At 38.4% G+C, this 219,918-nt stretch overlaps 10 protein-coding genes and 1 long non-coding RNA gene across 20 annotated transcripts; 5 read left to right on the top strand and 6 right to left on the bottom strand.

The window, feature by feature from the left end:
* Positions 1-3,409: 3,409 nt before the first annotated feature.
* Positions 3,410-22,703, bottom strand: LOC139952907 (uncharacterized). 3 transcript variants are annotated; one of them, XM_071952199.1, is made up of 5 exons: positions 22,560-22,703; positions 13,533-13,756; positions 12,119-13,238; positions 11,008-11,104; positions 3,410-9,768 (listed from the first exon to the last, which is right to left on the bottom strand). In XM_071952199.1, exons 2-5 carry the CDS (start codon positions 13,609-13,611, stop codon positions 9,751-9,753), a joined length of 1,314 nt encoding a protein of 437 aa, XP_071808300.1. In that variant the 5' UTR covers positions 13,612-13,756; positions 22,560-22,703; the 3' UTR covers positions 3,410-9,750. The 3 variants fall into 3 exon arrangements, with proteins under 3 accessions (XP_071808300.1, XP_071808302.1, XP_071808301.1); XM_071952201.1 differs by lacking the exon at positions 22,560-22,703 and adding an exon at positions 17,894-18,032; XM_071952200.1 differs by lacking the exon at positions 22,560-22,703 and adding an exon at positions 14,500-14,569.
* Positions 22,704-23,297: 594 nt separating this feature from the next.
* On the bottom strand, positions 23,298-39,271 carry LOC139953031 (AN1-type zinc finger protein 4-like). The gene is made up of 9 exons (XM_071952421.1): positions 38,665-39,271; positions 37,663-37,738; positions 35,976-36,043; positions 34,337-34,526; positions 30,835-30,982; positions 29,844-30,545; positions 29,360-29,411; positions 28,525-28,657; positions 23,298-27,416 (listed from the first exon to the last, which is right to left on the bottom strand). The coding sequence occupies exons 1-9, from the start codon at positions 38,801-38,803 to the stop codon at positions 27,281-27,283; spliced, it is 1,644 nt and encodes a 547-aa protein (XP_071808522.1). The 5' UTR covers positions 38,804-39,271; the 3' UTR covers positions 23,298-27,280.
* A 988-nt stretch (positions 39,272-40,259) lies between these two features.
* LOC139953165 (sodium/hydrogen exchanger 9B2-like) lies at positions 40,260-53,501 on the top strand. Its single transcript, XM_071952591.1, has 10 exons — positions 40,260-40,352; positions 41,601-42,284; positions 42,972-43,242; positions 44,094-44,269; positions 45,316-45,422; positions 46,395-46,544; positions 46,872-46,980; positions 47,612-47,748; positions 48,694-48,771; positions 49,498-53,501. Exons 2-10 carry the CDS (start codon positions 41,612-41,614, stop codon positions 49,756-49,758), a joined length of 1,962 nt encoding a protein of 653 aa, XP_071808692.1. The 5' UTR covers positions 40,260-40,352; positions 41,601-41,611; the 3' UTR covers positions 49,759-53,501.
* A 795-nt stretch (positions 53,502-54,296) lies between these two features.
* Positions 54,297-70,437, top strand: LOC139953091 (sodium/hydrogen exchanger 9B2-like). Of its 4 annotated transcripts, none has more exons than XM_071952501.1 (12): positions 54,297-54,371; positions 55,400-56,092; positions 58,064-58,334; positions 58,869-59,044; positions 59,775-59,843; positions 61,368-61,480; positions 62,064-62,213; positions 62,994-63,099; positions 64,190-64,326; positions 64,946-65,023; positions 65,909-66,156; positions 67,063-70,437. In XM_071952501.1, exons 2-11 carry the CDS (start codon positions 55,456-55,458, stop codon positions 66,152-66,154), a joined length of 1,983 nt encoding a protein of 660 aa, XP_071808602.1. In that variant the 5' UTR covers positions 54,297-54,371; positions 55,400-55,455; the 3' UTR covers positions 66,155-66,156; positions 67,063-70,437. The 4 variants fall into 4 exon arrangements, with proteins under 4 accessions (XP_071808602.1, XP_071808601.1, XP_071808598.1 ...); XM_071952500.1 differs by having other exon boundaries at positions 65,909-66,164; XM_071952497.1 differs by having other exon boundaries at positions 65,909-70,437.
* Positions 70,438-75,443: 5,006 nt separating this feature from the next.
* LOC139953089 (uncharacterized) lies at positions 75,444-79,622 on the bottom strand. The gene is made up of 2 exons (XM_071952495.1): positions 79,502-79,622; positions 75,444-77,919 (listed from the first exon to the last, which is right to left on the bottom strand). Exon 2 carries the CDS (start codon positions 77,659-77,661, stop codon positions 76,126-76,128), a length of 1,536 nt encoding a protein of 511 aa, XP_071808596.1. The 5' UTR covers positions 77,662-77,919; positions 79,502-79,622; the 3' UTR covers positions 75,444-76,125.
* An 846-nt stretch (positions 79,623-80,468) lies between these two features.
* On the bottom strand, positions 80,469-102,334 carry LOC139953392 (uncharacterized). Its single transcript, XR_011787968.1, has 3 exons — positions 102,265-102,334; positions 89,114-89,182; positions 80,469-80,817 (listed from the first exon to the last, which is right to left on the bottom strand). It is a non-coding gene; the product is annotated as an uncharacterized lncRNA (long non-coding RNA).
* A 3,309-nt stretch (positions 102,335-105,643) lies between these two features.
* On the bottom strand, positions 105,644-167,953 carry LOC139953337 (uncharacterized). 4 transcript variants are annotated; one of them, XM_071952841.1, is made up of 4 exons: positions 167,853-167,953; positions 150,636-150,705; positions 134,893-134,961; positions 105,644-113,141 (listed from the first exon to the last, which is right to left on the bottom strand). In XM_071952841.1, exon 4 carries the CDS (start codon positions 112,443-112,445, stop codon positions 111,702-111,704), a length of 744 nt encoding a protein of 247 aa, XP_071808942.1. In that variant the 5' UTR covers positions 112,446-113,141; positions 134,893-134,961; positions 150,636-150,705; positions 167,853-167,953; the 3' UTR covers positions 105,644-111,701. The 4 variants fall into 4 exon arrangements, with proteins under 4 accessions (XP_071808942.1, XP_071808941.1, XP_071808943.1 ...); XM_071952840.1 differs by lacking the exon at positions 167,853-167,953 and adding an exon at positions 160,365-160,500; XM_071952842.1 differs by lacking the exon at positions 150,636-150,705 and having other exon boundaries at positions 167,853-167,900.
* LOC139953367 (uncharacterized) lies at positions 113,070-116,887 on the bottom strand. Its single transcript, XM_071952874.1, has 4 exons — positions 115,834-116,887; positions 114,612-115,728; positions 114,249-114,273; positions 113,070-113,141 (listed from the first exon to the last, which is right to left on the bottom strand). Exons 1-4 carry the CDS (start codon positions 116,885-116,887, stop codon positions 113,070-113,072), a joined length of 2,268 nt encoding a protein of 755 aa, XP_071808975.1.
* Positions 167,954-169,931: 1,978 nt separating the features above from the next.
* On the top strand, positions 169,932-181,844 carry LOC139952877 (alpha-(1,3)-fucosyltransferase C-like). The gene is made up of 2 exons (XM_071952149.1): positions 169,932-170,479; positions 178,712-181,844. The coding sequence occupies exons 1-2, from the start codon at positions 170,288-170,290 to the stop codon at positions 179,996-179,998; spliced, it is 1,479 nt and encodes a 492-aa protein (XP_071808250.1). The 5' UTR covers positions 169,932-170,287; the 3' UTR covers positions 179,999-181,844.
* LOC139952878 (4-galactosyl-N-acetylglucosaminide 3-alpha-L-fucosyltransferase FUT6-like) lies at positions 172,982-176,999 on the top strand. Its single transcript, XM_071952150.1, has 2 exons — positions 172,982-173,252; positions 173,948-176,999. Exons 1-2 carry the CDS (start codon positions 173,235-173,237, stop codon positions 175,259-175,261), a joined length of 1,332 nt encoding a protein of 443 aa, XP_071808251.1. The 5' UTR covers positions 172,982-173,234; the 3' UTR covers positions 175,262-176,999.
* Positions 181,845-190,625: 8,781 nt separating the features above from the next.
* LOC139952876 (alpha-(1,3)-fucosyltransferase C-like) lies at positions 190,626-198,868 on the top strand. Of its 2 annotated transcripts, none has more exons than XM_071952147.1 (3): positions 190,626-190,740; positions 194,631-194,699; positions 196,299-198,868. In XM_071952147.1, exons 2-3 carry the CDS (start codon positions 194,664-194,666, stop codon positions 197,721-197,723), a joined length of 1,461 nt encoding a protein of 486 aa, XP_071808248.1. In that variant the 5' UTR covers positions 190,626-190,740; positions 194,631-194,663; the 3' UTR covers positions 197,724-198,868. The 2 variants fall into 2 exon arrangements, with proteins under 2 accessions (XP_071808248.1, XP_071808249.1); XM_071952148.1 differs by lacking the exon at positions 190,626-190,740 and adding an exon at positions 192,057-192,599.
* Positions 198,869-219,918: the final 21,050 nt, after the last annotated feature.

Here is a 219,918-nt window from a genome sequence, read left to right as displayed (position 1 = left end):
TTCGGACTATGAAGACAACTTATTGTGTGAAAAAAAGTTACACGATGTCGTCAATCCTCCATAGTGTTCGATCTGATGAACTTTAATCTGACTCCAGATAAAAGCATTTTTTTACAAACATCAAAGGTGGGCCTACTCGTCAGATAGATTGGATGTTTACCTTGGTCATGTAATTGAGCTGCACTTAGTAAATAAATATGCAAATCATTAAATAAAAATAATAAAAAGTAAAACAATACTGCAGATAAAAACAGTGTTGAGAATACTAACGCGCCGACGTCAGTATTTTGTACAGCTGAAAGCGTGACGTTTATTAGTTTATAGAACGTATTGCGCTTTAAGCATTCAGAGTATACAATCCACAATTATTCATAGCAGAAGCTTTTTGGAGCCAGATTTTCTTTCTGTTTTCAACCTGGTTGCACAGCAGAGCCAATCCAACTACTACACATGCATTGTGTAAAATAGCGGCAAGATTGAGATATTGAAATCATAGCTCAATAAAACTTATGTTGATATTTTTATTATTTGTTTGAATTGATGCAACTCTAATCATCGGTTTATCTATCAATTATTGACTAAAAATCACGAGTTGTTTAGTTACCTCCAATACATTTCAAGGCGAATGGTTTTTTGTTGTTGTTGTTGTTGTTGTTGTTGTTGTTGTTGTTGTTGTTGTTGTTGTTGTTGTTGTTGTTGTTGTTGTTGTTGTTGCTCTCTAGTCTAGCACCACAAGGCAAAATTGACATTACTCATGTAGTTATCAGTTGTTATCTAGTCAATGTCACAGAGCAGTCCAACCTCGACCCCGGCAGTTTTGATAATTTACCTGTAATAATATCAGAAAACTTGTTATCTGGTCCGAGAAACAACCGTGACCTCAAGATCAAGGACAGTTCTCGCTAAATTTTAATAGATTTTCCGGAGACGGCCTGTAAACAAAATGGTATTCATTTTGGTAAAAAAGAGAGCATGGTATGATTTTGCTCTATTTGTAATTGCCGGGTCAAAGCAACCACAATGTAATGTGTGGGCCTCCTAATACCAAGATTGATGCCTTGTTGAACGAATACTCTTCTCTAACTATTTTAAAGTCTGGCTCGTTTGGGGCCAATGACACAGCCCTACTTGGTACCCTGACCTCCCATGGAGGACATCAACAAGTCATCCATGTCCACCTGGCAGGAAACACTTGGGTCCCTTTGGTTGCCCTATTTATGTGCATTAACCCAATTTACCTGATGACGTCATCACAAAATGCACGCGCCATTTTGGGAGTTTGATTCCTAGCGCATATCCACGCACAAAGGGTGCCAGACTAGGCTGTACATAGGGTTGTGGGTGCACCCCCTAAACCCACGGGCACACAGTGTAAAAAGGCTAATAATTATTATTTAAAAAAACACGAAAAAAACAAAACAGGAAGCCTCACAGCTGTTTACAGTATTATTAAAAAAAGGAAAATTATTCGTTGACTCTTGATTTTAAATCCAGCCTCTGCTCAAATTGTATAATGGAAGGTCCTTAGGCCCGTCGAGTTATTCCCCTCCAAACACCCCTGCACCCCCCAGTACCCCCCAGTGTAATTTTTCCAAACGTCCAAGCACAAATCTTGAACAATATCCCTACACCTCTCAGTAAAAAGGACAAATTTTCTAGGGCCTGGGTCATCCAAAATGCATGAAGATTGCAGTCAACAACAGTTGCCCAGGTGTCACCGTCGGGAAGTTCAACACCAAAACCCTTTTTGTGGGGGTTCTCAGATCGTCTAATACAGAACATTTTGAGGGCATAGCTCCGTTTCCTCATTATTTTCGTGGGGTGCACCATACAGTGTGCTACATTTTGGACCAAAAATGGCGTCCACAGACAGATCGACCACACTAATCGGGTACCTCTACGTCACAACAGCTCTCCAAAAAGGGGGGGGGGGGGGGGGAGCAGGGGAGCCGGCAGAATCACTTTATCAAATCAAAAGGTATTATCACAGTGCCATCAAGGGAGTTCAGGAGAATTGTTTCGCTCTCAATTTTGGAAAGTTTTAATGACCCTTGTTTTAGTTACACCTATTTTAATGTTTTGCTGATCCTCCCTTTTTCTGTTTTTTGTTTTGTTTTCTATTTACATTTTAGAAGTTCGTTATACTTAAAGTAACCTGGAAGTGGTATTTTTTCAAAATAAAGCTTTTGTCACTAATATATGTGTTTTGATGAGTTGAATGTGAATAAACAGTTAACTAAGGTTTTAAAAAATCAGTTCTTATGTTATTTACAAATTTAAGAGTAGACCCCGACCCGAGAGGGCGCTGTTCGTGACGTCAATCGAGGCAGACTTTGCCTGTAACGTGTAGAGTAAACACAATTGCAAAGTACATGTACGGACCAAGTCGTGAGTTTGTACGTTTCAAAAAAATAAAGTTTTTTTTTTTTTCCGGCAGTGCCGACCAGGTGTATTGCTGCTGAATGCAGAAAAACACTTTTTGAAATGTACCAACTCAAGACTTGGACGTACATGTACTTTGCACGTGTGTTTACTATACGCATTGCAGGCAAAGTCTGCCTCGATTGACGTCACAAAAGGGGTAGGCGGAGTCAGCCCCCCAAACAACTTTATATATTTTTTAAACATATAAATCGTGACAAACAATTACTAAAAAAATTGTTTTATTGTTCGTAAGCATATACTCTTATGTTTGAAAGAAAAAAAATTATATTTCCAGGTGACTTTAAAACGCGGGCATACAAGCTGTTTTACTACACAATGCTGTGTGTTACCCATACAAAGGAAAAATGATATTTATTACTTCAATCAAGCTAGCATTTATTTTATTTTATGAATATTAATCATCCTTCCATGTTATTATTAAAATCATATTCTACATTTACATATTTTTTACAAAATAGGAACATGAGCAATAACATGCATAATCTTACTTTACCAAAATACAGTTTAACTTTAGTGACACTTAAATATAGCTACAAATTCTTCAAATCATCGCTTTTGATTAGTTGTTTTAAAGGTTGTTACATTCTATGAATATAAACATTTTGCACTTTTTAAAAAACACTTGAATTGTATCTTGGTTTGAAACTATCCTTTAAAGGCAGTGGACACTATGGGTAATTACTCAAAATAATTATCATCATAAAACCTTTCTTGGTTACGAGTAATGGGGAGAGGTTGATATAACATTGTGAGAAACAGCTCCCTCTGAAGTGACGTAGTTTTCGAGAGAGAAGTAATTTTCCACGAATTGATTTCGAGACCTCAAGTTTAGAACTTGAGGTCTCGAAATCAAGCATCAGAAAGCACAAAACTTCGTGTGACAAGGGTGTTTTTTCTTTAATTATTATCTCGCAACTTCTATGACCGATTGAGCTCAAATTTTACATGTTTGTTATTTTATGCATATGTTGAGATACACCAAGTGAGAAGACTGGTCTTTGACATTTACCAATAGTGTCCACTGTCTTTAAACATACTTGTAAGAATGCAGAAAAAACACGAAACATGAAACAATAAATATCAAGCTACTTTGAAGATCCAACTTTATAAGATAAGTTAAATAACAGGAAAAAATTACTTTCCCAGTACAAACCAGGTACTCCCTTCAAAAACCGATATATGGGTCTGGTAAACTGATGATGACAACATGAAAACTGTATGAAAACTGTCTCAACGTTTATACCACATGACTATTCCTTAGAAGCACCCGATTTGGCATAGGATGTTACAAATGATAATAATAATCTTACTACAGGGAAAATACTTGAAATTATCTGAAAAATTGTGTATCAAACAAACATAAACATTTTTTTAAAAAGAAAACCAAAGGAAAAACAAACAAAACACAAACCCAAACCACAATTGCCGAGATGGGATTGAATCACATTACTTGACTTGAACTGGTTTAACATGAAAAGTTTGCAAATTAACTTAAAGACGCTGGACACAATTGGTAATTGTCAAAGAAAAGTCTTCTCACTTGGTGTATCTCAACATGTGCATACAATAACAAACCTGTGAAAGGTTTAGCTCAATTGGTCATAAAGTTACAAGATAATAAAGGAAGAAAAAACACCATTGTCACACGGAGTTGTGTGCTTTCAGATGCTTAATTTCGAGATCTCAAAATCTCATTCTGAGGTCTCAAAATCAAATTTTTGAAAATTACTTCTTTTGCGAAAACTACGTCACTCCAGAGGGAGCTGTTTCCAACAATATTTTATACTGTCAACCTCTCCCCATTACTTGTCACCAAGTAATGTTTTATGATACTAATTACTTTGAATAATTACCAATAGTGTCCACTGCTTTTAAATTCATGATCTCACCTTTACTAAATAGAGTTTTTTAAATAACACTACTTTAAAGAATTACAAAAGTTGTACCTTCCCCAGAAACAAGGGACAATGTTAATTGTTTTACAACTTAAATAACTGGTAGACATAAAGGTTTGAAAACAATGCTATGAATACAGCACTTAAAAAGGTCTTAGAGAGCATTCGTTCATTGAGAATAGACAACCAGACTAGTAACAATGGGAAACCTTGAAGCATTAGGAGGCAGCAGTCAGACCGTGTAAAATCCATTGCAAAAAAGAGAGTTTATGGCCTGATGTTGCGACCCAGTGACAGTCATGCATTTTACTTTTTGTTTGCATTTAAACCACAAGTCCTTGTAGTTGGTAAGCAGTTTGCAACAACTAGTTAAATTTCCAAATAAATTTTCCATTGTTAACAGAAAATTGTTGATAAACGTTTCTAAACAACAGCTTATTAAACATGGTTGTGAAAATTGACAATTTCCTCATCGGTTTTTCAATGTTAATTATCTAACTAAATTTGCATACTTATCAAGTTTTATAAAACTCTTTATCGTCCCCTTTTGGACTAAACAACTCTTGGTATCAAAACATTTTTTATTTCTTAAAGAAACTCTGATGGCCCTTTCCTTCACTGTAACAAACAAATGCTCTCTCGACGCTAATAATATAAATAAAAGGTAACTGAAATAATACACAAATAATGCGCAAAATATTGTGCACTAAAAAGATCTTGGATACTTAACTGAAAAATCATGACTTGTTTTTTGGAATGGAATAAAAGGTTACCATGATCTTCATCACATTTACATCCGATAATATAAAAATATGTACAAACATGTATGATTTTTAAAGCATAAAGCCTCTATTAGCGTTAATTCTATACAAAGTACATGCATTAAATGTGTACTGCGACTTTCACATGCACCGTCTGATCCATAGTTATCAGTATTAAAAGCAAGTTAGATGAGATAGGTTACCAGACCTTTACATTACAACATCATGCCTGTGATTATGAGCCATAAACTGTGTGGTTGAATCAGACTGTTCCATGATGCCCAACGACAGTTTGCAATATTGTTATGTCATGCACAAAGTGACTGGCTTATGCAACACCAGCCTGTTACCATGCCATTTTAATTTGCTAACACATTTAAGGTTTTGCATCTAAAATTAACTACATTCACTTTATGTTCAGAGGACTACACAAGTCTATGAGCAAGTATCACAGAGCAGAGTGCGAAAATAGAGTTACCACCAGTCTCTCCTTCTTAAGGGCACAATTTGAAAACATCCCATCTAAGGTTTTTGAATCATTCTGTTCTGAAATAACTCCAGTTCACATTGTGCGCGCCATAATCTTGCTGACTGTACACTGCAAAATCAACTTGTGCTATACGGCTAAGTAAAGAATCATCACCCAGCAACCGAATTTAAAAATTGTTTACATTTTCAAAATGACACCAACTTGCAAGAATATTTTAAAAATACCCAAACACTTTTTAATGTTTATCATTACAACTACTCTTAACAACCAATACAGTTATGTTCACTTACACCAATGGCAACCACAAATAAAACGTGCAGAGCAAAATTACACATAGAAGCTAAGAGAGAAAAAACAGCATTAATTCTTTCAACGAATGGCCAGCCCACCCCTCCACCATCCAAAATATTGCATAAATATGTAAGCAGCAACGCAGCATTACTTGAATTGAAGTGTAAAGTGTTTCTAAATCTACTAAAGGCAAGAAATAATAAACATAGTGAATACAATGATCTGACGGTTTTTGTTAATTCAGAAGTGTATAAAAAGAGCTTCCATACAAAACATGGAAAAATTAATATTGCGGCTCTCTACTGAACATTTTGTTTGTCTCGGCCAAATGTCAAAGGGCTGCTATGGACAGAATAATGCTTAGTAAATTGGTCTTATAAGCAATTATTTGCATGGGGCCATTCACAAACAACACACATGTGTACATCGCAATACATTCTGGTTGGTGAACCATTTCTACTTAGCAACAGTTTTTCTGCTTAGCAACAGTTTTTCTAAGCAAATTTGTGTGTATACAACAGCTCTATGAATACAATCAATTTCATTTTCCTCGCTTGTTTTGGATACTGGTTAGGGACTATCACCTACAAAACTATCACCTATTTCATCACTCACTGAAAATCTTGATGCACCATTTTGGTAGTTAGATTCATACTGTGCGACTGTGTCATGCAGTGTGTATCAATTTTTAAGCCCGGTTAACACTTTACGTGAAAGTGAAAGCACAGCAAACTTTCTTGCATTACAATTTGAAATACGGTGTGTACCAATTGTTGCATCAACAAAATTTGCTCCGCATTTGCTTTCTCAAGAAGTATGAGCCGGACCTAAGGCAGAGCTGTCAACATTTGCATCTTGCAATCAGGGAGATTTAAACAATCAGAAAGATTTTTAGAATTACTTTCAACATTATTGGTAAAGTTTCCATAATCAGAGAGATTTTCAAATTTGTTCATTCGGAACAGAGAAACATTGGTTTCAGAATCAGGAGGAGTTGGCAACTTTGTTAAGGCGACACTGACATGTTTAAATCCTCACCTTAACTTTACATTCAACTAGACTTTTAAAAAAATGGCCCACCAGGAGCAGACAGTTTGAAATTATGTACATGGGTATATAGCTTCATTTAAGTAATGACGACAATCAATGGGAGACTTTGGAACGCTAGGTGGCAGCAGAATTACCAGGTAAATTTCCATTGTGTACATAGTTCTGAGCATGCCGAATTACTGAGAACAACGGATTTTACCTGGTAAGTCTGCTGCCACCCAGCGTCTGAAAAAGTCTCCCATTTAGACACAATTGTAGACACAACAGTTTGTGTTAGTGGAACTTTCACAAATAATAGATTATATTTTTTTGCAGCAAATCTACATTCAATTCATTTTTCTGTATTTTATTTTTTTTGTTAAAAAGATGAGACCTACATTTTGACTAAAAACCCCAAAGAATTCTTTCCAGAAAAAAACCCCAGGAAAACAACCCAAACCATCCATAATTATAGCATTCCTGCATTCAAAGAAATATTTACACAAAAGCCTTGCAGTAATGTCTTTAGACTTTTCATAAAAATTACACGCTCCAAAACCCAAAGATCTTTAGAACCCTGCTTTATGATGTTAATGGTGAAAAACACCTTGCACAACTAACTTACACACTGTCTACATTTTTGCACAACGTTTTAGTGGTAATCTCACCATAAAAAAACCCAGAGTTACATTAGTGTGAATCTTTCTAAACTCTCAACAGAAACTGTAAAAAAGAAGGGAAAAAAAAGAAGAAGATATCTACTGTTGAACTTAACCCCCATCGAGACCATTAATTTCTGTATAAACATCACCATCTGCACAGACTTGACTAATATAGGCTAATTGAGTTCATGACACAATTTTTACTTGCAACAAAAAAATCAGTTTTGTTTTGAATCATAGATACTATATTAATATGGAAAACAGTGGAAAATGTCAAATCAGGACACGCTCTTCACTTTGAACTTTTTGTTTGGGTGGAAGCATAGAGTTATATTTAAGAACTAGATGCTGCTTGCACAAACTTGACGGCACCGCAAGCGCGCCATTTTGTTCGTGCGTTGAATATGAACTACACGTTGGAGTTTGTGTTTATAACGCTACACGCGATGCTGTTTTGTCAACTTATGAAAATGGCCACACACCAGGCCGCGTAAACACACGCTCTGCGATGTTGTTTTGTTGTTTTACAAAATGGCCGTATGCGCACATACCGGCCGCATATAGAGGCCAGTGCGCCCTCTAGTTCTTAAATATAACTCTATGGGTGGATCTTGCAGCCATTTGTGGCCACAAAAGACATTTTGGTACAAGGAAGACACTTCCAGTCTCTGTGGTATCTTAAGGGTTGCTGCACTCTCAAACACACGAAAAGATGGCATACACTTCCTATGGTCAAATGAAGACTCCTGATTTTCTTGAGAACTTAGTTTTTGTTTAGCAACATGCACAATCTAACAACAGATCACAGATTACAAGTTGTAATGCCTCACACTGGCAAAGGAACTTAAGTGCATGACAAAAAAAGCAAAACTGGAAAAATAATCAAAATCTCTAAAGAACTATGTTACTTTTACACAATGGAACAAAGGTCCCCACCTAGTTTTTCTTAATTAAACTCGGTCCCCACAAGGGGATTCTTTAGAAAAAGGAATAATAGAACAACAATAGCAAGTCCCTACAACTCTGTGTAAAAGTTCTAATAATGAATGAACACATTTTTTATAAATGTACGTACATGCACATCTTTGCACATGTTCTGTTTAGTACATGTACACATGTATACATGTACATGTATGGTGCATGTTTGTCATGCTTGCAATGTACAAGTGTACAAATATACAAACTCTTATCATTTTTTTAAAAAATAGAATGACGAGCAAAATACATGTGCATGAACTGAGCCATCTACATGTATCTTGGTCTTTACAAAGATTGGTTTCTGTATTTATCAATACAGTCAATAAAAGAAAAACAAAATGCAATATTAAATTCTACAAGTCTGGAGTTGTCGAAATACTCCTACGGAGTGTTACCCCAACCATCATAAAAATAAAAGAAACTTCAAGCCAAAGTCATACCCCCCCCCCAGAAAAGACAAACAATTTTCAGCGTTTTCCCTTAACTTGTTCAGTGACACGCCAGCAAGACCTTGTTAGCTTGTCACTTCACTCGTTCACCAGCTTTACCCTGGTCCATATTGTAATGTTTTCTTTTGAATTGTCATTAGCATGTGATTTGTAAATGGGACTCTAGCCAGTAGCTCCAGTGGTACAGATTTATGACTGGTCTTCAGGTATTTTAAGTGCCATTTGGCCAGCTGATCACAGGGATTGAACACTGATTTTGATGATGTGCAAAAACAAACACTGAAAAATGGTCTACGTCAAAATTGTCTTTGTATTAGCAATAACATTTGGCAATAGTTGTGACACCCCCTGAGAGAAGTGGGCTAAAACCTGCCGAGAAAAAAGCGTTAAGTGTGCATCCCAAACAGAATTAGGAAACAAAATTGGAGTAAAACAGAGTGCTCATTGAACTGCAGAATTGAAAGGCAGAAACAAAATTAACAAAATGGGGATAAACAAGGTAATTTTTAGTAAATCGTAAAATTTCTAATTTGGCCTCTCACTGTCTACCCACAAGGCACTGTATTGCATTCTTTTTAAAGACAGGACAAAACCAACTTCCAGGTCACAAAACACTTTTTTTCCCAAGAAATATGTGATGCCGAGATTTGCTGGATGATTTTCTGTCCCGACGTTTTGACACTTCTGATGGTTTCCAGTTGCTACAACTCTAAAAGCTTCTTGTCTACCTCAATAGTTCATGTGAGTCTTTCACAGTGGTGAGTAGTCCTGAAATATAATCAGAGGAAAAAGTTATGAAAACAGTAGCTTTGGAGTTTACGAAATATACAGCAAATATTGACTGTAGGATTTGAAAGCTTTGCATGGTGGAAATACGATATGGAAAGGTTTGCAGTAACACAATGAAATGACTATCTCTAAATGAGTTGGGGTGGTTCTCAAAAGGAACCGTTGGTTTCAACTCGAGGTTCTAGAGAAAGCTGGACTCTGATGCTGCATTAAGTGGTGTGGATGCAGATTAGCTTGGTGATGCACGAAGGTGGGAAATAGAGGCGGGAAATGGAGCTCAGTGATGCATGACAATAAATATTGCTAAGGTTAAAACAAAGACTCCCGAGGTAATCCGGGGATCACCGAGGAAGTCATTCAAACCATATGATAGCACAAGTAAAAGTAGTCAATATTTGGTTTATGACACCACTTAATTAATTGTGCCTAGACATCAAAGTACAGTGTACCAAGCAGCTGCTGTTGCTATGTGTAAAGTACATCTACATTGGTTGCTATGGGTTAGTACATTAGTTGCTATGGTATAGTACACGGGGTGCTACGGATATAGTACACAGGCTGCTATGTGCAAAGTGCATAGTTTGCTGCAGGTACACAGACCTTAGACCTATAAAAAAATACTTTCGTTTTTTTTTACCCTTACACTGATTTGTGTCGCAGTAGGGCATAGTATACTCAGTGCTATCAAATCCACAGGCATACTACATGTACTTTAAGTGGGATTCGAACTCACAGCCCCTGCTATTCTAGATCATACCAAAAGGCAGACAAGTGACAGTTCGAATCCTGTATTTTATCTCCAAATATCGAAATATACTATGTGCTTCAACACATTTAAGACACTCCTGACAGCCCACTTGTTTTAGGCTGCCTACTGTTATTTCATTATAAATTCCTTCTGAGCCTCAGCGCCTTTTGATTCAGGCACTTTATACATTTTGATTGATTTATTGTTTATCCCATTGTCCCGTTGAGAAAATTTACTGGCTAGGGCTGTCATAGGCTAAAAGCTTGTGAGTGCGAACCCTGCTTATTTCACAAACATTAATCTCTTTTTTTAGACCTACTCTGTAATCAGGAGCATTCTATATGGTTTCATCTTCATGGGGTTGTTTTTTGACTTGATCTTAGTTAAACAAAATAGTGGGGGGGGTCAGAAAAACAGATTTCTGGTTAAAAACAGAGAATTCACATCCATGCAGGTTTGACAAAGCTTACCCTGTCTCCTCTGTAGATAGGATTCTTGGAGAAGGCCGACCATCCACTCTCTTCTGTATCCTCATTCAAACGGCCGTAGTTATTCCTCAACTTTCGTCTGAAGACACAAGAGAAAACAAAAATACTATGAATTAGTTTTCTTGATTCGCAAAGAGCCAATTTGATTTGTTTTATTTATCATTTAAAGGGTCTGGGTACCTTTCATAAAACAAAACACAATGTCCACAGATTTCAATTTAACTTACACAGTTTGACGATAATGACAGTAGAAAGCTTCCCTTAAAATATTATTTAATGAGGAAATATGTTTTCTATGCCACTTTGGAAGTCAGATTCCCACTGTGTAACTGAGCAGTGCACAATAAGCTTGGGCGATATCACGATATTATCGAATATCGCAATATCGCGATATTAATTTGGAAACGATTTCGATATCGGATGGATTTGGTTTTAATCGAAATATCGATATATCGCGATTATATCGCGATAATCGCGATATATCGCGATTATCGATTAAATATCGTAACGTATTTGCTAGCTGAGACATCTTGCACCCCATAGGTTTGGAGTAAAACCAGAAGAATAGGTCATTAGAACACCTCTCTTATGCTATGACTGTCTCTCCTACAACTTTCACTTTGAGTTTGAAGACTGATGATGTCAAATTTAATTAATCGCGATTATATCGAATATCGCGATATATTTTCGGCAATATATCGTGAATAAAATAAATCGATATCGCCCAAGTTTAGTGCACATTTCAGCCAACATGGACAATTTTATGCGCACCATATTCATACATGCAATATGACTCCCGACAGGGCAGACCAAAGGCAAACAGGCGACGCATGGAATGTCACTACAAAGGATCCACTGTGTGTAAAATGTGCTCCTAACAAGAACAAAACACATCAACTACCCTTACCCAACTCACTCCCACCTTTCCAGGTATGACTTATGTACATAAAACATCAATTCTTGAACAACAATTGGTTAAATGCTATTTTTCAAATGCAGTTTGAACAATGGAATGCATACTTTGTCAGGGCTTTGTGAGGAGCCAGTTCCTAGCCAACTGCCCAATTGATAAAGGAGCTTGACTGTTACTTACTGTCTGTAAACAAAGAAAGCTCCGATGAGACCAAGAACAACAACAACAGACACAATAACTGCTGCAATGACTCCTGTGGAACCGCCGCCGACAGCATTCTTGTCGGGTTCCTTATCAGTATCTTTTGTTGTTTGCTTTCCTGGGGTTGACGTAGAAGGCTCCTTTGTTGTACCTGGACTCTCTGGTGCTTTTGTTGTAGGTCCCGCTGTAGATCCCGCTGTAGGTCTCGCTGTTGGTTCCGCTGTATGTCTCGCTGTAGGTCTCGCTGTAGGTCTCGCTGTAGGTCTCGCTGTAGGTCTCGCTGTAGGTCTCGCTGTAGGTCCCGCTGTAGGTCCCGCTGTAGGTCCCACTGTAGGTCCCGCTGTAGGTCCCGCTGTAGGTCCCGCTGTAGGTCTCGCTGTAGGTCCCGCGGTAGGTCCCGCTGTAGGTCCCGCTGTGGGTGCTGCTGTAGGTCCTGCTGTAGGTCCCGCTGTAGGTTCCGCTGTGGGTGCTGCTGTAGGTCCCGCTGTAGGTCCCGCTGTAGGTTCCGCTGTGGGTGCTGCTGTAGTTCCTGTTGTAGGACCTGCAGTAGGTGCTGCTGTAAGTCCTTTTGTAGGATCTGTTGCAGGTGCTGCTGTAGGTCCTGCTGTAGGTCCCGCTGAAGGTTCCGATGTGGGTGCTGCTGTAGGTCCCGCTGTAGGTCCCGCTGTAGGTCCCGCTGTAGGTCCCGCTGTAGGTCCCGCTGTAGGTGCTGCTGTAAGTCCTTTTGTAGGTCCTGTTGTAGGTGCTGTTGTAGGACCTGCTGCGGGTGCTGCTGTAGGTTCTAAAGTAGGTCCTGTTGCGGATGCTGCTGCAGGTCCTGCAGTAGGTCCTTTTGCGGGTGCTGCTGTAGGTCCTGTAGTAGGTCCTGTTGTGGGTGCTGCTGTAGGTCCTGTAGTAGGTCCTGTTGTAGGTGCTACTGTGGGTCCTGTTGTTACAGGCCCTGTTGTAGGTGCTGCTGTTGTTAGTGATATTGTAGCTAGCGGTGTTGCTACTAATGATGGTCCAGCTCCTGACACTGTAGTTTTCATCTGCTCAGGTGCTACTGTTGTGGTTGTAGATGTTGATGTCGCATCACCATCGCCTGCTCCAACAGAAGCAACTGCAATAAAATTACAAAAAAAGAATAGTTCTGAGTGTCTAGGCATCATTGCTTTAAAAACAAATACATTGGGTTTTATAATTAACTACAACAGAAATGAACTTCCTATTTAAGATGCACTCTGTTACGCCGATGCACTTCTAAAATGAAATTTTCTTCCCTGACATGGAAACCATTTCAACTACTAAACAAGCCTCCTGTTGCAAAACCAAAAATGCTTTGCAACTTAATCCCCAGTTTTCCAAAACTCTTTCAATGTTATTTCTATAACCCTATAGACTGAATTACACTTACTTGTTGCAAACAGAAAGCACCAGCACAAAGCAACCAGCTCTCCCCTAGATCTCCTCTGGCCCATGTTTCCAGATGTCATGAAGTGATGCTTCAATAAAAAAAAAGTCTTCCACTCTTTTCAGACACTATGATCGTTCAGCTCCTTGAGTGATTGTTCACGCTGTGTTGTACCGGTCAACTAAGACAACTTTACGGACTGATACAATGATGGGTACAGACAAAAACTGCAATGACAAACAAAAAGTTCAGAAAGAAAGTTATAAACAATATATAGAGAAAAAGCAAATAGGCGTGTGCCTGCCTCTCATCCAGCCCATTATACAACACTGGAACAACTGCAGGTAAAGTCAGCAAAAAAAAAGAATCACTGTGAGATTGTAAGGAGGCTGCGCAACCATCTGTCAGTGCCACAAAATAATGGCTTAAAATATCAGTTGAGATTTCGTGAATTATTTATTATTACCGTAGCCAACATTAATGTGGCATTTGAACGGACTCAACTCGACCAACAGGGCAGACTTGACTTGACTCAACCAACAGACAGTCTTTACTTGATTGACTCAACCAACAGACAGTCTTCACTTGACTTGACTCAACCAACAGACAGTCTTCACTTGACTTGACTACTACTTGATTAACCCAACAGACAGACCCGACTCAACAAACAGGACAATTTTGACTTGATATTAAAATAATGTTGAATGACTTGATATTGGACTCAAAGGAAGTTACAAATCTGTTTGCAATAAACATATCTATACAGTTATACATACTTGTGATAATCTTTTATCCTACTGTGCTTGAAAATCAATGGAATAATATTAGATTTCCCAGAAATCAATCATCCAGCCTTTTTCAGCAGAGACCTACTATTGTATGCCATAGTGTCAACCTGTCAAGTACATTCAACATAACTCAGAATAATTTGATATTTCTCTGTCGCTTGTGATAGTGTACTGTAACAAACCATGCACCACAGGCTGAAGCCATTCTTGGAGTATTGTACACTTCAATTGGAACCATTCAAGAGGCACCAGGGACCCAGAGGCAGGCAATGGGGTCCAATGCTTCTACCATATAGCCTCCTTGGGTCTTTGTGTACACTGTACAATGACAAATATTCAAAGGAAAAACAACACAATATGGGTGATGCACAATACAGTAAACCAACAAGAGGAAAAGCCACAAGAGGTCATTTTCAAACAAGGCAGTCGACAGCACTATTCAGAAGGCATGATTGAAATCCTATTGAAGGTCTCGCTTTAAAATCACTGTACCCACACGCCCACTGAAACAAATTATCACACATTTTTAACTGAAATTTTTCCCAAAGTGATTCATCATTTTCAAAATAAATGAATGTTTCCTATTTGACTACATGAGAAATTGATTAATGGTACGAGTATAATAATAATCAAAGAAAGAAAACGTTTGATAAAGTCAGACCTGACAAAAACCTGTAAGCCTACATGGACGGCATTTATTTTATAGCATTTTGTAAAAAAATTCCATGCAATCACTTTCCGTTAAAAGTAATTGTAGTGCAAGTTTCATTTGTTGATAACATTCCTTATAAGTGGAATTATTGTTACACTTGATAACTTTAACATTAAATGTGTATATTGTGTAAATGATGAAAATGAACTAAACATCTTTCCATGGAGCAAGGTAGTCTGGCATATGTATTTTTGTACTTTAAGTGCAAATGCCAATGATACACTATCGAACACTATACAAATGTTCCATTGAAATTGCGTTACCTACGCTACAAATATGAACTAGACAATGCAGCAGGAAAAAGACAATAAAAGCGAAACTGATGGACCTACATTAGGGGAGCGATCTGTGCAAACAATATGAAAGTGAAATATTTTGAATAAATTTTATTTGTTTTGTTCAATTATGATAATGTCTTGCGCTCTACATATTATGTAAAATGAAGCTTACAATACATTAACACAATGTACATCATTGGATTTTGGAAGAGAGTATTCAGTTTCATCCTACTATGAATTTTACGCAATTAAACAGGCAGCGTTTTAGAACACAACTAACCTAAATTATATGGTACTGCTAGTTACACTTTTGCAGAAAAGAATATAAAAAAAAGGATCCAAGATTGCTGTGATTTTAAGCACATAGTTATGTATTGAATTTTGACAAAATAAATTCCTTCAGGAACATCACATTTAGCCTGAGACTTAAGAGCAGAAATTGAAGCAATTGCCTGATGGACACCCTGCCTATTAAGTTACTGCCTATTGGCCAATGTTTTGTCTAACTTTAAAATTGTACATGTACCAACTACAGTTGGGACCAGTCCCCAACTTGAGATGGATGTAACCAATGGGATGCGCAAACTGTATAGCTGGTATCCAGAGATCGATCAGTCACCAAACATGCAGGGAACCAGTGGCTGTTATACACTGCATTGGACCATTGGACTGATTCTTCTCAAGTTTTGCCATGTTAGAACTACATGTATTAGGTAGGTTTCGCTGCATGTTACGCGAGCAAAAAATGTGAATGTGATCGTGAGAAAATTGTGTTGTAAATCTTACATTTTAAGCACACGTGAAGTTACCACTTTCACGTCAGGTACATGTACGTACATTTAGATGCCACACATGAGCATACAATAAGCCCAAAATTGTGACATCACCTAGAAACGACATAATTTTCTGACGTTCACGTTCACATATTGCTCGGGTAATGTGCTGCTTAACCTCCCTATTGTGTATCATGCGTGAGCCTGATTGAGAGCTGAGAAAAGCCTAAAAGTATCAAACTCGATAAATTTAAGAGGCCCACTTATTGCTGTGGTCATCTACATAGATCACAATCACCTTCGATCACTATCAATCATTTAGGCAATCACATACATGACAAACACTAGCTTGACCATCCCGACCGGTCCCAACTTTAGTTGGGACAGTTTTTAAGTTGGGATGACCATGCAAGTCAACCAGGACAAAATGAGCCAGATAATGCTCTAAGGAAATAGACAATAAAAGTAAAACTGATAGATCTACATTTAGCATTGGATCAGCAGGTGACTTGTGTAAACATGTAATCCCTCTTGTCATCGCTCGGTGCCCTTTATCAATGAGAAACTGCCTTGCCATTGCAAGAATAAAGTATCACGCCTATCAGGTTACACACCATAAAACTAAGTACATGGTACTTGTGCTTCCTTAATTAACATGCTTAATAGAAAGGCAGGTTTTACACAGAAATACTTTTCAGGAAATTCCCTTTTTGATTTAAAGAACAAGCTTTCAAATTATTAGCAATTGTCATCCAATCATGAGTCAAACACTAAACAATAGTTGTTTACACCAGAAGTCAACTGTCATACAATGATCATTACATTGTAGTGGCAGACTTTTCTTTGTCATGCAAAGTAACAGTCAGAATATAATGTATTAACATTACATTGTATACGTGAAAATTGTGTTTGTCATTTGCCATATCCGCATGTGACAATTTTATTCTGATAAGGGATTTCAGGGGATTTTTTTTCTTCTCAAAATAGTTTTGACCCAACCAATCATACCAAACTTTTAATATTGAATAGCTTCATAATATTTTCTGTACACCATGTACACTGCACATGAACCAGATATTTTAGGTTAAACTGGGTATTTTTTTCTTGTCATTTTCGCTTGTTAATATGTTGCGTTTTTTTTTAATAAAAGCTGAAATTTGATTTTCAGTTATTTCTTTTCACCCACCTACAATTTCAGGGGAAAAACCCAATGACTTTTCTGATTGTCGTCCCATGACTGCCTGACAGGTTTTGCTTTATTACTACATGCATCATGAAGAACTGTACGTCTAAAAAAAGAAAAGCATTCTTTGCATTATTGTTCCTGTTGTTGAAGTTACTCAAGCATAGCGTATGACTGCATGTCACGTTTTTCAACTGAGAGTAAAACTGAAAGTCCGAAATTTGCTGCCTACTGCCTGTAATTGCTCCGCACAAAAATCATACAGTGCATTTAGAAATTTGTACAAAATACAAACCTACTGTTCCTACAGCAAGTTTTTTGTTTTGTTTCATTGTATGCGAGGAGTAGCTTTAGTATGAACAAAATATGAAAACATTATAACAAAGATCCGACTATGGAGTTTCAGCCTATCAAAGGATCATAATTTTGTTCAACCAATGCATCAGGAATTTTACACTAAGCCGGTAAACATGTATGTTATGAGTTGGGTAAACAATTAATCAAACAAAATTAAAATACGCTCATATAGAAAAAAAAAACCATCAATGAGTTACCAACCCTACCTGCCTGATTTATCCTACCTCCATGATTTATCCAAATGAAAAACTGATGAATTGACATGACACTTACCTTTGCTTAAACCAACATGAGCTTTGTTCGGCCAGGCTGTTTGTTATTACTGTGCTCTACTTCCTTCCTTTATCAATCTGCCCTACTAATTTGATGAGATGTTAATGAGATCTATTCCAAATGATTCTTACAAACACGTAGTTCATGTCAAAGTATTCCCTTGAGCAGTGACAGCCGAGTTCCTGAGATTTAGAGTAACCAATGAGTCTTTACACAGCCCTCTTGAACATTGGACTTGTTTACTGTAAACATCTATTGTGACGTCAGACATTAAGTCAATAATGCATGATGTGGGCATAATTAAGGGACCCCCAGGCCAGCTGATTTGCATATTGACTGTGGAATACGTGGGCAAAGGATCTTTGTGAGAAGAATGCAGCTGTCATATGTTGTGTAAAATTGTACCAGCACCTTCAATGTACAATGATTTCTGATTGCAGTACTTCAAACAGTGCCATACTCTGGGTCCCATTGGTCTTTGAACCCTTTGCATCAAATTTGTATTTGTTTAATAAAATCTTGCTCCAAATTCACAAATTCTGCTGGTAAAATAAAAATGGAAATTCATCTCGCATGCAAAGCTCTTGTCATTATACAGCAGAGGCCAAATTTATCTCCTTGCGGTACAAAATATTGGTTTTAGAATTTCTCGCTCTAAGCAAAATGTAGGGTAACAGATTGCATGACTTTTGACTGGCAAATCAGGGATCCAAATTAACACTGGACCAGACAAGAGGCCAGTGATTTTAGTGTTGAGTCAGTACTTTGTTTGGAACATAAAATGTACAAGTAATGCGATCTTGTGTCTTCAAAATGTATACAAAGACAAACTAAGATGAATGAAAGAGCACCTTCAAGACCAACTTGAAAGTTGTGCTTAAAACGGTCAAATTGTGATTTAGAGATGAATATTCAAAGGCAGTGTCCAAATACCACATAAAGATGACACTTCAAGAGCAAATGATTCCACAAAAACTGACAGAATTAACTCAACAAAATTGAACGCAACACAATCTTTTGCAAATTCCATGAAGAGGATAATAACTTCATGGCTTAAACAATGCCCATACCGGACAGGATTTAAAGTCGGTTATCTCCCAATCAAAGAACAAACATAACACAACAATAACAAATATGACGAACTGATAGCAGTATTTGAGGTTTGATTAAAACTGTTTCAAGAATTTCAACTTTTAAGTCTGATAGGTCAAGGGCCCATCTCATTTAAAAAACAAAGCATTTAACAAACAAAGCATTTAAAATAGGTCAAGGGCCCATCTCATTTAAAAAACAAAGCATTTAAAAAACAAAGCATTTAAAAAACAAACTTAAAATAAAACTTAAAATACAGTGTTTTAACAGACAATGACACATGAAATCCCTTAAGAAAGGTATGGACTTTGATTGTAAATTTCTCCTCTAAGGTCCCCAATTCCTGATGCTCACAAAAGCCATGCGAGGGATATTAATTTGTCTAGACGAACATAATAATCTGCATTCCTTACAGATGCACTGCCCCATGCTTTGCCTAGTTGATCATACAAAATTGACTTTAAATATTACGTGTAGCTTGTTACTTTCCTTCAGTGGTTTATGCCATAACTTTCATTAGAGTAAAAAAAAAATGTCAATCGAAAAGCTTAGCAATACAAGTAGTAATTAGAAAAACCAGTGGCACTAAGTGTGAGTTGTTGGGATACGACAACTCATCTTATCAGTGTACAAACTATTTGCGTATATTTAAGTATTTTGACATTGATCATTCATGTCAAGGCTCTTGAATGTCCTTAAAATACAGTTGTATGCAAATTATGTAGATCCTTCTCATTGATACGTATTAGCCCACTGAAAATTCCTGGCCTCACTTGGTCTCGGATGATTTCACATCCTGAAAGAGTATTTTGATTAAATTAACCCAAGATGCATACAATTTTGAAATCAAGATTGCTGTGGGTGCTGTAAATGGAAACAGCAACTGTCTGTGCTAAAAAAGAACTGTCTGCTCCAAATTGTTTCCATTAATTACTTCTGGTGCATGTAAAGGCCTATACCCCGCAAGCAAAGCCAAGCAAAACTTCAAAGCCAAAAGTTATGACGGCGAAATGTGCGGAAACAAGGTAGGGTTTTCCCCGTTATTTTCTCCCGACTCCGATGACCGATTGAGCCTAAATTTTCACAGGTTTGTTATTTTTTATAATACACACTGGTGTTACGTAGTTGAAAAACAAAAGACAACCAAACTAACTTGTCAGATCCAGTCATGATGATGAGTTCCTTGATTAGGCAGTTTCAGTGAAATTAAATGCAGGTGATTTTTTTCTCTGACAAGATGTGGTCTGTTAAGGTGTATTATAAGGAGTAAAAATAAAAATTACGTTTTTAATGAGCGTGGATCGTGCAAAAAACGTACCTGTGTTCAAGTTCAATTTGTTATGTTTTTCTTCATATCGGCCACGGTCAAGTTTAACGCACAGCCTATGGCAAAAGAGGGCGCCCTATATGACGAGCGCCCTCTACCAATGGGGAGGTTTGCAGACTGTGCGACATACATGTACACGTGCGTATTTAGGACAACTTTGCAAGAAATGGTTGAACAAAACCTCTCGGAGGGAGAAGAATATATAATTAAATTACACCAAATTTTTACAAGTTAATCTTAAAAGTATGGGAATTAGCACTGACAGAGTCGCATTCAATTTTGATAATTATCTCTGGAAGAAATCTTGATTCAAAAAACAGAAAAACGACGACAAAAATAGGTTTTCATGGTAAAAGCTATGCGACTAGATGTACCATGTGCAGAATTTTATCGGCTACATGATGATGTAATCATTATCTCATTTTGTGTAAACATTAGGCCTGGGCGAATTATTCGAATATCCGGTTAATGGCGAATAGGTTTTCCTATCCGTAACCGCGAATGCCTTTTTTTTCTTAACCGGATATCCGCATAGGGCGCGAATACCTATTTACAAACCGGATAATTCTGTAATTACAACCGAGTAACCGGATATTCTTTAATATCCGAATATCCGCGGACGTCGGGCGACAACTGATATGAATATTTTGTCTGAATCCTTATGAAACTTCTATTAAGACAGCATAAAACAGCATATATTAAGTATTTAACTATGCTCACCTCCGTGAAGAGTTAAAACAATGACATTTCTGACGTAATTGTTCAAAGATTACAAAAGTTTTCCTTCACGTAGAGTCAATCACGATCAAAAGAAAAAGCAAATCGCCATCTTTAAATTAGATCCGGTCATTTTTATGAATGAACCGAGTGACACTGTCTAAAACTAATATCAATCCGCCCATAAGATCTCATTCACAAACGAACAGCGCCCTCTAGCGGCAAAAAAAAAATATTTTTAATTTTTTTTTTTTTTTTTTTTTTTTAAATAGCGCCCTCTAGCGGCAAAAAAAACTATTCGAATATCCGGTTAATTTCGGATAGTTGGCCAGCGGTATCCGAATAACAAAAATTCACTATTCGCCCAGCACTAGTAAACATGTGCTCCCTCATCGCAAAAACCGTCTTCGGGCTTCTTCGGCTCTTTCCGAAGATTTCCGAAATCCGTTGTCCACGGGTTCAAAGGTGACGTCATGCACAAACGAATGGGCGCTACACGCGAGGCTAAGCATCCGGTTTCTGTCGTTGCTCTCTATTTTTTACAATATCTCCGAAACTATTCATCCGATTTCAAAACTTTTTGAAATGTAAGCACGAGGAGAGAATGCTCCTGCCTGCTGTCAAGTCTCATAGTTGTGAGTTGTACAAAATGTGAGTTATGATTTAATACATTTCGTTCTTTTTTTCGGGGCTGTGTGTGTGTGTGTTTTGGTTCACGTGAAATCAACTTGATGAAACTGCCTACCTTGATCATCTGATCCATCATGCCTGTCATGGACGCAGCCTTTCAGATTTGAAAGTCATATCACGGTCTCAGCATAGAACATGGAGGTAGAAAAAGATAGAGCAACATGTAGGCGCTCATCTATTTCCATATTTCTACCTCCATAAGGTTTTTTTCCATGCAGTTTCTACGATGTGTGCACGCAACGCCTATACCTTTGTGTGGGTTCAACAGCGTCCTTTTTTGATATTTTGCAATTCACAATAAACCTTGATCTAACCATGCTGACCAATATTAAGAAAAAGTTTCCGTATGGCGCCACCACTTTTTCATTCGATATAAAATAATATAGGAACTTATTTATCTGATTGATATATCCCTTTTTGTAAAAATGAGTGAAAAAGTGGTGGCGCTATACGGAAAGTTATCCAATATTAATTAATATAAAACAAACTGTCAAGTGTCATACATGTATCACTCAGCCAATTTGCCTAACTTTTTCGAAATTGCGGAGTAACTATAGAAAATACAGGGCCACACTCGGCTTGCATGATGAGTAATAAAAGAAGATGTATTTGGTTGGTGAATGATTATAATCATCATGATCATCATGACACGACCACTTGTTTTTTTGATTGATTGACGTCGTCGAGTAGACGATAACTCCAAGCAAATGTTGATCATCATGTTCACATCAATTCACACTTTCAATAAACACCAATCTTTTCACAACAAACACAATTTCAAAACTAAAGCCTGTATGCTGTTAACACGGTTAATGCCTTAGTAATAGTTTTAATACTCACATAAAAGCACAGAAATCCGTTGTTTACCGCAAAAATAACATGTAGACAGTGGTTACTGTTCTTCAAATAGCCGCTTACTGGCACTGTTCTACACACACAGACACAGACTTCAAATGCCAGAAAATATATGACGAGTTAGTAAAAGTCGACGATGATGTCATTTTTCATACGAGACTGGTACTCGGTATATGTGGATTCCCATACAGTCGTAAGCACACCAGCGTAATTAGACTGCTCCCTTGCATCATATGCATTGCACGGTCACGAAAAAGAGTCTGGATAAAAAAAAATGCTTACTTTTGTATTACGAAATATCAGTGGGTTTGTTCTGCCATTGTGCAAGTTCTTTTACCGAGAATTGCTAAATAACTTAAATTTGTCATCAATATCGGGTTAACAAGCATCTTGCGCACAATGCTTGTCACCTTTATGATGTTTTTCTTGTTGGTGGCACCATGGAAGAAGGAAACTCTCTCCTCAATACTCCTCCAAAAGAGCCAAACCTCAATAGCACAACCCCCTCCCCCGTTTAAAAGCATTCATGCAGTTGGTCTAATCATTGAGGTAGAACCATAGAGCTATGTAGAACCTCCATATTATGGTCTAATATTTTACTCAACAACCACTTGGATCGAATTCGAAGCAGACTTTGGTCCGCTCCACTATATTATAACAAGTTTTGTAATAAATCATAATTACAAACATGTAAAAAAAGTTAAACAAACACAGACACGAAGATCATGAGCTACTTGTATTTTAATATTCTGAAATTGATTTGCCTTACAATTATTGTTTCAAAGTGAGAGGGAAAAAATTGTTTTAATGCATAATACATAATGGCACTTGACTTTTAAAACAATGGATCATGATTAATTTTGAAAAGGGGAGGAAAGAAACAAAATTAGAAAACCTTTTTAGGCGTTTCATCATACTATGTCTGTTTTTCAATACTCTATCAAAACGTGCCAAATGATGAGCCATTGTTAAAAAAGTGTGCCAACACCAAAGAAGCAACTTACTGTTTAACTGAATTTTTAAATCCCCAAAAATGCTCTCCCCTTTTATTTGATTCAATCAAAATTTTAAAATTTGTGGAGTACTGAAATGACACTCGCAACAAAAAGTTCAACAATCATTTTGCATTTAGCAAAGTTAATTTTGAAAATATACAAGTGTTTCCAAATTGACCACAAACACGAAGAATACTGTTAAATGCATGTGATTTATCTCAATTATGACCAGATACTAAAAAACGAACACAAGAAGTATTTTTGTTGTTTTTGAAAATTTAAATGATGCAATGGCCAACATGGAAACTTTTTTGGTAGAGCTTTAACCAAATGCAGCGTTTTGTCCAAATCAAGCATCCATGCTGAAGATTTGTTCCCAGTTCATTTTGTTTTAATTGCATGTTCCTTTTTATGTTTGTTAGAAAAAGTGCATAATGCACATTAATATATTTTATCAATTATCTTTCCTCAAATGTGCACTACACTGTCACTGTGTTGTTTAAGTAGGCGTTTAAACTGCAGGGAAACAGTGAGGGCCCAGATTAACGTACAAGCCAAGGCGTATATGCCAAACTTAAGGAACAAGAAATGTACATTAAAAAAATGAACTCATTAAAAAAATGAAGAGTACCATCCCCTGAAGTACCCGCAACTTTTCATATTTGACAATCATAAATACTTCATAAAACACCTCAAACCTCAGTTTAGTTTCACTGATTTGATTTGACTTTTGCCTGCTCATTCTTTGACCTGTTTTTAATGTCTGGTCACAGTTAAGCAATAAACTAGTCATAAGTGAAAATCAAAAATGAAATATATCACAGTAAACTGCTTAAACACCATTGTGCCGTTATCCCACTGTAAGCTATAACAGTGTGGGCTTTGCATGTACTCTTACGTATCCTCATTATTCTGTAATGAATTTAAACTTGGAACTCATCTTTAACTTCATCTTTAACAAGTTTTGAAATAATTTCAGTTGGATATGAGCATATTGACCAAACAGTTAAGCTTTCACTAGCATCGATTTAAAGTTCACCCAAATAATTAAGATTTCCTTATTTTGTTTTTACAAGTCTTACTGTACACATACTATTTTTTCAAACATTGGTAAATACAGACAAATCAATAAATAATATTTCATTTTAAATGTTTTACTCAAAAACACTTTGCTTAAAATTACAAATCACGATTGTTTTTAATAATGCCGTCAAGCTAGTTGTTGAAGTCACACATTTGAGGCACAAAATAAAAATCATACCTCATAAAAACAGATTAAAAGATAATCTAGAGTACTTTTTTTCAATAAGACTTATAAAAAAGCCAATAGCTTCGCTTCCATACAGAACAAACGATTTGAAAACCCACAGAATAAAAACTCAAACTTGGCTAAGATATGGTCTTAATATAATTATTGACACTGTACAACTGCAATATACAGTATTTCAACACATTAATTTTTTTAATATAAATCAACTGAAGTAGAGATTGTTGAGAATCGTAACAAACCTATCAACTTTCAAATTTTCATGTATCCATTTGTACCTACATGTACTTGCACATGAACTCACTTCTTCTCCATGAAATTTTATAATTTACAAGAGCATATTAGTTGATCAGTTTTACCAAGCCTCCAAGAAGAAGATGCAGCTTTACGTTATACATATTGCTGCATGTGAGCCAATACCTTAAAGCCATTATACACTTTCGGTAAACAGTATTGTCCAAGTCCCACACTTCGTGTATCACAACTTATATATAAGATAACGATCCTGTGGAAATTTAGGCTCAATCGGACATCGGAGTCGGGAGAAAATAACTGGAAAACCCACTCCTGTTTTCGCGCGTTTCGCCGTGTCATGACATGTGTTTATAACAAATCCGTAATTCTCGTTAACGAGAATTTATATTGTTTTACCGTTTTCTCAAAAAGTAAAGCATTTCATGGACTAATATTTCAAGAGAAGTCTTTCACCATTACTTTCTGTAAACCCTGTAAATTATTTGTAAATCTGTGAACTTTTTTTTTTTTTCCTGTACCGAAAGGGTCCAATGGCTTTAACAAACAACAATCATAACAAATGTTTTTTTGACCTATGGGTAACACAGCATTGAAACTACCATAAATGCAACTAATTGAGTAGCCTGAACATCTGACGTCACACTTACGCCAGAGACCTGCCTCCAGACCGGCGTGTACTTTAACCTTTGACCTTCATTCATTTCACATAGAGATATGCAGTCAAATTCTATTGCGGACGTGACAGCAGTGTACTTGTTTGGGCATGGAGAGCTAATGTCACTGCACGTATCCAATGACATCATGGTATCCAATATAATGACTGGATCTGAGAGCATGGACCTGTCTTTATCCCTGCAGATAAAGACAGGAGCCCAGTCTACTGATTGAGTAGTCTCTAATAAAGTTTTGCTCTACTGCTTGGCATCATTCAACTGTTTTTTTTGTTTTTTTAAACTGCAAGCCATGTCAACTTGGGCTATGAGTTGCAGCCGACTGGCTGTGACAACAACGTTGATGAGTAGGACTTTTTGGCATCCAGCAGTGGCCACTGCCATTGCCACTCAATCAGACAGGGCCTTTGGCTCACCAACAATTTGCAGGGAACCAGCCACAAACAGCATACACAACAAGGTATTTGGCTGGTAACCTATTTCTGCCGAGTAAGATTTTGTTACTTAAACTCAAGCAAAACCCAGTGTCCTGGTTAAATTTTACCCTGGGTAAAGGGTTTAAAGGCCTGGGTGGATCTTGTTTCAATTGATTATGGAATGCTAACTGTTAATATAACTATTTGCGAGTACTGACCTCTTGTTCAATGTACAGCGCACTTCCACACAACTATCCTGACTACCATTTTGCGAATAAAAATAGACAACACAGAACGGACTCTCATAATTTTTGCAATTGGTCAGTAGTGAAATAAAGGAAAATGGTAATCCAGTATTTATGCATTTACTTGCTGTACACATTCAATGCTTGATGTGCCCTTTCAGAAATCAATGGCCAATAGTGGGAGAAGCCGATTTGCTCCGTCTGTCTCCAGAAAAGGTAAAAGTTGAAATGAACTGCAATTTCTATATCACTTGTTTCTAAATCATTTTCACACACAATACAATCACTCACAGTTGTAGGTGATGATTCAGTTACCGCCTCCTCCGTTCATACATTTTAAGGTACTGTCATTCTTACTCAGGTATATGTAGTACTAAATGTTGATGGCAAATTTGAAAATGAAAAAGGTGTTCCTTCAAAAAAAAAAATCTTTAAAACAGTTATTTATGAATACAACAACATAAAAAGGCTTTGATATTTATCATGATGGTGCGTATATATCGCAGAAACTAAAATTAGGCATGATATTTTATTGAGTACAAGAGCTGACCTATTCAATAGACTTTTAAGGCCATTTAATAAAATAAAATAACATTTCCAATGGCCAAAAACCCTCAGAAATCAGACTTAAGAGAAAGAATAAAATGCCCGTAAATTAAACACAGGTTTAATAACTCAACAATTGATATTATGTAGTAAGAAAACCAAGTTTAAAAGGTATTGTTTTTATGTAGTACCATAGATTACATTACCTGCAACTAGACAAACATTGACACAAATTCATCTCTCAACCATCTCTACTTCAGTGATATCCAATATTCCCATAATATTTGTTGTGTGACTTTTTTTAGATAAGCCTAAATCTTGGGCAACTTTGGCGCGCTGACGAGGGGATTGCTCTGCTCGAGTATCTTTCGTCCCTCTGTTTTATAGTCGTAGCCGCAGTGGTGGGCTTCAGCATAGCGGTGGGTGGCGCAGAAGTTGTGACCGCACCTGAAAGTAAGACAAAACCAAGAATAAACAACGGATCTATAAGCATTTTCGGCGACACTTTTTCCCAAATGACATCATTGAGGTTTGATAGACAAAGTAAAGGGCTAGTTGCACAGTTAATGATGTCATATTGACCACGTCAAGGCAATAATTTGGAGTAATTTTCTACAAGACTATAGAGCTGGTAGCTTAAAATGTACACTGAACCAAATAAAAGACTCTGGCCCAAGGCAGGATTCGATCCAAGGTCCAAAGGGTGTCAAGGCAGGGCAAGATACCACTTGGCCAATCTGGGCTCGAAATCACAAAGCACTAAGATTCAGCTTCAGATGAGTTGTCATTCTCACCTTAGTGATTTGTACTGTGACATAATACACGTAATAATAATATCGTAGTCTTTTATAGCGCACGTATCTACCAACAAGATACTCAAGGCGCTTAGTATATACATCCCACTTTGCTTAGCAACTAGAAGTAAAACACATCTATAGTTCAATCTTAGGTTATTGTGACATCGAGCCCTGGGGCCGATTTCACAAAGAGCTCGTACATACATCATAAAAAATGTTTTATATACCGCCATTTCATCAAGACCACAGCGGTTTGTGATGATACAAAGAAATGATGAAACAGCTTGAAAATTAACAGCCAAACAATCATTATGGGAACAGGTGCAGGTGTGATTTCAGATGCTTCTTGAAAATATGAAGTGAATCAGTAGAGCTCAGAGATGGGGGGGAGACTATACCAAGTTTTAGGGGTGGCAAAAGAGAAGGAATTTTCAGCAGCTGAAGCAAGAGATCTGTGATTTATTTTGTTTTCAACAAGACCGGTAGGTTTGTTTGATGACTGAAAGCCAACTCTTCCTGGGGTGTACAAAACCAAGCACGATTTTAAATATGCTGGGGCCAGATCATTAAGGTATTTGTAAACGAAGCACATGGTTTTATATTGGACACGTTCCACTGATTGACCTTAACTGCAAATCAATCGTAGTTGCTTAGTAAAGTGTGATGTCACATTACAAATCACTATGTCGATACCGACATCTCATCTCACGATAAGCCCTGGTCCCCATGCAATGATTACCAATGGTATTAACAATTACCTGCATTGATAACTGGTTGCTAGTCCAGTTTTCTTGTTGCATAAAGAGCACCTTTTACTTGTCTTTTTCTTTGTTGTTCCTAGTGAAGTTGGTTTACTACTGCTGACTGGTGGAAGGCGGTGACTTGGAGATACTACAGTGAGAATGACGAACAATAATTTCAATATGAAACAGACCAAAATAATAAATTCATATTTTCTCAATTATGATTTTTCTTTTTCTTTTGAAAATAGCTCTGGGTATATTCTGACAGTTTCTGTTCATTTCTTAGAACCTTGTAATGTTAGTAGTAAAGCCTGTGCTTGTAAGCTTGCCACTTTTCCAAAGGCCATCATGTCATCCAAAACTTTAGAAAAACCTTTGGAACTTAGTGAATGAAGCACGATACAACCTTCCATTGCGTGGACACCTTTGTATCATTAACAAATATCCTTTATAAGGGAAGATTTGAAATGCTTTTAATATTTTGGCAGGTACCTTTCCGCAACTGCCCCTGCACCATACATTACCCTTCAAAAGAATCTAAAACTAGTCAGTAAATCTTGCAGCTGGGTTTGAATCTCTTATGAGGGTACTAATGGTTCTGGTTAGAGAAACTGCTGTTAAGCTCTTGATGTTTCATGTGACAAGGTTCATCTTCAGAAAAAGAAAGATGAACACAGAAACTGTTGAAAACATCAGGAGCTAAGAAGCAGCAGCTTTGCTCAGAAGCCAACACTCTTTCAAAAGAGATTTATACATAGTTGTCCCCACAAGACTTACTGGTAATAGTTAAGGGATATTGTTCAAAGCTTTTAGCATCACTTTTATTTGGGAATTCACTTGCAGTACTTACAAAGTCGTCCATCACGAGTGCCAGATAATCTTCCTCGTATACTATGTGCAGACTGCAGAAAGAAAGAAAGACAGCTGTTAAGTTTTTAGTGGGAACTAAATGCATTTTTTTTCTTTTATAGCGTTGTCAACTGTGACCGAGAGGTACCTATCAGCAATGTTTTACCAGGATTACTTTCTAGCAACGTACATGATTGTGCAATGTTTGAAGTGGAGGGGAAGCCCTAATGTTTTAACCATAGCAATGAAACTGATCATCAGCCATAAACTGCTTTTCTTTAAATTGCAAATAAAATTATACGAGTCATTACTGCAGTAAGAGCATACACAAGATAAAAGTGTGACCCAAAAAATCCATGTTACTGACATATACTGACATTTTCTTCAATCTACTCAGGCTGAATTTTTGAATTATGGTATGTAGAAATTTTGTTTGCAAATGTACCAAATGGTGGTGGCTTTCGTGAAACGAATCATGTACTTACAATTAAATTTGTTCTCCTCTCAGGAGTTTGTATCCTGTCTCCATTACTGGTATTCTTTAGTGCCGTGGATGTGGTACTATTCAGGGCCTGACTAAGCGCCATGGCCCCTGACGCTCCAGCCCTCACCCTCCCGCTACTCTTTCCAGTGTGTAAGTCTCTTGGGGCACCACAAACAATATCATTAATTTTGCCGTCCCTGTTAGCCTGGTTAACGAGTTCTGTAACCAGGCGGGCTTCGGCCTTCACACCACTCCGTTCTCTCCCCCGTGCATCAGCTGATGACGTTAGCACCTGTTGAACTTTGGAAGATGTATTCGGACGCATTTCATGCATTACAGTTGCCGTTGAGGAAGGCAACATGTTTCCTAGATTTGTGTATGACCGGTGTAGACGAGCGCTTGTAAGCGATTCTAAAGTACGACAAGAAGAAGGCGGTACAGGGCTGTGACATTTGTCTGACGTGCGCAGACGACGTTCAGCCCGACTTGCAGATCCCGCAGCACAGTCTACAGCCTCTGTTGTCGAATCTAAGTTAGTCTTTACTTCCACAGGACGTGTTCCTGGTTTAAGAGCACCAACTGGGGGAAGGGGATTGTTCTTGTTCAGGAGAGGTGGTGATTTCTTCTTGGTAGTGGGTAGACGCCTTCGGACCGCTGTACTTTTGGGACGTACTGTTGTGGGTGGATGAGGTGTTTTATGTTTCTGCAATAGCAATTAAAAACAATGTTATCATTGCTGTAGTAGAGGCAATGGGAAGTTGGTGAGAGTGACTTAAAGTACAGAAGCAGAAACCAATTGTTTGTCCTTTTGGTTGGCAAAATGAGGTAACATCGTGCTGTTTTTTTATGCGCTACTATTCATCTCTTAATGCACATCTCTATGGAGTTTGTCATCCAATAGGTTCTGTACGCATGCACGAATGTAAAGCATATTTCATGGGAAGGGTCTATTCATCTTGTGTAAAAAAAGCCATTTTGAGAGATTTACCAACCTTTTTCCCAATGGACAGAGTCTCCATCTTGGCACGGAGGAGTTTCATCTTGCTCATTGTGACGTCATTCTCCACTGATTGTTCCTCGGAGGGTAGCCTTCCTTCATCTTCTTCCTCCTCATACATGTTGTTGTACATTGACGCACCACTGCAACAAACCCATGAGACAAAATACAAGAGTTAGGCTTACTCTACAATATTTCCAGCAAAAAATAAAGCATAGATAATAATTATAATAATAAGTCTTCACTCCTGATGCTCCTGGCGCTGCAACATAGTACTTCCTGTAAGGTTTGTGGGACCATTGGATTATGTTTGAACTGAGACCTATTCTTAAAACATGTTATGGTTACCAAATGCTTTGCCGGAAAATGCTGCCTATCAAACCAGGGGCCGATTTCACAAAGCAATAAAATTCATCGCAAATCTTCCGTATCACCATAGTGATTTGTATTGTGACATCATGTTTTACTTAGCAACTACGATTGATTTGCAGTAACCATCAATATTAGATCTTTGTGAAATCGGCCCAGGACCCTGCTTACATAAATAAATATAGATGCAATGACTACTACATGTACTTTCACAAAAACTTGTTATGCTATTTTGTTGATTTCTAGTAAAAAACATTTATAAAACAGAATTGGTGGTTCAATGATTCAAAAATGGTAAAAACTAGTTTGAAATGAAGTTTATGATTGAAGAAAGGGGTATGATGTTATTGTTTATATTGGAGAAGATGAAACTTGTTGCTGGCTCATCTTGATGCAAAGATCCGGGCAGGAAGCAATAGTCTCCAGCGTGTAAGTGGTTCCACACTTGTATGTAATCTTAAACTTTGGGATTTCGGATTTTAACTTGTTGTGTTATATTACTAATCCTGTACTTTTATAATCTAAAAATGAAATAATTCACCCACTCTTTATGAGTCTTTAATGGTAATCCTTACAAATACTAGCAAACTAGCAAAGGGAATGTTTAAGAACAAACAGATGTATTTTTACACATGTTGAGTGGAAACCAAATGTCACAAATGACGCACATCGGCTTTAAAAGCATACTTTCAAGTGAAAGCATGTTATTTGTAAAGCTATAGAAAGCTGTAAACAAAGATTTAGATTTTTAAATGGCTTTAAATGGCTTTTGTGCTTAATCCTCACTGTTACCCATTATATAATACTCACAATACCAGAAATAACATTTACAGGTAATATGTATATTTACAGTATTTGACCGGTTAATGCAGTTTGTATGTGATGGGATGGATATTGTTTCCATATTATAAAGCAGGGCTCAAATTTTATACAGGACCAAACGCCCGAGGCCAGTAGTGTCGGACTAGTAAAATCATAAGTGGACAAGTCCATCAGTCGTGTGTTTTTCAATACCTCACTGTGTATAATAATTCCTTGAACAAACAAAATTATGTTCAAATGTTGACTTTTGAGTGAGTCTGATGAAATATACCTTTCAACTCTATTGGAAAATGAAGTGTACTTAATAACCATTGCTTCTTGTTCTAGAAAGAACAGTGTCAGGAAGTTTTTTCTCCTTTTAATTTTGGTATAGTAAAAAGAATTCTGCTCAAGTACCCACAATAACCAACAAGCCCTTTTGTCTTGACGATCCCCCACACGGATTGTTTACAAAAAATAATCTCTCGGAATTCACAATGGTCCATACTTTGTGAATTGTGAACCTCCATACCCAAAACCTTTATCAGATTCAAACTTGTGGATGAATAACTATGTCGTTTTCTAGCAAAGTTTTGTCAAAAAATTAGCTCCCCAGTGCTCTTAACTAAGAAAATTTGTTTTGTTTTTTTTGTCTTAAACTTGTAAACTGCCTGTAATAACTACATGCTATAATAATTTGTCTTTGTTTCTATTTTATTAAGCAATGTACAGTACACTGTACCCTATCATGTGTACTGTATACAACACATGTGTTCTATTTCTAGACGTCAATACCTGTGACCACAACACAATCACAACAAGTTCTCAGATTGCTAAGTAACCACACAAAAGTTTCACACAGAGATCAAGCTGAGATAATCTCCAACCCCAATCATGAAAGATCAAAGAAAAATCAATATTGGTTCCAGCATTGTGCTCCCCCACCACCAACTAAGGACACAACTGACCACACAAAGGAAATGGACTCCACTGACCAGCCACAAGTATACAAACTCTAATAAAAGGGACAAGCAAGAGGTCAGGGTTGGACTTGGTTGTAAATAAACAAAGTGACAACTGTTAACAGTGAGTTTTATTGTTGGCCTTGCTTTTAGAAAATGTAGGTATTATCTATCATTTTCAAAGTTGTTACTCCACTGGTGTATGAAGCTCCTTGACTGGCGATCAAGGACATACTCAAATATCAGGGCTAGAATTTTAGGAGAATATCCACTAGACTGCAGGGTTTGTAGCTCAAAACGTTTACTGGACCAGAGAGATTATTAGGCCTACAACTTACAAGACCAGAATCAAAATGAGAAGAACACTGATCTACACGGTTTCACATTGAAGATGCTTTTAGAATAAGGCCTAAAAGTAGATGTCTTTTTCTTACGTGCATTCAATAGATATTTGTACTAAAAAGGGCCAACTAGTCAAATTAAAAAACACAAGACCATCGAACTTGTACGGTCGTCAGTTTACTGGCCCAACGCTAAGATCACTGGCCTCGGGCATGCAGTTCAGTGTTTATTTCGAGCCTTGAATATGGGATAAAACTGATGAAGATGAACAAAATAAAAATACAAGTTCAGTATTTTGTATTCATGTTTTGCAGGACTCAAGCATTTCAGAACCATTTCCACATGGGAGCAGTAGGATACAAAATCTCAGGATTGAGAATCCAAAAGTTTAATCAAGCAGAATAAGCCTTTATAAACAGACTCTGTTTTGGTCTTAAAACTTGTGGACGATAACTTGTTTTGGCGTTACCATTAAACATATCAATTTGGTTAAAGCCAATTACCCTTCTTTCATGGTCTATTCCAAGTACACATATAGGCCTAAATAAAAACTGCTCTTAAACCAGCCACCAAAAAAAGTAACTACTGAAAGTACATTTATATCTGTTTTCTATAACACCACCCTTTTCAGATTTGTTTTTCTACTGCAGACTTCAAAAACAATCACATTGATCTATTTCTCATCATATTTCTCAAGCAGGTAGAACACACTCAGGCCTGATACACGGAGACAACGAAGGCTATTGCCTCCATGACCCCCTGGTCACTGCCTTGTGCCCTTTCTACAGTAGAAATTCACAATTTCCATATAGGGTGCCCTTTACCTACAAGGAGAAAATGCCTTGGTGCCCTTGCCCTTTCAAAATGAAGCATATATGTATATAGGCAGCACACTGTTCAAACCCCCAAATAAATTCAATACCCTGTTTTTTTTACTAGAAAACTACATAACATCTCATTTAATTTGGTTAACCTTGTCAAAATTCCATGAAAGCTGAACTCAATTTGCTTTTGTTTTCGTACCTCAAGGACTCTGATAACGGTGTTAGAGTGCCATCTCCCCGGTCTACGACTCTGAAGAAGTTTAGCTGGTCTCCCTCTCTAAACACTAATAATGTCACCTGCCGGTTACCGGGGAGTTTCTCCCAAATTTCATCTCGGTTTGCCTCCATGTATTCGGCCATCTCACGTATGGCTGGGTCCTCCATAGGAACTTTAAAGAGAAAACATGTTAGAAAATTTTAAAAGATTTATTCAATAACTTCAATAAATCTACAATATAACTTGCATTGACATTAATTTAAAGCCATTAAACACTTTCGGCACAGAAAACAAAACAAAAAAAGTTCAAAGATTTACAAATAACTTACAGGGTTTACAGAAGGTAATGGTGAAAGACTTCTCTTGAAATATTATTCCATGAAATGCTTTACTTTTTGAGAAAACATTAAAACAATTATCAATTCTCGTTGTCGAGAATTACAGATTTATTTTAAACACATGTCATGACACGGCGAAACGTACGGAAACAAGGGCGGGATTTCCTCGTTATTTTCTCCTGATTGAGCCTAAATTTTCACAGGTTTGTTATTTTTTATATCAGTTGTGATACACGAAGTGTGGGCCTTTGGACAATACTGTTTACCGAAAGTGTCCAATGGCTTTAACATTAGTATGAAAATCAATCAATACTAAAAACTTATATCTGGAAAGCAAGTTTTTTTTAAATGTCTTTCTAAAATTGAAATATTTTGGTACAGTCTCCACTTAACAAACAAATGTGCAGCATATTATTTGCTGATGTAAAACCAGTCAGTCATAAGCAAATTGTGCAATCGCACACTTGAAATTTAATCCTACTTGGTAAGATTAAATTCAGGAGAGTAGAAGTGGAAACCATTTGACTGAATTTCCCAAGGGAGGACCAATTGCTTTTACACACTTGTTGTCTCCTAAAGCACTTGGGGAAGATTTTTAGATAGAACTAAATAAAGATTAACAAGAGAGAACAAGCTGTAAGAAGTCTACACCCTGGCCAAAATGCTTCCCAGATTTTTAATGGTTTCCCCACAGATTCTTTAGTTTCACTCCCTCAGGCAGCCGAAATTCACCCAAAGGATCATTTGAGGAGTTGGACCAGGTTGTGGACCAGTAAGCTAAGCCAGCTCAACAGATAAAACTCTAGAGGATAATCCTAAAGTATAAACGACAGGGCAACAGAAGAACTGTCACACTTAAAAGGAGAGTAACTTAAGTCTCACATTCAACAAGAAGTTAACCACACACAATGACACAAAAGCATTCACCACAGTTAGACACAGATTTGTCTGCGGGAATTATCATGGAGAACACAAAAACAGTTTCAGAGGACATTCCTAATCTCTAGGTAGTTTCAGTTAAAGTTTGCTGTAGGGTGTTTCTTAGAATGTACAGTTCCTTGACATGAAGGACTAGATTAAGTCAGAGAATAGTTTGGCCTACAGTCTAATGAATACATGAATTTGTAATTCGTTCTGGAGGGAGAGGGGTGCTACAGGTGTTTGTATTCCCTAACTGAGTCACTTCAGGTACCATATGGTAAATTTAGCTCGGTCACAGTTATTATCCATGTACACAAAATAAGGTACAATAAATCAAACTATTAATTCAATGGATGACTTACTCCTTCTGGTGTTGATAGGCCCACCCCTCATGGCAAGTACCAGTTTGAGAGAACTGCTCGGCGGAATTCTAACAAAGAAATTGAAGAGAAAGAAACAAATGGTAGTTTAATTTAAACATAGGCACACATTTTGATGAGATGTTTAACTCAGTATAGCTAACTTAAGCAAGCATGACAAACCAAAGTATGGGCTGGTACATGTAATAAAGAACTTCTTTTATGGCATAGGAAATAATCAATTACTAACACACATGGCACTAACACATCTTAAGTATACGTGTAAGATGTTCCACAATTTTTTGTTTGTTTTTTGATTAACTCAAACCATGACAACTTTTAAAAACACTGTCAGATTTTGCACTTAGTGACTTTTTCAAACCAACAATGCCAAATATGAGCATCTGATCCATCATAATCATGTGTGTCAAGTTTGGTGTCTAGAAACCCATCTTCTTCTACAATGTTTTTCCATGGTTTTTCCAAGTTTGAAGTATCAGACGAACAAAGCTTACTAATTGGGGAGACAATCAGACAAGGTGCCAAATCATTACTTAAAATGCCAAAGACTCACTGAACAAAACCTTGATTTGTTTCAGCTTAAACGACTTATTTTGTGAATGAGAACAGTTCAACTTTAGGGTTTCTACAACAGTGAGTCATGTGGTACACGGGCAAGAAGATGCAACAAAGGAAAGGTGAAGGTACCTTCCAAGGTAAAATGTAGAAAAACATGCAGTTAAAACTCTGAGATGTTAACATGTTTTCGCTGTCCAAATGGACCACCCAAAGAACCGCAAGGGCAAGTATGAACACCTACAAGCTATTATGGTCCTAATTGTATACAATTAATGTGAGCGTGTATTTTATTTTTAGCTATGTACACAGTCACACACACACTTGTAGTTTAGTGTGCACAGTGTACATGTACTAAAGGAGCTCAACAAAATCTGTGAACAATCTCTGTTGTGTATTGGCAAATAATAATGAACACGCACAAAAAAATGTATAATAGACAAATAGTAAATGATCAACTAAACAATACTAGTGGAGCAAGGCTCAAGTACTTTTGATACAAAGATAACACCCCATAAGGTACCATAGTGCTGATTTAGGAAAGCATATTGTACGAATGGTATTGCAAATATCACAGAGTTGATTTACAAGGAAAATTGACCTTTCTCTTCTTAAGGGCTAAAGTGATTTGATCTCTGGGCCATAGAGTTGCTCTTTATTTGAGTTACATGAAGTTGTGTCAAAGTGCCAAAACTTACATAAAAGGGTGCGTGTTGTGGACCAATTGCACGGTATGCACCAACTTAACATGCTATTTTGGCTATAAAACCTCTCAAAGTAAATGTTTTTTTCACTTATAAGTTTCAACTTGTAAATAGATTCTACGTGTAGGTTGTTGCTAGGCAATGCCTTAACTTAACATTGCGTATACATTTTATGGTTTATGAAAAATGACAGCTAATTCATTGAATTTAACAAGGGAGACAATCACAGCCCTTGAATTTCATTCATTTTGTAAAGGACAGTTCAATTGGAAAATCTGATGGTCTTTAGGAAATAGGTAACAAACACTTTTAAAAACCGCATCCTCCTCTTTTTGGAAAAAACATGGACGATCAACTAGTACATTTTTGTTCTTGGCCTAACTAAGCAACAAACAACAATAGAACCATACCCATAGTCATGTAAGCAATAGTCATCCTCCAGCTCCACAGATCGCCATATAAGATGCTGCTGACTTATGGGAATTCCTGCATGAGTGAAAACGAAATAACAAACAACTTACAAAATGAACACATTTCAATTTACAGACACATTTCCCGCCAAATGCAGTTCATGACATTTGTTGACTGCAAGAAAATTGAAATGCTGATTGGTGTGTTGCTTTACATGTAGTTAACTACATAGCCGTAATATTTAGCCTTTGAAAACCAGTAGGAACACGTTTTCAAGTACAGGAAGTACAAGTAGACCTAACTTACATACATTTATAGACTTTTCATGTAATATAAACAATCTAACTGATTTGCAAGGGGCCACAATCTCAAAAACAAAAAAAATACAAACATGGATAATAAATATTTCAAATAAACTAAAACTTTTATCGGGGTTAGCACTGTTAGGTGTAGTGTTGCAACCAGAACATTATTCTTAACTCTTTCAAAAAACAAAAAGCTGTTATGGTGAATTAATGAATCTATAGACCAATTACAGGGGTCGAAATTGCCACTAGCCCGCTAGCCCGGGACTACCAGATTTACAGCCGGGCTACTGATTTTTCCAGTTTGATAGCCCGACGGGCTAGTGGTAAAAATGGGGCAAATCTGGTGACTAGCTGTCAAAATTGTACGAAATTGTACATGTTGGACCAGATTAACCGTTGCCGCTCGAACCGATCTCGTAACCCTCCGGCCTGGCGGCCATCGGGAGGAGGGTTACGTTAAATGCCTGCTCGCCAGTTGGAAATATGGCAAGGTATTTTGCAACACCCCTTTCACAGAATGGTTGGTTCATTTTTGTTTTCTTCCATGTGACTCGGCAGACGGCAAAGCCTCCCAAATATTGTTTCTATCTTGAAAGAAGCAAGGAAGAAGTGACAGTGTTCTCAGATCCACTCCACTCGTTCATACCGTCATATCTGATATCATAATAATGATAATGACATGTATGACCGTACCTTCCAATCTTTGAATCTTCGCTTTCACCGAGATGACGGTTTCGAACGGAGACACTCGAAGCTCGAAAACAGTACCCGTCAGAGTCTCAATAAAGAGTTCCATGATGTCAGCGTATTCGGGGTACTCAAAATACTCCATCCCGGTAGATGCCGTTAACTGTCACTGAACATGCGACTAACTGTTGATGGCGACACACCAAACGTCGACATTCTCAATCTGATTCTGTTTCTGCCAAAGAAACTAGTGCCCGTGGGTGTACTGTCTACATTGAAGAAACTTCCAATGAGTGCCAACTGACTTTGCATGCACTGAACAGTGATGTCGTCAAAATTCCCAGTCGATTTAATACGAGCAAATGTATTTTCCCACGCCTCTTTCACGTCTTCGTCCAGCTTCTGCTCCCATACTTGTTATATTACCTCTGCCGTATTTTGTTAGGAAGTAAAGAGGCAGCCCATCGTTTTCAACCGCCTTTCAGTCGCCCCATTTTCCACAAATTATCCTTACAGAATCAGGGATCAACCACACGACTCTCATAAACCGCAGAGCCACCATTAAAATCCTTTGCATGCATGAAAAAAATAGCTGCGGAATGTTTTCCTCATAATATACCGCTGGTTCCGTTTCAACTTTCCTTTGGTAGTGCGCTGGTTGGGCGTTTTGCGATGAAGCACTACCAGCTAAACAATATGAGACGAATGTCAAAGGTACCCGGATGAACATCTCCATTAGCAACCAAGTCACGTGACGTAGTTAAAGTAGTGCATGGGATGGGGCGCGCGCGCGTTATTTTTATACGCAGGCTAGGCTTCATTTCACAAGGTCAACAAACTTCTCAATGCGGCTAGGCTGGTAGGCTTTAAGGCGACGATGTCAAAAAAAACTAAGTGACCATAAAATATTAGCTTTTGAAATGTTTAGTTTCATTATGGAGACCAATTCCATGGTTTCATCTAAAAACAAATGCGAAATGTGTAGACCATGTTAACTTTGTTTACAATAAGTGTTCTGGCAGGCAGTTTACTGCACTACATGGCACGCCATCATGGAGGAAGTCATGAAGTATGTCTTATATAGGGGAAAGTTGACATTTTGTGTCTTAATTCTTGTTCTTATTCTTATTCTTTATTCGGCCATTAAACAATTACAAATACAAACAGACAGTATGTCAAATAGATAATATATAAGTACATGTACAAAAGTAAATACAAAGCAAGAAAAACAGTAGGGCACCGGAAATTATAAAACAACCCTAATGTGATGGCCATGATCAACAAAAGTATAATTAAACACTGTAGCTCGAAATAAATCCTAGAGTTATAGTAAAAGCTTTCGTCATATCAAAACTTGATAGGAATTACAATGGAACTAGACAGTACATCTCCAACCATGGGGAGGTAAATTCTACCTCCATGCTATGCGCATGCTCCATGATGGCGCTCCAACAAACTACCTAGGAGTTATAGCGCCCTCTTTTTAAAGGTGAGACGGCTCGATATAAGACTATCCAAACATATAGTACAGTATCCTGTATCCTGTACATGTTATAGTAACTGTGTAATGCATAGCACAAGTTGGCTCCACCCGCGCTAAGGCAATGTTATGATTGAACTCGTACGATCCGACAGTATTTTCGTCCATGGTTTCCCGCAATTTATTGGCGTATGCATGAGATAAAGAGCCTGAGGTAAATTACGATGTGGTTGTTATTGAGGAGGAATTGTGCACATTTAAATTGTATGTGTTGACATTTGTTTGGTGAATTTAAACGTTTATAAAAATAAAGTCAATCAACAAAGATCATTAATTTCAATCAATCAACAGAAACATTCGCACTTCTCATGACAGAACAGAAGCCAGTGCAGTGGGCATTGTGTGTCACTGTGTGTTTCTTGTTGGGGGACTCAGACTAATTTAATTGGGATAACTTTCCGTATGGCGCCACTACTTTTTCACTCATTTTTACAAAAAGGGATATATCAATCAGGTAAATTAGATACTATATTATTTTATTTCGAATGAAAAAGTGGTGGCGCCATACGGAAACTTTTCCTTTAATTTTATGTGATGATTAATACATACGCCATTTTCAAAACCACGGCTTCGGCTCCGGATTCCGCTCAGCCTAGCTTGGCCTCGCGGTTGTTTTGCTTTGCGTACGTGCACACACACACACACAGCCTCACATTTGAACTCACACAACACACAGGGCTCGAGACGAGAGAACGGAGCCTGAAGACAAATCCGATTAAAAAAAGGCCAGAGTATCTCATCTGGTTGGAAAATATCCGTCTATATTTGCCACTTTTTCACCACTGGCACTACTAATTTGAAATTTACTCTGCAAATAGATATACTCCACTTTTGTTGATGGGTAAAAATGGGTGAAAAAGAACCATGCAGGATGATTGCATTTATAGATAGAGCACTAGAGTAGAGGATATGAAAATATTCCCTATTATTCTTCATATCAAGGTCAAGAAAAACTTTAAAAGAACTTCTAATTCTATTGTAATATCGCTACCGTGATCAGCGCGCCGTCCCTTGTTATCGACCCCTGGCCCTGGGGATTTGAGGGAGGGAAACACTAAAAAATCAATGCTGAATAAGCTTGGAAGGATAACTTTCCGTATGGCGAAACCACTTTTTCACTCATTTTTACAAAAAGGGATTATCTCATGAGGTAAATGAGATACTATTTTATTTCATATCGAATGAAAAAGTGTTGGCGCCATGCGGAAACTTTTCCAGCTTGGAACAAGTTTGTATCTAATGCTTTTGGTTATCCTTTAAATGATTCATTGTAATTCCTGCAAGGTAACTTTGTTATGTATTTTATTTAAAAGAGTTGTTTTAAAAGTCTTATAAATCATTTTATCTGGAAACATACGAACATAAATGAAGAATATAAAAGATGAAATAATTGTATCAACAGCTATTATCAAGATGTCATCACCGGTTAAGAGGAATCTTGGACACAAGGGGAATGTCTCTCCAGACCGTGGGACTCCCGACCAAGGGACTGAGTATGCGGATCCTCACCAAGAGGTCATATATGCCACACCAGGTCTACCTAACGTCTACGATTCCCCTGAAAAAGGCAATGTTTATGCCACTCCAAGCCAGAGCCCCGTCTACAGTAGCAAGCCAGGCTCCCCTGCCATGGAGTGGGATGGTTACCAGACCCAGGTTTCTCGGGGGACCGAGGGAAGTGATCGGTGGGACCGTACCCCACCTGAGATCCCGCAGTTTGATTTGGACTCTGAAGATCGGGATCCCGACTCGGATGATGATGGTAGAGATGAGGCGATTAGTGGAAGTCACTGTTCCGCCTCGTGCCTGGTGTTCTGTCGACCGTGCATGACTGAGCATAACCCTTTACCCAATAACCCATCTGTGTGCACCCGGTTGAAACATTCACTGATGTGCCCACCCCATGGGAGAGTATCACGGGATGTGACTTTGGTTCTGTTTGTGTTGATGTCATGGGGTGTGGTGTGGGGTATGACGGGGGATGCGGCTCTGCCAGGGGGGAACTTCTTTGCATTGTATGTGTTGGTGATATGCTGCATGGTTGGAGGCATTTTGATCAAGCTTGTTCGATTGCCAGCTTTGTTAGGTATGTGTGAACGGTAGTTAGTATGTACTGAACCCTTGATTTTATAACACTTAATTGAGAGAACAAAACAAAATTGACGAAAAAAATTAGGAAATTTGGAAAAGAAACTTCAAATGGTAGTTACACTTGAATGGCTTCTGATTGGCATTCAAACAAAGAGATTGACTCTAACATTACGGCTGCATAGCTCAGTTGTTAGAGTGCTGGCACATTTAATCAGAAGTCGCAGGTTAACAATCTGGGTGTAATGTCCGTGAATGGGTGAATCTTGGAACACTAGGTGGCAGCAGACTTACCAGACAAGATTCCATTGTTCTTTAGTTCTGATAATGTGCACATTGATAATGAATACTCTTGCTACCACCCTGTTCTTAAAACTCCCCAATTGCAAATCATCAACAATAACATCCGTTGCCAAGTCAAAAGCATTTTAGATGTTAAATTTGCATTCAAGCATAAGGAATGTTAATTTTGGTTTTTACCCATACACCGATTTGTGTTAGCACTGTATACTCGGTACTTTCCCAAGTCCTGTGAAAAAATATCACAGGCATATTACTCTTGAATTGCAAGGGTTTTGGGTTCGAAAAATATCACAGGCATATTACTCTTGAATTGCAAGGGTTTTGGGTTCGAATCCCATTCGAGTAATATATAGTCAATAGCAGTTTATTTCCTTCCACTCAGGTATGCTCATTGTTGGCTTCATGCTCCGAAACATCCCCTACATCAATGTTGCAACACACATCGATAAGAACTGGTCTTCAGCTCTCCGCAGCGTCGCCCTGGTAGTGATCCTCCTAAGGGCGGGGCTTGGGCTAGACGCCAAAGCCTTGAAGAGTCTCAGCATGGTGTGCTTGAGGCTGTGCTGCACACCATGTTTAGTTGAGGCTTGTACTGTGGGCGTTGTGTCTCATTTTCTACTGGGCTTCCCCTGGGCCTGGGGATTTATGTTGGGGTGAGATTTAAGCCCGGTTCATACTTCCTGCGAATGCGAATGCGATACGAATGTTGACGTCACAAACTCACAACGAATTATTTGCAGCAGTTCAACTTTGTTCAACTCACTTGCGAATATCGCTGCAAAAGGAGGGTTGTGACGTAAAATTCACGTCAAATTCGCTTCGCATTTGCATTCGCAGGAAGTATGAACCGGCTTTACTTTGTTGGCATATCACTATGTGATTTAATGTAGAATTGTCCATAACAGTACTTTTTATTGGACACTAATCCTTCAATTACAGTAATGGTCTCTTCTTAACAGTTTGAATCGCCCACTCTATTCAGAAAGACTTGCTCTCGTCTTCGTCGGTCTCTTGGTGAAACTAAGATGTGTCAGGTGTCAATGGGCAAAAGTGCGTCTGTTAGCCTCATGTGTTGATGATTTGGTGACATCCCAAACTTATCCAGCGGACCATTAAGGCAGTTTTAACTTAATAGTTCTTATAAAATAGTGCTTTTTACACACACAAAAGGCATCATGTTATTTTTATGACTGGTATGCAGAGCTGTGTTTGAAATATGAGACCCGTTGTATAGCACATTGTAAGGGTTTACAATGTGGTGCAATATATAGTCAACCATCCTGGAAACACAGTGGCAAACCCCTTTTATTTATAAACTGACAGGGTTGGACTTTGAAGAGCATTATAAATTCCGAAGGACAAAGTGTCTTGCTCATGGATTCAAGTGACTTGAATTGGAACCATACACATTTGGACAACACCGGAACTTGATTCCAATGCACTAGTAGACCGCCCAACCACGACACATTACAAAAAGTCACCTTTGCATTTTCCTGTCTTTCAGTTTTGTTCTTGGAGCAGTCACTCCAGCTGTGATCGTCCCGTCCTTGCTGTCACTTCAGAACAGAGGTTATGGTGTCACAAAGGGTATCCCCACCCTGGTGATCGCTGCGGCTTCCTGTGATGATGTACTGGCCATCAGTGCCTTCGGGGTTATCCTTGGTGCAGCTTTTGCAACAGGTAACAAATGACAATGATTTTGCGTTCCCCATAGACACCAAGAGAGAAGAAATTATTATATATTCGTAGCTGCAGAGATCTGCCATTCCCATGTCAAATTTGTTGTTCTTAATAGATCCAGACATAGGGTCTGTCAATTTGGGAGTCAAGTTGCATATACCATGTGTGCATGTGTTATTTAATGGTTTGTGTCTAACCTGAAATGTGTATTGCACAGTAATAACACATTGTGGATCTGACTACTTGAATGGCACAACCAAGATGATTGATCAGATAACCAAGATCTGATTTTGGTTGATGACATCGGGTGAGTTGGGTCAATGTGATAAGTGTGTCTCTCGGAAGACACATCGGTTTGAGAGTGCATGTACTAGCACTGTTTCACATTTCAAGAGAGGGTACACATTTTTGCTCTATGGAGGGCTTTTAGCTTTCAGCACCTCAAGTCAATGACCAGAGCATCCTTTAAACAGGCTAAGCTAATCAACGGCCGGACCTTCCACAAACATTGTTGCAATGTTGAACTGATAACTCAACATCAGCAGTCCAACATTCTCCTGAAGACCAGCAGAGTATACTGTTAAAAAAAGTCAAGACCAGAGTGGCGCTTTTCAGAGCCAAAACTCAAAAGAATAAAAAAAAAATTTTTTTTTTGCATGGTTCTACGTGCAAGTTGACTTGTCTTACACCCTTTTCAGACAGGCGCGCTAGAGTCTTGCCGGACCAAATAGATAAGGAGCGACTCTAGGTCGACCCAAATAAATTATGGTTTCAGAAAGGCGAACTTAACATAACATTTACATTAGGTTCGGCTCAGGACAAGATCGACGTCTGAAGCTAAGGCGCTCCAGAGTCATTCTGAACGACTACAGCAGTAGATCTTTCGACTTCTAGCAAGTCCAGTCCCTCCTAACTGTTATAGATGTCAAACTTTTCATGTACTTCAGAATTTGGTTCTATGCGACTCTGGGGCACCTGTCTGAAACATGTGTTAGTTACTATCTATGCATTCCTTAAGTGATTGGTCCTTTCTTCCATTCCACCAGGTGACCTTGTCTACAACATATTTCGTGGGCCATTGGAGCTTGTAATTGGTGTTGCTTTTGGCTGTATATCTGGTGTTGTGTTATGGTACTTACCAGACAGGTTTCAGGTAACCACCCTTAGTGTAGGTTATGGATTCTTTGTATTTAGTCTGACGATGTGATGGCTTGAAACAAGAACTTCTATATTTCCAATAGGAAACTGTAGGGGAACTAGGCGGCAGCAGACTTACCAGGTAAATCCATTGCTCGTGGAAATGTGTGCCTTCTCAGGATTACATTCTGAATGGAAAAATTACTTGCTTTGTCTGCTCCTACCTGGCATCCCAAAGTTTTCCATTGCTGTCCATTTTTAACACACTTGTATGCCTAATATACTGTCTTAAAATTTCATGCTTTCTATGATATAACACATATCTGTGAAACTTTGAGTCGATCATTAACAACAATTTTTTTTGCATAAATTGGGTGTCAAGTTTGATCCTTTGTCATAGAGTTTTTTAACCAGAAACTGCTGTATATTTTCTTACAAAAAATGTGTTGAGCAGTTGTTCTGCCAGCAGAAGCTCTGTGGCCCTTTTCAAATCCAAATATTTTGCTTGGGCTCCAGCTTTAGGCTGTCTGCCTCTTTGAAACCCCTTCAAAGAGTGCACATTTCTTTTAAATAACTGACCAACATCGGAAACCTAACCTGGAACTCAGAGCTGTGTATTAAGATAGTTGCGACATGGAGTGACTAGTTTTCTTAAGTCACCAGGTTGCTGGATGCCATTTTCTGTCAAAATGCAATACAGCCCAATGGGGAGCCTGGTCTGGCACCCAATGTGCAAACATGCGTTCTTTAGACCAAAAATTGATTCTAATCGCAAGTTAACTCTCTCGATATACAGCTTTGCCAGAATCCAAGCCAAGGCTGTGGTTTTGAAAAAGGCCTGAGAAATTGTGCTCCGAGTCGTGCAATTTTAATGAAAATAGTAAATGTTTACATAGCAGTGTACCAATCCATTGTCATATTACGTACTTTGGTTTTGGCTGGTTCCATATTAATTTACTCTGTTTAAATTAAACTTACATCTCTTTAGACGTCCTTTGTGATGAGACGTACTCTTTTGCTCGTTGGTAGCGGACTGTTTGCAGTCTTTGGGAGCTCAGCGTTGAAGTTTTCCGGTGCTGGAGCTCTTGGCTGTCTCACTATGGCATTTGTTGCTGGACATGGATGGAAAAAGCAAAAGGTATATTGTTTCATTTCTGTTTTTTGTTACCGGAATTTAAAGAGAGTGCAAGTGATCTGTTATATACAGGACTACTCCCTATAAGACTGTAAGCGAAAAATTCATGGTAAGCAGATTATTCTGCGCTTATGTATAAGGGTATTTCACAGAATAGGATTGTTTGGTGTGTTTGTTCATTTCAGGTCACTGAAACATTCTTAATACCCAGAAACTTTCCTGTAGTTGAGTAATGGTGACCGCAAGAACCTGCAGATAAAATTATAATCAGCATGATTGTTGTGAAATGTAGTTAAGTGTAATAATGTTGATTGAACTTGGTTTTTCTAGGAGCCAGTAGAGAAGTACATCGGATGGTTATGGCTGCTCTTTGAACCACTTCTGTTTGGATTAATTGGTGCAGAGGTGGACATTAATTCCATTCAACCTGCGACTATTGGTGAGAAAAATGTCGCTGTTCAATCAAAGGTTTATCAAGTTTCAGAGTAAACTTTCAAATTTGTTTGGATCCATTATAAAACAAAAGTCATATTTGTTGAATTGTAGGGAAAAGCAACCACTGTGATTGTGTAGGTGAAGTGTAAATGGGCCTTTCTTGCTAAGAAATTCTATGCTTGCAACCATCGTTCTTTACTCTCACAGCTTTGTGCCCAATTCCTAATAAAGCTGTGGAAATAAAAAAGGGTAATCCTTTGTGGACAAGCATTTTTCAAATTTCATTGTAACAAGCGAAATATCTATTTTTGTCAACATTAATCAGCTATCAGAGTAGGTTATGACATGCTCAATGCTACTTGGTTTGATCGACCAATGGGAGACTTAGCAATGCTAGGTAGCAGCAGACTTACCTGGTAAATTCCCATTATACCCAATAGTTCTGAAAAAGTGTGCACATTTACATGAGAAATGGATGTACCATAAGTCTGCTGCCACCTAGTTTCCCCATATACTATGTTTCCCATTCTTTGGCGAAGCGATAATGGACATTAGAAAAGTACCAGTACAACCATTTAGGGGATATATACACTTATGACTTCACCTTGAAGAGTGGTTTGATTTTACCGTGACAGGTCTTGGAATTGCTACACTATTCATTGGTTTGTTCTTCAGGCTAATAGCCACCTTCCTAGCCGTCTGCAGAGCCAAGATGAACTTGAAAGAAAAGATATTTATCTCCCTCGCTTGGCTGCCTAAAGCAACTGTACAGGTGAGTTGTTTAAACAAAACATGTTACAGGTGACAGAAAAGTTATCGTTAAGCTTGATTTCCTGGGTTTTTGTTTCAGGAGTTTCCCAAAGTAATGCACTCTGATAATTGAATGCCTAATTGTATGGACTCTGATAAAAATAGATATGCATGGCCTCATGCTTAGCCCCAAAAAGGACTCGTCCTCTGTGCTGTACTAAATACACTGTAGTATAAAACAAAAGTGAAAGGCTCCAAGGGCTAGCCTAGTGCTAAGAAATTGATTACTGTAGGGAGGGGGGATATTTCCATCAAAAACAAGGCAAGTTATGAGCCTTTTCAAAACCAAGGCCTGGGCTTCTGCTGCTTCGGCTTGGGTTCAATCATCAGTGCATTGGTTTAACATGAAACAGAGCTGGAGTCAAGATTTGGAAAAGGCCCTATGCAGTGGATTTTGAAGGATTTAGGTTTGTTATGGTTGATAAAGAATGTACCGTATTGTTGTTATGTATAACGGTTACTTAAAGCCATTATACACTTTCGGTACAGAAAAAAAAAAGTTCCCAGATTTATAAATAACTTACAGGGTTTACAGAAGGTAATGGTGAAAGACTTCTCTTGAAATATTGTTCCATGAAATGCTTTTTAAGAAAACATTAAAACAATATCAATTCTCGATAGCGAGAATTACGAATTTATTTTGAACACATGTCATGACACTGCGAACCGTGCGGAAACAAGCTTGGGTTTTCCCGCTATTTTCTCCCAACTCCAATGACCGATTGAGGCTAAATTTTCACAGGTTTGTTATTTTATATAGAAGTTGTGATACACGAAGTGTGGGCCTTGGGCAATACTGTTAACCAAAAGTGTCCAATGGCTTTAATGGATTTGGCTGTATGCAACAGTTTTTTTTGCAGAAATCCTTATACAGTGAGTCGTTTTTGTTTTCTTTATGTGTTGACAGGCAGCGATTGGGCCAGTGGCTTTAGACACAGCTATCAAGCATCAAGCTGGAGAAGAATTTGTTCAGCTTGGAACACAAGTAAGTAACATATACCCAATTCACCAAATATTCTCAGTTGTGCCATTTCGTAAGTCAATGTCGCTGTGTTATTATAGTGTGTAGTGTGCAGTTTAGGCAGGGTTCACACGCGCACTGTACTTTGTATGTATAACTGTTAATTTGACTGAAACTTGAGTGTGGCAGTCAGTGGCTTAATGTGGCATTGGTGCTAGGTCTCAATACCAATTTAGATACTTTTGGCAGCTCTTATGCCACCATTTCTCATGTGGTACCACGCTTGTGTGTGTTTCACAATTCTCAAAATTGGAGTTGTGCTATTTTGACTGATAATGTGTACACTATATGCTAGTAGTCACTCGGTATATCATATTTTCAAAATCTCGTAGTGCATGGTACAACCCACAGTGTTCAAACCAACTTAATCAACTTCTGTAGGATAAAGATTATGGGGAAGTCACCGGTAAGCTGAAGTGCATTGGAAACAGCTGTTAAGTCAAGTCGGAATTAAAAGACCTAAACTTTTTACATATATAGCCTAGGGTAGCCTTTGATCCTTCACATTAAACAGGCACGCACATTTTTTGCAGAATTCCTCTGTGCTTGAATATTAGTGCTGTAGAAACTGTACAAAGTGAAAAGAGCTTGAGCACTGCCTCTTCTCTTTTGAATCGACAATGTTACACATCTGATTACATCTGATTATACATAACTTTGAATCACTTTTCTTACTCTGCTTGTTTGTAGCTTTTGACTGTTGCAGTTCTATCCATCCTTATCACTGCGCCTTTGGGGGCCATTGCCATAGCGATGACTGGTCCACGCCTCCTCAGTAAGACCGCAAACGAAAAACCTGTCAACAACAACAAGCGCAGAATCGAGATCCATCATATAGGGTCACCCATAAGTAGTGAGGTTGTGGAACTTTCCCCCGTTCACCCTGGACCGGAGCATTCCATTCTGCTGAGGACGGGTATTGAGGCTTGCAGCACTGATGATACGCTGTAACCAGAAAAAGAGAGTGTGTGGTTTAGTATAAAATGCAAACAATGTGTACAGTTGAAGATACCTGTCCAGGCTGATAGTGTCCATGATCTGACACATTATTTGTTATACTATATAAAAGTATAGATTTATATTGAGGTTGCGTTATGAAAAGTACTTAAAACCAGTTGGTCATGTGTAGGCCTGGGCGAATTATTCGAATATCCGGTTAATGGAGAATAGGTTTTCCTATCCGTAACCGCGAATGCCTTTTTTTTCTTAACCGGATATCCGCATAGGGCGCGAATACCTATTTACAAACCGGATTTTTCTGTAATTACAACTGAGTAACCGGATATTCTTTAATATCCGAATATCCGGGGACGTCGGGCGACAACTGATATGAATGTTTTGTCTGAATCCTTATGAAACTTCTATTAAGACAGCATAAAACAGCATAAATTAAGTATTTAACTATGCTCACCTCCGTGAAGAGTTAAAACAATGACATTTCTGACGTAATTTGTTCAAAGATTACAAAAGTTTTCCTTCACGTAGAGTCAATCACGATCAAAAGAAAAAGCAATCGCCATCTTTAAATTAGATCCGGTCATTTTTATGAATGAACCGAGTGACACTGTCTAAAACTAATATCAATCCGCCCATAAGGTCTCATTCACAAACGAACCGCGCCCTCTAGCGGCAAAAAAAAAAAAAAAAAAATTATTATTTATTTATTTTTTTTAATAGCGCTCTCTAGGGGCGAAAAAACTATTCGAATATCCAGTTAATTTCGGATAGTTGGCCAGCGGTATCCGAATAACAGAATTTCACTATTCGCCCAGCACTAGTCATGTGATATTCCTGTGGCGTTTCGGCCGCCTCGCTCCGCACTTGCGTTGTGCCTTCGAAAATTTTCCTATTTTTTTTGTCAACGGGCAGTTGCATGCCTTTGAATTTCAACATGTCGTTTGTGCACAACTTGTACTCTTGTGTTCAATGTCCAAAAAAAAAATAACACTCAAGAGTCGTAGATGCAGACTTCCATTAACTAAATTAGCGTCCTTACTGGGATCAAACAAAGACCTAATAGTTTCCAGGGAACTTACTTACACTTAATTCTAACCTACAAAATTTGTTACTGTTTCAAATTCTACCGAGGGAGCATCTCAAAAAAAACGTTCAGCTGGACATGTTCCTACCATTTGAGATGCTCCTGCAATAATCTCATTGTCTTTCCATGTATTCTAAACTACCTCACTTTTGAACCCTTTCATTACCAATTTGGAGTGTAGGCTACAACTTGTTCATTTCTGTTTATCTGTGACTGCTACTGATGACTGTGACTAACCATAGAGTCTGTCCTTACTCTATGGACTAACGAGTGGTCTAGTGCACCGAACTTGTATTATGGTGATTAACAGAGCTTGGGTCGTGTCCCGGTCTTGACACTTGAGCAAGCCTTTTGACCACTATTGCTTTGCTCTTCAGATGGAACAAAAACTGTAGGTCCTGTGTGTTGAAAGCACAGAAAAGAACCAAGTACACTTATCGTTAAGAGAAAGGGTTTGCCCGGTCATTTTTATTTTCTGGCAGTTTGGCTGCAAAATGCCCGAATCACCTTGCAAATCCTTACAAAAATGGGTCTTATAAGTTCTAAACTGGCGCTTTTAAGTGTTCATCAAAATCATGTTTGCCAACTTAGCTACTGGAGCTGCATAATCCTAAGGAGTTGAGATATTTCCAGGGATGCCAGGGCGTGATAAACATGAGTAGTAGTGTACAATGTATTAATAATCGGCTTAAATGTTTCCTTTAAAAAAAGGTAACAAAGATCCAGTATAAATGGGTTTTTTGGTGGATGAAAGGGTTGGAAAGTTTCACAGACACCATGATTTCCGACCCATGTATTCTTTATTTTTGAATAAATTCTGTGACTTCCACGTAATATCATATTTGCCATGTATACATATTCAATGTACTATGTAAATGTAGCTTGTACATTCATTGTAAATGATACAAAGGTACTCAATTCATAACCCTATTTTTAGGATGAATGTTATTTTCCATGTTCTTCCAAATGCACTAATTGTTTGGAAGGTACTTTTTAAATAATGTTATGCTATTTTGTTAACGTTTAAATAATACAACTGTTGTATCAGGTAAAAACTAAGAGCTCTGTGCCAAAACTAAGCACTCCCTGCCAAAACAAAAACCTGCTCATCAAAATATGAGATGAAAAGGAATTAGCTTACAATTACCTCACCAAGCCAAATGATCTGGTTCTTGCTAAACACGTGTGTCTAAAATTCTTAGCACAAGTTGTCAGTGGATTTGTCTGCACAATGCTACAAGCTCTGAGGATACAGTGCTGTTTAACTAAGACGTTGAGATGTCTTATGGATTAATGTTTCACAAGTTAAGTATTCATTTGTACAAAAATTTTAAAGAGAAATATTTTTCAGATTTAAATAACTACCTTTCTTTCAAGTGTACATAAATATTATGTAAATGAAACCTTGCTTTAAATACAACAGGTACTCAATTAATTATCAATATTGATTTGAAAATGAATTTTTAAGACTCGTTGATTAGACTTTTATTACTAAGATTTTATTTTCCTTTCAAGCTTTTGGGGAAAGTTAAACTAATTGTGTCAATCAAGGCATTTAATGCATCGGGTACTCCATAACAACATTGTGGTAATCATTGTTTCAGCCAACTGAAATAAAATCATATGTCATTTTTGTTTAACTGTACATTTGTTTTGCTTGGACAATTCAGAGCTTTATTTATTAATAATACCTTATTATAATACATGTGTGTGTTTAAGCCTCCCATACTGCTTTATTTTTTCTTAAATCATTTGTACATTCACTTATACAATGCAGTAATTTTAACTTAAAGTTTAATTATTAAAATATGCCATCAGTTGAAGGCTAGAGTTTGTTTTAGTTTAACATTAATTAATTCATCAATGCTGTATTATTATCTTCAGAAATGATTTTTGGCTTATCACAAAAAGCTGCCATACTAAGTGATGTTGCAGTATCCCTACCTTCATTTGTATGGTCACAGCAGCATACAGTGTATACCCGGTAATAAGTTTGATTAAACAGAGCTTAATTGCCCTGTGTGTTAAGCCATTATGGGCGCGTATTTGTTTGTGTACAAAAACCTATGCAAAAGTTTGCAAATCTGTACTTCCGCCAGTTATTCATTTCTCTGCGATATAGAATCAATACATTGGAACGAACGTAGTGCATATTTTGTGGGCGTTGTGGTGTTTAGGCTTAACCATTGAGACACTGGACAGACTGATCTGTATCTTTCATGATTTGTTTATTATCACTGATCTGACATCTTGGATTGGACTTAGAAACTAAGCAACGAGGGCGGTATATAACAACTCTACATGCATAAAACAAACCCTTGTATTCATAATAATTATGTATATAAATTTCAACATAAGTTTTAAAAACTGACTTAGCCATGAGCATATTTACATCCAGGAATCCGTAATAATGAATTTTTGTTGGCATTAGTTAGTAGCCTGTTGTACGAAAGCAATACAAAATAAGGCAATAATTTTGTCTGCAAACTTCAAATGAATTTATGTACGGCTTCATTCCCCGAAATTGTGTACAAACCACTAAGTAGTTTACACACACTCCCTATAAATGAATGTGATCAATAAAATGTCATTGTTTCTTATTGATTCATGTGGTGTTAGATTTCATCATGTCATTGATGAAAAGAAACATCTGCTCAGCCTCATGAGAGGTTGATATAATACAATTGCAAATAAAAAACATTGAATATTTAAATTTTTGAATGCATAAAAGTGTCTTTTTTCCCCCTCAGACTGTCTGAAGAGAACTAATTGTTTGTTTGTTTGTTTGTTCGAATGATCTTCCCATCAATGGAACTCGGCAAACTCCCACAAAGGAATATAAACAGCAAGCTGGCAACAGCCAATCTCTCTCATACAAGCATTGGTTTAACATCTATGATTATGAACTACACATATCAAGAAATTTTGATTCAGTAACTAAACGACAATATTTATTCAAGTCATTGTGAAATCAGGGGTTGAGCTGGGGGATTCAAACCCACAACCTTGTGATTGCAAGTCATGCAGTCTAATCACTTGACTGTCTCAAAGTGATGTTTGATGAGTTGTTTGTTGTGTGACTTTTACAGAAATATGATGAGGGTCCGAATTTTGTCGGCCAAATAGTGTGCACAAAGTGTGCAGACAAAATTAATAAAAATGTAGAGATAAATAATGACCCCGGGTAGGCCTATGTACTTGCCAAGGGAAAATCAGCACATCAAAGTTTTAGTTTTGTTTCTATAAAAAAAAAAAATTACCTATTTGTGTCTGATAAAAAACTTGGGAACCAGTTCACAAAATGTCCCATCAATCACACCACAAAGTTGTATTACAATCCCAACAAAAACCAAACACCACAACTTTCTTCAAAAAGTGATTAGATATCTACCAAAAGAGGGCGCTATTCAAAAAACACGGCCTTGTGATTGTACTGTGATTTTTCACCCACGGTTCATGCATGTTGTTGTTGGACTGCTGTCTGCTGCATGCACGATCAATCAGTCGAAGCCTACCGGGTAAGGTAAGATTTGACTTTTCCTCGCTATTCTGTGTGTTATTGTTCTTGGGTGAATGGTAGAGACGAAACTGTGGCACTTCCACTCTTGAAAATGTTAAAGGAATGGGCAAATATCTATTCTGATTTTTTAAGAAAACAAAAAAAATTGGCAGGTGAGGTGGTGAGGAGATTGTATTGTGTGTTGTGTGTTGACACTAGTATCCTCCCCTTACCAGTTTTCACACTATTATGCCTTTTTCTTTGAATTCGGGAAAAAATAATAATGCCTTATATCAACCGATGCCCTAATTACCTTCTTTTGTTAATATGAAGTATTCAAACATATATTAAATCTTGATGGACATTGAAATGTTCACACTACCATGACTACACACCGATCTTCGATGACTTCAACTGGCCACATTTGTTTTGAGTTTTTCCTGTTTTCACGGCAAACAAGAAAGCATGGTTTCCCGGTGAAGCCATACATGGAAGAAACATCTACAGTGACTACAAGTGTTCTTTGAGACTCTGTGTTTGACTCTATAGCCAGCAGTTGTCTTCGTTTTATTCAAAATATTTTTTTTATGAAATTTTAAAATTACCCTGGTAATTTGCCAAAAATAACAAAAATAAATAATAATTTAATAAAAAGTGTGAATAATCATTGGCTTTATAATAAAGCATATAAATAAACAGTGATAATTGAATCAACAAGCTGATTGTTTAAATTTTAATATTAATAATAATATTGATCGGAGGGTTAAAAGAAAAATCTCCAAAAATATTAGAAAATGATATAAGGCACATGGCTTCTTTAAGCCTCTGTATTTTTTTTCCAGAATGCTCAGCAAAATATTCAGTCACATGATTTGGCTATTGGCTAAGTAAGAGGTGTGCGTAGCATCACACGTTTGCACATTTGCATTGTTTATGCATCAAATATGGCAGTTGCTGACGCATTGCAATTCATTTACAACATCAAATGTTTGTGGTCCTATTGAAAAAAGAAACGGCTCTTGACAATTTCTTTTTTCTTTTCATTTTTATAGCTATCTCAGGAAGGATATTGAACGGTGAAGCTGAATCAAGACTAAACACTGTAATCATGGGAGGCAACATTGTGTCCAAATCCTACAAGACGGCAAAACGATCCGACCTTGAAGTCACCAATGCTGAAGATTACTCCGGCCTCCGTAACGAGAAGAGCTCCTTTGACCAAACTCCGAACGCAACTGGCATCATCTCACCAGACACCAGCATTCCCTTGGAGGAGAATGGAGCAGATGATACCATGAGTGACTGTGAAGAGAATGCGCCCTGGCATGGCCTGCCGATGGGAATAAACGAACATGGCAGTTTCACCGTCATCAACATTGACAATAATTCCTATCCAAATCACATTCCGGTTAAACCCACGCAGGAAAAAGACAATAAATGCTGTGTTGGACTCCGCGAACGGTGTAAAATGGCGTGGAGGCCGTGCCTCACCAAATACAATCCCTTGTCTGAGTATCCGTCACGACGAGCGAGTGTGAAATACGCCTGCATGTGCCCACCCCACGGAGTTCTTGCTAGGGTGGTTCTTATTATGGTGATTTTACTGCTGTTGTGGGCGATACTTTGGTCCATCACAGGGGCGGAGTCGTTGCCCGGAGGGAACCTTTTTGCCCTTTATATTCTTGTGGTGGTTGCTGCTATCGGCGGGATGATCGTTGAGTTTTTTCATCTACCAGCTTTGTTAGGTAAACAAATAAATATTTTTACTCCCTCTTCTTGAAAGAATTTGTTTTTACAAAGTTTTCAACAATTACCTGGAATGCATTCAAACAAACCCAGCCATGCAACCTTTTAGCTGATTTCCTTGTTCTTTAGGTCTCTCAGCTGTGTCAGTAAAAAATGTTAAACACATTTCAAATTCTTGCTGTGCCTGGAACTTTGCTCTTTTCTGACAAGTTGCTGTGTATGGCTGTAAACCAGACTTTTACAGCCTGTAAATTATTAAAGGCAAGGCGGTTTTATCTCAGTAAAGGGCATCATTTCTGCTGGATATTCTACTAGGGCACAAAGGCAATAACCTATTTCACTGTCACTGCCGGGGGACTTCCCACCATAGCCTCATGTTTTAAGTTTAAGAACCGATTCTGAATGGAGGCTTTTACCTGATAAAAAAGTTTCACCAGAATGTTATGGTGGACACTGTTGGTAATTACTCAAAATAATTATTAGCATAAAACCTTACTTGGTGACGAGTAATGGGGAGCGGTTGATAGTATAAACCATTGTGAGAAACAGCTCCCTCTGAATTGAGGTAGTTTTCGAGAAAGAAGTAATTTTCCACGAATTTGAATTCAAGACCTCAGAATTAGAATTTGAGTTCCCGAAATCAAGCATCTGAAAACACAAAACTTTGTGTGACAAGGGTGTTTTTTCTTTCATTATCATCTCGCAACTGATTGAGCTCAAATTTTTACAGGTTATTTTATGATGTTGAGATACACCAAGTGAGAAGACTGGTCTTTGGCAGTTACCAATAGTGTCGAGTGTCTATAACAAGTGTCAAAAAGGACACTTTAAAGTTAAACCTGCCGCATAATTTTTGGTTTAATGTAGATTGTAAGAAGGTGAAAAGCAACATACAGGTAGGGAGTTTTACAGCAGTACAATATGTTTACATTAGGGAAAGGCTCCCGTTGGAAAGGCTCCCAGAGTATCTCATGTGGAACAACCAGTGAAGCGATTCGGATGAGATGTGGTATACACTGCCAGCAAAATGTTGTATAGACTGGACAACCAATGGAAGACCTTGTGCTTTCATACCAGGCAAATTTTTAACCCTCAGAAAAAAAGAAGTAATTTTGTTGCTAAATAGTCTGAAAGTCTATCAAAGCTTTAAATGTACAAAGGTCAGGCCTTGCACATTCCCCATTTTTCCCAGGGTCCAAGTATCAAGTCTGACATACCATGAAGGTACCTGTAGTAGGAGGTTTGCTTATCAGGCTTCATTTCTGTAAGGGCATGGGCACCAAGGCATTTTTTCTCCTTGGTACCCTATGAGCAAAATGGAAATGTTACTGTGAGCATTTCAAGGGCACAAAGGCAAGTATCAGCCCTGCCGTCGGTTTGAGTTAGGACAAGTAACTCGTCCTAACTTAGGATTAATCTTAGTGTCTGCATGCTACAGTGCAGAGTTGGGACTCGTCCTAAGTCATTAAGATTGATCCTAAGTTAGGAAGAGTTTTGTGAAATCGACGGCTGGCTTATAGGTAATGAACAGGTGGTTTGATATTATTATTTGGTGTCAAATTAAAGCCATTGGACACTTTCTGAACAGAACCAAAATTAAAATTTCACAGATTTACATATAACTTACAGGGTTTACAGAAGGTATTGGTGAAAGACTTCCCTTGAAATAGTATTTCATGATATACTATTATTACTTTTTGAGAAAATATTAATAACAATTATCAATTCTCGATATTGAGAATCACAGATTTATTTTAAACACATGTTATAACACGGCGAATCATGCGGAAACAAGAGTGGATTTTTCTGTTATTTTCTCACGACTCCAATGACCGATTGAGCCTAAATTTTCACAGGTTTGTTTTTTATATAAGTTTGATACACGAAGTGTGGGCCTTTGGACAATACAATTTACCTGTGTTGTGCGATTGCTTTACAGTTCTTTTCTTCTTCCCTTATTTTTCATTTAGGTATGCTCATAGTTGGCTTCATGCTCAAGAATGTTCCTCGTATACAAATTGCTGATGACATTGACCCTGGCTGGGCCTCAGCACTACGCAATATTGCCTTAGCTGTTATCTTGATCAAGGCAGGGCTCGGAATAGACGCTGGAGCTCTTCGTAAACTCAGTCTAGTGTGTGCTCGTCTGGCACTGGTGCCATGTATAATGGAAGCAGTGACAGTCGCTGTGGCTGCGCATCTATTGCTGGGTTTTGGCTGGGATTGGGCATTTATGCTCGGGTAAGCATTAGCGCTTTTATCTGGTTGGAACTCATGTTAAGAGTTTACTTGAAAGAAGGCTATCATAGGTTTTCTAAGACCCCCTTCCTACTGGACCCCGCATTGATCTCCCAGTTTGAGAAAAGGGCGATCAAGACCCCGAAAGGATGATCAAAGGGCGATCAACAAGAAACAGGTTTAGTGGGAATGCGAGGGCGATCAAGATTTGATCGTGCAATTTTGAGGATTAAAGCGGGATCTGATCGCCCTTGTGGATTAATCGGCGATAAAAAGTCTAGTGGGAACGCAAAGGGCGATCAGACCCCGCAATTTGCAAGCAAAATAGTGTTCTTTTAAACCCACTTCCATTCCGAAAAAGGGGGGTCAATGCGAGATAATCCTCAAGTGGGTAGGCGATTGTGATTTTACTACTAATCTTATTGCGGGATCCAGAAAGCCTTTCATCGATTGGTGGATGGTTTAAAAGGTTTGGGAAAATAAATGGTTTTTGTTATAAAACTTAATTTAATTCAAACTTTTTTTTCTCTCTTCCAGGTTTGTCATAGCGGCTGTTTCTCCAGCCGTTGTTGTGCCATCTGTCCTGGAGTTACAAGAGAAAGGATATGGGATCAGTAAGGGCATCCCAACGTTGATTGTAGCCTCGGCAAGCTGTGAGAATGTGTTTGCAATAGCAGCGTTTGGAATTCCACTTGGTATTGCGTTCTCTGGTGGTAAGTTGACATCATTGAGATATTGGAGTGTATGTTTGCTTGGTTGGCTCTGTGGTGACAATGGATGGACAATTGTTGAATGACTATAGAAACAATTATTTGGTTTGTAGTAACACCATGTGTGTATCTACTTGCTAGGTAGAGTTTGTTCTTTAAAGAGCTGGCTTTTTATATTCTACTTCCGCAAAGTAGATTTATCGGAGTGTGCGGGAGATGTCTCAGTTCTGAAAAGAACTGTCCTGCTTTTTAACTACTACCTGGGCGGAAGGTATAGAAAAATAGCTGGGACTACTTTAGGTTATAGGATTGTTATTAATTGTGAGTGAGTTCTCTCATTGGTCTCAACGTTTCAACGAGCGTGTTCGAGTCATGGTCAGGAGACTATAGAAACAGCTACTATGTCTCATGGTAAGCTTTTACGTTGTTGGAAAAGAGATGGTGTACACTCAAACACAATTCTGAATGTATGAGCACAATGGTACCAGGGTTTGCTCATCTGGAGATTACTATACAAAAACTTGCTCTGAACCCTTTCACATAGCAACTGTCTTTACAGTCTGAGGAATTCAAATTTAGGCGGTACATTGTGATTAACCAAGTCATTGTACCTAACCTAACAAACCAAATTTAAGTCTCAAATGGCTTCTTAAAACTACACAATACATGTATTGTATTTCCACATTTGTGAGTGTTTGTGACTAGATGTTACTGCTATTGGTTCTACCTGTAGGTAACATAGACATTGACAATGAAGGACAAGACAACAGCACAAATATACCCATGGATAGCAGCAATGATGGTAAGTTCTTTTTTAAAGACAGTAGACACTATTGGTAATTATCAAAGACCAGTCTTCTCACTTAATGTATCTCAACATATATGCACCAAATAACAAACCTGTGAAAATATGAGCTCAATCGGTCATCGAAGTTGGGAGATAATAATGAAAGAAAAAACACCCTTGTCACACGAAGTTGTGTGCTTTCTTATGCTTAATTTCGAGACCTCAAATTCTAAACTTGAGGTCTCAAAATCAAATTTGAGGAAAATTACTTCTTTCTCGAGAACTGCGTTACTTCAGAGGGAGCGTTTCTCACAATGTTTTATACTATCAACTTCTCCCCATTACTTATTACCAAGTAAGGTTTTATGCTAAAAATTATTTTGAGTAATTACCAATAGTGTCTACTGCCTTTAAAGAAACTCTAACATAGGGCTAGATATCTCAGTCAGTTGGTAGAGCACTGGGGTGCGTTCCACTCGCGCAAACGTTGCCAACAGTTGCGCACGATCGCCAACAATTTCAAGGGGAACGAGTTGTTCGCCCCCACCGTTGGCGAACGTTGGCAACTTTAGGCGAACATACTTCTGAGGTGTTGGCAAGTGGTTTATAAAATGGCGGACAAGCATACGTTTTTTTTTCTTTGTCACAAACATAATTACATTGTATTTTCGTTGGATGATAATGCAGATTTGGAATAATAAAGTTATTTAGATGATGTAATGTCAACAAGAGGACTATTGCAGCAAAAACGAAGTAAAAAAAAACCCTATGTATGGTGCGCGCCATCTTCATTTCAGGGAGCCGCCATATTAACATCGCGTATACGCACCAATCGTTCAAACAATAAAAAAACGTTTGCGCGAACAGTTGCGAGTCGTTTGCGCGAGTGGAACGCACCCCTGGCACGTTATTTGGTGGTCAATGGTTCAGTCCTCGCTTTAGTCATACTATTTTTGTCCAACATCCATTATTAACAGAAATGTGACTATACCGAGATTGATGTACAATAGCAAGAGTTGGCCCCTCCTAAGAAAAATGCTAATTATTCATGCATGCTTGCAGACACCATTGGTTGGCAAACGCCATCCACAAATGCATATATGCATCATGCGATCAGGCCTGATGCTCAGGGGCAACGGCACCAAGGCATTTTCTCCTTGGAAAAGGGCACTTCAATGAAGTTGTAAATTTGTATTGCAACATTTCAAGGGGCACCAAGGCAATGAACTGGGGCAACGGAGGAAATTATGATGTAGTGTCTTGCTCAAAGACATAAGTGCCTTTACTGGGACCTGAACCCACACTACAACTGGAGCTTGGTGCACTTGACTGCGTGCCCAAAAATACTAACACTAATGGAACTCTGTATTGGAATTTCAAAAAGCTTCAAACCATGAACCTTAGGCCTACTGTATGTACTATGGGCTTTTGTTTTCATGGATTAGTTAAATGCCATCTTTTAGGTTAATTCCAAAGGTATGTAGGATGTTGATATGAACTTCAGTGAAACAAACTCTTGCAACTTTAATTTGTTCGCAGATACGGGTATGTTGGTGTTCAACATCTTCCGTGCACCCATAGAGCTACTGCTGGGTGTGGTCTTTGGGTGTGTCGGGGGCGTGTTCCTCTGGTATTTTCCAGACAAAGACCAGGTAATTACTAACTTATATTGAGTGGTGTGTAGGGCTCTACACCCATGAGAAGTGTATAAACTCAAATAGACATTCTCCATAAAGTCATACTCGCTGGAAGTGGCAACATATATGTAGGCATATGAACCAAGAAGAGCTAAAACTTTAAAATGCTAGGTGTTTCTTCACCCTAAGGCGAGAAATACACATTGTTCAAAGTGTGTTAAAGATTGTTAATTTTTTCAACTATTTGTAAAAACTCCACTTGTATTAACAATTATTTTTCATTTCTCAGTACATCATTTCAAACAACTTTTGTAAGACCAAAAAGAAGACCACATAAATATTCTTAAAACCTTATAAATAAACTTTATCCAATCTTGCAAGAACTCATAGGCCCTTTTTGAAACCTCGGCTTCAGGCTCCGTCCTCTTGTCTGAAGCCCAGAGCGCATATTCAATCTAGCTCGAGTTGAATCTAAAGCAAAGCCATGGTTGCGAAAAGGGCCATCGTTTTGTTCAGTACTATTTACTTGTTTGCTTTCAATTTGTCTTTCAAGATTAAGTATCACCTTTGCACCATTTCACTTTACTTTTAATGACAGAAATCCTTGACGCGGAAGCGTACTTTACTGGTCTGTGGTGGAGGTTTGTTGTTATTGTTCGGTGGTGCCAAGGCAGACTTCACAGGGGCTGGTGCTCTAAGCTGCCTCATTCTAGCTTTTGTAGCTGCCCAGGGCTGGGGACGAGGAAAGGTAAAACTAACTGTATTTAAAGGGAAGGCAGACATTTGATAATCACTCTTAAAAGTTTTGGCAATAAACATTTACTTGGCTATAGAAGTACAGCAGCTTTATGCAGTATAATTGCTCAAATGTTAACATTTTATGAAGGTTTTTTTTTTAAATGTTGTATTTTGTACACTAAATTATTGCCTTTTAATATGAGATGTTTGATATGTTTAGATGTATTTGACCCTTTCAGCTACTGGTCGTTTTGTTTGTATATATACCAATTATAAAGCATTTTGAGTGTCATATCACTATGGAGTTTTGGAAAAGGTTTACATATTTATTCAAACAACATTTTACCTGAGAAGGGGCTCCTGTTTGTCAAATTTGTGCAGCATTTAAGGGTACAAATGTGAGACATCAAACTTTAAATTTGGATTCTACACCCACTGATTATCAGTTGCAGAGATGAGACCAAAGGTTGACTCGAGTTCAGTTAGCTTGAAATCTGGCTTGAAAAATTACTGAAGTTGATAACCATTTTTCACCTTATCAATAAGCAAATTAGGTCTCTGATTTTAACAGAGTTGTGTCTAATGTTTTTTTTTACCATTGATACCAGTGATCATACAATGTTAAAACAATCTACCACAAAGTTGCAACCAAATACTCTTCTTACTTCACAACAGAAACTCATCTTTAAGGTCAGATAAAAATGTCCTCAAAAAACCAACTCTTACATCTGTCAAACTATTCTGAAATATGAAAGACTTTACATCCCATCTTAATTGTTTCTTCTGTCAGGAACCTGTTAAAAAGGTTGTTGGATTAATCTGGAAGTTGTTTGAACCAATCCTATTTGGTCTCATAGGAGCGGCAGTATCAGTTGAATATCTAGATGACACTGTGGGTAAGTAACAAGCTGTCCATTTCACCAAACTTATCCTAACCTGGGATTAATCTTAGGCCTTAAAGACAGGTTCAGTTCCGTATCAAAATTCGTAGGCCGCATTTAACCAAAGTTAGCGAGTTACTCGTCCTAACTCGAGTTAGGATTGATCCTGGCGTTTCGTGAAATCGGCTGAAGGTTTCTCAAAGAAATATCTGAGCCGCAAAAGGAAACTATTCTACATAGTATTAGATTGTGTCAGTAATGGTGGCTATGGCTATGGCTAGGGCTTCTGCACAATCTGTTTTCAGAGTGATCATTAAACATCTTTTGTTACATTTACAAATATTCCCATACCCATGTTACAATTGTCATCAAATGATATCCATGAAATCTTTTACTCCTTGTATCACATAACCTTTCATACGGGTTTGTGGGGTTCATGGTATGTCATGGCCAAGCCAATAAGAGCACCAAACTCAAGCTCTGGTGTTTGTGGTCAGCAGAGTGTGGGTACCAGTCCTAGTTGTGACAGTTGAACCAGTAGCCATTATTGCTGCATCATTGGGATGGGACGTTAAGTTGTTGGTCCAGTGTTTTGTGTATTGCACGAAAAGGAGCCCAGTGCACTTGTTGTAAAGAGAAAGGGTTTACTCCGGTGTTCCTGGTTCGAGCATGGGTCACGGTGGCTTATGCAGAAAGTAAGGTGTTGTGCACACAACCAATGCTTTAACCATTGGCATTGGGTATTCAGGTTTGCTAGTGGTTTCTTCCCTGCCTTTCAACTGTGTGGACCCTGATTCGAATCCCAAAGGTGGATTTCATTCCAAATCATGTTGGGTTTTCCTTCAACATCTAAACCTGAGATGTCCTCAGCATCTTCTTTCCACAGGTATCTTTAGGCCTGTGGTTTACAGTGGGAGGTACTTTAGAGGGTTCCTTGATTTCTTTATCAGATTAAAAACAAAATACTAATAACAAGCAGTTGTTATTTAGGGTTTACATTAAGTGCAGACAAAAACTGACAACGGTGGCCTTGATTTCATGAAGGTACATCTCCTGATCTCCTGAACTGATTACTTATTCAATTATTTTCAAATCTATTTGTCAGGTCTTGGCATAGCTATAATGGCAACAGGTCTCGCTGTACGGACTGCCGTCACAATGCTGGTCGTCTGTAAAGCAGGTCTCAACCTCAAGGAAAAGGTGTTTGCTGCCCTCTCTTGGTTCCCAAAGGCCACCGTACAGGTAAAACACAAATTGTATCATACTTGTACAAAGTTTACGGGTAACAATTCACAAACAGCCCAGAGTTTCATCTTTGAAGTGACAACGCAATTAATGTTAAGTTTTTACGAGGGTCACTTTTTGTAAAGTCCAACCGGTCCAACACAATGTTGTTGATCATAAAGTTAATTTGTATTCTCTGAATCCCTTGTTGCTGAGCGTAAAGGGCCCCTCCCAAATCCTTCTTGCACCATAGAGCAATCTACTGAACTTGTAAAGCTTTAAAGTATCCCAGCCTTACTTCTGCTGTAGATGATCAGCTGTCGATTTCACTAAACTCTTCCTAACTTAAGATTAAACCCATTAAACCCATTAAACCCATCCTAAGTTAGGTTACTCGTCCTAACTCGAGATACGATTTATCCTGCCTTTTCGTGAAATTGGCTTGTGTTGTCATACCACTTTTCTTTTCAGAAACCCCACAACTCAAGGGAGATTCATAGTGGTTCTCACACAACCCTTACTAGTGATTTTCACTGGTTGGGTCTGGGGGAGACATCTAAATATTTACTGCCATATTTCACCATGTGAAAGAAAGTTTATTTGGACAGTTTTTTGTTTGTAACTTATTTGTTTACAGGCTGCCATTGGCCCTCTGGCATGGGAGGTGGCAATAAACAAGAACGCTGGATATGCAGCAGAGCAGAATGGGATCAAGGTAATTTTATCAAATTTGTGTCATTATTGCTTCAGGGATAAAAAAATGTTTGTCAGGTTGGCGTAGTTGGTATAATAATATGAAACATTTCTTTTTTTGGTATCTTCCCTTGCCTTCCACCTCTGGAACCCTGGTTCAAATCCCACCGGGGGCACTAAGTGGATTGGGGTTTCAGTCCCTACCTGACTGTGTGGCTTTCCCTGGAAATAAGTCTCTGGGGTTTTCCTCCCATGTCTAACACTAAACTAAAATTTCTTCATCAAGGCTCTAATTAGAAAATTGAGAATTATTTATCCAGATCCAGAATTAAAAATTAAACATGCTGTAATTATAAAAAGTTCCATTAATTTCTTCTCCAGCAACAAAGAAACCAAAAAGCTTCTTGAAATCTGTAACTCCAGAATTGCATATATTCTTAAAATACCATCATTTCAACATGCCTCTTAAGATCTTGACCCAAATTTCAGCATTTTGTGTCATCCACTCTAACCCCTTGAAAAAGAACCCGGTGCACCTAGGTTAAGAGAACGAGATTGCCCCAGAGTTTTCGGCATGTTGGCTACAGCTTGCACCAGAACCTTTTTAACTCTTACAAGGTGCTATACAAAGGGTCTCATAATTCAACATAGCTCTGTATACCTGTTACAAAAGGGTTTGTTATTCAGGCCTGGAATTTCATCTTTAAAAGGGCAAGGCCATTTTCATTTTACAACGGGTACTTCCATTGGAAAATCTGAAAGTCAATGGGAAACATTTGAAGGGGCATCAAGGCCAGGACCAGGGGCAATGAAGGCCACTGCATCAATGGCCTACATGTAAGTGTAATTCCAGGCCTGGTAGTCTGTAACTTATTCTGAATGTTATTTCCATTCCTTCCTTCTGTAGATCCTCACCCTAGCAGTCCTCTCCATCATTCTCACTGCACCCATTGGTGCAATCATGATTGCTCTTGGAGGGCGGAGGCTCCTTCAGAAATCCCAAGAAGGCAACACAGACAAACTTCCCATACCTGAAGTGACTGTAGTTTCTCCTGAGGGTGTAGATGAGGAGCAGGAAGAGGAGGAGGAAAGGATTCAGGAAGAGGTACCAAAGGAGGCTAAAGGACAGGGAGAATCATCATCAATGCTGTAGAGGTAGGATGGTAAGGACTTATATTGATGTATAGGAGAGTATGTATACACATTCAAACCGGGGACCTTTATCAAATAGGACACGGTTCGGGAAAGGTCCACAGTTGGAAAACGTGTGCAAAACAATAAGAGGGACAACAGAAGGTCCATGGTTACAGGGGTATACAAGCTTGTAAGGGTATGTAGGAGGCAAACACAACAAGGGGACTCACAAAGGGCAGCTCAGGAGCTGTTGAACACCTATTTTTGTAGATGGATAAGGGATTGAGATTAGTAGAAGCCAAGGAGGTCATTAATGAGGCAGGAGGAGCAAGCTTATCCTCGCCATGCCGAAGCAGCTACCAAGGGAGGCTCAAGGACCAGCAGCTCTCATTAATAACACATTTGGATAATAGTGATGGATTCTTTGACAGGTGTAAGTGACAGTTGATGGTGTTGGGCAAATTATGAAAGAGTGTATCTGGGCAAAGGCTTCCGACAATGTAGAAATACATTCTCCCCTATGGATGTAACTAGGGAAGAGCTGTAACCTTGTCCTCCTTGTAGCTAGATAACAATGGTGTATTGCACCAAGGAGGGTACCCTGGAGGCACCACAATATCCAAGATTTACCCTTTTCATACTGAAGGAAACTATTCAAGGAGGCTGGAGGAGGAATCTGAACTAATCCTGAATCATGGTGTAGCTGGATATGAGTTTTTAGAGAGATGTCAAGTATCTTATCCTTAGTGCTGTGGCGGTTCAAAAAGAAGCCACAATACACTGAAATGTCTAAACTACAATAACACACACTTCTTCAGAAGCTGCCATAAACACATGTGTGCATTTTATTAAACCCGACCAAGTACGGTTAGATTTCACAAGTGAGAGTGATTGAATTGATTGATGTTATCTCTGTCGCCCACACAGATGATAAAGAACAGTTTGTTGTAAACATTGTCTGGGGTGGTTGACTTCAAGACAGAGAGTCATCAAGGAAAGGGGAAGGTTATCTTGGAGGAGGCAGGGACCTGGTTGATGTGGATGTGTTTGGGTGTTTAAACCTTCTCACCCATGCAGAGGAAGAGGATGATAATGTCAATGGGTAACTTTTGAAGCGGCACTGACACTGAGATTAAGGGTAACAGGCTATTGCCTCCTAGTAATTGCCGGCCTGGAGTTGAGAAATTTAAGGGTAGGTGGAGATCAAAGATCAGAAATAGAGGTGGTTGGCTCAGAATGCAAGGTTGAAAACAGCAATAAGTAAATCTGATGTTCCTGCTGATTAGAAACATAGGGAGTTAATAAAAGCAATAATTTTTGGTAAAAATTTGAAATATGTTGCAGTTAGTGAGAAGTGTATATTTCTTTCGGGTTTTTTCTGTTCCTAAATTAGATTTCTTTTTTAAGTGTTTTGGTTTTATGTGTTGTGTAATTTATATATGAACCATGCATCAAATTTAATTGTTGTTTAAAAATATTCTGTAATTTATATTCATCATGTCGAACATTATGCACAACTTGCCAGTGTACTAATTGTGTAACTTAAAAATATCTTGTATACAACAATTGCATGGCAATTTACAGGGTATGCCAAATGATGTTCGGTAATTATTTTTTGAAAAAGAGGCAAATTGTTTGTAAAACGTTTGTCGTAGTTCAGGTGTGCTTGTAAATTTGCCAGTCTAAATGTAGATGCCGTAGCATTATTTTTATATAGAAATACTTGATTTTAAAGGCAGTGGACACTGTTGGTAATTACTCAAAATAATTGTTACCATAAAAGCTTACTTGGTAACAAGCAATGGAAAGCTGTTGATAGTACAAAACATTTTGAGAAACGGCTCCCTCTGAAGTGACATAGTTTTTGAGAAGTAATTCTCCACGAGTTTGATTTCGAGTCCTCAGAATAAGATTTTGAGGCCGAAAGCGCACAACTTCGAGAACAAGGGTGTTTTTTCTTCCATTATTATCGTGCAACTTTGGCGACCAATTGAGTTATTTTGTGCACATGTTGAGATATGCCAAGTGAGAAGACTTGTCTTTGACAATTACCAGTAGTTTTAGTGTCCAGTGTCTTCAATTACAAAATGTTTTGGGGGACCTTTTTGTAGAGAATTAATTGCCAATCTGTAAATTTCTGTTATTAATTGTAGAATGTTCTGTATATACTTGGAACTTTTTTAATTCCTAGGCTAGGTTTTTTTGGTTGCAATTTTCACTTTGTTTTGTATATCAAATGTTCTTCCATGATGACTGAAGTCATGTTACTCATGTTACCTCCATGTTACCTCCAAGTTTCTGTCCACGTTTTACAAGATGTTCGTTTGATTAATTTAAGTGGGAATGGTGTTTGTTGATCATATGGCGTGTTGTGGCCAATGATTCAGGCACACTGAACTCAAGCTCAGGTGTTTCTGATTAGCAGAGTGTGGGTTTGAGTCCCGGTCTTGACACTTGTCCTAAAGCAAGACACTTACCTTTATTAGTCTTTTGGATTGGACATATAGCCAGCTAGGTTCCATGTGTTGGGTATTGCATTGTATTACACTTATTGTTAAGAGAAGAGGTTTGCGCCAGTAATTATGACAGTGGTTGCTGAGTGCGCTGCAGCGCCTGTGAAACTGTTAAAAGGTGCTACAACTTTTCAAATTTCAAAAACCTGTCTTTAAAATGTTTCTTTGTTTAATCGCCTTGAGTACCTTATTGCTAGATACTACGAGAGGCAACTTATACATGCAACTAACTGCAGCGTATGCTACAGGACCACTTTGGTAGCACATGAGTAATTTTGCAAACAATGTCTTGCGATCTCCCAGAAAAAGATGTGAACATTCAAATGTGAATTGATTCGCTTCTTGCCTGGAACTGTTGCCTCTACATTGCCTTGTGATAAGTCCCTAAGACTCTGGTATTAACGGAGGACAGCCCTGGACTCTTTACAGAAAGTTTTGGTTATCATGAAAAGGAACGAAATATCAGGTTTATACAGTACAGTGCACATTTTAGGCATACAATTTGACTCACAGAATGGTGAGCTGGTTAGAGAGTAGCTGCGTGTGACAATTTGACTCACAGAATGGTGAGCTGGTTAGAGAGTAGCTGCGTGTGACAATTTGACTCACAGAATGGTGAGCTGGTTAGAGAGTAGCTGCGTGTGACAATTTGACTCACAGAATGGTGAGCTGGTTAGAGAGCTCTGCGTGTGACAATTTGACTCACAGAATGGTGAGCTGGTTAGAGAGTAGCTGCGTGTGACAATTTGACTCACAGAATGGTGAGCTGGTTAGAGAGTAGCTGCGTGTGACATTGGTGCAAGGGGTAAATACTAGAAAACTCAGTCGGACAGGTAGTGCATTCTGCTCTACCAGCAAGGCTCCTAGTGGATAATACTCATGCCTACAATCATAATGGACTGTAATCCAATTGCAATTTCTCACCAAAAAAGGGAAGAAAAGGGAGTAAGCATAGTGATGTTGGCTTTCTCAATGAATACAACAGACTTTTCATTAATAATGTTATTTTAAAATATGTAACCCGCTCTGTGAAAATGAGTCAGATGTAGGCAATTTCAGGAATTGAGTTATATGCATGGCTGTGAAGAACACATCAGCAGCAGTAATTTGGTATGTGTTTAAGCTTTGGGGTGTATCGCGTTGCTGAGTTACTACCGTTTGAAATTAGCCACTACACCATTTTTTGTGAAAAACGAATTACAAGTAAAATGATATTTTAAACTACCATTGTGTGCAAAAGGATACAAATTAGACATAAGTATGCAATCACAAAATTGTTGTATTCATAGCTTTATTGCCTAAAAATAAGTGTTCTAAAGGTTAACCATGCAACTAAAGATCTTATTCTACCTGTAATTGTCCATATCTTAATATTATTGCATTGGGCGACATGTGACACATTTTCACAGAGTGGGTCACATATTTGTTTTTCAATATTCATTTATTCATTCATTTAGGTTTATTATTTGACTAAAAAATACATTATGTACTGTAGTTTAACCAAACTTCAATTTGAATTAATGGTAGGTTATGCATATGAGTGTTCTTTTATTTCATTATTGTGAAATTTTAAAATAAGTTGTACTTTCATCTCAAATTCTTTGCCATAAATACTGAAATCTTACATAAAGATAATTTCTGTTTGGTTGTTGTTTGTTCAACTTTGAAAAGTATTATTTAAAGCAGAATTTTGGTTTCTTTGCTCTAAAGTCTTTTTGTCTGCTAAACAGAAAAAGGAGTGAAATAAACTATTTTCACACACAAATAGAAATGGTGGTCGAGCCAAAGTCAATGGTCATCAAATGAAATTGGCTGAATGGCGGTGCCCTCAAAATACCTTGTTGTGTCATATATTATTTTCACTATAAGCCATGACCATTATGGTATTTCACTCAAACTGCCTCCAGCGATTATAAGAAGCCTATAGAAAATTTACTGCGTTTTTCTTTGAAGATTAATGTATGGAGAAAAGGCGTTTTAAAATTAAAACTGCCTATATAGGCCTGAACCTTCTCTTTTGGAATACACCCAGCACATGCCTGACAAAAATTTAAATACCTAGATGCATCTTTTTCAATCCATTCACCAAAACAGATGATATTGTGAAAGCGATTTTTGCCCCTTCCCTGCACACCAACAAAATAGGTCTGGTTACCTCAATGAGTAAACTAAAAGTCAATGCCAAAAGGTGCAAATTAGTAGCTGGTGCAGACTCAATTCACTGTTGGGAGATCGCTACGACCACCAATGTGATCACACATATTTTAAACTTTTGTATTCATGGATTTCAAGATGGTAAACTCATTAGTAAAGCCCATTGTTATTGTGGTGCAACCACACAGTGCCGTTTCCAATCATTTGCTTATGCTCCTTTTTGATGTTAAAACACCATTCGAAAAACACACTGCTCCAAAATTGAAGGCGCCAAAGCTGAATTAAGAAACTAGGCTTGGATCCGGAAAAGGCCCTCTTATACAAGTTCGGCCCCTTCCATGGGAAAACAGCCCAACTCAAAAACTTTTTTTTTATTTTTTATAATTTTTTTCATTTCTATCGCATGTATGGATGTGAACAACATGTCCAATCTCAGCCTCTTTCTACACTTTGTTCCATTTTTTATGGCGAAACAGCTTCTCTCTGCACTTGCTTTTCACAAAATATCATTTTGAATTGTGCTATGAAAATATCACGATTTGAAAAATCATTTTGAAATATCATGTGTTTCCATGGAAGGTCATGTAGTTCTTCCATTGGATTCATTCTAGAGCAAGGTTTATTGATCAATGCAATCAGAACTGGCCCCATTCACTCTTAGTCTAGACACCATGCAAACCCTATGCTGCAGCATCCAATAATTAATTGTCTTTTGCAAAGATAAAAGAAAAGACTGCAATAATGAAATAATCATCAAATGCAGATCAAATAAAACTCTGTGTATTGTCATGTTATCATCATGTTATCGTCAAATCACACAAGATAGGCCTTTAGCTGTCATTTCTATTTGGGATTAGCTACTTCAAACATTCTTTTTATAGTAGGAGGCAACAAAGACCTGATAAATGTTTCGCAACCATTCTACCCCCCCCCCCACAAACTGTCATGATGAAATAATTTTGCATACAATATAACTTGGTTTTTTTCAGTTGTGTAATTTACTGACCTTGATCTGATGGGCATGCACCACATTGAGAGAGACCAGTAAACAATGTTAATTGGAAATCCTTTCAAATAGTTTACATTTATGTCATTATTAGAACCACCCCCCCCCCCACTTCAATGAAATATACTCTACATATTTACAACATGTCATATTATAGTATTCTGAGGGAATTCCATGTAATGTGGTTGCATGACAGCCAGTTTGACGTTAAATAAAAATTTTAAAGGAAGTTTTAAAGATGGTTGCCATCCTTAAAGCATGTGGACAACATTGCTAATTGCATTTTTTGTGACCAAATAGTTACATGGATTTGCAAACATACAAACACGATTGCTGACCTGGTAAAGCAAAGACTTCCATTGTTCTCCCATTGTTAGTTTTTAGAGATTAAGTCATTTGTTTTAAAGAACTTATTCCCAGAACAAATTTGACAGACGATGCTGTTTCAAAACAAAAACCTACCCAAAATGTTGCATTTTATTATGCCATGAAAAAATTCACAAAATAATTCATGCAAAATATTTGTACGTTATGTCCAAGATCCAGACTACAATTAATTTTAGTTTTTATTTAACTGCCACCTGTCATTGATAGATTTGTTCATGCATTAGTTCTAATGAAATCCAACAGCTTGAATCTACAAAATATAGACAAGTCCACCAAAAACCAGAGCTGGCATCTTTAAAAGAATTCTAAGAGCGTCTCTTGGGACATGGAGCAATTATGTGCTCAATTACAGGAAATCTCAACATAAACCTGGAGATTTGCCCAGGAGCCTAACAGGGCCCTGTATTACCATGTAGAACACTGGCGCCTATCAGCTACACTTAACCAGGTCCTACATGGTGGTGGAGCTTATTTACTTTTTCATCAACATGAACACATAACTTTCCAGAGGTCTCTCTTGAATAATAACAATAATAGTTGGTTTTTATATAGCGCCCTTTTAAAACTATTTCAGCTCCCTTGGAGTATACAACCAGTGCTGTGAAATGTAGCGCCACTACAGTACAAATCAATCACAAGAACCTTCTCTAGCAGATACCCATTTACCCCTGGGTGGAGAGAAGCTTATGAAACTTCTTGACCCTCATTGCCCATCCCAAATCAACTCACCTCTGCACTTATGATGGTTACATGAAAAAGTTCAGCATGATGATCTGTTTGTTAGAACACCCACCAACAGTCTAGATGATGAAACTTAAAGAATTCCAAGCGTAAACAAAAATAAACATTTGCTGGTGGGATAGTTGCTGAGATCCCTGCAACAATTTGTTACGGTGGGTGGTTAGCCGAGTGTTTGAGTAGGCCTACATGTCGTCAACTACAAATTGTCCCCTAGCAGTGAAATAATTGCTTTATCTACCAGCCTGCTCTTGAATATTTTGGTCAGTGCAAAAGTACATTTTTATTGGTACCATTCTGTATGTTTGTACATTCACATGGGACAGCATATGCAGTAAATGGTGTGAGAGTAACGTTTGAACACTTAAAACTGGTACAGAAGCACAGAGCCTGTTGCCACATAACTTCAACAAAAAGTTATTTTTATTGGAAAAAATTGGTACTTGACAAGTCTGGAACTGGCTTCCATACACCAAAAGGAAATGCCAGTCAAGGAATTATCATAAAACATACACTTTCCACCAGAAAATGTTTTGGGAACAGGCTAGCCAACTGCAGGGGATAATTTAAAAAAAATCTACATGATATAGATTGTATGTTCATATAAATCAAAAGGCCTTCAGGCAATGAACAGCAAACCCAAAGCAAACTATGAACCCTGGGTTTATTTGTACTGCAAGACCTTCAACAATTCCTAAACCTAATCAACTATTGGTTTTCTCGAACTAATTAAATAACACCACTAAATTGTGACCAATGTGTCTAGGGTTTAGTTTGTTCAGTCCAAGCGTCTTTCTTGGGATTATTGATTGTTCCAAAACCCAGATATCAAAGTTGGAAGGAAAGGCTCATTTACCCTATTTGCACAATACTCTGACAAGAAGATTTGATAGATGAATTGGCAAACAGTTGGAAACCATAGACAAACAAATATCAATATTTGGAAGAAGTGGTTGTTTTGAGAGGAACCAGAATTGAGCAGAAGAAGTATTTATGAGAAGAACCAGAATTAAGATACAAGCAGTAGCTCAGAGTTGAACTGGAACTAAGTCCTGAGAAGAACGGAAATTGAGATGAAAAGAAGAGAGAAGAACCAAAGTAAGAAGTAGTCTTTCTGAAAAGAACTGGATTTGAGATAGAAGTTTTGAGAAGAACCAATTAGGAAGGGTTCCGAGATGAACCAAAATTGAGATAGAAGTGGGGGGTCTGAAAAGAACTGAAATTGAGATAGAAGTTAGTTCAGGGAAGAGCCGTTATTGAGATAGAAGTGGTTATTTTTCCTTCCTTATTGTTATGTTTGTACTTTTTATTAGAAACCATGTTCCTGTTAATAAGAAGTTTTCCCAAACCATTGATAATCTCAATTTAGGACTGTGGTCAACAAACTTTATATTGGGTCTATAGGGTCTATATTTGCTTCTGCAGGTCTTCTCTGATGTAGTGTATAACAGGCTGTGTGCCATAGAAGTTATTTTATTTAGAATACTAGATTTATGTGAGTTGGATAATCCCAAGGTTGGTACTTGTAGGGTTTATTTTCTAGTTTATGTGTATTTGGATAAATACTTGTACGTTATTGGGTGTCATTGCGCCCTAAAATAGAGAGCGGCTTGATTAAAGGACTGGTGTACATGTACATCATCCTGGGTCAAGCTGCAACTATCAACTCAAAGCTTAGTTTTATTTTTTAGAAAAGAGCGTGTAACCAGTGGTGTAGCTAGAAAGCTACAAACACAAACCATTTGTAAGAAGTGCAGGACATAGACCTATATTCTGTTATAAGTACATCAATTGACAAACCGAACAACACATGCATTTTTGCATTTTCCAAATAGACAGTTTTAATAATTAAGATCGAAAGATGTTTTATTTTTTAGTCCTATTTTTCTTTTGTCTTTGATCTCTCATGTGAGATGCCACTACGAAGAACTTTCACCGGACTTAAAATTAAAAATGTTTTCTAAAAGACAACTTTTATCAATATTATTATATGTTTTGGTATTTAAAAAAACCACCAATATAACATACGCTAAATAACAAGAAAAGTATTTAGCTCTACTTTTCACATTTTCAAAGGTTACTTTTTTCCTGTCTCCCCCCCCTACAGATTATTAGTACATGTATTCAAAAAACAAATCAATACTCAAACCATGCATTTATGATCTATTGGAGGGTTGTCATGGTTTTTCTAGATAAGATAATATCACATTTATAACAGGGCAGAAGTCAAGAGTGTTTTTGCAGTGGTCCATTTGTATGCTTTATTAAATGTTTACACAGTGTTTATCAGCAGTGTAAAACACCTTTACAATTTGGAAACAATCGCAAAATCTGTGTATATACTGGTTGAATGGATGATCACTTTTGCTTAGCTGGTCCAGCACAGTATTAAATAGGGCATTCAGGTTGCCGGGGGGCGGGGGGGGGGGGGGGGGGGGGCTTAGGGCTTAGTAGTTTTTACCCTGTCTCTTTCACCTCTAGGACCCGGGTTAAAATTCTGCTTACCGCTGTCTTAGTCACAGATTCTAACTACTTCTCATGTATCTTCACTTCTGAGAAACAACTCCAAAGATCCCCCTACGTCGCTGCCACCACCCCTCATCTAGATTGTAATTTCATTAATCCCATTCTACTTTCTCCTAAGACCGCTCATACTCTATACTCAAACAAACTGCACACATAGTTGTTGACTGGATCATGTAGACATTGACATACCATCATCTCAAGCATGGGTTTATTAATTGAATAAAATCCAGAACCCAGATCGGGCTTCAAAGGCACTGATGGACACTATTGGTAATTACTCAAAATAATTGGAAGCATAAAGACTTACTTGGTGACAAGCAATAGAGAGCTGTTGATAGTATAAAACATTGTGAGACGGCTCCCTCTGAAGTAACATAGTTTTTGAGAAAGAAGTAATTTTCCACGAATTTGATTTTGAGACCTCATAATTAGATTTTGAGGTCTTGAAATCAAGCCTCCGGAAGCACACAACTTCGTTTGACAAAAGGGTGTTTCTTCTTTAATTATTATCTCGCAACTTGGACGACCAATTGAGCTCAAATTTTCACAGGTTCGTTATTGTATGCATATGTTGAGATACTCAAGACTGGTCTTTGACAATTACCAATAGTGTCCAGTGTATTTAACAATTGTGATTCATTATAAGTATATATCTGATGACTGTCTTTACTCATTGCAGTAGATTTGAACTGATTCATCAGTAGCTACAACCAGATCACCAGCCGGTGTGATTGTAATACCATAGGGATAGGCACACCCCTTAATGATACATCCAATGTACACTCCATCAGATCTGTAATGTTGAATCTCACTCGATAATGGTTCTTTATCCCATATACATGTACCAACAAAGATGCTACCATCCTTGTCACAACACAACCCACAAGGCAACATGTTATGATTGATATCTACTGAAAATACAATGTGACTATTGTAGTCCATTGATTCTAACTTCTTGTCTTGCCTCTTGGTGTAGATGAGTTGCTGTTTGTGGATAGTCAAGTATTTACCAATCCCAGGAGCAGGCAGTGTTGCGATGATTGATCCATTTTGTCTGAGTAGAGAGATCTGTCCCTGGCTATCATATCCAACTGCTATGAGATTATTGTCATCTACTGCTATACATGATGGCTGGATGGCTGGATGTCCACCCAGAGTGAACTGATGGAGACACTTATACTTTCGATTGAAGATCTTAACTGCAGTGTCATCTACAACAATGAGCTCATCATTCTTGTTCACATGCACTTTCCTTGGATTAATGAGACCTTCAATTGGCAGCTCTTTTGGGGTGACCTTGGATTGAGATGCAGATACTTTGATCAAGGTTCTGTCCTTTAAATCAAAGACAACAACCTCACCATTGCAGTAAGAAGCAACCTCCGATGCACAGATGTTTTTCATCTGTTTGTATCTGTTCTTATAACTTGTTATTTCTTTTTTCTTTTTCCATGTCTCCTGTGTCAGGTTTGTCTGGAGTTCGCACGGCGTTGCTGAAGCAGAAGTTGCTCCTTCTAGTTTCTGGTCTTCTTTTATTCTCAATCTCCCAAGTGATTTCTGATCATCTTCAAAGTCAATGTAAGCCAGGTCATGATGCACTCGTTTGGGGTGTATATCTGTGTAGTCTTTCAGGTCTTGTAAACGTTTCTCTATCAGATGTAGATTCTTACAAAAGTTCAATTTTATACACATGTTCTGATTAACAATAACGTTCATATTCTGCGCTTTTTTCATATCATTGTTATTTGTGGTTCGTGCTGTTTCCATTTCTTTGGCTTTGTCTTTATAAGTCCTGTCTAATTCTACCATCAATTTGTTCTCTTCATCTTTGATCCTTGCAGTCTCCTCGGCAATCTTCTCAACTGCTTTCTTGGAGATCTTTGCTTTGGTCGCCTTAAAGCTATCCTCTAACAGCTCCCGAGACCTACCTATGTCTACTATAGCAGTCTTGAAACTATTGTGATGCTGTCCCACTGCTGCTAATATTTCATCCGCTTTCTTCTTGCAGTTGTCTAAAACCTCATTCAGCTCAGTGGTATGATGTTTTCTGTGGTCCTTTGCAATGCATGATGTACATATCAACTGTTTGCATGGGTCACAATACATGATAACATCCTTGTTCGTATGCTTGCTACATTTAGAAACGGACCCCTGACTTGGTGGTTGAACCTCTTGTTCTGTTTCATTCAACATAGAAGTCATTTTGAAGTCAGTTGGTAGATCTCCTACAATAAGTAAAGTTTCACGACGACACACTGGGCATTATTAGTTTTGGACAATGTGGGTATTGTCTGCAAAATGTTGAAGGCATTCCAGACAAAATGAGTGAGAACATGCACTCCAGCCTTTTGGGCTCCTTGAAGTGGTCCTGATGTCTCTGGCTGATCATGAGTAAGGCTGATTCAGCTGTGATTCTTCCAGCCACCTTGTTTGATTTGTGATTGAGCTTAAACTGTTTACCTGGAAATTAAAGGAAAAACAATATGTGAACTTTCCTGGCGATCTAGGGTCAGACTCAAGTTCAGAGTGTGGGTTCAAACCACATTCTGGAGTGGCGCACTAAATTGCTTTAAAAAACATAATCATATTTAATATAATAATAATAATTTGGAGACAGGCCATTGTTTGCTTGTGCATAGCGCGCTCGCCTCTCTCCAAGGTGACCCCGGTTCGATTCCCGACCAGGGCCATTATGAGCTGAATTGTGAAGGAAGCAGCTACAACGTGTTCGAGAAGCAGGCATGCAAGGGCACCTTTGGCTGTCAGCCACATCAACCCATTATGACCACATAGCACAGCCAAAGATCAAAAGTGTTTGATTTTTTTCACGAGGGACGAAAACCGGATGGTCTGGAAAACCCTCGTGGCAAAGCAGAGAACCAACAACACACAACCCAACTCACATATGGCCCTGGCCGGGAATCGAACCAGGGTCACCTTGGCGAGTGCTTTACACACAAGCCAACCATGCCAACCATTCATAACCATTCATTCATTCCTTAAACCATCTCAGCTCCCTTGTACAACCTGTGCAACAAATAATATGCCCTACTTGGCTAAAGCAATCACAAGATACTTCTCTGCCCTATCAGGTACCCATTTACCCCTGGGTGAGAAGCAATTATAGTAAATTGTCTTGCTCAGGGACACAAGTGTCTTGACCGGGATTCAAACCCACACTCTGCTGAATAGAAACACCAGAGCTTGGGTTCGTCACTCTTCCCGCTCAGCCCTGACACCCTACAATCGAAAATTGCTCCTCTTAACCCAGTTGTCTAAACTGGATTCTATGAGTGCGTGATATAGCAGTTGAATAAATGGTAGTTTAATTTAGTTTATTACCTTATTTGAACATCTACCTAAATACATATGGAAAAGGGAAACCTGTTCTGAATTGCTAGCTTTGTAGATGCATTATTCAATGGATAGGGCTTTTTCAGGCAGTGGGATGTTTCGTAATCTGGAAATTTGAATAAAAGTAAATGAGTAGTGTAGGATTTCTTCTAAATACAACAATACGTGTTTACTAGTATTAATCTTGTTTGAAATTTTCTATAAAAATAACTCTTAAAAAGCACTCTTTTTAAAGTCAATACCTCGTCACTGAACAAGTTTGCATTTGAAGGAAAATGATTAAGGGCATAATCTTCTATCCCCTGATGGAGCCACTGCATTGAAACATCATAAATTATTGCTCTTTCTGTCAATCATCTCAAAGGCACGCCAAATCATTAAAATGTGTTTAATTTGTAGGCTGGAGTGGGCAGCTTATTAAACTGTCGTGGACTGTTGCGTGAAGAAAAAGTAGTCTGAAGGACCTGCCTTTTATGAAAACTTGTATTATCATATGAACGATAACATTTGGCTAGGTTATTAGCTGTTTGTTGTTCCTTAAATTCATTTATAGTAAAGAGTACTTGTCCTATCTGTTCTAAATGTGTCTCTAAAACAAATACATTATTCCTAAAAATATCTCAACAGATCCTACTCTGGTTTCCTTTGACACTATATGTAGGCCTACCATGGTAAATATTCAACTTACTTGAGTTGTGAGAAAGAAACGCAATGGCTTGAACACATCGAATCAAACGTTGAATGTTGCGAGAGGATATTCAGTCAACAATCTGTTGTACTATGGTGGAATGACACACCTTATAGCTATTACTAGTTCACTGTATGAATGTGTACAATGTATAAAATCTATTTTGAGATCTTTGTGTTGGTTGAATGACTAACTATTCTATGCATGAGTAACTTTGAGAAGACCGGCTTTTGATGAAAATAACCAAATTGTGCACGGCTGTTTTTTATTCATTTCGACAATTTATGTAAAGGTATAGTTGAGAAGTCCGGCTTTTGATGAAAATAACCAAATTGTACATGGCTGTTTTTTATTCGTTTTGACAAGTTATGTAAAGGTTTATTAGGTCCCATACATGTTTATTGGCTGGTTCTGTGGTAACAGGAATGGAACTGACTTGATATGGGTTTGTTTGTGTGTTTTTTGAAAAGCATTGGAGCATATAAATGCTGTGGTATGACACTGCTCTAGAATCAACAAGGTCAGGGGTTCGAGTCCCACCCGAGTCATGTGCCTGTGATTTTTTTTTTCACAGAATTCGGGTAAGTACTGAGTATACAGTGCTAACACACACAATTAATTTTAAAATAATTTAAAAAATAATTTTTTTATTGCTGTGGTTGGTTTAAGCCATTATACATGTCCACTTTCGGTAAACAGTATTGTCCAAGTCCCACACTTCGTGTATCACAACTTATCTATAAAACAACAAACCTGTGAAAATTTAGGCTCAATCGGTCATCGGAGTCGGGAGAAAATAACGGGAAAACCCACTCTTGTTTCCGCGCGTTTCGCCGTGTCATGACATGTGTTAAAAATAAATCCGTAATTCTCGCTAACGAATTTATATTGTTTTTACCGTTTTCTCAAAAAGTAAAGCATTTCATGGACTAATATTTCAAGAGAAGTCTTTCACCATTACCTTCTGTAAACCCTGTAAATTATTTGTAAATCTGTGAACTTTTATTGTTTTTTTTCTGTACCGAAAGGGTCCAATGGCTTTGAGCAAATTAGCTTGATAATGATATGTGAAATTCCCTCCTTTAGTGAACCCTACGACTCTTCAACCATTTTGAGGATCTTTGGATCTTTTATCCTGCACCCTGATCCTCTGTAATGTCAGCTCCTCATCTTGTCTTCACATAAGATCCTAAGTCAGTCTCAGACTCTCAGGTCAGATGCTGAGGACTTAATTGCAAGTGATGAAGCTCTAAAGACGCTATTCAGGAGAGTTGGTTTTTCACAGGACTCAGGAAAGATACAGTGCTAACACACATCTGTGTATGGGTAAAAAATAAAATATATATTCTTTATCCCGATGCAAATTTAAAGACAGTGGACACTATTGGTAATTGTCAAAGACTAGTCTGCTCACATGGTGTATCTTAACATATGCATAAAATAATAAACCTATGAAAATTTGAGCTCAATATTGGTCGTTGAAGTTGCGAGTAATAATGAAAGAAAAAACACCCTTGTCACACGAAGTTGTGTGCTTTCAGATGCTTGATTTTAAGACCTCAAATTAAAATTCTGAGGTCCTGAAATCAATTTTCTGGAAAATTACTTCTTTCTCAAAAACTATGTCACTTCAGAGGGAGCCGTTTCTCACAATGTTTTATACTATCAACAGCTCTCCATTACTCGTTACCAAGTAAGGTTTTATGCTAATCATTATTTTTTAGTAATTACCAACAGTATCCACTGCCTTTAACATCTATTTTAGAGAGTTGGTTCATAAAAGACACAGATGAGAGTTAGTGAAAGATATTCTTGACTTATAAACGCTGATGAATTTATTCCATATCAAACATGTGCATAACTTAAGTGGATTTCATAGACGTAAGTTATTCCTGTGGGATGCAATTACATGAGTTTTTGTGTGTGTTGCTCCGCGAACAAAGGAGCTCGTTAGCCATTTCATTGAAAATGACATGGCTAGGCAATTCCTGAGGGATGGTTTGATGGAAAAGCAATCAGGAAATGTGACATTTTGACAAACAAAAAAGAGAAAAATACATCAAACTGTCTCTCCATGACATGTTATTATTAAAATTAACAACTTGAAAGTTATTATGTAAAGATTGTGGAGGAGTGAAATGCCTCAAGCCATTGTACTGTTTGTTGTTGTACAATTTAATGGATATAAAACAAAACTCACATTTCGTAAAAATGCATCCTTGTGGAGTATTCTTTTGTTCTTTCCTTTGTCCATGCACATATACTTTATACACAAAGTTCCTTGTGGAGTAGTCCCCATCCAGTCTTAAGAACTCCCCTTATAATTTTGAGATATGTTTATTGTTCTTGTACTTCGATAAACTTGTTTAAAGCCATTATACACTTTCGGTAAACAGTATTGACCAAGTCCCACACTTCGTGTATCACAACTTATATATAAAATAACAATCCTGTGGAAATTTAGGCTCAATCGGACATCGGAGTCGGGAGAAAATAACGGGAAAACCCACTCCTGTTTTCGCGCGTTTCGCCGTGTCATGACATGTGTTTATAACAAATCCGTAATTCTCGTTAACGAGAATTTATATTGTTTTACCGTTTTCTCAAAAAGTAAAGCATTTCATGGACTAATATTTCAAGAGAAGTCTTTCACCATTACCTTCTGTAAACCCTGTAAATTATTTGTAAATCTGTGAACTTTTTTTTGGTTTTCTGTACCGAAAGGGTCCAATGGCTTTAAATAAATCTGAACAGCATCATTATTTCACCCAGTGACTGAGCCAAGTGATCCCTAAATAAAATGGTGTATCCCTTGATAGTATTATTTCTATGTTAATGTTAAAACTCCTGATCCAAACCCCTGTCAAACGCAGAGTCAGGGTGCCATTTTTCATATAGACTCAAATAACCTTGCTATAGATTTCATCAAAGGAGAAAAACTTGACAGATGGTTCCGGCCCTGCACCTCACTAATTGACTCAGTGCCGACGTCGACATGAATGTGAAAGAAATCAATTGAGCATTGAGAATACTAAGGCTTGTAAAGCGAATTGTTTAAAAGCTAATGCATAGTGCGTGACCGGCAACTCGGTCGGGGGATGGCTTTGGAGTCAAAATGAATTTTAGTTTTAGCTGCGGCCATTATCAATCAATTTATGTCAAGAGATTATTTTGCGCATGGCGTCGCAAAAAATTATCGGCAATTAAAGTTTGATTCTTGGTTGAGTTCGTACTTGCTAATTTTGGTATGATTGTTGTGGGTGAGGGTAGATTTCTGATGAAATGGTTCAGTTAATGCATGGTTTTTACCACTGCAAACCCCAGTAAATGGAACAGCAATAAAGAACAATATTTTTCATTGAGTGGACTACTGGAAAATTAATTTAATTTCAATCCAGAGACACTTGGGCCATAATTATTCGCATGGAAACTCTGCAAGAATTTTATTTTTTTGTACAGACCCTCAAGTGCTTGTGCACAACAATGCATTGAGACTTGAGAGACCTATTTGCAATGCAGACTATCGTAATCAGATTATCATCCAGCAAGATTTGCTCAAGTTACAGTTTTGTTTTGAAAACAATGAAAAACTGTTTTATTAATTTTGGTTTTTACCAATACACCAATGTGTGTTAGCACTGTATACTCAGTACTTTCCTGAGTCCTGTGAAAAAATATCACAGGCATGTTACTCGGGTGGGATTCGAACCCACGACCCTTGCAATTCTAGAGCAGTGAATATACAGTGCTAACACACATTGGTGTAAGGGTAAAAACCAACAAATTTATTTTTTATCCCGATGCAAATTTAACATTATTAAAAACTGTTTTAAATAAAGAAGAAATATATTGCTTATTTTATAGAGGCATCAACTTAACTGCGACTTTTGTGGGGTCTACTAAAGCCCTGATGTTCACACCAGACAAATTTTCCCTTGGAAGTTGATCTGTTCACCGTGATTGAAATGCCAAACCTAGCAAACTCCTTGGGAAAAACCATGGAAAAACCATTTCCCAGGAAATAGACCCTTGCTTGTGATTAGGGTTGGGCCATAATAACCTTGTGGTTAATTAGCATACCAGAGTGTAAATTTTTTCCAGAAAAATCACATCCAACGAATTTTCCGGGAGTTGACACTGTTCACACTTGAGATGCCAACCCCAGCAAACTCCTGGGAAAAACCATTTCCCAGGAAGTCGATCCTATTGGGATTGGGAGAAGGGTTGAGCCAAATGACCTTGTGGTTAGCATTCTTCCAAGAAAAATTACATCAAACTCCTGGGAAGAACCATTTCCCAGGAAAAAGCTACCCGCTGAGAGTAGGGTAAAGCCAACCTTGTGGTTAGCATACCAGAGTGTAACATTTTCCCCAGAAAAACCACATCAACCAAACAATTGGCAGGCTATAATTAAGGGGGTTAAAATTCACCAGGAATTTCTTTGGGTTTTACTTCCTGGAAATTGTCTAGATAGTGCAAAGATGGTTTTCCTAAACTTTTGGTGTCAACTGAAAATTTTTCACTGTAGGATAAGCGCTGGTATAATGCCTGAGCTTTCAAGTTGCAACTTATAATTGTTGTTTTGCTAATTAACAATCCTCAATTCGAAAACAGGTGCTAATCTTAATGAGGTTTAGACAAGGTGAGTTGAGTGACGCAAGCTTTCTGTAGCCCCAGGGTGTTATGCCAACCTTGTCATATTTCTCCAGGATCTATATAATAAATAAATAAGTCTTGTTTTTTTAATTGCGAATGCATTTCTATTACGAATTCCATTCAATTTCCCAGTTGTGTACAACCTATCTGAATTTATTGTACGTTCAATACACACATCCCCTTGTATTTCTTTTGTATAACTTATTTATTTATTTGCTTTGTTTATTCTATATTATCATGGTATTTCGGTTTTTTTTTTTTTTTTTTTTTTGGGGGGGATGCTTTGTTCATTATTTAGACACTTGTTTGTGTGTTGTTATGTTGATGTATTTTTATTGTTGAAGGATTGTGATGAAATTTGTGTTGGAGCTGTTGACTATTTTTCTTAGTCCTTTCTTGTTGGATGGAGAGGAATCAATAGGCCTATGTGAACTTCAAGGTTTTTTTTCTCCCAGGATGTCAATTTGTGTTTATTTTTCAACAAACCCTTTGTGCTCAGTGCAAAAAATAACGATAATTGCCAAGAATACTGCGAGTAATTTGCTCCTACTGCCCACAGGGGAACTCTTCTCAACTTCCTGATTGAAGGATTACAAAGCAAACTCTATTGACCAGATTTAGGATTATCCATGGATTATCCGACCAGATTATTGGCCTGGTATTATACTCAAAGGAAACCCACTGGACACTACTATAGTACCACCATAAGTCTTTCTCATTAAGCGAGTTTAGCAACTGATGCATGGGTGTAAAAAGACCTCACCGAAATTCTTTAGTATTTAGATTTCTTTCTATACTGCCTATATTGCTTGAGCAATGCAAACCCTGGTTATCAAAGACCAGTCAAAAATGACTCAAAGAATCGTAACAAGCTTATCAGCGAAAAAAAAAAAAAAGTTTGTGATTACCAATCCATATGTGCAACAAACCGACCTACTTCAGAGCGACCGCTTGAAAGTTTGTAAAGAAAAGACACAAAGTACATGGTTGGATAGGTAATTTAATGATAATAGTGTCAGTTTTAAAAGCTCACTGGTTACAAAAGGTCATCCTCATACCCGTAGAGATCCACTAGAGAGATATTTCCCTCTGAAGTACTACTAAAGTCAACAAAATGGCACGAGAGCCCCACAAATCATTCTTGCTTCTTTCGATTTTTACAATAGAGATGAGCCTTATATGAATATGCTCATGTTATCATTGTTTTCACGAGGAGCCACTTATCTTAAAATGACACTTAATGCTACTACGGTAAGGGGCTATGCCAATCATTGCATTTTGTGTTTTCACAAAAAAGTCACGCCCCCAAAGATGATTGTACTAAAACACATCTTAGGCAATCTCGGTGGTCAAGTTGGTAAGACACAAATTAGAATTGCAAAGTCTTGGGTTCGAATCCCACCCGCAGGCCCGGGAAAGTACCAAGTATACAGTGCTACCACATATCGGTGTAAGGGTAAAACCAAAACGAATATTCTTTATCTCAGATGCAAATTCAACATCACTTAAATGATTGCAATACATTGGAAAAGAAGAGCGAAGATGTAGGGCAAATTGTTTTGAGGTTTTCTGAAGAACCACTTACATAAAATGTGCATATCCCTCCTATGTAAAACAATCAGATGGTCATCTCACTTTTGAGGTATCTGGCTAATAGTTACTAATGGCTATGATCCAATAGGCTGTTTGGAAATAAATCATTTCATCATAAAGAGGTTACACTTTTACAGAATCATATGACAGGTTTTTAAACTGCAAACCATGGCTTTGGAGGCAGATTTGTGGTTTTAAAAGCATAGTGTAAAATGTAAATCCGAATCACCATTTTTGACTTGGTTCTTTGTGAAAATGGTGATGAAAGTTCCTTACAATAGCAGTTGTTTATTGATTTCCTTCAATCAGTCTACCTAGCATTTAAAGAGGCATTTTTTACAAGTTGGTTGTGGACTGTTTTACTGAAAACTAGAGATGGGAATTAATTAGCTTTACCAAAAACCAATGGCAAACTGTCCCTTTAAACAACATTTGTGATATATTTTAAGACTTGTTGACTAAAAGGCTATGTGTTTCAAAGGTGAGATATAGTAATTTATTGCAGGGTTAACAAATAATGGAGTGCACATTGTAAAAGTAGGATAAAGAGAGGACAAGCTTCTAATGCATGGCCCCGAGACACTCAGTTTATACACCATGAATGCATTTTGTTGTTGCACACCATTTACTTTGATTATTGAACTCTCTCTGCAGGTACGAAGGTTCCTACCCTATTGAAATCCATGACACATAGCGAGGCTTGAAGGTCAAAACTGAATTTCTATGTTACTGTTATGTGAACCTGCATTTATTGTTTTCTGCATTCTTTATTGAGAATGATGACAGCAACTTAGAGGCAGTGGACACTATTGGTAATTGTCAAAGACTAGCATTCACAGTTGGTGTATCTCAACATGTGCATAAAATAACAAACCTGTGAAAATTTGAGCTCAATCGGTCATCGAAGTTGCGAGATACAATGAAAGTAAAAAACACCCTTGTCACACGAAGTTGTGTGCATTAAGATGGTTGATTTCGAAACCTCAAGTTCTAAATCTGAGGTCTCGAAATCAAATTCTTGGAAAATTACTTCTTTCTTGAAAATTATGGCACTTCAGAGGTAGCCGTTTCTCGCAATGTTTTATACTATCAACCTCTCCCCATTACTCGTTACCAAGAAAGGTTGTATGATAATAAGTTTTTTTAGTAATTACCTCAAGTTTAGAATTTGAGGTCTTGAAATCAAGCATCAGAAAGCACACAACTTCATGGGACAAGGGTGTTTTTTCTTTCATCATTATCTCACAACTTTGACGACCGATTGAGCTCAAATTTTCACAGGTTTGTTATTTTATGCATGTGTTGAGATACACCATCTGTGAAGACATAGTGTCCAATGCAATTTTGTTATATACTCTTTCAGAGTGAACCTTTAGACATGAGATCATCAGAGTTAACTGTCCCTGATTCTGCAGGAACTTCCCTGAAAATAATCAAATCTTTTCATGTTCTGATGAACAAATTTTAAAAATCTCCCTGATTATATGGAAGCTTTTTTGGCTAATCTAACGAGAAAACCAACCCTTGTTTCTGCACGATTCGCCGTGTCAGGACATGTGTTTACAATAAATCCGTAATTCTCGTTATTGAGAATTGATAATTTTTTAATGTTTTCTCAAAAAGTAAAGCATTTCATGGAATAATATTTCATGAGAAGTCTTTTACCTTTACCTTCTGTAAACCCTGTAAGTTATTTGTAAATTTGTGAACTTTTTTTCTATTCCGAAAGTGTAAAATGGCTTTAAGAAAAATGCAATAAATAGACATTTCAAAGAGGAACTTATGCCTCAAAGTCAAAAGTTAAATTCAATGCCTTTTGATTGAAAATCTTCAAAAATCAGAAGTTAACTACAAAAGAATCCTGTAAAAAGTTACCCATATTGTGACATTATTGGATATTTTTGTATGACCATTGACAATATTTACCCTGGAAGGGTATTAGTTGGCACTTTTAAACATTTTTTTAACATTTCAAATGGGTATAGACTTGTAACCATTTCATCCCACCTTCATAAGGACTCTATCTTTTGGATAATGATTTGATCATAAGATACTTGACCTTCAACCATTAGATACCATCATATGTACAATCATCTCCATGCACACACAGAAAAGTGTCTATTGTTAGACCCATTTTTTTTCTATTTTTTGGTTAAACATCTGGGGGAAAAGTAACCTGAAACAAAAAGGCTGTTTTGTTTTTGAACTAAAAATACTCTGGCAACATGGGAAACATTACAATATTCCGGACATGACCTTTGCTTTTACCCTTTAGGTTAAGTGGAAGTAGGTCAAAGTTGACAGCCACTAATGGGCATTTTTTGACCAAAGGCATGCTTCCAACTACTAGTCTCCCATGGGTTTTAAATTATTTAGTGGAACAGTGAGTTTTCCCTGAACGGGTAAAACCTTTTGGTTTTAATATTGTTTTAGAAATTAGTACAATCACCAATCTACAATGCTCAGTAAAGTCAATGGTGCAACCACAATGGACGGTTACTTAATTTCCGTTGAGCAAAACAATATTGTCAAATGTGAAACTATCATGGAGAGGAAGGAAATAGCCTTCTATGATATCAATCTTCTAGATGAGAAAACAGTATGTGTCTGTGTTTTGAAGGCAAGGAAAAAAAGTCCTGAGCAAAGAGACTTTTGCACACAATGATGGATTAATTTTGGTTTTGGTTTTACAGTAACTACATGTAGGTCATAATCTTAGTATCAGAAATTAGTGATATTTATCCCCTAAGTTGGAAAGATTTGAGACTTTTGCATATAAAGCTTGATTAATTTTGGTTTCGGTTTTACAGTAACAATGAAGGTTCATAATTTCAGTATCAGGAATTAGTGATATTTAACCCTGTAATGTGGATAGATTTGAGACTTTTGCATATTATATAAATCTGGATTTATTTAGGTTTTGGTTTTACAGTAACAATGTAGGTCATAGGGGAATTAGTTATATTTATCTCATAACTTGGAAAAATTCTTGAGACTTTGGCATAATGCTGGATTGACTCGAGTTTTGGTTTTACATTACACAATCTCTGTATCAGGAAAAAGTGAGACTTATAGTTGTACCATAACTTATCGCAAGAAACATGGCAGAGCGTGGCGGGGCATTTTGTTGCAGGGAGGGGTTTGGGAGCCAGTTTGCAGAATTATGACTACCAGTAATATTCACTATTTCATGCCCGGACGGACATCATTGAATTCAATCAAGTAAAAAGTAACCCTGTTTTAAAAGGGCTTAATAAAACAAAATGACTGAATTTCAGTCTACCTGACTTAAGGCTTCAATTGCTGAAGGTGGCTCAAAATACCAAATGAAAAAAAAAAATATTTGGGAGGAGTGTCACTTACCCTCGTCACTCTCTTGCGGTCTTAGTCTTTTTGCAAGCATTTCCTTTAAGAACTTTGTTGTAACAGTTCCTGTAAAAAATAAGTTTAGATAAGCTTCAAAACCAGTACAACCCACGCTCTTTGAATAAAAGACCCAACCCAAACTTTCAAGAATTTTCCAATTGGAAGCGATGGTATTTCAACAATTTTCCTCAAGGAATAAAACAACACTATATATTAGCAGGGTCAAATTTCATAGAGCTGCTATAAGCATAGAATATTGCTTTAAAATGTTCTGCTGAGCAGAAGTTAGCAGGATACCAGTCATAGGATGTGCAAGTGGTGTAGTATTTTGGCTGCTAACATTTTGTTGCACTTAGCAACTTTTTCAGCTTAAGCAGCTCTATGAAATTGGGCCCAGATGTTTCTAATGAAATCCATCACCATGATGGAACATTTGGGGTTACCAAAGACAGTCCAGGTAAAGCAGGGATTGTCCAAAGAGGTTGAGCAAAATAAAATTGAATTCATAAGGATGCAGAAACTGTTGAAGTGAGTGGTTCTAACACAGTGCAAGAGAGGTTGCATAAGATGGTTATTGCATCACTCTGCAATTGCCTTCTTATTCTTCAAAATAAATGAAAAGGAGTGAGGCTTGAAGGACTACTGAATTTTCATTCCAACCAGCAGTGTATTCTCTTTTTAGAACCATGCCAAAAAAACTCTTCCCAACGGTGTAATGTTTTGGAGAAAACAACAAAAACAGTTAATCGTGTGTTAATAAGTGTATGATTATTCTTACCAGGTTTCTTTCCATTGGGGAAATCGAAATAATCACAAGTAATCAGGGCCTTCAGCATATTTTCTACTAGTGTTACTTGAGAAATGTTCCCCTGAAAAAAAGTACTCTCAGTAAAATTTCAGATTGAAACAAAAAGTCTTATATAAACGAGTATTGTTGGTCAGTACCAAACATGTACATTGTATCTATCTTTAAGTCATAATTTTGTTGTTTACTTCCAAATCTGTTGGCCATGATGGTCGCTGTCCAGACACAGTCTGGATTACAGCCAACTTTAAAACCCATCATGAGATGTGACAGTAAAGATGGATCATGTAATGATTAGGCTAAAACTCCCCAGCAGAAAGAGCGGAAACTGTCAAAATGAAAGTGATAGGACACCCGAAGTTGGAGGATTGGAAGGATGATGAGCCAAAGGCCCCTCTCGGCCAAATACTGTCCAGGATCTCAGTTGTTTATGATGGCAAACTTGAATACAATGTATTCCATATCAGGATATAGTGGTTTCAGTTTGAATCATGGTGCATGAAACTTCAGTGAAAAAGTAAAGTTGACCTTGCAGTGTTATTTTTTAAAGAAATATAACTTTTATTGAGACTGTTCTTGGATGGTTGTCTTTTGATGTGTGGTGCCCCACGCTCTGAAAAGAGCAATCAAAATCATGGAGGTCAGAAAGTTACAGGTGTATAAGACAACCATGTTTTACACCCATGAGGTCTTTTAGCTATCAGATAGTTAAGTTTTACAAACTACATCAATGATAAAAAAAATTGGGGGGATTTTTACCCACTACACTAATGCAGAACTCAACAAGCACCCATTATAATAAATATGCTGTCAAAAAGTCATTGCCTCACATAATGAGTGCATGCTGGAAGTTTTTGCTACTTCCCACAGGGCTGGTGATTGGAAGGAAAAACGACAAGACTGCAGAGGTCGATTTCACAAAGAGTTAGCACTCGTCTTATCTCGAGTTATGACGAGTAGCTCGTCTTAACTTAGGATTAATCATAAGGTCTTCATGCTAAAGTGCAGGGTTGGGACTCGTCCTAAGTCCTAAGATTAGTCTTAAGTTAGGAAAAGTTTTGTGAAATCAACGGCAGGGCCTGTAGCTCAACATTTTTACTGGACCAATAGTTCTCTCACAAGGCCAGAAATAAAATAGAGAACAACTTCCTGACGCATGGCACTGTTGTATTTAGCATCTGTCTTATTTGAACGAGAACTAAGGCATGTTTGGGAAGTTCTATCTAATATTTGTCTTTACTTAATTTGGTCCTCCTGATGGCTTATCACTAAAAAATTAAGGGAAAAACCCTGTAAAATGGTTTAGGTTGTGGGTTTGAATCCCATGTGTGTGGTATGCCTGTTGACCAACTTTCACCGGAAATGGGAAAGTACTTAGTATATATCTTGATGCACATTGGATGGTGTGTTTATTAAAAAAAATAGCAGATCTAGGTAAAAAGATTAATTAACAAAAACATCCACGAGCATGCACTTTCCCAAGGAGCCAAAAGACACTTCCAGCTAAAGCTTCTGAAAGACAGGGAGATATTCCGATAACTTCACAGCAGACACTAAGCCTGGGGCTTAATCATAACCTTGGTTTAGCAGGGGAAAAAAAAAGTTGGTCAAGCTTCCTCTTTGTTGAAAAAAATGAGCTTCTTTCCCATCAACTTTTCCTCCCGGTTAAACCCTATAGAATCCTTGGGATTAGAGCTAATATTGTGAAGCAACAAGCTACAGAGAACCTTTTGTTAGTTTGTCAAATCATCCCAGGCACAGCACCAAAGATGTGGCATTTTTTTTGACAGTGCTTCTCATTAACAGATGGATCGCTGTAATTTATTTACAAAGCTCCATTACGTCAGTGTCGCCATGGAAATGGCAGCTTTATTTGCCATTATTATTGTTTGCATCATGATTGAGTTTCTTGGTTGTAAATTGAGGAGGAAAAAATTCTCATTGTGCAGAGGTCCCACAGGTAAACCTTGATTAAAATAATGTTGAGATTATTTGAGCCTTGAGGCAAAAACATGGCTTTTAGTTTTCATTTGGGAAGTATTTATTCTGTCAGGCCATGTTTTCAAGAAGGGTATCTGCAATGTAACTTTGTTAATTTTCTCAAAACAAGTGACCCTATGTCAAGAACAACTGACATGATTTATACACCTTATACATCAAATGTTTTCCATTCACACTGTGATATTTCTCAGTAAATGGTCAAAACAGTTTAAGTTTTGTCAAGAAAATTTAACCCTAGAAGCATAACCGACAGTAACGCTTCTCAGATTCAAATATGGGGGGGGGGGGTATAAAAATTGAGACATTTTTCCATGTCCACATTTTGAAGTGATGACTCTGGCTTTACACTATCGAAAGCTGGTGTACTTCTACACCAAGTAAGTGTTTTATTGGCATTAAAAAGTGATTACCGAACTATGAATTCCCTATAAAGGCAATGGACATTATTTATAACTACTCAAAATAATTGTTAGCATAAAAACTGACTTGGTAACAAGCAATGAAGAGCTGTTGATAGCATAAAACATTGTGAGAAACGGCTCCCTCTAAAGTAACATAATTTTTGAAAAAGAGGTAATTTCTCACTTAAAAAATTCAGTTGAATTCGAGACCTCGGCAGAGGTCTGGAATTCAAGCATCTGAAAGCACACAACTTCGTGTGACAAGGGTGTTTTTAATTCCATTATTATCTCGCAACTTTGACAACCAATTGAGTTCAAATTTTCACAGGTTTGTTATTTTTGTGCATTTGTTGCGATACACCATGTGAGAAGACTGGTCTTTTACAATTAGATTACCAAAGGTGTCCAGTGTCTTTAAACATACTATTTGTTTTATTTTTTATTTATTTATTTCCAAGCTAACAGTACATACAAAGAATAGGCAATACAAATATGACTACACAGAGAACAAGCCTGTGGATAACCAAAAAGCGAAAATAATCACTATCTAAAGGCGATCAAGACCTACTACTAGAACTACATATAACTTTTGAATCTACTAAACACCATGAACTATCAAGCCTGAGGTGCCAGGCAGCCACATGTTACGTCAAACTGGATACAAATTTGACAAATATTATGACAAGGTGGTCCATTAATCATTCTTGAAAATAAACTTGTACCAAAATAAAACCCTGTGACCCCGTTCACACATGTGGGAGCTGTGTGGGCTCTGGAATTATGTTTGTATTGCCATTGGGTTGGCTTAATGGTCTTGAACTTCAGAAAAGGGGCAGGTCGATTTTCAGGAGTGAGAATTAGATGTGGCGATGTTTTATGAAGATGGGAGGGGATAGGATGGTAGTAAGGGATTATTTTGATTTTATTGTGGGACATAATACATAAAGCCTTGAAAAACAACATGCATTAATATGGAAGGTTACAAACCCCTCATGTTTTTGTAGAATACATTATACTAGTTTATTAAACCCCACCCCACTCTGATGATTTGTCTGATGGTCCATTCCAACCATAGGTAGAAGCAATAACTGGTTTGTGGTAAGCTTTATACTTTACCAATAAAATAGCAATAGGTTATTGACATTATATTATTATTATTGGGAAATTAAGTAAACAGAATGATTTGAATAAAATATTTGTTCCCCATTGGTTTGTGTACAGTACAAATATTCAATGTAATTTGTTTGTGGCTTGAAGGGGGAGGGGCAAGTGTTTGGAGCAGGGGGTCTCAAGTCTTCCTTTCCTCCAACCCCACCCCCCTCCCCTATCTGGCTGCACCACCTGTTATTCCATCTGCTATAGTCAGTGACATTGCAGAAAGTTATCTCACCATCCTTCTCAAAGTGGGATGGAAACATTAGCTTGCATGATGTGTATGATGGATACATCAGTCTATACTGAGGAGACAGATCTAAGTTCCATGCCAACAAGTCTAGCATCTTGATAGGAGCAAAGTTGAATGATTTCTTGAGCTAGGAAGATCTGGGTTGGTGAAAAACAACACTGTAACAACCCTATGTGCCTGTTAAATGCAAAGTAGACCTTTGGTTTTCAGTTGATGGTATAAAACATTGTGAGAAACGGCTCCCTCTGAAGTGACATAGTTTACGAGAAAGATGTAATTTTCCACAAATTTGATTTCGAACCTCAGATTTAGAATTTGAGGTCTCAAAATCAACCATCTAAAAGCACACCACTTCGTGTGACAAGGGTGTTTTTTTCTTTCATTATTATCTCGCAACTTCAACGACCGATTGAGCTCAAATTTTCACAGGTTTGTTCTTTTATGTATATGTTGAGATACACCAAGTGAGAAGACTGGTCTTTAACAATTACCATTAGTGTACACTGTCTTTAAGCTGTTTACTTCTAGAGGATATTTAGTTTATGTCAGTTCCGCATTGAGTGTTCCAGTTTTCTATTTGATTTTTATGTGTTTTTAGTTTATGTTTTGATGGGTTTTTTTTTGACCAAAACAAAAACTTAGGCTTGTGCCTATAATAGCTTGAGACTTGAGGCCACTAGTCTATAACAGTCTACAAAGCTTCCTCACATGAGAAAAGACTCAAATAAAACAGAGGTTTTTTTCCTAAGTCGTACCAGCCTGTCGTTTGTCAATTCAATTGACAGTTAATGTACATTGTAGGGTATAAACATTTGGTAGGGGTACAAATTTGATACATTCATGCTCGTATATTTCTAGCACAACACATTTCCTATGCAATGATAACATGTTGGAACCATTAAATTTTCGCTTATATTGTTTCATTTCAATTAATAGGATGAAATAATAACTCTTTTGATGGCTGGTGTTAAAATGCACACCTGTGCTGGGCTGTTATTTTTTGCCAGTAAAAGTTAAGCTAAAATATCAATCTGTCATTTATCTCCAAAACAAGCTACATTATTTTGGTTGACTGATATTCATGAGAAAGTTGTAGAAGGGGAAGGTTTCCCATTGACTTTGTTAGTGTAAGCCAGCTGCACCAGTTAGCTTGTCTTTTCCCAAGTCCGCCTGTTTTTTACCAAATCCTTTTCAAAATTGAATTAGCCATCGGGACCACTTTTTGACTGGTCCTTAATTGATTTAACTATTAATAAACCAGTTAATTTTAGGGAGAACACTGGAACAATAATGATGTTATTATATTCAAGTAAACTCCTGAGTGTTTACTGCTGAAACTTCGATTGGGCAATTGGGTTAAAGTCACAATGATGACACAAAACTGGATCCCCCCCCCCAAAAAAAAAAAAAAAACACAGAGAAAAAGAACCAGCAAAAAAAAAACACCATACATTACATGTATGTTTTTTTTCTTCAATTAGTTACATTTTCCCCCACTTTGTTTCATGAAAACCTTGAAGTGAAGTTTGGAATAACTAGTTCTCACCAAGAACTTTTCATCCATTGCATTTTCAATAGACCCTCATATACATGTTTGCAAAAGAGCCACAGAGCTTGGACTTCCTGCAGGCATGATATTTTGCATTTTATTGAGATTCCAAAACAGCTTTATTAACTTTTAATAACTTACATGGGGCAAATGTCATAAGTCTTAAAATTATGGAAGATTATCAGAAAATGTAAAACTTCCCAAACAATTGGTCCAGTGTGGTATCTTGCCTGCCAAAAATGCCATGCAATGTACAAGGTGACTGTCTTGTTCACAAAGTCACAGGGTCTAGGATATTGAAAAGTTTCCATGAAATTTTGAAACATTGAACACTCCAGCATGACCCCCCCCCCCTGGTAGCTCACTGAAACTATTTTACAAAACCATCCAAAACTGACGTTTTCAGAGAAATCTACGATATTGAAACTGATATAAATCTAAGTTGAATTTGTTTGCTCTCAGTTTCCAAGGGCTTGTCTAAAACAACTCTGAAATAAAGTAAAAAATTATGCCATACTTCTTATTTCCGGTGAGTCAGAGATTCTTCCACAAAAACTTCATGTTTGAGTGTGTGGTTTTTATGGCTTTTTTAGCGTCAAATATTTTGTCAATATACTTTCCTCAAGGACCTTCCTCTAGCAACCCGACTGTGGTAGTACTCATGGTCGTTGTTATTTATATTGCGCATGGTGAATGCATTTCATTGTCATCAGCATTATTGTATATTTCCATATTTGGTGCTTCAGCAATACAATTTTCAAATTTAATATATTATTATATTTTGGAGTAATTCCATCATAATAATTTCCTTAATATTTCTTGATAATTCAATTATTCAATATTTTCATAGCTGTCGCAGGAGTTAAAGGTTTCAAACTCAATAGAATTATTTTCTTTTCAGTCATCACCAGGGAAGCATGAAAATCCATGGAATCTGTGGTCAAACTATGTGGGAAAGAAGCATAGAGTACAATACCCTACCTTGGCTTGACAGTTCATGGTGATAGGGGTCCCTCAAGCATTGGTTTATATCAAGCTGTGAAGTATGTAACTTGTGGGTCAGTCTTAATAGCTTAGGATTGTATGAGAATTGTTAAAGGCACTGGACACTATTGGTAATTTTCAAAAGACCAGTATTCTCACTCGGTGTGTCCCAACATGCATAAAATAACAAATCTGTGAAAATTTGGGCTCAATTGGTCCTCAAAGTTGAAAGAGAATAGTAAAAGAAAAAACACACTTGTTGCACAACTGTGTGTGCTTTCAGATGCATGGAAGGCTTCAGGCTTGTAGTCTTCTGATGTTTGAATATTTACCTCTTTCTCAATAACTACATTACTACATATAGCCGTTTCTCACAATGTTTTATACTTTCAACAACTCTCCATTGGTCATTACCAAGTAAGATTTTATGCTAACAATTATTTGTTAGTAATTACCAATAGTGTCTAGACGTCCAGTGTTTAAAAAAAAAATAATTGGGAATTGATGAAAGTTTTGCAGGTCAGTTGTATGTAAAATGTGAGGTGTGATTTAAAAAGAAAGTTAAAGTATAGGAGAGGACTTGTCTTCCAAGACCCAACAATGTGTCATCAGGACTTGGTAGTTGACAAAATCAGGACAAAAACATGGCTTTATTGTAGCTGAAAGTTTAACTGATGGACCAGAATTTTAAAGAGACCAGAATCAAAATGACAACAATGTTTTACACAGCTTAAAGCCAGTGTACACTATTGGTAATTGTCAAAGAATAGCCTTCGAATTTGATGCATCTCAACATACACAAACCTGTGAAAATTTGAGCTCAATCGGTCATCAAACTTGCGAGATAATAATGACCGAAAAAACACGCTTGTCTCATGAAGTTATGTGCGTTTAGATGGTTGATTTCGATACCTCAAATTCTGAGCTTGAGGTCTCGAAATCAAATTCGTAGAAAATTACTTCTTTTTCGAAAACTATGTCACTTCAGAGGGAGCTTTTTCTCACAATGTTTTATACCATCAACCTCTCCCCATTACTCGTCACCAAGTAAGGTTTTATGCTAATAATTGTTTTGAGGTATTATCAATATAATAGTGTCCACTGCCTTTAACATAATAATAAACTGCTTTGAAATAGCACTACAAAAAGATTTGTCCATGGAGCTATCTGATGAATGAATATACTCAACATCTCAACACCATTCTTGTCCAATCTTGAGTTTTCAGGCCCAATGCCCAATCCACCGAGGCCCTGTGTAAATTTTAAGCCCCAGTTATCCCCTTTATATTGAAGTTGACTTTTATTGCAAGACTTCATGCTGTGTGATTCAAATTGAAGGTCAGGAACTTGAGGGCATCTTCAATCAACTCCTGCATTGATGTATCATTTTGGAAATAGTTTTCACAGCATTAGATTTAGTGAGCAGAAGAAGCGAGGGGTGTTAGCTAGTTGACCTGTATGACCCATTACGCCTTGGATAATTCATTTCATCACTGGGTCAAATTGTTTAGATAATTTGATAAACAAGGTGGTGTCACACCCACTTCACTGTAACCTCCACTGGCCCACATGTTGTGGCCAGGCCGTCTGTATAGCAGCCATCGGACTCAAGTCCAATGGCCCAGTCATCTGGAGAGTGTGGGTTGAATCCCTGTCATGAAACTTATGTCCTTGAGTAAGACTTAACCATAAATTGTTCCCCTAGCCCAGGTGTATAAATGGGAGCAATACTGTTTTATCCCTCTCAGCTGTGTGGGATCAAGTAGTATTAATGTTACACTAATGATTAATGTTTGCCGATTGTTTATAGTATGCCTAATAATAATAATAATAATAATAATAATGAGGAATTTGCTACAGCGCCTTTTCCTAAGGATACAAAGCGCATACGAGAAAGAACAAACTTAATGGTTGATAACCGTAACAGTAAGTTTTTCTGAACTGAGAAATGGAGAGGGGTTCCTAAGATGTTGTGGCAGATCATTCCAGGCCTTTGGATCTGATGAAGGAAAAGACATCTCGCCAGCAAGCATGCTTTTTACTTGATGATAAGACAGATGATGAACGGGTAGTGCGAGTTGGGTCTTGATAAACAGGGATGAATCTTATAAAGTGCCTTGATCTAGCTACTAGGTCGCACTGTTATATAAGAACCCAACACTATTACTAGCATTATTAATAATATTCATTAGGCCCTGTGATGGGGTCGATTTCACAAAGAGTTAGGTTAGGACTAGTCCTAGGAGATATACAAAACTGGAGCTAGTCCCAAGTTAGGATGAGAACCTCCTAACTTGTTGTAAGTATAAAACTTGGTGAGAAACGGCTCCCTCTGAAGTAGCATAGATTTGAGAAAGAGGTAAATTCTCACTAAAAGAAATGAAAGACTTCTGCTAGCCAGAAGTCTTTTATTCCTATCTGAAAGCACACAGATTCGTCCAGCAAGGGTGTTTTTTCTCTCATCATTTTCTCGCAACTTCGATGGCCAATTTAGCTCAAATTTTCACAGCCTTGTTATTTTATGCTTATGTTGGGATACACCAAGTGAGAAGATCGGTCTTTGACAATTACCAAACGTGTACCTTCCCTTTTACTCTTTGTGAAATCCACCCACCCACTGGTTTCTTTTCTCCCACGCACAATCTAGCAACTGTTGGGCATCAATTGCCGTATGATCTTAAGGGCTACCGGTCACAATACTAGTCACTTATGGGGATCCCCCCGGTTTCATTACCAGAAAGATAAATAAAATTGGAGTTTGAATCTACAGCAATTATAAACATGCATTAAAGGCAGTGGACACTATTGGTAATTGTAAAAGACTAGCCTTCACAGTTCGTGTATCTCAACATAAGCATAAAATAACGAACCTGTGAAAATTTGAGCTCAATCGGTCATCGAACTTGCGAGATAATAATGAAAGAAAAAAACACCCTTGTCACACAAAGTTGTGTGCGTTTAGATGGTTGATTTCGAGACCTCAAGTTCTAAATCTGAGGTCTTGAAATCAAATTCGTTGAAAATTACTTCTTTCTCCAAAACCATGGCACTTCAGAGGGAGCCATTTGTCACAATGTTTTATACCATCAACCTCTCCCCATTACTCGTCACCAATAAAGGTTTGATGCTAATAATTATTTTGAGTAATTACCAATAGTGTCCACTGCCTTTAAACCAGATTTAAACTATTGAGAAAGCTTCCTCAAGAGTCCTGTGCAGGAGCTCCTTGCCAAAAACAGGCACCTCTTCCTGCCAAAACCCACAACTGGTTTGTTTACTCATCAAACAGATGAGAAAAATAACTTTCCTAACATCGCCTAATTAGGGCCTATAGAATGTTCAAGACATCACATCTGATGTTTACATTATCTCAATGCCATTTCTCTATTTTTTAGAAGTGACTGATTTTGGCATGTGCTATTTAAAGGTTTTAACAGATCTACCTAATTTACTTAAACACTTTAAACCCATTCCATAAACCCACAAGTGAAATATTTACTAATCAAACAAATGAGAATTGAGGGTTTTCAAAATATTATCTTACTATGGCCCATAGAATGTTCAAGACATCCCATCTAGCATCAAGGGTGATGTTTATGTTGTTCATTGCCATTTCTCTATTTTTGAAAAGTGGCTGATGTTGATGCGACATCAACACATCAAGGTCCCATAGAATGTTCAAGATTTCACATTAAGTTGACATCGAGGGTAATGTTTATGTTGTCTTCACTCTCAATGTCGTTGCAAGAATTGCAAAGGTCGTGGGTTCGAATCCCACCCGAGTAAAAATGCCTGTGATTTTTTTCACAGGACTCGGGAAAGTGCTGAGTAAACAGTGCTACACACATCGGTGTATATGGGTAAAAACCAAAAATTAATATTCTTTATCCCCGATGCAAATTTAACATCTATTAAAACATCAAGGTTGAGCCAGTTTACTGGAAATGATTTAAACCCATTCTGTCAAAACCCACAACGAAAGTATTTATGTTTACTGATCAAACACTCATAGAGGAGAAAAAGAGCTTTCCAAGTATCACTCCATTTTACTGTTAAAAATGGCCGATTTTGGCATGTGATATAACTTTTTTAAACAGATCAAAACTATTAAAAAACTCAGAACCCATTCTGCCAAAACCCACAACTGAATTATTTACCGATCAAACAGATGAGAATTGAGAGTTTTCAAAATATTATCCAACTAGGGCCCATAGAATGTTCAAGATTTCACATTAAGTTGACATCGAGGGTAATGTTTATGTTGTCTTCACTCTCAATGTCATTTCAAGAATTTGTTGATTTTGTAACGATTTGTCACATTTTTAAAGCAGATCCAACTACATAATACTGGGCAGCAATTTAAACCCCTTTCAAAATAACACCTAATAAGGGTCTTCATTTCTCAGACAGAATATTCGCAACAACACATCTCATCGATGAATTTCGGTTGTCCCCAATTATAATGAAATGACACTACATTCGGACATGTCAGATTTTGTCATGGGGTGGGTATCAGTGTTCACGCACATCCAACTGAATGTTATGTCAACCATTTAAATCTCTATATAAAAGTCCTTCATGAATTTAATGAGACTAGCAAAGTTATCAGCTTTGGGTTATCCTTGGGTAAAATTGTGCATTTTTATTCTATATAATTTAATTGGGGAAATGTCAATTTGTATATGTGCTCAGTGCTTGGTATAAACCAGACACTTTAAAGGGTCTATGTACCTTTTGTAGGACAAAAAAACACAATGTCCACAGATTTACACTAAACTTACAGTTTGAAGATAATGATAGTAGAAAGCTTCCCTGAAAATACTATGTGCTGAGGTGCTGTAGTTTGGGGGAAATGAGTAAAACAACGTCATTAAAATAACTTTCGTCTCATGAGGCGAAAATTATTTTAATCATTTACAAACGTATTTTCATGACATTGTTTTACTCATTTCTCAAAAACTACAGCACCTCATTAAGTAAGATTTGAAGGGAAGCTTTCCACTATCATTATATTCAAACCCTGTAAGTTTAATACAAATCTATGGACATTTTGAAAAAGTACCCAAATCCTTTAATTAGAGTTGAGGAAAAGAAACCCCTTTTGGTGGAGGGGGCAGGAGGGGAGGCGGCAGGAGGGGACGGCAATGATTCTGAACAGCAAGAGGGAGGCTCTACCGCCCAATCGTTAGGCCACTGTATCCGACTGCCACTTTCTCATGGATTTTTAATTCTTGAACTTTCTTTCACAAATAACCCTATCAAGGAACTTCCAAGTGACCATTTCATCAATGGCCAGAACTCTTTCATACTCATTCCCCAAAGGAACTAAAATTGTAAAAATGGTGTCAAGAAATCTGTAGATCTGGCAATGAAGCTGGTAATTCTGAGGTCTCGAATATGAGAAATTACTTCTTTCTCAAATACTAAGTTACTTCATTCAGAGGGAGCCGTTTATCACAATGTTTTATACTATCAACAGCTCTCGGTTGCTCGTTACCAAGTAAGTTTTTATGCAATTTGAGTAATTACCAATTGTGTCCTGCTGTGCCTTAAATTACACATACTAATAGTATAGTCTATTGTCCAGTGCCTTGGAAATTCACCGGGTCTCCTTTTCATCTATTTCTAGAAACTATTACAAGGCTCCCATATAGTTCCAACTCCAAGAAGTATTTTGAACAGTACCAACATTAAGTTAAATACACTTTCAAACCGTGATTTAAAGAAGCACTTTCACTTTTCACTCCCACTCGATCAGAGAATACAATACATTGCTCCGAATGGAGCGCCAATGAAAAAAGGCTCGGCACACACGACTGATTACAAAAGGACATCCCAAAACCTCAACTATCCCTGGCATGTTACTCTGGGCATGGGTCAGGTAGGGTCATCAAGCACAAGAAACCCTTCAACAAGAAAGGGATGAAAGGAGGGTTTATCACTGAGTGGGAAGAACAGGAAAGTGGGCGTAAGGGGGTACTTTAAAACTTGGACTATACTTACAATGATCCTAGGTGTGGTCGCGTGGTCTTTAGTCCAAAATGTCTTTTCCACACACTAGGGGAAATTATTCCCATTGACGACCTACACGGGTCACCTTCTTCGACCATTAGGCTAGTCTGGTTCCAATCAGCTCCTGTTTGTTTTGATATTTGTATTGGGTCAATAGTATCAATAGAGAAGATGGAGTACCAGTTCACTTCGGGCTCGTCGGTTCGTACTCCGAGAATTACAAATAAACACTCCGTCAGATGTATATTTTTCTATTGGGGAACTATTTTGGCTATTGGCAATTTGAAACAAAACAAAGTAATAAATTGAGCTGTTACCTAAAGGTCAGGATGGGCAGATTGGTTTTTTTTGAGATCTTTCCAATAACAAAGATTGTTGTTTTTAAATGATAAATGTCGTTCATAAACTTGTCAAAAATTTATAGCCAAATTGTTTTGACAGAACAGAGATAAATTTAGTTTAAAGTGTTTTGCTTCTATCAAGACCTATGAACAAATTACTTTTTGAGATAATTATGAAATAAGGCTCTATTCTCCTTCTGCAATTTACTCTTTTGTATCCTAATTTAAGCCAGATGTTTGTGTCAACACAAATAACTATATGAGTCAAAGATTTAAAATACCATTTTCAGGATAGGAGACTTCACTTAGTCACTGAGAGGTCAGATTTCAACTGAAAACTTGCAGGTTTAAGATTTTTTAATAAGAGTTACATACATCCTTACTTTTATATCTTTTTTTTCTATGAGCAAATTGTCAGCTCAATATAGTACAGTACTATTTGGTTTGTAAAAATGTATGGATTTTATAAGATTGTTTTTGCATATTTTGGAGGTGGAAACTTAAACCCATTTGGATGTTTTTATTAACAACTTTTTATGATAACAAATAAAAACTGCAATTAATGACTTTATAGCACAGAGATGACAATTGGAAATGTTGTAAAACTTTCACGAACTTGGATAGGTAATATTATAACTAGCCAAGAAAGAAATGGAACACTTTACACAAACAATTTGCAAAAGCACATTCAACATTACTTCTTTTTATTTTAAATTGTTGGACGATAATGTAAAGTGGAATCAAAGTAATTAAAATGCTTTAATTATAATTGAACAAATAACATGGATACTTATGTTAATACCTTGAAATATGGATCATAAATGGGTACAAATAATCAATAATTAGGTGGGAATATAACTGGATAATGAAAATTAATTGGTTTTTCCTACATGTGGATAAATCAGTATACTAACTTGGATTACAGAATTTAAAATTGTCAAAACAACGGGATGGAAGTTCATTTCAAACATCAATTACAAAAATATCTGGATACAACATTTTCAAAAAAGTTCATTTACTTTTATCAAATCAACAAAACTGGGTTAAATTACAACTCTTCTAATTTGTTCGTTGTCATCACAATTTTAAAGGGACAAAAGATCGATCAATTTATTTTTGTTCCTACCGTTATTTTATTAAATCATGAAATTGTTAGATAAATTCATCAGATTGGCATCCTTAATTGAAAAACTTACTGGCCACAGAGAACAATAAATATATTGTTAATAATTTTAGAAAATGTTAACCGTAAAATCTGCAGGTCCCAGCAAATGTTTGCATTGCTGAACATCACATCCACTTGCTTTAAAACACAAAATTAAATTGATAACGCTTACGTCGTCTGGCACACCGTGAAACAATGAGGAATGTTCCCTGTATTCCCCCTCAAGAGTTTTCTCCAGATATTATTTTGGAAAAAACTCACGAAGGAAAAACATATATTCTATATAAATATATATAAAATACAGTTCATTAACATAATTATTTAATATTAGCTTATGATATGTGTAAGTAAGTTTGACACATTTTGAAAATAATAAAACACAATACTATGAAATAATTCAAGAATTGCTGGTAGCCTTGAAGTTGCATTGATAGAAAGGCAAGGTAAATGCAAAAACTATGAGACACAAAAGGAACGTGAACAAAAACAATAAAAATTGACAAACTTAATGGTTCTGGGATTGAAATAACATAAGAGTTAAAGTAGACAGTAAATATTAGATATTTTTTTCGATGGGGTTTCACAAAATGACTGTAGATAATATTTTTTTGACAACACAAAATCGTGCAGGGCAAAACCATGTGGGAAAACAACATCCCGCGCCGAACAAATACTCTCCCCCCCCCCCCCCCCACCCTTAGTGGACTATTTCTTTCAATTACCTTGGAAACCTCCTTGTGTGTTGACATAGGAGAGGCAAGGTCAGTGAATTTCCCATGTGAAACATGTAATCAGTGTTCTCAGGGAGGAAATTAGACAAGATAGCAGGGTATGGAGCAAGTCACGAGGATAGAGTCGGAAGTACGCAGGGTCGAGTAGTAAGGCTACCGAGTAGTAGACGCAAATGAATTTAACAAGAAGAGAAAACCTTCCAGCTGGCCCAAATTCACAGAGCTACTTTACACAAAATAATATTGCTTAGTAATCTTCTGCTAAGAAAAAATTAGCAGGATACCAGCCAGATATATTGCATATGTGAAATGACACTTTAGCTGGTGACAATTATTCTGGTAAGCATATTTTGTTATGCTTAGCTACTATTTATGCTTAAGCAGCTATATGAAATTTGGGCCAGAACTGAATTAAGAAAAATTGCAGGGACCTCATCTGATGCAAATCAACCGTCTGTCCTTGCATTATTTTCATATTGCCAAAACACCTACACATCTAGTTCATATTATTTCTCCATGAATGTCAATCTTACTGACACATCAATTTGTGTCAAACCTAATTTGTTATTTCCCAGTCCAGTTTTTATTATATTCAGGCTGAGGTGAAAAACATAAATGTTTCTCAGTGGGAAGATGCTTGCAAAGCAGAATTTACCTGTCGCTAGACTGCTAGTCTTGTGCATATTTGAAGGTTCAGGTGTTACGCCTGAAATGTCACAGAGGCAACGAAGGCGATTGCCTCCATGCCCCGTGGTCATTGCCTTGGTGCCCTTGAAATGCTGTCCCAGTAGAAATTTACAATTTCCTCATAGGGTACCCTTTACCAAGGACAAAATGTCTCTGTGCCCTTGCCCTTTTAAAAATGAAGCATACAGGCCTGGGGTGCTGTTCTGTTTAACTGCACACTATTATTTCCTTAATGATGGCTGTTAGGCTTCAAGTCGCCCCAAAATGTCAAAATATGCACAAGACTGCCCTGATAACAACAACGGCACTCCACACTAATGTTAAAAATAGAAGCTCCGTACCCGCATCTTAAACAAGGTGTCAAAAATATGCACGTACATGTCCAAGTTTTGTATTCACTCGCGTGCACTGGCTGTCCTAGCTAATGCAGCCTGGTGTGCTGATGCTTTGACTGTGTGAGAGCTAGGTGGCAGATTGTTTGTCTGACATGGGTATTCTGAGTCAAAGTGACTACATTAGTGTGGAGTGCTGTTGTGGAGTGCCTATTGTAAGAAATAAATTTATCATTCAACAATTAACTGAAAGAAAGCAGTAGTACAAATCGCACTCGAGTGAAAAGGTCACAATGCCCGAGGTCCATTTTGCTTCCAGAAATTGAAAATCTAGGTTAAATCTCATCATTAGATCGTTTTCATCTCCGTTTATAAAGAGGGGAAAAAACCCAACACATTTGATTAATCCTTCCGACAAACTTGTTTCTGCACTAGCTACTTTTCTTTGTTGTTAAGGCAGGGACGACATTTCCAGCAAATTTGCTAAATATATTGCACTTCCTTTAAAGGTGAAGCTACTTTGTCTTGATGACAAGAAACAGCAGCCAGGCTTGAGAAAGTTTAATCCTTTGTTGCCATGGAAACTGTCTGCACCCAATAAAGCATCAATACATGCATCATTCACAGCTCAAGATGAACAATATCATGAATCTATCTGTTACACTGCACATTACAATGATACATACATGTTGGAGTAGGAGCCTCTTATAGATTAGAGAATTTAACATCAACAAGCTCAGGAGGAAAAAAAGGAAGACAGCCAACCGATTCTTAAAGAAGTAGTACAGAGTGGTAATTAGACATTTCAAAAACAGATTGGAATCAATCAGAGAGCTCACTGTTTATAAAGTTTATTCCAGAACCTTTGCTTAAAGAAAGTCAATAAAATAGCATTTGATTCTTGAAGACCTCTTCCCTGTTATTATCTTTACATATAGACGATGTGACCTCTGACGTCACACGAAAACCATAACATGATTCGCGCGTATACCGCCGGGCAAAACCTTTGTGTTTTGCCAGCCAGCTAGAAAGTGTACGCAATCTTACACTATGACTGCGCAACTCAGTGCCCGGCGAAACATGACGTATATAATGTTTTGTCAACAGAGGGTGGTTTGAATGTAAACATAGGTCACATCGTCTATTGATTGCTGCATTCCAAATAAGAATGTCATACAAACGCCCACAAAATCCGCTTACAAAAATTGCTTTTCATAAAATGGGTTCACCAAAATAAAAATGCAAAGATAATAACAATTTTCAGTGAAAACAAGAAGATTTAAATGAACTCATTCTTCCAAATTCTTGCTAATTTTTGAGTGTAATAAATGGAGATTTGCCGACCATTGTCATGGGAATTGATATTTAAAAGGAAAGTATACAGTTTGGTTACATCTGGAAAAGCAATTCAGAATCCTGCATCCTCACTTTCCTTTCTCTATGCCTAAATCAAGACAGTCTCTTAATAACTCATCTGTGAAAGTCATTGCCTTCTTGAGTTTAAGCTTCTGAAAAAAAGATCTTCCAAGGTTCAAAATTGTAGGTCATTCACCACTGCTATAAATAGTAAATCAACCAACAAGACCAAACCAGAGAGGAATTTAGGGTGGCCGAGTGAAAAAAGTCTCCAAGTTTTTATTGCCATTATTGCAGTCATTACCAAACATACAGACCCTTTTAAGAATGAACTTTTTCTAGCATACACGTAACCAACGTGTCAACATTAAACTCCTATCAAAACCGACTTTTTCTTTCTAGTACAAAAACCTCTTCTCTTGCATCTTTTAATAAACTCATCCATCACTAAAGCAGTGTGCCTTGTTTGATGAACAAAGAAAGTCAAAGATGAAATACATTAAAAAAGGGCAAGTTAATTGATTGGACAAACTACACACTTGTGTGCACAACTTCCCTCGGACCAGCCAGGGATGAAGACTGTATTTACCCCGAGATGAAAACCTAACCAAGCTAACAGGAAACTCACATATTTGCCCTCTCATTAACTCTACCTTGTATGATGAAATTTTGCTCTCTCATACATTGTAGAGATTTTTTTCAAGACCTGGGTATCTGGAACTCATAAAATTAAACATTCCTGTAGAAGCATCAGGGCTGGGTGGAAGATTGATAGATGAGGAATTGAAATTGATGGTGGATTCGTTAGAGAACGAAGACAGTTCAAAAAAAGGGAAACAAATTAATATAAACAAATTGCACGCAATAAGGATCAACCCTTGGTATTTCTCGTGAACCAACATGGGCAGTGTATATTTGAGAAAAACATGTAGTTTGTTTTCGTAATATATACACATTTGCCATTCCAAAACAATAAAATATTTAAATCATAACAATTGAAAGAAATTAAATTCATTCAAGAAATGTGTTTTTGTTATGGTTTAAAGATCGGGTGTTTTACAACAAAACATGAAACTGAAAGAACACCAGAGTTATTTTTTGCAATAACATAAAGGCTGAAAACTACGTGACAAATGAGACCCACATATGGTGGTCACCGGATATCTCAGGAATTGCAAGCCATTGGTTTCAGCTATGAAATCCAGAGCGCCTTGTTATCTGATCAACATAAATATATCTCCCTGCTTGAGTAATTTAGCCGATTCTTTATGCAGATTTCTTGTGCTATTCCATCACTGATGACAAGCATCTGATAAATTTATATACAGTGGGGAGACCATGTTGATATGCATATGTCCACTCAGTTGGCACTAGGTTTGCAGCTGTTGCACTCAACGTGCGAACCCATCAGGATTCCCAATTGATGCTGTTCAATACTATTGGGTATGCGTGTGAGTCAAGTGTTAACACACTGAGAGTGGTGAGGCTTACAAGTCTTGCACCACATAATTCCTCGTGTGTGAAATATTTTACATTTTTGTGTCATGAAAATATTATTGATTATTATGGTTCCAATATCAGACTAGATATAATCAATATTCATGAGTATTAATGGCCAGGAACCCAGATTGTTATGACCATCTGGTTTACCATTTTACCAAAAATCTATTGTGGAATTCTATACCTGGTTAAATTTAAATACCCATTTTAGGGTTTAATCTTATGATGAAATTGATTAAAACTCAAATGTTTACAAATGTTTAGCTCATAATAAACATGGCATCTCTCATGCTTCACTGAATTCATGGGAAAAAACGCAACAGCATTGGTGGTCTCATTGTCATTTTCAACTCTTACATTTTGCAGCTTTATTAAAAAGCAAAAACAAGATTGTTTTTTTGGGTGTTGAGTTTCTCATTCTGTACTGTTGTTTCTTTTTGTACAGTGTCTAGAAAAATACAGCTGATTTTGATTATAGTGCAGCATTATAAAGTTGGGTTTGGATTTCCAATTTTTGAATCATGTGTTCTTAAAAACCATTTGCGGGTTCTTCATGGTCAGAGGATACTGTAGTGTCAACCTCATTGTACAGATTCTAAAAATATCAAGTACATGTAACTGTTCGGCATTGATGAATGATGAGCTGTTAGCAAGAGATATCAGCCAAGAGGATTTCCTGCATTCTCAACAAGGCTACAGCAGGTCCTGCCATTGACTTTCCAGAGGTGAAATCTATCCTCGTACAATTAACCTTGAATCCTTAAATTTGGTCTTCATTTCACATCCCCCTGGAAAAGGAATACCCGATACTGCAATTTGGTTTAGAATCATCTCGAAACGGATGGCTAAGATTGAATAAAAAATATATTTAAATCAAACTTTCTAATCAAACTTTTTTTAAAGGAAGTTTTTCTGAGGAGGGGCAGGGGACTGGGTAAGGTTTTAGCTTGTCAAATCTAAACCTAACAACATGAACCTTAATTTCTCCACGTGGCAATGCAATGTATCTCTTGAAAGACTTTTTTTAGTGTAGTTACCAGGGAATATTTCACACATAATATCCATGATCAAAATACTACATTCCTTTTTATCCATTGGTTTTTCCAGGAAACAGTTTTTCATGTGTACTTTTAACGACACTACTCTAATTTCACCAGGTGTTTCTGGAGTAGCTGTTGTCTGAGTAGAGTATTAATACCTGTGGGTTGTGGAAACTTATTGATTTAACAGAGGCCACTAAAGGCGGGTATGATAAAAGGGTTATCAAATGTTGGCAAATACTGAATAAGGAAATACAAAATGAGACGTATCGGAATTCAGTTTGCAAAACTGCCTAGAGAAATGTGCTATTCCCGGAGGGAGGGAAACGGAACGTGGGAATTGAAACATAAGACATGGCAGTGTTTAGAATCGATTGAATATATATTGCGCTATAATTGTTAGATACGCTGGATACTTAGACTAATTTGAATCTCAAAATGGATGACAAAAATGACAAATTCTTATCCGACTATCTTCATACTCTCAGTGGGCCTGAGAGGGGGAATTTCCTTTTTTGACTTTTACTCCAAGAAGTAGGAATGTTTACACCACCCAATCCCTTGACATAATGTTATTACTCACATGCCTGAAGTATCCAGTACCACTCAAGTTTCTTAGAATTAAAGAGGAGTTCAGTGTAGGTAGGATCTGCATGAGTGCTACTGACCAGATCACGTGTTTGACAAAAAACACGCCGACCTTAAAATTTCATGACAATTGTAAAAACTAGAAGCAGCTGTCCAAATTTTATGATGTGTTTCTACTTTTCTTCATACCAAAAGGTTGATTAATTGGTCAGTTTTAATATTGTCTTCCGTACCACCGTGTACACTTTCTGCCTGAATGTCTAGGCTTCGGGGCTGTCTTGTGAACTTAGGATGTCACAAATCTAATAATAGACACATGTCTTTGGTTGCTTTACTCTTTACTGTTGCTACTCAGCTACTTTGTTCTGGTGTGGACTAATGTGTTACATCAACATGGAAGAAACTGCATAAAATGGTAAGTACCTACATTTCCACATGAAAAATATAATGGATACATGTGTATAAAGGGTTATTATCATTTCTTTTAGTGGTCCCCAAAAAATAAACTGTTTCCAAAATATAATGCACCCCAAAATACTGAAAATATAGGAGTACAATATTGAGTCCATTGCGGCAAGTTAATCATATTATGAGTTTTTAGTAGAGAGGATACATTACTGGTATTGTAGATACATGCATTATATATATATATCAAAATTACTTGTAGAAAAAGCCAGTAAAGGACAAGACAATCAGCCATCGGGTGGATTGTTTGATAACAACTTGATAAGCAACAGCCAATAAAATTGTCTGCATTTTATGTGAGATGTTGCTATCAATCATGGGCCCAATTTCATGTTACCTAGTGCAGCATTTTGCGGCTTGCAATGCTTTCAAGCGTGCTTTAAGCATTACAAAAAGACAACCTGGGCACAAAAATGTCCATCAAAGCTCTTGTGACTCATTCTAGAAACTGTTTTTTTTTTTTACAGTGGCTCTTAAGAAGTTCTCATGGAGATAGAGCGGCTAGAGCCACGAATTTCAAGGGGACTTCTTCGAAAACCTTTAGTCTTGCCGTATAATTTCAGCACAATTTGTTTGATTAACACTGAGCAGTGCTATGTGACTTGGCCCCGATGGCATGAATTGACACTTAATTCCATTTTGATTGTGGCCCAATACAGCTTGAATTCATGCACATTGCGATATTTCATTACATTACTTACAATAATTTTTTGCCGTTTAAAGGTTATTTACAATCAGCTGAAAAAACCTGCAACATCATTTTTTATAAGGCAGCCTCCACTTCACCAGACCTCAATGTGTGAAGAAATACAAATTGACCGAATCATACAGGATCATATTTTGCACCTGCTGTACGACATTACAATTCTTTTCAAAATATATTACACTTAGTTGGGTCGGCAGTAAATAGAACTGTTTTGCATTTTGAGGGAAAATGTCATCTAAAAAACTACAAACTTGTTGCTTTTTGACATAAAAAATTGTTCTACCTACAGTGTAACGTACATTTTAGTTACAGTCAGATCTTGGTCATTAACACGATGCATTTAACATGGATGTTGATTTATGATTGAACAATTGTAATTTTTCTTCACACATTGAGCTCTGTGGACAAAGTACTCTTCCAGAAAAAACATTTCATTACAAAAAATTTATAATATAAATATGTTTCATACATTTTGATACAAAGTAGACAAAAAAAGGTATATTACGTGTTATGTAAATCAACTCCTACAGACTTCAGGCGCACGTACAAACCATTTCTCATTCTTGACAGTCTGTCCGATGTTTGGTTTCGTCTTTTCTAAGACCGTTGCTCGTCTCTTAATAAGCTTCCCTTTCTGAATGTGCGGCTGACTTCTGCTTCTCTGCAGCTGCACGGTACTCCGCTGCGGCGACGGTGACCCGGCGCTGACCGTCCGCCGATGACCCTTCCATTGTGGGTGAAGCTGCTGCTGTTGCTGCTGCCGTGCTTTCTGGTCCACGGTACTAACAACCAGGTCATCCTGGCTAGCGTCATAGTCCGTTTTACTAATGGTCTCAATACGTGGCATCTGAACCTCCTTCCGGCTCTCATTGCGTAATAGATGTAACCACTCCTCCCGTTTCTCCCAACTCGACGTGTTGAACTTGTAGATCTGGCTCGTCTTATCTTTGAAGGCAATCTGGAAGCTAAACTCACCGACCGGGGCAATCTTCCCCCCTCTCACATTGAAGAAGCCCCGCGGCTTCTTATGGACTTTGTCCGTGTACCACACAATGAAGGGGCTCGAGTCGTTGGTGTACAAGCACGCGTAGACAATTTTGGGCTTCTGTTTATGCCGCCGCCACGGTTCGTGGACCGATAATTGGCCTTGCTGGATCATCGTACTCATCTGTGCACTGGTGAACAGTGCATGCATGTCAACTTGTGGACGCGGTGGCCCCGAGCCACGCTTTAGTAATCTCATTAGGAAGTTGGATGTCATGGTTTTTTCATGCAATTCACAGCGGTAAGACCCTCTTCTGAATCAGCACTTGGTACAATCAACAAGGATTCTCACTATTTTATCAGTCTGTTTAGCGTATTGTAACACCGTAACAGAATGATATTCTACAGTTGTTGAAATCTAAAAACTTCTATTGAAAAACAACCGATATTTCTTCTCTCATTCACAGTCTACTGAGAATGAAAATCCATATCCAGTCATTTCCTGCAGTTACTGGAGTTTGAGTTACAAACCTGAATTGGTCCAAGGTTGGCTGTTTCCTTTGCACATTTTAACACTTCGCTGCACTACAAATACATTAGACACGCCACTGTTGCCTATCTCCTCTTCAGATGTTCAACAGTCAGATCACTACTGCTTGGCCCAAAACGGTTCCCCAGGAAATCTGCCCCGTACTCGCAACCGCTACTGGGGAAATATCTTCACCATTCTAATGTGATGAATTACACAACTCAGCCACTGGTGAAAAGCGAACTCATTAATCTCGATGTTGAAAGCAGCTATTCCATAATTAGGTGTCCTCCTGTAAACACTTATCCTATCATCATTAGCACAGGGGCCCAGCCAGAAGACATGTAGAGCTCAGTGCAGCATGCAAGCTCATCACACTACAGACAGCACAAACACGTACACACACAGTCCTCTGCTCTCTCCAAAAGCACAAGTGGGAGTGACCTGCAAGAGGAAAAACACAGTAATATATTATTCACAACTGGACTCTTCCATTCGGCACACAGGGGTGAGGTAGGCAATCACAGTGGAGGGTGAAGGCAGCGGTATTATACTTAGTGGGTACACAGTCAAGCTCAAGCCAAGAGTGGTTTATTATGGAATGGCAAAACAGAAGAGTCCAATTACTTGAAGCAGGAACCGACAAATCAATGGTGACAGTCGTATTCTTCAGTCTTCATTTGGGCGACCCACAAACATTTTGCCACATCAAGCCTTTCTTTCACAACTCTTTTGACCTGAAAACAAATCTGTATCACTGCATATTACTCAGAGAGTAAAAATGGAAATAAAGTTCACTTCTACAGAAAGTAATATTAATAATCACATCTGAAGCATGTTCCCCCTCCCAATAGGCCTACCCAGCAGAATATCACTGGCAAATACATGTCAACTTAAACCAGCGTCCTTAATTGTGTCCTCTCAATAATTCCAATGAGGGCCATCCTGTGTTTGACTTCTGCTGACCACCAACGTTAAACCTTGCAGAACAGATAACAATACTAGATAGCGGCCGAAGCAATGTTTGTTCATAGATCAACCTTGCTCTATGGTTTGTTGTATGAATGGATTTTTACTTCCCACCCCCCCCCTTTTGTTTTACCTGACAGCTTTTGGAAAACCACTCACTACCTGAACCATGGTTTATTAAATTTCATTCATTCATTCATTCATAATTGGTTTATTATTTTAAAAACAAATTCCCATGGCGACCGGAGGTCGAATTACAGGAAAATATACAGAGATTAAAACATAGGAAAAATCACCCGTTTTCACATTATTTAAGAAATAATTGATTAAGGAGAGACAAATATTTACAATGTATAAAATAAATTGTTCTGAAAGTTGCGGGAAAAAAAAAAAAAGAAGGGAAAAAAAAAAAAAAAAAATTGTTGGCAAAGTCAAAGGGCGCATAAAAAGCTGCATTATATTGCAAATCAATTATTAAAAAGGCGTGTGAGGTGAGGGAGAGGGCTCTTTCTATAGCGCTCTGTTCGGCATTTAAACTGACCCAGAAGTCCGGAGTTCCTAAGTTGGTACCCACCATCATACCTCTGTGGCAACAGGCGCTTTAGGACTGATGAAGGGAGAGTTTTGGCAAAAGATTGGCACAAGTGGTTACGACGGCATACCAGTGTTTCAATATTGCACAATTGTAGAGCGTCTGAATAGCGCACGTAGTCATTGCCAAGAATAATTCTGCATGCGCGTTTTTGCACCCTTTCCAGATCATTGCACTGCTTACTTGACAAAGCACCTGACCAGGCGGGTGCAGCATACTCCAAAATTGGCCGCACAAAGGAGGTATATATAGCAACAAGATCAGATATGCTTAGGTAATGATACTTCAATTTACGAAGCATGAAAAGGCGGGAATTTGCACGCTTGATCATTGAGCCTACATGCGTGTCCCACCTTAAGTCGGCTTGAATAAAAACACCTAAAAGCTTAATAACTGCACATTGTGTAATAGTTTTGTCATTTAGAGTCAATGAGAGGGGATCTGGCTGGTTCCGCGAGAAACAAATGTCCATGGTGAAACACTTTTTCACGTTGAGTTGCATTTTGTTGTCCGACGACCAAACATCCAGATCAGTTATTGCAGATGGGAGGTTGGATCCAACACTGGCATCACGGGTTTCAATGACAGTCATGTCATCAACATATTTGAAGTGTTTTATACTTGTATTGTACTCTTTGAAACCGGCATCGTTGATAATTGCCAGGAAGATAATGGCACCGAGCTTAGTGCCTTGTGGGACACCTGCATTAGTATGGGTCCATTCCGAAAAGCAATCGAGGTACCTCACGCACTGTTCACGATTAGAGATGAAATCACCGATCCATGCGGCTAAATGTGGTGGAACTCCCAACTTGAGGAGCTTGGAAACTGCAATTGTGTGGTCGATGTGATCAAAAGCCTTAGAAAAGTCAGTTAGAAGAATGGACGATATAGATTTGGGTAGTTCAGCATTAGCATGGAGAGTGTGAAGAACATCAATCAAACAGTGCGTAGTGGATACGTTCTTGATGTTTCCGAACTGGGCGGGGTCGAGGTTGGGTTTAATCGACGCCATTGTTTGTTGAGCAATGAAGTGCTCTGTCACTTTGGCAAAGTGATCTGTGAGGGCAATGGGTCGCAAATTGTCTATGTTGGCTGATGAAGTTTTGGGCACAGGGACGACAATTGCCCTCTTCCATTGTGCTGGGACGATAAGCTGAGCAAACGAGGCGTTGATAATGTGAGTCAATGGCTTAGAAAGTTCATAAGAATACTGTCGTATAAATCTAGCCGAAATATTATCGGGGCCACTCGCCTTTGTGCTGCTTATTCTCTGAAGTTGTTTGAGCACCTCCCAAGGTTGGACAGGAGGGATTGGTTTGGCTGGAAGGTAGGCTGGCAGTAAGGATGTATCCAATGGGTCAATGTCGTTACCGACTGCAGCGAACTTTTCACAAATAGCAGACGCTATGTCCTTATGAGCTGTGGGGTCAATATTCTGCACATGGATGTTGCGATTTGTGCTCGTGCCTGTTGTAATTAGTCAAACTTCACGAAACCATGAACTCGGATTTGATTTCTTGAGTCGTTCGACCTTGGTTGTGTAGTGTGTTTTCTTGGCAAGTTTGATTTCACGATTGATCTTGTTCCTGAAATACCTCCACAGCGATTGTTGGTTGCCATGGAAAGCACGCTGACGCTTGACAACAAGTGATTTGATGTAGGGTGTCAGCCATGGTTTGTCAGTGGGGTGTTTTTTGACTGATTTCTTCGGAAAGTAAGTGTCTAGCACACAGTTGAGGGTTTCATAGAACTCCGTGCATTTTGCAGTGACGTCATGCGTGCTGGTTACTTCCAACCAATCATGGTCACTCAACCATGAACCACATTCTCGCACGTCGCTGTCCTTCATGGGCCGTACCACTCGAGTCTTGCTGGTGTTGGTATTGCGGATGGGGCGTTTAGGTCTGACAATGACACAGCGGTGATCACTAAGTCCAAGAGGGGAGCTAATTTCTACAGGATTGTAGAATGATGATAGGTTGGTGATGATCTTGTCTAAAATGGCATCTTCACGAGTTGGCTTGTCCACAATTTGAATAAAGTTATTTGACAAAAGAGGGTCCAGTTCTAGCCGGTTAAAATCACCCATGACAATAATGCCGGAATCAGGCTGCCGAGTGAGAATTTGATCAACAGTGGAACTGATGTGATCAAGCAGAGGTTGAGCAATAATGCTTTTGGGAGGGTAGTAAACAGTTCCTATCACAATGTTTGAAATTGAACGTGGTAAGCGTGGAGGCCGAACATTAACCCAGATTGCTTCGATGTCATCAGGAACCTCTATGTTATCAAGTAAGGTAGCATTTAAGCATTCTTTGGTGTAAAGAGCTACACCCCCTCCTCGACGCTCTTTTCTTGGACGCGAAAAACTGTTGTAGCCATGGATACTAAATTGATCCACAGGTTGGTCTGGTGAAAACCACGTCTCCGTGATAGCTCCAATGTCCACTTTGTTATTGTTCAAAATCAGGCCCAGTTCATCAACTTTGTTATTGAGGGAACGAGGGTTACATAACAAGGTAGTTGGTAGCTGATAATGGTACCTCGGTTGCTCAGTTGTTATGTTAATGAGGTTCCCAATTCCTCTCCTTTGTGTAGATTTCAACATGGTGGACCTTTGCGACATTACTACTGGAATATGACGAAGTGTTGTAGATCCTCCTCTGCAACCTCGCTTATTAATTTTTGCTATGTTATTAGCTCTCAGAATATCCCACGTTCGTTGCGGTAGGTGGGTTTTTGGCAATTTCCTTCCAATGTCAGTGAGACTCTTGGCAGAGTATTTCAGGACTGACGGACGTCATCATTGCTTAGATTATATCACAACTGGTTAACGGTAGAGAGATGCCTGCAGTTCCACAAAATTACGAAAGCAGTTCAAAAATATAGTCACTTACTCGTGGGAGAGTTCATAGTTTATGAGGAGACTCACCAAATTGTTAGGAAGGTCGATGTTGATCTTGCAATCAGGAATATCAATTATTATGGAGAATGGAGAGATTTGGCAAGAATAAAATTTGACAGAGACAAAAAAGACGTCCAGCTGCCTAGAGGGCGCTTGTAACAATGAATTTTTGCCTTTGTTGCTGGACAGTACTCTAAAAACAGATAGGCCTATCTAACAATCATTTTGCGGAAAATACAAAATCTGCTGACTGCAAAATCTGCTACAACTTGGCACTTGATTAATATCTGTCATTGCTACATGTATATGATCCACACAAAAAAGTTGTGACAAAGAATCTACAAGAGCAATTATCCCCACTCCTTTAAAATCCCACAACTCTCAGAAGAATTGAAGTTCTGGTGTTGTCACTTTTGGAATTTCCCCAGCAAGATCAAACAGTAACATTACAATGACATGTAAACCACTGGAGTGTTATTAAGCTTGCCAGGGTCCTGTATGTACAATATGTATTCCAATCCAAGCTAAGGGCCTATAGATCCTGTAAAACCATAGAAAAAGTACCACTGAACCCACACATGAAGAGGCTAGGCCTACAGGGTATGTAAGCCCCTTACCCCCTTCATGCTTCAGCAGAGTTCCCACGGTACAGCCCCTAATGGCACCCACTGTAATCCAACTACAACTCACTATACAGCCCCAAATTAAATAGCACCTCTCAAGCCAAAAGTTTGCTCAAAGAATTTGTTTGTCTGGGTAATGATAATCAAGGATTATTATCGCAAATAATCACTTCGCTTCAGGAAAAGTTTGTTGGCTTCGGGTGACAGGAGATGATGAAATACAAACAACTCAAATTTCAAGGATCCTGAAACAAAATATGTATGCAGTAGTTTTTTTCCCTTCTAATTCTGCGATTGGAAAGTCTTTAGAGAGTAGAGTGTTCAAAGAAAAATGATTAGTTCGCAAAATATTAATCTTTATACCTTCCTTCAATTTCAAAAAAAAAAATTGCATGTGGTTTATTTTACATTTTACTGGAAATATAGTTGAAAGTTTGAATTTTAGTTTACACCATGTATGTAAATAACACTGCAACAGGGTTGAAACTTATGGTATCATATGTGTTTGTTGATCAGCCGTCGATTTCACCAAACTCTTCCTAATCTTAGGATTAATCTTAGGACTTAGGACAGTTTCAGTTCCATATCCAAAGAGTAGGACGCATTGAACCCGTCCTAAATTAGGACGAGTCAATACCCTAACTCGAGTAAGGATTAATCGGATTTCGTGAAATTGGCTGCAGGTCATTGCTTTTCCAACAAAAATAACTTATCAATCAGAATAAAACAATGGATTTAACAGTTTATTTGAGTAATTATCAATAAAATCACAATGATTCATGTGAGTGAGGGCAAGGCATTTCTTTCTTTATGAAAGGGTCTTTTTGATTGGAAATTTGAAGTTTCTATATAGCATAGGATTATTTCAAGAGGCATCATTAATGACTAGATGCATGGACTGAACACAAATCTGGCCAATAACATTCACAACTAAAATAAAATAACCAACAGAAAACACAAAATTTACAAAGTAGCCCCTGTGAAAAATGCTTCTCACAACTTGATAAAATCCAAAATAAAAAACACTCCCATCATAAAATATGGAAGCAGAGTAAACGAAAACATCAAAATAATTCCAGTCAATATTTGGCCCAATTCCAGGCAAAAAACACAAACCCCACAGGACTACACAACCATTCCAAGACTGTAAAACTGTCACCTCACTGCAACCTCAGTTTACTCCAAATTTACTAGAAGTTGTTAAAAAGAAACCACCAAGAAACAAATCACCAGCACATGAACTGCCACCCCTGTCTAGTTTACTTATGGTCCCATGATCCAACTTTACCTCCATGGTAGTAGTATAAATGATGTGACCAATGTTCACATTTAAACCGCCCTCTGTTGAAAAAAACACTAAATACGTCATGTTTCGCCGGGCAAAAAGACACGTAGTCATGGTACGATTGCATATACTTTCTAGCTGGCTGCCAGAAATTTGGGGCTCGGTTCCGGTTCCGAAAAAAAGCTCGGTTCTGAGACATACCCGGTTCCAATTCAATATAAAACATAAGCCGCCCGTCCCGAGCTCACACACACACAATTGAGCCGATCTATTTTAACTGAAAATAACCAAGTTAATCAGACATCGGTTCCGAGCTCACACACACACAATTGGAGCCGATCTATTTTTAAAGAAAATACCAGAATACCCACCCCAATAATCAGACATCGTGCCACCGAGCACCTATTTTCCCTGCATTTAAACAAGTCTTTGATTTAGCCGGCAGTACGATCGTTGTGTAGCAGTATGTCCGTAGTGTAGTACATCCATAGTGCAGTACATCCGTAGTGCAGTACATCAGTAGTGCAGTACATCCGTTGTGCATGCAGTGTGTCGTCTCTGTACATACAAGTGTACTATGCCTGTACATGCCTGTACATGCCTGTACATACATACATACAGCACTGTGTGTTTTGTGCATGGGGCAAGCTTTTATGAATATGGATATATCGGCAGCCAATCACAACGTGCTGTCTATACATGTACATGTATATGCATGACATGTACATGCATACATGTGGTGGTTGTAGAAGATGCCTATGTGTGTGCACTGTGTATGCAGCCACATGTGATAGTAAGTTGATACTCATGTCGGCTTGAAGCCTTTGCACACTGTATATGCGGTCACCGCTTTCAACATCAAGCCTCAATTTCTAGAGCCGGTTCGTCGCAGGATCGGCTCCACAGAGCCTTTTATAATTGGGACTCGGTCTTTTAAAATCGGAACCGACAAAAGCGGGTACCCGGTTCCACAGAAGAGTGGAACCGCAAGTCCGGTTTTCAATTTGGAACCGGGTAGAACCGGGTAACCGAAGGGACCGCCCAAGCTTAGCTTGGCGGTATGCGCGGGAATCATGTTATGGTTTTCGTGTGACGTCAGAGGTCACATCTTCTATACTACATGTACATATTAATATACCGAAATGGACTTTTCTTCCACAGTGTCTATGTTAAAAAGGCGGAGTATATCTTTGGTTTTTGGAAACTTTTGATTGCTTTAATCCTATAAAAATGTACTGTCTGTATATAAAACTAAAACAACATCTGAAAATTTCATTTTGCGTATTATTTTTTGAGATGTTCACACAAGAATCAGGAGCAAATATGTCCAAGAGGCTAAAAATTCTCAAGATTGCTGAACCCATAACTGGTTTTTTTTTCCTGAGTAAAATTTAACTCTGCTATAATCTGACATTACTTGCGAGTCTCCGAACTTCTAACTAAGAGGAACTGTACTTGAACTTGAAGGAAGATAGATAGACTAGGGTTAACCCACCAATCTCTGTGTTAGTACGGAACTGGAATTTAACTTTCTCTGGATATTTGTAGTGTGAAAGAAATCTGCAGGTCAGTTTTAATGTCATAGACTTTTTACACGGGTCGCCAATTACACAGATCAAAGGGAAGGTAGTGTGAAAATGTCTTCTAGTTGACAATACCAAGGCCTTTCACGGATTGAGCAACTCAACGTGGGTGGTTGATTACTAGAGTAGTTGTAAACTTTCTAGTCCTTTCCCCCTCTACACTTTCCGCTCAGCTTGTTTTGCAGGTTTGGTTTTAATTTGGTGCTTCCCCTTTGGTTTCAGACGCAGCACTCTGGCAGTGAATCAAAACAACGAAGGATTGAGCAAGAAGAATGAACTAGAACAAAACAAACTGCGGAAATAGCCGAGGAGTAGGATTGGCCATAAATTTCTTTCATTAAAGAGATGTGCAAGTCTTTGTTGTGTGTTTAGCCTTGCTCAAGGCAGTCGAATTATTCACTCCGAAAAAAGACCGCCGCTGTATAAAAACCCACCCGTATTCACTGTGCGTAAAACCCACCCGTATTCACTGTGCGTAACATCACACGACACGATGCCCCCGTACACTATCCGCATCCCATGCGGAGGCCGTCAGGCCGACAGCCTTGTAGGATCTGTGTTTAAGCCACTGACCTCATTACTATAATAAGCGAGGAGTTCCCACGGTCAGCTCATTACCATAACGCCCGCGAAAGACGAGACATGTTTACCTCACACACCACCACCACGGACGCATGATAGGGTCCAAAGGTCGTGATAAGGGAAGTGCGTGATTGGACGTCAAAATGAATAATTCATTTGCCTCACATCCTGTGATGTCTGATAGGTCTGACGAACGATATACATATTCATGAGCTGCATACTAGCATATCCTAGAGCCCCCCCAATTTCGTCCACTATTGGAATTTTTTCAATACAACACATTAAAACGGGAAGATACAGATCCGACAAGGCTGTCGGCCTGACGGCCTCCGCATGCGGTTAGTGGTGTACGAGTGCGATGACTTGTGTGAACAGTATTCGTGCGATGTGACAGTGTGTATACGGGTGGGTCATTCGGTGTGATCGCACACACCATGCACAGGGTATACGGCGGGTGGGTTTACAGCTGCGTCTTTTCGGAGCGAATAATGCGACTGCCTTGAGCAAGGCTATTGTGTGTTGGGTTGTGGAACTGCAAACATGAACAGTTTAAAAAAAAAAAACTTTTTAGACTCCTGAACTACTTGACACAACAATAATGTTAGTGCCTGTATCTACCATTGAGGTGCTAAAGGTCCTTGAAGAAACACTTTTTTAAACAAGTTCTTAAGTTTTAAATGAAAGAGGCCTGCAACTTTTGTTGCTCTTGATTTATCATTATTATTTTACTTTTTAAAATGATTCCTTTTTTGGTTTTTTTGCAATGGCTCTCTAAAGTTTTCTTTTGTGTCTACTCGTTACACTTTTTGTTTTGTTTTTTACAATTGGAGCACCAGCTTTCAAAACTTCTTGCACATAAAAACTTAAGAAATGGAAACACATTGGCTACCCTAGAATATTTATAACACACTCTTAACTAATACCCGTATCTATTTTATTTATTTATTTATTACAATTTGGTTGCATAAGAGGGAGGGGTTGCTGTCAACAGAGTCTGTCCCTGAAATTCCAGACATATAACAAGGTCTGACAAATGACTCTGTCCAGTGGCTCCTGTCAGACTTGATTCATTGTGCTAAGCCTAGAGGGGTCCTATGCCACTGTACTGTCCTCTTCAATTCAAAAGAGGTTGGTTGTATTTTCAAATATTTGTACACTGCATTCAGCCACCAGACACCCTTCCAAAAGCTGGCGAAAATAATGAATTATCTACAGTACACTGCAGGCCTGTATGCTTCGTTTCTGAAAGGGCACGGGCACGAAGGCATTTCTATGAGGAAAGTGTAAATTTCTACTGGGGCATTTCAAGGGCACCAAGGCAATGACCAGGGGGCATATCGTCCATTGCCTTTGTGAAGTAACAGGCCTACGCTGGTGTTTCATAGTGAACTTGAATGGATATGTTCAATCATATTTTAACTTAGTCGATGATCAAATAAGCTATTTTCCTTCCCCCATGCTTCTAAATAATAGTTTTAAAAACACTGGACACTATTGGTAATTGTCAAAGATTAGCCTTCACAGCTGGTGTATCTCAACATATGCATTTAAAAACAAGCCTGTGAAAATTTGAGCTCAATCAATGGTCAAAGTTGCGAGATAATAATGAAAGAAAAAACACCCTTTTCACACCCTTGTCACACGTAGTTGTGTGCTTTCAGATGCTTGATTTTGATACCTCAAATTCTAAATCTGAGGTCTCGAAATCCAATTTGTGGAACTGTAGTTCTTTCTCAAAAACTACAATACTTCAGAGGGAGCCATTTCCCTCAATGTTTTATACTAATCAACCTCTCCCCAATACTCATTACCAAGAAAGGTTTTATGCTTATAATTATTTTGAGTAATTACCAATAGTGTCCACTGCTTTTAAATCAAAATATCAAAAACAGGTCACCAGCAATCAGCATACTACCTATAACTTATTCTTCCCCCTTCTCCTTTTAGTTGGTTTCAGAAAAAGTTTCAACTCAAGTTCCTCCCTTGGGCCCCTTCCCAAGTGATTTTTTTATTATATAGGCCTACCCCATCTCAACATGGAAGAGTGAAATTAGACCCACTAACAACATCTTCAACACAAAATAGAAAGGGAAACGCAGAGCTGCATGAAGCAATTGGAAAAACTACTTTTGGGGAAAGTTTAGCACCTTCAGTAAAATATCTTTCATTGCGAGTGGGATTTGAGACAGCAATTCCTCCCAAAAAATATTTCCGGGTATTTACAAGTGGTGTGTATCCTTCACAAAATCGATAAATTACACAGTGACAAAAAGTAATGGGAAATTCCCGGCCTTGATCCTAGTGAAAGGAACGCTGTATTATCTCCCGGGACACTTCAACAATTCAGCACGGAATCAAGAGATTATCAAAAACATGGTAACATAAGATTTTCTGACAAGCTTCCTGGTTGTGCTTGCATGGCCCCCCTTTTACAAATCGCTGCGGATCAATGCATGCTAGGATATGTTTTCATTTACACTAGCCAAACATCATGCTGTGAAATACACAAAACATGCCTACAGTGCGTGATCTAGAAGGCAGAATTTCCTGCTTGTTAATGAGTAGACTTTTGCATTGGGGTATCAAAGGTGTTTGTAGTTTCTGAAATAGTTTGAGCAACAGTACTGGAACCCTAATATTATCCCACCATTTAGAGGCAAAGGGAAAGTCCTAAAAATCCAAACAAATTCTGACCTGTCACAGCAGAGACTTACAAGTTAGCTATTTGAAACACATTCTTAAAAGACTGAAAGAAGATGTCCTTTCATTTTGTTCAAGAATGTGCCACGCTCAATGATAACAAAAATGAGTTAAAGGTACTGAACCCGTTTGGTTATTGTCAAAGACCAGTATTCTCACTTGGTGTATCCCAATAAAATAACAAACCAGTGAAAATGTGGACTCAATTGGTCATTGAAGTTGCAAGAAAATGATGAAAGAAAAAACACCCTTGTTGTGTGCTTTCAGATCGGAATAAAACTGCAAAGGCCAGAAGTCTTTTATTATTTTTGTGAGAAATTACCTCTTTCTCAAAAACCACATTCCTTTGGAGGGAATCGGTTCTCACAATGTTGAACTATCAGGCCTGCTATCAACAGCTCTTCGTTGCTTGTTACCAAAATATGTTTTATGCTAATATATACATGATGAGTAATTACCAAATGTGTACAGTGCCTTGAAGTCTTATCCCTCAGCAATGTGCAGAGATTAGACTGAGATTAGACCTGTACGCCAACATGCACTGATAGAATGTTTGTGTGACTGTAGTTTCTTCAGACAATGGCCAATTCAGAAAAAAACATCAAAGATTTGTACCCCCCCCCCCAAAAAAAAAAAAAACTCATCAAATCAATCCCCAAATCTATCCCTCATGCATCTTCACTTCTGAGAAACAATTCAAAAGATCCCCCTACGCCCGCTGCCACCACCCCTCATCTAGATTGTAACTCACTAATCCCATTCTACTTTCTCTCAAGACCGACCCAACTCTATTCTTAAACAAAAACTGTGCACATAGTTGTTGACTGGATCCTATAGACATTGACATACCATCATCTCAAGCGTGGGTTCATTAATTGAATAGAATCCAGAGTCTAGAATCACGCTTTAAAGGCACTGGACACGTTTGGTAATAAAACCTTACTTGGTAACAAGCAATAGAGAGCTGAAATCATTGTGAGAAACGCTTCCCTCTGAAGTACTGTAGTATTCAAGAAAGAACTAACTTTCCACAAATTTGATTTCAAGACCTCAGAATTAGATTTTGAGGTCCCGAAATCAAGCATCTGAAAGCACACAACTTTGTGACAAGGGTGTTTTTTCTTCCATTATTATCTCGCAACTTCAATGACCAATTGAGTTCAAAATTTCACAAGTTTGTTATTTTATGCACATATTGAGATACATTAAGTGAGAAAAGGGGTCTTTGACAATTACCAATAGTGTCCACTGCCTTTAAGGACCCATGGAGGACCATAGAGTAAGGACAGAGATTACTCTATGGGAGAACCATGGACAGAGCGGACAGAGTGTGTCCTCCCCAATGGCAGTAATGAATAATGACCCATCATGACCTCCTTCAATCTCTCCTTGGTTTCTTCCCACAGAGTAGAACCCTACAGAGAGCTAACACCCTACAAAGGAATTCCTCTTACAATCCTTGTTACCCCTAGTAGTAGCGCTTGACTTTACCAATAGACTCATCCATCCATAATGTTATCAGCCAGGAAACTCAGTGTGTTCCGATTTGTCTTGAATCAAAAACAGGGCATCTAAATTGTTCACTTTCAACACTTGAATTTCATGTAAATGCCAGATTTTAAAAGCAGGGAGTCAAAATTGTAAATTGGGAGTTTACTTGTGCCCAGAAACATTTAGGCCTAGGACCTAGTACCTAATCTCAGAGAAACTTGATACCCAGAAACATTTGGGCCTAGTACCTAATCTCAGAGAAACTTGATGCCCAGAAACATTTAGGCCTAGTACCTAATCTCAGAGAAACTTGATACCCAGAAACATATGGGCCTAGTACCTAATCTCAGAGAAACACTACAACTGTTGGCACCCCAAACTTACTCACATTATGGACTGATGAATTGATAACACCCCTCTTACTCTATGGCTTACCTCTGGCTAACATTATCTGTATTGCTAATGCTAACACTATCACATAGTTGACACCCTTCACCACTGGCACTGTTGGATACAATGCACGCAGTGTTCAATTTGTTTTACCCGTCACAGGCATCCCAAACTTTGAAACTATTGGAAATTACTCACACTAATTGTCATCATAGCAACTGAATTGGTAACAAGCAATGAATGGAGAGCTTTTGACAGTATAAACATTGTATGAAATGGTTCCCTCTGAAGTAACATAGTTTTTGAGAAGTAATTTTTCAACAAAATACTTGAATTGAGTTTGAAACATTAGCTGAGGTCTCGAATTCAAGTATCTGAAAGCGCAGAACATTTGCGACAAAGGTGTTTTTTTCTTCCATTATTCTCTCGCATTCGCAACTTAACAACCAATTGAGTTCATTTTTTCACAGGTTTGTTATTTTATATGCATACAATATGTATGTTGAGACACACCAAGTGAGAAGACTGGTTTTTGACAATTACCAAAGGTGTCCAGTGCATTTAAGAGCTTGTTCATAAAGCTTGTGTTGAAGCATCACACCAGCATGAAGTGAACTAATGTAGGCCTACTTTATTACATATCATCTGAAAACTGCATAAAAGTGTAGGCCTACACTAAACTGTTCCACACGACTTGTCTTCATGATCAAGCCATCTCGTTATATTTTATTGTGGAATTCTACAAATCAATTTATTACAATGTCCTTGGACTATATTAATCCTAAAACTCCCACACAGGACAATAAAATGTTTGGAAAATATTGCTTACCATACCAGCACCTTAAATTGAAAGGAAAACTTTTGTTTCCAGGAGAGACAAACAAACACACACAGGAAGGTGTGGGAGTTACCTTTTGTTAAAGCAAGTACTTAAGAGGGAAGGCGTGACAGTTAACTGCAAAATGTGTGCATTTGGAACACGTCACGGCCAATTTAACATAGAAGTTTAGTGCTACTGTTCAGCCAGTTGCAGCACTGGAATTTTATTTTTTAAATATGTTGATAGGGCAAGGCCATTTTCATTTCGCAATAAAGGGCACTTCCATTGGAAAATCTTTAGTCAATAAAAGCTTTTGAAGGGAACCAGGTTCAACGATGGCCATGTCTTCTGTGGTCTGTGTTTTTTTCCAGGCCTGTTGTTTGGATTTGAGTGAATCTCAGGCAGTCAAGAATACCAGCTCTATTAACAGACTTATTTTAACGAGGGGGGAAATTGCAAACCATTGTCCCTATTGTGAAGTTTGTCTTACTTTTGGACTCATATGATGGTAGCCAAAGAGAGTCACAAACCATGGACATACCAGGCCCTTTTTAACAGGGACTTTGCAGGTAACTAACTGTACTACAAAACAAACTACTCAACGGCGCATTTGACACTTTTGGTAAACAGTGTATTAATAATAGTAATATTGAAGTCTTATATAGCGCACGTATCTACCAAACAAGGTACTCAAGGAACATGAGTACCAAGGAAGGTTTTACTTTCTAAAATCAAGTTGCATGAAAATTGAAATGCGGAGAGTTAATCTAATGGAAGTCTATCAGTATCAATCATAAAGCACATGTCCATCAAAGTTTATTAGTCTAACCACAAAATGACACTTATTGTAAATGCTAGCACAAAACCACATGTCCTATTAAAACACACTCATTTCATTCGAAGGTGGCCAAAATATTGTTTGTCCCAAACTAAAAGTGCAATTTACTAGCCCCAGAAACATATTTTTATTTCATTATATTGTCTATCACCAGATCTTTGCTGAGATTTCCAGAGAAGGACAAAGATGATTTGGCAATTCACTTCAAACCTTTCTGTCTACGTCTTGAACAGTTCTAAGGTGAGAAAATCATACCTTCCGAGGACACAGGAATCAAGCGAAAATTGAATTCTGGCGCCCCCTGTTTCCCGAATGCAAAGCGCTGGCTTGGTGTAGCCGTTACCGTGGTGATCAATCAAATGCAGACTGCCATCATAAAAATCAATTACAGAAACAAAGGAGGACAGAGTGGGGGGGGGGGGACACACACAGAATCAAAGCTCTCAAAGTAAGAGTGAGTCTGAGAGGATTATTATAACTGTATTATCAGATTAGTTTTGTAATGTTCATCAGAGAGTACAAGTCACGATATTTTAATATTCTGTACTTGTCTTGTACACGTATGTAAGGATGTCAAGTGTGTTTTGTGTAGAGCCTCAACCTATGGCTGTCCGATTTACAATGTTTTTTTTCTTCTTTTCAGATTGATTGTGTAGGGGCATAACGCACGTACACACACAAACAGGTTGAAATCTGAACTCAAGTGAAAACAAATTTATAACAAGAAGTTGTTTGAAAAAGCACTTTGAAGTAGAATAAAAAACTGTTTGAACATGGTTCTAAATACAATACTTGTTGTTGTTTGATGCAATACCTCGGCGAGAGTCATCTCAAAAAAAATATATACATAGAACTGAAACTAGGATCTGACCTGAGGAGATACTAAATGTGGATTGGAATGATGGCACTTCCACCCTACAGTGGACAATAGTAATTGTCAAAGATCAGTCTTCCCACTTGAAGTTGCAAGATAATAATGAAAGAAAAACGCCTTTGTCGCACAAGTTGTGTGCTTTCAGGTGCTCAATTTTGAGACCTCAAATTCTAAATCTGAAGTCTCAAAATCAAATTCGTGGAAAATTACTTCCTTCTCAAAAACTATGTTAGTTCAGAGGGAGCCGTTTATCACAATGTTTAATACTATCAACAGTTCCCCATTACTTGTTAATAAGTAAGGTTCTATGCTAAAAATTAGTTTGAGTAATTACCAATAGTGTTCACTGCCTTTAACAGGCTTCTAGGAACAGTATCCTCAGCACTAGAGAATTGGATCAAATAGCATTAGTTTCTTATATCTGAAGAAAGTAACAGCTGGTTTTTCACATAGTAAGCAGACATGAACAAAATCTTGATTGAGATTTAAAAAAATCAACAACTTATCAACTTATCATCCCTGCAAAAACCAATCAAAAAATTCCAAAAAGTTGCAGAAGCGCCGCCTCCTTCAATTAGTTTTTTTAAAACCTCAATTTACAGCAGATTAACTTTGCTGTCCAACTGAAACCTGACACAATTTCTATCATTACACAGTCTCTCATCAAGGTGGCTTGGTCGATTGTTTTTTCTCTTTTTGCTAGCCCCTGGGGAAATTCCAATTTCCATTAAGATGATAACCACATGTGTTAGATGCAACAGCTAGAGACAAGACTCTGCCTGGACAATAAATAAATATCAGGACTACGGAGTGTACGCTTTACTTTTGAAAGGGCAAGGGCACCAATGCATGTTTTCCTTGGTAAAGGACTCTTCTACGATGAACATTAATTGTAATAATAATGAGAATTCTTATTAGCCCTTTTCACAATAACCATATCACCGGCTTTACATTAGTGCCCTAGTCATAGGGGGCCAAAAACATCCACTCATAAAAACCTCAGACAGTTTCGCTATTCCTATTGGTAGAGAGCGCAAATCGCCTTCCTTGCCTCCATGAAGTATCAGGCCTGAAATCTTCTGTATACTGTCGCCTCATTACTTTTCTGGTTTCGTCTCCATTTGTATTTTATGGTCTAAAAAATAAATAGTGTTAGGATAGAGATGTATATACCAGCACATCCAACCAGAAACCCAGGGGTTGGTTTTAGAGCAGTCATGTGCTTCTTTATAAGGGTAGATAGCTATGATCACGTGTTGTACAAGCTTCATCAATTAAAGGTATACGTTGCCTTGGTTCGGGCAAGTTGGTCTACAAAAAGTGTTTGAAACCAGTTGTAATGCATATGGTTAGAAAGATGTTTTAAAAGTAGAATATGATGATCCACACAAATATGCCTCAAATTGCAGGGATTTCCTTTTATTTTGCGAACTAACCCGGTCGGCCATTTTGCGTTAATTCACAACGTAATAAGGCAAATCGTGTAATTTTGAGGCATTTTCATTGTGTGGATTATTATATTCTACTTTTAAAATGAACAGTTTTCAAACGCTTTTCAAAGACCAACTCGCTTGATCCAAGGCAACGTTCTCTTTAACTCCCTTTTAGAGTTCAAGGCCATACAGGGCTCAATTTTTACACTGGGATACAGGTCTGAGGTCAGTAGTTTTAGTAGTTTTACTGTCAGGGCCAGTAAACTCATGACCCAACAAGTCCAGCAGTTTTTTAAATTTTTATTAGCACTTGAATAATAAAATATCACTGTGTGTATCATGTTCAAAATGTCTGATGTCTGATAAAATATTCTTCAATTCTGTTCTTTGAAGTATACTTAAACCCCTTAAGACAAATGAGATAAATCTTCTCTAACGTGCTGAAATAAAAAAATAAACGGAAAAAAGAAATGGCTCAGCATTCTGAGACTTTGCAAGCCAGAACAAACACAACCAAGGAAATAACAATGATAATTTATGCATTCACATCTTGTGTATTTTAGTCTATAGAGAGGAACTAAAACGCCAGATCGAAATTTGATGTCAAACATCTTGCAATTTTTTTATTTTTTTTTTATGGTTTATGGTCAACACACGTCATCATGATGTCTCCAGGGGCCAGTTTTGTACAAATGTTTCCATCTGTGATCAGTAGAGTACCCCATTTATAAAAACGTTGCCAAATATGAGTGAGTGGGCTGTCAAATGCAACTGATGTACTTTATGATGGCATTCAGGTGACCTGATAATGTATTTGTGCTTTTTAGCTAGATATTCTCAGGTCTGGTTAGCTTCGTTTTTGAAAGGGCAAGGGCACAAAGGCTTTTTCTCCTTGGTCAAGGACACCCTATAGATCTCTACTCGAGCATTTCAAGGGCACCAAGGCAATGACCAGGAGGGGGGCAGGGACGCAATCCTTTGCCTCTGTGAAGTACTCTGATGAAATGAGAGCGAGTATAAGGGGATTAAAGCATTAGGTGACCTACCTCCAGGGAAAATACAAAAATAGCTCCAAAACAAGGCTCAGAACAAAACAAAATGAAGACTCTCTGCCATTGATGCCTTGAGGTTTTCATTACATAAATTGTTCATCATGGAGGTTGTTTTATGGTGATGCTATGCAGGACAACCCTTCTCAACAAAGGAGTGAGGGAGGATTGGGTTGGGGGGGGGGGAAGCCTACATTCCGAAAATAGGATATTGGCTAATGGCAGATAGAGGATGCACCCATGAAAAGGAGGGAGGGGGTTTCGGAGGGTGAGAGCCGTCTATAATAAGTTTTAAGGAGCTACATGTCCTGTGACCGGGTGATGAAGGAGTTGTGTATCCCAGGCCTATTAGGTAAACAACACGCATCGGATCAATCTGACAAACATGATTTTCTGTGGAGCTGCAACCACGACATCCCGTGTACCCTTGGGCTATTTAAATACTGCTTTACTGTTTTTGTTTTGTTTTTGTTTTGCCTTTTTTTGTGGCTTCAGGCTGCGTATACAACACAAGGATGTACGGATGTACATTTGTACACACTTTTTGCAAACTGGTACACAGTACATGTATACATTATTTCAAAGACCATTATCCCCATTCGGTGTATCCCGTGTGCATAAAATAACAACCCTGTTGAGTATTTCTTGGTACAATGATGTGCTCGATCACAAGTTACCTTTTAAATTTGAATTCCTCAGACTACTATAGAGACAATTGCCCTGTCACATGACTCAGGGCAATTGTTTTTGCATTACGTATGTAAGAGACCAACCATACACAATTCTGAATGAATGTGTATGACACAATGGTACCAGGGTTTGCTCAGCTGGAGGTACAAAAACTTGCCCTTAACCTTTTGACATATGAAGACTTCAAATGTAAGCGGTAACTTGTAACAAAGTCATTGTACAATACTTTATTCAATTTTCCAAGATATTTGTGAGACTCAAACTCAACATTTGAACATCATTCTTTGGAAACCAAGGTACTTTTAACTGAAAAAAAACCTCAAGATGACAGGACTGGCCAAACACTGAAACTACTGCCCTCAGGCCGGTGGTCCAGTGTAGAATTCTAGACCTGTGTAGGTATGTACTACATGTAGCTTAGTTGTTGAAACAGATTGTCTGTACTATGCAGTAAAAACAACAGGTATTAAACATAATTTTCGCCAAAACACAAGCTACCGAGCCTTAGAGACCAGGAACAGTGAGAAAAACAGCAACAAGAAACCCTTCCAAAACGCAGGATTCAAGCACTTCTGGGGCTGCACTAAGAACGGACATTGTCGGTGCATTGTGTTGCTCTATGGCACTGAAGTGGTTATATTCACATAGCAAGGATTTCCTTACAACACTCGGTACATATTGGCTACTTTGTGGACAATGACGTTGGACAATGACGTGAATAGTCCTCTTGAAGAAGTGTTAACACAATGCACCACTGCAAATTCATGCAATACCTCAAGAGCATGACATACATACAACTGTTTGGGGGTACTTGTTTGGGGGCTACCTGATTAAAGGTATTTTCTGCTTCACCAGCTCAAGGATATGGAGCCCTAAAACATTGTAGATCGCATTATTAAAAATAAATTCATAAATACCTCAGAAAGTTTCGCTATTCCTATTGCTTGGTGGAGAGCGCGTCACGTGGGGGGTGTTTAAACGGTTGTTTTCAGATACTACGCTCTAGTCTTGGTGCAAGACATTTCCCGTTCCAAATTTCAAATCACCTATAGTTTCAAATCTTTTTGCTACGTGAAAGGAAGCCCAGGTACACAGGTGATCTGTCTAGTATCATTCAAAGCCGATAATGTTTCTGACTGTCAACACACGTACATTGTACAGTCAAAACCAACAAACCCTCCAGTCTCGACCAAATCTTCATAACTAAAACTGAATGTCTCAGATCAGGATATTGGCAATTTCCTCGTCCCCAAAACACCACAGTGAAACCCCCCCCCCCAACTTTTGCCCCAGGAAGGTAGGAGTACACAACACACACAAACACACCCCTCCTGCATTACAGCCGACCAGTCCGTCTTGCACCTTGCCTAATGTTTGTTCTCTACACAGTACAGGCACAATCAATTTACATTGTTTACAACCACAGTTTACATCTTCAGGAAGCCTGGTGTCGCGACCCCCAGACCCGGACCGCCACAAAAACAACCCTCAAACAGGACACGTATAATTTCTAACCAATCAACCACTTTCAAAGTTATCTTTTGGAGTGCTCAAGATAGCTTGAAAAATATTTGCGTCAAGTCAAAATAAATGAGTTTGCACGGGAGATGTTTTTTTCGGTGGTGAATTCCCCAAAGATGGGCCCTCTGCACTAGATAACACATTAGGGAGATAATCTAATAGTGATGTATGTCGACACAAAAATAAATTTGGAAGAGTCAAAATATGGACACACTGTGCTGTTTTTAGAACCACACACTTACAGTTCATACGAAAAACTCCTTTTTATAAAACACATAGAATGGTTGACCGCCAGAATTAATTTTGTGTATCCCAGGTTTTGAGGGTCAACGAAGCAGGCCAGTGAATGAAAACAACTGTTTAAATTCTAACTCAACTGACCTCACTTTCATATTTATTGTAACTAAGGCTAAAACTGAGACAGCCTTAATTCTGTAAGAATTACAGCCTTCCTCTTAACGTTGTATGTAAGGCCAACATAAGAGAAATACAGCCTCACTTTCAAATCCTGTGAGAATTACTGCCCCCACTTTTGTTTGACCTTAAAAGCTCCGTTCTTGTTTCCTGTGAATGTTTTGATTTTTCTTGCGTCACAATTGGAAGGGGGAGCGCTCACTGATAATTGTGTCACAATTTTTTTTATTCCCATTCGCATTTGCAGAAAGTATGAACCAGGTTTAGGCCAACATAAAGAGAAATACACCCCAACCTTAAAATTCTGTGAGAATTACTGCCTCAACTTTCGTTTATAGCCAAGATCAACATCCATAGAGAAATGTGTCTAATCACTGTATCTAACGAAAATATTGAGAAAATTACAGCGTCGCTTTCAAATTCAGTGAGAATAGCAGCTCGAAGCCTTGAATTGATACTCATTGTGATTAATGGCAATATTGGTCTACCCTTGCAGCCAGACTTCAGTACAGTACACGCTCTATACTAAGCTCCACTGTCTCACCATTGGTAACAAAGGAACCTTAATGACAACAGATGGAGCGATGACTGCAAGGGGCTATGAGTCACACTGATGCTGCAGGCATCGGCAACCCTAGGAGCAATTGTCTTACACAACAAACATGATTCATTCATCAAAAACTGAGTTAAGAGAGGGATTTTCATTGTGATCCCACTCTGAATTGGTGGGAATTGGGTACAAATTGATGAATCATGAGGAGTGACTGTTCATTCAACTTGGGCAGAAAATCAATTTGTATCACTCTCCAAAAATGTATTTAAATCCCAGTTTTTACTTTGACAGTGGTACACAATTCAGGGAGGAATGCAATATTTCATGACACATTTTAAACTAATTGGGCAATTCCAAATCTGAATGGGGGAACAACATATTGCATTTGAATAAGTCAATTATTTTTTTAACAAAGTTGGAAAATATGAAATTTGGGTTGAACAAAGAGAAGAGCACTGGCACGTTCATCCACAGGTTACAGGTTCAAATCCAACTCTGTCCAATTGTTCTTTGCACAAACCACAATTAAATGGAAGTTTTTATAAGTTATTACTAAGCGCGAGTGGAATACGAAAAAATAAAGCGCTTCTGTGTCCCCAATCCAACGAGGTTGAAGCTTCAAGCCTCATTAAGTCAATGAGGTAAGGTTGTGTTTTTGTTTTATTAATTTTGCACGCGCAAAGTTTATGCACTGACCATATGCAGTGCGTGGCGCATTGACACTGCAATATCAGTATGCAGTGCGTGGCGCATTGACACTGCAATATAAAAACTGAGAGTAGGTTATCATCACACTCCGATTCGTCTGATATCACACTACTCCGATTCGAGCATCTGATTGGAGGATAAGCGCGTACTGGAAGATAAATTAAAATATTACCTGCAGTTGAGAGCTTGGCTTATTCTCCTAGCAGTGGCACCACTTCCTGTGGATTAGGATGTTGCTCAACTAAAATAAGAACATAGAAAAACCGAAAATGGATATATTAAGTAGTTGAAAAGGCATGGGAAATCATTGGAAACATAGGAAGGGTACAATTTTATGCATATTTCAGCTGAAGCATTAACAAATAAACTTATAGGTAGTGGACACTATTGGTAATTACTAAAAAAAATTATTAGCAAAAAACCTTACTTGGTAATTAGTAATCGGGAGCTGTTGATAGTATAAAACGGCTCCTTCTGAAGTGATGTTATTCCAAGAAAGAAGTAATTTGATTTTGAGACCTCAGATTTAGAATTTGAGGTCTTGAAGTCAAACATATGAAAGTACATGTACACAACTTCGTATGACAAGGGTGTTTTTTCTTTCATTATTATCTCGCAACTTCGACAACCAATTGAACTCCAATTTTCACAGGTTTGTTATTTTATGCATATGTTGAGATACACAGAGTGAGAAGACTGGTCTTTGACAATTACCAATAGTGTCCAGTGTCTTTAAAAAGTATGGTGGAAAGACGTTTGGATTTTAGAGTATCTGGGCTCAAACATACACTTTCTTAAAATATCAAATAGTAAACACCAATGGCAACTGATGGGTAAATGATTTGTGGTGAAAAAGGACAATAGACTAGGGCCGGACTTAAACTAATGAACACCAGATTAACGTGCCGGTGCTCTCCCAACTGAACTACAGCCCTACATGTGGCGGTCTCCCTGGCTGTACAACCCCGTGGCATTCATTATTGACGACATGTCACATGAAAAACGTCATCTTACATAATTTGTAGCCTACGTCTGAAAAATGTCTTCAAACGGCGGAACAAGGGAATTTAGGTAAGTTCCAGTTCACACTTTTCAGAACAACATTATATTGTACAGTACATTTCTTCATAAAGTTCTTTAACCCAGCTTTAACAAAATGTGTATAAATGCATCCACTCACAATCTACAAGTATTTCTATCAGTATTTATTTACATACGACCCCAACCAAAACATCAAACAACCTAATCACCTTGAAGTCGAACTGCCCTTGTGACCATCTGTGGGTTCTTGTACCATGGAGGTAGAAATGCTTGTACCATACCCCAGAAAAAAGTCATGTTTACAAACACAAAATAAATATACATACTGCTGGTCCCACAATCAAACCCTAAGTTCAGATCCCTTAGGGTGCTGAGGGCACCACATGCACAGCCTAGGGGGATTACAAGATATGGATTCCAAAGCTGTACAAACAAAAACAAACTTTGATGTCCTGAAACTCGGGTCATCAAACTTTTCCAACTGATGTGCAGTGGATGGAAACATTGACAGATGAAGAAGGCAAGTGAGAGTGTTGTGAAGTCTCCTTCTATTACCATGGGAATGGGAATCATGATGATATATCCAGACCTATTTTTACATCTAGGGTACACAAGGAAATCCGCCTTCCATTAACCATGGGGAAATTGCTCTCGATACAAGCATGGTACTAGTCGACAAAGTTAACATTTTGATGGCTGTTTTGATGTGGAAGTGGAACTTGGAGTGTTTATACATTACACCAGATGGGCTCAATTGCAAAGGAAAAACCCATTTACTTCCCATCTATTGCAACAGTAAACACCTGCACTCTGTTGCTGCTACACATCATGGATTCCTCCTGTAGTTTGGGGAAAAACAATTCAGAATGCCTTTCTCTCAATCGTAAAGCTGACACCCAACAAAAGTACTGTACATGTACAAGACTTTAAAAAACAAGAGGTTATACTACATTTATCATGAATTAGACCTCTATCAGACATTAAAACCACTACGCAGAATGCAAAAACCAAACAAAAGAGGGTGCTCACTCGGCTTGCATTCACTGCCAGCTCCTGTTGCATTCTCAAGAGAGTAATTAAATGATAATGCGCAGGTTGTCCTACGTGCCATACGTGTAACTTTTGAGACCTCACATGTTTGTGAACTGATCTTGATGTAACAATGGCACAACGATGTCTTACACAAAGACTTCAAACGCCCTCAACACATTTAGGTAGAACTACATATATATGTATCAATAGACCCGTCCCATGAACATGTAAATTGCACATAGTGCATGCGCACTAACATTTTGGTTGGCAAAACTAAGGAAACATCACGCTGTTTTGTACACGGCTAATGGCTGCATGACGCAGACCCTTTTGCATGTCTGCTTGATAGTGCAAAACTATATGGCGATTGCCAACCAATAGAGTCTGTACGCATGCCTGAATGTAATTAGCATATTTCATTAGAAGGGTCTATTGCCCATTGCTTACAGGGGTTTTCAGTTCTACAACATGGAGGGAAGCAGACCAAACTATCAGTGTTTGCAAGTACGTATTTTGTAACGTTAAAGCATCCATCGCATCCCATATCCTCTACAAGAGTACCATAACAAAATATCATCAATCCTGTATTGTAACGCACAACACCAGGCCCTCGTTGTACCAGACTTCGGCCTGTAAGACAACACGCAATTTAGACAATACTATGCTTGAGCAGACATTTTTCATTAAAGGTCCGGCGCTAACAAGTCCCATGCCGACAGGCAGCCATGCGAGACACCTAACACTTGTAGTTGGCGAATCCCCACTGGTTTCCAGGTCTCTCGCTCCATGGATGCAGACGGCAGACTCGGAACTACTGCCTCTTCTTAATGAAATACCCAAGGACTCCGTCAATGTCGATGTTTATGAATGAAGCGGCTGAAACTATTTTTATATTTCGGTTTACCTTCACTTCTGCTTCAGTTGTAGCGCAAAATTTAACTAAAAGAACATGTCAAGGAGAAATAAGAAGGCATAAGTCATTCTCCATGAAGCATCGTGAATCATTCCAAGAGTCATGAAATTGCAACAAAATTGTTGTTTATACCAAACGGAATTAATATCTTTCTTTTAAAACATACAAATTCATTACCAAAAAAAGAACCAAGAGTTACCAGGGCCTTTCTGTCAGGCGACGTAAGTTCAAGAGTTATAAGCCGGGTTCATACTTCTTCCAAATGCGAATGCAAATTTTTGATTTCACAAAATTGCAATAAATAATTGGGAAGAGAAGAGAAGACTTTGTAAAAAATAACAAAATCCATTCGCAATATTAAAAGTGGAGAAAAATAAACTTTTCTTCGGTGCTTCTATTGAGCTGTGTACAAATTACGATTTCAAGAAGTCCAGGCTCAGTGGCTCTTGTGTAAACATGTGATGTCACAGATAACATAATATGGGGGAAAAAAATTTAAAAGGCGAAGTTGGGTTTTGGTATATCATTGAAAAGGAAAAGCTGTGTAGTAATTGATATACATGTAGAACGTACGTATGCATGTACAGGGGGAATGTAATACATGTACACCGACTTACATAATACCATTTAAAGGCAGTGGACACTATTGGTAATTGTCAAAGACTAGCCTTCACAGTTGGTGTATCTCAACATATGTATAAAATAACAAACCAGTGAAAATTTGAGCTCAATCGGTCATCGAACTTGCGAGGAAAGAAAAAAACACCCTTGTCACACGAAGTTGTGTGCGTTTAGATGGTTGATTTCGAGACCTCAAGTTATAAATCTGAGGTCTTGAAATCAAATTCGTGGAAAATTACTTCTTTCTCAAAAACTATGGCACTTCAGAGAGAGCCATTTCACACAATGTTTTATACCATCAACCTCTCCCCATTACTCGTCACCAAGAAAGGTTTTATGCTAATAATTATTTTGAGTAATTACCAATAGTGTCCACTGCCTTTAAGGGCTGTAGAAAAGGGGGACATAACATTGCCATTAACATGCCAGTAACCCTAGCTCTACATACATGTATCACTCCCACAAGAAAACCTTTTATGTAGCATTTTCCTTGAGAGCCTTCGATTTCCCGAACCTACCCTTTGAGATGGCCATTTATTAACACTTCAAAAATCTAGCGATACCAGTCCTTCTCAACTACCACTGACATGTCACTTAATATGACCTGTCCCTGTAGGCAAGGCAGACAGAAAAAAAAGAACACTTCACATGAAACCAGAAGCCCTAAAAGCTCTAGACAGCCAAAAGTGCAACTTCCATCAGTCTTCTAGCATCTGTGGTCATGGACTTGACCCTGGCAGTACATGAGTTCCCATTCATCCACACCCCACAACAACCTTGCGCAAGTCTAGCAGCCTGGTAAGAGTGGACTTTCCAGGTAATCTGCAAGGCCTCTTCAGAGCTGTGCTCCTCTTCTCCATGACAAGAAAACTAAGACACTAGCCCTGCAGCTACAGACAGTTACTGTCAGCTCCTTCGCCAAAGACCCTGGCATGGTTTGCTAGCTGATGGGTCTTTTAGGGACAAGTCACCTTTGAATCGGGCGATTTACTTGATAAAAATATTTGTTAGGGAATGAACTGAAATGAATATTTATGGTTGGAGGATGTTTTATAAATTAGAATACAATGATCTGCACAAAAAATCTATCAAACTAGTGTGTGGTTTTCCTTTACCGACTGCCATTTTGTGAAGCCGCCACATTTTGTTGAGTTAAAAATTTGACTCTCCACAAAATGGTGGACAATGTTGGTTCAAGTACTGTGTGTAAGGAAAACCACACAATTTTTACGACATTTTTGAGTGAATCAAATTATATTCTACTTTTAAAACGTCTTTCCAACCAAATTCTATTAATTTCATCAAACGCTTTTCATAGCCCGAGTCCCTCAATCCAAGGCAACGTGCAACTTTAAAGTCTGGCCAAAGATGAGAAGCTGATAAATTAATAGTGGAGAATCTTTGGCACGGATGTTTTCAGCTTTTTTTAAGAGAGCAGGGATTTTGGTTTGCACAGCCACCTGCGCAGAGCTGGGCCTGGGGCCCTACGACATGTTCTTTGAAAAATGTTGTTCGGCACGAACTGTCTGCGTGTATTTTTATGCTACATGCACAAACATGACAAGGGATAAGACTAAGAGTACCCAAGTTGGCGCCTCTTCAAAACGTCATTTGAAGTTGATAAAAAATTAATCGGCAGAGTTTTTTATCAAACTTCTCCAGAGTAATGTCACATCCTTGTTGATGTGAAATATAAATAATATGAAACTTACTGAAGTTATTAGAGCTGTCAGCAGGGGGAAATGTGTAAAGTGGAATGGGGGAAAGTAACACTTTTAGAAAAATGTCTTTTGGGTGCAAGTTACAAGTCTGATATCAAACCCGAGAGGATACTGTAGTTAAAGGAACACGTTGCCTTGGATCGGTCGAGTTGGTCTTTGAAAAGCGTTTGTAACCGTTTTTTATAAAATGCATATGGGTAGAAAGATGTTGTAAAAGTAGAATACAATGATCCACACAAACATGCCTCGAAATTGCGTGGTTTTCCTTTTACCTTGTCGACTAACACGTCGGCCATTTATGGGGGTCAAAATTTTGACTCCCATAAATGGCCGACCATGTTAGTTCGCACAGTAGAAGGAAAACCACGCAATTTCGAGGCAAACTTGTGTGGATCATTGTATTCTACTTTTACAACATCTTTCCAACCATATGCATTTTATAGAAAACGGTTACAAACGCTTTTGTTTTGACCAACTCGTCCGATCCAAGGCAACGTGTTCCTTTAATGTACCATATCCATCAATCCTCCTAAAAAAAAAAATCTGTTCATATTGTTTGCCCATTTGGATTTACTTCACACCATCCAGAGAGTAATGTCAGTGAGCTGCAATGTATTTAAATATAGATCTATGGAAAAGTGTGTTTTGAGGCATTGCTTGGTGAGGCATCAATGTGCACTCGTGGTAACTCCACATAATATGATACAAATCTACTTTGCCATTTTTGCTGTGTAGGCTACTGTGTAGATTTTATTCTTTGAGAACTTGTCTTGCTACATATTCTTCTGCGGTGGAGTAGAATTCGGAAGTTGTGAAATACTCAGTTCTGATTAGAACTGTCCTGTTTATTAAACTCCCGGATCCAAGGCAACGTGTTCCTTTAAACACAGGGGCAGAAGGTAGGAAAACTGTTGGGACTACTTCTTTCGCTTGGTGAATCAAGGGGACTTCTCACTATCAACTAATGTCAGCCACAGATTAAAATCGAACTGGTCTCACAATATAGTCTAAAAAGCAAGTCAGACAGGATTTTTCTTGAATACATGCATTAATTAAATATTTTTATGAAATAATTAATTAAATATTTGAAATCTTTGCCAAAAGTAGATTCAATTGATTACACAGGGTTTTTTATACAATATTTGGCAACAAATTTGCAGATTTACATAAAATTTTCCTAAAAAACAGGCTTGAAACTAAACACATCTTCCTTGCAATACACAGGTCTGAAACAAGATATATGGGCACCTGTAGAAAATCAACTGAAATATTTTAAGAGCACCAATGCAATGCCCTCAATTGCCTCTGTGAAGTATTAGGCTTGATGTACTGTAAAGAAATACTTGTATAAAGTTGCAAGCAGCCAAAAATGTGTTCATGTCAAAAATTTCTACATGATGTTTGATTGATACACAATCATACACCAAGCAGCCAATGGTGTCCGGCAGCCAATGGTGTCCAGCAGCCAATGGTGTACAATTTATGCAAAGTGGAAAGTATCAATCATAATGCCTGCATTTTCAATTAATCATCAACACATTATGAATATAGCCATTCATCTATGACACTTAATGACGCATTTCATAATAACTATCCAGACTTCTCATAGACATTGGCTGTCCTACATTTTGTACCTGGGCTATGCATAACACACAGTAACAAACACTAAAATGTAGCCTACAAGTGTACCACTACTGGTTCTGGCCTTTACAGGTTTACTTGTTATAACCTAAATGTATTGGTTTTGCATTGGGTTAAGAATATTTAACTTGTTTTTACCCTCAAACCAATGTGTGATTTAAAAAGCCTTCCTAAGATACAAGTGGGGGGGAAAACACAGGCAAATCACTACGGTGTGATTCAAACCCTTGGCAAAACAGCAAGAGCAAAGAGGCACAATGGTTGATTATGGTTAACGCAGCAACTTGTTCAGTCTGTAATTAGCTTTGTGTGCACTGAATGCTCAATTCTAAGCAGCAAATGGACATTTTTGAGTTATTCTTTGAGTCTTAAATTTTGTGCACGAATGCCTACTTTTGTGGCAATTTGCTGTATGATTGTGTGCTGTAGTTCCATAATGGCCAATAACACTATCCAGCGTATCCAACTGATCTGCAAATTGTTCACGTACAAATAGTACATCCCAATTACAAGCGGTACTTATCAGCAGTAGCCTACATGTACATGTACAGGTAATAAACTACAATCAATTAAGATGTAAGGGCAAAGATATTTTCCCCACGTGTTGAATTAAGTCAGCCCCAATGCAATCTCTCTCTAAGGGAGTGCACTTCGAGCCCTTCAGGCAGGATCAGGAAAAAAACTATCGATTTCAGGGGCCTTTACATTCCCGCGCCGTCTCTTGTTAAAGCACTGGGGTTTGTAATGCGTAAATACATGAGTAGATGATCACTAAGGGTGATCCAAGGGTTAAAGCAAGGGGGAGGAGGCGGGCAATGTACTTACAGGCTGCAATATACTCTACAAGGACTCTCGAGATAGCATGATCTATTATTAATCTACTTTACCTGTTTTTTAAAGATGGAACCATCACAGATTTCTTACTTTCAAACCGAGACCATCTTTGAAGTCTGTCACTTTGCACTGTACATGTTCATTGGATAGACAGGCTGAGGTGTAACAGTCATTATGGCAAAGTTGTACGTACACATGTACTGCACATTTACATAAAGGTACATCCAAAATGGCATCCAGGGGTTTCATACTTTTAGACAGGACATTTTCTTGCAGGAGAGTGTTTGGAAGACATACAATTCGCTAACCAGCTTTTCCTTGCTGTTGGGCGATGAGTGTGTGGGGGGGAGGGGGGGGGGAGGGGCATTACGGAAGGTTTTGTACACTTTCTCTTTTTATCCAGCTCTAGCAATAGCCAAGTAAAACAATCTATAAATACAGTTGCTCACAGTCCTGTCCTGACATTGAGCCGATATTAATTGATGCTTAGACAAAATACAAGAAAACTTGCTGGGTGGTGGCACATTTTAACAATACTTCCTCTAAAAAGAAACCCTTGGATTTCATAAAAATTAAATCTACCCCAAATCTGTCATTTTCTTAATCGAGGATAGTATACCAATCCTGACTTCGGTAAAAAAAACAATTTTCAGCGGAAAACAGAAATCCCAGATCCGATAAGTTAAAAACAAAGACACTGAAACTAAACGTTCCCCATGGGAGGCAGGTACCCCACAGAGAGAATCACAGGATTTCATATCTGAACTAACCAGACACATAGGTCAGCATAAGTTAACCAGCTTCACTACAGAGGGGTATCTCGTTCCCAGAACTTGTTGAACATGTCTAGATCATGTGAAAGTGAAAATCACACCTCCACTAATACCCCCGTCTTCTTGCAGGCATGGCTAGACGCCTTGGAATTTAAAAGTTTTTTAAAAGTGTTTGTTATTAAATGGCACTTTAGGATTGATGGTAGGTTTTAAAAAACTCATGAAGTCAATGCCAACATTCATTTGTAAATCGTGTAAATCTTCAAATACTTTAAAATCCTGAGAGAGCATAAGAGCTAGAGATCCTTTGTTTGCATTTTTCAAAAAGAAAATATTTATTTTACTGTTGTTGTATTTTAGGGGTGATTTCTTGTTTGCCCAAAACACGTACACTACAGTACATTTCCACTCATTGTGATTTTTATTTTATTTTTCATCCCAAGAGTCCAAAGTCAGATATTTGAAATTTCTCAGAAACAACAGCGATGGGGTTTGTCACTATTTTCTTGTGACTCTGATGACTGGTTGAGCTAATTATTTTAGGTTTGTTATTTCAATGTATTGCATGATCCAACTAACCTTAAGGTCCAACTTCACTGAACTGCTTCCACAGACAAACTTGCAGAACTATTCTAAAAGGACACCAGTATACAATTATTGCAAGCTGTGACGGGGTCCATGGCGTTTTAGACACCCGAGGGGGAAAATAGCACCCGAGGCTAAGGTACAAAATCCATAGACCCCAGCGACCTTCCTCTTCTTGAAGTTCTGTTGTCATCTTCTGTTCCCTCGAACCCGCGGATGTTTTATATTAAGTGCTAGAAATCGGCCAACAGTGGGAACGATCAAGGTAATGTACATGTACACCGGTTAACATCACTCATGTTTCCTGCGCGCGGTGCAGCCGTGGTATGTGCGTTTTTGTAAACACGACACGTGATTGGTTCTCGACCAATCAAACTTTTTGTTACACAGTTTGTTACCGAGGTATCAATCAAAGATGGTACATGTGACACGTATTTTGGCTGGTATCTGTTAAAAAGCCACATTTGCCAATGTTGACCCAATGCTTTTTAGGATGATTTATTGGTTGCTTATCCAGCACACAATGAAACTTTGATTCTTTATTTGTTACCCTAGGGTCTACATAAAGTGTAGGCCTCCTACGCCTTTTACATTCCTTACTTGGAGGTGAAACATGACAAAACAACATCACCTTGCTTTTCAACAGGTTCTGAAAGGAATGGCCTGGTGCTCAAGATGTATTGCATGTCTGTCAATGACACAGCTCTGCACGCGATGCCCATATATTTCAGTTGCATATTTTGACTAAAACTGCAAATAACAGACAGCATATTGTTTTATCTGGTGTCACGCCAGGGGTGGATTTCAACAGTAGTAAAACGAAGCTCCAAGAATCATCAGAAAGTTTTTCACTTGCTTATTTTCTTCAAAGTGTGATAGGACACAGCAAAGCCTAAATCTGTGCCAAGTACGGAATATTTTATCCTACTTTATAGCAAAAGAAACTTCCTGTCATTCTGACTGCACCAAATTACTGCCATGTGTGGCCAATCAGCACCAAGTGTTTAGACTCTGGTGAAATTGGTAATTCCCTGTCTCAGTGTATGTGAAAATACCAATTACCAAGTAGTGCAGTTACCAAATCAATCAAATTCAAGCGACACTGTTAATGAGATGGGATCGTTAAGCCTACTAGTTTGCAGTTTCTGAGATTGCCAATGCGCTGCAAATTTATTTTAAACTTGACATCACAATTCTGTTTTCACTGCAAAATTCGCAAGAGAAATGCTTGTAAATCAACCCCTACGAAATATTTTAAGCAAATTTGTGCAACAACATTCGCAATCGCATTCCCAAGAAGTATCAACTCGGCTTTAGGGTTTTAATATTCTTGTTAATAATAACAGGTATATAATAGAAACGCTCCCCATAGAAAACTATATCACAGCGCTTACAAAAAAATTAAAAATAAAAGCACCATAAAACAATTACAAAAACTTATCGAAAAAGCTACATACACAATGTTTGAAAAGCATGAGAAAAAGAGAAAAGCTTAAACAGGGAAGAGATGTGTTTTCAGAAGAATTGGTCAGTGGATTTAGCGGCTTTAATGAAAGAAGGGATGTTGTTCCATTCTGTGGATGCAGTAACAGTGAATGTGCGATCGCCATATTTGCTACGGGTCTTAGGAATGGTAAGCAAAAATGGGTCTCGAGAAGAGCGAAGATTAGGGCGAGATGGGTTATGAAAAGTAAAGCAATCCTTGATATATAATGGCGTCTGGTCATGGAAGGCTTTAAAAACAAACAAAAGTAATTTGAAGAGAATTCTTTCTTTTACGGGAAGCCAGGGGACTGGAGTCATGACGACGATCTAGCTTAAAGATAATGCGAGCTGCCCAGTTCTGTAAACTTTGCAGCCGCTTCAGGTATGCCTGGGGAACAGATGTTAAAAGGCAGTTGCAATAGTCTAATTTGGCCGCCTGCGCCCATGCCGGATCGCGTATTATAGGTCAGCACGCCCTCTAGTTCTTATATATAACTCTATGGTATGGAATAAACAAAAAGCTTTGTGGGTAATTTGCGCACATCTGTTAAGGAGTGGAATCCCTTTTACAGATTAACAAATCCAGTTGGATGTATCTTATTATAGATCTGATCATCTCCCATGACATTCTCTTAACTATGTATGATTCTTTATGGACACAATTATTTTTAACAGGACAGCTCACCAGAACCTAAGAAATGTGTGGAAAGACTTGTAGCAGGGAAACATTAAGAGCGCAATATGAAATTCAACACCACAACTTGGTGATATATTTGTGTCATTTCTGGCAGAGAGCCGCTTGCAAGCGAGACCATCACAGCTTGGCATGTGTTCATCTGTCATTTGAATCTATCCGGGAGATATGTACTGATCCATCCAGCCAAACTCATCAACGAGGAATGTCTTCAATTACAAAACTACCGTGTGGAGTCGTTGACAATAAACAGTATTTTATCAGCGATACTTTGCACATGTTAAAACAATAAATTCAGGCCCAATGAGAGGCCTTGGCGTGTAATGTAACAGCAATGTCTGACTCATTACAACATTTAGAATAGTGTGGAAAGAGAAATGATCAAAATAAATATACGACCAATGCGTCACATGTAGTAACTATAAACCAATTTCACTCATCACAACATCAATCCTTTTGTACCCAGAAAATGAGAACTTCACATTGAAGATTTTTTTAGTTTTTTCATACATTTATTTTGTAAAACAGATCAGGTTACATGTATCTTTATGATGTGACTATCATTTCCCACTTTCGTCAAACCCAAATTTGATTCTTGGCAAATCAGTCACAAACATCTAGACCAATTCCAGACCAAACTAGGCTCCTTTGTCCCAGTAATCAAATTCTCTACACCCCCCCCCCCCCTTTAATGCAGTAGGAGTCACTCTCTAGACACTTCAGACTCAAGAAAATTGGCTAGTCTGGCTTAATCATGAGCCCAAAAATATCCAGCGTCGCATTCATCATTAAGAACCTGCCGCAATGACAGTAAAATAAATGTACACGATTCCCAGTCCCCATGAACTGAATCAATCTCGTTACAGCTGTTCTCAACAAACACTAATTCCAGTCCATACAGAGGGATGGTGATACCGGGCTCTGAAGATCATAACGCTGTATACCGCCCCCTTGGGGAATCTTCAGTCCAGTTTCATCTTCCATCTTAAAACTGATCACGTATGTACTATGAATAGACCTAGAGTTCCAAAACATCTCATCACATAGGAAAGGTTCTATCCTAACAGGACCTGTGACACAAAATTATTGTCATGAGACGGAGCTGAAATGTACAAACTGTATGTAATTGTCAAGAACTATATGTTTTACATGTACACATGTAGGCCTAATGGGTACCAAATGAAAATATATAACATGCTCTTTTGGCCATTGTAATGTCATGTAAAAAAACAAGTTCAAGGTTGCTTGGAATTCTTCAAGTCAGTGCCTGTTATTATTTATCTGATATTGAACCAGGGCAATGAAATTGACATGGAACCGGTCAATTTATGCTTTGAACGTCATTGTTGTAGCTCCAAGGTTTCTGAGATAACCAAGTTTTGGTTAAAAACAATATTCAAATAGATCAGTGGCCAATTTCACAAAGAGCTAAGATTGATCTTAACTGCAAATCAATCATAGTTGCTAGTTTGTAAAAGTAAAGTGTGATGTCACAATGCAAATCACTACATGGTAACACTGAAAACTTGCCTTCAAAAATTCAATGAGTTTTATTGCTTTGTGATAATTGAGCCTAGGGCGGGCGATTTTATGCCGATTGCGCTGGCATTCTATTAACCGGTTCCAAAACCCTCACCTAATCCATCTTTTTCATACTCTGAACCAGAAAAAACTTCTGTACCAGATCAGTGGGTTCCACTGCAATGTATGTTAATAGGAAAGCAGGCGTGGATCCAGGTTTTTTTTAACCAGGGGGCACAACTTTGTAGTCATAATTTCTTTTTTTTTGCTCAAGGAAATTTAAGGGGTGGGGTCCAGGGGCCGGCCATACGGCCCCTGGTGGGATCCAGGGGCGAAGCCCTGAGCTTTTGGAGTTTTTGTGTCGAAAAATCAAGCCTCCGTGTGCCTAAATACAGAGGTCAAGAAACAATTTCTAAGCACTTTTGATCAAACAGTCATCTAATGTTACTGGAAAATTTATGCACAGTAACATGGGACTCCTAGAAAGTTTTTATCACACACATCTCTTGAGTCTTTCAGTGAAATGCTTCAGTAAAATGAAGAAAGCGTTTTTGTTTTAAGATTATTAAATAGGCCTACTGCTGACGTTAAATAACATTCTGGGGGGGGGGGGTGAAAACCTACATGTACTTTATGTTATCTGGGCGGCCAATTCCATGAATATAAGTGGGCGGTTAACCCAGGTCCGCCCGATAATTGTATATTGTAAGCAGGGTTCTAGCCAGAACAAAATTAACGGGGATGGGGCATTAGATAATCTGAACACGAGCGCGACGCCATTAAGGCATGGGGTCCAAGGCCCGCTTTAGGGCCCGGGGAAAATTTTATGTCGTAGATGCTCTCTGGTGCAATCTAAGGCCTTTTCAGAGACATTTCTTGGACCCCTAACTTCATCTGAAATGACTTGTAAAAGTAATACAAATAATGCAGTAAAAGTTTGTCCACAAAATATTGTTGGGGCCTTGTGATACTCCTGATACAGAAAATTTAAATAAAGAGGCATTTTTCCTCTTGCCTTTTTTTTGTTGATTTATTTATTTTTTACCCAGGGGGCACGTGCCCCCCCCCCCCCCCCCCCCCCCGGATCCGTGCCTGGAAAGACATTTCGCTAGAGCCAGACATTATTGTGTTTTCAGTGAACAGAATTCATCAAACACAGTCGTTGGATTTTGATAGAGTTTGGGCACTTCTTTGATAACATTAAATTGAATGAGGAACCAAGTACCCTCCAGGTCCGACTTCATTCAGACACATTCCTCTGTCATGTGAATAAATAAACCGGATTTGACATCGCAACATAACCCTTGTCATGAATGTGCCTGAAAGCATCTGCTGTATAGATTTACAACTAGGCACATGATGCAAATGTTCATCAGGAAGTTAGTACCTCCATGTCAGTACCAGGGACCTTGTAAACCACACATCCTTATTTGGTAATCACATAACGTATATCCCCTGGGCTACGTAGTGGAAGGCAGTTAGCAATGCTAGCACACAATGGCTTTGGGTTGATTGTTTTTAGATGTTAGGCAGAGGATGGACAACATTGCATTCAGTCTCTTAAAAAGTCAGTATTGCTTTGGTAAATAGTTCAACTTCAAGTTTAGGTGGCCTACATGCAGGATGGATGAATCATGGATGATAAGCCATGGGTGGGTCACAGTAGATGTATGTAATGTTTGGAAGAAAAAGAAAAAAAAACACCCCAAGATATTTACTGCATAAAGTGCACACCCTAAGATGTTTTGGGCATTAAGTGCACTGTAAAAGAAAAACTTCTTCTGAGCTACACATATTTTGCATTCATACAGTAACCGCTCTGAAAAATTGATCAGTGTCCTAATTTAATTACTGGGCACTAGGCTTTTGGGGTAGAAAAAAAATGCTCGTAAACACCCTTGTAATTCTTGTTCATCAAATGAAGATGACCTTTAAAGCCAGACACTAAATGAAATTATGGGGGTGTATTCACCACTCCTCACCATACCCAGGCTAGTGCATTAGCGTTGTAATTAGAAAAACCCGGGGGAAATTAAAACAGAAAAGAAGAAAAAGAGTCTAAATGTGTCTATGGACTCCTGCTTGAGAAACAATCGGAGTTGGCTTGTGACCGAGCTTGTGTTGTTTGTAGGCAGGGACTTTCACTTGAATCGTTGAGGGGTCTACCTCAAGCTGAATCAACAGGAACGATTTATCGCCTGCTCAATCTCTACTTTTCCAGTTGACTGTCAAGTACTAAACAGCCCTGTACATACAAACTGACATTTCAAAAAGAAAAGACTGGGTAGTTTCACCTGACAGATAAAGGTTGGCAAGAGAGGGGGGGAGAGGGAAAAAACGGAGCAGAAGAAAGAAGGCAGGAGCATCCTTCCATAATAACGTGGAGGAAAGGACAACTCTTGACAGAAGTATTGAAATCGTATTTGCATACAAACAAGGTAGCAAATACTTTACAGGTGACACTTTACAGGATTGTCAAGCTTATTAAAAGATGTTTGCATATTACTTAGTTTGCATCAGGAGTAGTTTACATTACAGATTGTTTCCTTCCAGTGTCAAATGATGTATGACAGTTTTGATGCACAAAGTGCTCCATAAAGAACGTCGCATTTAAATTGTTAAAATGTCGCTCTGCCCTATTTCACGTCCATGGAAAATAATTTCTTGTGTTCAACCAAGTTTGTTCATAAAATAAACCACAGTGTAAGCCTATTCCATACAGGTACATGTGTAAACTGAACTACAATTTCAGCCAATTAGTTTGCCTCATGCCCATATTTAAGAAACAGAAGAACAGTGAGAATTTACACACAGGTATGTTGCCCAGGGCCCAATTTCATAGGGTTCTTAATCAGAAAATATCGCATAATAATTGAAGTAAGCAGAAATTAGCATGATACCAGTAACAAGTTGTGTTCGTAACATGGTGCTTTGACCATTAACTTCATTCCAGTAAGCATAATTTTGTTATGCTTAGCTTGTTTTGTGCTCTATGTAATTGGACCCTGTTCTTGGCTTAGGTGGCAATTCAAATGTTCTACATGATGGACTTACATGTATCCCAACGGGAGAGCCCGTTGCAAAATGAAGACCGACTTGCCCTCTCAAAGATGAACTGCCAGGCCTACAAGGAAAATAAGAAAGATGTTTCTAAATTAAATTTGTTGTTACAGATCAAACTCTTGGCAGTTGCTATTGATTCTTAATATTGATCCAGTCAGTCTCAATCACACTGTAAAAAGATCGCTAAGCGCTGTGTTGTTAAACACCCATCTCTTATTCATGCACACACCAGGTTGCACATCGATTCGTGGGACCATGGGACACACTTAAACAGCAACCACAGTTTAGCATTTTTTGGAAGAGGCACTCCCTCAAACGTTCAAATTAGCCCTAACTCTTCCTCTGTGCTGTACGCACATACAGAGTCCTACATATAAGGGCCCATTTCTGGGGCGGAAAAGTTTCAAAGCTTCATAACTCAAATCTTATGAATGTGAAATCTGTTGAAATTAGTGGCTTCTTGCAGGCAAGATTTGAGTTATGAAGCTGTGAAAATTTTCCGTCCCAGATATGGACCCTGGTAAACAGGACGTCACTGTAGTATAATAATACGAAAGTGTAAGGCCGCCAGGGCTATCCTTCAAACCATCTTGTTTCTATCTCAAGAAAATATCTTGAAACTATTTAGTGAAATTGTGTTGAAGATTTAATACAACAGTGTTTATTATAAAAGTCCCATGTTCATTACAATACTATTCAGCTAGCTGAGCCCTTTCAATGGATAATTTGACGCAACACACAATACCTCTGGCTTTAAAGACACTGGACACTATTGGTAATTATCAAAGACCAGTCTTCTCACTTGGTTTATCTCAACATATGCAGAAAATAACAAACCTGTGAAAATTTGAGCTTGATTGGTCGTCGGAGTTGCGAGATAACCATGAAAGAAAAAAACGCCCTTTTGTCACACGAAGTTGTTTGCTTTCAGATGCTTGATTTCGAGACCTCAAGTTCTAAACTTGAGGTCTCGAAATCAAATTCGTGGAAAATTACCTCTTTCTCGAAAAACTATGTTACTTCAGAGGGAGTCGTTTCTCACAATGTTTTATACTATCAACCTCTCCCGATTACTTGTATTATCAAGAAAGGTTTTATGATGATAATTATTTTGAGTAATTACCAATAGTGTCCAAATGACACACCAATAATGGTGTAAATGTCATGACCACAAATCAAACCCACACTCTGCTGATCAGAAACACCACATCCTGAGCCCACAATGCTCTAAATCCGCTTAGCCACGACACGCCACAGTATTGGCTCATTTGTGGGAAAGAAAAAATGAAAATTGCATGGCAAAGAAGATCAATTCCAAATGCTTTAATACATGTACCGGTGGTAGTAACATTTCTGATAACAAAATACTTCCATGGGCAGACTGAAAATCCATGCATATTTTAAAAGTTTTAAAATATGCATGGATTTTAAACAAGATAAATCAACCAGAGTAAGAGTTATACGTATCCCTTCAAGATTCCAAACAAACAGCTGTCAAGTCAAAGAGTCACCCGCAGACTGACACACAAACAATCAATAATGCTGTATTAATACAATAAATGCAAATGAGCAGTGGATGTATTGATCACACTAATCAAGATGTCTTGACATTTGACTCACATTCAATAAATGGGCCGCTGTTTTGAAATTCTAGATTCCGGTTCCAGGAATTTGTCTAGGTTGTTTGTGTAAACATTATGAAGCTCCATGGAGAAGAACAAGGCATGTTTTATTCTCTGAGCCATCTGGGTGGGGTTTTTTCTCTTCAGTTTCGTAAGTCGTTTTAAATCATGAAATGGTATTGAAACGAATTTATGTTATTCCAATGATGTGAAACAAGCGTCATTTTGGCTTCTCCGAAACAAAAAGACAGTAGTCGAGCGATCAAAAAGTTTTATTTTAAAAGGAATCTCACAAACATTCTTTCCAAGGGTACCCTTTTCGGTCACGTGCGTTCATGTGAAAGTGAATGTAAGTGTAAACCAACATTTTATACCCGCTAAAAAATACCAGTACTGGTATACACAGTACATGCTATTAACATAATTTTTGTCTCCTGAGAAAAAACAAATTTTTGTGACATTGTACAGGGGTCGAAATTAAGTGTATTTCCATGGTAGTCAGCAGGGCTAGTGACCAATAATTTTTAGTAGCCCTGATTAGATTTTGGTAGCCCGAAAGACACATTATGTCTCGCGTCACGGCTCAAACTTTACAATACACCAATAACATAGTTCTTTATTGTTTGTGATGATGATTTTTGCATTATTTTTCCACTAGCCCGTCGGGCTATCAAACTGGAAAAATGAGTAGCCTGGCTGTAAATCTGGTAGTCCCGGGCTAGCGGGCTAGTGGCAATTTCGACCCCTGTTGTATGACTAATTTCTCAAAACTGTACAGCACCTCAGCAAGAAAACTTTTAATTGAAGCTTTCTACCACCAACATCCAAACCCAGTAAGTTTGTAATGTGAATCTGTGGTCATTGTGTTTTGTGTCCTACAAAAAGTACCCAAAACCCTTTAATTTAAATGATCACTCTCAGACTTTAGTGTAAAGTTGGATTCTAAAGAGTGCAAAAAGCGTTTCTCATGGCGAGCATTTGATAATACTACTCCTCATCTTAATATGGAGTAAGTGACTCAATCAGCAGGTATTTCAGGACAAATGATATGGCCCAAGGACTTTTCTCAAGAAGTCTGCACAAACACAATGCTTAAAAAACAAAGTGAATGTGCATTCCTACATACCTGTACAGTGTACTGTATGCTTAATTACATGATATAAATCCTTCCTCTATAATATAAAGCATACGCCTTGGGGTCTAGAAGAAACACACTGCTGTTACTTGTGGAGAGAATTACCTGGACTTTCAATATTTACATAAAAATTGAGTCGGCAAAATTGCAGGAATTCGGCTAAGAAAACAACCATCCTTGAAAGCAAAATTTCTCTTTCAAAACAAGACTTGCACATATCTGGGACACCAAAAATACATTGTAGTGTTAAACCTTCAACCTTTACAAAATGTCATCTCAGACCAGAGCCTTGCATATCAGCCACTTCAGCACAACCTGTTGTCCTTAAATCCTCATACCTCATCATAGGAAAACCATAGTTTTGCTTGCATACATTACAGGTGGTAATATAATTATTATGAAATGATTGGAATTGAACAAACTCCTCGTTTCAAAAAGATAAAATGCTCAGAAATCTACTTGTACATTTAAACACACTGTGGCCAAAACACCCCATCTCTTTCTTGATTTTAAAGTGTTGTTTGTATTTTTATGTGTGCTTTGCACAACTCACTGGACCGTTATTAAAGGAACACTATGCCTTGGATCGGTCGAGCTGGTCTTTAAAATTAGTGTTTGTAACTGTAAGTAATAAAATGCACATGGTTAGAAAGATGTTTTAAAAGTAGAATACAATGATCTACACAAACTTGCCTCAAAATTGCATGGTTTTCCTTTTACTTTACGAACCAACACGGTCGGACATTTATGGGAGTCAAAGTTTTGACTCCCATAAATGGCCGACTGTGTTAGTTGACCAGGTAAAAGGAAACACATGCAATTTCGAGTGATACTTGTGTGGATCATAAAATTCTACTTTTAAAGTATCTATCTAACCATGCATTTCATAACAAACAGTTTCAAACACTTCTAAAAGACCAACTCGTCCGATCCTAAGCAACGTGTTCCTTTAATCCCATCCAAAGATGCTGGCCTGATATAAAAAGATTTTCAAGGAAAAGCTACCAACCATGACAATCCATAGAGTATGGTATCTTTTTACTGACCATGGTCAATGTTTATATTATACCACTAAACACTAGCTCTTCCATTATCAAGCTTATCCTCACTTTTTGGAAAGCCATTTTTTTTCTTCTCCAATCCAACATTGCCAAACCTGATACATGTACTTGGCATTGGGCCTCCAAGCATCTGACAAAATTGCATTTACTGTTGCCTTTGAAATTTGCTGGGGAAAGTTAATATTTTTCTAAAACTAGTGGTACACTTTACCTTGAATCAAGCATATGATGTGTAATACACCATTGCAATTTTTATTATGGAGAGCTACAGTAGGTGCTGCGTGAGTTGGTCCATGAAAAGATTTGAAACCTTTTGTTATAAAATGCACTAGTTACAACATGTACAAAGGTGTTTTAAAAGCAGAACATAATGTTCCGCTATATGCCTAGACATTGCGTGTTTTCTTTTACTTTGGGAACTGTGAGTTCGGCCATTTTATGGAGCCAAAAGCTTGACTCAACAAAATGGCCTGCCTGTAGTCCTTATGCGATTGAAGGGACCGTTATGAGACATTTTCTACATCAATAGTTTAGGCAAGCCTCTCCAATATCAAAATCAATACTTGGGAACAGACGTTAAAAGTTTGATGACCCTCATAAAATGGACTCTATACAGTGAGTGCATAGCAGTTGGCAGATATTTGCTGAAGTACAGGAGGCAAACTTTTCAAGCCAACAACAATACTCTGCACCTCTTGGCTTCCCAGTCTATCTCTTTGCACTATATCGTCGACGAACTACGTATCTCCATAGTTGCACGTAAACACTTCTCAATGTTGAATTTTGACCCTACCTGTACATGTAGTACAGGATTTCCCAAACTGGCAATCTGGACCAAAATTTGGGGGATGTTTGGTCAAATCGGAATGTTTACTACCAGGTGTTTATCTTGGTTTTAGAAGCATGTAGCGGTCATCATTGACAGACATGGCGCACTAGAAATGTTCATTATTATTATTATTATTATAATTATTATTATTATTATTATTATTATTATTATTATTATTAATATACGTGTACATTATACAGCAGGGATTAAGGTTTTAAAGTCGAGGCAGACTTTGCCTGCAATGCGTAGAGTAACCACACGACTGCAAAGTACATGTACGGTCACCATCCAAGTCGTGAGTTTGTACGTTCCGAAAAAGGTTTTTTATTGCATTTTCCGCAACTGCCGACGAGGTGTATTGCTGCGGGATGCAGCAAAACAATTAAAGATGGGTTCAGGTTGCGTGTTTCCTGCAGATCCCAAGTACTGTATGAGGCGGTTGTGGGCCGCGAAAGTCAGACTCACAAGAGCGCTGTGCAGCGAACACTTTGAGTCTTCGTGCTTTCGGAATACACCACACATTTGACATGAAGAGAAAAGTTATTCTAAAACATGACGCCATCCCAACAACTTTTGTCAAAGAAGGTACCTGATAGACCTGAAAGACCTAGAGGAGCATATGCCAAACGCAAGTTTGAACTATGAGGGCTTGTTTTAGCTTGCGATTCACCATGCAGGGTAATCCGAGTGGACCGTCCGCACAGCAGCCATAGTGCGTACTGCGTACAGTCTGCATAGTTCTGTACGTAGGCATCATACCCATCAGGCACCCACACGTGGTGTAAGGGGCCAGACTACACATTTTCTTTTCAAATATCGCACAAGCTTTGGCGATACCAATTTATTTTATTCATGATATATCAGCGACAATATATCGCGATATTCGATATAATCGCGATTAATAAAATTTGACATCATCAGTCTCCAAACTCCCAGTGAAAGTTGTAGAAGAGACAGTCATAGCGTTAGAGAGGTGTTCTAATGACCTTTTCTTCTGGTTTTACTCCAAACTTATGCGATGCAAGATGTCTCAGCTAGGAAATACATCGCGATATTGCGATACTTATGTCGCGCTATATCGCGATATATCGATACTTCGATTAAAACCAAATCGATCCGATATCGAAATCGTTTCCAAATTAGTATCGCGATATTCGATAATATCCCCAAAGCTTATTATTTTAGTGAGAAATTACCTATTTCTCATAAACTATGTTACTTCAGAGGGAGCCGTTTCTCACAATATTTTATACTATCAGCAGCTCTCCAATACTTGTTACCAAGTCAGTTTTTAAGTTAATATTTATTTTGAGTAATTACCAAACATGTACCTACCCTTTAAGGCTTGTTAATTTCAATGAGGTGTCATATTGTAAGCTGGCACTCCCGATGAACATTTAAACTGACATATTAAGTGAGCTGATAATTTGTGATATTGGGTCAGTATCTGGATTATGTATCAGGTATTATCAATGACGGGTTAAAGGAACACGTTGCCTTGGATCGGACGAGTTGGTCAAAACAAAAGCGTTTGTAACCGTTTTTTATAAAATGCATATGGTTGGAAAGATGTTTTAAAAGTAGAATACAATGATCCACACAAGTTTGCCTCGAAATTGCGTGGTTTTCCTTCTACTGTGCGAACTAACATGGTCGGCCATTTATGGGAGTCAAAATTTTGACCCCCATAAATGGCCGACGTGTTAGTCGACGAGGTACAAGGAAAACCACGCAATTTCGAGGCATGTTTGTGTGGATCATTGTATTCTACTTTTACAACATCTTTCTACCCATATGCATTTTATAAAAAACGGTTACAAACGCTTTTCAAAGACCAACTCGACCGATCCAAGGCAACGTGTTCCTTTAATGGTATTACTGTTAACACGTAGTACATGATGTAAAGTGCAGTAACCTGTAATCGAATCCATTTCAAGGGAAGGTATACCTTTGGCATTCCTCACCCTTCAAATTAATGGCAATAAAAACTAACTTTAGAAGTATTGAAGGATTCCAAAAACCTAAGGATGTAGGCCTAAATGTTCACTTTTTTAAAGCCATTGGACCCTTTCTGTAAACAGTATTGTCCAAGGCCCACACTTCGTGTATCACAACTTCTATATCAAATAACAAACCTGTGAAAATTTGGGCTTAATCGGTCATCGGAGTTGGGAGAAAACAACGGGAAAACCCACCCTTGTATCCGCGCATTTCGCCGTGTCATGACATGTGTTTAAAATAAATCCGTTATTCTCGTTAACGAGAATTGATATTGTTTTACTGTTTTCTCAAAAAGTAAAGCATTCCATGGAATAATATTTCAAGAGAAGTATTTCACCACTACCTTCTGTAAACCCTGTAAGTTATTTGTAAATCTGTGAACTTTTTTTTTTTTTTCTGTACCGAAAGGGTCCAATGGCTTTAAAGCTATAGAGCATGTTTATATAAAGGGGACAAATCAGGTTGACAAAAACACTTTTCTTGTGAAATGATTTGTAACTAAACATCAAAACCAACATAATAGCAAGACTTCCTACATGCACTATTGCACTGTAAAAACAACAATTGTACCATCAACAAAAAAAAGAAATTGTTGATACATACATGTAATGCACCCTGCAATACTTCATAATTTAAAAGATTATTTATAAGCTAAACAATTTTTTTTTACCTAACATACTAGAAGAAAAGAGCATCAAAAACTGTTGTAAGTCTTCTTACTAAAACAAATTATTCCTGGAAGCAATGTTTGCATTAAACACAGTTGTATTTCTGGTATGAATTTTACTTTTAAAGAAAACAAAACATTTAAACATTTTCAAGACATACATACATGTACATCAGGTGCGTTAACAACAAAAAAGAAAATCAAATACATATATTTTCTCCAGGGCTGGAAAACATGGAATCATATTGCGTACTTTTTCTAAATAAAACAATGTGCAAAATGGATTTAACACTGTCTTCTTTTACACTCAAGTCAAACTAAAATGCCAGAATGCAGAGTTGCACACAACAGCTCTCCCAGATGAGCCAGAGATACTTTGACATTTGAAAAGCAGGAAAGGAGAACCCCCAAATGACCCAGTTCTAACAGCTGAGACTACAGGGGGACAGGAAACAACGGCAGACATTTCCAAAAGGTTTACTTTGGGTCTCCAGTTCCAAGGGATATTTTCAATATTGTCTGGTTATTGATTTATAGAGACAAGTACAAATTTTTAAATGCATCATTTACACAATCAATCATAATACAGATATTATATTATTCTTAAATAATAATAATGCTCTTCTTGTTTAAATATATTAATATTTTAGTTTATTTAAAGGAACACGTTGCCTTGGATCGCTCGAGTTGGTCTATGAAAAGCATTTTGTTACCCTTTGTTATAAAATCGATATGGTTAGAAAGATGTTATAAAAGTAGAATACAGTGATCTACACAAATGTGCCTCGAAATTGCATGACTTTCGTTTTACCTTGTCGACAAACACAGTCGGCCATTTGACTCCCATAAATGGCCGACCGTGTTAGTTCGCAACGTAAAATGAAAACCGTGCAATTGTGAGTGATCCTTGTGTGGATCATTATATTCTACTTTGAAAACATCTTTCTAACCATTTTTATATGCATTTCATACCAAACGGTTCTAAACACTTTTCATAGACCAACTCGTCTGATCCAAGGCAACGTGTTCCTTTAATTACATGCGATGTAAAACCACACTTTATGTGCACAAACACATGACATCGTGTGAACAATCTCGTGGAATTTCCTATTTGGTGGAACTGTGTTTACCCATTTACTGGCATTCTGCAACGCAAGTGTTAATTTGTCACCAGTACCCAAACATCTCACCTTACCATATAATAATTATATCATATAAATAACGCAAACAAACAATGCGATACTCTCATTCTACTCCTAGAACAATTTCGGTCTCGTCTGGCCGGCTATCGTCTCCCGTAACCTCATAGGTATTTATCATCTCACGCGTAAGACGATGACGGTTCAATCATTGTTCAATGAATTTTGGAATTACAAATCTCTCTTATTTTTTTTAATCTCGCCAAAATTAGGCTCTATGTGTCCTTTGATACCTCAATGTCTGAGGGGACAAAAGTGGAGAATTATCTGCACACGTTCGTCCTAGAATTAAAAAACACTTGATCCGTGCTTTGTGTACAAAAACATATGGACACGCGTCTGGGAACCAGACGTCTGACTCCCAGACGCGTGTCTACATGTACGTGTATATAGGTACGAATTTATAATTTTTTACAATTTTTGAGATTGCGGAGTGGATTCTCTGGTCATCCCCTCGGACATTGAGATATCAAAGGACACATAGAGCCTAATTTTGGCGAGATTAAAAACAAAATGAAGAGATATTTGTGATTCCAAATTCATTGAACAATGATCTATTTCTACCTCCATGATTGAACCATCATCGTCTTACGCGTGAGATATATAAACCTATGAGGAATACGGAAGACGTTAGCCGGACGAAACCGAAATAGTTCTAGGAGTTAGGCCTACTCTCATTCGATGAGCATGACTAAGTAAGGGAATCAATGTGTGGTGCAGAGGTTTTCAACTGGGTGAAGAGGTTTAATCCCAACGAGGCCTGGTTCTTGATAATTTATCGAGACGAAGTCGAGGTAAATTATAAAGAACCAGGTATCGGTGGGTTTAATCCACTAGTTGAAAACCGCGGCCGTCGGGAGGAGGGTTGGATAACTTTCCGTATGGCGCCACCACTTTTTCACTCATTTTTACAAAAAGGGATATATCATTCAGGTAAATTAGATACTATATTATTTTATTTCGAATGAAAAAGTGGTGGCGCCATACGGAAACTTTTCCGGAGGGTTACGTTATCGCAACTAAATTTCGTGGTAACGGGAATCAAAGTTGGGGACCGAAAACATATTGAGCAGTTGAGGGTCGATAACGTATATGACGCTACGATAATAAATGCGCAGAGCAGAGGGCAGGAGTTGTGTTTAGTTAGTCCGTTCATGGCCCGTTTTAGTGATCTTCTCAGAGATGATAAGGATATGATTTACTTACCAGGACAGTTTTTTAGGAATATCCTTGCAAATGTCCGTAGGTTTGACACCAAAAACTCTCAGTGATCTGCACGCCCACCCGAGTATCAAACAACAGCATGTGATGCTTCGCTATTGTATTGTACATTACATTTACACAATGCATACACATGTACAAAATCCGTTCGTACCGTGCATTCAGCGCGTGTACAGTTGTAGTAAAATTTTATTGACTTTCCATTCTGCATGCATTGTTATGACAGCAAGCGGCAAACTGATCACGCAGTCAGTGAGTGGTCGCACACAGGCGGTAATTTTAGTAAATTATTCAACATGTTTAAAACATTAAGGGTAGCCACTACTATGTGCCGTTGTCTACACTTGTTGTATTTTTCTTTTAATAGTGTATAACTAATCTTCAAAGTTTACAACATAACACAAATTTACATCAATTCATAATTGTTTACTATAAGGCAGAAGAAAGAAACAATTATTTTTATTGTTTTAAATAACACATTCTTTTAAAAGAGTTGTTCCCCTGAACACAGAGGGTGGGGAAAACGTGGGAATTTTTTTTATGAATGAAATGTTTGTAAATAACATCTGGGTTTTTTTTATTACTCTCTCTCTCCGTGTTGATGTAGCATTGTTGGTATAATTATTGTCTGTTTGATCATGGAGGTAGTTCACTTTTCGGTGAGAATGTCTGCTTCTGTCAATTGATATGATGAATTCGTTATTAAACTGTTCATTGTAAACGGTTCTGAGTAAAAACACAATGGATTTATAAAATAGCTCGATGTAAACCAAAGATTATTATTATTTTAGGGTTATTTGGGTGGGTGGGTGGGGGGGGGCAGATTTGTGTGTGTGTGTTTTTTCTTTTTCAAACCGGTCATATGGTTTATTACCTTATCTTTTTATATTGGATTTAATTTGTCTGAAATATGAACATTTTTAAGTTTTATAAGAATTATTCGAAATGATTGATTGGGTACGATTTAGATTGTGTATATAGGCTCCTATACGTACTTTTATCATAATTTTGGATGACCAATATTTTCATAAAATCAAATTAATTTGTCAGCTTCTTTGCTCCAAACGTTCTAACAAGAGCGCCCTCTGTTGATAAAAGAATCAATAAGCGGGAACAGTTTTAACACGGCAGCGAGGGGTTGTAATTCCCATCTCGAAATGAGACTACGTTGCTAATAATGCGCTGATGCATAATCCATTAATTAGGGAATAACAGTGCGCTGTTAACGGACCGAGCCGGAGGTCCGTTAACAGCGCCAGCCACCAACCCGGTCATTACCACGCAGTGAAGACCGGGTACGAACACTGTTATTCCCATTAATAAATACCATTTTTAGCGAATTAAACGGCTAAAATTGTCCAAATTGTGTGACTTTTCTCTCGGCGGTACTTCCAGACATGTTCAGGGGCCATATTTGAGCTTTTGATGGTTCCCATCTCTTTCGTGCGTTAAAGGAACACGTTGCCTTGGATCGGACGAGTTGGTCTACGAAAAGCGTTTGAAACCGTTTGTTATGAAATGTATATGGTTAGAAAGATGTTTTAAAAGTAGAATACAATGATCCACACAAGTATCACTCAAAATTGCACCGGTTTCATTTTACGTCGCGAACTAACACGGTCGGCCATTTATGGGAGTCAAATTTTTGACTCCCATAAATGGCCGACAGTGTTTTTCGACGAGGTAAAACGAAAACCACGCAATTTCGAGGCATATTTGTGTAGGTCATTGTATTCTACTTTTACAACATCTTTCTAACCATACCGATTTTATAACAAACGGTTACAGAACGCTTTTCAAAGACCAACTCGACCGATCCAAGGCAACGTGTTCCTTTAATCACATTACTGATCTTTGAGACCAGTGACCCTTTAGAATAATGATCTGTTCAGCGCCTTCACTGGGGTCAAAGATGGCAAATGATTGGACGATAGCTGTTCCTTGTGCATTAAAACGCGCGCATGAGCTCGGCGTCAGTTTATACGTGCGCACATACTACACGCGCGCACTCAAAATTGATACATTTTCAGCGCGCGTACGCGTAAGTGAGCGAAGTTGCAATAGACCTTTTCGCAAATACTGGGGCGCGCGCGTAAAGCTTGGAATTAGATGCATTGTGGTCTAGCTGGTAGCAAAATTTGATTCATATCTATCCCACAATGCACCTCACTCAACAGTCTGCGCTTGCGCATTGGTATTTGCGATAAGGTCTATGAAACTAACAGGGATATAAATAAGCGTGCGATACACAGTGCAAAATCTTCATTTTCTGCTAGCAGAAATTTGAAATCTGGAAATTTTGGTTTGGCGCAAAGTATAAATTAAATCAAATTTAATTTGGAGTTGTTTACTTTTCGACCGCCAGTCACTGGCAAAAAGTAAATTCCAAATTTCTGCTAGCAGAAAGTGAAGATGTGTTTACTTGAAAGTAAATAATATTATCATTTTCTACTATCAAATAATTTGACAATAGCGTCGTGTTGTCCACTTTTGGTCCTTCATTATTATTCTAAAACGCTGCTAAGCACACCTCCCCCATTGGAGGATTATTTTAAGAGGCGTTACAACGTAGTCTCCTACTCAAGACAGGAACAGGCAATTTACAGTCTTATACTGTTATTTAAAGTCAGTAGGCCTACTATTTTTACTACGTGTTTTTTTTTAATGTAGAGTTTTTTTTAAAGATGAATAAGGTTTAATAATGGTTGTTTTGCCCTACTTTTTAGGCTTGTTGAAAGAAAAGGTTGGCAAGAAAAAGTTTTTAACGAGAGCCACCGGACGATAGCGGGCGCTGTTACGAAAACCTGACCAGAGCCGTAACACCAGGCTAAACCCATGTGTTGGCGGATGAGATGCTGTCCCCGGACATTTTGTCCCGGTTTTACATGCAATTCGTCGTTCGTACCAGGAACTGACCTAACTCGTTCACTGTTTTAAAAAACGTGTTCAGAGAAAATCACGATTGAAGTTGCACTACTTTTGAAACTGCTGTTTCGGAGTCTGCTTACCAACTTTATTGTATTATTTTATGACGAAAACAAAGCTGAATACTTTATTCATACAGAACTATCAATGTGTTTTAATCCCTAAAACTATTTTAATAAGTAATTAATTCCTAAACAGATGGGTCACTTTGTGAAATTGAAAATTTCATTTTTGCCTGCAGCGCGCTGTGTACAAACCAATGCGTAATAGAGACCTATCGAGATCGGTCACTTTGTGAAAATACTACGCTCCCCAGTTAGGTCACTTCGTGGTACGAATTTGCACGTGCGCCATAATCGCGCACGCTGTAGCGCATAGTTTAACCATTGGTAAAGCGACGTATCTAGATAGGTCACTTTGTGAAAAGACAAATGGCAAGTCCAGCGATGCGTCGTTTATACTAATTAGTGTAATTACCAAACTATTACATATTAGGCACTGAAACTTGCTGATAATGTTAACAGCATTGAGTTTGTCAATAATTTGTTTAAAAAACAAATTTGCGAAAATGGGTGATTTTGTGTCAGTTAGGTCAGTTCGTGGTGCGACCGACGAATTGTGTCCGCCATGCTATGCTGTCAGCTCCAGACACTTTAGCATATGCAATCGTGTCCGGGGCTTTTAAAAAAATACATGATTGTTTTCAATGAGCGTGTATGCACTGAACCTATAAGCAGCATGAATACTCACTTATTTTATGGTTGCAGCGAATACCCAACGACCGAACATTGCCCATGTCAGTCATGACATGCACTTATCTTGTAAAAAAAAAATGCCGAACGTATTTCGTCGACAAATGGCGTTTAATTCACTGCAAGGACGGTTTTGCACGTGGGCTGACACAACTGCATATGCAAATGTGTCCGGGTGGACACACTTGCAATATGAAGCCCAGCAGCGTCCGGGCAGACACGATTGCATAATGCAAAACCGTCCGGCGGACATTATTGCATATGCAATAATGTCCTCCAGATAGTATTGCATACAGGACATAATTGCATGCGACACCGGCCCTAACTAAAAGGTGAATTGAGTAGGAATGTCACCCTCTCCAGTGAACCAACTTCCTTCAACCATAAAATTTTAGCCCGCATACCCAATCCCTGAAAATTCTGACACGACTACTGTTCTCGCGATCTACTTGTCTCGCCCCAAAACGATAACGCTCGATATTGGGTAGTGAACTGCGCTCAGTTGTAACTCGCTATTAAGCGCGCCCTTGGCATGGTCGGCCGAATGTTAGTAAAACACTAAATCTTAAAAACAAATGTTTTAACCAAATTCAGCATTTTCTACAAACTTTCAATTAAATAAAATACCTCTCATAATTATTTGTTTTGTTTTTAACAAAATCAACAAAATTTGGTTATTTGTGTCCAAAAATAGCGATCTTTTCTTAATTTGCACTTACGGCTTTCCATAGTTTTCCAATCTGGGTTGGCAAAAATTCGGGCTGTGACGTTGCAAAAGAAAGGTTGCCCGGTAGCTAGAGGCAGTTCGAATAGTAATTAAACGTGATAGCCTCTTGTCAATACCTTCGTTGGCTTGGAAAGCTTGAAGCTTTGATCCCAAGCGACTGGAAGGGAAGACCACGCGCGCGAGTTGAGTGGCGATCGCCTCCGACGAAGGGATGCTGCAACTTGTTTGCGTATTTTTGTTATTTTGTTCTCATTTTGTTATTATAAGTAAGGGTTGACTTAAAGCCATTATACACTTTCGGTAAACAGTATTGTCCAAGTCCCACACTTCGTGTATCACAACTTATATATAAAATAACAATCCTGTGGAAATTTAGGCTCAATCGGACATCGGAGTCGGGAGAAAATAACGGGAAAACCCACTGCTGTTTTCGCGCGTTTCGCCGTGTCATGACATGTGTTTATAACAACTCCGTAATTCTCGTTAACGAGAATTTATATTGTTTTACCGTTTTCTCAAAAAGTAAAGCATTTCATGGACTAATATTTCAAGAGAATTCTTTCACCATTACCTTCTGTAAACCCTGTAAATTATTTGTAAATCTGCGAACTTTTTTTTTTTTTTCTGTACCGAAAGGGTCCAATGGCTTTAATGGAATAAATACAATAAATCAATTCAGACAATATGCAATATGAAGAAGAGAATAAAGTGCCAATTATTCCGACCTTATCTGGAAAAAGAAGCGTGATGCAACAATACATCATACTTGAGAACATAAACGAATCCTATGTGGGTGATTGTTGTTTCACAGGCAGTGCATAGTTTGTTAATGTATGCCTGACCCCCATCGCCTCTGATATATATATATATATATATATATATATATATACATTTTTAACGAAGAAACTGTAAACGAGTTGAAAACGACCCTTGTGACTTCACTGCTCGGTTCGTGGTTTCGCCTAGGATCTACGAGGTTGTCCAAGCCACAAAGGCCTCACTGACAAAAGGCTAGGGTGTACGCGGCAGTTGTAAAGGCAGTGGACACTGCTGATAATTCCTCAAAATAAATATCAGCATAAAACCTCACTTGGTAACGAGTAACGGGGAGAGGTTGGTAGTATAAAACATTGTGAGAAACGACTCTCTCTGAAGTGACATATGAGTTTTCGAGAAAGAAGTAATTTTCTGCAAATTTGATTTCGAGACCTCAAGTTTAGAATTTGAGGTCTCGAAATCAAGCATCTAAAAGCACACAACTTCGACTGACAAGGGTGTTTTCTTCCATCTTAGTTATCTCGCAACTCCGACGACAAATCAAGCTAAAATTTTCACAGGTTTGTTATTTTATGCATATGTTGATACACACCAAGTGAGAAGACTGGTCTTTGACAATTACCAATAGTGTCCACTGTCTTTAAGTAAAAGTAAAAGTGGCCAACACATCTTCTTCTTTCGAGTCCATCATCTATCTACTCTTCAAATGTTTGGCTGAGTGTCAATGCGCCTTTTCTCCATAGTGCAAGTCTGGACACGTCGGGAGAGTTGTGAGTGGTATTATACGCAATGCCATAGCACTGGCGGCCTTAAAGGAACACGTTGCCTTAGATCGGTCGAGTTGGTCTTTGAAAAGCGTTTGTAACCGTTTGTTATAAAATTGATATGGTTAGAAAACTGTTGTAAAAGTAGAATACAATGATCTACACAAATATGCCTCAAAATTGCGTGGTTTACGTTTAACCTCGTCGACTAACACGGTCGGCCATTTATGGGAGTCAAAAAGTTGACTCCCATAAATGGCCGACCGTGTTGATTCGCGACGTAAAATGAAAATCGTGCAGTTTTGAGTGATACTTGTGTGGATCATTATATTCTAGAATACAATGATCTACACAAATATGCGCCTTTACCAACTCGTTTTGGGGGCCTTATGTTTTTCTTTACATTTGCCAACGATTTTGGTGGGAGAAAATGTAACGAATTTGCATCGAACGTTCTAGTGACGTCAAGCAAGTAATTGTGGTTTCTTATTGGCCAGCAAACTCACCACGCTAATGTATTATGCATTACATTTTCTCCCACCAAAATCGTTGGCAAATGTAAAAAAAAAACATAAGGCCCCCAAAACGCGGTGATAGTCTTTTTTCGTGCGTTACATTTTTGGGGCTTAGTGCGTGCCATCCGTTGACGTCACGAGAAACCTCTCTATAATATAAGAACTAGAGGGCGCACTGGCCTATATACGCGCTCCGGCATGCGCGCAGGCGGCCATTTTCTAAGTTGACAAAACTGGCATCTTAGGGCCTTTCTCAAACCACGGCTTGGGCTCCGGCTCAGGCTTAGGCTCTGCGTGCTGTGTACGCAGCTTGCATTTAACCTGCAGCGCGTATTGCACGGATATCAGCACGCGGAGCCTGAGCCGGAGCCCAAGCCGTGGTTTGAGAAAGGCCCTTAGGCCGTATCCGAAACGACGACTTCGGCTACAGCTACGTCTAGATCAGCGCGTCTACCAGTGTTGAAGAATAGGCAGACGCGCGCGATCTAGCCGTAGCTGTAGCCGAAGTCGCCGTTTCGGACACGGCCTCACAGCGTGTGTGTTTGTGCAGCCATTTTGTAAGTTGAAAAACGGCATCGCGTGAGCGTTCAATAAAAAAAAAACTCAAACGTGTATTTCATATTCGTTTGTGCACGAAGCATCACTCGTGCGCCCTCTAGTTCTTATATATATGGCACAAATTTTTAATTTTTACCAAGTAACCTGACCTGAGGTCAAGTTTAATAATCGGTTTTTCTTCGTTATTATGTTGACTTTATTTTTTAATTTTATATATGATGTTAATTAGTATTACATTAACAACATATTTATGTCATTTTTATGGTCATAAACTACATTAAACTAAAGTAATAAACGAAACAAAATCTTCCCAACGTAAAACTCCATAAGGTTGGGACCATAATGGTCCCGGAAGTTGAAATACGCGCGAGACTTGCACAGTCTTACTACAGTGACGTCCTGGGGATCCATTTCTGGGGCGGAAATTTTTCAAAGCTTCATAACTCAAATCTTACCTGCAAGAAAGCACTAATTTCAACAGATTCACACTCCATGGCAGCATATATTTTTCTGCGCTGGGTTTTTGATCGTCATATATTCTTCAAAAATCCGTGATTTTCATGAAATAATGCAGCTCACAACGTTAAGGAATTCCCATTTTTGTTCGTACTCTCACAGTCTGCCATGTGTACGACGCACGACGCGCAAATCTTGCGTTGCGTTTGCGTGTTTACGCTGTGCAGTCAAGATAACGGTGACCAATAATTCATGCGTCTTGCATCACGCGTCTTGCACGCGAAAGTATACGCGTACGCACGGCAACAGACAACAATCTGTTGAAATTGGTGCTTTCTTGCAGGTAAGATTTGAGTTATGAACATAGAGCTATATATATTGACTAGAGCGCTAACACCCCGTTATACACGCACTAAGGTTTTAAAGCCGTGTGGGCGCATCCATGTTTATGTACAAACCAATACAAAAGCTTGAAATTTTGTACGGCAATTGTACGGCTATTTGCATGATCGTGCGTCTGTTCTTTTTTATGTGCCATCGAAGCAAAAAATGCAGTAAATGTGAACGCACAATCTGCTGATCAGCGCACAAACTGCGAGCGTCATGTGCGTCATGATTAAAAGGCGCGTTTAACTTTTTTAGTACGGCAATCAAGTCGAAGTTACGGTTTTCGTAGCGCGGACGTACGCGAGTGGACAGTTGCGTACGTATACGCACACGCCGAATGTAAAATAATCGCGGCAATGTGTGTTCGCTTAAAATTCCGAATAGACTGTGCAAGTCTCGCGCGCACCGGTGCGAGAAAACACGACAACTGAAGAACTTTATTTTTTTAGGAGTCAAATCTTTGCTATAATTTTTTCTTAATGCCGAATCTGAACAACAAAAATACCCATTAGAGCTTGTTTAAATTAGTTTTAGCTTTTTAAACAAATACCCAATTATCGGTTAAAGTCTATGTATAGACAAAAGTAAAACTCTGGGACAAGGATGTTTGTTTGATCTTAAATGTTTTGAAACCCCTTTTGTAAATCTACGCCCGAATGTGAAACTACTGAAAGCTGGTTTATACGCGGACGCACGATGGTCGCAAGGGCGTTAGATAAACGCGTGACGCATTTTAAAGAGGAAGCCGACGCCTAAGCGACCAATGAAAAGGCTTTCCACCCCGCGCGGCCAAAACAAGCGTCTGCGTCTATTTAACAGAACTTTGTCACATCCTGCACTCTCAGTAACCGCAAAACCACAACAAACATTTACCGCCAATACGATCGCGCGCGCGTTTCCACGCATTTTTCATGTTATAGTCCACATAGGGCCTACTGATAATGAATAAAAGTTTTCCGTTTTACGGCAGCATTTTATGCAGCCTTAAAGGAACACGTTGCCTTGGATCGGTCGAGTTGGTCTTTGAAAAGCGTTTGTAACCGTTTGTTATAAAATGCACATGGGTAGAAAGATGTTGTAAAAGTAGAATACAATGATCCACACAAACATGCCTCAAAATTGCGTGGTTTTCCTTTTACCTCGTCGACTAACACGTCGGCCATTTATGGGGGTCAAAATTTTGACTCCCATAAATGGCCGACCATGTTAGTTCGCACAGTAGAAGGAAAACCACGCAATTTCGAGGCAAACTTGTGTGGATCATTGTATTCTACTTTTAAAACATCTTTCCAACCATATGCATTTTATAAAAAACGGTTACAAACGCTTTTGTTTTGACCAACTCGTCCGATCCAAGACAACGTGTTCCTTTAAACGATTTATATATAAGGCCTATAAGAATATACTTATCTCTGATTTCATATGGGGGGGGGGGCAAGAGGGGGGGGGGGCAAGGGTTCTGAGCAGGGGGGGGGGGGGGCGCCGGCCCCCCCCCCTGCCCCCCCCCCCCCCCCCCCATCTGGTTACGCCACTGAATAGGACTATAATGCCACAGCAGAATCTTCTTTTGAACCGAAACGCCCTTTGATTCACATTCTGTTCTTGTATAGATAATAGGTTATGTAGATTTATAGAGCGCTGAAGACACAATGGAAAACCAAGGCTACGATGTGAATTCGCGCTGGAGTCAGCTTCAGCAAGTAATCCTTTTGATGCAATAATTACCTCTTACACTATAGAGCCTCCTTTACAAATCTTGCCTAGACTATCACTGGTGAAATGGAGAAATTGGTGAATTGAACAATAAAGCTTTTGCGTCCCAGGACGTCCTGCATATCAATAGAATAGTTGCGTGTGAAGGGTGAAGTAACACTACATCGCTGACAATCTTCGATGAACTCCAACCTTTGATCACCATTATACTGACTCCAACCTATTGATCCCCCATCTTACCGGCCATAGACCACCATTCATCACACTAGATACATGTGATGGGGCGTACACTGCTTTCATGAGACTGAGGAAGATGTGATATTGCCCAATACATATGCCATGGTGCCATGTTGTCTTTTACTGCAACGGACGTTCTGTTTCGTTAATTTGGGAGCTTTTTTGGAGGAAAACCACAGGGAGTTTATCAACCGGGCAGCAGTATCCGTATAGGCCTACCGTCAGACGTTCAGACGAAAATACTGTACAACTCGTCGTGGGAACTTCGAACATGAAGCTCAGATTAAAGGTGATTTGATTCAGATTTTGAGCTATTAAAATGTAAAAACAAATATATCCCCTGCTCTTTTTGGCTAAGTTTGTGCACCCAATATTGACTTTGTTCTCCCAAAAATATTTTATGGAGAAAAACAGCATAATTTCAACATTTTGAAAACATCTTCAAGAAAAGTTGCTATATATTACCAAAAACAGTACAAAACTAAAAATTGTTTATTTAATTGTGAACCTGTTTATTTTTGGTTATTTTTCAGGTATCTTAAAATGTTTATTATGGTCTGAGAATTGGTCTCGAAACAGGATTTTAAAGCAATAAGTTTTTGTTTAACCATTTTATCCTCCAAATCGTGAAAAACATGCTGTAGATTTTACGAATCAATCTAATTTTGCTATGCTAACGTTTTAAAAATAGATAAATTCCACTTATTTGTTACAATATATCGCACATTTTGCCGTGTTTGAGTTTCAAGGGATAAACAAATCTACCCCTCCTACTTTTTGGTTGGTTTTGAGCAGCAAAGGATAAACGAATTTGTCCCTTCCACTTTTCAGCTTGATTTGAGGACCAAAGGATATTATACAAATCTAACCCTCCTTTTTCTTGCTAAGTTTGTGCACCCGATACTGAGTTTGTTCTCCCAAACATATTTTATGGAGAAAAACAGCATAATTTCAACACTTTGAAAACATCTTTAAGGAAATTTGCTATATATTACCGAAAAAGGCAAAAAATAAAAAATCATAGTTAATTGTGAACCTGTTATGGATAGAATAACAAACCTGTGAAAATTTGAGTTCAATCGGTCATCGATTTTGCGAGATAATAATATTGAAAGAAAAAAACACCCATGTCACGCGAAGTTGTGTGCGTTTAGATGGTTGATTTCGAGACCTCAAAATCTAATTCTGAGGGCTCGAAATCAAATTCGTGGAAAATTACTTCTGTCTCGAAAACTAGGTCACTTCAGAGCAAGCAAGCACTTCAAGCAAGCACACACAAAAAAAAAAAAAAATACCAAAAAACCAAAAAACAAACAAACAAACAAACAAACAAATAAACAAACAAACACATAAACAAACAAACAAACAAACAAACAGACAATCAAGGAAAAAGGCAAACAACCAACAGGAAGGACAATTAAACAAACAGACCAAACAAGCGGACAGACACTCCAACAAGGAAACAACACACTACTACTGACTGACAAAGGAACACACATACACACTATACCGGAAACATAATTGAAAAACCAATCAACAAAAATCATTACTTTTTTGTTTGTTTTAATGTACAAGAAAATTAAAGTTAAAAGCTGTAGAGATCACCATTAATCTAGTCATCTATTAAAAATCCAGAAATCCATCACTATTGATTAAATAAACACCACGGGATGACGGAATTCTTAAACCTGTTTGTTCACATTCCATGGCGGCATATATTTTTTTGGTCCTCACATTTCATGCTGAGCAAATTTTTGTGCTTAGCAGCTCTATGAAATTGGGCCCATCACTGTAGTATTACGAAAGTGTAAGGCCGCCAGGGCTATGGCATTGCGTATAATACCACTCACAGCTCTCCCGACGTGGCCAGACTTGCACAGTGGAGAAAAGGCGCATTGACACTCAGCCAAACATTTGAAGAGTAGATTGTTGATGGACTCGAAAGAAGAAGAAGATGTGTTGGCAACTTTTACTTAAAACTGCCGCGTACACCCTAGCCTTTTGTCAGTGAGGCCTTTGTGGCTTGGACAACCTCGTAGATCCTAGGCGAAACCACGAACCGAGCAGCAAAGTCACGAGGGTCGTTTTCAACTCGTTTACAGTTCCTTCGTTTTTACAAAAACAAAATATAAAAAATACACAATGTATATCAGAGGCGATGGGGGTCAGGCATACATTAACAAACTATGCACAGCACTGCCTGTGAAAACAACAATCACCCACATAGGATTCGTTTATGTTCTTAAGTATGATGTATTCACATGTTGCATCACGCTTCTTTTTCAAGATAAGGTCAAAATAATGGGCACTTCTCTTCATATTGCACGTATTTGGCAAACTTATTTCACCATGAACCCACTTCCATGTTGTCTGAATTGATTTATTGTATGGTATTTTCCATTAAGTCAACCCTTAGTTAACAAAATAAGAACAAAACTAGTGAAAGTCAAAAGTTTCAAGTTTTCAGACTAGTTTCATAACAAAAATACGCAAACAAGTTGCAGCATCCCTTCGTCGGAGGCGATCGCCACTCAACTCGCGCGCGTGGTCTTCCCTTCCAGTCACTTGGGATCAAAGCTTCAAGCTTTCCAAGCCACGAAGGTATTGACAAGAGGCTATACCTTTACAAATCTTGCCTAGACTATCACTGGTGAAATGGAGAAATTGGTGAATTGAACAATAAAGCTTTTGCGTCCCAGGACGTCCTGCATATCAATCGATGTGAAGGGTGAAGAACTATACATCGCTGACAATGAGTCTTTGATGAATTCCAACTTATTGATACCCATCTTACCGGCCATTGACCACCATTCATTACACTAGATACATGTATGTAGATGGGATGTGCTTTCATGATAAGGAAACATGTGATATTGCCCAATACATGTGCCATGTTGTCTTTTTCTGCAACGGACGTTCTGCCTCGTTAATTTTGGAGCTTTTTAGGAGGAAAACCACAGGGAGTTTATTAACCGGGCAGCAGTATACGTTTAGGCCTACCGTCAGAAGAAAATACTATACAACTCGTCGTGGGAACTTCGAACATGAAGCTCAGATTAAAGGTGATTTGATTCAGATTTTGAGCTATTAACATGTGGAAACAGACAGCAAAACTTTGTACACTTTCGTGTTGCCCGTATATACAACGATTGGCATGTACATGTATTTACAAAGACTATTGAACCCTTCTAGTTATTAGATAACTTTAATAGTTTACTTTTAAGCCAATTCACTTCTGCAATATTTTAAGTCGATTTAATTTATCTACAAGGTTTACTTTCTATTTATTTATTTATTTATTTCCTTTTATTGTTTATCCTTACCTTACCGCACCTATCCTATACACTAGACCAAGGCGCTGAACCAATAGAGAATTGACAAAAACAAATTAATGAGCTCCGAACAGTTCGGTCTTCATTCAATCCCAAGCCGATTCGCTCTTAATCCACCACATCACTGTCAGAATCTTCTGACGCTCCCATTTATACACAAAGGTAAAGGGAAGAAATTATGGTTAAGTGTCTGACTAAATGACCTAAGTATCAAGACCAGGGAACCCACACTCCGGCGATGTGTCCATCACAACAATACACAGAGTTTGATGTTAGACCTTTCGGCCAAGATAAAACACATTGAAACGTGATTAGGTTATTCAATCAATGCTCGGACTTTTACCACATGCAGATTTTTGGGGTTTGTAAGCTTAAGAACTATAACATTGTCACAATAATTTTAATAGCAATTATTGTTTTCTCAGGTACCCGTGTCGATCATGAAGCTTCTTTGGCTCCTACTGCTTCTTGAAATGGTCCTACTCATTTGCTGTGGTTACCTTCTGTACAATTCAAAAACAAATACTGTACAACATGAAGGTAGCTATCCACCAATTAGAATGGTGAAGCAATTGATCGAGCCAACTGGAAACAATCAGACCTCGGAAGATCCACCTAAATCAACTGTTCCGAGTAAACCTTGCAAGAAACGAATTGCAATCTTTAGGAAAGCTCCTGGATTCAAACGCTTGATAGAATTCAAAGATCTTGATGATCGATTCGACGAGGCTAGAAGACAGACTCCATCAGAGACACCAGTCACAGCTCATTTCTTTTGCCCGGAACATCAATGTGACATTGAACTTATAACAACACTCGAACCTAATGTGTTAAGACAATGCGACGGAGTAATTCTCAACATTGCTAGCATGGTGAACACAAGTTTCCAGAACGCTGCGCTTAAAGAAGTGACCAACAGGACAAAGTGGTTCCTCTTTGCATGTGAAGCTGCAGCCAGGTACCAGCTGTTTCAAAGAGACTTCAACACTCTTTCCTATCAGATTTCCATGACGTATCACTCAGAATCCGAAATAGTACATCCATTCAGCCAGTACATCCTGAACGAGCCGATGAATAATGAACCGAAGAATTGGAGTGAGGATAAAACGAAGCTTGTGGCGTGGATGGCGAGTAATTGTAACGATGTACCATGGCCGCGAATGTCGTACGTGAAACACCTCCAAGAACTTCTACCAATTGATATTTACGGTAGGTGCGGAACTCTTAATTGTGGTGAAAAAGATATTTCAATACCTAACTCCGCCCACATTGGCTGCATGGAAGCCATGGCGAAGTATAAGTTCTACCTTGCTCTTGAAAACACAGAGTGTGACGAGTATATTACGGAAAAATTCTGGGACAACTCACTTTTAGCAGGTTCGGTGCCGATAGTCTATGGCGGTAGAAAGAGTGCGTACGAACGCGTGGCACCACCCCACTCCTTTATCCACATCTCCGACTTCAACTCCAGTGAGAAACTCGCTGAATACATTCGATACCTTGACAAAAATGACGACAAGTACAACGAGTATTTTGCGTGGAGATACAAGGGTCATCTCAAGCATTTCTTCGTACCACTGAACGTCAGTAATTTGATGTGTAGAATGGTTCCATGGATGAATGACGACCCGGTTCCGTTTCGGACTGTTAAAGATACCGAGATGTTCAAAAGTTGCCTTCATCGACCAATGTGGGGACCGAGAATTATGACCTTTGATAGATGGGTGCCTTGGACATGATATGAAAGAGTATAATGGCTTAGTCACAGAACCCTAGCTAGCCGTAGCCTTTGAAGTTTTGTAGGTTCTAAACCTGCCCTTATAAAGTTTTTCAGTGTGCACCTCAAATTTTATATATATTTTTTCTGTAGGTTTCCATTATAGTTCATTTCTTGGGTTAATCACAGCATTAGGGAAGCTAATTATCTACGGAGCCCCTATATGAACATGAAAAGTTAGTGTTGAAAAGGTAAATAAATTTTCAATTATTTCGTTCCCTCGAAATAATCATTCTTTCGCCAAAAATAATATTTTGTTTTTCTAAAAATTGTATTTTCTTACCTCAGAATTGTATTCAGTTACCTAAAATTCGATACTGTTCCCTCAAAATTGTATTTTGTTACCTCGAAATATTATTTCGTTATCTCGAATTTTGTTACCACAAAATGTTATTTCAGTACCTCGAGGTAACAAAATAGTATTCCGAAGTAGACAGAATGATTTTGAGGGGACGAAATATTATTTCGCGAGGAGCGAAACTATTTTAACAATTTGTTTTCTCTATACCTTTTCAACCTGTTTGTACTTGTCCTTTTAGGGGATTCGTACTTCGAGACGTCACAAATCGCTACCACGGACTTTCATCTTGTGTTATGTGATACAGACTAATAACAATGCACCATGTCTCTCGATGAAATGGATTGAGCTCTCAGCATCAGCTATACTGTAAACACGTTCTTGTTTTGTGGTATTTACACATGTGCTTTTAAACAATTAAATTGTTTATTCGTTTGTAACACTTTAAGGGCATTTAAAGACACTTGCCACTATTGGTAATTGTCAAAGACTAGTCTTCACGGTTGGTGTATTTCAACATGTGCATAAAATAACAAACCTGTGAAAATTTGAGCTCGATCGGTCGTCGAATTTGCGAGATATTAATGAAAGAAAAAACACCCTTGTCGCACCATGATCGCACGAAGTTGCGTGCTTTCAGATAATTGATTTCGAGACCTCAAATTCTAAATCTGAGGTCTCGTAATCAAATTCCTGGAAAATTACTTCTTTCTCGAAAGCGACGTCTCTTCCGAGGAAGCTGTTTCTCACAATGTTTTATACTGTCAACCTCTCCACATTACTCGCAATCAAGAAAGGTTTTATGATAACAATTATGTTGACTAATGACCTATAGTGTCCACTGCCTTTAAATTGAAAAAAGTCGAATTCACACATTGAGAGTAGGTTTTATGTTTTATTTGTAGTAAATAATAACACAATTGCTAAACACCTTTGTTAAAGTTTTCTGTTGTGACAAAATTTCAAATCTAATAGCTGTTTCATGAAGTATACCAGTATTCAACCAAAGAGAGTTTTTTTTTTAGTTAGGTCATAATTATGTACTGTGTCTGACGTCTCTGTTTGTTAGCCACCCTCGTCCAGGGCTTAATATCTTAGAACTGGTACCAGCGGCCGACTTTGTGCTTACTGTGCGATGTTTAATTCATGGCGCTGCTAACCGTATAAGCACACGAAAAGGCATGCTAACCTTCCGGTGCTTACTCCACGAAAATAAATGACGTCATAATGCAAACACATGGTAAACGCGCAAGTATGGCCGCCCAATTTGTCTGCTAACCTGTGAAATACGCTTGCAGCTTAGCAAATTTGTCTGTTACAGTACACACGATAATGTACTTACCGTTAAGCAGCGCGATGAAATTGGGCCCTGCTGGTTTGCAACGGAGAGGAGTCTAAACTGGGTATTCATAAATACCTCAGACAGTTTCGCTATTCCTATTGGAGGAGAGCGCGTCACGTGGGTGTGTATAAACCTTTGTATACGACCAGTAAAAGGTGTTCATTCATGGGCGTGACACGCGACCTTGCACCTGTTCTTGTTAGACAGTTTCTTCATTCCTATAGTCTGGTTCCCTGACCAAAGATTCCTTGACGTCTCTTGTTAAAAATCTTAGGTCAGGTATCACCCACGGTTAAAAATATAGCATGACGCAACTTGTCAGGGTCGGGGGTCATCTCCAGGGAAACCATGTCTGCACGTACTACTACTAGTTGCGATAACGTAACCCTCCTCCCAACGGCCGCCAGGCCGGAGGGTGACGAAATTATTTTGATCGTCAATTAATTACAATCTGGTTCAACACGTATAATTTCGACAGCTAGTCACCAGATTTTGCCACTGAATCGGTTTTCAACGAGTGGTTTAAACCCGCCGAGGCCTGGTTCTTGATGATTTACCCCGACTTGGTCTTGGTAAAATTGTCATGAACCAGGCCTCGTTGGAATTAAACCACTCTTCACCACACATTGATTCCCTTATTAGTAGAATACAGAGACACCCGGTCTTCTGTATCTTAAATCAGTGTTAAAGTCACCTGGAAGTGGTATTTTTTCAAAATAAAGCTTTTGTCACCAAAATATGTGTTTTGATGAGTGGCATATGAATAAACAATTAACTAAGGTTAAACAAAATTAGTTTCCATGTTAATTACAAATTTGAAAATAAGCCCGACCCGAGAGGGCGCTGTTCGTGACGTCAATCGAGGCGCGGTGAATCGCATGCAGTGCCAACACAAGATAGTGACGCTTGGCGCAAGCTAAAAACGTGCCCTCAAAATTGAAACAATGCCTGATTTTTTCACGTTAGTAAATGCTTCTTTAGGTTCGTTACGTCTTTTCAGGTGCCTTCTTCGACTTCCCCACTAGCTAGGAAAAATTGTTGGGATGGCGTTATGTTTTAGAAAAGAACCTTTCTCTTCATGTCAAAATGTTTAGTGTATTCCGGATTCTCGAAGCACGTCGGCTCGAATTGTTTGCTGCACAGCGCTGGAAAAGACGTCGGTCCGGACCACTTTGCAAACTGACCCCTTCTTAGGTTGTTTTGCTGCATCCAGCAGCAATACACCTGGTCGACATTTCCGGGAAAATGCATGAAAAAAATAGACATTGAGAGTTTGTGAACATACTCTAGGTGTTCGGTTTCCGGGAGTAAAAACCTGGTGTAATTAAAACAAATATTGCACCTTGCTTTGTTCTCAAGATTTGTAATAAATGATCAAAATTGCACAAATTGTAAAAACAACATGATGACGTCATAATGACGTCATTTCGAGTTGATGTATCGATTGTAAGAATCCATAATGTAGATCAAAAGTTATGATTTTTTGAAATAATAAACTTTGAATTTTCATATCTCCAGAACGGATGACGTCATCATGACCTAAACAACTTTTTCGAAACTTTTTCTGACGTCACAAAAGGGGTAGGCGGAGTCACAACTTTATTTATTTTAAACATATAAATCGTTAAAAACAATTACTCAAATAATTATGTTATTGTTCAGAAACAGTATACTGTTTGAAGAGAAAACCAAAATCTGTTTCCAGGGGGTTATAATTGTGAAACTAATTTTTTACTTAATATTTTTATTGTGTATTTCTTTGCTTTTTCCAGCTACCCTGGTGGTCCATCAAGTTTCTCTTGTTTTTGCTGCTGCTTGAAACAATCCTCCTCATCATTTGCTGCGTTTACTTTCTGTACAATTCAAAAACAAATGTTGTACTAGATGAAGATAGCCCTCAAGTTATTAGAAAGGTGAATAAATTGAACGAGCCAACTGGAAACAATCAGAGTAAACCTTGCAAGAAACGAATTGCAATCTTTAGGAAAGCTCCTGGATTCAAACGCTTGATAGAATTCAAAGATCTTGATGATCGATTCGACGAGGCTAGAAGACAGAATCCATCAGAGACACCAGTCACAGCTCGTTTCTTTTGCCCGGAACATCAATGTGACATTGAACTTATAACAACACTCGAACCTCATGTGTTAAGACAATGCGACGGAGTAATTCTCAACATTATTAACATTGTGAACGCACGAAGTTACCAGAACGCTGCGCTTAAAGAAGTGACCAACAGGACAAAGTGGTTCCTCTTTGCATGTGAAGCTGCAGCCAGGTACCAACTGAATCAAAGAGACTTCAAAAAACTTTCCTATCAGATTTCCATGACGTATCACTCAGAATCCGAAATAGTACATCCATTCAGCCAGTATATCCTAAACGAGCCGATGAATAACGAACCGAAGAATTGGAGTAAGGATAAAACGAAGCTTGTGGCGTGGATGGCGAGTAATTGTAACGATGTACCATGGCCGCGAATGTCGTACGTGAAACACCTCCAAGAACTTCTACCAATTGATATTTACGGTAGGTGCGGAAATCTTAGTTGTGGTGGAAAAAATATTTCAATACCTAACTCCGCCCACATTGGCTGCATGGAAGCCATGGCGAAGTATAAGTTCTACCTTGCTCTTGAAAACACGGAATGTGACGAGTATATTACGGAAAAATTCTGGGACAACTCACTTTTAGCAGGTTCAGTGCCGATAGTCTATGGCGGTAGAAAGAGTGCGTACGAACGCGTGGCACCACCCCACTCCTTTATCCACATCTCCGACTTCAACTCCAGTGAGAAACTCGCTGAATACATTCGATACCTTGACACAAATGACGACAAGTACAACGAGTATTTTGCGTGGAGATACAAGGGTCATCTCAAGCATTTCTTCGTACCACTGAACGTCAGCAATTTGATGTGTAGAATGGTTCCATGGATGAATGACGACCCGGTTCCGTTTCGGACTGTTAAAGATACGAAGATGTTAAAAAGGTGCGTACGTCGACCAATGAAAGGACCGGAAATTATGACCTATGATAGATGGGTGCCTTGGACATGATATGAACTAGTGTTGGAACAGCATTCAAGTGCCTTTGAATTTATTTTAAACTTACTAGCTAAATTCATTCGTAGATTATCGGCAAGTAGCTTTAACATTGAGGTTGCAAGTTAAAATCCCGCTCAAGTAAGTTTATATTTCTCCTGTCAGTTCTAACTTTTACTTTACTTCTTGGCTGAATCACAACGTTTATGGAAGCTTCTTGAACAGTAGAATTACTTTAGTGACGATAAATTGAAAACTTGGTGCTTTCTTTTGCAAAGTGATGGACACATGTCTTGGTGGGTTTTGTTCTACAATGTTTGGTATTTTAATGTTGTGTATAATATGGTTCTTCGATACTTCATCAATCGGAACCCTGACCCTCGCGTATTGTACACTTTGTCCTGATGAAATGGATTGAAGGCAGTCGGCACTTTTGGTAATTACTCAAAATAATTGTTAGCATAAAACTTACTTGGTAACAAGCAATTGGAGAGCTGTTGATAGTATATTGAATTGAAGTACGTAGATTTCGAGAAAGAGGTAATTTCCACTAAGATATTTGAATTTGATTTCGAGACCTCGAGGTCCTGAAAGAGATTTTGAGGTCCTGAAATCATGCATCTGAAAGCACACAACTTCGTGTGATAAGGGTGTTTTTTCTTCTATTGTGATCTCGCAACTTCGACTACCAATTGAGTTCAAATTTTCGGAGGTTTGTCATTTTGTGCATATGTTGAGATACACCAAGTGAAGTGAGAAGACTGGTCTTTGACAATGACCAAAAGTGTACAGCGTCTTTAAAGACAGTGGACACTATTGGTAATTGTCAAAGACTAGTCTTCACAGTTGGTGTATCTCAACATATGCATAAAATAACAAACCTGTGTAAATTTGAGCTCAATCGGTCGTCGAATTTGCGAGATAATAATGAATGGAAAAAACACCCTTGTCACACGAAGTTGTGTGCTTTCTTATGCTTGATTTCGAGACCTCAAATTCTAAACTTGAGGTCTCGAAATCAAATTCGTGGAAAATTACTTCTTTCTCGAAAACTACGTCACTTCAGAGGGAGCTGTTTCTCACAATGTTTTATATTATCAACCTCTCCCCATTACTCGTAGTCAAGAAAGGTTTTATGATGATAATTTTTTTGAGTAATTACCAATAGTGTCCACTGCCTTCAAGTTGATGAGCTCACAGCAACAGCTACATTTTAAATCAAAATATAACAAAATACAGACTAAAGTGCCAGCAGTTTCTGTCACTTCATTCTACCTTCCATTTTTGTTTAAATGTAATTACATTTGTCTTGATTACAAACTTAAAAGTTATATTCATTATTAACAACAGACCACATGATTTGGGCAAGATGCAGACATACAAAGGGAAATAATCGAACTTATGTGTTTTGTGTTTACAATATTTAACATTTTAAAAGTTTTACAGAAACGTTAGTTATTTCGTTCGGTACTGTTTTTTTATATATATATATATTTTTTTTACAGATTTCTGAAAACAATTTTTTTTTGTATAATTTAGATTGATGTACTTTTACACATTGAATTAATTAAATCGTTTGTATCAAAATTCTGTGATTTTGAAACAATTTTAATCTGTAAAATTAATGTTTCTTGTGTCTTACACAATTAAAAAAAATGTTTTTGAACGTTTCATTTTAAGTTGTAAAAGGTGGAGCCCATACACCGAGAGCCGGCTATATTTTTATTTGTAGTAAATGACACGCCCTTTTTGAAAGTTTTAAGTTGCGACATTGATTAAAAATCCATTAATGTTTCATAAATTACCAGTATTCAACCACAAAGAGATGTTTTTTTATTTTATAGTTATGCACTTATTCTAAAGTCCAACGGATTAGTGGAAATTTCGTGCTTCGCCAAGTACGATGTTAAACTACATAACTTGATGGGTAAGAGGCATATAATCTTTGTTCCAGTTGTCATGTATGTTTATCGGACGGTCCAACATAACAAAAAAAAGCATGATGGTCATCAGCCTTTTTCAAAATGGCGTTCGTTTTTTCAAAATGGCCGTCTTACAGCCGAAAAACTAATAAAAAAATAAAGGGCATTCGTTCCGATCGCAAATTGCAGGTTAACTAAGGGCCAGTCACTTTCATATATATTTTTAAAGACCTTTCTTTTGTTGATAAACAAACCACCTTGGTTGCATGGACGGCCGAACGTTTGTAAAATAATCAATCGTAATAACAGATGTTTTAACCAAATTCAACATTTTCTGCAAACTGATAAATTAAACAAAATCAACACAATATTTAAATTGTTTTTGTAACAAACGGCGGTGATCTGTTTTTCCATATCTGGTTGTCCAACCTGAGTTTGCAAAAACTCGGGCTGTGACGTTGCATGCAAAAGAAAGGTCTATTAATAACTAAGGACCACCACGCCCACCGTTTTCAAAATGGCGCACTTTATCGCAATGGTGACCCTATTGGTATCTTATGCAAGGAGTCCACTGGGCCAGCGCCAGTTGGTGCCAGTTTGCGCCATTGCAATTTACTGTGGCGCCTAGTGTCGCCAATAAGGTGCCTAGAGTGGCGTGTAGTGGCTCAAACTGCCTCCCAACTGGCTCGTGGTGGCCCGTAACGGCACCAAATTTGAATGTGGCGGTAAGAAAATTTCAAAATGTTTGAAATTTTCGTCGCGCCACTTGCATCGAGCAATCAGCGCCAAGTGTCCGCCGAGTGGCACCAAATGGCGCGAACATATCACCCTTTGGCGCAAACAATCCGCCTATTGGAATCCACTGGAATGTTGCGCCAGTGAGATTTCGCGCCACATGGCGCCTCTTGGCGCCAAGTGGCACCTTGTTTGCGCCACTACGCGCCAAACAATTCCAACAGAGGCGGATAGCCCACCAAAGCAAGCCAAATGGCACCCGATTGGTGACTACTTCGTGCCAAATGCCACCTGGTTGCCCGCCATTCGGCGCCACTTGCCGCGTATAAAATCAGGGCGGCATCGCAGGACTTTCTCACACAACTTTCAAGATTCGACTCGACACGCAGTTTTTCCTTCACAATTTCTACAAGATTTCACACAATTTTCAACGAAGATGCAGCTGAGGAGGGTCTGAACAAGGTAGCCGATGGCCGGTATTTATGTAGTCGGCAAGTAGCGCCAAGCGGCGGCAGGTTCAAACCAATATGGCGACCTTTGGCACAAACTAATCACCAAGTGGCGCAAAGTAGCCGTCTATTGGCGCGAATGGTGCCAACAGGGTGAAGTTTTGAATAAAATGGCCATGTAATGGCGAAAACTGGCGCAACAGTTTGGAGCAAGCCGGGTGGAATTTGGCGCACTTCATATGGCACCCAGTTTATTCCACTTGGCGACACATGCCGAGCGGACATTAATTCGGCGCCACAGCGAGCCACTACGCGCCATCACATAATCTTTGGCGCGAACTGGCACCAACTGGCGCTGGCCCAGTGGACTCCTAGCATTACACCCACTTAATAAAATCCCATAGCATCAGTACAAAATGCTAATGTACAACGAAATCACAGCTTTTTTCTCTAAGGGGAAACTATTAATTGAGTCTTGAACTTTAAGGATCACGCTGCCTTGGATCGGTCGAGTTGGTCTTTGAAAAACGTTTGTAACCGTTTGTTTTAAAATGAATATGGGGAAAAAGATGTTGTAAAAGTTTAATACAATGATCCACACAACATGTCTCGAAAATGCACGGTCGGCCATTTATGTGAGTCAATTTTGGACTCCCGCAAATGGCCGACCGTGTTATTTCGCAAAGTAAAACGCAATTTAGAGGCAAATTTGTGCGGATCATTGTATTCTGCTTTTAAAAACTCTTTCCAAACGCTTTTTATACACCACTCGTCCACTCGTCCACTCGTCCAATCCAAGGCAACGTGTCCCTTTAATCATTTGCTCAATTTAATATGGGGGTCCCTACACCGGAGTAATTTTCAAAACATCTTGAAAACATGTTTCTGTGGCCGTCCCCAAATTGGCGGATACAGCTACGGCTCCGGCTAGATTTCCTTGTCACCATGCGTTGAGGTATAGGACGTCCTTAGCAACATCTGTAGCCGTAGCCACCAATTCGGATTCGCCCTATACGCCTCTCAGCAAATATAACAAAATTGTTTCTATGGCTTATGCCATCCAAAGTACATCAAGTTTGAAGTCCACAAGCCACAATTGGGCACAATATTTTACACTGAAACCCTTTTTTCCCGTTTATTTTGGAGGGGAGGGGGGCTCTTAAATCTTTAGAGTTTATAATATTTTGAGGACCTACAAACAAACCCTCTCTATAATAAGTGCCCCCAACCCCCATATTGGCTCTTCAAAGGTGTAGAAAATACATAGCTGTAGGCTTATGCATTGTAAGAGAAGAGTGACGTACTAACAAACTTTTAAAAACCAGCCACAAGTCCAAGCGTGCGTGGCTTTCACCAACATCGAAATACGAATTACCGGGGAAGAGATACCATTCGAGCGTTCGAGCTTTGACGTCATCCAAGGGCTCACGTGACTATGGTCAGCCCCAAGTGTGCTGCTTGTGGGGCGGGCCACTTGGGGCTGGCCCGATTTCACTCGTCCCCAGCGTCTTGCTTTAACCAAAGGCGCTGGGATGGGCAAACGTATCATGCACTGTCATTGGTTTAGTATTAATGCGCAGTCCCATCATGCATCACACTCACACTCACGCCGTATCTATATGCACTGCATGGGCCTACATGACAAACTTCCTGATCCTGAACAAGAATCTGTTCAAGCGATTAGCCCATCCCAGCGGTCCTGGATAGACAAACCAACCCTGCCCGGGAGGTGGGTTGATAAATCTCTTTACGTGTCGAAGATTCCAACACGGATCGAAAGCCGTAGTGTGAACACCTCCGGGTTAGTTTTCGATCCGTGTTGAGTGTGCGTGACGTCATCCGCGCGCCCCTAGACATAATAGATATACATGTAGTATTAACGCAACACAAAGTTTTCGGCGGCACTCGCTTTATCGATTCGTTTTGCGTATAGGCCTACAAAATTAGATTCACCATTCTTTAAAATATGTATTATACTTTTACATATATTGACAATAATAAAAATGATTAATGCTGCTCGTCGACGATCGATGATGCAGCATGATCATGTCGTCGTTTCACGCATATACTAAACAGCGCCGCCTTGTGATTTTTAGATGTTGGTGCGCGTTTCAGTAAATGGACACTTTTTGCAGAGAAAATAATTGAAAACACATAACGGCAAACGATTCTGTTCATTCTGACCATGATTCTGACGTGATGTTTCAAGAGTTTGTTGTTTTCATCATATAAAAATGAATAAAGTAGTTGAATTGAACGTAATAGTGAAAATTGTTTGAACTCTTTTTCTTCAAATTTGAACTTATTTTCTGTGGGTCATCCAGTTCAATTAATCCTCTAATGAGACGACGAGCACATCACACTACTGTCGGGCAAAAGTCTTCGCGTCTCTCACCCTTGGTCTAGTCTGTAACCTACACCGTTCGGCCCTTTTTTGGAGGGGGTGGGGGGGGGTATAATATATATATATATATATAATGAGTAGAGTAGCTGGCCTTAGCTTTCGATCCAAACCGGACCTTCTTCATATATATATATTGGTTCACAGCCACACATTGTCCCTGAAATAGAAACTTTGATTGGCTGTTATTTTCCCGCTTCTTTTGGATCCTTTCCTCAATCCCTTTCCCCCTCTCTTTTTCTATAAATGGATATGTATTTGTTTGTACTTGTTTTATGCCTCTGAAGAAGGTCCGGTTTGGATCGAAAGCTAAGGCCATCTACCCTATTCATTATATATATAATGAATAGAGTAGCTGGTCTTAGCTTTCGATCCAAACCGGACCTTCTTCATATATATATATATATATAAACTGTCGAAACTCTCAACACCAGCAGGCAATGCCTCGTTTAAGAGACAAAACACTCTGAACCACTTACTGGTGTTTTTTCGATCATTGTCTCATTTAAAGATATTTTAGATTTATAGAGCTAAACTCTAGAATTTAATTCCTATATAGAGTCTTAGTCGACAACATCTCCGAGAAACTGGGACTGTTTTAGGTTTTCTACGTTCACCACTTTCTGAAAGTCGCCATTGTTTTCCAACAATAGATCATTAAAAAGAATAAACTGTTGTTCATCATAATGGTGTGAAATTGGCGATAAAGAGAAACCCTTGTTTTAATCTGCCATTCTTGAGTTTGCATTGGGGTTTCCGTTTTCCCAAAACACTTCACTTTGACACTCTCGGTTACTAGAACATACCTGTGAAAATTTAGGCTTGTATCCGCACGTTTCGCCGTGTCATGACATGTGTTTAAAATAAATCCGTAATTCGTTGTTTCACTGTTTTCTCAAAAAGTAAAGCATTTCATGGAATAATATTTTAAGAGAAGTCTTTCACCATTACCTTCTGTAAATCCTGTTAGTTATTTGTAAATCTGTGAACTTTTATTGTTTCTGTACCAAAAGGGTCCAATGGCTTTAAAAGAGTGTGAAAGAGAGGGGTTGGTTGAGCCAACTCAATATGAAAAAACTTGCGTGCATTTGCTCAATGACGACCGCAACGTAGCCCTCAGCACGTGAAATCGCAGGCCGTCTGAAGCAAAACCGGCAAACGTTCATTCATAAATAAAAAGTGTGTCAGTGTATTTTACCATATCGCCCTGCATTTGAAAGCTCTATTCTTACTCTCGAGAATAGTGTGTAAAACTTAATTTAACACGGTCGGGAACATAGGGCCTTTTTTAATTTAAAACCGAGATAAAAATGCTAAAACGAGCATTTCCTATAGAGGTCAACATGAATTTGACCACATTTTCAGTGGGTTCACTCGGTAAACTGAACGGCAAAATAGTTGCCGACACGGTACATGCCCATATCGCACGGCAGAATAAACTATGGGAAATTCTCCCTCAATCTATATAAAAAAGTTTTTGATTGGCCTAGAGGAAAGGATGGCTTTTTTTGGTCTAATTACAGAGAGTTTTTCTTCTTTGTTTAGTACCCCGGTAATGTATGCAAAGTCCACTACAGTCTGGTTCTGCCATGCTCGCGCGGTACGCTTATGAATAGGCTTATTGAAGCAGGAACTAGATCTACCATGTTGTTTCCTGTCGGAGCCGTAAGACGCCAGCTTGGATCCTGGATGGTTTCTTCGATTTTTCACCGATTTTTCGCCGATTTGTTTATTATCTAAATACAGTTTCTTGAGTAGAATATTTATGTTTCTTTCTGATACAATTACTTTGGCTTAAAACTTCTAATTTGAGAAGAAATTGGCTAAAGTTCTGTCAAGGTTGGAGGCTGTTCGGTGATCGGATCACAACATACTCTCAATAGGGGTGATTTCTACTCGAATCCTGCATTGCTGTAGACGGATAAAGGTGAGGCAAGAAATGTTATGTTGTTGTTGTTGTCGTTTTTTGTTTTTTATTTAAATTAATCTGATTGCCAATACTTGTAGTACGAAGGGTGCATTGGTTTATTATTCTCAATAATTAGTAGTGGACAAACAATTTCCTTGCACTTTAGTTTTTATTTAGAGGGTTAATAAATCAATAATCATGATCAAATGTTGACTTGAAGGAAGAATTATTTACGTTGTGCTCTTACTTATATAAGTCTTAGTCTGCTCTCCATGCTCTATCTTATTTGTTATATATGTTTATTATAACTTTCACAAGACTTGAGGCCCCTCTCATCTGCTTATCTTTTATTTATGTTTCATCTATATTATTTTATATTTCCTGTAGAGTATTATTTATTTTGTTTTTAAACATTTGTTTATAACGTAGGTGACCTTTGATGGATATTGGTGCCTGTGGTGGAGAAATATCCTTGAGAAGGAGTACTCGACCAACAAATCAACATAACTACCAGCTGCTCAACAACGGACCATCAATATCAACAGAGAGAGTCAGCAAGAAGACCTGGTCTACTACTAAACTTTACTCCTTTGAAATAGTTGATTCAAAGCTTGTTGGAGAACAACTTTTAGTGCGAGTACACTACACCGATAAAGAATGGGACTCCGCAGCTTATGACGAGTGGCGAAATGCTGAAGATGTTATAGACATACCGGAGTGTTTTGTTATTTGTTCACCCGTGATAAAGGATCTGTTCTTCACCCAACTTAAAATTTCAGTTAAAGAACATCTTCATGGTCATCTTCATGTAAAGTGTTATTCTCTGTGGAAAAACAGTATTTTATTTTGTATTAATATCCAGGCAGCTGTTATATTTGTATGCCGAAACTTCTTTCTGTGCCATTTGTTATGCCATAATTTGAATTTTACCAACATTTTACCTCAAACCAAAGAATGCACAATAACCTAGACTTTTTTTATGAACGCGTTGAATAAAAATGTAATCCGTGCTAAATGTTGTCAAAAATGTTGCCAGTGATCAAAATATTGTTTCCAACTCAATGTGAAAGTGCCATATAATGCTGATATGAAGGCTAGTTAGCATGTAAAATGTATTTAATACTCCCTTGTTTCTTTAAAACAGGGATGCAAAACAAAACGCCTTAACCAAAGATGTACACTTGACCGTTCTTTCAAACTATTTTTTTATGTTTTTTAGTGTTCTTAATGTAAAGTGTCTTTTTCTTAACTGTAGGAAAAACAGTATTTTATTTTGTTTTTATAACCAGGCAGCTGTTCTATTTATTTGCCAAAACTTGTCTTCTCTTTCTGTGCCATTTGTTATGCCATGATATGTAAAGTTTATTAACACTTTACCTCAAACCATAGACTGCACAATATCCAAGATTTTAATTAAGAATGATGTGGAGTGAAAATATATTCTGTGCTAAACTGTTGTCAAAAATGTTACCAGTGTTCAAAATTTAAATTACAACTCCATGTTAAAGTGTGGAAATTATTTTACTGCCAGTGTGTATCAGAGTAAGATTTGTTACCAGTGTTCAAAATTTAAATTACAACTCCATGTTAAAGTGTGGAAATTATTTTACTGCCAGTGTGTATCAGAGTAAGATTTGTTGTAGCTTTTAGAACAATAATGCATGATTTGTTGAAGTGTACATGTACGTGTTTGTGATTTACTGGGGCCAATTTCATAGAGCTGCTTAAGCAAAAAATTTGCTTAAGCACGAAAATAGCTCGCTTATTTTACACATGTTACTGGCCAGAATTTCATGCCATATACATTGCTTATGACTAGTATTTAGCTGTTGTTTACTTAGCATAACAATTGAGTGGAGTCTTGGCCGGTAATCTGATTTTACTAAGTAATGAATTTTTTGCTTAAGCAAAATTCTGTGCTTAAGCAGCTCTATGAAATTGGGCCCTGGTTTGTGCCAAGCGTATTGTTAGGAATGACATTTCCTAAAATAAAATATTTTAAAAAGTATAAAATTGAGCATGTCACTTGAATTCGTGAGTCCAAATCCTATTATGGTTTGATATACACTGGTCCTTGCTGAATAGATAAACCATAAACATACATACAGGATACAGTGTGGGCTGTTTATACCCCCCCCCTTATATAATGGTCTAGTCCATTGACCTGTTTGGTAAAAGTTCGGGGGGTCAGTGCAACACGCAGGAAGCCGTGGCACACAAGGCTGTGTTCTTTTCTGCTCAAATCGGGGCCAAAGTTTTTCATAATGTGCGCAGGACGGGAATTTCGGCTCAGGTCAGCTGATACACGCACGCGGTAGAAATTGTAGTTAATTTGAAGGAAAAATATCTTAAAATAAAAGAAAAAGAAAGGAGACAAAAACATCAAGAATTCTCGAAATTTGACCTAATAATTGTTCGCGATGTCGTTACAATTAAAAAGGAATGTGCATACGATGTTTGTATTTGGTAGAACCGGTCTTACATAAACGAAACCCATTCCCAAACCCCATCGGATGATGTTATTGTTAATTATCACCCCCTGTACTCGCCTCCTTGTCAAACAAAACATAGGGAAGACGTGTAACACAGAAATCAAACGTGAAGGTAGTGGTATGGGTGAAAATAATGCAAGGTATTTTTAAAACTAGCTCGCCCGCCACCCCCCCCCCCACTTTTCAGTAGCGATTGACGCCCTTGCTCAAAATTGTCTAAATTAAAATAGTTTCAGTAAAAATGTGGCCCGATTGTGACCTGGGGGTTGTTGACTTCCAAGTTGGTGCATTTTAGATGGCAAAGACCCTAAAATAAATGGTCATATTTGCCGGGAGATGTAGGCCATTTCTCAAGATTGATGCATGGACGTTTGGAAAATGACACTGGTCATACAGTTGTGTTTTGACTAGGAGGGGAAATAATTCGACGTATTAAATCAATTAGCTTCCTCTTTACTGTAAAATAGCTGTAAGGTATGAGTGCTATATGTAGTTTTGAAAACATTTAAGCATTTTTCACTGTATGTTATGGGAGTTTATTGATTGGGTTGCACCCATAACCTTGTACATTAGAAAATACATGGATCAAATTCCCGGGCGCCGTTGCACAGACTCTGGTCAAAAGAAGATCCTGTTTTGAATTGTAAGGTGTTACGTAATCTCATTGCATTTATTACAATGGTCTTTGAATCTTGCTTTCCATGTTAAAGAATTGGGGTCGAGAGAGAGAGAGAGAGAGAGATAGCAAGGAAGAGCATCCGATTATGTTGTGTCTAAAGGCTGCCCTATGATCTGATGTATTGACGCATGGTTTGGTGTATTTATAAACGCTACTGCCTTAATTGATGTGTAAGTATACAATTTCATTTATTACGAATGTAAACAAGAAGTGAATTCCCATGCCTGTTTTAGGGATCCCAGAATAATCTCAAATACAATCGGAGGTATGATTATTGGGTATAAGCATGGAGTCTATCTCCGTGGTATAAGCATAGAGAAAGGACGGTCTTTTCTCTATGGTTAATAAGGACCATCTGGACACATTTCCATATCCGACTCCCAGTTTCTTGTTTCTCTTTTTTTTCAAGACTTGTTAGATTGCAGGTGGACTGAATATTACTCGCGAGTTGGTATAACCACAACACGTCAATTGTTGACCTTTCAAGTTGACACCTTGCGGCCGGGTCCCATTCTTAGAAGAACTGTTGGCGTTTTGTTGTTAATAGGCAACCACCAGCCGTCAATTTCACCAAACTCTTCCTATACTTAAGATTAATCTTAGGACCTAGGACGGGTCCCAACCCTGCACTGTAGCATGCAGACCTTAAGATTAATCCTAAGTTGGGACGAGTTACTCGTCCTAACTCGAGACAGGATCAATCCTAGCGTTTCGTGAAATCGGCTGCTGTATTGTCAAAGGCCGATCGTAGACCATGCAGGAGGAAATTGCATGAACAGTTTTCGTATCCTGCCGGCCACCACTTTGTCATTTGTTACGAAATAACAATAAAAAAATATTTTACTCAAATCAAATGTTCCCTTTGTATAAACTAATGAACGTTAATAGAACGTTTTCCACTTGATAAGGCCTACTTCCTGAAATCTAAAACCAAATGTTTTTCATAGTGCTAAATTTTGTTTTTGCCTCGGATCAAAAAGTGTTCATCGTATGTATAGGATGTTAATTAAAGTTTAATTTTGGTCGGCACATGATGATAAAGTAGGCTTCATTTGCCTGCAATTATATTAAAGGGACGTTTGAGGCTGAATCCGTTCAATTTGTAGGCCTACTGCATGCTAGCCCTGGCAGGACGTCAGTTGCCTGCAACGGGGAGTATACTGCTAGATTATGGGGCGCCGTTTGTCCATTAATTGTTTGACACTTTTAAGGCATGTTTTTACCATGGTTTACAGCAATTAGATGTAAACCATAGAAACTGTTGCCAAATCCTGTTATGGTTTACATACCAGTAAAGTATTTGTTGTGTACAAGTTTATGGTTTACAAACCATGAACATACAAAGAACATTTACAAATCATGGTTCATAAACCAAGAAAATTTACGCATCTTAAAAACATGGTTAATAAACCATAAAAACTGAAAAAGTCATGGTTTAAAAATCATGGTTTATAAACCATGAAAATTGAGACATCTTGTTATGAGACCCTGCGTAATGCATGTGCACACGCTGTCAATCATTTTATTTGTGTAAGTCCGTTGACCTACTGTGGGCGGCGCTTATCTGTTATGAAGGATCTAGAATAATCTAGTGTAGTACTTTCTAGAAAACCACACACAAATCCTTTAAATACGGGCTGTGAGAAATTTTCGAGAGGACACATTACGCAAGACTGGTGGAAGCTACGACTTCTGTGATTGTGATACAACTCGTTGAAGGAGCTTGTGATAGAGTTCGCGTTTGACCGAGTGCAGTTAAAGAGCGTATTTAGAATCCGGAAAGGACATTTTCGAACTTAGTCTACAGTTCGGTATTTTGGGGCCTTTTCCCCATATTTTGTGGCGGGTGTCAGATTGTGTACCCGTTGTTGTTTCGTCTTCTTCTGGACATTTTATCGGAGTGAGTTTACCCCGTGATAGCTCATAGTCACATCGGCAAAGAACTTATTTATCGCCCCTGGAGCTGATCGTTTAAAGCCAGTGTTTGTGTTCCTCACCGTATCTTCTGTTGCTGTCGACGTATTAGCCCGTAAGATACTTATTTTGTATAAGAACCATTTGTTAATGTACATTTGATTTAATCAATCATTGTATATTTGTTAAACCGATTCGGTAACTGAAGTGGTTGATAGTTTTATCATTAAATCGCTTCGTTTCTGTGTTCTTATACATCAGTGTCACCTTGTTTGATTTCTTTGTTGCATCTGAGGAAATTCAGGCTTTTTGAGTGATTTATATTCACGGATAGTTTGGAGTTTTTTGGATCGTAACAATCTAAAAAACATGGTTTATAAACCATGAAAATTGAAGAATAAAAATCGTGGTTTACAAATCATAATAAACCATAACAAATGAACCATAAAATCATGGTTTGTGATCATGGTTTATAAACCATGAAAATCGAGACTTCTTAAAAAACATGGTTTATAAACCATGAAAATCGAGACTTCTTAAAAACCATGGTTTATAAACCATGAAAACTTACACATCTAAAAAACGTTGTTTGTAAACCATGGAAATTGAAGCATCAAAATCATGGTTTATAAACCATTAAAAAAAAAGGTGCACTCACAAATCATGGTTACAAACCATAAAAAATGTGCACTCAGAAATCATGGTTTACAAACCATGAAAGTGAGCACTCACAAATCATGGTTTACAAACCATAAAAAATGTGCACTCACAAATCATGGTTTACAAACCATGAAAGTAAGCACTCACAAATCATGGTTTACAAACCATAAAAAATGTGCACTCACAAATCATGGTTTACAAACCATAAAAAATGTGCACTCACAAATCATGGTTTATAAACCATAAAAACGTGCACTCACAAATCATGGTTTACAAACCATAAAAAGTGTGCACTCACAAATCATGGTTTACAAACCATAAAATTGTGCACTCACAAATCATGGTTTATAAACCATAAAAACGTGCACTCACAAATCATGGTTTGTAAACCATGATTTCTGAGTGCACATTTTTTATGGTTTGTAAACCATGATTTGTGAGTGCACGTTTTTATGGTTTATAAACCATGATTTGTGAGTGCACATTTTGTATGGTTTGTAAACAATGATTTATGAGTGCACGTTTTTATGGTTTATAAACCATGATTTGTGAGTGCACATTTTGTATGGTTTGTAAACAATGATTTGTGAGTGCACACTTTTTATAGTTTGTAAACCATGATTTCTGAGTGCACATTTTTTATGGTTTATAAACCATGATTTGTGAATGAACATTTTTTATGGTTTAAAAACCATGATTTGTGAGTGCACATTTTTATGGTTTGTAAACCATGATTTGTAAGTGCACATTTTTTATGGTTTACAAACAACGTTTTTGAGATGTGTAAATTTTCATGGTTTATAAACCATGTTTTTTAAGAAGTCTCGATTTTCATGGTTTATAAACCATGATCACAAACCATGATTTTATGGTTCATTTGTTATGGTTTATTATGATTTGTAAACCACGATTTTTATTCTTCAATTTCATGGTTTATAAACCATGTTTTTTAGATGTCTCAATTTTCATGGTTTATAAACCATGATTTTTAAACCATGACTTTGATGCTTCAGTTTTTATGGTTTATTAACCATGTTTTTAAGATGCGTAAATTTTCTTGGTTTATGAACCACGATTTGTAATGTTTTTTGTATGTTCATGGTTTGTAAACCATAAACTTGTACACAACAAATACTTTACTGGTATGTAAACCATAACAGGATTTGGCAACAGTTTTTATGGTTTACATCTAATTGCTGTAAACCATGGTAAAAACATGCCTTAAAAGTGTCAAACAATTAATGGACAAACGGCGCCCCATACTAGATATGCAGTGGGCCTACAAATTGAAAATTAAAAGTGCTTTGCTAAAAGTAGCTTACTACTTTAGTCCCTTTGTTCTGTTCAGCTTTTTCATCCTGTTTCCTTTTATGTGGTAGAAAAAGGGTGAGTTTGGTTGATTAAAGTCACCTAATGGTCAAGGAAACGATTTGAATAGAATTACTTTCTTCACTAAGTAACTTACACTATTTTCACTATACTACAGGTTGCCTGGTGTTCAACACTTTGATTAATCACCATGACGACCAAGCCAAACCAAAACTATACATCCAAGGTAAGTTATTTTGAAAAATGTTGGAATTGAGTTAACATGGTGTTCTTTAAAAAACGTTGAGATCAAATTCTTATATGAGGACCTGTTGTCTCATATAATGAATAACGGTTGTGTGTTGACAAGTAAAACACACTCGATAGATAAAGATGAGATGATACTAATACCAATAGGAACTAGGTACGTGTGGAGAAAGCGGGTTTAAATACCTTTGCAAATGGAAATAGTTATTATCAATATTTGAAAAAAGAGTCATTGACTAAAATGGGGGTAAAAAATCCAGTTGAGAAAAAGGTCCCTCCTCTGCTAGCTCAATCAAAGTCCCTCGGGGGAATAGACGCACACTATCAGAGATGTTAAATTAGCATCCGGGATCAAGAATATTAATTGGTTAAGAAAAAGACCGATGTGTGTTAGCACTGTATACTCAGTATTTTCCCGAGTCCTGTGAAAAAAATATCAAAGGCATGTTACTCGGGTGGGACGTACACTAGTTAGCTCATTGCCAGTCAATATGATGTGTACATTTTGTACCCTTGTATCAGATCTATGTACTTTACAACAATGTATTATACCTGTCCATGAGACATACTAGTTGAGACCACTTCTCAAACTTTCTCAACTCCTTGCATGGAGGACCATTTAATCCCAAGCTGCTAGCACTCTTAAAGACACTGGACACTAATGGGAATTGTAAAAGACCAGTCTTCTCACTTGGCGTTTCTCAACATTTGCACAGAACAGACAAACCCGTGAAGATTTGAACTCAATCGGTCGTCGAAGAAGCCAGATAGTAATGAAAGAAAAAAATTACTTCTTTCTCGAAAACTATGTCACTTCAGAGGGAGCTGTTTCTCACAATGTTTTCCATCAACCTCTCCCCATACTCGTTACCAGGCTAATAGGCTAATAGTAATTTTGAGTAATTACCAATATTGTCCACTGCCTCTAATCCAACACAGTACCGTATAAACCCTATCACGATCCTATATACCAAGGTAAAGTGAAGGAATTATGGTTATGTATAGCTTACTCAACACTACTGGTAAATAAATCCGAATGCACGACACAACATCGAAACGTTGGGCCATTTATAATATTTGACTTCATGCAGATATTATTTGTTCGTTAGCAGTTTGAACAGCTCTTTCCTTTTTTGTTTGTTAAAGGCAGTGGACACTATTGGTAATTACTCAAAATAACAATGAGCATCCAACCTTACTTGGTACAAGTAATGGGGAGAGGTAGATAGTATAAAACATTGTGAGAAATGGCTCCCTCTGAAGTGACGTGATTTTCGAGAAAGAAGTAATTTTCCACGAATTTGATTTCGAGACCTCGAGTTCAGAATTTGAGGTCTCGAAATCAAGCATCGAAAGCACACAACTTCGTGTAACAAGGGTGCTTTTTATTTCATTCATATCTTGCAACTTCGACGACCAATTGAGCTCAAATTTTCACAGGTTTGTTATTTTTTGCACATGTTTAGATACACCAAGTGAGAAGAATGCTCTTTGACAATTACCAATAGCGTCCACTGCCTTTAATGTTGAAACTAATTTGAATAATAGTTGTTGTGTCTCTTCTTGTTGTTTTTTATAGGTAGCCAGGTTTGAGCTTCTTTCGTTTATTCTGATTCTTGAAATACTCATAATCATTTACTGCAGTGGCCTTAAGTACAATTCAAAAACAAATACTGTACAACATGGCTATCCACCAATTAGAATGGTGAAGCAATTGAACGAGCCAACTGGAAACAATCAGACCTCGGAAGATCCACTTAAATCAACTGAGCAATTGAACGAGCCAACTGGAAACAATCAGACCTCGGAAGATCCACCTAAATCAACTGAGCAATTGAACGAGCCAACTGGAAACAATCAGACCTCGGAAGATCCACCTAAATTAACTGTTCCGAGTAAACCTTGCAAGAAACGAATTGCAATCTTTAGGAAAGCTCCTGGATTCAAACGCTGGATAGAATTCAAAGATCTTGATGATCGATTCGACGAGGCTAGAAGACAGAATCCATCAGAGACACCAGTCACAGCTCATTTCTTTTGCCCAGAGCATCAATGTGACATTGAACTTATAACAACGCTCGAACCTAACGTGTTAAAACAATGCGACGGAGTAATTCTCAACGTTGACTACGTCCAAGGCGCACGAACTTTCCAGAACGCTGCGCTTAAAGAAGTGACCAACAGGACAAAGTGGTTCCTCTTTGCATGTGAAGCTGCAGCCAGGTACCAGCTGAATCAAAGAGACTTCCAAAAACTTTCCTATCAGATTTCCATGACGTATCACTCGGAATCCGAAATAGTACATCCATTCAGCCAGTACATCCTGAACGAGCCGATGAATAACGAACCGAAGAATTGGAGTGAGGATAAAACGAAGCTTGTGGCGTGGATGGCGAGTAATTGTAACGATGTACCATGGCCGCGTATGTCGTACGTGAAACACCTCCAAGAACTTCTACCAATTGATATTTACGGTAGGTGCGGAACTCTTAATTGTGGTAAACGTAATGTGTCCAGACCTACATCAGCCAATACTGGCTGCATGGAAGCCATGGCGAAGTATAAGTTCTACCTTGCTCTTGAAAACACAGAGTGTGACGAGTATATTACGGCTAAATTCTGGGACAACTCACTTTTAGCAGGTTCGGTGCCGATAGTCTATGGCGGTAGAAAGAGTGCGTACGAACGCGTGGCACCACCCCACTCCTTTATCCACATCTCCGACTTCAAATCCAGTGAGAAACTCGCTGAATACATTCGATACCTTGACGCAAATGACGACAAGTACAACGAGTATTTTGCGTGGAGATACAAGGGTCATCTCAAGCATTTCTTCGTACCACTGAACGTCAGCAATTTGATGTGTAGAATGGTTCCATGGATGAATGACGACCCGGTTCCGTTTCGGACTGTTAAAGATACGGAGATGTTCAAAAGTTGCCGTCATCGACCAATGAAAGGACCTAGAATTATGACCTATGATAGATGGGTGCCTTGGACCTGATATGAACGAGTATAAAAACAATCGACCTTTCGAATACCTCCATGCTTCGAATAACCTTTCTTTGATGCAATTCATCCCTAACTCCTAAACAAACCTTGCTCATAATCATCTGCGGTTTTCCATGGCACACTTATACGCTAGACCTTGCTGACTGCTCCACCCTTTCCATTATCTACCTTGATTGTTATAATGTTTATTTGTTTACTTTGGCTATTCAGAGTATTTATTGGTATTAGTATAGTTTTGAAGTATGACCAGTGATCACTCTAACACTAATCATCAGTTTTTAGTGGCCCATAGTCAAAATAGTGAAGCTCACAACTTAAAGACATGTACAGTCACTATTGTCAAAGACCAGTCTTCTTACTTTGTGTATCTCAACATATGCATAAAATAACAAACCTGTGAAAGTTTAAGCTCAATTGGTCTTCGAAGTCTCGAGCAATGAAAGAAAAAACACCCTTGTCACACGAAGTTGTGTGCTTTCAGATGCTTGATTTCGAGACCTCCAAATCTAATTCTGAGGTCTCGAAATCAAATCCGTGGAAAATTAGTTCTTTCTCAAAAACTACGTTACATCAGAGGGACCCGTTTCAAATTATGTTTTATACTTTCAACAGCTCTCCATTACTTGTTACCAAGTAAGGTTTTATGCTAATACTTATTTGGAGTAATTGCCAATACTGTCCACTGCCTTTAAATGACCCCTGATATTATTCTCTTGAAATGTTTGAGACCGACCCTTCAACCGTTCTCTTTTGCATGTTAATATCATAAGTCTGTATAAAAATGTTGATCAACTTAAAAGCTATCATAAATAAAGCCCATTAAATAAGAATATTTCTCATGATACGACTGCCTGAAACATGGTTGAAAGATACACTTGCAAAAATTACCTAGACTTTCTTTGCTCCAATTTCGAAACAACCAAAAGAAATGCAATTGAAAGAGTTTGTGGCAGGTAGCTTTTTGTATTGTCTCTATAACGAATGTTATACCGTCCAATTGTAATTTAGTGAATGTATATTTTCGTTGAAATTATTCCTCCTGGTAAACAGAAAAATATCATAGTTGCAGTCATTTACAAACCCTTCATTATGCCATATCCTTTCGTACAATAAAGGAACGGATCTTTTGGATAATGATCTCTGTAGCCAGACTCGGGAATTCTTAGATATTATATTTCTCTTTCTCGTTCATACCTCTCATCAACAAACCCACAAGGGTAACACAGAACTCTGCCACTATTTCTGATATTATTCCCACTATCATCTACCCCTCCAAAATCTGGCGTTTTAGTGACTGATTTGTCAGTTTTATTCTAAAGACATCAGAGAAACAGCAGCAGCGGACATTCCAAACAGTGGCAAAATTAGTTTGACATTAAAAACAGCATTTATAGGTTTAAGTTACAAGTTCCAAAAGTATTTGCACGGTCTAACTTAATGTAGTGTACCTGTAGTTGAATACAGACAGAAAATAAGTGTTTGCTCATTTATGATAGAGTAGCAATACTTCTGTTGAGATGGATGTTACACATTTTAATTCTTTCGTGCTATATCTTTCAAACATTTCGCACATGTAATATCACCCAAGGCATATACTTCTACTAACTTTCAACAGCTTATCTACTTCCCCAAGTAGTTTTCAATAAAAACAGCAGTGTTAGGTTAAGTTGCATAATCATTAGAATTAGTTTGGGCGGACTTACAAATTCCATGCACCACCCCCCCCCCCCCCCAATAAAAACAAAATAAAAACAATGGAATTCCAGTTAAAACCGGAAAATTCTCACGCCTGGCCATTTCTATAAAACCGATCCTCAAATTACTAATCCATAAAATTTGCTGCTGGTGAAAACACTTTTATTTACGGCAGTAGGGGAAAGGTCGTCCGAAACGCAATTTCACGACCTTCACTGGGCCAAGCTGCTACTTTAGCCCATCACACGCCCAACTCTAACCCTAACCCGCCGATGTACCCTTTTTTTTCTTTTCTTTTTTCAACACTGGTCCGCGACTTTTTTTTCCAAAACGACATTGCAATTGTTTTTCCCTGCCGCTGTGATTGGCTCTTTCCGTCATATTACGCCAACATGAAATTGGCCTGCTCTTTCACCAAATCATTGCAATGTCGTTTTGGGGAAAGAAAATCGCGACCGGGTCGACCCAGGGAAGCTAAGAACCATGGGGGAGGAAGAGAAGGCACTCGAACGAAGGGACTTCAAAAGTCGAACCCGTGGTACCGCGGTCGTTTAACGACACATCGCAATCACACACAATGTGAGTTTGCGCTTGCGCACTTGGTGCGTCAATCAACTATGGTGTCGTATGTCGTGTGGATACAATAAAAAATAAAAAAATAATTGAGACCTGTTAAAAATTGTGTACACTTGTGCTCACCAAATCGAAAAACACAATTGAGTACCAACCACCCTCGTGTGATTTCCCAGATTTTGTACCACCGCTAGTGACAGGAAAGTCACAAAAAATGTAAAAATATGCCATGATATTTCCGTGAAACACCACAAACGGTAAATGAAAACGTGTATATTATTCACAATTCTTGTCTCAACTTTACACGTAGGGCAACTGGGCAGACTGACGGTACTACACCTTCTGTAGAAAGATCTAATCCTGCTCGTTAATCGGCCGTCCAGCTGGAGGTCTCCTATCTTTTTCCACTGGTCAGACAGGGGCATTGTCAGAGTATTCCTTTGTTACTCTGCGGTTTTGCCGGTCGTTCGAGCTCCTTGTCTTCCTTCCTCTATGATAGAACGCACCCTTAGCATTTACTAATGGGATGCCGCGCTTCGCGCGGCACCCCGCTAGATAGGGAGGATTCTAGTGTACAAATGTTGTAAAAGGTTATGTGGGGGTAAGGGATGTATTTTTCTTACAGGTAATAATCATTCCGTAGGATTGGATTAGAAATTGTATTTATAATCGGTATATGGAAAATTGTCATTAATGAGCTTTGAGCTTTGAATATGAGCTGTAATATTGGGGAAGGGTATACTTGGCAATGTTGATATTTGGCATGATATGTAGGGTATTTCGTGATATTTTAGTGTTGATCGAGTTGGCCAACGCATTACCCGTATATGTGGATTCACTGCACTGAGTATTTCCAAGCTAAGATGACTGTAAGGGTAATAATGCTTAGTCGACTAAAAAATATATAGCACTTACACTGCTGTATCGACACACTACACTTATTTTATTGTGTTGAGCGCATGGTATATTAATTCAGTTACACTTGGCAAAATGTACATCCTGAGTCCCGCCCAAACTGCTTTCATAGTTACGAACATTGTGAAACATTTGCCTCGTTATTTTGAGAGTTTGTACTTCCAGTTTGGTTAATTTGTATGGAGATGGGCCAATCAGACAATTGTACAACACGATGAATTTGGAATCAGCAGTGGTACTTGGTTCCCTCCGCAACAAATCCATAGTCACCGATAGCCAAGGATTTGAGTGGTCTATGTGTGGTCTCCCCCTCAACAATAATCACCGCTGCTAATAGCAGAGGAGATATCCGACTAAAAAAAGCTTGTATGAAAGTGGTACCCTCCTTTAAAACAAACTCATAATCACAGCCACTTATAGCCGCGGAGTTTATCTGACTGAAAAGGAAGAAGTTCTGATAAACAGCAGATAAAAAAACGCGCCAGTGGGCATGGAATGGACTTTAACGACAAAGTCAATTTCTGCAAAATTGTATGGAAAATAAATACATTTAATGATTGGTTGCTATAACTGTTGAATGATTTTTGCTTTGTTTCCAATAACGTGTAAACGATTTTAGAAACTAAGGCCCCATTCATCGTGATTTATCGAGCGTACGTGTCCAACGACGCATACAAAGTTGTCGGAGCACCAAATAAAACGAGTTTTCGGAACATGCTGTGCAATAGTCTTGGCCCAAGACGATGGTGCTTGATTCTGGATAGTGTATAGTCTTGTTCCAAGACCATTGGTGTTGCGCGGTAACACACGATCAACGTTCCGATCTCTGCACGGCAAAAACTGTACACGCTTTGTAATAACCGAACGCTAGCGGGCGCTCTGTTTCTCTGATTATGATCTCACCATGGTGAGATCATGGTGAGATCATGGTGAGAGAGATCAGAAAAATCAGAGAAACAGAGCGCCCGCTAGCGTTCGGTCATTACAAAGCGTGTACAGGTTTTGCCGTGCATAGATCGGAACGTTGATTGTGTGTGACCGCGCAACACCAATGGTCTTGGAACCAAGACTAGGTAAAAAATAGAAGTATGGGAGTTTATAATGGCCCTTTTCTAAACCACGGCTTCGGCTTTGGGTTCGGCTTGAGGCTCCGTTCTCGCGTAAAACCACGCAAAAATGTCAAAACAACCGGCGGGGCCAAGCTAGCCTGAGCCGAATCAAAGCCCTGTCGTTTGTGCATAGCTCTATGTTTGTGCACCATGTGAGGAGGTTATTTAGCAGCACCCTCTTGAGGGCGCTTCTTTTCCCTGGCTCTGCCGCCACGCGACTAGACTACACCCAGACGTCTCAATCGATATCAAGCGCAAGTAATAAAAATATTCAAAGGAGACCAGTCTTTTCCACATATCCAGTCTTTTCTTCGTTTTCTTCGGTCGCACTAAATACCGACAACTCACGACCCCTCACGACAACTCACGACAACAACTTTTAAATGCACTGTAACAAAACATTTGAACGTAATTCAACCGTTAAATATGTGCACAAGAGTCATATGCATCTAACTCACTTTCAAACTGTGTAAAAAATTGTATTTTTAACTGTAAAAAAGGTGTTTTTAACCCCAAATTTAACGAAAGAAAATATTTGCAATGTTGTCTTTTTCTGCAACGGACGTTCTGCTTCGTTAATTTTGGAGCTTTTTGGAGGAAAACCACAGGGAGTTTATTAACCGGGCAGCAGTATACGTATAGGCCTACCGTCAGAAGAAAATACTATACAACTCGTCGTGGGAACTTCGCACATGAAGCTCAGATTTGTACACTTTCGTGATGCCCGTATATAAACTGCTCACAAAAAGTAAGGAAACTTTTTTTAATCCAGTATATTTGTTATTATTTATTACTCTCTTTGTATATGGTTTATATCAATGCAAAGCTGAACTGTTCCTCTTTAAAATGATACCACATTTGCAATGATTACCTGGTGCTGAACTTGGCTACACGAATAACAATGAGGCAAAGTCACAAATCAAATGTGCCAAAATTACCGTTGTCTGTGAATGGTCAATAGGTAATGCTCAATAATCAAACCGATCAAGCTTTTCAGAACCATTAGTGGTTTACACAAAGATTTGCACCAGTGAGCTCATCTGAAACAATTAACCATCATCTCTTGAAAAAACACCTTGTTTGATGGGTATTTGCAAGACGATATTCTACAGCCGATTGCAAGTCCCATACTTGCAGACTCTTGGACCAAAATGCCATCTTTCAAGGTGACAACGCTCGCCCCCATCGAGCCCGACTGGTAACTGACTACCTGAACAATGTTGGAGTGCACCGGATGGATTGGCCCGCTAACAGTCCAGACCTGAATCCCATGGAACATCTGTGGGACCAGCTTGGCCTCGCTGTCCGCGCCAGAACCACCAACACATCAACTTTGGCTGACCTAACCAGGTTCCTTAATGAAGAATGGAACGCCATCCCTCATCATCAGCGCATCACAAGACTTTTGTGCAGCATGAGAAGAAGGTGCCAGGCTGTCATCAACGCCTTCGGATCATCCACTCGTTACTGAACCTCTATCAATTAAGTGTATCAAGATCAGTAAGTTGTCTTGCTCTATACCAAACTTCTTGTCTCAATAAAGTGGATTAAGATCAGTAAGTTGTCTTGCTTGTTTCAATTACAGTGTCAATTTGATTGTTCACACAGTAACACAAAACTGCTAATTTTGGCACATTTGGTTTGTGACTTTGTCTCATTCTCATTTACGTGGTCAAGTCCAGCTACATGTAATCATTGCAAGTTTGATATCATTTTGAAGAGGAACATGTCAGCTTTGCAATGATATAAACCATACACAAATAGAGTATTAAATAATAACAAGTATACTGGATTGAAAAAAGTTTCCTTACTTTTTGTGAGCAGTTTACAACGATTGGCATGTACACATGTATTCACAAACGAAACGGGTCAACTCGTACCCAAGTCAACTCGTACCCAAGTCAACTCGTACCCAAGTCAACTCGTACCCAAGTCAACTCGTACCCAAGTCAACTCGTACCCAAGTCAACTCGTACCCAAGTCAACTCGTACCCAAGTCAACTCGTAACCAAAGTATTGTACCCAAGTCAACTCGTACCTAAGTTAACTCGTACCCAGGTCAACTCGTACCCAGGTCAACTCGTACCCAAGTCAACTCGTACCGTGCCATACAACGTACTTTGTATGCCGAAACGGAGATTTTCCGTGCGGCGTGATTTTGTAAGCGATAGGAAATAAAAATGATGTTCTACCATCATTTGGAGCTCACTTTTGTTAATAATAATCTCGCGAATTTCGTTTTTAATCATTTTCGTTCATCTCATTTCTGCTTTTTTCATTCAGATATTCATTCAGATCCATTGTGGTTTCTTTTAATTTCCCGTGTTGACGGGTCGCCGCGAAAGGCGTTGAGCAGAGCAGATGCACACTAGTTCTTCATATCATTATTTCTACCTCCATGTTCATCATTAAACCAATTATTTTCAATGAAAAAATATACGATGTATATGACGCAAACGTTCATGTTTACCTGTGTGTTTTTCCTGTTAAAGTGTTCCCAAAAGAACATTTCATGGTAAAAATTCATTCAATTTAATTCATCCATTTGCGTTATGTTCTGATTATCGTTTTCCGATTCAAACAAGTACATTTTAACAAATATATTGTTCCACTTTTTCCAACCAAAACACTTTGCGTAAGTTCTGATTTTCTTTTTCCGAATAAAACAAAAACAAAAAATTCATTCAAACACGCATATATTAAAAAAATAAAATAAAATAGGCCCATTGCTGATATGTTCGTTACTTGCAGCATGGGGAAAAAAACAAGAAAAAAAAATCATTGCAACAATGAATAGCTTAAAAAAATGTATGATTAACAATATAAGTACATAAATTAAACTACAATATTTATCAGTACGAGTTGAAACCAAAAACACAATTGTAAAAATTTATTTGGGTACGAGTTGACTTGGGTACGAGTTGACTTGGGTACGAGATGACCCGAATTCTTTACAAAGACTATTGAACCCTTCTAGTTACTAGATAACTTTAAAGGCAGTGGACACCTTTGGTAATTGTCAAAGACTATGGGTTATGGGTTTTCTTCGTGGTGGTACTGTATTGTTGAGACTCTGTGTAATATGTGTAGAGTAAGAGTAGGTCTTCTATTTCTATGATCCGAATCTAAGTTCTATTTTACATGTATATTACTAATAATTCAAAATAGAATATTTTTTAATTACCTGAAAGTATGTTCAATATTTGTTGACACGTTGTTGAGAAAATAAATAAAACAATAATTGTTGATTGAGTTTCAATTTGATTAGGTCATCAATACCTTTTGCTAGTTCATACTGGGTTAAATCATATTGATTTAAGACAGTCTTGGTTAACTCTTATTCTCAATCAACAAGGGAATGGTCCATTTATTGGTACTACTGTAGTCCATGTCAGTTTTCTGCTCTGTGTAAAGTGTTTCTGAAACATTTTGGTCTTCTTTTGCATGTTTTTAACTCTATTTGCTTTCTTTGTATTCCTTTTACAGTCCCAGCTCTCTGAAAATTTTCCACGGTTTAAAGTGACGGGGAGACTCGAGCCTGGACGACTACATAGGGCGACTACTGTTGAAGTCGGGACTGTTGATTGCTTAGTCGAGTTGCAACTAACATTTTTCAACTACTCGGTTATCGTGCCACCGCATAGTCGTAACTACACGTACCTGCTTGTGAACCAATAGCACTCCGCACTAAATGCTAAAACCAAGTTTAGTACATGGATTTCAGACAAACGTACACAATTTTACTAACAACATATGCACACGTACTTGTCCACATTTATGTTTACTCGCGTTACTACTACATACAAGTGCCATATGGCACGTTTGGCGTGATCGCTAATTTAGTGGAATGTTTGTCTGACAGCGGGGTATTTTAAACAAAAGTGATGTCATAAGTGCAGAGTGCTATTGTATCGCTTGCGACCATTCATAACAGCGAAAGGCCCTTTGCGAGACCACGGCTTCGACTTTGGATTTGGCTCAGGAGCTCAGGCTAGCTTGGCCCCGTGGTTGTTTTAACAATTGCGCATGCTTTGCATATGCCCCGTGGGGTGTCAGACATGACAGAGCCTGAAGCCGAATCCAATGCCGAAGCCGCAGTTTTGAAAAGGGTGTTAATTTAGGTTACGGAACACAATCTGATTGTTTTTCACCAGTTACACAATCTTTCAATCCATTCAGCGTTAACTTTAATACATTGCGCCTGTGCCAAACAATATGCCGTAAGGCATCTTGGATATCGAAAACTAGTGTAAAAGTTGCGACTCCGAGGCCCGACTAGTCGAGAAATAAATTTCACTAGTCCCTAAGAGACTCCCTCACAAGATATTTTTGTAAACTGAACAAAACTGATATTCCTGTTTATTTTATTTTAATATACCAAGGTACTTTCCCAAGTAATTTTTAATTTGTATTTTGGAGGGGTCACTCAAATTTTTTCAACTTGTCGTGTGTGAAGAAACGCAATAAATGTATATTGTCATTGTTATTTTATGTAAGCAGCTGAAAGGCACTTTAAAATAAATGTTTTGTAAAATTAACAAAGTTAAAAGAAGATTTGTCATCTGGTTTATTATTGTGTGTTGTATATTGAATATATATATTTAATTTGAAGCTGACCAAACTTTCCAGCTTTTAGTTGAGATTTCACAGTTAATAAATAGGGAGAAGGCCAGGGTCAGGAATTGAACATTAATTATTGGTTAAATAAAAACAACAAATGAGTTTTGAAAGACTTATTAACTTTATTTTAATCAATAGAATAAATTAATACAATGAAGGATTTCTTTTTAAAACTCAAATATACTTGGATTCATAGGATTGGATTGGAAGGCCATCAGAAGGCCATCATTCTGGCACAGAATAACAATAACGTGCGTTTATGTCAGTTTTGGTTTCGTAGACGTAAAGATACAGATCAGATAATAACTGAAGCAAAACCCGGCCAAACACCATACTAACGAATAATAGTCGGGCACCGCTTTGTTGTCAAAACAAGCCCCCGTGATTGCATGACATGAGCAAGGAATCGTGCCAAACCAATGGTGCCTTTCGTTTTGTTACGTAGAAGCTGATTAGTCAGTTGGCACGCTTGATGCACATTCTGACCAATCACGTTCGGGCTCACATTATACCATTGAGTAATGGCGGATTTTTTTACCGAGAAAGTTCGCGCTGACGGCGACGGATACTTAGGGTGCCCCCGACTGTTTCGAGTGGATTCAGAAACAACGACAGTAGCGGTTGAGTAGATGAATAATGTACCTGAATACACATGATTAAGATTTGTCTGCACGATTTCGTTAAATGCTACAAAAGGGACTTTTTCGGAGACCGTTATTTTTGTACAACGATGATCATTTTTATAGTCCGAAATTTCTTATTTCTGAACAATTAAAAATTGACCTATGGTGTTTGTCATTACATATAAGTATTCCTCGTTCATACTGTCACATTGTTAAATTTTTACATGGCTGGGTTTTCACGATATGATTTTTTGAAAATGTGCCCTCCAAGCTCATTATATATGCAAAACTGCGACTGTCTTACATACGCCGCAAATGAAAGAAAGGACTTTTCCGAACGGTGCGCACGGACTGTGTTTTGAATAGCCTTGCTCAAGGCAGTCGCATTATTCGCTCCGAAAAGACGCCGCTGTAAACCCACCGTGTACCCTGTGCATGGTGTGTGCCATCACACCGCATGACCAACCCGTATACACACTGTCACATCGTACGAATACTGTTCACACAAGTCATCGCACTCGTACCACTAACCGCATGCGGAGGCCGTCAGGCCGACAGCCTTGAATTGTAAGGTGTTACGTCATCTCATTGCATTTATTACAATGGTCTTTGAATCTTGCTTTCCATGTTAAAGAATTGGGGTCGAGAGAGAGAGAGAGAGAGAGATAGAGAGATAGCAAGGAAGAGCATCCGATTACGTTGTGTCTAAAGGCTGCCCTATGATCTGATGTATCGACGCATGGTTTGGTGTATTTATAAACGCTACTGCCTTAATTGATGTGTAAGTATACAATTTCATTTATTACGAATGTAAACAAGAAGTGAGTTCCCATGCCTGATGTAGGGATCCCAGAATAATCTCAAATACAATCGGATGTATGATTATTTTGTATAAGCATGGAGTCTACCTCCGTAGTATAAGCATAGAGAAAGGACGGTCTTTTCTCTATGGTTTATAAGGACCATCTGGACACATTTCCATATCCGACTCCCAGTTTCTTGTTTCTCTTTTTTTCAAGACTTGTTAGATTGAAGTTGGACTGAATATTACTCGCGAGTTGGTATAACCACAACACGTCAATTGTTGACCTTTCAAGCTGACACCTTGCGGCCGGGTCCCATTCTTAGAAGAACTATTGGCGTTTTGTTGTTAATAGGCGACCACCAGCCGTCAATTTCACCAAACTCTTCCTATACTTAAGATTAATCTTAGGTCTTAGGACGGGTCCCAACCCTGCACTGTAGCATGCAGACCTTAAGATTAATCCTAAGTTAGGACGAGTTACTCGTCCTAACTCGAGACAGGATCAATCCTAGCGTTTCGTGAAATCGGCTGCTGTATTGTCAAAGTCCGATCGTAGACCATGCAGGAGGAAATTGCATGAACAGTTTTCGTATCCTGCCGACCACCATTTTGTCATTTGTTACGAAATAATAATAAAAAATTATTTTACTCAAATCAAATGTTCCCTTTGTATAAACTAATGAACGTTAAACGGAACGTTTTCCACTTGATAAGGCCTACTTCCTGAAATCTAAAACCAATTTTTTTTTCATAGTGCTAAATTTTGTTTTTGCCTCGGATCAAAAAGTGTTCATCGTATGTATAGGATGTTAAATAAAGTTTCATTTCGGTCGGCACATGATGATAAAGTAGGCTTCATTTGCCTGCAATGATATTAAAGGGACGTTTGAGGCTGAATCCGTTCAATTTGTAGGCCTACTGCATGCTAGCCCTGGCAGGACGTCAGTTGCCTGCAACGGGGGAGTATACTGCTAGATATGCAATGGGCCTACCAATTCAAAATTAAAAGTGCTTTGCTAAAAGTAGCTTACTGCTTTAGTCCCTTTGTTCTGTTTAGCCTTGCTCAAGGCAGTCGCATTATTCGCTCCGAAAAGACGCCGCTGTAAACCCACCCGTATACCCTGTTCGTGGTGCGTGCGATCACACCGCATGACCCACCCGTATACACACTGTCAGATCGTACGAATACTGTTCACACAAGTCATCGCACTCGTACCACTAACCGCATGCGGAGGCCGTAAGGCCGACAGCCTTGTCGGGTCTGTATCTTCCGGGTTTAATGTGTTGTATTGAAAAAATTCCACTAGTGAAAAAAATTGGGGCGGGGGGCTCTCGGATATGCTAGTATGCAGCTCATGAATATGTATATCGTTCGTCAGACCTATCAGACAACACAGGATGTGAGGCAAATGAATTATTCATTTTGACGTCCAATCACGCACGCCTATCATGCTCGCTGAGCGTCCGTGGTGGTGGTGTGTGATGATGTAGACATGTCTCGTCTTTCGCGGGCATTATGGTAATGAGCTGACCGTGGGAACTCTTCGCTTATTATAGTAATGAGGTCAGTGGCTTCAACACAGACCCTACAAGGCTGTCGGCCTGACGGCCTCCGCATGCAGATAGTGTACGGGGGCACCGTGTCGTGCGATGTTACGCAGAGTGAATACGGGTGGGTTTTATACAACGGCGGTCTTTTTTCGGAGTGAATAATTCGACTGCCTTGAGCAAGGCTATGTTCTGTTCAGCTTTTTCATCCTGTTTCCTTTTATGTGGTAGAAAAAGGGTGAGTTTGGTTGATTAAAGTCACCTAATGGTCAAGGAAACGATTTGAATAGAATTACTTTCTTCACTAAGTAACTTACACTATTTTCACTATACTACAGGTTGCCTGGTGTTCAACACTTTGATTAATCACCATGACGACCAAGCCAAACCAAAACTATACATCCAAGGTAAGTTATTTTGAAAAATGTTGGAATTGAGTTAACATGGTGTTCTTTAAAAAACGTTGAGATCAAATTCTTATATGAGGACCTGTTGTCTCATATAATGAATAACGGTTGTGTGTTAACAAGTAAAACACACTCGATAGATAAAGATGAGATGATACTAATACCAATAGGAACTAGGTACGTGTGGAGAAAGCGGGTTTAAATGCCTCTGCAAATGGAAATAGTTATCAATATTTGAAAAAAGAGTCATTGACTAAAATGGGGGTAAAAAAAATCCAGTTGAGAAAAAGGTCCCTCCTCTGCTAGCTCAATCAAAGTCCCTCGGGGGAATAGACGCACACTATCAGAGATGTTAAATTAGCATCCGGGATAAAGAATATTAATTGGTTAAGAAAAAGACCGATGTGTGTTAGCACTGTATACTCAGTCCTGTGAAAAAAATAGCACAGGCATGTTACTCGGGCGGGACGTACACTAGTTAGCTCATTGCCAGTCAATATGATGTGTACATTTTGTACCCTTGTATCAGATCTAGGTACTTTACAACAATGTATTATACCTGCCCATGAGACATACTAGTTGAGACCACTTCTCAAACTTTCTCAACTCCTTGCATGGAGGACCATATAATCCCAAGCTGCTAACTGGACACTATTGGGAATTGTCAAAGACCAGTCTTCTCACTTGGCGTTTCTCAACATTTGCACAGAACAGACAAACCCGTGAAGATTTGAACTCAATCGGTCGTCGAAGAAGCCAGATAGTAATGAAAGAAAAAAAACCTTGTCACACGAAGTTGTGTGCTTTCAGATGCTTGATTTCGAGACCTCAAAATCTAATTCTGAAGTCTCGAAATCAAGTTCGTGGAAAATTACTTCTTTCTCGAAAACTATGTCACTTCAGAGGGAGCTGTTTCTCACAATATGAAGGTATGCTACAACATGAAGGTAGCTATCCACCAATTAGAATGGTGAAGCAATTGAACGAGCCAACTGGAAACAATCAGACCTCGGAAGATCCACCTAAATCAACTTTTCCGAGTAAACCTTGTAAGAAACGAATTGCAATCTTTAGGAAAGCTCCTGGATTCAAACGCTGGATAGAATTCGCTCCCCTTTATACACCAAGGTAAAGGGAAGAAATTATGGTTAAGTGTCTGACTAAATGACCTAAGTATCAAGACCAGGAAACCCACACTCCGGCGATGTGTCCATCACAACAATACACAGAGTTTGATGTTAGACCTCTCGGCCAAGATAAAACACATTGAAACGTGATTAGGTTATTCAATTAATGCTCGGACTTTTACCACATGCAGATTTTTGGGGTTTGTAAGCTTAAGAACTATAACATTGTCACAATAATTAAACATTAAACATGACTTTTTAAACCTGAAATATTTTTTTATTTTTTTTTTTAAATGCGCAAGTATTTTAAAAATGGTTTTCAAGAGATTAGGGGAACCCACCCCGTCCCTAAAAGGGAGCCTTCATTTGCATAAACGTGACGTCATGTCGGTAACCCGAGCCGTCGGGGCCCCTGGCTGTGTGCATATAGAGACGTGTGCACTGTGTGGCCTGGTACCTAGGCGCGTGTAGATAGGGACCAATTTTAATAGCAATTATTATTGTTTTCTCAGGTACCCGTGTCGACCATGAAGCTTCTTTGGCTCCTACTGCTTCTTGAAATGGTCCTACTCATTTGCTGTGGTTACGCTCTGTACAATTCAAAAACAAATACTGTAGTACATACACCAATTAGAATGGTGAAGCAATTGAACGAGCCAGCTGGAAACAATCAGACCTCGGAAGATCCACCTAAATCAACTGAGCAATTGAACGAGCCAACTGGAAACAATCAGACCTCGGAAGATCCACCTAAATCAACTGTTCCGAGTAAACCTTGCAAGAAACGAATCGCAATCTTTAGGAAAGCTCCTGGATTCAAACGCTGGATAGAATTCAAAGATCTTGACGATCGATTCGACGAGGCTAGAAGACAGAATCCATCAAAGCAACCAGTCACAGCTCATTTCTTTTGCCCAGAGCATCAATGTGACATTGAACTTATAACAACGCTCGAACCTAAGGTGTTAAAACAATGCGACGGAGTAATTCTCAACGTTGACTACGTCGAAGGCGTACGAAGTTTCCAGAACGCTGCGCTTAAAGAAGTGACCAACAGGACAAAGTGGTTCCTCTTTGCATGTGAAGCTGCAGCCAGGTACCAGCTGAATCAAAGAGACTTCAAAAAACTTTCCTATCAGATTTCCATGACGTATCACTCGGAATCCGAAATAGTACATCCATTCAGCCAGTACATCCTGAACGAACCGATGAATAACGAACCGAAGAATTGGAGTGAGGGTAAAACGAAGCTTGTGGCGTGGATGGCGAGTAATTGTAACGATGTACCATGGCCGCGTATGTCGTACGTGAAACGCCTCCAAAAACTTCTACCAATTGATCTTTACGGTAGGTGCGGAACTCTTAATTGTGGTAAACGTAATGTGACAAGACCTACATCAGCCAATACTGGCTGCATGGAAGCCATGGCAAAGTATAAGTTCTACCTTGCTCTTGAAAACACGGAATGTGACGAGTTTATTACGGCTAAATTCTGGGACAACTCACTTTTAGCAGGTTCAGTGCCGATAGTCTATGGCGGTAGAAAGAGTGCGTACGAACGCGTGGCACCACCCCACTCCTTTATCCACATCTCCGACTTCAAATCCAGTGAGAAACTCGCTGAATACATTCGATACCTTGACAAAAATGACGACAAGTACAACGAGTATTTTGCGTGGAGATACAAGGGTCATCTCAAGCATTTCTTCGTACCACTGAACGTCAGTAATTTGATGTGTAGAATGGTTCCGTGGATGAATGACGACCCGGTTCCGTTTCGGACTGTTAAAGATACGGAGATGTTCAAAAGTTGCCTTCATCGACCAATGAAAGGACCTAGAATTATGACCTATGATAGATGGGTGCCTTGGACCTGATATGAACGAGTATAAAAACAATCGACCTTTCGAATACCTTCATGCTTCGAATAACCTTTCTTTGATGCAATTCATCCCTAACTCCTAAACAAACCTTGCTCATAATCATCTGCGGTTTTCCATGGCACACTTATACGCTAGACCTTGCTGACTGCTCCACCCTTTCCATTATCTACCTTGATTGTTATAATGTTTATTTGTTTACTTTGGCTATTCAGAGTATTTATTGGTATTAGTATAGTTTTGAAGTATGACCAGTGATCACTCTAACACTAATCATCAGTTTTTAGTGGCCCATAGTCAAAATAGTGAAGCTCACAACTTAAAGACATGTACAGTCACTATTGTCAAAGACCAGTCTTCTTACTTTGTGTATCTCAACATATGCATAAAATAACAAACCTGTGAAAGTTTAAGCTCAATTGGTCTTCGAAGTCTCGAGCAATGAAAGAAAAAACACCCTTGTCACACGAAGTTGTGTGCTTTCAGATGCTTGATTTCGAGACCTCCAAATCTAATTCTGAGGTCTCGAAATCAAATCCGTGGAAAATTAGTTCTTTCTCAAAAACTACGTTACATCAGAGGGACCCGTTTCAAATTATGTTTTATACTTTCAACAGCTCTCCATTACTTGTTACCAAGTAAGGTTTTATGCTAATACTTATTTGGAGTAATTGCCAATACTGTCCACTGCCTTTAAATGACCCCTGATATTATTCTCTTGAAATGTTTGACACCGACCCTTCAACCGTTCTCTTTTGCATGTTAATATCAGAAGTCTATAAAAATGTTGATCAACTGAAAAGCTGTCATAAATAAAGCCCCTTAAATGAGAATATTTCTGTGATATGACTGCCTGAAACATGGTTTAAAGAAACACTTGCAAAAATTACCTAGACTTTATTTGCTACAATTTCGAAACAACCAAAAGAAATGCAATTGAAAGAGTTTGTGGCAGGGTATGCTTTTTGTATTGTCTCTTTAGGGATGTACCAGAACCTAAACGAAAGGACGTACGGAAACCTAAAAATTTCGTCCATGAGTGTGCAGTAGGCCGCATCTGATAAGCCTGTACGTGTCACATGGGTACATGTACCTAGTTATTCCATTTGGCGTACGCCCAGCTGTTCTGAATAATGAGCAATGAACAGTGCACTGGATAATATAATTCACTCGCAGAACTATACATACCGCCCATTATTTTGGGTAAATGGGGGGGGGGGGCTGCGCTATGTGGTTTTCTTTCTAGATAATAGCCTAATCCCGGTGGTACAGCTCCATGGACGCGTTTACAAATGGCGAAGGGAAATATTGTTTCCCCGCTTTAGCCATGTGTCTTCGTTTCGTGCATGTGGCCTCTTAATAGTGACCCTTGTTTTGTTTTCTCGAAGTAATGTTAAAATTTCAACTTCAAGTATTCAATTTCGAGGAGATTTTACATCCGAGTTTTGTTTCTAAATGAGCCATTGGCTCCCCTGAAAAAATCGGAATGTGCATTCAGCTCTTTGGATACTTGAGCGGGGGCGGGGTGCATGTGGGGCACACGTTAATTTAACTCGAGGGACACACAATCCCCCATGAAGAAAAGTAATGTAACCAATAAATTAACACAAAACTAAAAAATTCACATTAAGCATAAAAGATGGGGGGGGGGAGGTCTACAGAATTCTACCCTAAATAGTTAGGCATTGAAGACGTTTGGTAATTTGTCAATGACCAGTATTCTCACTTGGTGTATCCCAACATATGCATAAAAATAACAAGCCTGTGTGAAAATTTTGACTCATTTGGTCATTACATCTATTATATTGTTGCGGTACCCGCTGCCAAAACATATAGGATTCGAACTGCCTCTAGCTGCCGGGCAACCTCGGTAGTCTAGTTGGTAAGACACTGCTCTAGAATTGCAAGGGTCGTGGGTTCGAATCCCACCCGAGTAACATGCCTGTGATATTTTTTCACAGGACTCGGGAAAGTACTGAGTATACAGTGCTAACACACATCGGTGTATGGGTAAAAACCAAAATTAATATTCTTTATCCCCGATGCAAATTTAACATCTATTACATTTGGTCATTGATGACAAAAGCTGAAAGAAAAAAACACCCTTGTTGTACAATAGTGTGCTTTCAGATAGTAATAAAAGGCTTCTGGTCAGAAGTCTTTTAATATTTAAGTAAGAATTTACCTCTTTCTCAAAAACCGTGTTACTTCAGAGGTAGTCATTTCTCGCAATATTGTATACTATCAACAGCTCTCCGTTGCTCGTTACCAAGTAAATTTGTATGCTAATTTACATTTGATTATTTACTAAACGTGTACAGTGTCTTTAACAAGCTCACCAACAATAAATACATGTGTAAATAAATAAATAAAATAGCGCGAAATGGACCAAAATGGCTTAAAATTGCCCCCCCCCCCCCCCTTTTAGCATTGCAGGCGATCGGCGGCACTAATTTTTCATAAACTCCCGGGAAAAATCCCTGGAGTTTTTAACCCCACCGTCACCACAGCAACCGTTCTCACTATCCCATTTTATATAGGTAACTTCCGGGAGTACTATTTCAAAGGAATATGCACGGCCGTTTCACACTTACGATCAAACCCAAGGAAACCCTTATGGTGTGAAAAGGGCTTTTCTTAGTAGTTTAAAAAGATCGACCAAAGGTTCCCGGGAATTTCCCGGGAATAACTATAGAGTGAAAACGACTCATGAGATTCCACGCCTCACTCAATTCAATTTGGCGGGTTGAACCAACCACATGCGGTTACACGTGCCGGGGCTCTAAAGCTGTCTCTATCTCTTCTGTCAGGAGGTATGCCCATCCTTTGTGTGTCACAATTGGACAATAAGGCTACAGATTAATCTGGGCCTGGTCGTGGTGCGCCCTTCAGACCGCCTCTCGGACAATAAAGATTTGCATACGTTCCAGCAATGAAGGGACAGGCAGTGCTGCTGGTGCAAGAGTATCGAGTGACCAATCAAAATTCTGGTTACACGCCCGAGCATTTACCATACGTCCTATTTAGGTTTCCGTACGTCCTTTCGTTTACGTTCTGGTACATCCCTTATATAACGAATGTTATACCGTCCAATTGTAATTTAGTGAATGTATTTTCGTTGAAATTATTCCTCCTGGTAAACAGAAAAATATCATAGTTGCAGTCATTAACAAATCCTTCATTATGCCATATCCTTTCGTACAATAAAGGAACGGATCTTTTGGATAATGATCTCTGTAGCCAGACTCGGGAATTCTTGGATATTATATTTCTCTTTCTCGTTCATACCTCTCATCAACAAACCCACAAGGGTAACACAGAACTCTGCCACTATTTCTGATATTATTCCCACTATCATCTACCCCTCCAAAATCTGGCGTTTTAGTGACTGATTTGTCAGTTTTATTCTATAAAGACATCAGAGAAACAGCAGCAGCGGACATTCCAAACAGTGGCAAAATTAGTTTGACATTAAAAACAGCATTTATAGGTTTCAGTTACAAGTTCCAAAAGTATTTGCACGGTCTAACTTAATGTAGTGTACCTGTAATTGAATACAGACAGAAAAATAAGTGTTTGCTCTTTTATGATAGAGTAGCAATACTTCTGTTGAGATGGATGTTACACATTTTAATTCCTTCTGGCTATATCTTTCAAACATTTCGCACATGTAATATCACCCAAGGCATATACTTCTACTAAATTGCAACAGCTTATCTACTTCCCCAAGTAGTTTTCAATAAAAACAGCAGTGTTAGGTTAAGTTGCATAATCGTTAGAATTGGTTTGGGCGGACTTACAAATTCCACGCACCACCCCCCCCCCCCCCAATAAAAATAAAATAAAAACAATGGAATTCCAGTTAAAACCGGAAAATTCTCACGCCTGGCCATTTCTATAAAACCGATCCTCAAATTACTAATTCATAAAATTTCCTGCTGGTGAAAACACTTTTATTTACGGCAGTAGGGGAAAGGTCGTCCGAAACGCAATTTCACGACCTTCACTGGGCCAAGCTGCTACTTTAGCCCACCACACGCCCAACTCTAACCCTAACGCGCCGATGTACCCTTTTTTTTTCAACACTGGTCCGCGACTCTTTTTTTTCCAAAACGACATTGCAATTGTTTTTCCCTGCCGCTGTGATTGGCTCTTTCCGTCATATTACGCCAACATGAAATTGGCCTGCTCTTTCACCAAACCATTGCAATGTCGTTCGGGGAAAAGAAAATCGCGACCGGGTCGACCCAGGGAAGCTAAGAACCATGGGGAGGAAGAGAAGGCACTCGAACGAAGGGAGTTCAAAAGTCGAACCCGTGGTACCGCGGTCGTGTAACGACACATCGCAAACACCCACAATGTGAGTTTGTGCTTGCGCACTTGGTTCGTCAATCAACTATGGTGTCGTATGTCGTGTGGATACAATACAACCACCCTCGTGTGCTACTTCCCAGATTTTGTACCACCGCTAGTGACAGGAAAGTCACAAAAAATGTACAAATATGCCATGATATTTCCGCCGTGAAACACCATAAACGGTAAATGAAAACGTGTATATTATTCACAATTCTTGTCTCAACTTTACACGTAGGCAACTGGGCAGACTGACGGTACTAGGCCTACTAGGCCATGGGCCGAAGGGCAAAAAGTCCTCTAGAAATAGGAAAATGCTGCAGCCCCAGGGGTGAAGGGGAGATCTATACATCAAAATGTAGGGAATGGTGTCCTCTTTAAGAAAAAACAATGTTCTCAAAAAAATACTGGTTCGCAAGCGAGAAATCCAAGATGGCGGCTAAAACTCAAGATGGCGGCTATTTATTTGTAGAAATGTGTAAGAAACACCCTAAAGTGAACAGCCTTTATACAAAAAGTTGTCCTGTTGCATAGAAATTATGATTTGGAAGGATTTCACAAAACATGAAAAGTTCCCGTTTACAAAATGGGTGCCATTTTTTTGTTAAATAGCGCATTTTTAGCAAAAAGTCATTAATTTACTATAAATACAGTCATTACATGCACAACTTTTGCATGCTGTGAAGAAACTTTGTTGAGCCGAGTATAAAGTCATTAGTTTTCCCTAACTGGCATACATGAACTAGTTTTATATGCTTTGAAAAACCAGAAATGGGGGGGGGGGGGGGTGGATAATGTGCCCCCTTTAGTCTGGGTTAGCCACGCCCACCAAAAATTTCAAACATCACAATTACAAATGTACACGTCTCCTGCAATATTATGAAGGGGTAAATATTTTGTGAATTGCATAGTTATTTTTTACAGTATGTACAGGTAAATGTAGATCATGGAAGTTACTCCAGTGTCTGTGCCCCCCCCCCTTCCCTGACAGAGACTTTTTTAGAAGGAACCGCTGGCATAAATATGGAACATTTTAATAATATGGCGTTTTTTCACTTTAATGATTTAGCTATTATAAGGGAAGGTCGAATAGAAGTCATGGCTGACAAGAAAGAAAACCTGAACTAGCGCCCTGACTAGCCCAGCACAATTTTAAAGGGCAAGTTTATTCTCTAAGCCATCTACGTGTTTGGAAAAGAAGAGTGAAATCATAATTTGAATTATACATGTAGGAATGACAGTGAAGCCACATAGACAGTTCTATTTGTAATTTTCACAAGACACAGGTGCGTCAAACAACTTTGTTAGTGTATGTAAAGGCCTAAAGACAAATATAAAAAGTAAAACCGGTACATACTCCGGTGTTTCAGATATCTGTAATAGTTAAGACGCAATCATTGTAAAACAAAGAGCACTTTTATGGAACAGGCTATTCTAAAACAATTGGAGGCTTATTTTTGTTGTAAACAAACATTTGGACTGGAGAGAGGGAAGGGCGTTGGATAATTGGTCGGGGGGGGGGGGGGAGAAAGGTGTGGTGAGGAACAGCATGCATCTTCCATGAAGTTTCCCATATGTATGGTTTGCCTAGAAGCATTCCAAGTGAGATGCTGTAGTTTCTCATAACGTGTGAAATGTCATATCTGTGTTAAATCATAATTATTATTACGTACAATTTAATGCCGGCATGTTATATGTTTGTGCAAGGCATTAGTTATTACACAACGCCTCATTTATATGACTTGGAAGGGGCAGATGGTTGAGTTTAATGGAGGGGGTGGGGGTTGAGGGGGGGGGAAGACACAGGTTTGCTCAAACAGTCTCCAGTCAATTAACGTTGTGTAGACTTGTGTGCAGGAAATTTGAAAGTTTTCCATTCTTCCGTATGTGTTGGACTCTAAGTGAAAGGTGATGGACATTCGTGTTTATATGTTGGGTTAATGTCTCACCCCTTTCACTTGAGTCTTGTTTCTCTATGTGTTTATTCAGCCAAGTATTGCTAGTATCTTGAGCCAGTCTTTTTCTATAGGGTCTGGCAATCTAGATCGTATAATTTGTTCATGTCAACCGTGGGCCAGAAGTGGTGGGGCTGGGAAGAGTTTTTTGAGATTCATAAGCATTTCCTTCCAAGAGGTGCCAGTGTTTAAGGAGAGACCGTTTTAGAGTGCAATGATGGATCTGTGCAAAGTATGACAGGATGAAGACGAGTGGGGGATTAGATATAGTCTGTTGTTTTAAATAAGGTGAGGCAGCCAACATTGAGTTCCGATGGTCTTCGTTTACTTTAAGTGTGAAGCGGGTTAATTCTCCGTATTGTAGCCAGTTCCGACAGTTTGGTCTTGAAGAAATTAGCCTTCTCCTCAAAGTCTTTTGAGTGTGTACATATAACGTTTGTATCTTGTTGGTTCACCCTTAATAACGCTGCCAAATACTGATTTAGGGTGTGCTGAATCTCGAGCAAGATATTGGAATGTGTTTGCTTCTTGTGTAGCTACTCGAGTATCCAGTTTCCCTTCTTTTTGAAAACGTTCT

The sequence above is a fragment of the Asterias amurensis genome, chromosome 21 (assembly GCF_032118995.1).
Source record: "Asterias amurensis chromosome 21, ASM3211899v1".
Lineage (NCBI taxonomy): Eukaryota > Metazoa > Echinodermata > Asteroidea > Forcipulatida > Asteriidae > Asterias > Asterias amurensis.
This window is presented reverse-complemented; position numbering and strand designations above follow the sequence as displayed.

What these genes read in the sequence shown, in the direction of transcription:
- LOC139952907 (XM_071952199.1), bottom strand. Translation starts at nt 13,611, where the DNA reads ATGACATCTGGAAACATGGGCCAGAGGAGATCTAGGGGAGAGCTGGTT. An exon ending in GTGCTTTCTGTTTGCAACAA is followed by an intron (nt 13,239 to 13,532) that starts GTAAGTGTAATT and finishes ATTTTATTGCAG; the next exon opens with TTGCTTCTGTTGGAGCAGGC. An exon ending in GCTTTCTTTGTTTACAGACA is followed by an intron (nt 11,105 to 12,118) that starts GTAAGTAACAGT and finishes TTGTGTCTTCAG; the next exon opens with ACGAAAGTTGAGGAATAACT.
- LOC139953031 (XM_071952421.1), bottom strand. Translation starts at nt 38,803, where the DNA reads ATGGAGTATTTTGAGTACCCCGAATACGCTGACATCATGGAACTCTTT. An exon ending in CCGTTATCAGAGTCCTTGAG is followed by an intron (nt 30,983 to 34,336) that starts GTACGAAAACAA and finishes GGTTTGTTGCAG; the next exon opens with TGGTGCGTCAATGTACAACA. An exon ending in AGAGGAGAACAAATTTAATT is followed by an intron (nt 29,412 to 29,843) that starts GTAAGTACATGA and finishes TTCTTTCTGCAG; the next exon opens with TCTGCACATAGTATACGAGG.
- LOC139953165 (XM_071952591.1), top strand. Translation starts at nt 41,612, where the DNA reads ATGTCATCACCGGTTAAGAGGAATCTTGGACACAAGGGGAATGTCTCT. An exon ending in ACTTACCAGACAGGTTTCAG is followed by an intron (nt 45,423 to 46,394) that starts GTAACCACCCTT and finishes ACATCTCTTTAG; the next exon opens with ACGTCCTTTGTGATGAGACG. An exon ending in TTGTTCAGCTTGGAACACAA is followed by an intron (nt 48,772 to 49,497) that starts GTAAGTAACATA and finishes GCTTGTTTGTAG; the next exon opens with CTTTTGACTGTTGCAGTTCT.
- LOC139953091 (XM_071952501.1), top strand. Translation starts at nt 55,456, where the DNA reads ATGGGAGGCAACATTGTGTCCAAATCCTACAAGACGGCAAAACGATCC. An exon ending in CATGGATAGCAGCAATGATG is followed by an intron (nt 59,844 to 61,367) that starts GTAAGTTCTTTT and finishes ATTTGTTCGCAG; the next exon opens with ATACGGGTATGTTGGTGTTC. An exon ending in ATATCTAGATGACACTGTGG is followed by an intron (nt 63,100 to 64,189) that starts GTAAGTAACAAG and finishes TCTATTTGTCAG; the next exon opens with GTCTTGGCATAGCTATAATG.
- LOC139953089 (XM_071952495.1), bottom strand. Translation starts at nt 77,661, where the DNA reads ATGACTTCTATGTTGAATGAAACAGAACAAGAGGTTCAACCACCAAGT.
- LOC139953337 (XM_071952841.1), bottom strand. Translation starts at nt 112,445, where the DNA reads ATGACATCCAACTTCCTAATGAGATTACTAAAGCGTGGCTCGGGGCCA.
- LOC139953367 (XM_071952874.1), bottom strand. Translation starts at nt 116,887, where the DNA reads ATGTCGCAAAGGTCCACCATGTTGAAATCTACACAAAGGAGAGGAATT. An exon ending in TTTCAGGAACAAGATCAATC is followed by an intron (nt 115,729 to 115,833) that starts GTGAAATCAAAC and finishes TAATTACAACAG; the next exon opens with GCACGAGCACAAATCGCAAC. An exon ending in TTTATTCAAGCCGACTTAAG is followed by an intron (nt 114,274 to 114,611) that starts GTGGGACACGCA and finishes TCCCTTCATCAG; the next exon opens with TCCTAAAGCGCCTGTTGCCA.
- LOC139952877 (XM_071952149.1), top strand. Translation starts at nt 170,288, where the DNA reads ATGCCATGGTGCCATGTTGTCTTTTACTGCAACGGACGTTCTGTTTCG. An exon ending in ACATGAAGCTCAGATTAAAG is followed by an intron (nt 170,480 to 178,711) that starts GTGATTTGATTC and finishes TGCTTTTTCCAG; the next exon opens with CTACCCTGGTGGTCCATCAA.
- LOC139952876 (XM_071952147.1), top strand. Translation starts at nt 194,664, where the DNA reads ATGACGACCAAGCCAAACCAAAACTATACATCCAAG. An exon ending in ACCAAAACTATACATCCAAG is followed by an intron (nt 194,700 to 196,298) that starts GTAAGTTATTTT and finishes TGTTTTTTATAG; the next exon opens with GTAGCCAGGTTTGAGCTTCT.